A 288,358-nucleotide genomic window follows, 5' to 3' on the forward strand; every position below is an offset into this window, starting at 1 on the left:
TCTGTATAAACATGGAAATATCTACACCGCCATCTCTATGAAGAGGGAAATATCTACACCGCCATTTGTATGAGCATGGAAATATCTACACCGCCATCTCTATGAACATGGAAAAATCTACACCGCCATATGTATGAACATGGAATTATCTACACCGCCATCTGTTTGAACATGGAAATATCTTCACCGCCATCTGTATGAACATGGATATATCTACACCGGCATCTGGATGAACATGGAAATATCAACATAGCTATCTGCATGAACATGGAAATATCTACACAGCTATCTGCATATACATGGAAATATCTACACAGATTTCTCTATAAATATGGAAATAACTACAGTGCTATCTCTATAAACTTCGAAATATCTACACCGCCATCTGTATGAACATGGACATATCAACACCGCCATCTGTATTAAGATGGAAATATCTACACCGCTATCTGTATAAACATGGAAATATCTGCCCAACTATCTGTATAAACATGGAAATATCCGCACCGCTATCTGTATAAACATGGAAATATCTACACCGCTATCTGCATAAACATGGAAATATCCACTCCGCTATCTGTGTAAACATGGAAATGTCTACACCGCTATCTGTGTAAACATGAAAATATCTACACCGCCATCTCTATAAACATGGAAATATCTACACCGCCATCTGTATGAACATGGAAATATCTACACCGCCATCTCTATAAATGTGGAAATATCTACACCGCTATCTGTATGAACATGGAAATATCTTCACCGCTATCTGTATAAACATGGAAATATCTACAACGCTGTCTCTATAAACTTGGAAATAACTACACCACTATCTCTATAAACATGGAAATATCTAGACCGCCATCTCTATAAACATGGAAATATCTACACCACCATCTGTATAAACATGGAAATATCTATACCGCTATCTGCATAAACATAGAAATATCTACACCGCCATCTCTATGAACATGGAAATACCAACACCGCCATCTGTTCGAACATGGAAATATCTACACCGCCATCTGTATGAACATGTAAATATCTACTCCGCCATCAGTATGAACATGGAAATATCTACACCGCTAACTGTATGAACATGGAAATATCTTCACTGCTATCTGTATGAACATGGAATTATCTACACCGCCATTTGTATGAACATGGAAATATCTACACCGCCATCTGTATGAACATGGAAATATCTTCACCGCCATCTGTATGAACATGGATATATCTACACCGGCATCTGGATGAACATGGAAATATCTACACCGCTATCTGCATGAACATGGAAATATCTACATAGCTATCTGCATATACATGGAAATATCTACACAGATTTCTCTATAAATATGGAAATAATTACAGCGCTATCTCTATAAACTTCGAAATATCTACCATGCCATCTGTATGAACATGGAAATATCTACACCGCCATCTGTACGAACATGGAGATATCTACACCGACATCTGTATTAAGATGGAAATATATACTCCGCTATCTGTATAAACGTGGAAATATCTGCCCAACTATCTGTATAAACATGGAAATATCTGCACCGCTGTCTGTATAAACATGGAAATATATACACCGCTATCTGCATAAAGATGGAAATATCCACACCGCTGTCTGTGTAAACATGGAATTGTCTACACCGCTTTCTGTGTAAACATGGGAATATCTACACCGCCATCTGTGTAAACATGAAAATATCTACACCGCCATCTCTACAAACATGGAAATATCTACAACGCCATCTGTATGAACATGGAAATATCTACACCGCCATTTGTATAAACGTGGAAATATCTACACAGCTATCTGTATGAACTTGGAAATATCTACAAGGCTATCTGTATAAAAATGGAATTATCTACACCACTATCTCTATAAACATGGAAATATCTACAACGCTATCTGTATAAACATTTAAATATCTACACCGCTGTCTGTATAAACATGGAAATATCTTCACCGCTATCTGGATAAACATGGAAATATCTACAACGCTGTCTCTATAAACTTGGAAATAACTACACCACTATCTCTATAAACATGGAAATATCTAGACCGCCATCTCTATAAACATGGAAATATCTACACCACCATCTGTATAAACATGGAAATATCTATACCGCTACCTGCTTAAACGTAGAAATATCCACACCGCCATCTCTATGAACATGGAAATGTCAACACCGCCGTCTATACGAACATGGAAATATCTAAACCGCTATCTGTATGAACATGGAAATATCTACACCGTTATCTGTATGAACATGGAAATATCTACACCGCTATCTGTATGAACATGCAAATATCTACACAGCTATCTCTATATCAGTGGAAATATCTACACTGCTATCTCTATAAACATGGAAATAACTACACTACTATCTGTAGAAACATGGAAATATCTACACCGCCATCTCTATGAACATGGAAATATCTACACTGCCATCTGTACGAACATGGAAATATCTACACCGCCATCTGAATGAACATGTAAATATCTACACCGCCATCTGTATGAACATGGAAATATCTACACCGCTAACTGTATGAACATGGAAATATCTACACCGCTATCTGTATGAACATGGAAATATCTACACCGTTATCAGTATGAACCTGGAAATATCTACACCGCTATCTGTATGAACATGGAAATATCTAAACCGCTATCTGTATGAACATGGAAATATCTACACCGCTATCTGTATGAACATTCAAATATCTACACAGCTATCTGTATATCAATGGAAATATCTACACTGCTATCTCTATAAACATGGAAATAACTACTCTGCTATCTGTAGAAACATGGAAATATCTACACCGCAACCTGAATGAACATGGAAATATCTACACTGCCATCCGTACGAACATGGAAATATCTACACCGCCATCTGTATGAACATGTAAATATCTACACCGCCATCTGTATGAACATGGAAATATCTACACCGCTAACAGTATGAACATGGAAATATCTACACTGCTATCTCTATGAACATGGAAATATCTACACCGCTATCTGTATGAACATGGAAATATCTACACCGCTATCTGCATGAACATGGAAATATCTACACCGCTATCTTTATGAACATGGAATATCTACACAGCTATCTGTATGAACATGCAAATATCTACACAGCTATCTGTATATCAATGGAAATATCTACACTGCTATCTCTATAACCATGGAAATAACTACACTGCTATCTGTATAAACATGGAAATATCTACACCGCCATCTCTATGAAGAGGGAAATATCTACACCGCCATTTGTATGAGCATGGAAATATCTACACCGCCATCTCTATGAACATGGAAAAATCTACACCGCCATATGTATGAACATGGAATTATCTACACCGCCATCTGTTTGAACATGGAAATATCTTCACCGCCATCTGTATGAACATGGATATATCTACACCGGCATCTGGATGAACATGGAAATATCAACATTGCTATCTGCATGAACATGGAAATATCTACACAGCTATCTGCATATACATGGAAATATCTACACAGATTTCTCTATAAATATGGAAATAACTACAGTGCTATCTCTATAAACTTCGAAATATCTACACCGCCATCTGTATGAACATGGACATATCTACACCGCCATCTGTATTAAGATGGAAATATCTACACCGCTATCTGTATAAACATGGAAATATCTGCCCAACTATCTGTATAAACATGGAAATATCCGCACCGCTATCTGTATAAACATGGAAATATCTACACCGCTATCTGCATAAACATGGAAATATCCACTCCGCTATCTGTGTAAACATGGAAATGTCTACACCGCTATCTGTGTAAACATGAAAATATCTACACCGCCATCTCTATAAACATGGAAATATCTACACCGCCATCTGTATGAACATGGAAATATCTACACCGCCATCTCTATAAATGTGGAAATATCTACACCGCTATCTGTATGAACATGGAAATATCTTCACCGCTATCTGTATAAACATGGAAATATCTACAACGCTGTCTCTATAAACTTGGAAATAACTACACCACTATCTCTATAAACATGGAAATATCTAGACCGCCATCTCTATAAACATGGAAATATCTACACCACCATCTGTATAAACATGGAAATATCTATACCGCTATCTGCATAAACATAGAAATATCTACACCGCCATCTCTATGAACATGGAAATACCAACACCGCCATCTGTTCGAACATGGAAATATCTACACCGCCATCTGTATGAACATGTAAATATCTACTCCGCCATCAGTATGAACATGGAAATATCTACACCGCTAACTGTATGAACATGGAAATATCTTCACTGCTATCTGTATGAACATGGAATTATCTACACCGCCATTTGTATGAACATGGAAATATCTACACCGCCATCTGTATGAACATGGAAATATCTTCACCGCCATCTGTATGAACATGGATATATCTACACCGGCATCTGGATGAACATGGAAATATCTACACCGCTATCTGCATGAACATGGAAATATCTACATAGCTATCTGCATATACATGGAAATATCTACACAGATTTCTCTATAAATATGGAAATAATTACAGCGCTATCTCTATAAACTTCGAAATATCTACCATGCCATCTGTATGAACATGGAAATATCTACACCGCCATCTGTACGAACATGGAGATATCTACACCGACATCTGTATTAAGATGGAAATATATACTCCGCTATCTGTATAAACGTGGAAATATCTGCCCAACTATCTGTATAAACATGGAAATATCTGCACCGCTGTCTGTATAAACATGGAAATATATACACCGCTATCTGCATAAAGATGGAAATATCCACACCGCTGTCTGTGTAAACATGGAATTGTCTACACCGCTTTCTGTGTAAACATGGGAATATCTACACCGCCATCTGTGTAAACATGAAAATATCTACACCGCCATCTCTACAAACATGGAAATATCTACAACGCCATCTGTATGAACATGGAAATATCTACACCGCCATTTGTATAAACGTGGAAATATCTACACAGCTATCTGTATGAACTTGGAAATATCTACAAGGCTATCTGTATAAAAATGGAATTATCTACACCACTATCTCTATAAACATGGAAATATCTACAACGCTATCTGTATAAACATTTAAATATCTACACCGCTGTCTGTATAAACATGGAAATATCTTCACCGCTATCTGGATAAACATGGAAATATCTACAACGCTGTCTCTATAAACTTGGAAATAACTACACCACTATCTCTATAAACATGGAAATATCTAGACCGCCATCTCTATAAACATGGAAATATCTACACCACCATCTGTATAAACATGGAAATATCTATACCGCTACCTGCTTAAACGTAGAAATATCCACACCGCCATCTCTATGAACATGGAAATGTCAACACCGCCGTCTATACGAACATGGAAATATCTAAACCGCTATCTGTATGAACATGGAAATATCTACACCGTTATCTGTATGAACATGGAAATATCTACACCGCTATCTGTATGAACATGCAAATATCTACACAGCTATCTCTATATCAGTGGAAATATCTACACTGCTATCTCTATAAACATGGAAATAACTACACTACTATCTGTAGAAACATGGAAATATCTACACCGCCATCTCTATGAACATGGAAATATCTACACTGCCATCTGTACGAACATGGAAATATCTACACCGCCATCTGAATGAACATGTAAATATCTACACCGCCATCTGTATGAACATGGAAATATCTACACCGCTAACTGTATGAACATGGAAATATCTACACCGCTATCTGTATGAACATGGAAATATCTACACCGTTATCTGTATGAACCTGGAAATATCTACACCGCTATCTGTATGAACATGGAAATATCTAAACCGCTATCTGTATGAACATGGAAATATCTACACCGCTATCTGTATGAACATTCAAATATCTACACAGCTATCTGTATATCAATGGAAATATCTACACTGCTATCTCTATAAACATGGAAATAACTACTCTGCTATCTGTAGAAACATGGAAATATCTACACCGCAACCTGAATGAACATGGAAATATCTACACTGCCATCCGTACGAACATGGAAATATCTACACCGCCATCTGTATGAACATGTAAATATCTACACCGCCATCTGTATGAACATGGAAATATCTACACCGCTAACAGTATGAACATGGAAATATCTACACTGCTATCTCTATGAACATGGAAATATCTACACCGCTATCTGTATGAACATGGAAATATCTACACCGCTATCTGCATGAACATGGAAATATCTACACCGCTATCTTTATGAACATGGAAATATCTACACAGCTATCTGTATGAACATGCAAATATCTACACAGCTATCTGTATATCAATGGAAATATCTACACTGCTATCTCTATAACCATGGAAATAACTACACTGCTATCTGTATAAACATGGAAATATCTACACCGCCATCTCTATGAAGAGGGAAATATCTACACCGCCATTTGTATGAGCATGGAAATATCTACACCGCCATCTCTATGAACATGGAAAAATCTACACCGCCATATGTATGAACATGGAATTATCTACACCGCCATCTGTTTGAACATGGAAATATCTTCACCGCCATCTGTATGAACATGGATATATCTACACCGGCATCTGGATGAACATGGAAATATCAACATTGCTATCTGCATGAACATGGAAATATCTACACAGCTATCTGCATATACATGGAAATATCTACACAGATTTCTCTATAAATATGGAAATAACTACAGTGCTATCTCTATAAACTTCGAAATATCTACACCGCCATCTGTATGAACATGGACATATCTACACCGCCATCTGTATTAAGATGGAAATATCTACACCGCTATCTGTATAAACATGGAAATATCTGCCCAACTATCTGTATAAACATGGAAATATCCGCACCGCTATCTGTATAAACATGGAAATATCTACACCGCTATCTGCATAAACATGGAAATATCCACTCCGCTATCTGTGTAAACATGGAAATGTCTACACCGCTATCTGTGTAAACATGAAAATATCTACACCGCCATCTCTATAAACATGGAAATATCTACACCGCCATCTGTATGAACATGGAAATATCTACACCGCCATCTCTATAAATGTGGAAATATCTACACCGCTATCTGTATGAACATGGAAATATCTTCACCGCTATCTGTATAAACATGGAAATATCTACAACGCTGTCTCTATAAACTTGGAAATAACTACACCACTATCTCTATAAACATGGAAATATCTAGACCGCCATCTCTATAAACATGGAAATATCTACACCACCATCTGTATAAACATGGAAATATCTATACCGCTATCTGCATAAACATAGAAATATCTACACCGCCATCTCTATGAACATGGAAATACCAACACCGCCATCTGTTCGAACATGGAAATATCTACACCGCCATCTGTATGAACATGTAAATATCTACTCCGCCATCAGTATGAACATGGAAATATCTACACCGCTAACTGTATGAACATGGAAATATCTTCACTGCTATCTGTATGAACATGGAATTATCTACACCGCCATTTGTATGAACATGGAAATATCTACACCGCCATCTGTATGAACATGGAAATATCTTCACCGCCATCTGTATGAACATGGATATATCTACACCGGCATCTGGATGAACATGGAAATATCTACACCGCTATCTGCATGAACATGGAAATATCTACATAGCTATCTGCATATACATGGAAATATCTACACAGATTTCTCTATAAATATGGAAATAATTACAGCGCTATCTCTATAAACTTCGAAATATCTACCATGCCATCTGTATGAACATGGAAATATCTACACCGCCATCTGTACGAACATGGAGATATCTACACCGACATCTGTATTAAGATGGAAATATATACTCCGCTATCTGTATAAACGTGGAAATATCTGCCCAACTATCTGTATAAACATGGAAATATCTGCACCGCTGTCTGTATAAACATGGAAATATATACACCGCTATCTGCATAAAGATGGAAATATCCACACCGCTGTCTGTGTAAACATGGAATTGTCTACACCGCTTTCTGTGTAAACATGGGAATATCTACACCGCCATCTGTGTAAACATGAAAATATCTACACCGCCATCTCTACAAACATGGAAATATCTACAACGCCATCTGTATGAACATGGAAATATCTACACCGCCATTTGTATAAACGTGGAAATATCTACACAGCTATCTGTATGAACTTGGAAATATCTACAAGGCTATCTGTATAAAAATGGAATTATCTACACCACTATCTCTATAAACATGGAAATATCTACAACGCTATCTGTATAAACATTTAAATATCTACACCGCTGTCTGTATAAACATGGAAATATCTTCACCGCTATCTGGATAAACATGGAAATATCTACAACGCTCTCTCTATAAACTTGGAAATAACTACACCACTATCTCTATAAACATGGAAATATCTAGACCGCCATCTCTATAAACATGGAAATATCTACACCACCATCTGTATAAACATGGAAATATCTATACCGCTACCTGCTTAAACGTAGAAATATCCACACCGCCATCTCTATGAACATGGAAATGTCAACACCGCCGTCTATACGAACATGGAAATATCTAAACCGCTATCTGTATGAACATGGAAATATCTACACCGTTATCTGTATGAACATGGAAATATCTACACCGCTATCTGTATGAACATGCAAATATCTACACAGCTATCTCTATATCAGTGGAAATATCTACACTGCTATCTCTATAAACATGGAAATAACTACACTACTATCTGTATAAACATGGAAATATCTACACCGCCATCTCTATGAACATGGAAATATCTACACCGCCATTTGTATGAACATGGAAATATCTACACCGCCATCTCTATGAACATGGAAATATCTACACCGCCATCTCTATGAACATGGAAATATCTACACCGCCATCTGTATGAACATGGAAATATCTACACCGCTAACTGTATGAACATGGAAATATCTACACCGCTATCTGTATGAACATGGAAATATCTACACCGTTATCTGTATGAACCTGGAAATATCTACACCGCTATCTGTATGAACATGGAAATATCTAAACCGCTATCTGTATGAACATGGAAATATCTACACCGCTATCTGTATGAACATTCAAATATCTACACAGCTATCTGTATATCAATGGAAATATCTACACTGCTATCTCTATAAACATGGAAATAACTACTCTGCTATCTGTAGAAACATGGAAATATCTACACCGCAACCTGAATGAACATGGAAATATCTACACTGCCATCCGTACGAACATGGAAATATCTACACCGCCATCTGTATGAACATGTAAATATCTACACCGCCATCTGTATGAACATGGAAATATCTACACCGCTAACAGTATGAACATGGAAATATCTACACTGCTATCTCTATGAACATGGAAATATCTACACCGCTATCTGTATGAACATGGAAATATCTACACCGCTATCTGCATGAACATGGAAATATCTACACCGCTATCTTTATGAACATGGAAATATCTACACAGCTATCTGTATGAACATGCAAATATCTACACAGCTATCTGTATATCAATGGAAATATCTACACTGCTATCTCTATAACCATGGAAATAACTACACTGCTATCTGTATAAACATGGAAATATCTACACCGCCATCTCTATGAAGAGGGAAATATCTACACCGCCATTTGTATGAGCATGGAAATATCTACACCGCCATCTCTATGAACATGGAAAAATCTACACCGCCATATGTATGAACATGGAATTATCTACACCGCCATCTGTTTGAACATGGAAATATCTTCACCGCCATCTGTATGAACATGGATATATCTACACCGGCATCTGGATGAACATGGAAATATCAACATTGCTATCTGCATGAACATGGAAATATCTACACAGCTATCTGCATATACATGGAAATATCTACACAGATTTCTCTATAAATATGGAAATAACTACAGTGCTATCTCTATAAACTTCGAAATATCTACACCGCCATCTGTATGAACATGGACATATCTACACCGCCATCTGTATTAAGATGGAAATATCTACACCGCTATCTGTATAAACATGGAAATATCTGCCCAACTATCTGTATAAACATGGAAATATCCGCACCGCTATCTGTATAAACATGGAAATATCTACACCGCTATCTGCATAAACATGGAAATATCCACTCCGCTATCTGTGTAAACATGGAAATGTCTACACCGCTATCTGTGTAAACATGAAAATATCTACACCGCCATCTCTATAAACATGGAAATATCTACACCGCCATCTGTATGAACATGGAAATATCTACACCGCCATCTCTATAAATGTGGAAATATCTACACCGCTATCTGTATGAACATGGAAATATCTTCACCGCTATCTGTATAAACATGGAAATATCTACAACGCTGTCTCTATAAACTTGGAAATAACTACACCACTATCTCTATAAACATGGAAATATCTAGACCGCCATCTCTATAAACATGGAAATATCTACACCACCATCTGTATAAACATGGAAATATCTATACCGCTATCTGCATAAACATAGAAATATCTACACCGCCATCTCTATGAACATGGAAATACCAACACCGCCATCTGTTCGAACATGGAAATATCTACACCGCCATCTGTATGAACATGTAAATATCTACTCCGCCATCAGTATGAACATGGAAATATCTACACCGCTAACTGTATGAACATGGAAATATCTTCACTGCTATCTGTATGAACATGGAATTATCTACACCGCCATTTGTATGAACATGGAAATATCTACACCGCCATCTGTATGAACATGGAAATATCTTCACCGCCATCTGTATGAACATGGATATATCTACACCGGCATCTGGATGAACATGGAAATATCTACACCGCTATCTGCATGAACATGGAAATATCTACATAGCTATCTGCATATACATGGAAATATCTACACAGATTTCTCTATAAATATGGAAATAATTACAGCGCTATCTCTATAAACTTCGAAATATCTACCATGCCATCTGTATGAACATGGAAATATCTACACCGCCATCTGTACGAACATGGAGATATCTACACCGACATCTGTATTAAGATGGAAATATATACTCCGCTATCTGTATAAACGTGGAAATATCTGCCCAACTATCTGTATAAACATGGAAATATCTGCACCGCTGTCTGTATAAACATGGAAATATATACACCGCTATCTGCATAAAGATGGAAATATCCACACCGCTGTCTGTGTAAACATGGAATTGTCTACACCGCTTTCTGTGTAAACATGGGAATATCTACACCGCCATCTGTGTAAACATGAAAATATCTACACCGCCATCTCTACAAACATGGAAATATCTACAACGCCATCTGTATGAACATGGAAATATCTACACCGCCATTTGTATAAACGTGGAAATATCTACACAGCTATCTGTATGAACTTGGAAATATCTACAAGGCTATCTGTATAAAAATGGAATTATCTACACCACTATCTCTATAAACATGGAAATATCTACAACGCTATCTGTATAAACATTTAAATATCTACACCGCTGTCTGTATAAACATGGAAATATCTTCACCGCTATCTGGATAAACATGGAAATATCTACAACGCTCTCTCTATAAACTTGGAAATAACTACACCACTATCTCTATAAACATGGAAATATCTAGACCGCCATCTCTATAAACATGGAAATATCTACACCACCATCTGTATAAACATGGAAATATCTATACCGCTACCTGCTTAAACGTAGAAATATCCACACCGCCATCTCTATGAACATGGAAATGTCAACACCGCCGTCTATACGAACATGGAAATATCTAAACCGCTATCTGTATGAACATGGAAATATCTACACCGTTATCTGTATGAACATGGAAATATCTACACCGCTATCTGTATGAACATGCAAATATCTACACAGCTATCTCTATATCAGTGGAAATATCTACACTGCTATCTCTATAAACATGGAAATAACTACACTACTATCTGTATAAACATGGAAATATCTACACCGCCATCTCTATGAACATGGAAATATCTACACCGCCATTTGTATGAACATGGAAATATCTACACCGCCATCTCTATGAACATGGAAATATCTACACCGCCATCTCTATGAACATGGAAATATCTACACCGCCATCTGTATGAACATGGAAATATCTAAACCGCCATTTCTATAAACGTAGAAATATCTACACAGCTATCTGTATGAACTTGGAAATATCTACACTGCTATCTGTATAAAATTGGAATTATCTACACCACTATCTCTATAAACAAGGAAATATCTACACCGCTATCTGTATAAACATGGAAATATCTACACCGCTATCTGTATGACCATGCAAATATCTACACAGCTATCTGTATATCAATGGAAATATCTACACTGCAATCTCTATAAACATGGAAATAACTACACGGCTATCTGTATAAACATGGAAATATCTACATCGCCACCTGTATGAACATGGAAATATCTACACTGCCATCCGTACGAACATGGAAATATCTACACCGCCATCTGTATGAACATGTAAATATCTACACCGCCATCTGTATGAACATGGAAATATCTACACCGCTCTCTGTATGAACATGGAAATATCTACACCGCTATCTGTATGAACATGGAAATATCTACACCGCTATCTGTATATCAATGGAAATATCTACACTGCTATCTCTATAAACATGGAAATAACTACACTGCTATCTGTATCAACATGGAAATATCTACACCGCCATCTCTATGAACATGGAAATATCTACACAGCCATCTGTATGAACATGGAAATATCTTCACCGCCATCTCTATGAACATGGATGTATCTACACCGGCATCTGGATGAACATGGAAATAACTACACCGCAACCTGCATGAACATGGAAATATCTACACAGCTATCTGCATATACATGGAAATATCTACACAGATTTCTATATAAATATAGAAATAACTACAGCGCTATCTCTATAAACTTCGAAATATCTACACCGCCATCTGTATGAACATGGAAATATCTACACCACCATCTGTATAAACATGGAAATATCTATACCGCCATCTGCATAAACATGGAAATATCTACACCACCATCTGTATAAACATGGAAATATCTATACCGCTAACTGTATGAATATGGAACAATCTACACCACAATTGGTATGAACTTGGAAATATCTACACCGCCATCTGCATAAACATGGAAATATCTACACCACCATCTGTATAAACATGGAAATATCTATACCGCTATCTGTATGAACATGGAAATATCTACACCACAATTGGTATGAACATGGAAATATCTACACCGCTATCTGTATGAACATGGAAATATCTACACCGCTATCTGCATAAACATGGAAATATCCACACCGCTATCTGTGTAAACATGGAAACGTCTACACCGCTATGTGTGTAAACATGGAAATAACTACACTGCCATCTGTGTAAACCTGAAAATATCTACACCGCCATCTCTATAAACATGGAAATACCTACACCGCCATCTGTATGAACCTGGAAATATCTACACAGCCATCTCTATAAACGTGGAAATATCTACACTGCTATCTGTATGAACTTGGAAATATCTACTCTGCTATCAGTATAAAATTGGAATTATCTACACCACTATCTCTATAAGCATGGAAATATCTACACCGCTATCTGTATAAACATGGAAATATCTATACCGCTATCTGTATAAACATGGAAATATCTACAATGCTGTCTCTATAAACTTGGAAATATCTACACCACCATCTGTATAAACATGGAAATATCTATACCGCTATCTGCATAAACATGGAAATATCTACACCGCCATCTGTATTAAGATGGAAATATCTATACCGCTATCTGTATAAACATGGAAATATCTGCACCTCTATCTGTATTAACATGGAAATATCCGCACCGCTTTCTGTATAAACATGGAAATATCCACACCGCTATCTGTATGAACATGGAAATATCTACACCGCTATCTGTATGAACATGGAAATAACTACACGGCTATCTGTATGAACATGCAAATATCTACACAGCTATCTGTATATCAATGGAAATATCTTCACTGCTATCTCTGTAAACATGGAAATAACTACACTGCTATCTGTATAAACATGGAAATATCTACACCGCCACCTGTATGAACATGGAAATATCTACACTGCCATCCGTACGAACATGGAAATATCTACACCGCTATCTGTATGAACATGGAAATAACTACACCACCATCTGTATGAACATGGAAATATCTACACTGCCATCTGTATGAACATGGAAATATCTACACCGCTCTCTGTATGAACATGGAAATATCTACACCGCTATCTGTATGAACATGGAAATATCTACACTGCTATCTATATGAACATGCAAATATCTACACAGCTATCTGTATATCAATGGAAATATCTACACTGCTATCTCTGTAAACATGGAAATAACTAAACTACTATCTGTATAAACATGGAAATATCTACACCGCCACCTGTATGAACATGGAAATATCTACACTGCCATCCGTACGAACATGGAAATATCTACACCGCCATCTGTATGAACATGTAAATATCTACACCGCCATCTGTATGAAAATGGAAATATCTACACCGCTAACTGTATGAACATGGAAATATCTACACCGCTATCTGTATGAAAATGGAAATATCTACACAGCTATCTGTATGAACATGGAAATATCTACACAGCTATCTGTATGAACATGGAAATATCTACACCGCTCTCTGTATGAACATGGAAATATCTACACCGCTATCTGTATGAACATGGAAATATCTACACCGCTATCTGTATATCAATGGAAATATCTACACTGCTATCTCTATAAACATGGAAATAACTACACTGCTATCTGTATCAACATGGAAATATCTACACCGCCATCTCTATGAACATGGAAATATCTACACAGCCATCTGTATGAACATGGAAATATCTTCACCGCCATCTCTATGAACATGGATGTATGTACACCAGCATCTGGATGAACATGGAAATAACTACACCGCCATCTGTATGAACATGGAAATATCTACACCACCATCTGTATAAACATGGAAATATCTATACCGCCATCTGCATAAACATGGAAATATCTACACCACCATCTGTATAAACATGGAAATATCTATACCGCTAACTGTATGAATATGGAACAATCTACACCACAATTGGTATGAACATGGAAATATCTACACCGCCATCTGCATAAACATGGAAATATCTACACCACCATCTGTATAAACATGGAAATATCTATACCGCTAACTGTATGATCATGGAAATATCTACACCACAATTGGTATGAACATGGAAATATCTACACCGCTATCTGTATGAACATGGAAATATCTACACCGCTATCTGCATAAACATGGAAATATCCACACCGCTATATGTGTAAACATGGAAACGTCTACACCGCTATGTGTGTAAACATGGAAATATCTACACTGCCATCTGTGTAAACCTGAAAATATCTACACCGCCATCTCTATAAACATGGAAATATCTACACCGCCATCTGTATGAACATGGAAATATCTACACAGCCATCTCTATAAACGTGGAAATATCTACACTGCTATCTGTATGAACTTGGAAATATCTACTCTGCTATCAGTATAAAATTGGAATTATCTACACCACTATCTCTATAAGCATGGAAATATCTACACCGCTATCTGTATAAACATGGAAATATCTATACCGCTATCTGTATAAACATGGAAATAACTTCACCGCTATCTGTATAAACATGGAAATATCTACGATGCTGTCTCTATAAACTTTGAAATAACTACACCACTATCTCTATAAACATGGAAATATCTAGACCGCCATCTCTATAAACATGGAAATATCTACACCACCATCTGTATAAACATGGAAATATCTATACCTCTATCTGCATAAACATGGAAATATTTACACTGCCATCTCTATGAACATGGAAATATCTACACCGCCATCTGTAAGAACTTGGAAATATTTACACCGCCACCTGTATGAACATGTAAATATCTAAACCGCCATCTGCATGAACATGGAAATATCTACACCGCTAACTGTATGAACATGGAAATACCCACACCGCTATCTGTAGGAAAATGGAAATATCTACACCGCTATCTGTATGAACATGGAAATATGTACAACGCTCTCTGTATGAACATGGAAATAACTACACAGCTATCTGTATGGACATGCAAATATCTACACAGCTATCTGTATATCAATGGAAATATCTTCACTGCTATCTCTGTAAACATGGAAATAACTACACTGCTATCTGTATAAACATGGAAATATCTGCACCGCCACCTGTATGAACATGGAAATATCTACACTGCCATCCGTACGAACATGGAAATATCTACACCGCCATCTGTATGAACTTGTAAATATCTACACCGCCATCTGTATGAACATGGAAATATCTACACCTCTAACTCTATGAACATGGAAATATCTACACCGCTATCTGTATGAAAATGGAAATATCTACACTGCTATCTGTATGAACATGGAAATAACTACACCGCTATCTGTATGAACATGGAAATATCTACACCGCTATCTGTATATCAATGGAAATATCTACACTGCTATCTCTATAAACATGGAAATAACTACACTGCTATCTGTATCAACATGGAAATATCTACACCGCCATCTCTATGAGCATGGAAATATCTACACAGCCATCTGTATGAACATGGAAAGATCTTCACTGCCATCTGTATGAACATGGATGTATCTACACCGGCATCTGGATGAACATGGAAATAACTACACCGCTATCTGCATGAACATGGAAATATCTACACAGCTATCTGCATATTCATGGAAATATCTACACAGATTTCTATATAAATATAGAAATAACTACAGCGCTATCTCTATAAACTTCGAAATATCTACACCGCCATCTGTATGAACATGGAAATATCTACACCACCATCTGTATAAACATGGAAATATCTATACCGCCATCTGCATAAACATGGAAATATCTACACCACCATCTGTATAAACATGGAAATATCTATACCGCTATCTGCATAAACATGGAAATATCTACACCGCCATCTGTATTAAGATGGAAATATCTATACCGCTATCTGTATAAACATGGAAATATCTGCACCTCTATCTGTATTAACATGGAAATATCCGCACCGCTTTCTGTATAAACATGGAAATATCCGCACCGCTCTCTGTATGAACATGGAAATATCTACACCGCTATCTGTATGAACATGGAAATAACTACACGGCTATCTGTATGAACATGCAAATATCTACACAGCTATCTGTATATCAATGGAAATATCTTCACTGCTATCTCTGTAAACATGGAAATAACTACACTGCTATCTGTATAAACATGGAAATATCTACACCGCCACCTGTATGAACATGGAAATATCTACACTGCCATCCGTACGAACATGGAAATATCTACACCGCTATCTGTAGGAACATGGAAATATCTACACCGCTATCTGTATAAACATGGAAATATCTACACCGCTATCTGTATAAACATAGAAATATCTTCACCGCTATCTGTATAAACATGGAAATATCTACAACGCCGTCTCTATAAACTTGGAAATACCTACACCACTATCTCTATAAACATGGAAATATCTAGACCGCCATCTCTATAAACATGGAAATATCTACACCACCATCTGTATAAACCTGGAAATATCTATACCGCTATCTGCATAAACATGGAAATATCTACTCCACCGTCTCTATCAACATGGAAATCTCTAAACCGCCATCTGTACGAACTTGTAAATATCTACACCGCCATCTGTATGAACATGGAAATATCTACACCGCTAACTGTATGAACATGGAAATATCTACACCGCTATCTGTATGAACATGGAAATATCTACACCGTTATCTCTATGAACATGGAAATATCTACACTGCTATGTGAATGAACATGGAAATATCTAAACCGCTATCTGTATGAACATGGAAATATCTACACCGCTATCTGTATGAACATGCAAGTATCTACAAAGATATCTGTATATCAATGGAAATATTTACACTGCTATCTCTATAAACATGGAAATAACTACACTGCTATCTGTAAAAACATGGAAATATCTACACCGCTACCTGTATGAACATGGAAATATCTACACTGCCATCCATACGAACTTGGAAATATCTACACTGCCATCTGTATGAACATGTAAATATCTACACCGCCATCTGTATGAACATGGAAATATCTACACCGCTAACTGTATGAACATGGAATTATCTACACCGCTATCTCTATGAACTTGGAAATATCTACAACGCCATTTGTATGAACATGGAAATATCAACATCGCCATCTGTATGAACATGGAAATATCTTCACCACCATCTGTATGAACATGGATATATCTACACCGGCATCTGGATAAACATGGAAATATCTACACCGCTATCTGCATGAACATGGAAATATCTACACAGCTATCTGCATATACATGGAAATATCTTCACAGATTTCTCTATAAATATGGAAATAACTGCAGCGCTATCTCTATAAACTTCGAAATATCTACAGCGCCATCTGTATGAACATGGAAATATCTACACCACTATCTGAATAAACATGGAAATATATACACCGCTATCTATATAAACATGGAAATATCTTCACCGCTATCTGTATAAACATGGAAATATCTACAACGCCATCTGTATAAACTTGGAAATAACTACACCACTATCTCTATAAACATGGAAATATCTAGACCGCCATCTCTATAAACATGGAAATATCTACACCACCATCAGTTTAAACATGGAAATATCTATACAGCTATCTGCATAAACACGGAAATATGTACGCCACAATCTCTATGAACAGGGAAATATCTACACCGCCATCTGTATGAACAAGGAAATATCTACACCGCCATCTGAGTGAACATGTAAATATCTACACCGCCATCTGTATGAACATGGAAACATCTACACCGCTAACTGTATGAACATGGAAATATCTACACCGCTATCTGTATGAACATGGAAATATCTACACCGTTATCTGTATGAACATGGAAATATCTACACCGCTATGTGTACGAACATGGAAATATGTACACCGCTATCTGTATGAACATGGAAATATCTACACCGCTATCTGTATGAACATGCAAATATCTACACAGCTCTCCGTATAACAATGGAAATATCTACACTGCTATCTCTATAAACATGGAAATAACCACACTGCTATCTGTATAAACATGGAAATATCTACACCGCCATCTCTATGAACATGGAAATATCTACACCGCCATTTGTATGAACATGGAAATATCTACACCGCCATCTGTATGAATATTCAAATATCTTCACCGCCATCTGTATGAACATGGATATATCTACACCGGCATCTGGATGAACATGGAAATATCTACACCACTATCTGCATGAACATGGAAATATCTACATAGCTATCTGCATATACATGGAAATATCTACACAGATTTCTCTACAAATATGGAAATAACTACAGCGCTATCTCTATAAACTTTGAAATATCTACCCTGCCATCTGTATGAACATGGAAATATCTACACCGCTATCTGTATAAACATGGAAATATCTACATCGCTATCTCTATGAACTTGGAAATAACTACACCACTATTTCTACAAACATGGAAATACCTATACCGCTATCTGTATAAACATGGAAATATGTACAACGCTATCTCTATAAATATAGAAATATCTACACCGCTATCTCTATAAAGTTGGAAATATATTCTCCGCTATGTATATCAACATGGAAATATCTACACTGCTATCTCTGTAAACATGGAAACATCTAAACGCCCTCTGTATAAACATGGAAATATCTATACCGCCATCGCTATGAACATGCAAATATCTACACCGCCATTTCTATGAACATGGAAATATATACACCGCTATCTGTATGAACATGGAAATATCTACACCGCCATCTCTATAAACATGGAAATATCTACACCGCCATCTGCATGAACCTGGAAATATCTTCACAGATATCTGCGTATACATGGAAATATCTACACAGATTTCTCTATAAATATGGAAATAACTAGAGCGCCATATCTATAAACTTCGAAATATCTACACCGCCATCTGTATGAACGTGGAAATATCTACACTGCCATCTGTACGAACATTTACATATCTACACCGCCATCTGTATTAAGATGGAAATATCTACACCGCTATCTGTATAAACATGGAAATATCTACACCGCTATCTGTATAACCATGGAAATATCTTCACCGCTATCTGTATAAACATGGAAATATCTACATCGCTATCTCTATGAACTTGGAAATAACTACACCACTATTTCTACAAACATGGAAATACCTATACCGCTATCTGTATAAACATGGAAATATGTACAACACTATCTCTATAAATATAGAAATATCTACACCGCTATCTCTATAAAGTTGGAAATATATTCTCCGCTATGTATATCAACATGGAAATATCTACACTGCTATCTCTGTAAACATGGAAACATCTAAACGCCCTCTGTATAAACATGGAAATATCTATACCGCCATCGCTATGAACATGCAAATATCTACACCGCCATTTCTATGAACATGGAAATATATACACCGCTATCTGTATGAACATGGAAATATCTACACCGCCATCTCTATAAACATGGAAATATCTACACCGCCATCTGCATGAACCTGGAAATATCTTCACAGATATCTGCGTATACATGGAAATATCTACACAGATTTCTCTATAAATATGGAAATAACTAGAGCGCCATATCTATAAACTTCGAAATATCTACACCGCCATCTGTATGAACGTGGAAATATCTACACTGCCATCTGTACGAACATTTACATATCTACACCGCCATCTGTATTAAGATGGAAATATCTACACCGCTATCTGTATAAACATGGAAATATCTACACCGCTATCTGTATAAACCTGGAAATATCTTCACCGCTATCTGTATAAACATGGAAATATCTACAACGCTGTCTCTATAAAGTTGGAAATAACTACACCACTGTCTCTATAAAGAAGGAAATATCTAGACTGCCATCTCTATAAACATGGAAATATCTACAACACCATCTGTATAAACATGGAAATATCTATACCGCTATCTACATAAACATGGAAATATCTACACTGCCATCTCTATGAACATTGAAATATCTACACTGCCATCTGTATGAACATGGAAATATTTACACCGCCAACTGTATGAACATGTAAATATCTACACCGCCATCTGTATGAACATGGAAATATCTACACCGCTATCTGTATGCACATGCAAATATCTACACAGCTATCTGTATATCAATGGAAATATCTACACTGCTATCTCTATAAACATGGAAATAACTTCACTGCTATCTGTATAAACACGGAAATATCTACACCACCACCTGTATGAACATGGAAATATCTACACTGCCATCCGTACGAACATGGAAATATGTACACCGCCATCTGTATGAACATGTAAATAGCTACACTGCCTTCTGTATGAACATGGAAATATCTAAAACGCTAAGTGTATGAACAGGGAAATACCTACACCGCTATCTGTATGAACATGGAAATATCTACACCGCTATCTGTATGAACATGGAAATATCTACACCGCTCTCTGTACGAACATGGAAATATCTACACCACTATCTGTATGAACATGGAAATATCTACACCGCTATGTGTATGAACATGCAAATAGCTACTCAGCTATCTGTATATCAATGGAAATATCTACACCGCTATCTCTATAAACATGGAAATATCTACACTGCTATCTGTATAAACATGGAAATATCTACACCGCAATTTGTATGAACATGGAAATATCTACACCGCTATCTGTATGAACATGGAAATATCTACACCGTTATCTGTATGAACATAGAAATATGTACACCGCCATCTGTAAGAACATGGAAATATCTACACCGCCATCTGTATGAACATGGAAATATCTACATCGCCATCTGTATGAACATGGAAATATCTACACCGCAATCTGTATGAACATGTAAATATCTACACCGCCATCTGTATGAACATGGAAATATCTATACCGCTAACTGTATCAACATGGAAATATATACACCGCTATCTGTATAAACAAGAAAATATCTCGACCGCCATCTGTACAAACATGTAAATAGCTACACTGCTATCTGTATAAACATGGAAATATCTACACCGCTATTTCTATAAACTTGGTAATAACTACAAAACTATCTCTGTAAACATGGAAATTTCTAGACCGCCATATCTATAAACATAGAAATATCTACACCACCATCTGTATAAAGATGGAAATATCTATACCGCTATCTGAATAAACATGGAAATATCTACACCGCCATTTGTATGAGCATGGAAATATCTACACCACCATCTCTATGAAAATGGAAATATCTACACCGACATTTGTATGAACATGGAATTATCTACACCGCCATCTGTATGAACATGGAAATATCTTCACCGCCATCTCTATAAACGTGGAACTATCTACACCACTATCTCTATGAACATGGAAATTTCAACACTGCTATCTGTATAAAATTGGAAATATCTACACCGTTATCTCTATAAACATGGAAATACCTTCCCCGCTATCTGTATAAACATGAAAATAACTACGTCGCCATCTCTCTAAACATGGAAATATCTACACCGCTATCTGTATTAACTTGGAAATATCTACACCGCCATCTCTATAAACATGGAAATATCTCCACCGCCATCTGTATAAACATGGAAATATCTACACCACCATCTCTGTAAACATGGAAATATCTACAATGCCAACTGTATGAACATGGAAATATCTACACCGCCATCTCTATAAACGTGGAAATATCTACACCGCTATCTGTATGAACATGGAAATATCTTCACTGCTATCTGTATAAAATTGGAAATATCTACACCGCTATCTATATAAACATGGAAATAGCTACACAGCTATCTGTATAAACAAGAAAATATCTCGACCGCCATCTGTACAAACATGTAAATAGCTACACTGCTATCTGTATAAACATGGAAATATCTACACCGCTATTTCTATAAACTTGGTAATAACTACAAAACTATCTCTGTAAACATGGAAATTTCTAGACCGCCATATCTATAAACATAGAAATATCTACACCACCATCTGTATAAAGATGCAAATATCTATACCGCTATCTCCATAAACATGGAAATACCTACACCGCTATCTGTATGAACATGGAAATATCTACACAGCTATCTGAATGAACATGGAAATATCTACACCGCTACCTGTATGAACATGTAAATATCTACACCGCTACCTGTATGAACATGTAAATATCTACACCGCTATCTGTATGAACATGGAAATAACTACATCGCTATCTGTATGAACATGGAAATATCTACATAGCTATCTGTACATACATGGAAAATTCTACCCCGCTATCTCTATAAACATGGAAATAACTACACCGCTATCTCTATAAAACTGGACATATATACAACGCCATCTGCATGAACATGGAAATACCTGCACCGCCATCTGAATGAACATGGAAATATCTACACCGCCATCTGTATTAAGATGCAAATATCCACACCGCTATCTGAAGAAACATGGAAATATCTAAACCGATATCTGTATAAACATGGAAACATCTACAACACTATCTGTATAAACATGGAAATATCTACACCGAAATCTCTAAAAACGTGGAAATATCTACACCGCCATCTGTATGAACATGGAAATATCTACACCGCCATCTCTATAAAGGTGGAAATATCTACACCGCTATCTGTATGAACATGGAAATAACTACACCGCTATCTGTTTAAACAAGAAAATATCTAGACCACCATCTCTATAAACATGTAAATATCTACACCGCTATCTGTATAAACATGGAAATATCTACACCGCTATCTGTATAAACATGGAAATATCTTCACCGCTACCTGTATGAACATGGAAATATCTACACTGCCATCCATACGAACTTGGAAATATCTACACTGCCATCTGTATGAACATGTAAATATCTACACCGCCATCTGTATGAACATGGAAATATCTACACCGCTAACTGTATGAACATGGAATTATCTACACCGCTATCTCTATGAACTTGGAAATATCTACAACGCCATTTGTATGAACATGGAAATATCAACATCGCCATCTGTATGAACATGGAAATATCTTCACCACCATCTGTATGAACATGGATATATCTACACCGGCATCTGGATAAACATGGAAATATCTACACCGCTATCTGCATGAACATGGAAATATCTACACAGCTATCTGCATATACATGGAAATATCTTCACAGATTTCTCTATAAATATGGAAATAACTGCAGCGCTATCTCTATAAACTTCGAAATATCTACAGCGCCATCTGTATGAACATGGAAATATCTACACCACTATCTGAATAAACATGGAAATATATACACCGCTATCTATATAAACATGGAAATATCTTCACCGCTATCTGTATAAACATGGAAATATCTACAACGCCATCTCTATAAACTTGGAAATAACTACACCACTATCTCTATAAACATGGAAATATCTAGACCGCCATCTCTATAAACATGGAAATATCTACACCACCATCAGTTTAAACATGGAAATATCTATACAGCTATCTGCATAAACACGGAAATATGTACGCCACAATCTCTATGAACAGGGAAATATCTACACCGCCATCTGTATGAACATGGAAATATCTACACCGCCATCTGAGTGAACATGTAAATATCTACACCGCCATCTGTATGAACATGGAAACATCTACACCGCTAACTGTATGAACATGGAAATATCTACACCGCTATCTGTATGAACATGGAAATATCTACACCGTTATCTGTATGAACATGGAAATATCTACACCGCTATGTGTACGAACATGGAAATATGTACACCGCTATCTGTATGAACATGGAAATATCTACACCGCTATCTGTATGAACATGCAAATATCTACACAGCTCTCCGTATAACAATGGAAATATCTACACTGCTATCTCTATAAACATGGAAATAACCACACTGCTATCTGTATAAACATGGAAATATCTACACCGCCATCTCTATGAACATGGAAATATCTACACCGCCATTTGTATGAACATGGAAATATCTACACCGCCATCTGTATGAAGATGGAAATATCTACACCGCCATTTGTATGAACATGGAAATATCTACACCGCCATCTGTATGAATATTCAAATATCTTCACCGCCATCTGTATGAACATGGATATATCTACACCGGCATCTGGATGAACATGTAAATATCTACACCACTATCTGCATGAACATGGAAATATCTACATAGCTATCTGCATATACATGGAAATATCTACACAGATTTCTCTACAAATATGGAAATAACTACAGCGCTATCTCTATAAACTTTGAAATATCTACCCTGCCATCTGTATGAACATGGAAATATCTACACCGCTATCTGTATAAACATGGAAATATCTACATCACTATCTCTATGAACTTGGAAATAACTACACCACTATTTCTACAAACATGGAAATACCTATACCGCTATCTGTATAAACATGGAAATATGTACAACGCTATCTCTATAAATATAGAAATATCTACACCGCTATCTCTATAAAGTTGGAAATATATTCTCCGCTATGTATATCAACATGGAAATATCTACACTGCTATCTCTGTAAACATGGAAACATCTAAACGCCCTCTGTATAAACATGGAAATATCTATACCGCCATCGCTATGAACATGCAAATATCTACACCGCCATTTCTATGAACATGGAAATATATACACCGCTATCTGTATGAACATGGAAATATCTACACCGCCATCTCTATAAACATGGAAATACCTACACCGCCATCTGCATGAACCTGGAAATATCTTCACAGATATCTGCGTATACATGGAAATATCTACACAGATTTCTCTATAAATATGGAAATAACTAGAGCGCCATATCTATAAACTTCGAAATATCTACACCGCCATCTGTATGAACGTGGAAATATCTACACTGCCATCTGTACGAACATTTACATATCTACACCGCCATCTGTATTAAGATGGAAATATCTACACCGCTATCTGTATAAACATGGAAATATCTACACCGCTATCTGTATAACCATGGAAATATCTTCACCGCTATCTGTATAAACATGGAAATATCTACATCGCTATCTCTATGAACTTGGAAATAACTACACCACTATTTCTACAAACATGGAAATACCTATACTGCTATCTGTATAAACATGGAAATATGTACAACGCTATCTCTATAAATATAGAAATATCTACACCGCTATCTCTATAAAGTTGGAAATATATTCTCCGCTATGTATATCAACATGGAAATATCTACACTGCTATCTCTGTAAACATGGAAACATCTAAACGCCCTCTGTATAAACATGGAAATATCTATACCGCCATCGCTATGAACATGCAAATATCTACACCGCCATTTCTATGAACATGGAAATATATACACCGCTATCTGTATGAACATGGAAATATCTACACCGCCATCTCTATAAACATGGAAATATCTACACCGCCATCTGCATGAACCTGGAAATATCTTCACAGATATCTGCGTATACATGGAAATATCTACACAGATTTCTCTATAAATATGGAAATAACTAGAGCGCCATATCTATAAACTTCGAAATATCTACACCGCCATCTGTATGAACGTGGAAATATCTACACTGCCATCTGTACGAACATTTACATATCTACACCGCCATCTGTATTAAGATGGAAATATCTACACCGCTATCTGTATAAACATGGAAATATCTACACCGCTATCTGTATAAACCTGGAAATATCTTCACCGCTATCTGTATAAACATGGAAATATCTACAACGCTGTCTCTATAAAGTTGGAAATAACTACACCACTGTCTCTATAAAGAAGGAAATATCTAGACTGCCATCTCTATAAACATGGAAATATCTACAACACCATCTGTATAAACATGGAAATATCTATACCGCTATCTACATAAACATGGAAATATCTACACTGCCATCTCTATGAACATTGAAATATCTACACTGCCATCTGTATGAACATGGAAATATTTACACCGCCAACTGTATGAACATGTAAATATCTACACCGCCATCTGTATGAACATGGAAATATCTACACCGCTATCTGTATGCACATGCAAATATCTACACAGCTATCTGTATATCAATGGAAATATCTACACTGCTATCTCTATAAACATGGAAATAACTTCACTGCTATCTGTATAAACACGGAAATATCTACACCACCACCTGTATGAACATGGAAATATCTACACTGCCATCCGTACGAACATGGAAATATGTACACCGCCATCTGTATGAACATGTAAATAGCTACACTGCCTTCTGTATGAACATGGAAATATCTACACCGCTAAGTGTATGAACAGGGAAATACCTACACCGCTATCTGTATGAACATGGAAATATCTACACCGCTATCTGTATGAACATGGAAATATCTACACCGCTCTCTGTACGAACATGGAAATATCTACACCACTATCTGTATGAACATGGAAATATCTACACCGCTATGTGTATGAACATGCAAATAGCTACTCAGCTATCTGTATATCAATGGAAATATCTACACCGCTATCTCTATAAACATGGAAATATCTACACTGCTATCTGTATAAACATGGAAATATCTACACCGCAATTTGTATGAACATGGAAATATCTACACCGCTATCTGTATGAACATGGAAATATCTACACCGTTATCTGTATGAACATAGAAATATGTACACCGCCATCTGTAAGAACATGGAAATATCTACACCGCCATCTGTATGAACATGGAAATATCTACATCGCCATCTGTATGAACATGGAAATATCTACACCGCAATCTGTATGAACATGTAAATATCTACACCGCCATCTGTATGAACATGGAAATATCTATACCGCTAACTGTATCAACATGGAAATATATACACCGCTATCTGTATAAACAAGAAAATATCTCGACCGCCATCTGTACAAACATGTAAATAGCTACACTGCTATCTGTATAAACATGGAAATATCTACACCGCTATTTCTATAAACTTGGTAATAACTACAAAACTATCTCTGTAAACATGGAAATTTCTAGACCGCCATATCTATAAACATAGAAATATCTACACCACCATCTGTATAAAGATGGAAATATCTATACCGCTATCTGAATAAACATGGAAATATCTACACCGCCATTTGTATGAGCATGGAAATATCTACACCACCATCTCTATGAAAATGGAAATATCTACACCGACATTTGTATGAACATGGAATTATCTACACCGCCATCTGTATGAACATGGAAATATCTTCACCGCCATCTCTATAAACGTGGAACTATCTACACCACTATCTCTATGAACATGGAAATTTCAACACTGCTATCTGTATAAAATTGGAAATATCTACACCGTTATCTCTATAAACATGGAAATACCTTCCCCGCTATCTGTATAAACATGAAAATAACTACGTCGCCATCTCTCTAAACATGGAAATATCTACACCGCTATCTGTATTAACTTGGAAATATCTACACCGCCATCTCTATAAACATGGAAATATCTCCACCGCCATCTGTATAAACATGGAAATATCTACACCACCATCTCTGTAAACATGGAAATATCTACAATGCCAACTGTATGAACATGGAAATATCTACACCGCCATCTCTATAAACGTGGAAATATCTACACCGCTATCTGTATGAACATGGAAATATCTTCACTGCTATCTGTATAAAATTGGAAATATCTACACCGCTATCTATATAAACATGGAAATATCTACACAGCTATCTGTATAAACAAGAAAATATCTCGACCGCCATCTGTACAAACATGTAAATAGCTACACTGCTATCTGTATAAACATGGAAATATCTACACCGCTATTTCTATAAACTTGGTAATAACTACAAAACTATCTCTGTAAACATGGAAATTTCTAGACCGCCATATCTATAAACATAGAAATATCTACACCACCATCTGTATAAAGATGCAAATATCTATACCGCTATCTCCATAAACATGGAAATACCTACACCGCTATCTGTATGAACATGGAAATATCTACACAGCTATCTGAATGAACATGGAAATATCTACACCGCTACCTGTATGAACATGTAAATATCTACACCGCTACCTGTATGAACATGTAAATATCTACACCGCTATCTGTATGAACATGGAAATAACTACATCGCTATCTGTATGAACATGGAAATATCTACATAGCTATCTGTACATACATGGAAAATTCTACCCCGCTATCTCTATAAACATGGAAATAACTACACCGCTATCTCTATAAAACTGGACATATATACAACGCCATCTGCATGAACATGGAAATACCTGCACCGCCATCTGAATGAACATGGAAATATCTACACCGCCATCTGTATTAAGATGCAAATATCCACACCGCTATCTGAAGAAACATGGAAATATCTAAACCGATATCTGTATAAACATGGAAACATCTACAACACTATCTGTATAAACATGGAAATATCTACACCGAAATCTCTAAAAACGTGGAAATATCTACACCGCCATCTGTATGAACATGGAAATATCTACACCGCCATCTCTATAAAGGTGGAAATATCTACACCGCTATCTGTATGAACATGGAAATAACTACACCGCTATCTGTTTAAACAAGAAAATATCTAGACCACCATCTCTATAAACATGTAAATATCTACACCGCTATCTGTATAAACATGGAAATATCTACACCGCTATCTGTATAAACATGGAAATATCTTCACCGCTATCTTTATAAACATGGAAATATCTACATCGCTATCTCTATGAACTTGGAAATAACTACACCACTATTTCTACAAACATGGAAATACCTATACCGCTATCTGTATAAACATGGAAATATCTACAACGCTATCTCTATAAATATAGAAATATCTACACCGCTATCTCTATAAAGTTGGAAATATATTCTCCGCTATGTATATCAACATGGAAATATCTACACTGCTATCTCTGTAAACATGGAAACATCAAAACGCCCTCTGTATAAACATGGAAATATCTATACCGCCATCGCTATGAACATGCAAATATCTACACCGCCATTTGTATGAACATGGAAATATATACACCGCTATCTGTATAAACATGGAAATATCTGCCCAACTATCTGTATAAACATGCAAATATCTGCAACGCTATCTGCATAAACATGGAAATATCCACACCGCTGTCTGTGTAAACATGGAATTGTCTACACCGCTTTCTGTGTAAACATGGAAATATCTACACGGCCATCTGTGTAAACATGAAAATATCTACACCACCCTCTCTATAAACTTGGAAATATCTACAGCGCCATCTGTATGAACATGGAAATATCTACACCGCCATCTGTATAAACGTGGAAATATCTACACCGCTATCTGTATGAACTTGAAAATATCTACACTGCTATCTGTATAAAATTGGAATTATCTGCACCAGCATCTCTATAAACATGGAAATATCTACACCGCTATCAGTATAAACATTTAAATATCTACACCGCTATCTGTATAAACATGGAAATATCTTCACCGCTATCTGTATAAACATGGAAATATCTACAACGCTGTCTCTATAAACTTGGAAATAACTACACCACTATCTCTATAAACATGGAAATATCTAGACTGCAATCTCTATAAACATGGAAATATCTACAACACCATCTGTATAAACATGGAAATATCTATACCGCTATCTGCATAAACACAGAAATACCTACACCGCCATCACTATGAACATGGAAATATCAACACCGCCATCTGTACGAACATGGAAATATCTACACCGCCATCTGTATGAACATGTAAATATCTACACCGCCATCTGTATGAACATGGAAATATCTACACCGCTAACTGTATGAACATGGAAATATCTTCACCGCTATCTGCATGAACATGGAAATATCTACACAGCTATCTGTATATCAATGGAAATATCTACACTGCTATCTCTATAAACATGGAAATAACTACACTACTATCTATATAAACATGGAAATATCTACACCGCCATCTCTATGAATATGGAAATATCTACACCGCCATCTGTATGAACATGGAAATATCTACACAGCTATCTGCATATACATGGAAATATCTACACAGATTTCTCTATAAATATGGAAATAACTACCGCGCTTTTTCTATAAACTTCGAAATATCTCCACCGCCATCTGTATGAACATGGAAATATCTACACCGCCATCTGTACGAACATTTACATATCTACACCGCCTTCTGTATTAAGATGGAAATATCTACACCGCTATCTGTGTAAACATGGAAATATCTGCACCACTATCTGTATAAACATGGAAATAACCGCACCGCTATCTGTATAAACATGGAAATATCTACACCGCTGTCTGCATAAACATGGAAATATCCACACCGCTATCTGTGTAAACATGGATATATCTACACCGCTATCAGTGTAAACATGGAAATATCTACACCGCCATCTGTGTAAACATGAAAATATCTACACCGCCATCTCTATAAACATGGAAATATCTACACCGCCATCTGCATGAACATGGAAATATCTTCACAGCTATCTGCGTATACATGGAAATATCTACACAGATTTCTCTATAAATATGGAAATAACTACAGCGCTACATCTATAAACTTCGAAATATCTACACCACCATCTGTATGAACATGGAAATATCTACACCGCCATCTGTACGAACATTTACGTGTCTACACCGCCATCTGTATTAAGATGGAAATATCTACACCGCTATCTGTATAAACATGGAAATATCTACACCGCTATCTGTATGAACATGCAAATATCTACACAGCTATCAGTATATCAATGGAAATATCTACACTGCTATCTCTATAAACATGGAAATAACTACACTGCTATCTGTATAAACATGGAAATATATTCACCGCAACCTGAATGAACATGGAAATATCTACACTGCCATCCGTACGAACATGGAAATATCTACACCGCCATCTGTATGAACATGTAAATATCTACACCGCCATCTGTATGAACATGGAAATATCTACACGTCTAACTGTATGAACATGGAAATATCTACACCGCTATCTCTATGAACATGGAAATATCTACACCGCTATCTTTGTGAACATGGAAATATCTACACCGCTATCTGCATGAACATGGAAATATCTACACCGCTATCTGCATGAACATGGAAATATCTACACCGCTATCTTTATGAACATGGAAATATCTACCCAGCTATCTGTATGAACATGCAAATATCTACACAGCTATCTGTATATCAATGGAAATATCTACACTGCTATCTCTATAACCATGGAAATAACTACACTGCTATCTGTATAAACATGGAAATATCTACACCGCCATCTCTATGAACATGGAAATATCTACACTGCCATTTGTATGAGCATGGAAATACCTACACCGCCATCTCTATGAAAATGGAAATATCTACACCGCCATTTGTATGAACATGGAATTATCTACACCGCCATCTGTATGAACATGGAAATATCTTCACCGCCATCTGTATGAACATGGATATATCTACACCGGCATCTGGATGAACATGGAAATATCTACACTGCTATCTGCATGAACATGGAAATATGTACACAGCTATCTGCATATACATGGAAATATCTCCACAGATTTCTCTATAAATACGGAAATAACTACAGTGCTATCTCTATAAACTTCAAAATATCTACACCGCCATCTGTATGAACATGGACATATCTACAACGCCATCTGTATTAAGATGGAAATATCTACACCGCTATCTGTATAAACATGGAAATATCTGCCCAACTATCTGTATAAACATGGAAATATCCACACCGCTATCTGTATAAACATGGAAATACCTACACCGCTATCTGCATAAACATGGAAATATCCACACCGCTATCTGTGTAATCATGGAAATGTCTACACCGCTATCTGTGTAAACATGAAAATATCTACACCGCCATCTCAATAAACATGGAAATATCTACACCGCCGTCTGTATGAACATGGAAATATCTACACCGCCATCTCTATAAACTTGGAAATATCTACACCGCTATCTGTGTGAACTTGGAAATATCTACATTGCTATCTGTATAAAATTGGAATTATCTGCACCGCTATCTCTATAAACATGGAAATATCTACACCACTATCTGTATAAACATGGAAATATCTACACCGCTATCTGTATAAACATGGAAATATCTTCACCGCTATCAGTATAAACATGGAAATTTCTACAACGTCATCTCTATAAACTTGGAAATAACTACACCACTATCTCTATAAACATGGAAATATCTAGACCGCCATCTCTATAAACATGGAAATATCTACACCACCATCTGTATAACCATGGAAATATCTATACCGCTATCTGCATAAACATGGAAATATCTACGCGACCATCTCTATGGACATGGAAATATCTACACCGCCATCTGTACGAACATGGAAATATCTACACCGCCATCTGTATGAACATGGAAACATCTACCCCGCTAACTGTATGAACATGGAAATATCTACACCGCTATCTGTGTGAACATGGAAATATCTACACCGTTATCTGTATGAACATGGAAATATCTACACCGCTATGTGTATGAACCTGGAAATATCTACACCGCTGTCTGTATGAACATGGAAATATCTACACCGCTATCTGTATGAACATGCAAATATCTACAAAGCTATCTGTATATCAACAGAAATATCTACACTGCTATCTCTATAAACATGGAAATAACTACACTGCTATCTGTAAAAACATGGAAATATCTACACCGCCACCTGTATGAACATGGAAATATCTACACTGCCATCTGTACGAACATGGAAATATCTACACCGCCATCTGTATGAACATGGAAACATCTACCCCGCTAACTGTATGAACATGGAAATATCTACACCGCTATCTGTGTGAACATGGAAATATCTACACCGTTATCTGTATGAACATGGAAATATCTACACCGCTATGTGTATGAACCTGGAAATATCTACACCGCTGTCTGTATGAACATGGAAATATCTACACCGCTATCTGTATGAACATGCAAATATCTACAAAGCTATCTGTATATCAACAGAAATATCTACACTGCTATCTCTATAAACATGGAAATAACTACACTGCTATCTGTAAAAACATGGAAATATCTACACCGCCACCTGTATGAACATGGAAATATCTACACTGCCATCTGTACGAACATGGAAATATCTACACCGCCATCTGTATGAACATGGAAATATCTACACCGCCATTTGTATGAACATGGAAATATCTACACCGCCGTCTGTATGAACATGGAAATATATACACCGCTATCTGTATGAACATGGATATATCTACACTGGCATCTGGATGAACATGGAAATATCTACACCGCTATCTGCCTGAACATGGAAGTATCTACACAGCTATCTGCATATACATCGAAATATCTACACAGATTTCTCTATAAATATGGAAATAACTACCGCGCTTTTTCTATAAACTTCGAAATATCTCCACCGCCATCTGTATGAACATGGAAATATCTACACCGCCATCTGTACGAACATTTACATATCTACACCTACTTCTGTATTAAGATGGAAATATCTACACCGCTATCTGTATAAACATGGAAATATCTGCACCACTATCTGTATAAACATGGAAATAACCGCACCGCTATCTGTATAAACATGGAAATATCTACACCGCTGTCTGCATAAACATGGAAATATCCACACCGCTATCTGTGTAAACATGGATATATCTACACCGCTATCAGTGTAAACATGGAAATATCTACACCGCCATCTGTGTAAACATGAAAATATCTACACCGCCATCTCTATAAACATGGAAATATCTACACCGCCATCTGCATGAACATGGAAATATCTTCACAGCTATCTGCGTATACATGGAAATATCTACACAGATTTCTCTATAAATATGGAAATAACTACAGCGCTACATCTATAAACTTCGAAATATCTACACCGCCATCTGTATGAACATGGAAATATCTACACCGCCATCTGTACGAACATTTACGTGTCTACACCGCCATCTGTATTAAGATGGATATATCTACACCGCTATCTGTATAAACATGGAAATATCTACACCGCTATCTGTATGAACATGCAAATATCTACACAGCTATCTGTATATCAATGGAAATATCTACACTGCTATCTCTATAAACATGGAAATAACTACACTGCTACCTGTATAAACATGGAAATATATTCACCGCAACCTGAATGAACATGGAAATATCTACACTGCCATCCGTACGAACATGGAAATATCTACACCGCCATCTGTATGAACATGTAAATATCTACACCGCCATCTGTATGAACATGGAAATATCTACACGTCTAACTGTATGAACATGGAAATATCTACACCGCTATCTCTATGAACATGGAAATATCTAAACCACTATCTGTGTGAACATGGAAATATCTACACCGCTATCTGCATGAACATGGAAATATCTACACCGCTATCTTTATGAACATGGAAATATCTACCCAGCTATCTGTATGAACAGGCAAATATCTACACAGCTATCTGTATATCAATGGAAATATCTACACTGCTATCTCTATAACCATGGAAATAACTACACTGCTATCTGTATAAACATGGAAATATCTGCACCGCCATCTCTATGAACATGGAAATATCTACACCGCCATTTGTATGAGCATGGAAATATCTACACCGCCATCTCTATAAACATGGAAATATCTCCTCCGCCATCTGTATAAACATGGAAATATCTACACCACCATCTCTGTAAACATGGAAATATCTACAATGCCAACTGTATGAACATGGAAATATCTACACCGCCATCTCTATAAACGTGGAAATATCTACACCGCTATCTGTATGAACATGGAAATATCTACACTGCTATCTGTATAAAATTGGAAATATCTACACCGCTATCTATATAAACATGGAAATATCTACACAGCTATCTGTATAAACAAGAAAATATCTCGACCGCCATCTGTACAAACATGTAAATAGCTACACTGCTATCTGTATAAACATGGAAATATCTACACCGCTATTTCTATAAACTTGGTAATAACTACAAAACTATCTCTGTAAACATGGAAATTTCTAGACCGCCATATCTATAAACATAGAAATATCTACACCACCATCTGTATAAAGATGCAAATATCTATACCGCTATCTGAATAAACATGGAAATATCTACACCGCTATCTCCATAAACATGGAAATACCTACACCGCTATCTGTATGAACATGGAAATATCTACACAGCTATCTGAATGAACATGGAAATATCTACACCGCTACCTGTATGTACATGTAAATATCTACACCGCTACCTGTATGAACATGTAAATATCTACACCGCTATCTGTATGAACATGGAAATAACTACATCGCTATCTGTATGAACATGGAAATATCTACATAGCTATCTGTACATACATGGAAAATTCTACCCCGCTATCTCTATAAACATGAAAATAACTACACCGCTATCTCTATAAAACTGGAAATATATACAACGCCATCTGCATGAACATGGAAATACCTGCACCGCCATCTGTATGAACATGGAAATATCTACACCGCCATCTGTATTAAGATGCAAATATCCACACCGCTATCTGAAGAAACATGGAAATATCTAAACCGATATCTGTATAAACATGGAAACATCTACAACACTATCTGTATAAACATGGAAATATCTACACCGAAATCTCTAAAAACGTGGAAATATCTACACCGCCATCTGTATGAACATGGAAATATCTACACCGCCATCTCTATAAAGGTGGAAATATCTACACCGCTATCTGTATGAACATGGAAATAACTACACCGCTATCTGTATAAACAAGAAAATATCTAGACCGCCATCTCTATAAACATGTAAATATCTACACCGCTATCTGTATAAACATGGAAATATCTACACCGCTATCTGTATAAACATGGAAATATCTTCACCGCTATCTGTATAAACATGGAAATATCTACATCGCTATCTCTATGAACTTGGAAATAACTACACCACTATTTCTACAAACATGGAAATACCTATACCGCTATCTGTATAAACATGGAAATATCTACAATGCTATCTCTATAAATATAGAAATATCTACACCGCTATCTCTATTAAGTGGGAAATATATTCTCCGCTATGTATATCAACATGGAAATATCTACACTGCTATCTCTGTAAACATGGAAACATCTAAACGCCCTCTGTATAAACATGGAAATATCTATACCGCCATCGCTATGAACATGCAAATATCTACACCGCCATTTGTATGAACATGAAATATATACACCGCGATCTGTATAAACATGGAAATATCTGCCCAACTATCTGTATAAACATGGAAATATCTGCACCGCTCTCTGTATAAACATGCAAATATCTGCAACGCTATCTGCATAAACATGGAAATATCCACACCGCTGTCTGTGTAAACATGGAATTGTCTACACCGCTTTCTGTGTAAACATGGAAATATATACACGGCCATCTGTGTAAACATGAAAATATCTACACCACCATCTCTATAAACTTGGAAATATCTACAGCGCCATCTGTACGAACATGGAAATATCTACACCGCCATCTATATAAACGTGGAAATATCTACACCGCTATCTGTATGAACTTGAAAATATCTACACTGCTATCTGTATAAAATTGGAATTATCTGCACCAGTATCTCTATAAACATGGAAATATCTACACCGCTATCTGTATAAACATTTAAATATCTACACCGCTATCTGTATAAACATGGAAATATCTTCACCGCTATCTGTATAAACATGGAAATATCTACAACGCTGTCTCTATAAACTTGGAAATAACTACACCACTATCTCTATAAACATGGAAATATCTAGACTGCAATCTCTATAAACATGGAAATATCTACAACACCATCTGTATAAACATGGAAATATCTATACCGCTATCTGCATAAACACAGAAATACCTACACCGCCATCACTATGAACATGGAAATATCAACACCGCCATCTGTACGAACATGGAAATATCTACACCGCCATCTGTATGAACATGTAAATATCTACACCGCCATCTGTATGAACATGGAAATATCTACACCGCTAACTGTATGAACATGGAAATATCTTCACCACTATCTGCATGAACATGGAAATATCTACACAGCTATCTGTATATCAATGGAAATATCTACACTGATATCTCTATAAACATGGAAATAACTACACTACTATCTATATAAACATGGAAATATCTACACCGCCATCTCTATGAATATGGAAATATCTACACCGCCATTTGTATGAACATGGAAATATCTACACCGCCATCTCTATGAACATGGAAATATCTACACCGCCATTTGTATGAACATGGAAATATCTACACCGCCATCTGTATGAACATGGAAATATCTACACAGCTATCTGCATATACATGGAAATATCTACACAGATTTCTCTATAAATATGGAAATAACTACCGCGCTTTTTCTATAAACTTCGAAATATCTCCACCGCCATCTGTATGAACATGGAAATATCTACACCGCCATCTGTACGAACATTTACATATCTACACCGCCTTCTGTATTAAGATGGAAATATCTACACCGCTATCTGTATAAACAAGGAAATATCTGCACCACTATCTGTATAAACATGGAAATATCTGCACCACTATCTGTATAAACATGGAAATACCTTCACCGCTATCTGTATAAACATGGAAATATCTACACCGCTGTCTGCATAAACATGGAAATATCCACACCGCTATCTGTGTAAACATGGATATATCTACACCGCTATCAGTGTAAACATGGAAATATCTACACCGCCATCTGTGTAAACATGAAAATATCTACACCGCCATCTCTATAAACATGGAAATATCTACACCGCCATCTGCATGAACATGGAAATATCTTCACAGCTATCTGCGTATACATGGAAATATCTACACAGATTTCTCTATAAATATGGAAATAACTACAGCGCTACATCTATAAACTTCGAAATATCTACACCGACATCTGTACGAACATTTACGTGTCTACACCGCCATCTGTATTAAGATGGAAATATCTACACCGCTATCTGTATAAACATGGAAATATCTACACCGCTATCTGTATGAACATGCAAATATCTACACAGCTATCTGTATATCAATGGAAATATCTACACTGCTATCTTTATAAACATGGAAATAACTACACTGCTATCTGTATAAACATGGAAATATATTCACCGCAACCTGAATGAACATGGAAATATCTACACTGCCATCCGTATGAACATGGAAATATCTACACCGCCATCTGTATGAACATGTAAATATCAACACCGCCATCTGTATGAACATGGAAATATCTACACGTCTAACTGTATGAACATGGAAATATCTACACCGCTATCTCTATGAACATGGAAATATCTACACCGCTATCTTTGTGAACATGGAAATATCTACACCGCTATCTGCATGAACATGGAAATATCTACAACGCTATCTGCATGAACATGGAAATATCTACACCGCTATCTTTATGAACATGGAAATATCTACCCAGCTATCTGTATGAACATGCAAATATCTACACAGCTATCTGTATATCAATGGAAATATCTACACTGCTATCTCTATAACCATGGAAATAACTACACTGCTATCTGTATAAACATGGAAATATCTACACCGCCATCTCTATGAACATGGAAATATCTACACTGCCATTTGTATGAGCATGGAAATATCTACACCGCCATCTCTATGAAAATGGAAATATCTACACCGCCATTTGTATGAACATGGAATTATCTACACCGCCATCTGTATGAACATGGAAATATCTTCACCGCCATCTATATGAACATGGATATAACTACACCGGCATCTGGATGAACATGGAAATATCTACACTGCTATCTGCATGAACATGGAAATATGTACACAGCTATCTGCATATACATGGAAATATCTCCACAGATTTCTCTATAAATACGGAAATAACTACAGTGCTATCTCTATAAACTTCAAAATATCTACACCGCCATCTGTATGAACATGGACATATCTACAACGCCATCTGTATTAAGATGGAAATATCTACACCGCTATCTGTATAAACATGGAAATATCTGCCCAACTATCTGTATAAACATGGAAATATCCACACCGCTATCTGTATAAACATGGAAATACCTACACCGCTATCTGCATAAACATGGAAATATCCACACCGCTATCTGTGTAATCATGGAAATGTCTACACCGCTATCTGTGTAAACATGAAAATATCTACACCGCCATCTCTATAAACATGGAAATATCTACACCGCCATCTGTATGAACATGGAAATATCTACACCGCCATCTCTATAAACTTGGAAATATCTACACCGCTATCTGTGTGAACTTGGAAATATCTACATTGCTATCTGTATAAAATTGGAATTATCTGCACCGCTATCTCTATAAACATGGAAATATCTACACCACTATCTGTATAAACATGTAAATATCTACACCGCTATCTGTATAAACATGGAAATATCTTCACTGCTATCAGTATAAACATGGAAATTTCTACAACGCCATCTCTATAAACTTGGAAATAACTACACCACTATCTCTATAAACATGGAAATATCTAGACCGCCATCTCTATAAACATGGAAATATTTACACCACCATCTGTATAAACATGGAAATATCTATTCCGCTATCTGCATAAACATAGAAATATCTACACCGCCATCTCTATGAACATGGAAATATCAACACCGCCATCTGAACCATCATGGAAATATCTACACCGCCATCTGTATGAACATGTAAATATCTACACCGCCATCTGTATGAACATGGAAATATCTACACCGCCATCTGTACGAACATGGAAATATCTACACCGCCATCTGTATGAACATGGAAACATCTACTCCGCTAACTGTATGAACACGGAAATATCTACACCGCTATCTGTATGAACATGGAAATATCTACACCGTCATCTGTATGAACATGGAAATATCTACACCGCTATGTGTATGAACATGGAAATATCTACACCGCTATCTGTATGAACATGCAAATATCTACAAAGCTCTCGGTATATCAACAGAAATATCTACACTGCTATCTCTATAAACATGGAAATAACTACACTGCTATCTCTAAAAACATGGAAATATCTACACCGCCACCTGTATGAACATGGAAATATCTACACCGCCATCTGTACGAACATGGAAATATCTACACCGCCATCTGTATGAACATGGAAATATCTACACCGCCATCCTTATGAACATGGAAATATCTACACCGCTAAATGTATGAACATGGAAATATCTACACCGTTATCTGTATGAACATGGAAATAACTACACCGCTATCTGTATTAACATGGAAATATCTACACCGCTATCTGTATGAACATGGAAATATCCACACCGCTGTCTGTATGAACATGCAAATATCTACACAGCTATCTGTATATCAATGGAAATATCTCCACTGCTATCTCTATAAACATAGAAATAAGTACACTGCTATCTGTATAAACATGGAAATATCTACACTACCATCTCTATGAACATGGAAATATCTACACCGCCATTTGTATGAACGTGGAAATATCTACACCGCCATCTCTGTGAACATGGAAATATCTACACCGCCATTTGTATGAACATGGAAATATCTACACCGCCATCTGTATGAACATGGAAATATGTTCACCGCCATCTGTATGGACATGGATATATCTACACCGGCATCTGGATGAACATGGAAATATCTGCACCGCTATCTGCATGAACATGGAAATATCTACAGAGCTATCTGCATATACATGGAAATATCTACACAGATTTCTCTATAAATATGGAAATATCTCCAGCGCTATCTCTATAAACTTCGAAATATCTACCCTGCCATCTGTATGAACATGGAAATATCTACACCGCCATCTGTACGAACATGGAGATATCTACACCGACATCTGTATTAAGTTGGAAATATATACACCGCTATCTGTATAAACATGGAAATATCTGCCCAAATATCTGTATAAACATGGAAATATCTGCACCTCTATCTGTATAAACATGGAAATATCTACACCGGTATCTGCATAAACATGGAAATATCCACACCGCTGTCTGTGTAAACATGGAAATGTCTACACCGCTTTCTGTGTAAACATGGAAATATCTACACCGCCATCTGTGTAAACATGAAAATATCTACTCCGCCATCTCTATAAACATGGAAATGTCTAAACCGCTTTCTGTGTAAACATGGAAATATCTACACCGCCTTCTGTGAAAACATGAAAATATCTACACCGCCATCTCTATATACATGGAAATATCTACAGCGCCATCTGTATGTACATGGAAATATATACCCAGCCATCTGTATAAACGTGGAAATATCTACACAGCTATCTGTATGAACTTGGAAATATCTACACCACGATGTGTATAAAATAGGAATTATCTACACCACCATCTGTACAAACATGGAAATATCTATACCGCTATCTGCATTAACATAGAAATAACTACACCGCCATCTCTGTGAACATGGAAATACCAACACCGCCATCTGTACGAACATGGAAATATCTACACCGCCATCTGTATGAACATGTAAATATCTACTCCACCATCTGTATGAACATGGAAATATCTACACCGCTAACTGTATGAACATGGAAATATCTTCACCGCTATCTGTATGAACATAGAAATATCTACACCGTTATCTGTATGAACATGGAAATATCTACACCACTATCTGTATGAACATGCAAATATCTACACAGCTATCTGTATATCAATGGAAATACCTACACTGCTATCTGTATAAACATGGAAATAACTACACTGCTATCTGTATAAACATGGAAATATCTACACCGCCACCTGTATGAACATGGAAATATCTACACTGCCATCCGTACGAACATGGAAATATCTACACCGCCATCTGTATGAACATGTAAATATCAACACCGCCATCTGTATGAACATGGAAATATCTACACCGCTAAGTGTATGAACATGGAAATATCTACACCGCTATCTGTATGAACATGGAAATATCTATACCGCTATCTGTATGAACATGGAAATACCTACACCGCTATCTGTATGAACATGGAAATATCTACACCGCTATCTGTATCTACATGGAAAAATCTACACCGCTATCTGTATGAACATGCAAATATCTACACAGCTATCTGTATATCAACGGAAATATCTACACTGCTATCTCTATAAACATGGAAATATCTACACTACTATCTGTATCAGCATGGAAATATCTACACTGCCATCTCTATGAAGATGGAAATATCTACACCGCCATTTGTATGAACATGGAAATATCTACACCGCCATCTCTATGAACATGGAAATATCTACACCGCCATTTGTATGAACATGGAAATATCTACACCGCCATCTGTATGAACATGGAAATATATTCACCGCTATCTGTATGAACATGGATATATCTACACCGGCATCTGGATGAACATGGAAATATCTACACCGCTATCTGCCTGAACATGGAAATAACTACACAGCTATCTGCATATACATGGAAATATCTACACAGATTTCTCTAAAAATATGGAAATAACTACAGCGCTTTTTCTATAAACTTCGAAATATCTACACCACCATCTGTATGAACATGGAAATATCTACACCGCCATCTGTACGAACATTTACATATCTACACCGACATCTGTATTAAGATGGAAATATCTACACCGCTATCTGTATAAACATGGAAATATCTACACCGCCACCTGTATGATCATGGAAATACCTTCACCGCCATCTGTATGAACATGGATATATCTACACCGGCATCTGGATGAAGATCGAAATATCTACACCGCTATCTGCATTTACATGGAAATATCTACACAGCTATCTGCATATACATGGAAATATCTACACAGATTTCTCTATAAATATGGAAATAACTACAGCACTATCTCTATAAACTTCGAAATATCTACACCGCCATCTGTAGGAACATGGAAATATCTACACCACTATCTGTATAAACATGGAAATATATACACCGCTATCTGTATAAACATGGATATATCTTCACCGCTATCTGTATAAACATGGAAATATCTACAACACCATCTCTATAAACTTGGAAATAACTACACCACTATCTCTATAAACATGGAAATATCTAGACCGCCATCTCTAAAATCATGGAAATATCTACACCACCATCTGTATAAACATGGAAATATCTATACCGCTGTCTGCATAAACATGGAAATATCTACGCCACCATCTCTATGAACATGGAAATATGTACACCGCCATCTGTACGGACATGGAAATATCTACACCGCCATCTCTATGAACATGTAAATATCTACACCGCCATCTGTATGAACATGGAAACATCTACACCGCTAACTGTATGAACATGGAAGTATCTACACCGATATCTATATGAACATGGAAATATCTACACCGTTATCTGTATGAACATGGAAATATCTACACCGCTATGTGTATGAACATGGAAATATCTACACCGCTATCTCTATGAACATGGAAATATCTACACCGCTATCTGTATGAACATGCAAATATCTACAAAGCTATCTGTATATCAACGGAAATATCTACACTGCTATCTCTATAAACATGGAAATAACTGCACTGCTATCTGTAAAAACATGGAAATATCTACACCGCCACCTGTATGAACCTGGAAATATCTACACCGCCATCTGTACGAACATGGAAATATCTACATCGCCGTCTGTATGAACATGTAAATATCTACACCAACATCCGTATGAACATGGAAATATCTACACAGATATCTATATAAACTCTGAAATCTCTACACCGCTATGTGTATCAACATGGAAATATCTACACCGCTATCTCTCTAAACATGGAAATATCTAAACCGCCCTCTGTATAAACATGGAAATATCTACACCGCCATCTGTATGAACATGGAAATATCTACACCGCCATCTGTAGGAACATGGAAATATCTACACCGCCATCTCTATTAAGATGGAAATATCTACACCGCTATCTGTATAAACATGGAAATATCTACACCGCTATCTGTATAAACTTGGAATTATCTACACCGCTACCTGTATAAACATGGAAATATCTACACCGCTATCTGTATGAACATGGAAATATCTACACGGCTATCTGTATGAACATGGAAATATGTACACCGCTATCTGTATGAACATGGAAATATCTACACCACTGTCTGTATGAACATGGAAATATCTGCACCGCTATCTGTATGAACATGGAAATGTCTACACCGCTATCTGTGTAAACATGGAAATACCTACACCGCCATCTGTGAAACCATGAAAATATCTACACCACCATCTATATAAACATGGAAATATCTACACCGCCATCTGTATGAACATGGACATACCTACACCGCCATCTCTATAAACGTGGAAATATCCACACCGCTATCTGTATGAACTTGGAAATATCTACACTGCTATCTGTATAAAATTGGAATTATCTACACCACTATCTCTACAAACATGGAGATATCTACACCGCTATCTGTATAAACATGGAAATATCTACACTGCTCTCAGTATAAACATGGAAATATCTTCACCACTATCTGTATAAACATGGAAATATCTACAACGCTGTCTCTATAAACTTGGAAATAACTACACCACTATCTCTAAAACATAGAAATATCTAGACCGCCATCTCTATAAAATGGAAATATCTACACCACCATCTGTATAAACATGGAAATATCTATACCGCTATCTGCATAAAGATGGAAATATCTACACTGCTATCTCTATAAACATGGAAATAACTACACCGCTATCTGTATAAACATGGAAATACATACACCGCCATCTCTATGAACATGGAAATATCTACACCGCCATTGGTATGAACATGGAAATATCTACACCGCCATCTGTATGAACATGGAAATATCTTCACCGCCATCTGTATGAACATGGATATATCTTCACCGGCATCTGGATGAACATGGAAACTTCTACACTGCTATCTGCATGAACATGGAAATATCTACACAGCTATCTGCATATACATGGAAATATCTACACAGATTTCTTTATAAACATGGAAATAACTACAGCGCTATCTCTATAAACTTCCAAATATCTACACCGCCAACTGTATGAACATGGAAATATCTACACCGCCATCTGTACGAACATGGACATATCTACGCCGCCATCTGTATTAAGATGGAAAATCTACACGGCTATCTGTATATACATGGAAATATCTGCACCACTATCTGTATAAACATGGAAATATCCTCGCCGCTATCTGTATAAACATGGAAATATCTACACCGATTTCTGCATAAACATGGAAATATCCACACCGCTAACTGTGTAAACATGGAAATGTCTACACGGCCATCTGTGTAAACATGAAAATATCTACACCAAAATCTCTATAAACATGGAAATATCTACACCGCCATCTGTATGACCATGGAAATATCTACACCGCCATCCCTATAAAAGTGGAAATATCTACACCGCTATCTGTAGGAACTTGGAAATATCTACCCTGCTATCTGTATAAAATTGGAATTATCTACACCAATATCTGTATAAACATGGAAATATCTACACTGCTATCTGTATAAACATGGAAATATCTACACCGCTATCTGTATAAACATGGAAAAATCTTCACCGCTATCTGTATAAACATGGAAATATCTACAACGCTGTCTCTATAAACTTGGAAACAACTACACCACTATCTCTATAAACATGAAAAAAATCTAGACCGCCATCTCTATAAACATGGAAATATCTACACCGCTATCTGTATAAACATGGAAATACCTTCACCGCCATCTGTATGAACACGGAAATATCTTCACCGCCACGTGGATGAACATGGAAATATCTACACCGCCATCTGTATGAACATGGAAATATCTACATCGCTATCTGTATGAACATCGAAATATGTACACCGCCATCCATATGAACATGGAAAAATCTACACCGCCATCTGTGGGAACATGGAAATAGCTACACCGCCATCTGTATTAAGATGGAAATATCTGCACAGCTATCTGTATAAACATGGAAATATTTACACAGCTATCTGTATACACATGGAGATATCCATACCGCTATCGGTGTAAACATGGAAATATCTACATCGCTATCTGTATAAACGTGGAAATATCTACACCACCATCTGTATAAACATGGAAATAACTGCACCTCCATCTCTATAAACATGGAAATATGTACAACGCCATCTGTATGAACATGGAAATATCTACACTGCCATCTCTATAAACGTGGAAATATCTACACCACTACCTGTATGAACATGGAAATATCTACACTACTATCTGTATAAAATTTGAAATAACTACACCGCTATCTCAATAAACATGGAAATATCTACACCGCTATCTGTATAAACAAGAAAATATCTAGACCGCCATCTCTATAAACATGTAAATATCTACACCGCTATCTGTATAAACATGGAAATATCTACAACGCTGTCTCTATAAACTTGGAAACAACTACACCACTGTCTCTATAAACATGAAAATATCTACACTGCCATCTCTATAAACATGGAAATATCTACTCCGCTATCTGTATAAACATGGAAATAACTTCACCGCCATCTGTATGAACACGGAAATATCTTCACCGCCATCTGGATGAACATGGAAATATCTACACCGCCATCTGTATGAACATGGAAATATCTACATCGCTATCTGTATGAACATCGAAATATATACACCGCCATCCGTATGAACATGGAAAAATCTACTCCGCCATCTGTGGGAACATGAAAAATCTACACCGCCATCAGTATTAAGATGGAAATATCTGCACCGCTATCTGTATAAACATGGAAATATCTACACTGCTATCTGTATACACATGGAGATATCCACACCGCTATCGGTGTAAACATGGAAATATCTACACCGCTATCTGTATAAACGTGGAAATATCTACACCACCATCTGTATAAACATGGAAATATCTGCAACTCCATTTCTATAAACATGGAAATATGTACAACGCCATCTGTATGAACATGGAAATATCTACACTGCCATCTCTATAAACGTGGAAATATCTACACCACTACCTGTATGAACATGGAAATATCTACACTACTATCTGTATAAAATTGGAAATAACTACACCGCTATCTCAATAAACATGGAAATATCTACACCGCTCTCTGTATAAACAAGAAAATATCTAGACAGCCATCTCTATAAACATGTAAATATCTACACCGCTATCTGTATAAACATGGAAATATCTACACCTCTATCTGTATAAACATGGAAATATCTACACCGCTATCTGTATAAACTTGGAAATAACTACAACACTATCTCTGTAAACATGGAAATATCTAGACCGCCATCTCTTTGAACATGGAAATATCTACACCGCCATTTGTATGAACATGGAAATATCTACACTGCCATATATATGAACATGGAAATATCTTCACCGCCATCTGTATGAACACAGATGTATCTACACCGCCATGTTGATGAACATGTAAATATCTACACCGCTATCTGTAGGAACATGGAAATATCTACACAGCTATCTGCATATACATGCAAATATCTACACAACTTTCTCCATAAACATGAAAATATCTACACCGCTATCACTATAAACTTGGAAATATCTACACCACCATCTGTAGAAACATGGAAATATCTACACCGCCATCTGTATTGAGATGGAAGTATCTACACCGCTATCTGTATAAACATGGAAATACCTACACCACTATCTGTATAAACTTGGAAATGTCTACACCGCTATCTCTATGAACATGGAAATATCTACACTGCTATCGGTATAAAATTGGAATTATCTACACCGCTTTCTCCATAAACAAGGAAATATCTACACCGCTATACGTTAAAACAAGAAAATATTTAGGCCGCCGTCTCTATAAACATGTAAATATCTACACCGCTATCTGTATAAACGTGGAAATATCTACCCCGCTATTCGTATAAACATGGAAATATCTTCACCGCTGTCTGTATAAACATGGAAATATCTACAACGCTATCTGTATAACCTTGGAAATAACTACACCACTATCTCTATAAACATGGAAATATCTAGACCTCCATCTCTATAAACATGGAAATATCTACACCACCATCTGTATAAACATGGAAATATCTATACCGCTATCTGCATAAACATGGAAATGTCTACATCGCTATGTCTATAAACATGGAAATATCTACACCGCTATCTGTATAAACTTGGAAATATCTACACCGCTATGTGTACCAACATGGAAATATCTACACCGCTGTTTGTGTAAACATGGAAATATCTAAACCGACCTCTGTTTAAACATGGAAATATCTACACCACCATCTCTATCAACATGGAAATATCTACACCTCCACCTGTATGAACATAGAAATATCTACACTGCCATCCGTATGAACAAGTTAATATCTACACTGCCATCTATATGAACTAGGAAATATCTTCACCGCCATCTCTATGAACATGGAAATATATACACCACCATCTGTATGAACATGGTAGTACCTTCACCGCCATCTGTATGAACATGGATATATCTGCACCACCATCTGGATGAACAGGGAAATATCTACACCGCTGTCTGTATGAACATGGAAATAACTACACAGCTATCTGCATATACATGGAAATATCTACAGAGCATTCTCTATAAACATGGAAATAACTACACCGCTATCTCTATAATCTTGGAAACATCTACACCGCCATCTGTACGAACATGGAAATATCTACACCACAATCTGTAGGAACATGGAAATAACTACACTGCCAACTGTATTAAGATGGAAATATCTACACCGCTATCTGTATAAACATGGAAATATCTACACCGCAATCTGTATAAACTTGGAATTATCTACACCGCTACCTGTATAAACATGGAAATATCTACACTGCTATCGTTATAAACATGGAAATATCTGCACCGATATCTGCATAAACATGGAAATATCTGCACCGCTATCTGTATAATCATGGAAATTTCCACACCGCTATGTGTGTAAACATGGAAATATCTTCACCGCTACCTGTGTAAACATGGAAATAGCTACACCGCTATCTCTATAAACGTGTAAATATCTACGCTATCTGTGTAAACATGGAAAAGTCTACACCACTATCTTTGTAAACATGGAAACATCTACACCGCTTTCTGTATAAACATGGAAATATCTACACCGCCACCTGTACGAACATGGAAATATCTACACCGCCATCTGTACGAACATGGAAATATCTACACCGCCATCTGTATGAACATGGAAATATCTACACCGCCATCCGTATGAACATGGAAATATCTACACCGCTAACTGTATGAACATGGAAATATCTACACCGTTATCTGTATGAACATGGAAATAACTACACCGCTATCTGTATGAACATGGAAATATCTACACCGCTATCTGTATGAACATGGAAATATCTACACCGCTATCTGTATGAACATGCAAATATCTACACAGCTATCTGTATATCAATGGAAATATCTACACTGCTATCTCTATAAACATGGAAATAACTACAATGCTATCTGTATAAACATGGAAATATCTACACCGCCATCTCTATGAACATGGAAATATCTACACCGCCTTTTGTATGAACATGGAAATATCTACAAAGCTATCTGCATATACATGGAAATATCTACACAGATTTCTCTATAAATATGGAAATAACTACAGCGCTATCTCTATAAACTTCGAAATATCTACACTGCCATCTGTATGAACATGGAAATATCTACACCGCCATCTGTACGATCATGGAGATATCTACACCGACATCTCTATTAAGATGGAAATATATACACCGCTATCTGTATAAACATGGAAATATCTGCCCAACTATCTGTACAAACATGGAAATATCTGAACCGCTATCTGTATTAACATGGAAATATCTACGCCGCTATCTGCATAAACATGGAAATATCCACACCGCTGTCTGTGTAAACATGGAAATGTCTACACCGCTTTCTGTGTAAACATGGAAATATCTACACCGCCATCTGTGTAAACATGAAAATATCTACACCGCCATCTCTATAAACATGGAAATGTCTACACCGCTTTCAGTGTAAACATGGAAATATCTACACCACCATCTGTGTAAAGATGAAAATATCTACACCGCCATCTCTATAAACATGGAAATATCTACAGCGCCATCTGTATGAACATGAAAATATCTACACCGCCATCTGTATAAACGTGGAAATATCTACACCGCTATCTGTATGAACTTGGAAATATCTACACTGCTATCTGTATAAAATTGGAATCATCTACACCACTATCTCTATAAACATGGAAATATCTACACCGCTCTCTGTATAAAAATTTAAATATCTACACCGATATCTGTATAAACATGGAAATATCTTCACCGCTATCTGTATAAACATGGAAATATCTACAACGCCGTCTCTATAAACTTGGAAATGACTACACCACTATCTCTATAAACATGGAAATATCTAGACCGCCATCTCTATAAACATGGAAATATCTACACCACAATCTGTATAAACATGGAAATATCTATACCGCTATCTGCATAAACATAGAAATATCTACACCGCCATCTCTATGAACATGGAAATATCAACACCGCCATCTGTACGAACATGGAAATATCTACACCGCCATCTGTATTCACATGTAAATATCCACACCGCCATCTGTATGAGCATGGAAATATCTACACCGCTAACTATATGAACATGGAAATATCTTCACCGCTATCTGTATGAACATGGAAATATCTACACCGTTATCGGTATGAACATGGAAATATCTACACAGCTGTCTGTATATCAATGGAAATATCTACACTGCTATCTCTATAAACATGGAAATAACTACACTGCTATCTGTATAAACATGGAAATACCTACACCGCCACCTGTATGAACATGGAAAGATCTACACTGGCATCCGTACGAACATGGAAATATCTACACCGCCATCTGTATGAACATGTAAATATCTACACCGCCATCTGTATGAATATGGAAATATCTACAGCGCTAACTGTATGAACATGGAAATATCTACACCGCTATCTGTATGAACATGGAAATAGCTACAACGCTATCTGTATGAACATGGAAATATCTACACCACTATCTCTATGAACATGGAAATATCTACACCGCTATCTGTAAGAACATGGAAATATTTACACCGCTATCTGTATGAACATGCAAATATCCACACAGCTATCTGTATATCAATGGAAATATCTACAGTGCTATCTCTATAAACATGGAAATAACTACACCGCAATCTGTATGAACATGCAAATATCCACACAGCTATCTGTATATCAATGGAAATATCTACAGTGCTATCTCTATAAACATGGAAATAACTACACCGCTATCTGTATAAACATGGAAATATCTACACCGCCATCTCTAAGAACATGGAAATATTTACACCGCCATTTGTATGAACATGGAAATATCTACACCGCCATCTGTATCAACATGGAAATACCTTCACAGCCATCTGTATGAACATGGACATATCTACACCGGCATCTGGATGAACATGGAAATACCTACACCGTTATCTGCATGAACATGGAAATATCTACACAGCTATCTGCATATACATGGAAATTTCTACACAGATTTCTCTATAAATATGGAAATAACTACAGTGCCATCTCTATAAACTTCGAAATATCTACACTGCCATCTGTATGAACATGGAAATATCTACACCGCCATCTGTGTAAACATGAAAATATGTACACCGCCATCACTATAAACATGGAAATATCTACAGCGCAATCTGTATGAACATGGAAATATCTACACCGCCATCTGTATAAACATGGAAATATCTACACCGCCATCTCTATGAACATGGAAATATCTACACCGTCTTTTGTATGAACATGGAAATATCTACACCGCCATCTCTATGAACATGGAAATATCTACACCGCCATCAGTATGAACATGGAAATATCTTCACCGCCATCTGTATGAACATGGATATATCTACACCGGCATCTGGATGAACATGGAAATATCTACACCGCTATCTGCATGTACATGGAAATATCTACAAAGCTATCTGCATATACATGGAAATATCTACATAGATTTCTCTATAAATATGGAAATAACTACAGCGCTATCTCTATAAACTTCGAAATATCTACACTGCCAACTGTATGAACATGGAAATATCTACACCGCCATCTGTACGAACATGGAGATATCTACACCGACATCTGTATTAAGATGGAAATATATACACCGCTATCTGTATAAACACGGAAATATCTGCCCAACTATCTGTATAAACATGGAAATATCTGCACCACTATCTGTATAAACATGGAAATATCTACACCGCTATCTGCATAAACATGGAAATATCCACACCGCTGTCTGTGTAAACATGGAAATGTCTACACCGCCATCTGTATGAACATGGAAATATCTACAGCGCTAACTGTATGAACATGGAAATATCTACACAGCTATCTGTGTGAACATGCAAATGTCTACACAGCTATCTGTATATCAATGGAAATATCTCCACTGCTATCTCTATAACAATGGAAATAATAACTACATTGCCATCTGTATAAACATGGAAATATCTACACCGCCATCTGTATGAACATGGAATTATCTACACCGCCATTTGTATGAACATGGAAATATCTACACCGCCATCTCTATGAACATGGAAATATCTACACCACCATTTGTATGAACATGGAAATATCTACACCGCCATCTGTATGAACATGGAAATATCTTCACCGCCATCTGTATGAACATGGATATATCTACACCGGCATCTGGATGAACATGGAAATATCTACACCGCTATCTGCATGAACATGGAAATATCTACATAGCTATCTGCATATACATGGAAATATCTACACAGATTTCTCTATAAATATGGAAATAATTACAGCGCTATCTCTATAAACTTCGAAATATCTACCATGCCATCCATATGAACATGGAAATATCTACACCGCCATCTGTTCGAACATGGAGATATCTACACCGACATCTGTATTAAGATTGAAATATATACTCCGCTATCTGTATAAACATGGAAATATCTGCCCAACTATCTGTATAAACATGGAAATATATGCACCGCTCTCTGTATAAACATGGAAATATCTACACCGCTATCTGCATAAAGATGGAAATATCCACACCGCTGTCTGTGTAAACATGGAATTGTCTACACCGCTTTCTGTGTAAACATGGAAATATCTACACCGCCATCTGTGTAAACATGAAAATATCTACACCGCCATCTCTATAAACATGGAAATGTCTACTCCGCTTTCTGTGTAAACATGGGAATATCTACACCGCCATCTGTGTAAACATGAAAATATCTACACCGCCATCTCTATAAACATGGAAATATCTACAACGCCATCTGTATGAACATGGAAATATCTACACCGCCATCTGTATAAACGTGGAAATATCTACACAGCTATCTGTATGAACTTGGAAATATCTACACTGCTATCTGTATAAAATTGGAATTATCTACACCACTATCTCTATAAACATGGAAATATCTACAACGCTATCTGTATAAACATTTAAATATCTACACCGCTCTCTGTATGGACATGGAAATATCTTCACCGCTATCTGGATAAACATGGAAATATCTACAACGCTGTCTCTATAAACTTGGAAATAACTACACCACTATCTCTATAAACATGGAAATATCTAGACCGCCATCTCTATAAACATGGAAATATCTACACCACCATCTGTATAAACATGGAAATATCTATACCGCTATCTGCTTAAACGTAGAAATATCCACACCGCCATCTCTATGAACATGGAAATATCTACACCGCTATCTGTATGAACATGGAAATATCTACACCGCCATCTGTATGAACATGGAAATATCTACACCGCTAACTGTATGAACATGGAAATATCTTCACCGCTATCTGTATGAACATGGAAATATCTACACCGCTATCTGTATGAACATGGAAATATCTACACCGCTATCTGTATGAACATGCAAATATCTACACAGCTATCTCTATATCAGTGGAAATATCTACACTGCTATCTCTATAAACATGGAAATAACTACACTACTATCTGTATAAACATGGAAATATCTACACCGCCATCTCTATGAACATGGAAATATCTACACCGCCATTTGTATGAACATGGAAATATCTACACCGCCATCTCTATGAACATGGAAATATCTACACCGCCATTTGTATGAACATGGAAATATGTACACTGCCATCTGTATGAACATGGAAATATATTCACCGCTATCTGTATGAACATGGATATATCTACACCGGCATCTGGATGAACATGAAAATATCTACACCGCTATCTGCATGAACATAGAAATATTTACACAGCTATCTGCATATACATGGAAATATCTACACAGATTTCTCTATAAATATAGAATTAACTACAGCGCTATCTCTATAAACTTCGAAATATCTACACCGCCATCTATATGAACATGGAAATATCTACACCGCCATCTGTACGAACATTTACATATCTACACCGCCATCTGTATTAAGATGGAAATATCTACACCGCAATCTGTATAAACATGGAAATATCTGCATCACTATCAGTATAAACATGGAAATAACTGCACCGCTATCTGTATAAACATGGAAATATCTACACCGCTATCTGCATAAACATGAAAATATAAACACCGCAATCTGTGTAAACATGGAAATGTCTACACCGCTATCAGTGTAAACATGGAAATATCTACACCGCCATTTGTGTAAACATGAAAATATCTACACCGCCATATCTATAAAAATGGATATATCTACACCGCCATCTGTATGAACATGGAAATATCTACACCGCCATCTCTATAAACGTGGAAATATCTACACCGCTATCTGTATGAACATGGAAATAGCTACAACGCTATCTGTATGAACATGGAAATATCTACACCACTATCTCTATGAACATGGAAATATCTACACCGCTATCTGTAAGAACATGGAAATATTTACACCGCTATCTGTATGAACATGCAAATATCCACACAGCTATCTGTATATCAATGGAAATATCTACAGTGCTATCTCTATAAACATGGAAATAACTACACCGCAATCTGTATGAACATGCAAATATCCACACAGCTATCTGTATATCAATGGAAATATCTACAGTGCTATCTCTATAAACATGGAAATAACTACACCGCTATCTGTATAAACATGGAAATATCTACACCGCCATCTCTAAGAACATGGAAATATTTACACCGCCATTTGTATGAACATGGAAATATCTACACCGCCATCTGTATCAACATGGAAATACCTTCACAGCCATCTGTATGAACATGGACATATCTACACCGGCATCTGGATGAACATGGAAATACCTACACCGTTATCTGCATGAACATGGAAATATCTACACAGCTATCTGCATATACATGGAAATTTCTACACAGATTTCTCTATAAATATGGAAATAACTACAGTGCCATCTCTATAAACTTCGAAATATCTACACTGCCATCTGTATGAACATGGAAATATCTACACCGCCATCTGTGTAAACATGAAAATATGTACACCGCCATCACTATAAACATGGAAATATCTACAGCGCAATCTGTATGAACATGGAAATATCTACACCGCCATCTGTATAAACATGGAAATATCTACACCGCCATCTCTATGAACATGGAAATATCTACACCGTCTTTTGTATGAACATGGAAATATCTACACCGCCATCTCTATGAACGTGGAAATATCTACAGCGCCATTTGTATGAACATGGAAATATCTACACCGCCATCAGTATGAACATGGAAATATCTTCACCGCCATCTGTATGAACATGGATATATCTACACCGGCATCTGGATGAACATGGAAATATCTACACCGCTATCTGCATGTACATGGAAATATCTACAAAGCTATCTGCATATACATGGAAATATCTACATAGATTTCTCTATAAATATGGATATAACTACAGCGCTATCTCTATAAACGTCGAAATATCTACACCGCCATCTGTATGAACATGGAAATATCTACGCTATCATCTGTACGAACATGGACATATCTACACCACCATCTGTATTAAGAATGAAATATCTACACCGCTATCTGTATAAACATGGAAATATCTGCCCAACTATCTGTATAAACATGGCAATATCCGCACCGCTATCTGTATAAACATGGAAATATATACACTGCTATCTGCATAAACATGGAAATATCCACACAGCTATCTGTGTAAATATGGAAATGTCTACAGCGCTATCTGTGTAAAGATGGAAATATCTAAACCGCCATCTGTGTAAACATGAAAATATGTACACCGCCATCCCCCTAAACATGGAAACATCTACACAACCATCTGCATAAACTTGGAAATATCTATAACGCTATCTGCATAAACATGGAAATATCTACACCGCCACCTCTATGAACATGGAAATATCTATACCGCCATCTGTACGAACATGGAAATATCTACACCGCCATCTGTATGAACATGTAAATATCTACACCGCCATCTGTATGAACATGGAAATATCTACACCGCTAACTGTATGAACATGGAAATATCTACACCGCTATCTGTATGAACATGGAAATATCTACACCGCTATCTGTATTAACATGCAAATATCTATACAGCTATCTGTATATCAATGGAAATATCTACATTGCTATCTCTATAAACATGGAAATAACTACACTGCTATCTGTATAAACATGGAAATATCTACACCGCCACCTGTACGAACATGGAAATACCTACACTGCCATCCGTTCGAACATGGAAATATCTACACCGCCATCTGTATGAACATGTAAATATCTACACCGCCATCTGTATGAACATGGAAATATCTACACCGCTAACTGTATGAACATGGAAATATCTACACCGCTATCTGTGTGAACATGGAAATATCTACACCGCCATCTGTATGAAAATGGAAATTTCTACACCGCTAACTGTATGAACATGGAAATATCTACACCGCTATCTGTATGAGCATGGAAATATCTACACCGTTATCTGTATGAACATGGAAATATCTACACCGCTTACTGTATGAACATGGAAATATCTACAGCGCTATCTGTATGAACATGGAAATATCTACACCGTTATCTGTATGAACATGGAAATATCTACACCGCTATCTGTATGAACATGGAAATATCTACACCGCTATCTGTACGATCATGGAGATATCTACACCGCTATCCGTATGAACATGCAAATATCTACACAGCTCTCTGTATATCAGTGGAAATATCCACACTGCAATCTCTATAAACATGGAAATAACTACACTGCTATCTGTATAAACATGGAAATATCTACACCGCCATCTGTATGAACATGGAAATATCTACACTGCCATCCGTACGAACATGGAAATATCTACACCGCCATGTGTATGAACATGTAAATATCTACACCGCTATCTGTATAAACACGGAAATGTCTACACCGCTATCTGTGTAAACATGGAAATATCTACACCGCCATCTGTGTAAACGTGAAAATATCTACTCCGCCATCTCTAAAAACATGGAAATATCTACACCGCCATCTGTATGAACATGGAAATATCTACACCGCCATCTCTATAAACCTGGAAATATCTACACCGCTATCTTTATGAACTTGGAAATATCTACATTGGTATCTGTATAAAATTGGAATTATCTACACCTCTATCTCTATATACATGGAAATATCTACACCACTATCTGTATAAACATGGAAATATCTACACCGCTATCTGTATAAACATGGAAATATATTCACCGCTATCTGTATAAACATGTAAATATCTACAACGCTGTCTCTATAAACTTGGAAATAGCTACACGACTATCTCTATAAACATGCAAATATCTAGACTGCCATCTCTATAAACATGGAAATATCTACACCACCATCTGTATAAACATGCAAATATCTATACCGCTATCTGCATAAACATGGAAATATCTACAATGCCACCACTACGAACATGGAAATATCTACACCGCCATTTGTATGAACATGGAAATATCTACACCGCCATCTGTATGAACATGGAAATATATTCACCGCTATCTGTATGAACATGGATATATCTACACCGGCATCTGGATGAACATGGAAATATCTACACCGCTATCTGCCTGAAAATGGAAATATCTACACAGCAATCTGCATATACATGGGAATATCTACACAGATTTCTCTATAAATATGGAAATAACTACAGCGCTTTCTCTATAAACTTCGAAATATCTACACCGCCATCTATATGAACATGGAAATAACTACACCGCCATCTATACGAACATTTACATATCTACACCGCCATCTGTATTAAGATGGAAATATCTACACCGCTATCTGTATAAACATGGAAATATCTGCACCACTATCTGTATAAACATGGAAATAACCGCACCGCTATCTGTATAAACATGGAAATATCTACACCGCTATCTGCATAAACATGGAAATATCCACACCGCTATCTGTGTAAACATGGAAATGTCTACACCGCTATCAGTGTAAACATGGAAATATCTACACCGCAATCTGTGTAAACATGTAAATATCTACACCGCCATCTCTATAAACATGGAAATATCTACACCGCCATCTGTATGAACATGGAAATATCTACACCGCCATTTCTATAAACGTGGAAATAGCTACACAGCTATCTGTATGAACTTGGAAATATCCACACTGCTATCTGTATAAAATTGGAATTATCTACACCACTATCTCTATAAACAAGGAAATATCTACACCGCTATCTGTATAAACATGGAAATATCTACACCGCTATCTGTATAAACATGGAAATATCTTCACCGCTATCTGTATAAACATGGAAATATCTACAACGCTGTCTCTAAAAACTTGGAAATAACTACACGACTATCTCTATAAACATGGAAATATCTAGACTGCCATCTCTATAAACATGGAAATATCTACACCACCATCTGTATAAACATGCAAATATCTATACCGCTATCTGCATAAACATGGAAATATCTACACCGCCATCTCTATGAACATGGAAATATCTACACCGCCATCTGTACGAACATGGAAATATTTACACCGCCATCTGTATGAACATGTAAATATCTACACCGCCATCTGTATGAAGATGGAAATATCTACACCGCTAACTGTATGAACATGGAAATATCTACACCGCTATCTGTATGAACATGGAATTATCTACAACGCTATCTGTATGAACATGGAAATATCTACACCGCTATCTGTATGAACATGGAAATAGCTAAAATGCTATCTGTATGAACATGGAAATATCTACACCGCTATCTGTATGAACATGGAAATATCTACACAGCTATCTGTATATCAATGGAAATATCTACACTGCTATCTCTATAACCATGGAAATAACTACACTGCCATCTGTATAAACATGGAAATATCTACACCGCCATCTCTATGAACATGGAAATAACTACACCGCCATTTGTATGAGCATGGAAATATCTACACCGCCATCTCTATGAACATGGAAATATCTACACCGCTATCTGTATGAACATGCAAATAACCACACAGCTATCTGTATATCAATGGAAATATCTACACTGCTATCTCTATAAACGTGGAAATAACTACACTGCTATCTGTATAAACATGGAAATATCTACACCGCCATCTCTATGAATATGGAAATATCTACACCGCCATTTGTATGAACATGGAAATATCTACACTGCCATCTCTATGAACATGGAAATATCTACACCGCCATTTGTATGAACATGGAAATATCTACACTGCCATCTGCATCAACATGGAAATATCTTCACTGCCATCTGTATGAACATGGATATATCTACACCGGCATCTGGATGAACATGGAAATATCTACACCGCTATCTGCATGAACATGGAAATATCTACACAGCTATCTGCATATACATGGAAATATCTACTCAGATTTCTCTAATAGTATGGAAATAACTACAGCGCTATCTCTATAAACTTCGAAATATCTACACTGACATCTGTATGAACGTGGAAATATCTACACCGCCATCTGTATGAACATGGAGATATCTACACCACCATCTGTATTAAGATGGAAATATTTACACTGCTATCTGTATAAACATGGAAATATCTGCCCAACTATCAGTATAAACATGGAAATATCCGCACCGCTATCTGTGTAAACATGGAAATATCTACACCGCTATCTGCATAAACCTGAAAATATCCACACCGCTATCTGTGTAAACATGGAAATGTCTACAACTCTTTCTGTGTAAACACGGAAATATCTACGCCGCCATCTGTGTAAACATGAAAATATCTACACCGCCATCTCTATAAACATGGAAATATCTACAGCGCCCTCTGTATGAACATGGAAATATCTACACCACCATCTGTATAAACGTGGAAATATCTACACCACTATCTGTATGAACTTGGAAATATCTACACTGCTATCTGTATAAAATTGGAATTATCTACACCACTATCTCTATAAACATGGAAATATCTACACCGCTATCTGTATAAACATTTAAATATCTACACCGCTATCTGTATAAACATGGAAATATCTTCACCGCTATCTGTATAAACATGGAAATATCTACAACGCTGTCTCTAAAAACTTGGAAATAACTACACGACTATCTCTATAAACATGGAAATATCTAGACTGCCATCTCTATAAACATGGAAATATCTACACCACCATCTGTATAAACATGAAAATATCTATACCGCTATCTGCATAAACATGGAAATATCTACACTGCCATCTCTATGAACATGGAAATATCTACACCGCCATCTGTACGAACATGGAAATATTTACACCGCCATCTGTATGAACATGTAAATATCTACACCGCCATCTGTATGAAGATGGAAATATCTACACCGCTAACTGTATGAACATGGAAATATCTACACCGCTATCTGTATGAACATGGAATTATCTACACTGCTATCTGTATGAACATGGAAATATCTACACCGCTACCTGTATGACCATGCAAATATCTATACAGCTATCTGTATATCAATGGAAATATCTACACTGCTATCTCTATAAACATGGAAATAACTACACGGCTACCTGTATAAACATGGAAATATCTACACCGCCACCTGTATGAACATGGAAATATCTACACTGCCATCCGTACGAACTTGGAAATATCTACACCGCCATCTGTATGAACATGTAAATATCTACACCGCCATCTCTATGAACATGGAAATATCTACACCGCTAAGTGTATGAACATGGAAATATCTACACCGCTATCTGTATGAACATGGAAATATCAACACCGCTATCTGTATTAACATGGAAATATCTACACCGCTATCTGTATCAACATGGAAATATCTACACCGCTATCTGTATCAACATGCAAATATCTACACAGCTATCTGTATATCAGTGGAAATATCTACACTGCAATCTCTATAAACATGGAAATAACTACACTACTATCTGTATAAACATGGAAATATCTACACCGCCATCTCTATGAACATGGAAATATCTACACCGCCACCTCTATGAACATGGAAATATCTACACCGCTATCTGCATGAACTTGGAAATATCTACACTGCTATCTGTATAAAATTGGAATTATCTACACCACTATCTCTATAAACATGGAAATATCTACACCGCTATCTATATAAACATGGAAATATCTACACCGCTATCTGTATAAACATGGAAATAACTTCACCGCTATCTGTATAAACATGGAAATATCTACAACGCTGTCTCTATAAACTTGGAAATAACTACACGACTATCTCTATAAACATGGAAATACCTAGACTGCCATATCTATAAACATGGAAATATCTACAACACCATCTGTATAAACATGCAAATATCTATACCGCTATCTGCATAAACATGGAAATATCTACACCGCCACCTCTATGAACATGGAAATATCTACACCGCTATCTGTATGAACATGGAAATATCTACACCGCTATCTGTATGAACATGGAAATATCTACACCGCTATCTGTATGAACATGGAAATATCTAAACAGCTATCTGTATGAACATGCAAATATCTACACAGCTATCTGTATATCAATGGAAATATCTACACTGCTATCTCTATAACCATGGAAATAACTACACTGCTATCTGTATAAACATGGAAATATCTACACCGCCATCTCTATGAATATGGAAATATCTACACCGCCATTTGTAGGAACATGGAAATATATACACTGCCATCTCTATGAACATGGAAATATCTACACCGCCATTTGTATGAACATGGAAATATCTACACTGCCATCTGCATGAACATGGAAATATCTTCACCGCCATCTGTATTAACATGGATATATCTACACCGGCATCTGGATGAACATGGAAATATCTATACCGCTATCTGCATGAACATGGAAATATCTACACAGCTATCTGCATATACATGGAAATATCTACACAGATTTCTCTAATAATATGGAAATAAATACAGCGCTATCTCTATAAACTTCGAAATATCTACACTGCCATCTGTATGAACATGGAAATATCTACACCGCCATCTGTACGAACATGGAGATATCTACACCTACATCTGTATTAAGATGGAAATATCTACACTGCTATCTGTATAAACATGGAAATATCTGCCCAACTATCTGTATAAACATGGAAATATCCGCACCGCTATCTGTGTAAACATGGAAATATCTACACCGCTATCTGCATAAACGTGGAAATATCCACACCGCTATCTGTGTAAACATGGATATGTCTACACCGCTTTCTGTGTAAACACGGAAATATCTACACCGCCATCTGTGTAAACATGAAAATATCTACACCACCATCTCTATAAACATGGAAATATCTACAGCGCCATCTGTATGAACATGGAAATATCTACACCGCCACCTGTATAAACGTGGAATTATCTACACCGCTATCTGTATGAACTTGGAAATATCTACACTGCTATCTGTATAAAATTGGAATTATCTACACCACTATCTCTATAAACATGGAAATATCTACACCACTATCAATATAAACTTCGAAATATCTACACAGCTATCTGTATAAAAATGGAAATATCTTCACCGCTATCTGAATAAACATGGAAATATCTACAATGCTGTCTCTATAAACTTGTAAATAACTACACGACTATCTCTATTAACATGGAAATAACTAGACTGCCGTCTCTATAAACATGGAAATATCTACACCACCATCTGTATAAACATGCAAATATCTACAGCGCCATCCGTACGAACATGGAAATATCTACACCGCCATCTGTATGAACATGTAAATATCTACACCACCATCTGTATGAACATGGAAATATCTACACCGCTAACTGTATGAACATGGAAATATCTACACCGCTATCTGTGTGAACATGGAAATATCTACACCGCCATCTGTATGAAAATGGAAATTTCTACACCGCTAACTGTATGAACATGGAAATATCTACACCGCTATCTGTATGAGCATGGAAATATCTACACCGTTATCTGTATGAACATGGAAATATCTACACCGCTTACTGTATGAACATGGAAATATCTACAGCGCTATCTTTATGAACATGGAAATATCTACACCGTTATCTGTATGAACATGGAAATATCTACACCGCTATCTGTATGAACATGGAAATATCTACACCGCTATCTGTACGATCATGGAGATATCTACACCGCTATCCGTATGAACATGCAAATATCTACACAGCTCTCTGTATATCAGTGGAAATATCCACACTGCAATCTCTATAAACATGGAAATAACTACACTGCTATCTGTATAAACATGGAAATATCTACACCGCCACCTGTATGAACATGGAAATATCTTCACTGCCATCCGTACGAACATGGAAATATCTACACCGCCATGTGTATGAACATGTAAATATCTACACCGCTATCTGTATAAACACGGAAATGTCTACACCGCTATCTGTGTAAACATGGAAATATATACACCGCCATCTGTGTAAACGTGAAAATATCTACTCCGCCATCTCTAAAAACATGGAAATATCTACACCGCCATCTGTATGAACATGGAAATATCTACACCGCCATCTCTATAAACGTGGAAATATCTACACCGCTATCTGTATGAACCTGGAAATATCTACACTGCTCTCGGTATGAAATTGAAATTATCTACACCACTATCTCTATAAACATGGAAATATCTACACTGCTATCTGTATAAACATGGCAATATCCGCACCGCTATCTGTATAAACATGGAAATATATACACTGCTATCTGCATAAACATGGAAATATCCACACAGCTATCTGTGTAAATATGGAAATGTCTACAACGCTATCTGTGTAAAGATGGAAATATCTAAACCGCCATCTGTGTAAACATGAAAATATCTACACCGCAATCCCCCTAAACATGGAAACATCTACACCACCATCTGCATAAACATGGAAATATCTATAACGCTATCTGCATAAACATGGAAATATCTACACCGTCACCTCTATGAACATGGAAATATCTATACCACCATCTGTACGAACATGGAAATATCTACACCGCCATCTGTATGAACATGTAAATATCTACACCGCCATCTGTATGAACATGGAAATATCTACACCGCTAACTGTATGAACATGGAAATATCTACACCGCTATCAGTATGAACATGGAAATATCTACACCGCTATCTGTATTAACATGCAAATATCTATACAGCTATCTGTATATCAATGGAAATATCTACATTGCTATCCCTATAAACATGGAAATAACTACACTGCTATCTGTATAAACATGGAAATATCTACACCGCCACCTGTACGAACATGGAAATACCTACACTGCCATCCGTACGAACATGGAAATATCTACATCGCCATCTGTATGAACATGTAAATATCTACACCACCATCTGTATGAACATGGAAATATCTACACCGCCATCTCTATAAACGTGGTAATATCTACACCACTATCTGTATGAACTTGGAAATATCTACACTGCTATCTGTATGAAATTGAAATTATCTACACCACGATGTCTATAAACATGGAAATATCTACACAGTTATCTGTATAAACATGAAAATATCTACACCACTATCTGTATAAACATGGAAATATCTTCACCGCTATCTGTATAAACATGGAAATATCTACAACGCAGTCTCTATAAACTTGGAAATAACTACACCACTATCTCTATAAACATGGAAATACCTAGACCGCCATCTCTATAAACATGGAAATATCTACACCACCATCTGTATAAACATGGAAATATCTATACCGCTATCTGCATAAACATGGAAATACCTACACCGCCATCTCTATGAACATGGAAATATCTACACCGCCATCTGTATGAAGATGGAAATATCCAGAACGCCATCTGTATGAACATGTAAATATCTACGCCGCCATCTGTATGAACATGGAAATATCTACACCGCTAACTGTATGAACATGGAAATATCTACACCGCTATCTGTATGAACATGGAAATATCTACACCGTTATCTGTATGAACATGGAAATATATACACCGCTATCTGTATGAACATGGAAATATCTACACCGCTATCTGTACGAACATGGAAATATCTACACCGCTATCTGTATGAACATGCAAATATCTACACAGCTATCTGTATATCAAAGAAAATATCTACACTGCTATCTCTATAAACATGGAAATAACTACACTGCTATCTGTATAAACATGGAAATATCTACACCGCCACCTGAATGAACATGGAAATATCTACACCGCCATTCGTACAAACATAGAAATATCTACACGGCCATCGGTATGAACATGTAAATATCTACACCGCCACCTGTATGAACATGGAAATATCTACACCGCTATCTGTGTGAACAGGGAAATATCTACAACGCCATCTGTATAAACGTGAAAATATGTACACCGCTATCGGTATGAACTTGGAAATATCTACACTGCTATCTGTATAAAATTGAAATTATCTACACCACTATCTCTATAAACATGGAAATATCTACACTGTTATCTGTATAAACATGGAAATATCTACACCGCTATCTGTATAAACATGGAAATAACTTCACCGCTATATGTATAAACATGGAAATATCTACAACGCTGTCTCTATAAACTTGGAAATAACTACACCACTATCTCTAAAAACATGGAAATATTTACACCGCTAACTGTATGAACATGGAAATATCAACACCGATATCTGTATGAACATGGAAATATCTTCACCGCTATCTGTATGAACATGGAAATATCTGCACCGCTATCTGTATGAACATGGAAATATCTACACCGCTATCTGTATGAACATGGAAATATCTACACCGCTATCTGTATGAACATGCAAATATCTACACAACTATCTGTATATCAATGGAAATATCTACACTGCTATCTCTATAAACATGGAAATAACTACACTGCTATCTCTATAAACATGGAAATATCTACGCCGCCATCTCTATGAACATGGAAATATCTACACCGCCATTTATATGAACATGGAAATATCTACACCGCCATCTCTATGAACATGGAAATATCTACACCGCCATTTGTATGAACATGGAAATATCTACACCGCCATCGGTATGAACATGGAAATATCTTCACCGCCATCTGTATGAACATGGATATATGTACACCGGCATCTGGATGAACATGGAAATATCTACACCGCTATCTGCATGAACATGGAAATATCTACACAGCTATCTGAATATACATGGAAATAACTACACAGATTTCTCTATAAATATGGATATAACTACAGCGCTATCTCTATAAACGTCGAAATATCTACACCGCCATCTGTATGAACATGGAAATATCTACGCTATCATCTGTACGAACATGGACATATCTACACCACCATCTGTATTAAGAATGAAATATCTACACCGCTATCTGTATAAACATGGAAATATCTGCCCAACTATCTGTATAAACATGGCAATATCCGCACCGCTATCTGTATAAACATGGAAATATATACACTGCTATCTGCATAAACATGGAAATATCCACACAGCTATCTGTGTAAATATGGAAATGTCTACAGCGCTATCTGTGTAAAGATGGAAATATCTAAACCGCCATCTGTGTAAACATGAAAATATCTACACCGCCATCCCCCTAAACATGGAAACATCTACACCACCATCTGCATAAACATGGAAATATCTATAACGCTATCTGCATAAACATGGAAATCTCTACACCGCCACCTCTATGAACATGGAAATATCTATACCGCCATCTGTACGAACATGGAAATATCTACACCGCTAACTGTATGAACATGGAAATATCTACACTGCTATCTGTATAAACATGGAAATATCTACACCGCCATCTCTATGAAGGTGGAAATATCTACACCGCTATCTGTATAAACCTGGAAATATCTTCACCGCTTTCTGTATAAACATGGAAATATCTACAACGCTGTCTCTCTAAACTTGGAAATAACTACACCACTGTCTCTATAAAGATGGAAATATCTAGACTGCCATCTCTATAAACATGGAAATATCTACAACACCATCTGTATAAACCTGGAAATATCTATACCGCTATCTACATAAACATGGAAATATCTACACTGCCATCTCTATCAACATTGAAATATCTACACTGCCATCTGTATGAACATGGAAATATTTACACCGCCATCTGTACGCACATGTAAATATCTACACCGCCATCTGTATGAACATGGAAATATCTACACCGCTATCTGTATGAACATGCAAATATCTACACAGCTATCTGTATATCAATGGAAATATCTACACTGCTACACTATAAACATGGAAATAACTACACTGCTATCTGTATAAACACGGAAATATCTACACCACCACCTGTATGAACATGGAAATATCTACACTGCCATCCGTACGAACATGGAAATATGTACACCGCCATCTGTATGAACATGTAAATAGCTACACTGCCTTCTGTATGAACATGGAAATATCTACACCGCTAAGTGTATGAACAGGGAAATACCTACACCGCTATCTGTATGAACATGGAAATATCTACACCGCTATCTGTATGAACATGGAAATATCTACACCGCTCTCTGTACAAACATGGAAATATCTACACCGCTATCTGAATGAACATGGAAATATCTACACCGCTATGTGTATGAACATGCAAATAGCTACTCAGCTATCTGTATATCAATGGAAATATCTACACCGCTATCTCTATAAACATGGAAATATCTACACTGCTATCTGTATAAACATGGAAATATCTAAACCGCCATTTGTATGAACATGGAAATATCTACACCGCTAACTGTATGAACATGGAAATATCTACACCGCTATCTGTATGAACATGGAAATATCTACACCGTTATCTGTATGAACATAGAAATATGTACACCGCCATCTGTATGAACATGGAAATATCTACACCGCCATCTGTATGAACATGGAAATATCTACACCGCCATCTGTATGAACATGGAAATATCTACACCGCTATCTGTATGAACATGTAAATATCTACACCGCCATCTGTATGAACATGGAAATATCTATACCGCTAACTGTATCAACATGGAAATATATACACCGCTATCTTTATGAACATGGAAATATCTACACCGCCATCTCTATAAACATGGAAATATCTACACCGCCATCTGCATGAACATGGAAATATCTTCACATCTATCTGCGTATACATGGAAATATCTACACAGATTTCTCTATAAATATGGAAATAACTAGAGCGCTATATCTATAAACTTCGAAATATCTACACCGCCATCTGTATGAACATGGAAATATCTACACCGCCATCTGTACGAACATTTACATATCTACACCGCCATCTGTATTAAGATGGAAATATCTACACCGCTATCTGTATAAACATGGAAATATCTACACCGCTATCAGTATGAACATGCAAATATCTACACAGCTATCTGTATATCAATGGAAATATCTACACTGCTATCTCTATAAACATGGAAATAACTACACTGCTATCTGTATAAACATGGAAATATCTTCACCGAAACCTGAATGAACATGGAAATATCTACACCGCCATCTGTACGTACATGTAAATATCTACACCGCCATCTGTATGAACATGGAAATATCTACACTTCTAACTGTATGAACATGGAATTATCTACACCGCTATCTCTATGAACATGGAAATATCTACACCGCTATCTGTATGAATATGGAAATATCTACACCGCTATCTGCATGAACATGGAAATATCTACACCGCTATCTTTATGAACATGGAAACATCTACCCAGCTATCTGTATGAACATGCAAATATCTACACAGCTATCTGTATATCAATGGAAATATCTACACTGCTATCTCTATAACCAGGGAAATAACTAAACTGCTATCTGTATAAACATGGAAATATCTACACCGCCATCTCTATGAACATGGAAATATCTACACCGCAATTTGTATGAGGATGGAAATATCTACACCGCCATCTCTATGAACATGGAAATATCTACACCGCCATTTGTATGAACATGGAATTATCTACACCGCCATCTGTATGAACATGGAAATATCTTCACCGCCATCTGTATGAACATGGATATATCTACACCGGCATCTGGATGAACATGGAAATATCTACACTGCTATCTACATGAACATGGAAATATGTACACAGCTATCTCCATATACATGGAAATATCTACACAGATTTCTCTATAAATATGGAAATAACTACAGTGCTATCTCTATAAACTTTGAAATATCTACACCGCCATCTGTATGAACATGGACATATCTACACCGCCATCTGTATTAAGACGGAAATATCTACACCGCTATCTGTATAAACATGGAAATATCTGCCCAACTATCTGTATAAACATGGAAATATCCGCACCGCTATCTGTATAAACATGGAAATATCTACACCGCTATCTGTATGAACATGGAAATATCTACACCGCTCTCTGTACAAACATGGAAATATCTACACCGCTATCTGAATGAACATGGAAATATCTACACCGCTATGTGTATGAACATGCAAATAGCTACTCAGCTATCTGTATATCAATGGAAATATCTACACCGCTATCTCTATAAACATGGAAATATCTACACTGCTATCTGTATAAACATGGAAATATCTAAACCGCCATTTGTATGAACATGGAAATATCTACACCGCTAACTGTATGAACATGGAAATATCTACACCGCTATCTGTATGAACATGGAAATATCTACACCGTTATCTGTATGAACATAGAAATATGTACACCGCCATCTGTATGAACATGGAAATATCTACACCGCCATCTGTATGAACATGGAAATATCTACACCGCCATCTGTATGAACATGGAAATATCTACACCGCTATCTGTATGAACATGTAAATATCTACACCGCCATCTGTATGAACATGGAAATATCTATACCGCTAACTGTATCAACATGGAAATATATACACCGCTATCTTTATGAACATGGAAATATCTACACCGCCATCTCTATAAACATGGAAATATCTATACCGCCATCTGCATGAACATGGAAATATCTTCACAGCTATCTGCGTATACATGGAAATATCTACACAGATTTCTCTATAAATATGGAAATAACTAGAGCGCTATATCTATAAACTTCGAAATATCTACACCGCCATCTGTATGAACATGGAAATATCTACACCGCCATCTGTACGAACATTTACATATCTACACCGCCATCTGTATTAAGATGGAAATATCTACACCGCTATCTGTATAAACATGGAAATATCTACACCGCTATCAGTATGAACATGCAAATATCTACACAGCTATCTGTATATCAATGGAAATATCTACACTGCTATCTCTATAAACATGGAAATAACTACACTGCTATCTGTATAAACATGGAAATATCTTCACCGAAACCTGAATGAACATGGAAATATCTACACCGCCATCTGTACGTACATGTAAATATCTACACCGCCATCTGTATGAACATGGAAATATCTACACTTCTAACTGTATGAACATGGAAATATCTACACCGCTATCTCTATGAACATGGAAATATCTACACCGCTATCTGTATGAATATGGAAATATCTACACCGCTATCTGCATGAACATGGAAATATCTACACCGCTATCTTTATGAACATGGAAACATCTACCCAGCTATCTGTATGAACATGCAAATATCTACACAGCTATCTGTATATCAATGGAAATATCTACACTGCTATCTCTATAACCAGGGAAATATCTAAACTGCTATCTGTATAAACATGGAAATATCTACACCGCCATCTCTATGAACATGGAAATATCTACACCGCAATTTGTATGAGGATGGAAATATCTACACCGCCATCTCTATGAACATGGAAATATCTACACCGCCATTTGTATGAACATGGAATTATCTACACCGCCATCTGTATGAACATGGAAATATCTTCACCGCCATCTGTATGAACATGGATATATCTACACCGGCATCTGGATGAACATGGAAATATCTACACTGCTATCTACATGAACATGGAAATATGTACACAGCTATCTCCATATACATGGAAATATCTACACAGATTTCTCTATAAATATGGAAATAACTACAGTGCTATCTCTATAAACTTTGAAATATCTACACCGCCATCTGTATGAACATGGACATATCTACACCGCCATCTGTATTAAGACGGAAATATCTACACCGCTATCTGTATAAACATGGAAATATCTGCCCAACTATCTGTATAAACATGGAAATATCCGCTCCGCTATCTGTATAAACATGGAAATATCTACACCGCTATCTGTATGAACATGGAAATATCTACACCGCTCTCTGTACAAACATGGAAATATCTACACCGCTATCTGAATGAACATGGAAATATCTACACCGCTATGTGTATGAACATGCAAATAGCTACTGAGCTATCTGTATATCAATGGAAATATCTACACCGCTATCTCTATAAACATGGAAATATCTACACTGCTATCTGTATAAACATGGAAATATCTAAACCGCCATTTGTATGAACATGGAAATATCTACACCGCTAACTGTATGAACATGGAAATATCTACACCGCTATCTGTATGAACATGGAAATATCTACACCGTTATCTGTATGAACATAGAAATATGTACACCGCCATCTGTATGAACATGGAAATATCTACACCGCCATCTGTATGAACATGGAAATATCTACACCGCCATCTGTATGAACATGGAAATATCTACACCGCTATCTGTATGAACATGTAAATATCTACACCGCCATCTGTATGAACATGGAAATATCTATACCGCTAACTGTATCAACATGGAAATATATACACCGCTATCTTTATGAACATGGAAATATCTACACCGCCATCTCTATAAACATGGAAATATCTATACCGCCATCTGCATGAACATGGAAATATCTTCACAGCTATCTGCGTATACATGGAAATATCTACACAGATTTCTCTATAAATATGGAAATAACTAGAGCGCTATATCTATAAACTTCGAAATATCTACACCGCCATCTGTATGAACATGGAAATATCTACACCGCCATCTGTACGAACATTTACATATCTACACCGCCATCTGTATTAAGATGGATATATCTACACCGCTATCTGTATAAACATGGAAATATCTACACCGCTATCAGTATGAACATGCAAATATCTACACAGCTATCTGTATATCAATGGAAATATCTACACTGCTATCTCTATAAACATGGAAATAACTACACTGCTATCTGCATAAACATGGAAATATCTACACCGCCATCTCTATGAACATGGAAATATCTACTCCGCAATTTGTATGAGGATGGAAATATCTACACCGCCATCTCTATGAACATGGAAATATCTACACCGCCATTTGTATGAACATGGAATTATCTCCACCGCCATCTGTATGAACATGGAAATATCTTCACCGCCATCTGTATGAACATGGATATATCTACACCGGCATCTGGATGAACATGGAAATATCTACACTGCTATCTACATGAACATGGAAATATGTACACAGCTATCTCCATATACATGGAAATATCTACACAGATTTCTCTATAAATATGGAAATAACTACAGTGCTATCTCTATAAACTTTGAAATATCTACACCGCCATCTGTATGAACATGGACATATCTACACCGCCATCTGTATTAAGATGGAAATATCTACACCGCTATCTGTATAAACATGGAAATATCTGCCCAACTATCTGTATAAACATGGAAATATCCGCACCGCTATCTGTATAAACATGGAAATATCTACACCGCTATCTGCATAAACATGGAAATATCCACACCGCTATCTGTGTAATCATGGAAATGTCTACACCGCTATCTGGGTAAACATGAAAATGTCTACACTGCCATCTCTATAAACATGGAAATATCTACACCGCCATCTGTATGAACATGGAAATATCTACACCGCCATCTCTATGTACTTGGAAATATCTACACCGCTATCTGTATGAACTTGGAAATATCTACATTGCTATCTGTATAAAATTGGAATTACCTTCACCGCTATCTCTATAAACATGGAAATATCTACACCACTATCTGTATACACATGGAAATATCTACACCGCTATCTGTATAAACATGGAAATATCTTCACCGCTATCTGTATAAACATGGAAATATCTACAACGCTATCTCTATAAACTTGGAAATAAGTACACCACTATCTCTATAAGCATGGAAATATCTAGACCGCCATCTCTATAAACATGGAAATATCTACACCACCATCTGTATAACCATGGAAATATCTATACCGCTATCTGCATAAACATGGAAATATCTACGCGACCATCTCTATGAACATGGAAATATCTACACCGCCATCTGTACGAACATGGAAATATCTACACCGCCATCTGTATGAACATGTAAATATCTACACCGCCATCTGTATGAACATGGAAACACCTACACTGCTAACTGTATGAACATGGAAATATCTACACCGCTATCTGTATGAACATGGAAATATCTACACGGTTATCTGTATGAACATGGAAATATCTACACCGCTATGTGTATGAACATGGAAATATCTACACCGCTATCTGTATGAACATGCAAATATCTACAAAGCTATCTGTATATCAACAGAAATATCTACACTGCTATCTCTATAAACATGGAAATAACTACACTGCTATCTGTAAAAACATGGAAATATCTACACCGCCACCTGTATGAACATGGAAATATCTACACCGCCATCTGTACGAACATGGAAATATCTACACCGCCATCTGTATGAACATGGAAATATCTACATCGCCATCCATATGAACATGGAAATATCTACACCGCTAACTGTATGAACATGGAAATATCTACACCGTTATCTGTATGAACAAGGAAATAACTACACCAATATCTGTATGAACATGCAAATATCTACACAGCTATCTGTATATCAATGGAAATATCTACACTACTATCTGTATAAACATGGAAATAACTACACTGCTATCTGTATAAACATGGAAATATCTACACCGCCACCTGTATGAACATGGAAATATCTACACTGCCATCCATACGAACATGGAAATATCTACACAGCCATCTGTATGAACATGGAAATACCTACACCGCTATCTGTATGAACATGGAAATATCTACACCGCTAAGTGTATGAACATGGAAATACCTACAACGCTATCTGTATGAACATGGAAATATCTACACCGCTATCTGTATCAACATGGAAATACCTACAACGCTATCTGTATGAACATGGAAATATCTACACCGCTATCTGTATCAACATGGAAATATCTACACCGCTATCTGTATGAACATGGGAATATTTACACTACTATCTGTATAAACATGGAAATATCTACACTGCCATCTCTATGAACATGGAAATATCTACACCGCCATTTGTATGAACATGGAAATATCTACACCGCCATCTCTATGAACATGGAAATATCTACACCGCCATTTGTATGAACATGGAAATATCTACACCGCCATCAGTATGAACATGGAAATATATTCACCGCTATCTGTATGAACATGGATATATCTACACCGGCATCTGGATGAACATGGAAATATCTACACCGCTATCTGCCTGAACATGGAAATATCTACACAGCTATCTGCATATACATGGAAATATCTACACAGATTTCTCTATAAATATGGAAATAACTACAGCGCTTTTTCTATAAACTTCGAAATATCTACACCACCATCTGTATGAACATGGAAATATCTACACCGCCATCTGTACGAACATTTACATATCTACACCGACATCTGTATTAAGATGGAAATATACACACTGCTATCTGTATAAACATGGAAATATCTGCCCAACTATCTGTATAAACATGGAAATATCTGCACCGCTATCTGTATAAACATGGAAATATCTACACCGCTATCTGCATAAACATGGAAATATCCACACCGCTGTCTGTGCAAACATGGAAATGTCTACACCGCTTTCTGTGTAAACATGGAAATATCTACACCGCCATCTGTGTAAACATGAACATATCTACACCACCATCTCTATAAACATGGAAATGTCTACACCGCTTTCTGTGTAAACATGGAAATATCTACACCGCCATCTGTGTAAACATGAAAATATCTACACCGCCATCTCTGTAAACATGGAAATATCTACACCGCCATCTGTATGAACATGGAAATATCTATACCGCTATCTGCACAAACATGGAAATATCTACGCCACCATCTCTATGAACATGGAAATATCTACACCGCCATCTGTATGAACTTGTAAATATCTACACCGCCATCTGTATGAACATGGAAATATCTACACCGTTATCTGTATGAACATGGAAATATCTAAACCGCTATCTGTATGAACGTGGAAATATCTACACCGCTATCTGTATGAACGTGGAAATATCTACACCGCTATCTGTATGAACATGCAAATATCTACACAGCTATCTGTATATCAATGGAAATATCTGCAATGCTATCTCTATAAACATGGAAATAACTACACTGCTATCTGTATGAACATGGAAATATCTACACTGCCATCCATGCGAACATGGAAATATCTACACCGCCATCTGTAAGAACATGTAAATATCTACACCGCCATCTGTATGAACATGGAAATATCTACACCGCTAACTGTATGAACATGGAAATATCTACACCGCTATCTGTATGAACATGGAAATATCTACACCGCTATCTGTATATCAGTGGAAATATCTACACTGCTATCTCTATAAACATGGAAATAACTACACTGCTATCTGTAAAAACATGGAAATATCTACACCGCCACCTGTATGAACATGGAAACATCTACACCGCCATCAGTACGAACATGGAAATATCTACACCGCCATCTGTATGAACATGGAAATATCTACACCGCCATCCATATGAACATGGAAATATCTACACCGCTAACTGTATGAACATGGAAATATCTACACCGTTATCTGTATGAACATGGAAATAACTGCACCGCTATCTGTATTAACATGGAAATATCTACACCGTTATCTGTATGAACATGGAAATATCTACACCGCTATCTGTATGAACATGCAAATATCTACACAGCTATCTCTATAAACTTGGAAATAACTACACCACTATCTCTATAAACATGGAAATATCTAGACCGCCATCTCTATAAACATGGAAATATCTACACCACCATCTGTATAAACATGGAAATATCTATACCGCTATCTGCATTAACATAGAAATATCTACACCGCCATCTCTGTGAACATGGAAATACCAACACCGCCATCTGTACGAACATGGAAATATCTACACCGCCATCTGTATGAACATGTAAATATCTACTCCACCATCAGTATGAACATGGAAATATCTACACCGCTAACTGTATGAACATGGAAATATCTTCACCGCTATCTGTATGAACATAGAAATATCTACACCGTTATCTGTATGAACATGGAAATATCTACACCACTATCTGTATGAACATGCAAATATCTACACAGATATCTGTATCTCAATGGAAATATTTACACTGCTATCTCTATAAACATAGAAATAACTACACTGCTATCTGTATAAACATGGATATATCTACACCGACACCTGTATGAACATGGAAATATCTACACTGCCATCCGTACGAACATGGAAATATCTACACAGCCATCTGTATGAACATGTAAATATCTACACCGCCATCTGTATGAACATGGAAATAACTACACCGCTAAGTGTATGAACATGGAAATACCTACACCGCTATCTGTATGAACATGGAAATATCTACACCGCTATCTGTATGAACATGGAAATAGCTACACCGCTATCTCTATGAACATGGAAATATCTACACCGCTATCTGCATCAACATGGAAATATCTACACCGCTATCTGTATGAACATGCAAATATATACACAGATATCTGTATATCAATGGAAATATCTACACTGCTATCTCTATAAACATGGAAATATCTACACTACTATCTGTATAAACATGAAAATATCTACACTGCCATCTCTATGAACATGGAAATATCTACACCGCCATTTGTATGAACATGGAAATATCTACACCGCTATCTCTATGAACATGAAAATATCTACACCGCCATTTGTATGAACATGGAAATATCTACACCGCCATCTGTATGAACATGGAAATATATTCACCGCTATCTGTATGAACATGGATATATCTACACCGGCATCTGGATGAACATGGAAATATCTACACCGCTATCTGCCTGAACATGAAAATATCTGCACAGCTATCTGCATATACATGGAAATATCTACACAGATTTCTCTATAAATATGGAAATAACTCCAGCGCTATCTCTATAAACTTCGAAATATCTACCCTGCCATCTGTATGAACATGGAAATATCTACACCGCCATCTGTACGAACATTTACATATCTACACCGACATCTGTATTAAGATGGAAATATACACACCGCTATCTGTATAAACATGGAAATATCTGCCCAGCTATCTGTATAAACATGGAAATATCTGCACCGCTATCTGTATAAACATGGAAATATCTACACCGCTATCTGCATAAACATGGAAATATCCACACTGCTGTCTGTGCAAACATGGAAATGTCTACACCGCTTTCTGTGTAAACATGGAAATATCTACACCGCCATGTGTGTAAACATGAAAATATCTACACCACCATCTCTATAAACATGGAAATGTCTACACCGCTTTCTGTGTAAACATGGAAATATCTACACCGCCATCTGTGTAAACATGAAAATATCTACACCGCCATCTCTGTAAACATGGAAATATCTACACCGCCATCTGTATGAACATGGAAATATCTATACCGCTATCTGCACAAACATGGAAATATCTACGCCACCATCTCTATGAACATGGAAATATCTACACCGCCATCTGTACGAACATGGAAATATCTACACCGCCATCTGTATGAACTTGTAAATATCTACACCGCCATCTGTATGAACATGGAAATATCTACACCGCTAACTGTATGAACATGGAAATATCTACACCGCTATCTGTATGAACATGGAAATATCTACACCGTTATCTGTATGAACATGGAAATATCTACACCGCTATGTGTATGAACATGGAAATATCTACACCGCTATCTGTATGAACATGGAAATATCTACACCGCTATCTGTATGAACATGCAAATATCTACACAGCTATCTGTATATCAATCGAAATATCTACGCTGCTATCTCTATAAACGTGGAAATAACTACACTGCTCTCTGTATAAACATGGAAATATCTACACCGCCATCTCTATGAACATGCAAATATCTACACCGCCATTTGTATGAACGTGGAAATATCTGCACCGCCATCTCTATGAACATGGAAATATCTACACCGCCATTTGTATGAACATGGAAATATCTACACCGCGATCTGTATGAACATGGAAATACCTTCACTGCCATCTGTATGAACATGGATATATCTACACCGGCATCTGGATGAAGATGGAAATATCTACACCGCTATCTGCATGAACATGGAAATATCTACACAGCTATCTGCATATACATGGAAATATCTACACAGATTTCTCTATAAATATGGAAATAACTACAGCGCTATCTCTAGAAACTTCGAAATATCTACACCGCAATCTGTAGGAACATGGAAATATCTACACCACTATCTGTATAAACATGGAAATATATAAACCGCTATCTGTATAAACATGGAAATATCTACAACACCATCTCTATAAACTTGGAAATAACTACACCAGAATCTCTATAAACATGGAAATATCTAGACCGCCATCTCTAAAATCATGGAAATATCTACACCACCATCTGTATAAACATGGAAATATCTATACCGCTATCTGCAAACATGGAAATATCTACGCCACCATCTCTATGAACATGGAGATATCTACACCGCCATCTGTACGGACATGGAAATATCTACACCGCCATCTCTATGAACATGTAAATATCTACACCGCCATCTGTATGAACATGGAAATATCTACACCGCTAACTGTATGAACATGGAAATACCTACACCGCTGTCTGTATGAACATGGAAATATATACACCGCTATGTGTATGAACATGGAAATATCTACACCGCTATCTGTATGAACATGGAAGTATCTACACCGCTATCTGTATGAACATGGAAATATCTACACCGTTATCTGTATGAACATGGAAATATCTACACAGCTATCTATATAAACTCTGAAATCTCTACACCGCTCTGTGTATCAACATGGAAATATCTACACCGCTATCTCTCTAAACATGGAAATATCTAAACCGCCCTCTGTATAAACATGGAAATATCTACACCGCCATCTGTATGAGCATGGAAATATCTACACCGCCATCTCTATTAAGATGGAAATATCTACACCGCTATCTGTATAAACATGGAAATATCTACACCGCTATCTGTATAAACTTGGAATTATCTACACCGCTACCTGTATAAACATGGAAATATCTACACCGCTATCTGTATGGACATGGAAATATCTACACGGCTATCTGTATGAACATGGAAATATGTACACCGCTATCTGTATGAACATGGAAATATCTACACCACTGTCTGTATGAACATGGAAATATCTACACCGCTATCTGTATGAACATGGAAATGTCTACACCGCTATCTGTGTAAACATGGAAATACCTACACCGCCATCTGTGTAAACATGAAAATATCTACACCACCATCTCTATAAACATGGAAATATCTACAGCGCCATCTGTATGAACATGGACATATCTACACCGCCATCTCTATAAACGTGGAAATATCCACACCGCTATCTGTATGAACTTGGAAATATCTACACTGCTATCTGTATAAAATTGGAATTATCTACACCACTATCTCTACAAACATGGAGATATCTACACCGCTATCTGTATAAACATGGAAATATCTACACTGCTCTCAGTATAAACATGGAAATATCTTCACCACTATCTGTATAAACATGGAAATATCTACAACGCTGTCTCTATAAACTTGGAAATAACTACACCACTATCTCTAAAACATGGAAATATCTAGACCGCCATCTCTATAAAATGGAAATATCTACACCACCATCTGTATAAACATGGAAATATCTATACCGCTATCTGCATAAAGATGGAAATATCTACACTGCTATCTCTATAAACATGGAAATAACTACACTGCTATCTGTATAAACATGGAAATACATACACTGCCATCTCTATGAACATGGAAATATCTACACCGCCATTGGTATGAACATGGAAATATCTACACCGCCATCTGTATGAACATGGAAATATCTTCACCGCCATCTGTATGAACATGGATATATCTACACCGGCATCTGGATGAACATGGAAACTTCTACACTGCTATCTGCATGAACATGGAAATATCTACACAGCTATCTGCATATACATGGAAATATCTACACAGATTTCTTTATAAACATGGAAATAACTACAGCGCTATCTCTATAAACTTCCAAATATCTACACCGCCATCTGTATGAACATGGAAATATCTACACCGCCATCTGTACGAACATGGACATATCTACGTCGCCATCTGTATTAAGATGGAAAATCTACACGGCTATCTGTATATACATGGAAATATCTGCACCACTATCTGTATAAACATGGAAATATCCTCGCCGCTATCTGTATAAACATGGAAATATATACACCGATTTCTGCATAAACATGGAAATATCCACACCGCTATCTGTGTAAACATGGAAATGTCTACACGGCCATCTGTGTAAACATGAAAATATCTACACCAAAATCTCTATAAACATGGAAATATCTACACCGCCATCTGTATGAACATGGAAGTATCTACACCGCCATCCCTATAAAATTGGAAATATCTACACCGCTATCTGTAGGAACTTGGAAATATCTACCCTGCTATCTGTATAAAATTGGAATTATCTACACCACTATCTCTATAAACATGGAAATATCTACACTGCTATCTGTATAAACATGGAAATATCTACACCACTGTCTGTATAAACATGGAAAAATCTTCACCGCTATCTGTATAAACATGGAAATATCTACAACGCTGTCTCTATAAACTTGGAAACAACTACACCACTATCTCTATAAACATGAAAATATCTAGACCGCCATCTCTATAAACATGGAAATATCTACACCGCTATCTGTATAAACATGGAAATACCTTCACCGCCATCTGTATGAACACGGAAATATCTTCACCGCCACGTGGATGAACATGGAAATATCTACACCGCCATCTGTATGAACATGGAAATATCTACATCGCTATCTGTATGAACATCGAAATATGTACACCGCCATCCATATGAACATGGAAAAATCTACACCGCCATCTGTGGGAACATGGAAATAGCTACACCGCCATCTGTATTAAGATGGAAATATCTGCACAGCTATCTGTATAAACATGGAAATATTTACACAGCTATCTGTATAGACATGGAGATATCCATACCGCTATCGGTGTAAACATGGAAATATCTACACCGCTATCTGTATTAACGTGGAAATATCTACACCACCATCTGTATAAACATGGAAATAACTGCACCTCCATCTCTATAAACATGGAAATATGTACAACGCCATCTGTATGAACATGGAAATATCTACACTGCCATCTCTATAAACGTGGAAATATCTACACCACTACCTGTATGAACATGGAAATATCTACACTACTATCTGTATAAAATTGGAAATAACTACACCGCTATCTCAATAAACATGGAAATATCTACACCGCTATCTGTATAAACAAGAAAATATCTAGACCGCCATCTCTATAAACATGTAAATATCTACACCGCTATCTGTATAAACATGGAAATATCTACAACGCTGTCTCTATAAACTTGGAAATAACTACACCACTATCTCTATAAACATGGAAATATCTAGACCGCCATCTGTATAAACATGTAAATATCTACACCGCCATCTGTATGAATATGGAAATATCTACACCGCTATCTGTATGAACATGGAAATATCTACACCGCTATCTGTATGAACATGGAAATATCTACACCACTATCTCTATGAACATGGAAATATCTACACCGCTATCTGTAAGAAGATGGTAATATTTACACCGCTATGTGTATGAACATGCAAATATCCACACAGCTATCTGTATATCAATGGAAATATCTACAGTGCTATCTCTATAAACATGGAAAAATCTACACCGCTATCTTTATAAACATGGAAATATCTACACCGCCATCTGTGTAAACATGAAAATATGTACACCGCCATCACTATAAACATGGAAATATCTACAGCGCAATCTGTATGAACATGGAAATATCTACACCGCCATCTGTATAAACATGGAAATATCTACACCGCCATCTGTATGAACATGGAAATATCTACACCGCCTTTTGTATGAACATGGAAATATCTACACCGCCATCTCTATGAACGTGGAAATATCTACAGCGCCATTTGTATGAACATGGAAATATCTACACCACCATCTGTATGAACATGGAAATATCTTCACCGCCATCTGTATGAACATGGATATATCTACACCGGCATCTGGATGAACATGGAAATATCTACACCGCTATCTGCATGTACATGGAAATATCTACAAAGCTATCTGCATATACATGGAAATATCTACATAGATTTCTCTATAAATATGGAAATAACTACAGCGCTATCTCTATAAACTTCGAAATATCTACACCGCCATCTGTATGAACATGGAAATATCTACACCGCCATCTGTACGAACATGGAGATATCTACACCGACATCTGTATTAAGATGGAAATATATACACCGCTATCTGTATAAACATGGAAATATCTGCCCAACTATCTGTATGAACATGGAAATATCTGCACCGCTATCTGTATAAACATGGAAATATCTAAACCGCTATCTGCATAAACATGGAAATATCCACACCGCTGTCTGTGTAAACATGGAAATGTCTACACCGCCATCTGTATGAACATGGAAATATCTACACAGCTAACTGTATGAACATGGAAATATCTACACCACTATCTGTATTAACATGGAAATATCTACACCGCTATCACTAAGTACATGGAAATATTTACACCGCTGTCTGTATGAACATGCAAATATCCACACAGCTATCTGTATATCAATGGAAATATCTACACTGCCATCTCTATAAACATGGAAATAACTACACCGCTATCTGTACAAACATGGAAATATCTACACCGCCATCTCTATGAACATGGAAATATCTACACCGCCATTTGTATGAACATGGAAATATCTACACCGCCATCTGTATAAACATGGAAATATATTCACCGCCATCTGAATGAACATGGATATATCTACACCGGCATCTGGATGAACATGGAAATACCTACACCGCTATCTGCATGAACATGGAAATATCTACTCAGCTATCTGCATATACATGGAAATATCTACACAGATTTCTCTATAAATATGGAAATAACTACAGTGCTATCTCTATAAACTTCGAAATATCTACACTGCCATCTGTATGAACATGGAAATATCTACACCGCCATCTGTGTAAACATGAAAATATGTACACCGCCATCACTATAAACATGGAAATATCTACAGCGCAATCTGTGTGAACATGGAAATATCTACACCGCCATCTGTATAAACATGGAAATAACTACACCGCCATCTCTATGAACATGGAAATATCTACACCGCCTTTTGTATGAACATGGAAATATCTACACCGCCATCTCTATGAACGTGGAAATATCTACAGCGCCATTTGTATGAACATGGAAATATCTACACCGCCATCTGTATGAACATGGAAATATCTTCACCGCCATCTGTGTGAACAAGGATATATCTACACCGGCATCTGGATGAACATGGAAATATCTACACCGCTATCTGCATGTACATGGAAATATCTACAAAGCTATCTGCATATACATGGAAATATCTACATAGATTTCTCTATAAATATGGAAATAACTACAGTGCTATCTCTATAAACTTCGAAATATCTACACCGCCATCTGTATGAACATGGAAATATCTACACCGCCATCTGTACGAACATGCAGATATCTACACCGACATCTGTATTAAGATGGAAATATATACACCGCTATCTGTATAAACATGGAAATATCTGCCCAACTATCTGTATAAACATGGAAATATCTGCACCGCTATCTGTATAAACATGGAAATATCTACACCGCTATCTGCATAAACATGGAAATATCCACACCGCTGTCTGTGTAAACATGGAAATGTCTACACCGCCATCTGTATGAACATGGAAATATCTACACCGCTAACTGTATGAACATGGAAATATCTACACCGCTATCTGTATGAATATGGAAATATCTACACCGCTATCTGTATGAACATGGAAATATCTACACCGCTATCTGTATGAACATGGAAATATCTACACCGCTATCTGTAAGAACATGGAAATATTTACACCGCTATCTGTATGAACATGCAAATATCCACACAGCTATCTGTATATCAATGGAAATATCTACACTGCTATCTCTATAAACATGGAAATAACTACACCGCTGTCTGTACAAACATGGAAATATCTACACCGCCATCTCTATGAACATGGAAATATCTACACCGCCATTTGTATGAACATGGAAATATCTACACCGCCAACTGTATGAACATGGAAATATATTCACCGCCATCTGAATGAACATGGATATATCTACACCGGCATCTGGATGAACATGGAAATACCTACACCGCTATCTGCATGAACATGGAAATATCTACACAGCTGTCTGCATATACATGGAAATATCTACACAGATTTCTCTATAAATATGTAAATAACTACAGTGCTATCTCTATAAACTTCGAAATATCTACACTGCCATCTGTATGAACATGGAAATATCTACACCGCCATCTGTACGAACATGGAGATATCTACACCGCCATCTGTATTAAGATGGAAATATCTACACTGCTATCTGTATAAACATGGATATATCTGCCCAACTATCTGTATAAACATGGAAATATCCGCACCCCTATCTGTATAAACATGGAAATATCTACACCGATATCTGCATAAACATGGAAATACCCACACCGCTATCTGTGTAAACATGGAAATGTCTACACCGCTTTCTGTGTAAACATGGAAATATCTACACCGCCATCTGTGTAAACATGAAAATATCTGCACCGCCATCACTATAAACATGGAAATATCTACAGCGCAATCTGTATGAACATGGAAATATCTACACCGCCATCTGTATAAACGTGGAAATATCTACACCGCTATCTGTATGAACTTGGAAATATCTACACTGCTATCTGTATAAAATTGGAATTATCTACACCACTATCTCTATAAACATGGAAATATCTACACCGCTATCTGTATAAACATTTAAATATCTACACCGCTATCTGTATAAACATGGAAATATCTTCACCGCTATCTGTATAAACATGGAAATACCTACAACGCTCTCTCTATAAACTTGGAAATAACTACACCACTATCTCCATAAACATGGAAATTTCTAGACCGCCATCTCTATAAACATGGAAAAATCTACACCACCATCAGTATAAACATGGAAATATCTATACCGCTATCTGCATAAACATGGAAATATCTACACCGCCATGTCTATGAACATGGAAATATATACACCGCCATCTGTACGAACATGGAAATATCTACACCGCCATCTGAATGAACATGGAAATATCTACACCGCTATCTGTATGAACATGGAAATATCTACACCGCTATCTGTATGAACATGCAAATATCTACACAGCTATCTGTATATCAATGGAAATATCTACACTGCTATCTTTATAAACATGGAAATAACTACAATGCTATCTGTAGAAACATGGAAATATCTACACCGCAACCTGAATGAACATGGAAATATCTACACTGCCATCCGTACGAACATGGAAATATCTACACCGCCATCTGTATGAACATGGAAATATCTACACCGCTAACTGTATCAACATGGAAATATCTACACCGCTATCTCTATGAAGACTGAAATATCTACACCGCTATCTGTATGAACATAGAAATATCAACACCACTATCTGCATGAACATGGAAATATCTACACAGCTATCTGTATGAACATGCAAATATCTACACAGCTATCTGTATATCAATGGAAATATCCACACTGCTATTTTTATAACCATGGAAATAACTGCACTGCTATCTGTATAAACATGGAAATATCTACACTGCCATCTCTATGAACAGGGAAATATGTACACCGCCATTTGTATGAGCATGGAAATATCTACACCGCCATCTCTATGAACATGGAAATATCTACACCGCCATTTGTTTGAACATGGAATTATCTACACCGCCATCTGTATGAACATGGAAATATCTTCACCGCCATCTGTATGAACATGGATATATCTACACCGGCATCTGAATGAACATGGAAATATCTACACTGCTATCTGCATGAACCTGGAAATATGTACACAGCTATCTGCATATACATGGAAATATCTACACAGATTTCTCTATAAATATGGAAATAACTACAGTGCTATCTCTATAAACTTCGAAATATCTACACTGCCATCTGTATGAACATGGACATATCTACACCACCATCTGTATGAAGATGGAAATATCTACACCGCTATCTGTATAAACATGGAAATATCTGCCCAACTATCTGTATTAACACGGAAATATCCGCACCGCTATCTGTATAAACATGGAAATATCCACAACGCTATCTGCATAAACATGGAAATATCCACACCGCTATCTGTGTAAACATGGAAGTGTCTACACCGCTATCTGTGTAAACATGAAAATATCTACACCGCCATCTCTATAAACTTGGAAATATCTACACCGCCATCTGTATGAACATGGAAATATCTACTCCGCCATCTCTATAAACTTGGAAACATCTACACCGCTATCTGTATGAACTTGGAAATATCTACATTGCTATCTGATAGAATTGGAATTATCTACACCACTATATCTATAAACATGGAAATATCTACACCACTATCTGTATAAACATGGAAATAGCTACACCGCTATCTGTATAAACATGGAAATATCTTCACCGCTATCTGTATAAACATGGAAATATCTACAACGAAATCTCTATAAACTTGGAAATAACTACACCACTATCTCTACAAACATGGAAATATCTAGACCGCCATCCCTATAAACATGGAAATATCTACACCACCATCTGTATAACCATGGAAATATCTATACCGCTATCTCCATAAACATGGAAATATCTACGCCACCATCTCTATGAACATGGAAATATCTACACCGCCATCTGTACGAACATGGAAATATCTACACCGCCATCTGTATGAACTTGTAAATATCTACACCGCCATCTGTATGAACATGGAATCATCTACACCGCTAACTGTATCAACATGGAAATATCTACACCGCTATCTGTATGAACATGTAAATTTCTACACCGTTATCTGTATGAACATGGAAATATCTACACCGCTATGTGTATGAACATGGAAATATCTACACCGCTATCTGTATGAACATGGAAATATCTACACCGCTATCTGTATTAACATGCAAATATCTACAAAGCTATCTGTATATCAACGGAAATATCTACACTGCTATCTCTATAAACATGGAAATAACTACACTGCTATGTGTAAAAACATGGAAATATCTACACCGCCACCTGTATGAACCTGGAAATATCTACACCGCCATCTGTACGAACATGGAAATATCTACAACGCCATCTGTATGAACATGGAAATATCTACACCGCCATCCATATGAACATGGAAATATCTACACCGCCATCTGTATGAACATGGAAATATCTACACCGCCATCTGTGCGAACATGGAGATATCTACACCGCCATCTGTATTAAGATGGAAATATCTACACTGCTATCTGTATAAACATGGATATATCTGCACAACTATCTGTATAAACATGGAAATATCTGCACCGCTATCTGTATAAACATGGAAATATCTACACCGCTATCTGCATAAACATGGAAATACCCACACTGCTATCTGTGTAAACATGGAAATGTCTACACCGCTTTCTGTGTAAACATGGAAATATCTACACCGCCATCTGTTTAAACATGAAAATATCTACACCGCCATCTCTATAAACATGGAAATATCTACAACGCCATCTGTATGAACATGGAAATATCTACACCGCCATCTGTATAAACGTGGAAATATCTACACAGCTATCTGTATGAACTTGGAAATATCTACACTGCTATCTGTATAAAATTGGAATTATCTACACCACTATCTCTATAAACATGGAAATATCTACAATGCTATCTGTATAAACATTTAAATATCTACACTGCTATCTGTATAAACATGGAAATATCTTCACCGCTATCTGGATAAACATGGAAATATCTACAACGCTGTCTCTATAAACTTGGAAATAACTACACCACTATCTCTATAAACATGGAAATATCTATACCGCGATCTCTATAAACATGGAAATATCTACACCACCATCTGTATAAACATGGAAATATCTATACCGCTATCTGCATAAACGTAGAAATATCCACACCGCCATCTCTATGAACATGGAAATGTCAACACCGCCATCTATACGAACATGGAAATATCTGCAACGCTATCTGTATGAACATGGAAATATCTACACCACCATCTGTATAAACATGGAAATATCTATACCGCTATCTGCATAAACATCGAAATATCTACACAGCTATCTGTATATCAATGGAAATATCGACACTGCTATCTCTATAACCATGGAAATAACCACACTGCCATCTGTATAAACATGGAAATATCTACACCGCCATCTCTATGAACATGGAAATATCTGCACCGCCATTTGTATGAGCATGGAAATATCTACACCGCCATCTCTATGAACATGGAAATATCTACACCGCCATTTGTATGAACATGGAAATATCTACACTGCCATCTGCATGAACATGGAAATATCTTCACCGCCATCTGTATGAACATGGATATATCTACACCGGCATCTGGATGAACATGGAAATATCTACACCGCTATCTGCATGAACATGGAAATATCTACACAGCTATCTGCATATACATGGAAATATCTACACAGATTTCTCAAATAATATGGAAATAACTACAGCGCTATCTCTATAAACTTCGAAATATCTACACTGCAATCTGTATGAACATGGAAATATCTACACCGCCATCTGTACGAACATGGAGATATCTACACCGACATCTGTATTAAGATGGAAATATCTACACTGCTATCTGTATAAACATGGAAATATCTGCCCAACTATCTGTATAAACATGGAAATATCCGCACCGCTGTCTGTGTAAACATGGAAATATCTACACCGCTATCTGCATAAACATGGAAATACCCACACTGCTATCTGTGTAAACATGGAAATGTCTACACCGCTTTCTGTGTAAACATGGAAATATCTACACCGCCATCTGTGTAAACATGAAAATATCTACACTGCCATCACTATAAACATGGAAATATCTACACCGCAGTCTGTATGAACATGGAAATATCTACACCGCCATCTGTATAAATGTGGAAATATTAACACCGCTATCTGTATGAACTTGGAAATATCTACACTGCTATCTGTATAAAATTGGAATTATCTACACCACTATCTCTATAAACATGGAAATATCTACACCGATATCTGTATAAACATTTAAATATCTACACCGCTATCTGTATAAACATGGAAATATCTTCACCGCTATCTGTATAAACATGGAAATACCTACAACGCTGTCTCTATAAACTTGGAAATAACTACACCTCTCTCTATATATACATGGAAATATCTAGACCGCCATCTCTATAAACATGGAAATATCTACACCTCCATCAGTATAAACATGGAAATATCTATACCGCTATCTGCATAAACATGGAAATATCTACACCGCCATCTCTATGAACATGGAAATATCTAAACTGCCATCTGTACGAACATGGAAATATCTACACCGCCATCTGAATGAACATGTAAATATCTACACCACCATCTGTATGAACATGGAAATATCTACACCGCTAACTGTATGAACATGGAAATATCTACACCGCTATCTGTATGAACATGGAAATATCTACACCGTTATCTGTATGAACCTGGAAATATCTACACCGCTATCTGTATGAACATGGAAATATCTAAACCGCTATCTGTATGAACATGGAAATATCTACACCGCTATCTGTATGAACATTCAAATATCTACACAGCTATCTGTATATCAATGGAAATATCTACACTGCTATCTCTATAAACATGGAAATAACTACTCTGCTATCTGTAGAAACATGGAAATATCTACACCGCAACCTGAATGAACATGGAAATATCTACACTGCCATCCGTACGAACATGGAAATATCTACACCACCATCTGTATGAACATGTAAATATCTACACCGCCATCTGTATGAACATGTTAATATCTACACCGCTAACAGTATGAACATGGAAATATCTACACTGCTATCTCTATGAACATGGAAATATCTACACCGCTATCTGTATGAACATGGAAATATCTACACCGCTATCTGCATGAACATGGAAATATCTACACCGCTATCTTTATGAACATGGAAATATCTACACAGCTATCTGTATGAACATGCAAATATCTACACAGCTATCTGTATATCAATGGAAATATCTACACTGTTATCTCTATAACCATGGAAATAACTACACTGCTATCTGTATAAACATGGAAATATCTACACCGCCATCTCTATGAACATGGAAATATCTACACCGCCATATGTATGAACATGGAATTATCTACACCGCCATCTGTATGAACATGGAAATATCTTCACCGCCATCTGTATGAACATGGATATATCTACACCGGCATCTGGATGAACATGGAAATATCAACATTGCTATCTGCATGAACATGGAAATATCTACACAGCTATCTGCATATACATGGAAATATCTACACAGATTTCTCTATAAATATGGAAATAACTACAGTGCTATCTCTATAAACTTCGAAATATCTACACCGCCATCTGTATGAACATGGACATATCTACACCGCCATCTGTATTAAGATGGAAATATCTACACCGCTATCTGTATAAACATGGAAATATCTGCCCAACTATCTGTATAAACATGGAAATATCCGCACCGCTATCTGTATAAACATGGAAATATCTACACCGCTATCTGCATAAACATGGAAATATCCACTCCGCTATCTGTGTAAACATGGAAATGTCTACACCGCTATCTGTGTAAACATGAAAATATCTACACCGCCATCTCTATAAACATGGAAATATCTACACCGCCATCTGTATGAACATGGAAATATCTACACCGCCATCTCTATAAATGTGGAAATATCTACACCGCTATCTGTATGAACATGGAAATATCTTCACCGCTATCTGTATAAACATGGAAATATCTACAACGCTGTCTCTATAAACTTGGAAATAAATACACCACTATCTCTATAAACATGGAAATATCTAGACCGCCATCTCTATAAACATGGAAATATCTACACCACTATCTGTATAAACATGGAAATATCTATACCGCTATCTGCATAAACATAGAAATATCTACACCGCCATCTCTATGAACATGGAAATACCAACACCGCCATCTGTTCGAACATGGAAATATCTACACCGCCATCTGTATGAACATGTAAATATCTACTCCGCCATCAGTATGAACATGGAAATATCTACACCGCTAACTGTATGAACATGGAAATATCTTCACTGCTATCTGTATGAACATGGAATTATCTACACCGCCATTTGTATGAACATGGAAATATCTACACCGCCATCTGTATGAACATGGAAATATCTTCACCGCCATCTGTATGAACATGGATATATCTACACTGCTATCTGTATAAAATTGGAATTATCTACACCACTATCTCTATAAACATGGAAATATCTACACCGATATCTGTATAAACATTTAAATATCTACACCGCTATCTGTATAAACATGGAAATATCTTCACCGCTATCTGTATAAACATGGAAATACCTACAACGCTGTCTCTATAAACTTGGAAATAACTACACCTCTCTCTATATATACATGGAAATATCTAGACCGCCATCTCTATAAACATGGAAATATCTACACCTCCATCAGTATAAACATGGAAATATCTATACCGCTATCTGCATAAACATGGAAATATCTACACCGCCATCTCTATGAACATGGAAATATCTAAACTGCCATCTGTACGAACATGGAAATATCTACACCGCCATCTGAATGAACATGTAAATATCTACACCGCCATCTGTATGAACATGGAAATATCTACACCGCTAACTGTATGAACATGGAAATATCTACACCGCTATCTGTATGAACATGGAAATATCTACACCGTTATCTGTATGAACCTGGAAATATCTACACCGCTATCTGTATGAACATGGAAATATCTAAACCGCTATCTGTATGAACATGGAAATATCTACACCGCTATCTGTATGAACATTCAAATATCTACACAGATATCTGTATATCAATGGAAGTATCTACACTGCTATCTCTATAAACATGGAAATAACTACTCTGCTATCTGTAGAAACATGGAAATATCTACACCGCAACCTGAATGAACATGGAAATATCTACACTGCCATCCGTACGAACATGGAAATATCTACACCACCATCTGTATAAACATGTAAATATCTACACCGCCATCTGTATGAACATGGAAATATCTACACCGCTAACAGTATGAACATGGAAATATCTACACTGCCATCACTATAAACATGGAAATATCTACACCGCAGTCTGTATGAACATGGAAATATCTACACCGCCATCTGTATAAATGTGGAAATATTAACACCGCTATCTGTATGAACTTGGAAATATCTACACTGCTATCTGTATAAAATTGGAATTATCTACACCACTATCTCTATAAACATGGAAATATCTACACCGATATCTGTATAAACCTTTAAATATCTACACCGCTATCTGTATAAACATGGAAATATCTTCACCGCTATCTGTATAAACATGGAAATACCTACAACGCTGTCTCTATAAACTTGGAAATAACTACACCTCTCTCTATATATACATGGAAATATCTAGACCGCCATCTCTATAAACATGGAAATATCTACACCTCCCTCAGTATAAACATGGAAATATCTATACCGCTATCTGCATAAACATGGAAATATCTACACCGCCATCTCTATGAACATGGAAATATCTAAACTGCCATCTGTACGAACATGGAAATATCTACACCGCCATCTGAATGAACATGTAAATATCTACACCACCATCTGTATGAACATGGAAATATCTACACCGCTAACTGTATGAACATGGAAATATCTACACCGCTATCTGTATGAACATGGAAATATCTACACCGTTATCTGTATGAACCTGGAAATATCTACACCGCTATCTGTATGAACATGGAAATATCTAAACCGCTATCTGTATGAACATGGAAATATCTACACCGCTATCTGTATGAACATTCAAATATCTACACAGCTATCTGTATATCAATGGAAATATCTACACTGCTATCTCTATAAACATGGAAATAACTACTCTGCTATCTGTAGAAACATGGAAATATCTACACCGCAACCTGAATGAACATGGAAATATCTACACTGCCATCCGTACGAACATGGAAATATCTACACCACCATCTGTATGAACATGTAAATATCTACACCGCCATCTGTATGAACATGGAAATATCTACACCGCTAACAGTATGAACATGGAAATATCTACACTGCTATCTCTATGAACATGGAAATATCTACACCGCTATCTGTATGAACATGGAAATATCTACACCGCTATCTGCATGAACATGGAAATATCTACACCGCTATCTTTATGAACATGGAAATATCTACACAGCTATCTGTATGAACATGCAAATATCTACACAGCTATCTGTATATCAATGGAAATATCTACACTGTTATCTCTATAACCATGGAAATAACTACACTGCTATCTGTATAAACATGGAAATATCTACACCGCCATCTGTATTAAGATGGAAATATCTACACCGCTATCTGTATAAACATGGAAATATCTGCCCAACTATCTGTATAAACATGGAAATATCCGCACCGCTATCTGTATAAACATGGAAATATCTACACCGCTATCTGCATAAACATGGAAATATCCACTCCGCTATCTGTGTAAACATGGAAATGTCTACACCGCTATCTGTGTAAACATGAAAATATCTACACCGCCATCTCTATAAACATGGAAATATCTACACCGCCATCTGTATGAACATGGAAATATCTACACCGCCATCTCTATAAATGTGGAAATATCTACACCGCTATCTGTATGAACATGGAAATATCTTCACCGCTATCTGTATAAACATGGAAATATCTACAACGCTGTCTCTATAAACTTGGAAATAAATACACCACTATCTCTATAAACATGGAAATATCTAGACCGCCATCTCTATAAACATGGAAATATCTACACCACCATCTGTATAAACATGGAAATATCTATACCGCTATCTGCATAAACATAGAAATATCTACACCGCCATCTCTATGAACATGGAAATACCAACACCGCCATCTGTTCGAACATGGAAATATCTACACCGCCATCTGTATGAACATGTAAATATCTACTCCGCCATCAGTATGAACATGGAAATATCTACACCGCTAACTGTATGAACATGGAAATATCTTCACTGCTATCTGTATGAACATGGAATTATCTACACCGCCATTTGTATGAACATGGAAATATCTACACCGCCATCTGTATGAACATGGAAATATCTTCACCGCCATCTGTATGAACATGGATATATCTACACTGCTATCTGTATAAAATTGGAATTATCTACACCACTATCTCTATAAACATGGAAATATCTACACCGATATCTGTATAAACATTTAAATATCTACACCGCTATCTGTATAAACATGGAAATATCTTCACCGCTATCTGTATAAACATGGAAATACCTACAACGCTGTCTCTATAAACTTGGAAATAACTACACCTCTCTCTATATATACATGGAAATATCTAGACCGCCATCTCTATAAACATGGAAATATCTACACCTCCATCAGTATAAACATGGAAATATCTATACCGCTATCTGCTTAAACATGGAAATATCTACACCGCCATCTCTATGAACATGGAAATATCTAAACTGCCATCTGTACGAACATGGAAATATCTACACCGCCATCTGAATGAACATGTAAATATCTACACCGCCATCTGTATGAACATGGAAATATCTACACCGCTAACTGTATGAACATGGAAATATCTACACCGCTATCTGTATGAACATGGAAATATCTACACCGTTATCTGTATGAACCTGGAAATATCTACACCGCTATCTGTATGAACATGGAAATATCTAAACCGCTATCTGTATGAACATGGAAATATCTACACCGCTATCTGTATGAACATTCAAATATCTACACAGATATCTGTATATCAATGGAAGTATCTACACTGCTATCTCTATAAACATGGAAATAACTACTCTGCTATCTGTAGAAACATGGAAATATCTACACCGCAACCTGAATGAACATGGAAATATCTACACTGCCATCCGTACGAACATGGAAATATCTACACCACCATCTGTATAAACATGTAAATATCTACACCGCCATCTGTATGAACATGGAAATATCTACACCGCTAACAGTATGAACATGGAAATATCTACACTGCCATCACTATAAACATGGAAATATCTACACCGCAGTCTGTATGAACATGGAAATATCTACACCGCCATCTGTATAAATGTGGAAATATTAACACCGCTATCTGTATGAACTTGGAAATATCTACACTGCTATCTGTATAAAATTGGAATTATCTACACCACTATCTCTATAAACATGGAAATATCTACACCGATATCTGTATAAACATTTAAATATCTACACCGCTATCTGTATAAACATGGAAATATCTTCACCGCTATCTGTATAAACATGGAAATACCTACAACGCTGTCTCTATAAACTTGGAAATAACTACACCTCTCTCTATATATACATGGAAATATCTAGACCGCCATCTCTATAAACATGGAAATATCTACACCTCCATCAGTATAAACATGGAAATATCTATACCGCTATCTGCATAAACATGGAAATATCTACACCGCCATCTCTATGAACATGGAAATATCTAAACTGCCATCTGTACGAACATGGAAATATCTACACCGCCATCTGAATGAACATGTAAATATCTACACCACCATCTGTATGAACATGGAAATATCTACACCGCTAACTGTATGAACATGGAAATATCTACACCGCTATCTGTATGAACATGGAAATATCTACACCGTTATCTGTATGAACCTGGAAATATCTACACCGCTATCTGTATGAACATGGAAATATCTAAACCGCTATCTGTATGAACATGGAAATATCTACACCGCTATCTGTATGAACATTCAAATATCTACACAGCTATCTGTATATCAATGGAAATATCTACACTGCTATCTCTATAAACATGGAAATAACTACTCTGCTATCTGTAGAAACATGGAAATATCTACACCGCAACCTGAATGAACATGGAAATATCTACACTGCCATCCGTACGAACATGGAAATATCTACACCACCATCTGTATGAACATGTAAATATCTACACCGCCATCTGTATGAACATGGAAATATCTACACCGCTAACAGTATGAACATGGAAATATCTACACTGCTATCTCTATGAACATGGAAATATCTACACCGCTATCTGTATGAACATGGAAATATCTACACCGCTATCTGCATGAACATGGAAATATCTACACCGCTATCTTTATGAACATGGAAATATCTACACAGCTATCTGTATGAACATGCAAATATCTACACAGCTATCTGTATATCAATGGAAATATCTACACTGTTATCTCTATAACCATGGAAATAACTACACTGCTATCTGTATAAACATGGAAATATCTACACCGCCATCTCTATGAAGAGGGAAATATCTACACCGCCATTTGTATGAGCATGGAAATATCTACACCGCCATCTCTATGAACATGGAAATATCTACACCGCCATATGTATGAACATGGAATTATCTACACCGCCATCTGTATGAACATGGAAATATCTTCACCGCCATCTGTATGAACATGGATATATCTACACCGGCATCTGGATGAACATGGAAATATCAACATTGCTATCTGCATGAACATGGAAATATCTACACAGCTATCTGCATATACATGGAAATATCTACACAGATTTCTCTATAAATATGGAAATAACTACAGTGCTATCTCTATAAACTTCGAAATATCTACACCGCCATCTGTATGAACATGGACATATCTACACCGCCATCTGTATTAAGATGGAAATATCTACACCGCTATCTGTATAAACATGGAAATATCTGCCCAACTATCTGTATAATCATGGAAATATCCGCACCGCTATCTGTATAAACATGGAAATATCTACACCGCTATCTGCATAAACATGGAAATATCCACTCCGCTATCTGTGTAAACATGGAAATGTCTACACCGCTATCTGTGTAAACATGAAAATATCTACACCGCCATCTCTATAAACATGGAAATATCTACACCGCCATCTGTATGAACATGGAAATATCTACACCGCCATCTCTATAAATGTGGAAATATCTACACCGCTATCTGTATGAACATGGAAATATCTTCACCGCTATCTGTATAAACATGGAAATATCTACAACGCTGTCTCTATAAACTTGGAAATAACTACACCACTATCTCTATAAACATGGAAATATCTAGACCGCCATCTCTATAAACATGGAAATATCTACACCACCATCTGTATAAACATGGAAATATCTATACCGATATCTGCATAAACATAGAAATATCTACACCGCCATCTCTATGAACATGGAAATACCAACACCGCCATCTGTTCGAACATGGAAATATCTACACCGCCATCTGTATGAACATGTAAATATCTACTCCGCCATCAGTATGAACATGGAAATATCTACACCGCTAACTGTATGAACATGGAAATATCTTCACTGCTATCTGTATGAACATGGAATTATCTACACCGCCATTTGTATGAACATGGAAATATCTACACCGCCATCTGTATGAACATGGAAATATCTTCACCGCCATCTGTATGAACATGGATATATCTACACTGCTATCTGTATAAAATTGGAATTATCTACACCACTATCTCTATAAACATGGAAATATCTACACCGATATCTGTATAAACATTTAAATATCTACACCGCTATCTGTATAAACATGGAAATATCTTCACCGCTATCTGTATAAACATGGAAATACCTACAACGCTGTCTCTATAAACTTGGAAATAACTACACCTCTCTCTATATATACATGGAAATATCTAGACCGCCATCTCTATAAACATGGAAATATCTACACCTCCATCAGTATAAACATGGAAATATCTATACCGCTATCTGCATAAACATGGAAATATCTACACCGCCATCTCTATGAACATGGAAATATCTAAACTGCCATCTGTACGAACATGGAAATATCTACACCGCCATCTGAATGAACATGTAAATATCTACACCACCATCTGTATGAACATGGAAATATCTACACCGCTAACTGTATGAACATGGAAATATCTACACCGCTATCTGTATGAACATGGAAATATCTACACCGTTATCTGTATGAACCTGGAAATATCTACACCGCTATCTGTATGAACATGGAAATATCTAAACCGCTATCTGTATGAACATGGAAATATCTACACCGCTATCTGTATGAACATTCAAATATCTACACAGCTATCTGTATATCAATGGAAATATCTACACTGCTATCTCTATAAACATGGAAATAACTACTCTGCTATCTGTAGAAACATGGAAATATCTACACCGCAACCTGAATGAACATGGAAATATCTACACTGCCATCCGTACGAACATGGAAATATCTACACCACCATCTGTATGAACATGTAAATATCTACACCGCCATCTGTATGAACATGGAAATATCTACACCGCTAACAGTATGAACATGGAAATATCTACACTGCTATCTCTATGAACATGGAAATAACTACACCGCTATCTGTATGAACATGGAAATATCTACACCGCTATCTGCATGAACATGGAAATATCTACACCGCTATCTTTATGAACATGGAAATATCTACACAGCTATCTGTATGAACATGCAAATATCTACACAGCTATCTGTATATCAATGGAAATATCTACACTGTTATCTCTATAACCATGGAAATAACTACACTGCTATCTGTATAAACATGGAAATATCTACACCGCCATCTCTATGAAGAGGGAAATATCTACACCGCCATTTGTATGAGCATGGAAATATCTACACCGCCATCTCTATGAACATGGAAATATCTACACCGCCATATGTATGAACATGGAATTATCTACACCGCCATCTGTATGAACATGGAAATATCTTCACCGCCATCTGTATGAACATGGATATATCTACACCGGCATCTGGATGAACATGGAAATATCAACATTGCTATCTGCATGAACATGGAAATATCTACACAGCTATCTGCATATACATGGAAATATCTACACAGATTTCTCTATAAATATGGAAATAACTACAGTGCTATCTCTATAAACTTCGAAATATCTACACCGCCATCTGTATGAACATGGACATATCTACACCGCCATCTGTATTAAGATGGAAATATCTACACCGCTATCTGTATAAACATGGAAATATCTGCCCAACTATCTGTATAAACATGGAAATATCCGCACCGCTATCTGTATAAACATGGAAATATCTACACCGCTATCTGCATAAACATGGAAATATCCACTCCGCTATCTGTGTAAACATGGAAATGTCTACACCGCTATCTGTGTAAACATGAAAATATCTACACCGCCATCTCTATAAACATGGAAATATCTACACCGCCATCTGTATGAACATGGAAATATCTACACCGCCATCTCTATAAATGTGGAAATATCTACACCGCTATCTGTATGAACATGGAAATATCTTCACCGCTATCTGTATAAACATGGAAATATCTACAACGCTGTCTCTATAAACTTGGAAATAACTACACCACTATCTCTATAAACATGGAAATATCTAGACCGCCAACTCTATAAACATGGAAATATCTACACCACCATCTGTATAAACATGGAAATATCTATACCGCTATCTGCATAAACATAGAAATATCTACACCGCCATCTCTATGAACATGGAAATACCAACACCGCCATCTGTTCGAACATGGAAATATCTACACCGCCATCTGTATGAACATGTAAATATCTACTCCGCCATCAGTATGAACATGGAAATATCTACACCGCTAACTGTATGAACATGGAAATATCTTCACTGCTATCTGTATGAACATGGAATTATCTACACCGCCATTTGTATGAACATGGAAATATCTACACCGCCATCTGTATGAACATGGAAATATCTTCACCGCCATCTGTATGAACACGGATATATCTACACCGGCATCTGGATGAACATGGAAATATCTACACCGCTATCTGCATGAACATGGAAATATCTACATAGCTATCTGCATATACATGGAAATATCTACACAGATTTCTCTATAAATATGGAAATAATTACAGCTCTATCTCTATAAACTTCGAAATATCTACCATGCCATCTGTATGAACATGGAAATATCTACACCGCCATCTGTACGAACATGGAGATATCTACACCGACATCTGTATTAAGATGGAAATATATACTCCGCTATGTGTATAAACGTGGAAATATCTGCCCAACTATCTGTATAAACATGGAAATATCTGCACCGCTGTCTGTATAAACATGGAAATATCTACACCGCTATCTGTATGAACAAGCAAATATCTACACATCTATCTCTATATCAGTGGAAATATCTACACTGCTATCTCTATAAACATGGAAATAACTACACTACTATCTGTATAAACATGGAAATATCTACACCGCCATCTCTATGAGCATGGAAATATCTACACCGCCATTTGTATGAACATGGAAATATCTACACCGCCATCTCTATGAACATGGAAATATCTACACCGCCATTTGTATGAACATGGAAATATCTACACCGCCATCTGTATGAACATGGAAATATCTTCACCGCTATCTGTATGAACATGGATATATCTACACCGGCATCTGGATGAACATGGAAATATCTACACCGCTATCTGCATGAACATAGAAATACCTACACAGCTATCTGCATATACATGAAAATATCTACACAGATTTCTCTATAAATATAGAACTAACTACAGCGCTATCTCTATAAACTTCGAAATATCTACACCACCATCTATATTAACATGGAAATATCTACACCGCCATCTGTACGAACATTTACATATCTACACCGCCATCTGTATTAAGATGGAAATATCTACACCGCTCTCTGTATAAACATGGAAATATCTGCAACACTATCTGTATAAACATGGAAATAACCGCACCGCTATCTGTATAAACATGGAAATATCTACACCGCTATCTGCATAAACATGGAAATATCCACACCGCTATCTGTGTAAACATGGAAATGTCTACACCGCTATCAGTGTAAACATGGAAATATCTACACCGCCATCTGTGTAAACATGAAAATATCTACACCGCCATATCTATAAACATGGATATATCTACAACGCCATCTGTGTGAACATGGAAATATCAACACCGCCATCTCTATAAACGTGGAAATATCTACACCGCTATCTGTATGAACTTGGAAATATCTACAGTGCTATCTGTATAAAATTGGAATTATCTACACCATTATCTCTATAAACATGGAAATATCTTCACTGCTATCTATATAAACATGGAAATATCTACACCGCTATCTGTATAAACATGGAAATATCTTCACCGCTATCTGTATAAACATGTAAATATCTACAACGCTGTCTCTATTAACTTGGAAATAACTACAGGACTATCTCTATAAACATGGAAATATCTAGACTGCCATCTCTATAAACATGGAAATATCTACACCACCATCTGTATAAACATGCAAATATCTATACCGCAATCTGCATAAACATGGAAATATCTACAACGCCATCTCTATGAAGATGGAAATATCTACACCGCCATTTGTATGAACATGGAAATATCTACACCGCCATCTGTGTGAACATGGAAATATATTCACCGCTATCTGTATGAACAAGGATATATCTACACCGGCATCTGGATGAACATGGAAATATCTACACCGCTATCTGCCTGAACATGGAAATATCTACACAGCTATCTGCATATACATGGAAATATCTACACAGATTTCTCTATAAATATGGAAATAACTACAGCGCTTTCTCTATAAACTTCGAAATATCTACACCGCCATCTGTATGAACATGGAAATATCTACACCGCCATCTGTACGAACATTTACATATCTACACCGCCACCTGTATTAAGATGGAAATATCTACACCGCTATCTGTATAAACATGGAAATATCTGCACAACTATCTGTATAAACATGGAAATAACCGCACCGCTATCTGTATAAACATGGGAATATCTACACCGCTATCTGCATAAACATGGAAATATCCACACCGCTATCTGTGTAAACATGGAAATGTCTACACCGCTATCAGTGTAAACATGGAAATATCTACACCGCCATCTGTGTAAACATGAAAATATCTACTCCGCCATCTCTATAAACATGGAAATATCTACACCGCCATCTGTGTGAACATGGAAATATCTACACCGCCATCTCTATAAACGTGGAAATATCTACACAGCTATCTGTATGAACTTGGAAATATCTACACTGCTATCTGTATAAAATTGGAATTATCTACACCACTATCTCTATAAACAAGGAAATATCTACACCGCTATCTGTATAAACATGGAAATATCTACACCGCTATCTGTATAAACATGGAAATATCTTCACCGCTATCTGTATAAACATGGAAATATCTACAACGCTGTCTCAAAAAACTTGGAAATAACTACACGACTATCTCTATAAACATGGAAATATCTAGAATGCCATTTCTATAAACATAGAAATATCTACACCACCATCTGTATAAACATGCAAATATCTTTACCGCTATCTGCATTAACATGGAAATATCTACACCGCCATCTCTATGAACATGGAAATATCTACACCGCCATCTGTACGAACATGGAAATATTTACACCACCATCTGTATGAACATGTAAATATCTACACCGCCATCTGTATGAAGATGGAAATATCTACACCGCTAACTGTATGAACATGGAAATATCTACACCGCTATCTGTATGAACATGGAATTATCTACAACGCTATCTGTATGAACATGGAAATATCTAAACCGCTATCTGTATGAACATGGAAATATCTACACCACTATCGGTATGAACATGGAAATATCTACACCGCTATCTGTATGAACATGGAAATATCTACACAGCTATCTGTATTAATAGGCAAATATCTACACAGCAATCTGTATATCAATGGAAATATCTACACTGCTATCTCTATAACCATGGAAATAATAACTACATTGCCATCTGTATAAACATGGAAATATCTACACCGCCATCTGTATGAACATGGAAATATCTACACCGCCATTTCTATAAACGTAGAAATATCTACACAGCTATCTGTATGAACTTGGAAATATCTACACTGCTATCTGTATAAAATTGGAATTACCTACACCACTATCTCTATAAACAAGGAAATATCTACATCGCTATCTGTATAAACATGGAAATATCTACACTGCTATCTGTATAAACATGGAAATATCTTCACCGCTATCTGTATAAACATGGAAATATCTACAATGATGTCTCTAAAAACTTGGAAATAACTACACGACTATCTCTATAAACATGGAAATATCTAGACTGCCATCTCTATAAACATGGAAATATCTACACCACCATCTGTATAAACATGCAAATATCTATACCGCTATCTGCATAAACATGGAAATATCTACACCGCCATCTCTATGAACATGGAAATATCTACACCGCCATCTGTACGAACATGGAAATATTTACACCGCCATCTGTATCAACATGTAAATATCTACACTGCCATCTGTATGAAGATGGAAATATCTACACCGCTAACTGTATGAACATGGAAATATCTACACCGCTATCTGTATGAACATGGAATTATCTACAACGCTATCTGTATGAACATGGAAATATCTAAACCGCTATCTGTATGAACATGGAAATATCTACACCGCTATCTGTATGACCATGCAAATATCTACACAGCTATCTGTATATCAATGGAAATATCTACACTGCAATCTCTATAAACATGGAAATAACTGCACGGCAATCTGTATAAACATGGAAATATCTACATCGCCACCTGTATGAACATGGAAATATCTACACTGCCATCCGTACGAACATGGAAATATCTACACCGCCATCTGTATGAACTTGTAAATATCTACACAGCCATCTGTATGAACATGGAAATATCTACACCGCTAACTCTATGAACATGGAAATATCTACACCGCTATCTGTATGAAAATGGAAATATCTACACTGCTATCTGTATGAACATGGAAATAACTACACCGCTATCTGTATGAACATGGAAATATCTACACCGCTATCTGTATATCAATGGAAATATCTACACTGCTATCTCTATAAACATGGAAATAACTACACTGCTATCTGTATCAACATGGAAATATCTACACCGCCATCTCTATGAGCATGGAAATATCTACACAGCCATCTGTATGAACATGGAAATATCTTCACCGCCATCTGTATGAACATGGATGTATCTACACCGGCATCTGGATGAACATGGAAATAACTACACCGCTATCTGCATGAACATGGAAATATCTACACAGCTATCTGCATATACATGGAAATATCTACACAGATTTCTATATAAATATAGAAATAACTACAGCGCTATCTCTGTAAACTTCGAAATATCTACACCGCCATCTGTATGAACATGGAAATATCTACACCACCATCTGTATAAACATGGAAATATCTATACCGCCATCTGCATAAACATGGAAATATCTACACCACCATCTGTATTAAGATGGAAATATCTATACCTCTATCTGTATAAACATGGAAATATCTGCACCTCTATCTGTATTAACATGGAAATATCCGCCCCGCTTTCTGTATAAACATGGAAATATCCACACCGCTCTCTGTATGAACATGGAAATATCTACACCGCCATCTGTACGAGCATGGAGATATCTACACCGCCATCTGTATTAAGATGGAAATATCTATACTGCTATCTGTATAAACATGGAAATATCTGCCCAACTATCTGTATAAACATGGAAATATCCGCACCGCTATCTGTGTAAACATGGAAATATCTACACCCCTATCTTCATAAACATGGAAATATCTACACCGCCATCTCTATGAACATGGCAATACCTACAACGCCATCTGTATGAACATGTAAATATCGACACCGCCATCTGTATGAACATGGAAATATCCACACCGCTAACTGTATGAACATGGAAATATCTACACCGCTATCTCTATGAACATGGAAATATCTACACCGTTATCTGTATGAACATGGAAATACCTACACCGCTATGTGTATGAACTTGGAAATATCTACACCGCTATCTGTATGAAGATGGAAATATCTACACCGCTATCTGTATGAACATGCAAGTATCTACAAAGCTCTCTGTATATCAACGGAAATATCTACACTGCTCTCTCTATAAACATGGAAATAACTACACTGCTATATGTAAAAACATGGACATATATACACCGCCACCTGTAAGAACATGGAAATATCTACACTGCCATCCGTACGAACATGGAAATATCTACACCGCCATCTGTATGAACATGTAAATATCTATACCGCCATCTGTATGAACATGGAAATATCTACACCGCTAACTGTATGAACATGGAAATATCTACACCGCTATCTTTATGAACATGGAAATATCTACACTGCTATCTGTATGAACATAGAAATATCTACACCGCTATCTGTATGAACATGCAAATATCTACCCAGCTATCTGTATATCAATGGAAATATCTACACTGCTATCTCTGTAAACATGGAAATAACTACACTGCTATCTGAATAAACATGGAAATATCTACACCGCCATCTCTATGAACATGGAAATATCTACACCGCCATTTGTATGACCATGGAAATATCTACACCGCCATCTCTATGAACATGGAAATATCTACAGCGCCATTTGTATGAACATGGAAATATCTACACCGCCATCTGCATGAACATAGAAATATCTTCACCGCCATCTGTATGAACATGGATATATGTACACCGGCATCTGGATAAACATGGAAATATCTACACCGCTATCTGCATGAACATGGCAATATCTACACAGCTATCTGCATATACATGGAAATATCTACACAGATTTCTCTATAAATATGGAAATAACTACAGCGCTATCTCTATAAACTTCGAAATATCTACACTGCCATCTGTATGAACATGGAAATATCTACACCGCCATCTCTACGATCTTGGAGATATCTACACCGCCATCTGTATTAAGATGGAAATATCTACACTGCTATCTGTATAAACATGGAAATATCTACAGCGCCATCTGTATGAACATGGAAATATCTACACCCCCATCTGTATAAACGTGGAAATATCTACACCGCTATCTGTATGAACTTGGAAATATCTACACTGCTATCTGTATAAAATTGGAATTATCTACACCGCTATCTCTATAAACATGGAAATATCTACACCGATATCTGTATAAAATTGGAATTATCTACACCGCTATCTCTATAAACATGGAAATATCTACACCGCTATCTGTATAAACATTTAAATATCTACACCGCTATCTGTATAAATATGGAAATATCTTCACCGCTATCTGTAGAAACATGGAAATATCTACAACGCTGTCTCTATAAACTTGGAAATAACTACACCACTATCTCTATATACATGGAAATACCTAGACCGCCATCTCTATAAACATGGAAATATCTACACCACCATCTTTATAAACATGGAAATATCTATACCGCTATCTGCATAAACATATAAATATCTAAACCGCCATCTCTATGAACATGGAAATATCTCCAAGGCCATTTGTACGAACATGGCAATATCTTCACCGCCATCTGTATGAACATGTAAATATCTACACCGCCATCTGTATGAACATGGAAATATCTACACCGCTAACTGTATGAACATGGAAATATTTACACCGCTATCTGTATGAACATGGAAATATCTGCACCGTTATCTGTATGAACATGGAAATATCTACACCGCTATCTGTATGAACATGGAAATATCTACACCGCTATCTGTATGAACATAGAAATATCTACACAGCTATCTGTATACCAATGGAAATATCTACACTGCTATCTCTATAAACATGGAAATAACTGCATTGCTATCTGTATAAACATGGAAACACCTACACCGCCAACTGTATGAACATGGAAATATCTACACCGCTATCTGTATGAACATGGAAATATCTACACCGTTATCTGTATGAACATGGAAATATCTACACCGCTATGTGTATGAACATGGAAATATCTACACCGCAATCTGTGTGAACATGGAAATATCTACACCGCTATCTGTATGAACATTCAAATATCTACAAAGCTATCTGTATATCAACGGAAATATCTACACTGCTATCTCTATAAACATGGAAATAACTACACTGCTATCTGTAAAAACATGGAAATATCTACACCACCACCTGAATGAACCTGGAAATATCTACACAGCCATCTGTACGAACATGGAAATATCTACACCGCCATCTGTATGAACACGGAAATATCTGCACCGACATCCGTATGAACATGGAAATATCTACACCGCTAAGTGTATGAACATGGAAATATCTACAACGTTATCTGTATGAACATGGAAATAACTACACCGCTATCTGTATGAACATGGAAATATCTACACCGCTATCTGTATGAACATGCAAATATCTACACAGCTATCTGTATATCAATGGAAATATCTACACTGCTATCTCTATAAACGTGGAAATAACTACACTGCTATCTGTATAAACATGGAATTATCTACACCGCCATCTCTATGAACATGGAATTATCTACACCGCCATTTGTATGAACATGGAAATATCTACACCGCCATCTCTATGAACATGGAAACATCTACACCGCCATCTGTATGAACATGGAAATATCTACAACGCTAACTGTATGAACATGGAACTATCTACACCGCTATCTGCCTGAACATTGAAATATCTACACAGATATCTGCATATACGTGGAAATATCTACAGAGATTTCTCTATAAATATAGAAATAACTACAGCGCTATCTCTATAAACTTCGAAATACCTACACCGCCATCTGTATGAACATGGAAATATCTACACCGCCATCTGTATGAACATTTACATATCTATACCGCCATCTGTATTAAGATGGAAATATCTACACCGCTATCTGTATAAACATGGAAATATCTGCATCACTATCTGTATAAACATGGAAATAAGCGCACCGCTATCTGTATAAACATGGAAATATCTACACCGCTATCTGCATACACATGGAAATATCCACACCGCTATCTGTGTAAACATGGAAATGTCTACACCGCTATCAGTGTAAACATGGAAATATCTACACCGCCATCTGTGTAAACATGAACATATCTACACCGCCATCTGTATTAAGATGGAAATATCTACACTGCTATCTGTATAAACATGGAAATATCTGCCCAACTATCTGTATAAACATGGAAATATCCGCACCGCTATCTGTGTAAACATGGAAATATCTACACCCCTATCTGCATAAACATGGAAATATCTACACCGCCATCTCTATGAACATGGCAATATCTACACCGCCATCTGTATGAACATGTAAATATCTATACCGCCATCTGTACGAACATGTAAATATCTACACCGCCATCTGTATGAACATGGAAATATCTACACCGCTATCTGTATAAACATGGAAATATCTACATCGTTATCTGTATGAACATGGAAATACCTACACCGCTATGTGTATGAACATGGAAACATCTACACCGCTATCTGTATGAACATGGAAATATCTACACCGCTATCTGTATGAACATGCAAGTATCTACAAAGCTATCTGTATGTCAACGGAAATATCTACACTGCTATCTCTATAAACATGGAAATAACTACACTGATATCCGTAAAAACATGGAAATATATACACCGCCACCTGTAAGAACATGGAAATATCTACACTGCCATCCGTACGAACATGGAAATATCTACACCGCTATCTGTATGAACATGCGAATATCTACACAGCTATCTGTATATCAATGGAAATATCTACGCAGCTATCTCAATAAACGTGGAAATATCTACACTGCTATCTGTATAAACATGGAAATATCTACACCGCCATCTCTATGAACATGGAAATATCTACACCGCCATTTGTATGAACATGTAAATATCTACACCGCCATCTCTATGAACATGGAAATATCTATACCGCCATCAGTATGAACATGTAAATATCTACACCGCCATCTGTATGAACATGGAAATATCTACACCGCTATCTGTATGAACATGGAAATATCTGCACCTTTATCTGTATGAACATGGAAATATCTACACCACTATCTGTATGAACATGGAAATATCTACACCGCTGTCTGTATGAACATGGAAATATCTACGCCACAATCTGTATGAACATGCAAAAATCTACACAGCTATCTGTATATCAATGGAAATATCTACACTGCTATCTCTATAAACATGGAAATAACTACACTGCTATCTGCATAAACATGGAAATATCTACACCGCCACCTGTATGAACATGGAAATATCTACAGTGCCATCCGTACGAACATGGAAATGTCTACAACGCCGTCTGTATGAACATGTAAATATCTACACCGCCATCTGTATGAACATGGAAATATCTACACCGCTAACTGTATGAACATGGAAATATCTACACCGCCATCTTTATGAACATGGAAATATCTACACCGCTATCTGTATGAACATAGAAATATCTACACCGCTATCTGTATGAACATGCAAATATCTACCCAGCTATCTGTATATCAATGGAAATATCTACACTGCTATCTCTATAAACATGGAAATAACTACACTGCTATCTGAATAAACATGGAAATATCTACACCGCCATTTGTATGACCATGGAAATATCTACACCGCCATTTGTATGACCATGGAAATATCTACACCGCCATCTCTATGAACATGGAAATATCTACACCGCCATCTGCATGAACATGGAAATATCTTCACCGCCATCTGTATGAACATGGATATATCTACACCGGCATCTGCATGAACATGGAAATATCTACACCGCTATCTGCATGAACATGGAAATATCTACACAGCTATCTGCATATACATGGAAATATCTACACAGGTTTCTCTATAAATATGGAAATAACTACAGCGCTATCTCTATAAACTTCGAAATATCTACACTGCCATCTGTATGAATATGGAAATATCTACACCGCCATCTGTACGAGCATGGAGATATCTACACCGCCATCTGTATTAAGATGGAAATATCTACACTGCTATCTGTATAAACATTGAAATATCTGCCCAACTATCTGTATAAACATGGAAATATCCGCACCGCTATCTGTGTAAACATGGAAATATCTACACCCCTATCTGCATAAACATGGAAATATCTACACCGCCATCTCTATGAACATGGCAATATCTACACCGCCATCTGTATGAACATGTAAATATCTATACCGCCATCTGTACGAACATGTAATTATCTACACCGCCATCTGTATGAACATGGAAATATCTACACCGCTATCTGTATAAACATGGAAATATCTACACCGTTATCTGTATGAACATGGAAATACCTACACCGCTATGTGTATGAACATGGAAACATCTACACCGCTATCTGTATGAACATGGAAATATCTACACCGCTATCTGTATGAACATGCAAGTATCTACAAAGCTATCTGTATGTCAACGGAAATATCTACACTGCTATCTCTATAAACATGGAAATAACTACACTGATATCCGTAAAAACATGGAAATATATACACCGCCACCTGTAAGAACATGGAAATATCTACACTGCCATCCGTACGAACATGGAAATATCTACACCGCTATCTGTATGAACATGCAAATATCTACACAGCTATCTGTATATCAATGGAAATATCTACGCTGCTATCTCAATAAACGTGGAAATATCTACACTGCTATCTGTATAAACATGGAAATATCTACACTGCCATCTCTATGAACATGGAAATATCTACACCGCCATTTGTATGAACATGTAAATATCTACACCGCCATCTCTATGAACATGGAAATATCTATACCGCCATTTGTATGAACATGTAAATATCTACACCGCCATCTCTATGAACATGGAAATATCTATACCGCCATCTGTAGGAACATGTAAATATCTACACCGCCATCTGTATGAACATGGAAATATCTACACCGCTATCTGCATGAACATGGAAATATCTGCACCTTTATCTGTATGAACATGGAAATATCAAAACCACTATCTGTATGAACATGGAAATATCTACACCGCTGTCTGTATGAACATGGAAATATCTACGCCAAAATCTGTATGAACATGCAAAAATCTACACAGCTATCTGTATATCAATGGAAATATCTACACTGCTGTCTCTATAAACATGGAAATAACTACACTGCTATCTGCATAAACATGGAAATATCTACACCGCCACCTGTATGAACATGGAAATATCTACAGTGCCATCCGTACGAACATCGAAATATCTACAACGCCGTCTGTATGAACATGTAAATATCTACACCGCCATCTGTATGATCATGGAAATATCTACACCGCTAACTGTATGAACATGGAAATATCTACACCGCTATCTTTATGAACATGGAAATATCTACACCGCTATCTGTATGAACATAGAAATATCTACACCGCTATCTGTATGAACATGCAAATATCTACCCAGCTATCTGTATATCAATGGAAATATCTACACTGCTATCTCTATAAACATGGAAATAACTACACTGCTATCTGAATAAACATGGAAATATCTACACCGCCATCTCTATGAACATGGAAATATCTACACCGCCATTTGTATGACCATGGAAATATCTACACCGCCATCTCTATGAACATGGAAATATCTACACCGCCATTTGTATGAACATGGAAATATCTACACCGCCATCTGCATGAACATGGAAATATCTTCACCGCCATCTGTATGAACATGGATATATCTACACCGGCATCTGGATGAACATGGAAATATCTACACCGCTATCTGCATGAACATGGAAATATCTACACAGCTATCTGCATATACATGGAAATATCTACACAGGTTTCTCTATAAATATGGAAATAACTACAGCGCTATCTCTATAAACTTCGAAATATCTACACTGCCATCTGTATGAATATGGAAATATCTACACCGCCATCTGTACGAGCATGGAGATATCTACACCGCCATCTGTATTAAGATGGAAATATCTATACTGCTATCTGTATAAACATGGAAATATCTGCCCAACTATCTGTATAAACATGGAAATATCCGCACCGCTATCTGTGTAAACATGGAAATATCTACACCCCTATCTGCATAAACATGGAAATATCTACACCGCCATCTCTATGAACATGGCAATATCTACAACGCCATCTGTATGAACATGTAAATATCTACACCGCCATCTGTATGAACATGGAAATATCTACACCGCTAACTGTATGAACATGGAAATATCTGCACCGCTATCTCTATGAACATGGAAATATCTACACCGTTATCTGTATGAACATGGAAATACCTACACCGCTATGTGTATGAACTTGGAAATATCTACATCGCTATCTGTATGAAGATGGAAATATCTACACCGCTATCTGTATGAACATGCAAGTATCTACAATGCTATCTGTATATCAACGGAAATATCTACACAGCTATCTCTATAAACATGGAAATAACTACACTGCTATCTGTAAAAACATGGAAATATATACACCGCCACCTGTAAGAACATGGAAATATCTACACTGCCATCCGTACGAACATGGAAGTATCTGCACCGCCATCTGTATGAACATGTAAATGTCTATACCGCCATCTGTATGAACATGGAAATATCTACACCGCTACCTGTATGAACATGGAATTATCTACACCGCTATCTCTATGAACATGGAAATATCTACACCGCTTTCTGTATGAACATGGAAATATCTACACTGCTATCTGTATGAACATGGAAATATCTACACCACTATCTGTATGAACATCGAAATATCTACACCGCTATCTGTATGAACATGCAAGTATGTACACAGCTATCTGTATATCAATGGAAATATCTACGCTGCTATCTCTATAAACGTGGAAATAACTACACTGCTATCTGTATAAACATGGAAATATCTACACCGCCATCTCTATGAACATGGAAATATCTACACCGCCATTTGTATGAACATGGAAATATCTACACCGCCATCTCTATGAACATGGAAATATCTACACCGGCATCTGTATGAACATGTAAATATCTACACCGCCATCTGTATGAACATGGAAATATCTACACCGCTATCTGTATGAACATGGAAATATCTACACAGCTATCTGTATGAACATGGAAATATCTACACCGCAATCTGTATTAACATGCAAAAATCTACACAGCTATCTGTATATCAATGGAAATATCTACACTGCTATCTCTATAAACATGGAAATAACTACACTGCTATCTGCATAAACATGGAAATATCTACACCGCCACCTGTATGAACATGGAAATATCTACAGTGCCATCCGTGCGAACATGGAAATATCTACAACGCCGTCTGTATGAACATGTAAATATCTACACCGCCAACTGTATGAACATGGAAATATCTACACCGCTAACTGTATTAACATGGAAATATCTACACCGCTATCTTTATGAACCTGGAAATATCTACACCGCTATCTGTATGAACATAGAAATATCTACACCGCTATCTGTATGAACATGCAAATATCTACCCAGCTATCTGTATATCAATGGAAATATCTACACTGCTGTCTCTGTAAACATGGAAATAACTACACTGCTATCTGAATAAACATGGAAATATCTACACCGCCATCTGTACGATCTTGGAGATATCTACACCGCCATCTGTATTAAGATGGAAATATCTACACTGCTATCTGTATAAACATGGAAATATCTACAGCGCCATCTGTATGAACATGGAAATATCTACACACCCATCTGTATAAACGTGGAAATATCTACACCGCTATCTGTATGAACTTGGAAATATCTACACTGCTATCTGTATAAAATTGGAATTATCTACACCGCTATCTCTATAAACATGGAAATATCTACACCGCTATCTGTATAAACATTTAAATATCTACACCGCTATCTGTATAAATATGGAAATATCTTCACCGCTATCTGTACAAACATGGAAGTATCTACAACGCTGTCTCTATAAACTTGGAAATAACTACACCACTATCTCTATATACATGGAAATACCTAGACCGCCATCTCTATAAACATGGAAATATCTACACCACCATCTTTATAAACATGGAAATATCTATACCGCTATCTGCATAAACATATAAATATCTATACCGCCATCTCTATGAACATGGAAATATCTACAAGGCCATTTGTACGAACATGGCAATATCTACACCGCCATCTGTATGAACATGTAAATATCTACACCGCCATCTGTATGAACATGGAAATATCTACACCGCTAACTGTATGAACATGGAAATATTTACACCGCTATCTGTATGAACATGGAAATATCTGCACCGTTATCTGTATGAACATGGAAATATCTACACCGTTATCTGTATGAACATGGAAATATCTACACCGCTATCTGTATGAATATAGAAATATCTACACAGCTATCTGTATATCAATGGAAATATCTACACTGTTATCTCTATAAACATGGAAATAACTGCATTGCTATCTGTATAAACATGGAAATATCTACACCGCCACCTGTATGAACATGGAAATATCTACACTGCCATCCGTACGAACATGGAAATATCTACAACGCCGTCTGTATGAACATGTAAATATCTATACCGCCATCTGTATGAACATGGAAATATCTACACCGATAACTGTATTAACATGGAATTATCTACAATGCTATCTCTATGAACATGGAAATATCTACACCGCCATCTGTATGAACATGTAAATATCTACACCGCCATCTGTATGAACATGGAAATATCTACACAGCTAACTGTATGAACATGGAATTATCTACACCGTTATCTGTATGAACATGGAAATATCTGCACCGTTATCTGTATGAACATGGAAATATCTACACCGCTATCTGTATGAGCATGGAAATACCTACACCACTATCTTTATGAACATGGAAATACCTACACAGCTATCTGTATGAACATGCAAATATCTACACAGCTATCTGTATATCAATGGAAATATCTACACTGCTATCTCTATAAACGTGGAAATAACTACACTGCTATCTGTATAAACATGGAATTATCTACACCGCCATCTCTATGAACATGGAATTATCTACACCGCCATTTGTATGAACATGGAAATATCTACACCGCCATCTCTATGAACATGGAAACATCTACACCGCCATCTGTATGAACATGGAAATATCTACAACGCTAACTGTATGAACATGGAACTATCTACACCGCTATCTGCCTGAACATTGAAATATCTACACAGATATCTGCATATACGTGGAAATATCTACAGAGATTTCTCTATAAATATAGAAATAACTACAGCGCTATCTCTATAAACTTCGAAATACCTACACCGCCATCTGTATGAACATGGAAATATCTACACCGCCATCTGTATGAACATTTACATATCTATACCGCCATCTGTATTAAGATGGAAATATCTACACCGCTATCTGTATAAACATGGAAATATCTGCATCACTATCTGTATAAACATGGAAATAAGCGCACCGCTATCTGTATAAACATGGAAATATCTACACCGCTATCTGCATACACATGGAAATATCCACACCGCTATCTGTGTAAACATGGAAATGTCTACACCGCTATCAGTGTAAACATGGAAATATCTACACCGCCATCTGTGTAAACATGAACATATCTACACCGCCATCTGTATTAAGATGGAAATATCTACACTGCTATCTGTATAAACATGGAAATATCTGCCCAACTATCTGTATAAACATGGAAATATCCGCACCGCTATCTGTGTAAACATGGAAATATCTACACCCCTATCTGCATAAACATGGAAATATCTACACTGCCATCTCTATGAACATGGCAATATCTACACCGCCATCTGTATGAACATGTAAATATCTATACCGCCATCTGTACGAACATGTAAATATCTACACCGCCATCTGTATGAACATGGAAATATCTACACCGCTATCTGTATAAACATGGAAATATCTACATCGTTATCTGTATGAACATGGAAATACCTACACCGCTATGTGTATGAACATGGAAACATCTACACCGCTATCTGTATGAACATGGAAATATCTACACCGCTATCTGTATGAACATGCAAGTATCTACAAAGCTATCTGTATGTCAACGGAAATATCTACACTGCTATCTCTATAAACATGGAAATAACTACACTGATATCCGTAAAAACATGGAAATATATACACCGCCACCTGTAAGAACATGGAAATATCTACACTGCCATCCGTACGAACATGGAAATATCTACACCGCTATCTGTATGAACATGCGAATATCTACACAGCTATCTGTATATCAATGGAAATATCTACGCAGCTATCTCAATAAACGTGGAAATATCTACACTGCTATCTGTATAAACATGGAAATATCTACACCGCCATCTCTATGAACATGGAAATATCTACACCGCCATTTGTATGAACATGTAAATATCTACACCGCCATCTCTATGAACATGGAAATATCTATACCGCCATCAGTATGAACATGTAAATATCTACACCGCCATCTGTATGAACATGGAAATATCTACACCGCTATCTGTATGAACATGGAAATATCTGCACCTTTATCTGTATGAACATGGAAATATCTACACCACTATCTGTATGAACATGGAAATATCTACACCGCTGTCTGTATGAACATGGAAATATCTACGCCACAATCTGTATGAACATGCAAAAATCTACACAGCTATCTGTATATCAATGGAAATATCTACACTGCTATCTCTATAAACATGGAAATAACTACACTGCTATCTGCATAAACATGGAAATATCTACACCGCCACCTGTATGAACATGGAAATATCTACAGTGCCATCCGTACGAACATGGAAATGTCTACAACGCCGTCTGTATGAACATGTAAATATCTACACCGCCATCTGTATGAACATGGAAATATCTACACCGCTAACTGTATGAACATGGAAATATCTACACCGCCATCTTTATGAACATGGAAATATCTACACCGCTATCTGTATGAACATAGAAATATCTACACCGCTATCTGTATGAACATGCAAATATCTACCCAGCTATCTGTATATCAATGGAAATATCTACACTGCTATCTCTATAAACATGGAAATAACTACACTGCTATCTGAATAAACATGGAAATATCTACACCGCCATTTGTATGACCATGGAAATATCTACACCGCCATTTGTATGACCATGGAAATATCTACACCGCCATCTCTATGAACATGGAAATATCTACACCGCCATCTGCATGAACATGGAAATATCTTCACCGCCATCTGTATGAACATGGATATATCTACACCGGCATCTGCATGAACATGGAAATATCTACACCGCTATCTGCATGAACATGGAAATATCTACACAGCTATCTGCATATACATGGAAATATCTACACAGGTTTCTCTATAAATATGGAAATAACTACAGCGCTATCTCTATAAACTTCGAAATATCTACACTGCCATCTGTATGAATATGGAAATATCTACACCGCCATCTGTACGAGCATGGAGATATCTACACCGCCATCTGTATTAAGATGGAAATATCTACACTGCTATCTGTATAAACATGGAAATATCTGCCCAACTATCTGTATAAACATGGAAATATCCGCACCGCTATCTGTGTAAACATGGAAATATCTACACCCCTATCTGCATAAACATGGAAATATCTACACCGCCATCTCTATGAACATGGCAATATCTACACCGCCATCTGTATGAACATGTAAATATCTATACCGCCATCTGTACGAACATGTAATTATCTACACCGCCATCTGTATGAACATGGAAATATCTACACCGATATCTGTATAAACATGGAAATATCTACACCGTTATCTGTATGAACATAGAAATACCTACACCGCTATGTGTATGAACATGGAAATATCTACACCGCTATCTGTATGAACATGGAAATATCTACACCGCTATCTGTATGAACATGCAAGTATCTACAAAGCTATCTGTATGTCAACGGAAATATCTACACTGCTATCTCTATAAACATGGAAATAACTACACTGATATCCGTAAAAACATGGAAATATATACACCGCCACCTGTAAGAACATGGAAATATCTACACTGCCATCCGTACGAACATGGAAATATCTACACCGCTATCTGTATGAACATGCAAATATCTACACAGCTATCTGTATATCAATGGAAATATCTACGCTGCTATCTCAATAAACGTGGAAATATCTACACTGCTATCTGTATAAACATGGAAATATCTACACTGCCATCTCTATGAACATGGAAATATCTACACCGCCATTTGTATGAACATGTAAATATCTACACCGCCATCTCTATGAACATGGAAATATCTACACCGCCATTTGTATGAACATGTAAATATCTACACTGCCATCTCTATGAACATGGAAATATCTATACCGCCATCTGTAGGAACATGTAAATATCTACACCGCCATCTGTATGAACATGGAAATATCTACACCGCTATCTGTATGAACATGGAAATATCTGCACCTTTATCTGTATGAACATGGAAATATCAAAACCACTATCTGTATGAACATGGAAATATCTACACCGCTGTCTGTATGAACATGGAAATATCTACGCCACAATCTGTATGAACATGCAAAAATCTACACAGCTATCTGTATATCAATGGAAATATCTACACTGCTATCTCTATAAACATGGAAATAACTACACTGCTATCTGCATAAACATGGAAATATCTACACCGCCACCTGTATGAACATGGAAATATCTACAGTGCCATCCGTACGAACATCGAAATATCTACAACGCCGTCTGTATGAACATGTAAATATCTACACCGCCATCTGTATGAACATGGAAATATCTACACCGCTAACTGTATGAACATGGAAATATCTACACCGCTATCTTTATGAACATGGAAATATCTACACCGCTATCTGTATGAACATAGAAATATCTACACCGCTATCTGTATGAACATGCAAATATCTACCCAGCTATCTGTATATCAATGGAAATATCTACACTGCTATCTCTATAAACATGGAAATAACTACACTGCTATCTGAATAAACATGGAAATATCTACACCGCCATCTCTATGAACATGGAAATATCTACACCGCCATTTGTATGACCATGGAAATATCTACACCGCCATCTCTATGAACATGGAAATATCTACACCGCCATTTGTATGAACATGGAAATATCTACACCGCCATCTGCATGAACATGGAAATATCTTCACCACCATCTGTATGAACATGGATATATCTACACCGGCATCTGGATGAACATGGAAATATCTACACCGCTATCTGCATGAACATGGAAATATCTACACAGCTATCTGCATATACATGGAAATATCTACACAGGTTTCTCTATAAATATGGAAATAACTACAGCGCTATCTCTATAAACTTCGAAATATCTACACTGCCATCTGTATGAATATGGAAATATCTACACCGCCATCTGTACGAGCATGGAGATATCTACACCGCCATCTGTATTAAGATGGAAATATCTATACTGCTATCTGTATAAACATGGAAATATCTGCCCAAATATCTGTATAAACATGGAAATATCCGCACCGCTATCTGTGTAAACATGGAAATATCTACAACCCTATCTGCATAAACATGGAAATATCTACACCGCCATCTCTATGAACATGGCAATATCTACAACGCCATCTGTATGAACATGTAAATATCTACACCGCCATCTGTATGAACATGGAAATATCTACACCGCTAACTGTATGAACATGGAAATATCTACACCGCTATCTCTATGAACATGGAAATATCTACACCGTTATCTGTATGAACATGGAAATACCTACACCGCTATGTGTATGAACTTGGAAATATCTACATCGCTATCTGTATGAAGATGGAAATATCTACACCGCTATCTGTATGAACATGCAAGTATCTACAATGCTATCTGTATATCAACGGAAATATCTACACAGCTATCTCTATAAACATGGAAATAACTACACTGCTATCTGTAAAAACATGGAAATATATACACCGCCACCTGTAAGAACATGGAAATATCTACACTGCCATCCGTAAGAACATGGAAGTATCTGCACCGCCATCTGTATGAACATGTAAATGTCTATACCGCCATCTGTATGAACATGGAAATATCTACACCGCTACCTGTATGAACATGGAATTATCTACACCGCTATCTCTATGAACATGGAAATATCTACACCGCTATCTGTATGAACATGGAAATATCTACACTGCTATCTGTATGAACATGGAAATATCCACACCACTATCTGTATGAACATCGAAATATCTACACCACTATCTGTATGAACATGCAAGTATGTACACAGCTATCTGTATATCAATGGAAATATCTACGCTGCTATCTCTATAAACGTGGAAATAACTACACTGCTATCTGTATAAACATGGAAATATCTACACCGCCATCTCTATGAACATGGAAATATCTACACCGCCATTTGTATGAACATGGAAATATCTACACCGCCATCTCTATGAACATGGAAATATCTACACCGGCATCTGTATGAACATGTAAATATCTACACCGCCATCTGTATGAACATGGAAATATCTACACCGCTATCTGTATGAACATGGAAATATCTACACCGCTATCTGTATGAACATGGAAATATCTACACCGCTGTCTGTATGAACATGGAAATATCTACACCGCAATCTGTATTAACATGCAAAAATCTACACAGCTATCTGTATATCAATGGAAATATCTACACTGCTATCTCTATAAACATGGAAATAACTACACTGCTATCTGCATAAACATGGAAATATCTACACCGCCACCTGTATGAACATGGAAATATCTACAGTGCCATCCGTGCGAACATGGAAATATCTACAACGCCGTCTGTATGAACATGTAAATATCTACACCGCCAACTGTATGAACATGGAAATATCTACACCGCTAACTGTATTAACATGGAAATATCTACACCGCTATCTTTATGAACCTGGAAATATCTACACCGCTATCTGTATGAACATAGAAATATCTACACCGCTATCTGTATGAACATGCAAATATCTACCCAGCTATCTGTATATCAATGGAAATATCTACACTGCTGTCTCTGTAAACATGGAAATAACTACACTGCTATCTGAATAAACATGTAAATATCTACACCGCCATCTGTAAGATCTTGGAGATATCTACACCGCCATCTGTATTAAGATGGAAATATCTACACTGCTATCTGTATAAACATGGAAATATCTACAGCGCCATCTGTATGAACATGGAAATATCTACACACCCATCTGTATAAACGTGGAAATATCTACACCGCTATCTGTATGAACTTGGAAATATCTACACTGCTATCTGTATAAAATTGGAATTATCTACACCGCTATCTCTATAAACATGGAAATATCTACACCGCTATCTGTATAAACATTTAAATATCTACACCGCTATCTGTATAAATATGGAAATATCTTCACCGCTATCTGTACAAACACGGAAGTATCTACAACGCTGTCTCTATAAACTTGGAAATAACTACACCACTATCTCTATATACATGGAAATACCTAGACCGCCATCTCTATAAACATGGAAATATCTACACCACCATCTTTATAAACATGGAAATATCTATACCGCTATCTGCATAAACATATAAATATCTATACCGCCATCTCTATGAACATGGAAATATCTACAAGGCCATTTGTACGAACATGGCAATATCTACACCGCCATCTGTATGAACATGTAAATATCTACACCGCCATCTGTATGAACATGGAAATATCTACACCGCTAACTGTATGAACATGGAAATATTTACACCGCTATCTGTATGAACATGGAAATATCTGCACCGTTATCTGTATGAACATGGAAATATCTACACCGTTATCTGTATGAACATGGAAATATCTACACCGCTATCTGTATGAACATAGAAATATCTACACAGCTATCTGTATATCAATGGAAATATCTACACTGCTATCTCTATAAACATGGAAATAACTGCATTGCTATCTGTATAAACATGGAAATATCTACACCGCCACCTGTATGAACATGGAAATATCTACACTGCCATCCGTACGAACATGGAAATATCTACAACGCCGTCTGTATGAACATGTAAATATCTATACCGCCATCTGTATGAACATGGAAATATCTACACCGATAACTGTATTAACATGGAATTATCTACAATGCTATCTCTATGAACATGGAAATATCTACACCGCCATCTGTATGAACATGTAAATATCTACACCGCCATCTGTATGAACATGGAAATATCTACACAGCTAACTGTATGAACATGGAAATATCTACACCGCTATCTGTATGAACACGGAAATATCTGCACCGTTATCTGTATGAACATGGAAATATCTACACCGCTATCTGTATGAGCATGGAAATACCTACACCACTATCTTTATGAACATGGAAATACCTACACAGCTATCTGTATGAACATGCAAATATCTACACAGCTATCTGTATATCAATGGAAATATCTACACTGCTATCTCTATAAACGTGGAAATAACTACACTGCTATCTGTATAAACATGGAATTATCTACACCGCCATCTCTATGAACATGGAATTATCTACACCGCCATTTGTATGAACATGGAAATATCTACACCGCCATCTCTATGAACATGGAAACATCTACACCGCCATCTGTATGAACATGGAAATATCTACAACGCTAACTGTATGAACATGGAACTATCTACACCGCTATCTGCCTGAACATTGAAATATCTACACAGATATCTGCATATACGTGGAAATATCTACACAGATTTCTCTATAAATATAGAAATAACTACAGCGCTATCTCTATAAACTTCGAAATACCTACACCGCCATCTGTATGAACATGGAAATATCTACACCGCCATCTGTATGAACATTTACATATCTATACCGCCATCTGTATTAAGATGGAAATATCTACACCGCTATCTGTATAAACATGGAAATATCTGCATCACTATCTGTATAAACATGGAAATAAGCGCACCGCTATCTGTATAAACATGGAAATATCTACACCGCTATCTGCATACACATGGAAATATCCACACCGCTATCTGTGTAAACATGGAAATGTCTACACCGCTATCAGTGTAAACATGGAAATATCTACACCGCCATCTGTGTAAACATGAAAATATCTACACCGCCATCTGTATTAAGATGGAAATATCTACACTGCTATCTGTATAAACATGGAAATATCTGCCCAACTATCTGTATAAACATGGAAATATCCGCACCGCTATCTGTGTAAACATGGAAATATCTACACCCCTATCTGCATAAACATGGAAATATCTACACCGCCATCTCTATGAACATGGCAATATCTACACCGCCATCTGTATGAACATGTAAATATCTATACCGCCATCTGTACGAACATGTAAATATCTACACCGCCATCTGTATGAACATGGAAATATCTACACCGCTATCTGTATAAACATGGAAATATCTACACCGTTATCTGTATGAACATGGAAATACCTACACCGCTATGTGTATGAACATGGAAACATCTACACCGCTATCTGTATGAACATGGAAATATCTACACCGCTATCTGTATGAACATGCAAGTATCTACAAAGCTATCTGTATGTCAACGGAAATATCTACACTGCTATCTCTATAAACATGGAAATAACTACACTGATATCCATAAAAACATGGAAATATATACACCGCCACGTGTAAGAACATGGAAATATCTACACTGCCATCCGTACGAACATGGAAATATCTACACCTCTATCTGTATGAACATGCAAATATCTACACAGCTATCTGTATATCAATGGAAATATCTACGCAGCTATCTCAATAAACTTGGAAATATCTACACTGCTATCTGTATAAACATGGAAATATCTACACCGCCATCTCTATGAACATGGAAATATCTACACCGCCATTTGTATGAACATGTAAATATCTACACCGCCATCTCTATGAACATGGAAATATCTATACCGCCATCAGTATGAACATGTAAATATCTACACCGCCATCTGTATGAACATGGAAATATCTACACCGCTATCTGTATGAACATGGAAATATCTGCACCTTTATCTGTATGAACATGGAAATATCTACACCACTATCTGTATGAACATGGAAATATCTACACCGCTGTCTGTATGAACATGGAAATATCTACGCCACAATCTGTATGAACATGCAAAAATCTACACAGCTATCTGTATATCAATGGAAATATCTACACTGCTATCTCTATAAACATGGAAATAACTACACTGCTATCTGCATAAACATGGAAATATCTACACCGCCACCTGTATGAACATGGAAATATCTACCGTGCCATCCGTACGAACATGGAAATGTCTACAACGCCGTCTGTATGAACATGTAAATATCTACACCGCCATCTGTATGAACATGGAAATATCTACACCGCTAACTGTATGAACATGGAAATATCTACACCGCCATCTTTATGAACATGGAAATATCTACACCGCTATCTGTATGAACATAGAAATATCTACACCGCTATCTGTATGAACATGCAAATATCTACCCAGCTATCTGTATATCAATGGAAATATCTACACTGCTATCTCTATAAACATGGAAATAACTACACTGCTATCTGAATAAACATGGAAATATCTACACCGCCATTTGTATGACCATGGAAATATCTACACCGCCATTTGTATGACCATGGAAATATCTACACCGCCATCTCTATGAACATGGAAATATCTACACCGCCATCTGCATGAACATGGAAATATCTTCACCGCCATCTGTATGAACATGGATATATCTACACCGGCATCTGCATGAACATGGAAATATCTACACCGCTATCTGCATGAACATGGAAATATCTACACAGCTATCTGCATATACATGGAAATATCTACACAGGTTTCTCTATAAATATGGAAATAACTACAGCGCTATCTCTATAAACTTCGAAATATCTACACTGCCATCTGTATGAATATGGAAATATCTACACCGCCATCTGTACGAGCATGGAGATATCTACACCGCCATCTGTATTAAGATGGAAATATCTACACTGCTATCTGTATAAACATGGAAATATCTGCCCAACTATCTGTATAAACATGGAAATATCCGCACCGCTATCTGTGTAAACATGGAAATATCTACACCCCTATCTGCATAAACATGGAAATATCTACACCGCCATCTCTATGAACATGGCAATATCTACACCGCCATCTGTATGAACATGTAAATATCTATACCGCCATCTGTACGAACATGTAATTATCTACACCGCCATCTGTATGAACATGGAAATATCTACACCGCTATCTGTATAAACATGGAAATATCTACACCGTTATCTGTATGAACATGGAAATACCTACACCGCTATGTGTATGAACATGGAAATATCTACACCGCTATCTGTATGAACATGGAAATATCTACACCGCTATCTGTATGAACATGCAAGTATCTACAAAGCTATCTGTATGTCAACGGAAATATCTACACTGCTATCTCTATAAACATGGAAATAACTACACTGATATCCGTAAAAACATGGAAATATATACACCGCCACCTGTAAGAACATGGAAATATCTACACTGCCATCCGTACGAACATGGAAATATCTACACCGCTGTCTGTATGAACATGCAAATATCTACACAGCTATCTGTATATCAATGGAAATATCTACGCTGCTATCTCAATAAACGTGGAAATATCTACACTGCTATCTGTATAAACATGGAAATATCTACACTGCCATCTCTATGAACATGGAAATATCTACACCGCCATTTGTATGAACATGTAAATATCTACACCGCCATCTCTATGAACATGGAAATATCTACACCGCCATTTGTATGAACATGTAAATATCTACACCGCCATCTCTATGAACATGGAAATATCTATACCGCCATCTGTAGGAACATGTAAATACCTACACCGCCATCTGTATGAACATGGAAATATCTACACCGCTATCTGTATGAACATGGAAATATCTGCACCTTTATCTGTATGAACATGGAAATATCAAAACGACTATCTGTATGAACATGGAAATATCTACACCGCTGTCTGTATGAACATGGAAATATCTACGCCACAATCTGTATGAACATGCAAAAATCTACACAGCTATCTGTATATCAATGGAAATATCTACACTGCTATCTCTATAAACATGGAAATAACTACACTGCTATCTGCATAAACATGGAAATATCTACACCGCCACCTGTATGAACATGGAAATATCTACAGTGCCATCCGTACGAACATCGAAATATCTACAACACCGTCTGTATGAACATGTAAATATCTACACCGCCATCTGTATGAACATGGAAATATCTACACCGCTAACTGTATGAACATGGAAATATCTACACCGCTATCTTTATGAACATGGAAATATCTACACCGCTATCTGTATGAACATAGAAATATCTACACCGCTATCTGTATGAACATGCAAATATCTACCCAGCTATCTGTATATCAATGGAAATATCTACACTGCTATCTCTATAAACATGGAAATAACTACACTGCTATCTGAATAAACATGGAAATATCTACACCGCCATCTCTATGAACATGGAAATATCTACACCGCCATTTGTATGACCATGGAAATATCTACACCGCCATCTCTATGAACATGGAAATATCTACACCGCCATTTGTATGAACATGGAAATATCTACACCGCCATCTGCATGAACATGGAAATATCTTCACCGCCATCTGTATGAACATGGATATATCTACACCGGCATCTGGATGAACATGGAAATATCTACACCGCTATCTGCATGAACATGGAAATATCTACACAGCTATCTGCATATACATGGAAATATCTACACAGGTTTCTCTATAAATATGGAAATAACTACAGCGCTATCTCTATAAACTTCGAAATATCTACACTGCCATCTGTATGAATATGGAAATATCTACACCGCCATCTGTACGAGCATGGAGATATCTACACCGCCATCTGTATTAAGATGGAAATATCTATACTGCTATCTGTATAAACATGGAAATATCTGCCCAACTATCTGTATAAACATGGAAATATCCGCACCGCTATCTGTGTAAACATGGAAATATCTACACCCCTATCTGCATAAACATGGAAATATCTACACCGCCATCTCTATGAACATGGCAATATCTACAACGCCATCTGTATGAACATGTAAATATCTACACCGCCATCTGTATGAACATGGAAATATCTACACCGCTAACTGTATGAACATGGAAATATCTACACCGCTATCTCTATGAACATGGAAATATCTACACCGTTATCTGTATGAACATGGAAATACCTACACCGCTATGTGTATGAACTTGGAAATATCTACATCGCTATCTGTATGAAGATGGAAATATCTACACCGCTATCTGTATGAACATGCAAGTATCTACAATGCTATCTGTATATCAACGGAAATATCTACACAGCTATCTCTATAAACATGGAAATAACTACACTGCTATCTGTAAAAACATGGAAATATATACACCGCCACCTGTAAGAACATGGAAATATCTACACTGCCATCCGTACGAACATGGAAGTATCTGCACCGCCATCTGTATGAACATGTAAATGTCTATACCGCCATCTGTATGAACATGGAAATATCTACACCGCTACCTGTATGAACATGGAATTATCTACACCGCTATCTCTATGAACATGGAAATATCTACACCGCTATCTGTATGAACATGGAAATATCTACACTGCTATCTGTATGAACATGGAAATATCTACACCACTATCTGTATGAACATCGAAATATCTACACCGCTATCTGTATGAACATGCAAGTATGTACACAGCTATCTGTATATCAATGGAAATATCTACGCTGCTATCTCTATAAACGTGGAAATAACTACACTGCTATCTGTATAAACATGGAAATATCTACACCGCCATCTCTATGAACATGGAAATATCTACACCGCCATTTGTATGAACATGGAAATATCTACACCGCCATCTCTATGAACATGGAAATATCTACACCGGCATCTGTATGAACATGTAAATATCTACACCGCCATCTGTATGAACATGGAAATATCTACACCGCTATCTGTATGAACATGGAAATATCTACACCGCTATCTGTATGAACATGGAAATATCTACACCGCTGTCTGTATGAACATGGAAATATCTACACCGCAATCTGTATTAACATGCAAAAATCTACACAGCTATCTGTATATCAATGGAAATATCTACACTGCTATCTCTATAAACATGGAAATAACTACACTGCTATCTGCATAAACATGGAAATATCTACACCGCCACCTGTATGAACATGGAAATATCTACAGTGCCATCCGTGCGAACATGGAAATATCTACAACGCCGTCTGTATGAACATGTAAATATCTACACCGCCAACTGTATGAACATGGAAATATCTACACCGCTAACTGTATTAACATGGAAATATCTACACCGCTATCTTTATGAACCTGGAAATATCTACACCGCTATCTGTATGAACATAGAAATATCTACACCGCTATCTGTATGAACATGCAAATATCTACCCAGCTATCTGTATATCAATGGAAATATCTACACTGCTGTCTCTGTAAACATGGAAATAACTACACTGCTATCTGAATAAACATGGAAATATCTACACCGCCATCTGTACGATCTTGGAGATATCTACACCGCCATCTGTATTAAGATGGAAATATCTACACTGCTATCTGTATAAACATGGAAATATCTACAGCGCCATCTGTATGAACATGGAAATATCTACACACCCATCTGTATAAACGTGGAAATATCTACACCGCTATCTGTATGAACTTGGAAATATCTACACTGCTATCTGTATAAAATTGGAATTATCTACACCGCTATCTCTATAAACATGGAAATATCTACACCGCTATCTGTATAAACATTTAAATATCTACACCGCTATCTGTATAAATATGGAAATATCTTCACCGCTATCTGTACAAACATGGAAGTATCTACAACGCTGTCTCTATAAACTTGGAAATAACTACACCACTATCTCTATATACATGGAAATACCTAGACCGCCATCTCTATAAACATGGAAATATCTACACCACCATCTTTATAAACATGGAAATATCTATACCGCTATCTGCATAAACATATAAATATCTATACCGCCATCTCTATGAACATGGAAATATCTACAAGGCCATTTGTACGAACATGGCAATATCTACACCGCCATCTGTATGAACATGTAAATATCTACACCGCCATCTGTATGAACATGGAAATATCTACACCGCTAACTGTATGAACATGGAAATATTTACACCGCTATCTGTATGAACATGGAAATATCTGCACCGTTATCTGTATGAACATGGAAATATCTACACCGTTATCTGTATGAACATGGAAATATCTACACCGCTATCTGTATGAACATAGAAATATCTACACAGCTATCTGTATATCAATGGAAATATCTACACTGCTATCTCTATAAACATGGAAATAACTGCATTGCTATCTGTATAAACATGGAAATATCTACACCGCCACCTGTATGAACATGGAAATATCTACACTGCCATCCGTACGAACATGGAAATATCTACAACGCCGTCTGTATGAACATGTAAATATCTATACCGCCATCTGTATGAACATGGAAATATCTACACCGATAACTGTATTAACATGGAATTATCTACAATGCTATCTCTATGAACATGGAAATATCTACACCGCCATCTGTATGAACATGTAAATATCTACACCGCCATCTGTATGAACATGGAAATATCTACACAGCTAACTGTATGAACATGGAAATATCTACACCGCTATCTGTATGAACATGGAAATATCTGCACCGTTATCTGTATGAACATGGAAATATCTACACCGCTATCTGTATGAGCATGGAAATACCTACACCACTATCTTTATGAACATGGAAATACCTACACAGCTATCTGTATGAACATGCAAATATCTACACAGCTATCTGTATACCAATGGAAATATCTACACTGCTATCTCTATAACCATGGAAATAACTACACTGCTATCTGTATAAACATGGAAATATCTACACCGCCATCTGTATGAACATGGAAATACCAACACTGCCATCTCTATGAACATGGAAATATCTACACCGCCATTTGTATGAATCTGGAATTATCTAAACCGCCATCTGTATTAACATGGTAATATCTTCACCGCCGTCTGTATGAACATGGATATATCTACTCCGGCATCTGGATGAACATGGAAATATCTACACTGCTATCTGCATGAACATGGAAATATCTACAAAGCTATCTGCATATACATGGAAATATCTACACAGATTTCTCTATAAATATGGAAATAACAACAGCGCTATCTCCATAAACTTCGAAATATCTACACCGCCATCTGTATGAACATGGACATATCTACACCGCCATCTGTATTAAGATGGAAATATCTGCACCGCTATCTGTATAAACATGGAAATATCTGCCCAACTATCTGTACAAACATGGAAATATCCGCACCGCTATCTGTATAAACATGGAAATAACTACACCCCTATCTGCATAAATATGGAAATATCCACACCGCTATGTGTGTAAACATGGAAATGTCTACACCGGTATCTGTGTATACATGGAAATATATACACCGCCATCTGTGTAAATATGAAAATATCTGCACCGCCATCTCTATAAACATGGAAATATCTACAGCGCCATCTGTATGAACTTGGAAATATCTACACCGCGATCTCTATAAACCTGGAAATATCTACACCGCTATCTGTATGAACTTGGAAATATCTACACTGCTATCTGTATAAAATTGGAATTATCTACACCACTATGTCTATAAACATGGAAATATCTACACCGCTATCTGTATAAACATGAAAATATCTACACCGCTATCTGTATAAACATGGAAATAACTTCAGTGCTATCTGTATAAACATGGAAATATTTACAACGCCATCTCTATAAACTTGGAAATAACTACACCACTATCTCTATAAACATGGAAATATCTAGACCGCCATCTCTATAAACATGGAAATATCTACACCACCATCTGCATAAACATGGAAATATCTATACCGCTATCTGCATAAACATGGAAATACCTACGCCACCGTCTCTATGAACATGGAAATATTTACATCGCCATCTCTATAAACTTGGAAATAACTACACCACTATCTCTATAAACATGGAAATATCTAGACCGCCATCTCTATAAACATGGAAATATCTACACCACCATCTGTATGAACATGGAAATATCTATACCGCTATCTGCATAAACATGGAAATATCTACACCGCCATCTGTATGAACATGTAAATAACTATACCGCCATCTGTATGAACATGGAAATATCTACACCGCTATCTGTATGAACATGGAAATATCTACACTGCTATCTGTATGAACATGGAAATATCTACACCACTATCTGTATGAACATGGAAATATCTACACCGCTATCTGTATGAACTTGCAAATATCTACACAGCTATCTGTATATCAATGGAAATATCTACGCTGCTATCTCTATAAACGTGGAAATAACTACACTGCTATCTGTATAAACATGGAAATATCTACAAAGCCATCTCTATGAACATGGAAATATCTACACCGCCATTTGTATGAACATGGAAATATCTACACCGCCATCTCTATGAACATGGAAATATCTGCACCGTTATCTGTATGAACATGGAAATATCTACACCGCTATCTGGATGAACATGGAAATATCTACACCACTATCTGTATGAACATCGAAATATCTACACCGCTATCTGTATGAACATGCAAATATGTACACAGCTATCTGTATATCAATGGAAATATCTACGCTGCTATCTCTATAAACGTGGAAATAACTACATTGCTATCTGTATAAACATGGAAATATCTACACCGCCATCTCTATGAACATGGAAATATCTACACCGCCATTTGTATGAACATGGAAATATCTACACCGCCATCTCTCTGAACATGGAAATATCTACACCGGCATCTGTATGAACATGTAAATATCTACACCGCCATCTGTATGAACATGGAAATATCTACACCGCTATCTGTATGAACATGGAAATATCTACACCGCTATCTGTATGAACATGGAAATATCTACACCGCTGTCTGTATGAACATGGAAATATCTACACCGCAATCTGTATTAACATGCAAAAATCTACACAGCTATCTGTATATCAATGGAAATATCTACACTGCTATCTCTATAAACATGGAAATAACTACACTGCTATCTGCATAAACATGGAAATATCTACACCGCCACCTGTATGAACATGGAAATATCTACAGTGCCATCCGTACGAACATGGAAATATCTACAACGCCGTCTGTATGAACATGTAAATATCTACACCGCCAACTGTATGAACATGGAAATATCTACACCGCTAACTGTATTAACATGGAAATATCTACACCGCTATCTTTATGAACCTGGAAATATCTACACCGCTATCTGTATGAACATAGAAATATCTACACCGCTATCTGTATGAACATGCAAATATCTACCCAGCTATCTGTATATCAATGGAAATATCTACACTGCTGTCTCTGTAAACATGGAAATAACTACACTGCTATCTGAATAAACATGGAAATATCTACACCGCCATCTGTACGATCTTGGAGATATCTACACCGCCATCTGTATTAAGATGGAAATATCTACACTGCTATCTGTATAAACATGGAAATATCTACAGCGCCATCTGTATGAACATGGAAATATCTACACACCCATCTGTATAAACGTGGAAATATCTACACCGCTATCTGTATGAACTTGGAAATATCTACACTGCTATCTGTATAAAATTGGAATTATCTACACCGCTATCTCTATAAACATGGAAATATCTACACCGCTATCTGTATAAACATTTAAATATCTACACCGCTATCTGTATAAATATGGAAATATCTTCACCGCTATCTGTACAAACATGGAAATATCTACAACGCTGTCTCTATAAACTTGGAAATAACTACACCACTATCTCTATATACATGGAAATACCTAGACCGCCATCTCTATAAACATGGAAATATCTACACCACCATCTTTATAAACATGGAAATATCTATACCGCTATCTGCATAAACATATAAATATCTATACCGCCATCTCTATGAACATGGAAATATCTACAAGGACATTTGTACGAACATGGCAATATCTACACCGCCATCTGTATGAACATGTAAATATCTACACCGCCATCTGAACATGGAAATATCTACACCGCTAACTGTATGAACATGGAAATATTTACACCGCTATCTGTATGAACATGGAAATATCTGCACCGTTATCTGTATGAACATGGAAATATCTACACCGCTATCTGTATGAACATGGAAATATCTACACCGCTATCTGTATGAACATAGAAATATCTACACAGCTATCTGTATATCAATGGAAATATCTACACTGCTATCTCTATAAACATGGAAATAACTGCATTGCTATCTGTATAAACATGGAAACATCTACACCGCCAACTGTATGAACATGGAAATATCTACACCGCTATCTGTATGAACACGGAAATATCTACACCGTTATCTGTATGAACATGGAAATATCTACACCGCTATGTGTATGAACATGGAAATATCTACACCGCAATCTGTGTGAACATGGAAATATCTACACCGCTATCTGTATGAACATTCAAATATCTACAAAGCTATCTGTATATCAACGGAAATATCTACACTGCTATCTCTATAAACATGGAAATAACTACACTGCTATCTGTAAAAACATGGAAATATCTACACCACCACCTGTATGAACCTGGAAATATCTACACCGCCATCTGTACGAACATGGAAATATCTACACCGCCATCTGTATGAACACGGAAATATCTGCACCGACATCCGTATGAACATGGAAATATCTACACCGCTAAGTGTATGAACATGGAAATATCTACAACGTTATCAGTATGAACATGGAAATAACTACACCGCTATCTGTATGAACATGGAAATATCTACACCGCTATCTGTATGAACATGCAAATATCTACACAGCTATCTGTATATCAATGGAAATATCTACACTGCTATCTCTATAAACGTGGAAATAACTACACTGCTATCTGTATAAACATGGAATTATCTACACCGCCATCTCTATGAACATGGAATTATCTACACCGCCATTTGTATGAACATGGAAATATCTACACCGCCATCTCTATGAACATGGAAACATCTACACCGCCATCTGTATGAACATGGAAATATCTACAACGCTAACTGTATGAACATGGAACTATCTACACCGCTATCTGCCTGAACATTGAAATATCTACACAGATATCTGCATATACGTGGAAATATCTACACAGATTTCTCTATAAATATAGAAATAACTACAGCGCTATCTCTATAAACTTCGAAATACCTACACCGCCATCTGTATGAACATGGAAATATCTACACCGCCATCTGTATGAACATTTACATATCTATACCGCCATCTGTATTAAGATGGAAATATCTACACCGCTATCTGTATAAACATGGAAATATCTGCATCACTATCTGTATAAACATGGAAATAAGCGCACCGCTATCTGTATAAACATGGAAATATCTACACCGCTATCTGCATACACATGGAAATATCCACACCGCTATCTGTGTAAACATGGAAATGTCTACACCGCTATCAGTGTAAACATGGAAATATCTACACCGCCATCTGTGTAAACATGAAAATATCTACACCGCCATCTGTATTAAGATGGAAATATCTACACTGCTATCTGTATAAACATGGAAATATCTGCCCAACTATCTGTATAAACATGGAAATATCCGCACCGCTATCTGTGTAAACATGGAAATATCTACACCCCTATCTGCATAAACATGGAAATATCTACACCGCCATCTCTATGAACATGGCAATATCTACACCGCCATCTGTATGAACATGTAAATATCTATACCGCCATCTGTACGAACATGTAATTATCTACACCGCCATCTGTATGAACATGGAAATATCTACACCGCTATCTGTATAAACATGGAAATATCTACACCGTTATCTGTATGAACATGGAAATACCTACACCGCTATGTGTATGAACATGGAAATAACTACACCGCTATCTGTATGAACATGGAAATATCTACACCGCTATCTGTATGAACATGCAAGTATCTACAAAGCTATCTGTATGTCAACGGAAATATCTACACTGCTATCTCTATAAACATGGAAATAACTACATTGATATCCGTAAAAACATGGAAATATATACACCGCCACCTGTAAGAACATGGAAATATCTACACTGCCATCCGTACGAACATGGAAATATCTACACCGCTATCTGTATGAACATGCAAATATCTACACAGCTATCTGTATATCAATGGAAATATCTACGCTGCTATCTCAATAAACGTGGAAATATCTACACTGCTATCTGTATAAACATGGAAATATCTACACTGCCATCTCTATGAACATGGAAATATCTACACCGCCATTTGTATGAACATGTAAATATCTACACCGCCATCTCTATGAACATGGAAATATCTACACCGCCATTTGTATGAACATGTAAATATCTACACCGCCATCTCTATGAACATGGAAATATCTATACCGCCATCTGTATGAACATGTAAATATCTACACCGCCATCTGTATGAACATGGAAAGATCTACACCGCTATCTGTATGAACATGGAAATATCTGCACCTTTATCTGTATGAACATGGAAATGTCAAAACCACTATCTGTATGAACATGGAAATATCTACACCGCTGTCTGTATGAACATGGAAATATCTACGCCACAATCTGTATGAACATGCAAAAATCTACACAGCTATCTGTATATCAATGGAAATATCTACACTGCTATCTCTATAAACATGGAAATAACTACACTGCTATCTGCATAAACATGGAAATATCTACACCGCCACCTGTATGAACATGGAAATATCTACAGTGCCATCCGTACGAACATCGAAATATCTACAACGCCGTCTGTATGAACATGTAAATATCTACACCGCCATCTGTATGAACATGGAAATATCTACACCGCTAACTGTATGAACATGGAAATATCTACACCGCTATCTTTATGAACATGGAAATATCTACACCGCTATCTGTATGAACATAGAAATATCTACACCGCTATCTGTATGAACATGCAAATATCTACCCAGCTATCTGTATATCAATGGAAATATCTACACTGCTATCTCTATAAACATGGAAATAACTACACTGCTATCTGAATAAACATGGAAATATCTACACCGCCATCTCTATGAACATGGAAATATCTACACCACCATTTGTATGACCATGGAAATATCTACACCGCCATCTCTATGAACATGGAAATATCTACACCGACATTTGTATGAACATGGAAATATCTACACCGCCATCTGCATGAACATGGAAATATCTTCACCGCCATCTGTATGAACATGGATATATCTACACCGGCATCTGGATGAACATGGAAATATCTACACCGCTATCTGCATGAACATGGAAATATCTACACAGCTATCTGCATATACATGGAAATATCTACACAGGTTTCTCAATAAATATGGAAATAACTACAGCGCTATCTCTATAAACTTCGAAATATCTACACTGCCATCTGTATGAATATGGAAATATCTACACCGCCATCTGTACGAGCATGGAGATATCTACACCGCCATCTGTATTAAGATGGAAATATCTATACTGCTATCTGTATAAACATGGAAATATCTGCCCAACTATCTGTATAAACATGGAAATATCCGCACCGCTATCTGTGTAAACATGGAAATATCTACACCCCTATCTGCATAAACATGGAAATATCTACACCGCCATCTCTATGAACATGGCAATATCTACAACGCCATCTGTATGAACATGTAAATATCTACACCGCCATCTGTATGAACATGGAAATATCTACACCGCTAACTGTATGAACATGGAAATATCTACACCGCTATCTCTATGAACATGGAAATATCTACACCGTTATCTGTATGAACATGGAAATACCTACACCGCTATGTGTATGAACTTGGAAATATCTACACCGCTATCTGTATGAAGATGGAAATATCTACACCGCTATCTGTATGAACATGCAAGTATCTACAAAGCTATCTGTATATCAACGGAAATATCTACACAGCTATCTCTATAAACATGGAAATAACTACACTGCTATCTGTAAAAACATGGAAATATATACACCGCCACCTGTAAGAACATGGAAATATCTACACTGCCATCCGTACGAACATGGAAGTATCTGCACCGCCATCTGTATGAACATGTAAATGTCTATACCGCCATCTGTATGAACATGGAAATATCTACACCGCTAACTGTATGAACATGGAATTATCTACACCGCTATCTCTATGAACATGGAAATATCTACACCGCTATCTGTATGAACATGGAAATATCTACACTGCTATCTGTATGAACATGGAAATATCTACACCACTATCTGTATGAACATGGAAATATCTACACCGCTATCTGTATGAACTTGCAAATATCTACACAGCTATCTTTATATCATTGGAAATATCTACGCTGCTATCTCTATAAACGTGGAAATAACTACACTGCTATCTGTATAAACATGGAAATATCTACAAAGCCATCTCTATGAACATGGAAATATCTACACCGCCATTTGTATGAACATGGAAATATCTACACCGCCATCTCTATGAACATGGAAATATCTGCACCGTTATCTGTATGAACATGGAAATATCTACACCGCTATCTGGATGAACATGGAAATATCTACACCACTATCTGTATGAACATCGAAATATCTACACCGCAATCTGTATGAACATGCAAGTACGTACACAGCTATCTGTATATCAATGGAAATATCTACGCTGCTATCTCTATAAACGTGGAAATAACTACACTGCTATCTGTATAAACATGGAAATATCTACACCGCCATCTCTATGAACATGGAAATATCTACACCGCCATTTGTATGAACATGGAAATATCTACACCGCCATCTCTATGAACATGGAAATATCTACACCGGCATCTGTATGAACATGTAAATATCTACACCGCCATCTGTATGAACATGGAAATATCTACACCGCTATCTGTATGAACATGGAAATATCTACACCGCTATCTGTATGAACATGGAAATATCTACACCGCTGTCTGTATGAACATGGAAATATCTACACCGCAATCTGTATTAACATGCAAAAATCTACACAGCTATCTGTATATCAATGGAAATATCTACACTGCTATCTCTATAAACATGGAAATAACTACACTGCTATCTGCATAAACATGGAAATATCTACACCGCCACCTGTATGAACATGGAAATATCTACAGTGCCATCCGTACGAACATGGAAATATCTACAACGCCGTCTGTATGAACATGTAAATATCTACACCGCCAACTGTATGAACATGGAAATATGTACACCGCTAACTGTATTAACATGGAAATATCTACACCGCTATCTTTATGAACCTGGAAATATCTACACCGCTATCTGTATGAACATAGAAATATCTACACCGCTATCTGTATGAACATGCAAATATCTACCCAGCTATCTGTATATCAATGGAAATATCTACACTGCTGTCTCTGTAAACATGGAAATAACTACACTGCTATCTGAATAAACATGGAAATATCTACACCACCATCTGTACGATCTTGGAGATATCTACACCGCCATCTGTATTAAGATGGAAATATCTACACTGCTATCTGTATAAACATGGAAATATCTACAGCGCCATCTGTATGAACATGGAAATATCTACACACCCATCGGTATAAACGTGGAAATATCTACACCGCTATCTGTATGAACTTGGAAATATCTACACTGCTATCTGTATAAAATTGGAATTATCTACACCGCTATCTCTATAAACATGGAAATATCTACACCGCTATCTGTATAAACATTTAAATATCTACACCGCTATCTGTATAAATATGGAAATATCTTCACCGCTATCTGTACAAACATGGAAATATCTACAACGCTGTCTCTATAAACTTGGAAATAACTACACCACTATCTCTATATACATGGAAATACCTAGACCGCCATCTCTATAAACATGGAAATATCTACACCACCATCTTTATAAACATGGAAATATCTATACCGCTATCTGCATAAACATATAAATATCTATACCGCCATCTCTATGAACATGGAAATATCTACAAGGCCATTTGTACGAACATGGCAATATCTACACCGCCATCTGTATGAACATGTAAATATCTACACTGCCATCTGTATGAACATGGAAATATCTACACCGCTAACTGTATGAACATGGAAATATTTACACCGCTATCTGTATGAACATGGAAATATCTGCACCGTTATCTGTATGAACATGGAAATATCTACACCGTTATCTGTATGAACATGGAAATATCTACACCGCTATCTGAATGAACATAGAAATATCTACACAGCTATCTGTATATCAATGGAAATATCTACACTGCTATCTCTATAAACATGGAAATAACTGCATTGCTATCTGTATAAACATGGAAATATCTACACCGCCACCTGTATGAACATGGAAATATCTACACTGCCATCCGTACGAACATGGAAATATCTACAACGCCGTCTGTATGAACATGTAAATATCTATACCGCCATCTGTATGAACATGGAAATATCTACACCGATAACTGTATTAACATGGAATTATCTACAATGCTATCTCTATGAACATGGAAATATCTACACCGCCATCTGTATGAACATGTAAATATCTACACTGCCATCTGTATGAACATGGAAATATCTACACAGCTAACTGTATGAACATGGAAATATTTACACCGCTATCTGTATGAACATGGAAATATCTGCACCGTTATCTGTATGAACATGGAAATATCTACACCGCTATCTGTATGAGCATGGAAATACCTACACCACTATCTTTATGAACATGGAAATACCTACACAGCTATCTGTATGAACATGCAAATATCTACACAGCTATCTGTATACCAATGGAAATATCTACACTGCTATCTCTATAACCATAGAAATAACTACACTGCTATCTGTATAAACATGGAAATATCTACACCGCCATCTGTATGAACATGGAAATACCAACACTGCCATCTCTATGAACATGGAAATATCTACACCGCCATTTGTATGAATCTGGAATTATCTAAACCGCCATCTGTATGAACATGGAAATATCTTCACCGCCGTCTGTATGAACATGGATATATCTACTCCGGCATCTGGATGAACATGGAAATATCTACACTGCTATCTGCATGAACATGGAAATATCTACAAAGCTATCTGCATATACATGGAAATATCTACACAGATTTCTCTATAAATATGGAAATAACAACAGCGCTATCTCCATAAACTTCGAAATATCTACACCGCCATCTGTATGAACATGGACATATCTACACCGCCATCTGTATTAAGATGGAAATATCTGCACCGCTATCTGTATAAACATGGAAATATCTGCCCAACTATCTGTACAAACATGGAAATATCCGCACCGCTATCTGTATAAACATGGAAATAACTACACCCCTATCTGCATAAACATGGAAATATCCACACCGCTATGTGTGTAAACATGGAAATGTCTACACCGGTATCTGTGTATACATGGAAATATATACACCGCCATCTGTGTAAATATGAAAATATCTGCACCGCCATCTCTATAAACATGGAAATATCTACAGCGCCATCTGTATGAACTTGGAAATGTCTACACCGCGATCTCTATAAACCTGGAAATATCTACACCGCTATCTGTATGAACTTGTAAATATCTACACTGCTATCTGTATAAAATTGGAATTATCTACACCACTATGTCTATAAACATGGAAATATCTACACCGCTATCTGTATAAACATGAAAATATCTACACCGCTATCTGTATAAACATGGAAATACCTTCACCGCTATCTGTATAAACATGGAAATATTTACAACGCCATCTCTATAAACTTGGAAATAACTACACCACTATCTCTATAAACATGGAAATATCTAGACCGCCATCTCTATAAACATGGAAATATCTACACCACCATCTGCATAAACATGGAAATATCTATACCGCTTTCTGCATAAACATGGAAATATCTACGCCACCGTCTCTATGAACATGGAAATATTTACACCGCCATCTCTATAAACTTGGAAATAACTACACCACTATCTCTATAAACATGGAAATATCTAGACCGCCATCTCTATAAACATGGAAATATCTACACCACCATCTGTATAAACATGGAAATATCTATACCGCTATATGCATAAACATGGAAATATCTACGCCACCGTCTCTATGAACATGGAAATATTTACACCGCCATCTCTATAAACTTGGAAATAACTACACCACTATCTCTATAAACATGGAAATATCTAGACCGCCATCTCTATAAACATGGAAATATCTACACCACCATCTGTATAAACATGGAAATATCTATACCGCTATCTGCATAAACATGGAAATATCTACGCCACCGTCTCTATGAACATGGAAAATCTACACCGCCATCTGTAAGAACATGTAAATATCTACACCGCCATCTGTATGAACATGGGAATATCTACACCGCTAACTGTATTAACATGGAAATATCTACACCGCTATCTGTATGAACATGGAAATATCTACACCGTTATCTGTATGAACATGGAAATATCTACACTGCTATGTGTATGAACATGGAAATATCTACACCGCTATCTGTATGAACATGGAAATATCTACACCGCTATCTGTATGAACATGAAAGTATCTACAAAGCTATCTGTATATCAACGGAAATATCTACACTGCTATCTCTATAAACATGGAAATAACTACACTGCTATCTGTAAAAACATGGAAATATATACACCACCACCTGTAAGAACATGGAAATATCTACACTGCCATCCGTACAAACATGGAAATATCTACACCGCCATCAGTATGTACATGTAAATATCTATACCGCCATCTGTATGAACATGGAAATATCTACACCGCTAACTATATGAACATGGAATTATCTACACCGCTATCTCTATGAACATGGAAATATCTACACCGCTATCTGTATGTACATGGAAATATCTACAAAGCTATCTGTATGAACATGGAAATATCTACACCGCTATCTGTATGAACATGGAAATATCTACACCGCTGTCTGTATGAACATGCAAATATCTACACAGCTTTCTGTATATCAATGGAAATATCTACGCTGCTATCTCTATAAACATGGAAATAACTACACATGGAAATATCTACACCACCATCTGTATGAACATGGAAATATCTACACCACTATCTGTATGAATATGGAAATATCTACAGCGCTATCAGTATGAACATGCAAATATCTACACAGCTATCTGTATATGAATTGAAATATCTACGCTGCTATCTCTATAAACGTGGAAATAACTACACTGCTATCTGTATGAACATGGAAATATCTACACCGCTATCTGTATGAACATGGAAATATCTACACCGCTATCTGTATGAACATGGAAATATCTACACCGCTATCTGTATGAACATGCAAATATCTACACAGCTATCTGTATATCAATGGAAATATCTACGCTGCTATCTCTATAAACGTGGAAATAACTACACTGCTATCTGTATAAACATGGAAATATCTACACCGCCATCTCTATGAACATGGAAATATCCACACCGCCATTTGTATGAACATGGAAATATCTACACCGTCATCTCTATGAACATGGAAATATCTACACCGCCATCTGAATGAACATGTAAATATCTACACCGCCATCTGTATGAACATGGAAATATCTACACCGCTAACTGTATGAACATGGAAATATCTACACCGCTATCTGTATGAACATGGAAATACCTACACCGCTATCTGTATGAACATGCAAATATCTACACAGCTATCTGTATATCAATTTAAATATCTACACTGCTATCTCTATAGACATGGAAATAACTACACTGCTATCTGCATAAACATGGAAATACCTACACCGCCAACTGTATGAACATGGAAATATCTACACTGCCATCCGTACGAACATGGAAATACCTACAAAGCCGTCTGTATGAACATGTAAATATCTACACCGCCATCTGTATGAACATGGAAATATCTAAACCGATAACTGTATGAACATGGAAATATCTACACCGCTATCTGTATGAACATGGAAATAACTACACCGCTATCTGTATCAACATGGAAATATCTACACCGCTATCTGTATGAACATGGAAATATCTACACCGCTATCTTTATGAACATGGAAATATCTACACAGCTATCTGTATGAACATGCAAATATCTACACAGCTATCTGTATATCAATGGAAATATCTACACTGCTATCTCTATAACCATGGAAATAACTACACTGCTATCTGTATAAACATGGAAATATCTACACCGCCATCTGTATGAACATGGAAATATCTACACCGCCATTTGTATGAGCATGGAAATATCTACACCGCCATCTCTATGAGCATGGAAATATCTACACCGCCATTTGTATGAACATGGAATTATCTACACCGCCATCTGTATGAACATGGAAATATCTTCACCGCCATCTGTATGAATATGGATATATATACTCCGGCATCTGGATGAACATGGAAATATCTACACTGCTATCTGTATGAACATGGAAATATCTACAAAGCTATATGCATATACATGGAAATATCTACACAGATTTCTCTACAAATATGGAAATAACTACAGCGCTATCTCCATAAACTTCGAAATATCTACACCGCCATCTGTATGAACATGGAAATATCTACACCGCCATCTGTATTAAGATGGAATTATCTACACCGCTATCTGTATAAACATGGAAATATCTGCCCAACTATCTGTGCAAACATGGAAATATCCACACCGCTATCTGTATAAACATGGAAATATCTACACCGCTATCAGCATAAACATGGAAATATCCACACAGCTATCTGTGTAAACATGGAAATGTCTACACCGATATCTTTGTATACATGGAAATATCTACACCGCCATCTGTGTAAATATGAAAATATCTGCACCGCCATTTCTATAAACATGGAAATATCTACACCGCCATCTGTATGAACATGGAAATATCTACAACGCCATCTCTATAAACCTGGAAATATCTACACCGCTGTCTGTATGAACTTGGAAATATCTACACTGCTATCTGTATAAAATTGGAATTATCTAAACCACTATGTCTATAAACATGGAAATGTCTTCAACGCTATCTGTATAAACATGGAAATATCTACAACGCCATCTCTATAAACTTGGAAATAACTACACCACTATCTCTATAAACATGGAAATATCTAGACCGCCATCTCTATAAACATGGAAATATCTACACCACAATCTGTATAAACATGGAAATATCTATACCGCAATCTGCATAAATATGGAAATATCTACGCCACCGTCTCTATGAACATGGAAATACCTACACCGCTATGTGTATGAACATGGAAATATCTACACTGCTATCTGTATGAACATGGAAATATCTACACCGCTATCTGTATGAACATGAAAGTATCTACAAAGCTATCTGTATATCAACGGAAATATCTACACTGCTATCTCTATAAACATGGAAATAACTACACTGCTATCTGTAAAAAAATGGAAATATCTACACCGCCAACTATATGAACATGGAAATATCTACACTGCCATCCGTACGAACATGGAAATATCTACACCGCCATCTGTATGAACATGTAAATATCTTCACCGCCATCTGTATGAACATGGAAATATCTACACAGCTAACTGTATGAACATGGAATTATCTACACCGCTATCTCTATGAACATGGAAATATCTACACCGCTATCTGTATGAACATGGAAATATCTACACCGCTATCTGTATGAACATGGAAATATCTACACCGCTATCTGTATGAACATGGAAATATCTACACCGTTATCTGTATGAACATGGAAATACCTACACCGCTATGTGTATGAACATGGAAATCTCTACAGCGCTATCTGTATGAACATGGAAATATCTACACCGCTATCTGTATGAACATGCAAGTATCTACAAAGCTATCTGTATATCAATGGAAATACCTACACTGCTCTCTCTATAAAGATGGAAATAACTACACTGCTATCTGTAAAAACATGGAAATATATACACCGCCACCTGTAGGAACATGGAAACATCTACACTGCCATCCGTACGAACATGGAAATATCTACACCGCCATCTGTATGAACATGTAAATATCTATACCGCCATCTGTATGAACATGGAAATATCTACACCGCTAACTCTATGAACATGGAATTATCTACACCGCTATCTCTATGAACATGGAAATATCTACACCACTATCTGTATTAACCTGGAAATATCCACAACGCCATCTGTATGAACATGTAAATATCTACACCGCCATCTGTATGAACATGGAAATATCTACACCGCTAACTGTATGAACATGGAAATATCTACACCGCTATCTGTATGAACATGGAAATATCTACACCGCTATCTGTATGAACATGGAAATATCTACACCGCCAATTGTATGAACATGGAAATATCTACACCGCCATCTCTATGAACATGGAAATATCTACACTGCCATCTGAATGAACATGTAAATATCTACACCGCCATCTGTATGAACATGGAAATATCTACACCGCTATCTGGATGAACATGGAAATATCTACACCACTATCTGTATGAACATGGAAATATCTACACCGCTATCTGTATGAACATGCAAATATCTACACAGCTATCTGTATATCAATGGAAATATCTACGCTGCTATCTGTATAAACGTGGAAATAACTACACTGCTATCTGTATAAACATGGAAATACCTACACCACCAACTCTATGAACTTGGAAATATCTACACTGCCATTTGTATGAACATGGAAATATCTACACCGCCATCTCTATGAACATGGAAATATCTACACCGCTTTCTGTATGAACATGGAAATATCTACACCGCCATTTGTATGAACATGGAAATATCTACACCGCCATCTGCAGGAACATGGAAATATCTTCACCGCCATCTGTATGAACATGGATATATCTACACCGGCATCTGTATGAACATGGAAATATCTACACCGCTATCTGCACGAACATGGAAATATCTACACAGCTATCTGCATATACATGGAAATATCTACACAGATTTCTCTATAAATATGGAAATAACTACAGCGCTATCTCTATAAACTTCGAAATATCTACACTGCCATCTGTATGAACATGGAAATATCTACACCGCCATCTGTACGAACATGGAGATATCTACACTGCCATCTGTATTAAGATGGAAATATCTACATTGCTATGTGTATAAACATGGAAATATCTGCCCAAAAATCTGTATAAACATGGAAATATCCGCACCGCTATCTGTGTAAACATGGAAATATCCACACCGCTATCTGCATAAACATGGAAATATCCACACCGCTAACTGTGTAAACCTGGAAATGTCTACACCGCTTTCTGTGTAAACAAGGAAATATCTACACCGCCATCTGTGTAAACATGAAAATATCTACACCGCCATCTCTATAAACATGGAAATATCTACAGCGCCATCTGTATGAACATGGAAATATCTACACCCCCATCTGTATAAACGTGGAAATATCTACACCGCTATCTGTATGATCTCGGAAATATCTACACTGCTATCTGTATAAAATTGGAATTATCTACACCACTATCTCTATAAACATGGAAATATCTACACTGCTATCTGTATAAACATTTAAATACCTACACCGCTATCTGTATAAATATGGAAATATCTTCACCGCTATCTGTATAAACATGGAAATATCTACAACGCTGTCTCTATAAACTTGGAAATAATTACACCACTATCTCTATATACATGGAAATACCTTGACCGCCATCCCTATAAACAAGGAAATATCTACACCACAATCTGTATAAACATGGAAATATCTATACCGCTATCTGCATAAACATATAAATATCTACACCGCCATCTCTATGAACATGGAAATATCTTCACCGCCATCTGTACGAACATGGAAATATCTACACTGCCATCTGTATGAACTTGTAAATATCTACACCGCCATCTGTATGAACATGGAAATATCTACACCGATATCTGTATGAACATGGAAGTATCTACACCGCTATCTGTATGAACATGGAAATATCTGCACCGTTATCTGTATGAACATGGAAATATCTACAACGCCATCTCTATAAACCTGGGAATATCTACACCACTATCTGTATGAACTTGGAAATATCTACACTGCTATCTGTATAAAATTGGAATTCTCTACACCACTATGTCTATAAACATGGAAATATCTACACCGCTTTCTGTATAAACATGGAAATATCTACACCGCTATCTGTATAAACATGGAAATATCTTCACCGCTATCTGTATAAACATGGAAATATCTACAACGCCATCTCTATAAACTTGGAAATAACTAAACCACTATCTCTATAAACATGGAAATATCTAGACCGCCATCTCTATAAACATGGAAATATCTACACCACCATCTGTATAAACATGGAAATATCTATACCGCTATCTGCATAAACATGGAAATATCTACGCCACCGTCTCTATGAACATGGAAATAACTACACCGCCATCTGTACGAACATGTAAATATCCACACCGCCATCTGTATGAACATGGAAATATCTACACCGCTAACTGTATGAACATGGAAATATCTACACTACTATCTGTATGAACATGGAAATATCTACACCGTTATCTGTATGAACATGGAAATACCTACACCGCTATGTGTATGAACATGGAAATCTCTACAGCGCTATCTGTATGAACATGGAAATATCTACACCGCTATCTGTATGAACATGCAAGTATCTACAAAGCTATCTGTATATCAACGGAAATATCTACACTGCTATCTCTATAAACATGGAAATAACTACACTGCTATCTGTAAAAACATGGAAATATATACACTGCCACCTGTAAGAACATGGAAATATCTACACTGCCATCCGTACGAACATGGAAATATCTACACCGCCATCTGTATAAACATGTAAATATCTATACCGCCATCTGTATGAACATGGAGATATCTACACCGCTAATTGTATGAACATGGAATTATCTACACCGCTATCTCTATGAACATGGAAATATCTACACCGCTATGTGTATGAACATGGAAATATCTACACCGCTATCTGGATGAACATGGAAATATCTACACCACTATCTGTATGAACATGGAAATATCTACACCGCTATCTGTATGAACATGCAAATATCTACACAGCTATCTGTATATCAATGGAAATATCTACGCTGCTATCTCTAGAAACGTGGAAATAACTACACTGCTATCTGTATAAACATGGAAATACCTACACCACCATCTCTATGAACATGGAAATATCTACACTGCTATTTGTATGAACATGGAAATATCTACACCGCCATCTCTATGAACATGGAAATATCTACACCGCCATCTGTATGTACATGTAAATATCTACACCGCCATCTGTATGAACATGGAAATATCTACACCGCTAACTGTATGAACATGGAAATATCTACACCGCCATCTGTATGAACATGGAAATATCTGCACCGTTATCTGTATGAACATGGAAATATCTACACCGCTATCTGTATGAAGATGGAAATATCTACACCGCTATCTGTATGAACATGCAAATATCTACACAGCTATCTGTATATCGGTGGAAATATCTACACTGCTATCCCTATAAACAGGGAAATAACTACACTGCAATCTGCATAAACATGGAAATATCTACACCACCACCTGTATGAACATGGAAATATCTACACTGCCATCCGTACGAACATGGAAATATCTACAACGCCATCTGTATGAACATGTAAATATCTACACCGCCATCTGTATGAACATGGAAATATGTACACCGCTAACTGTATGAACATGGAAATATCTACACCGCTATCTGTATGAACATGGAAATATCTACACCGCTATCTGTATGAACATGGAAATATCTACACCACTATCTGTATGAACATGGAAATAACTACACCGCTATCTTTATGAACATGGAAATATCTACACAGCTATCTGTATGAACATGCAAATATCTACACAGCTATCTGTATATCAATTGAAATACCTACACTGCTATCTCTATAACCGTGGAAATACCTACACTGCTATCTGTATAAACATGGAAATATCTACACAGCCATCTGTATGAACATGGAAATATCTACACCGCTATCTGTATGAACATGCAAATATCTACACAGCTATCTGTATATCAATGGAAATATCTACACTGCTATCTCTATAAACGTGGAAATAACTACACTGCTATCTGCATAAACATGGAAATATCTACACAGCCACCTGTATGAACATGGAAATATCTACACCGCTATCTGTATGAACATGGAAATATCTACACCCCTATCTGTATGAACATGGAAATATCTGCACCGTTATCTGTATGAACATGGAAATATCTACAACGCCATCTCTATAAACCTGGGAATATCTACACCACTATCTGTATGAACTTGGAAATATCTACACTGCTATCTGTATAAAATTGGAATTATCTACACCACTATGTCTATAAACAGGGAAATATCTACACCGCTTTCTGTATAAACATGGAAATATCCACACCGCTATCTGTATAAACATGGAAATATCTTCACCGCTATCTGTATAAACATGGAAATATCTACAACGCCATCTCTATAAACTTGGAAATAACTACACCACTATCTCTATAAACATGGAAATATCTAGACCGCCATCTCTATAAACATGGAAATATCTACGCCACCATCTGTATAAACATGGAAATATCTATACCGCTATCTGCATAAACATCGAAATATCTACGCCACCGTCTCTATGAACATGGAAATATCTACACCGCCATCTGTACGAACATGTAAATATCCACACCGCCATCTGTATGAACGTGGAAATATCTACACCGCTAACTGTATGAACATGGAAATATCTACACCGCTATCTGTATGAACATGGAAATATCTACACCGTTATCTGTATGAACATGGAAATACCTACACCGCTATGTGTATGAACATGGAAATATCTACAGCGCTATCTGTATGAACATGGAAATATCTACACCGCTATCTGTATGAACATGCAAGTATCTACAAAGCTATCTGTATATCAATGGAAATACCTACACTGCTCTCTCTATAAACATGGAAATAACTACACTGCTATCTGTAAAAACATGGAAATATATACACCGCCACCTGTAGGAACATGGAAACATCTACACTGCCATCCATACGAACATGGAAATATCTACACCGCCATCTGTATGAACATGTAAATATCTATACCGCCATCTGTATGAACATGGAAATATCTACACCGCTAACTGTATGAACATGGAATTATCTACACCGCTATCTCTATGAACATGGAAATATCTACACCACTATCTGTATGAACATGGAAATATCTACACCGCTATCTGTATGAACATGGAAATATCTACACCGCTGTCTGTATGAACATGGAAATATCTACACCGCTATCTGTATGAACATGCAAATATCTACACAGCTATCTGTATATCAATGGAAATATCTACACTGCTATCTCTATAAACATGGAAATAACTACACTGCTATCTGCATAAACATGGAAATATCTACACCGCCACCTCTATGAACATGGAAATATCTACACTGCCATCCGTACGAACATGGAAATATCCACAACGCCATCTGTATGAACATGTAAATATCTACACCGCCATCTGTATGAACATGGAAATATCTACACCGCTATCTGTATGAACATGGAAATATCTACACCGCTATCTGTATGAACATGGAAATATCTACACCGCCAATTGTATGAACATGGAAATATCTACACCGCCATCTCTATGAACATGGAAATATCTACACTGCCATCTGAATGAACATGTAAATATCTACACCGCCATCTGTATGAACATGGAAATATCTACACCGCTATCTGGATGAACATGGAAATATCTACACCACTATCTGTATGAACATGGAAATATCTACACCGCTATCTGTATGAACATGCAAATATCTACACAGCTATCTGTATATCAATGGAAATATCTACGCTGCTATCTGTATAAACGTGGAAATAACTACACTGCTATCTGTATAAACATGGAAATACCTACACCACCAACTCTATGAACATGGAAATATCTACACTGCCATTTGTATGAACATGGAAATATCTACACCGCCATCTCTATGAACATGGAAATATCTACACCGCTTTCTGTATGAACATGGAAATATCTACACCGCCATTTGTATGAACATGGAAATATCTACACCGCCATCTGCAGGAACATGGAAATATCTTCACCGCCATCTGTATGAACATGGATATATCTACACCGGCATCTGGATGAACATGGAAATATCTACACCGCTATCTGCACGAACATGGAAATATCTACACAGCTATCTACATATACATGGAAATATCTACACAGATTTCTCTATAAATATGGAAATAACTACAGCGCTATCTCTATAAACTTCGAAATATCTACACTGCCATCTGTATGAACATGGAAATATCTACACCGCCATCTGTACGAACATGGAGATATCTACACTGCCATCTGTATTAAGATGGAAATATCTACATTGCTATGTGTATAAACATGGAAATATCTGCCCAAAAATCTGTATAAACATGGAAATATCCGCACCGCTATCTGTGTAAACATGGAAATATCCACACCGCTATCTGCATAAACATGGAAATATCCACACCGCTAACTGTGTAAACCTGGAAATGTCTACACCGCTTTCTGTGTAAACAAGGAAATATCTACACCGCCATCTGTGTAAACATGAAAATATCTACACCGCCATCTCTATAAACATGGAAATATCTACAGCGCCATCTGTATGAACATGGAAATATCTACACCCCCATCTGTATAAACGTGGAAATATCTACACCGCTATCTGTATGATCTCGGAAATATCTACACTGCTATCTGTATAAAATTGGAATTATCTACACCACTATCTCTATAAACATGGAAATATCTACACTGCTATCTGTATAAACATTTAAATACCTACACCGCTATCTGTATAAATATGGAAAAATCTTCACCGCTATCTGTATAAACATGGAAATATCTACAACGCTGTCTCTATAAACTTGGAAATAATTACACCACTATCTCTATATACATGGAAATACCTTGACCGCCATCTCTATAAACAAGGAAATATCTACACCACAATCTGTATAAACATGGAAATATCTATACCGCTATCTGCATAAACATATAAATATCTACACCGCCATCTCTATGAACATGGAAATATCTTCACCGCCATCTGTACGAACATGGAAATATCTTCACCGCCATCTGTATGAACTTGTAAATATCTACACCGCCATCTGTATGAACATGGAAATATCTACACCGATATCTGTATGAACATGGAAATATCTACACCGCTATCTGTATGAACATGGAAATATCTGCACCGTTATCTGTATGAACATGGAAATATCTACAACGCCATCTCTATAAACCTGGGAATATCTACACCACTATCTGTATGAACTTGGAAATATCTACACTGCTATCTGTATAAAATTGGAATTCTCTACACCACTATGTCTATAAACATGGAAATATCTACACCGCTTTCTGTATAAACATGGAAATATCTACACCGCTATCTGTATAAACATGGAAATATCTTCACCGCTATCTGTATAAACATGGAAATATCTACAACGCCATCTCTATAAACTTGGAAATAACTACACCACTATCTCTATAAACATGGAAATATCTAGACCGCCATCTCTATAAACATGGAAATATCTACACCACCATCTGTATAAACATGGAAATATCTATACCGCTATCTGCATAAACATGGAAATATCTACGCCACCGTCTCTATGAACATGGAAATAACTACACCGCCATCTGTACGAACATGTAAATATCCACACCGCCATCTGTATGAACATGGAAATATCTACACCGCTAACTGTATGAACATGGAAATATCTACACTACTATCTGTATGAACATGGAAATATCTACACCGTTATCTGTATGAACATGGAAATACCTACACCGCTATGTGTATGAACATGGAAATCTCTACAGCGCTATCTGTATGAACATGGAAATATCTACACCGCTATCTGTATGAACATGCAAGTATCTACAAAGCTATCTGTATATCAACGGAAATATCTACACTGCTATCTCTATAAACATGGAAATAACTACACTGCTATCTGTAAAAACATGGAAATATATACACTGCCACCTGTAAGAACATGGAAATATCTACACTGCCATCCGTACGAACATGGAAATATCTACACCGCCATCTGTATAAACATGTAAATATCTATACCGCCATCTGTATGAACATGGAGATATCTACACCGCTAATTGTATGAACATGGAATTATCTACACCGCTATCTCTATGAACATGGAAATATCTGCACTGCTATGTGTATGAACATGGAAATATCTACACCGCTATCTGGATGAACATGGAAATATCTACACCACTATCTGTATGAACATGGAAATATCTACACCGCTATCTGTATGAACATGCAAATATCTACACAGCTATCTGTATATCAATGGAAATATCTACGCTGCTATCTCTAGAAACGTGGAAATAACTACACTGCTATCTGTATAAACATGGAAATACCTACACCACCATCTCTATGAACATGGAAATATCTACACTGCTATTTGTATGAACATGGAAATATCTACCCCGCCATCTCTATGAACATGGAAATATCTACACCGCCATCTGTATGTACATGTAAATATCTACACCGCCATCTGTATGAACATGGAAATATCTACACCGCTAACTGTATGAACATGGAAATATCTACACCGCCATCTGTATGAACATGGAAATATCTGCACCGTTATCTGTATGAACGTGGAAATATCTACACCGCTATCTGTATGAAGATGGAAATATCTACACCGCTATCTGTATGAACATGCAAATATCTACACAGCTATCTGTATATCGGTGGAAATATCTACACTGCTATCCCTATAAACAGGGAAATAACTACACTGCAATCTGCATAAACATGGAAATATCTACACCACCACCTGTATGAACATGGAAATATCTACACTGCCATCCATACGAACATGGAAATATCTACAACGCCATCTGTATGAACATGTAAATATCTACACCGCCATCTGTATGAACATGGAAATATGTACACCGCTAACTGTATGAACATGGAAATATCTACACCGCTATCTGTATGAACATGGAAATATCTACACCGCTATCTGTATGAACATGGAAATATCTACACCACTATCTGTATGAACATGGAAATAACTACACCGCTATCTTTATGAGCATGGAAATATCTACACAGCTATCTGTATGAACATGCAAATATCTACACAGCTATCTGTATATCAATTGAAATACCTACACTGCTATCTCTATAACCGTGGAAATACCTACACTGCTATCTGTATAAACATGGAAATATCTACACCGCCATCTGTATGAACATGGAAATATCTACACCGCTATCTGTATGAACATGCAAATATCTACACAGCTATCTGTATATCAATGGAAATATCTACACTGCTATCTCTATAAACGTGGAAGTAACTACACTGCTATCTGTATAAACATGGAAATATCTACACCGCTATCTCTGTGAACATGGAAATATCTACACCGCCATTTTTATGAACATGGAAATATCTACACCGCCATCTCTAAGAACATGGAAATATCTACACTGCCATTTGTATGAACAAGGAAATATCTACTCCGCCATCTGTATGAACATGGAAATATCTTCACCGCCATCTGTATGAACATGGAAATATCTACATCGGCATCTGGATGAACATGGAAATATCTACACCGCTATCTGCATGAACATGGAAATATCTACACACCTATTTGCATATACATGGAAATATCTACACAGATTTCTCTATAAATATGGAAATAACTACAGCGATATCTCTATAAACTTCGAAATATCTACAGCGCCATCTGTATGAACATGGAAATATCTACACCACTATCTGAATAAACATTTAAATATCTACACCGCTATCTATATAAACATGGAAATATCCTCACTGCTATCTGTATAAACATGGAAATATCTACAATGCCATCTGTATGAACATGGAAATATCTACACCGCTATCTGTATGAACATGGAAATATCTACACCGCTATGTGTATGAACATGGAAATATCTACACCGCTATCCGTATAAACATGGAAATACCTGCCCAACTATCTGTACAAACATGGAAATATCCGCACCGCTATCTGTGTAAACATGGAAATATCTACACCTCCATCTGTATGAACATGTAAATATCTATACCACAGTCTGTATGAACATGGAAATATCTACACCGCTAATTGTATGAACATTTAATTATCTACACCGCTATCTCTAGGAACATGGAAATATCTACACCACCACCTGTATGAACATGGAAATATCTACACTGCCATCCGTACGAACATGGAAATATCTACAACGCCATCTGTATGAACATGTAAATATCTACACCGCCATCTGTATGAACATGGAAATATGAACACCGCTAACTGTATGAACATGGAAATATCTACACCGCTATCTGTATGAACATGGAAATATCTACACCGCTATCTGGATGAACATGGAAATATCTACACCACTATCTGTATGAACACGGAAATAACTACACCGCTATCTTTATGAACATGGAAATATCTACACATCTATCTGTATGAACATGCAAATATCTACACAGCTATCTGTATATCAATTGAAATACCTACACTGCTATCTCTATAACCGTGGAAATACCTACACTGCTATCTGTATAAACATGGAAATATCTACACCGCCATCTGTATGAACATGGAAATATCTACACCGCTATCTGTATGAACATGCAAATATCTACACAGCTATCTGTATATCAATGGAAATATCTACACTGCTATCTCTATAAACGTGGAAATAACTACACTGCTATCTGCATAAACATTGAAATATCTACACAGCCACCTGTATGAACATGGAAATATCTACACCGCTATCTGTATGAACATGGAAATATCTACACCCCTATCTGTATGAACATGGAAATATCTGCACCGTTATCTGTATGAACATGGAAATATCTACAACGCCATCTCTATAAACCTGGGAATATCTACACCACTATCTGTATGAACTTGGAAATATCTACACTGCTATCTGTATAAAATTGGAATTATCTACACCACTATGTCTATAAACAGGGAAATATCTACACCGCTTTCTGTATAAACATGGAAATATCCACACCGCTATCTGTATAAACATGGAAATATCTTCACCGCTATCTGTATAAACATGGAAATATCTACAACGCCATCTCTATAAACTTGGAAATAACTACACCACTATCTCTATAAACATGGAAATATCTAGACCGCCATCTCTATAAACATGGAAATATCTACACCACCATCTGTATAAACATGGAAATATCTATACCGCTATCTGCATAAACATCGAAATATCTACGCCACCGTCTCTATGAACATGGAAATATCTACACCGCCATCTGTACGAACATGTAAATATCCACACCGCCATCTGTATGAACGTGGAAATATCTACACCGCTAACTGTATGAACATGGAAATATCTACACCGCTATCTGTATGAACATGGAAATATCTACACCGCTAATTGTATGAACATTTAATTATCTACACCGCTATCTCTAGGAACATGGAAATATCTACACCACCACCTGTATGAACATGGAAATATCTACACTGCCATCCGTACGAACATGGAAATATCTACAACGCCATCTGTATGAACATGTAAATATCTACACCGCCATCTGTATGAACATGGAAATATGAACACCGCTAACTGTATGAACATGGAAATATCTACACCGCTATCTGTATGAACATGGAAATATCTACACCGCTATCTGGATGAACATGGAAATATCTACACCACTATCTGTATGAACACGGAAATAACTACACCGCTATCTTTATGAACATGGAAATATCTACACAGCTATCTGTATGAACATGCAAATATCTACACAGCTATCTGTATATCAATTGAAATACCTACACTGCTATCTCTATAACCGTGGAAATACCTACACTGCTATCTGTATAAACATGGAAATATCTACACCGCCATCTGTATGAACATGGAAATATCTACACCGCTATCTGTATGAACATGCAAATATCTACACAGCTATCTGTATATCAATGGAAATATCTACACTGCTATCTCTATAAACGTGGAAATAACTACACTGCTATCTGCATAAACATGGAAATATCTACACAGCCACCTGTATGAACATGGAAATATCTACACCGCTATCTGTATGAACATGGAAATATCTACACCCCTATCTGTATGAACATGGAAATATCTGCACCGTTATCTGTATGAACATGGAAATATCTACAACGCCATCTCTATAAACCTGGGAATATCTACACCACTATCTGTATGAACTTGGAAATATCTACACTGCTATCTGTATAAAATTGGAATTATCTACACCACTATGTCTATAAACAGAGAAATATCTACACCGCTTTCTGTATAAACATGGAAATATCCACACCGCTATCTGTATAAACATGGAAATATCTTCACCGCTATCTGTATAAACATGGAAATATCTACAACGCCATCTCTATAAAATTGGAAATAACTACACCACTATCTCTATAAACATGGAAATATCTAGACCGCCATCTCTATAAACATGGAAATATCTACACCACCATCTGTATAAACATGGAAATATCTATACCGCTATCTGCATAAACATCGAAATATCTACGCCACCGTCTCTATGAACATGGAAATATCTACACCGCCATCTGTACGAACATGTAAATATCCACACCGCCATCTGTATGAACGTGGAAATATCTACACCGCTAACTGTATGAACATGGAAATATCTACACCGCTATCTGTATGAACATGGAAATATCTACACCGTTATCTGTATGAACATGGAAATACCTACACCGCTATGTGTATGAACATGGAAATATCTACAGCGCTATCTGTATGAACATGGAAATATCTACACCGCTATCTGTATGAACATGCAAGTATCTACAAAGCTATCTGTATATCAATGGAAATACCTACACTGCTCTCTCTATAAACATGGAAATAACTACACTGCTATCTGTAAAAACATGGAAATATATACACCGCCACCTGTAGGAACATGGAAACATCTACACTGCCATCCGTACGAACATGGAAATATCTACACCGCCATCTGTATGAACATGTAAATATCTATACCGCCATCTGTATGAACATGGAAATATCTACACCGCTAACTGTATGAACATGGAATTATCTACACCACTATCTCTATGAACATGGAAATATCTACACCACTATCTGTATTAACATGGAAATATCTACACCGCTATCTGTATGAACATGGAAATATCTACACCGCTGTCTGTATGAACATGGAAATATCTACACCGCTATCTGTATGAACATGCAAATATCTACACAGCTATCTGTATATCAATGGAAATATCTACACTGCTATCTCTATAAACATGGAAATAACTACACTGCTATCTGCATAAACATGGAAATATCTACACCGCCACCTCTATGAACATGGAAATATCTACACTGCCATCCGTACGAACATGGAAATATCCACAACGCCATCTGTATGAACATGTAAATATCTACACCGCCATCTGTATGAACATGGAAATATCTACACCGCTAACTGTATGAACATGGAAATATCTACACCGCTATCTGTATGAACATGGAAATATCTACACCGCTATCTGTATGAACATGGAAATATCTACACCGCCAATTGTATGAACATGGAAATATCTACACCGCCATCTCTATGAACATGGAAATATCTACACTGCCATCTGAATGAACATGTAAATATCTACACCGCCATCTGTATGAACATGGAAATATCTACACCGCTATCTGGATGAACATGGAAATATCTACACCACTATCTGTATGAACATGGAAATCTCTACACCGCTATCTGTATGAACATGCAAATATCTACACAGCTATCTGTATATCAATGGAAATATCTACGCTGCTATCTGTATAAACGTGGAAATAACTACACTGCTATCTGTATAAACATGGAAATACCTACACCACCAACTCTATGAACTTGGAAATATCTACACTGCCATTTGTATGAACATGGAAATATCTACACCGCCATCTCTATGAACATGGAAATATCTTCACCGCCATCTGTACGAACATGGAAATATCTACACTGCCATCTGTATGAACTTGTAAATATCTACACCGCCATCTGTATGAAGATGGAAATATCTACACCGATATCTGTATGAACATGGAAATATCTACACCGCTATCTGTATGAACATGGAAATATCTGCACCGTTATCTGTATGAACATGGAAATATCTACAACGCCATCTCTATAAACCTGGGAATATCTACACCACTATCTGTATGAACTTGGAAATATCTACACTGCTATCTGTATAAAATTGGAATTCTCTACACCACTATGTCTATAAACATGGAAATATCTACACCGCTTTCTGTATAAACATGGAAATATCTACACCGCTATCTGTATAAACATGGAAATATCTTCACCGCTATCTGTATAAACATGGAAATATCTACAACGCCATCTCTATAAACTTGGAAATAACTACACCACTATCTCTATAAACATGGAAATATCTAGACCGCCATCTCTATAAACATGGAAATATCTACAGCACCATCTGTATAAACATGGAAATATCTATACCGCTATCTGCATAAACATGGAAATATCTACGCCACCGTCTCTATGAACATGGAAATAACTACACCGCCATCTGTACGAACATGTAAATATCCACACCGCCATCTGTATGAACATGGAAATATCTACACCGCTAACTGTATGAACATGGAAATATCTACACTACTATCTGTATGAACATGGAAATATCTACACCGTTATCTGTATGAACATGGAAATACCTACACCGCTATGTGTATGAACATGGAAATCTCTACAGCGCTATCTGTATGAACATGGAAATATCTACACCGCTATCTGTATGAACATGCAAGTATCTACAAAGCTATCTGTATATCAACGGAAATATCTACACTGCTATCTCTATAAACATGGAAATAACTACACTGCTATCTGTAAAAACATGGAAATATATACACTGCCACCTGTAAGAACATGGAAATATCTACACTGCCATCCGTACGAACATGGAAATATCTACACCGCCATCTGTATAAACATGTAAATATCTATACCGCCATCTGTATGAACATGGAGATATCTACACCGCTAATTGTATGAACATGGAATTATCTACACCGCTATCTCTATGAACATGGAAATATCTACACCGCTATGTGTATGAACATGGAAATATCTACACCGCTATCTGGATGAACATGGAAATATCTACACCACTATCTGTATGAACATGGAAATATCTACACCGCTATCTGTATGAACATGCAAATATCTACACAGCTATCTGTATATCAATGGAAATATCTATGCTGCTATCTCTAGAAACGTGGAAATAACTACACTGCTATCTGTATAAACATGGAAATACCTACACCACCATCTCTATGAACATAGAAATATCTACACTGCTATTTGTATGAACATGGAAATATCTACACCGCCATCTCTATGAACATGGAAATATCTACACCGCCATCTGTATGTACATGTAAATATCTACACCGCCATCTGTATGAACATGGAAATATCTACACCGCTAACTGTATGAACATGGAAATATCTACACCGCCATCTGTATGAACATGGAAATATCTGCACCGTTATCTGTATGAACATGGAAATATCTACACCGCTATCTGTATGAAGATGGAAATATCTACACCTCTATCTGTATGAACATGCAAATATCTACACAGCTATCTGTATATCGGTGGAAATATCTACACTGCTATCCCTATAAACAGGGAAATAACTACACTGCAATCTGCATAAACATGGAAATATCTACACCACCACCTGTATGAACATGGAAATATCTACACTGCCATCCGTACGAACATGGAAATATCTACAAAGCCATCTGTATGAACATGTAAATATCTACACCGCCATCTGTATGAACATGGAAATATGTACACCGCTAACTGTATGAACATGGAAATATCTACACCGCTATCTGTATGAACATGGAAATATCTACACCGCTATCTGTATGAACATGGAAATATCTACACCACTATCTGTATGAACATGGAAATAACTACACCGCTATCTTTATGAACATGGAAATATCTACACAGCTATCTGTATGAACATGCAAATATCTACACAGCTATCTGTATATCAATTGAAATACCTACACTGCTATCTCTATAACCGTGGAAATACCTACACTGCTATCTGTATAAACATGGAAATATCTACACAGCCATCTGTATGAACATGGAAATATCTACACCGCTATCTGTATGAACATGCAAATATCTACACAGCTATCTGTATATCAACGGAAATATCTACACTGCTATCTCTATAAACGTGGAAATAACTACACTGCTATCTGCATAAACATGGAAATATCTACACAGCCACCTGTATGAACATGTAAATATCTACACCGCTATCTGTATGAACATGGAAATATCTACACCACCATCTCTATGAACATGGAAATATTCAACACCGCCATTTGTATGAACATGGAAATATCTACACCGCCATCTGTATGAACATGGAAATATCTTCATTGCCATCTCTATGAACTTGGATATATCTACACCGGCATCTGGATGAACATGGAAATATCTACACCGCCATCTGTATGAACATGGAAATATCTACACCGCCATCTGTATGAACATGGAAATATCTACACCGCTATCTGTATGAACATGGAAATATCTACACTGCTATCTGTATGAACACGGAAATATCTACACCGATATCTGTATGAACATGGAACTATCTACACCGCTATCTGTATGAACATGCAAATATCTACAAAGCTATCTGTATATCAATGGAAATATCTACACCGCCATCTCTATAAACATGGAAATATCTACACCGCCACCAGTATGAACATGGAAATATCTACACCGCCATCTGTATGAACATGGAAATATCTACACCGCCATCTGTATGAACATGGAAATATCTACACCGCTATCTGTATGAACACGGAAATATCTACACCGCTATCAGTATGAACATGGAAATATCTACACCGCCATCTGTATGAACATGGAAATATCTACACCGCCATCTGTATGAACATTTAAATATCTACACCGCTATCTCTATTAACATGGAAATATCTACACTGCTATCTGTATGAACACGGAAATATCTACACCGATATCTGTTTGAACATGGAAATATCTACACCGCTATCTGTATGAACATGCAAATATCTACAAAGCTATCTGTATATCAATGGAAATATCTACACCGCCATCTCTATAAACATGGAAATAACTACACTGCTATCTGTATAAACATGGAAATATCTACACCGCTATCTCTATGAACATGGAAATATCTACACCGCCATTTGTATGAACATGGAAATAGCTACACCGCCATCTCTACGAACATGGAAATACCTACACCTCCATTTGTATGAACATGGAACTATCTAAACCGCCATCTGTATGAACATGCAAGTATCTTCACCGCCATCTGTATGAACATGGATATATGTACACCGACATCTGGATGAACATGGAAATATCTACAGCGCTCTCTGCATGAACATGGAAATATCTACACAGCTATCTGAATATACATGGAAATATCTACACAGATTTCTCTATATATATGGAAATAACTACAGCGCTATCTCTACAAACTTCAAAATATCTACACCGCTATCTGTATGAACTTGGAAATATCCACACCGCTATCTGTATGAACATGGAAATATCTACACCGCTATCTGTATGAACAGGGAAATATCTACACCGCTATCTGTATGAACATGCAAATATCTACACAGCTATCTGTATATCAATGGAAATATCTACACTGCTATCTCTATAAACATGGAAATAACTACACTGCTATCTGTATAAAAATGGAAATATCTACACCGCCATCTCTATGAACATGGAAATATCTACACCGCCATTTGTATGAACATGGAAATATCTACACCGCCATCTCTATTAACATGGAAATACCTACACCACCATTTGTATGAACATGGAACTATGTACACCGCCATCTGTATGAACATGGAAGTATCTTCACCGCCATCTGTATGAACATGGATATATGTACACCGACATCTGGATGAACATGGAAATATCTACACCGCTATCTGCATGAACATGGAAATATCTACACAGCTATCTGAATATACATGGAAATATCTGCACCGATTTCTCTATAAATATGGAAATAACTACAGCACTATCTCTATAAACTTCGAAATATCTATACCGCCATCTGTATGAACATGGAAATATCTACACCACCATCTGTACAAACATGGACATATCTACACCGCCATCTGTATTAAGATGGAAATATCTACACCGCTATCTGTATAAACATGGAAATATTCGCCCAACTATCTGTATAAACATGGAAATATCCGCACCGCTATCTGTATAAACATGGAAATATCTACAACGCTATCTGCATAAACATGGAAATATCCACACCGCTATCTGTGTAAACATGGAAATGCCTACACCGCTATATGTTTAAACATGGAAATATCTACACCGCCATCTGTGTAAACATGAAAATATCTACACCGCCATCCCTATAAACATGGAAATATCTACACCGCCATCTGTATGAACATGGAAATACCTACACCGCCATCTCTATAAACATGGAAATATCTACACCGCTATCTGTATGAACTTGGAAATATCTACACTGCTCTCTGTGTAAAATTGAAATTATCTACACCACTATCTCTATAAACATGGAAATATCTACACTGCTATCTGTATAAACATGGAAATATCTACACCGCTATCTGTATAAACATGGAAATATCTTCACCGCTATCTGTATAAACATGGAAATATCTTCACCGCTATCTGTATAAACATGGAAATATCTACAACGCTGTCTCTATAAACTTGGAAATAACTACACCACTATCTCTGTAAACATGGAAATATCTAGACCGCCATCTCTATAAACATGGAAATATCTACACCACCATCTGTATAAACATGGAAATATCTATACCGCTATCTGCATAAACATGGAAATATCAACACTGCCATCTCTATGAACATGGAAATATCTACAACGATATCTGTACGAACATGGAAATATCTATACCGCCCTCTGTATGAACATGTAAATATATACACCGCCGTCTGTATGAACATGGAAATATCTACACCGCTAACTGTATGAACATGGAAATATCTACACCGCTGTCTGTATGAACATGGAAATATCTACACCGCTATCTGTATGAACATTGAAATATATACACTGTTATCTGTATGAACATGGAAATATCTACACTGCTATCTGTATGAACATGGAAATATCTACACCGCTATCTGTACGAACATGGAAATATCTACACCGCTATCTGTATGAACATGCACATATCTACAGAGCTATGTGTATATCAGTGGAAATATCTTAACCGCTATCTCTATAAACATGGAAATAACTACATTGCTATCTCTATAAACATGGAAATAACTACACCCCCATCTTTTTGAACATGGAAATATCTACACCGCCATTTGTATGAACACGGAAATATCTACACCGCCTTTTCTATGAACATGGAAATATCTACTCCGCAATCTGTATGAACATGGAAATATCTACACCGCCATCTGTATGAACATGGAAATATCTTCACCGCCATCTGTATGATCATGGATATATCCACACCGGCATCTGGATGAAGATGGAAATATCTACACTGCTATCTGCATGAACATGGAAATATCTGCAAAGCAATCGGCATATACATGGAAATATCTTCAGAGATTTCTCTATAAACATGGAAATAACTACAGCGCTATCTCTATAAACTTCGAAATATCTACACCGCCATCTGTATGAACATGGAAATATCTACACCGCCATCTGTACAAACATGGACATATCTACAAACCATCTATATTAAGATGGAAATATCTACACCGCTATCTGTATAAACATGGAAATATCTGCCCAACTATCTGTATAAACATGGAAATATCCGCACCGCTATCTGTATAAACATGGAAATATCTACACCGCTATCTGCATAAACATGGAAATATCCACACCGCTATCTCTGTAAACTTGGAAATGTCTACACCGCTATCTGTGTAAACATGGAAATATCTACACCGCCATCTGTGTAAACATGAAAATATCTACACCGCCATCTCTACATATATGGAAATATCTACACCGCCGTCTGTATGAACATGGAAATATCTACACCGCCATCTCTACAAACGTGGAAATATCCACACCGCTATCTGTATGAACTTGGAAATATCTACACTACTCTCGGTATAAAATTTAAATTATCTACACCACTATCTCTATAAACATGGAAATATCTACACTGCTATCTGTATAAACATGGAAATATCTACACCGCTATCTGTATAAACATGGAAATACCTTCACCGCTATCTGTATAAACATGGAAATATCTACAACGCTGTCTCTATAAACGTTGAAATAACTGCACCACTCTCTCTATAAAGATGGAAATATCTAGACCGCCATCTCTATAAACATGGAAATATCTACACCACCATCTGTATAAACATGGAAATATCTATTCCGCTATCTGCATAAACATGGAAATATCTACAACGCCAACTCTATAAACATGGAAATATCTAAACCGCCATCTGTACGACCATGGAAATATCTACACCGCCATCTGCATGAACATTTAAATATCTTCACCGCCATCTGTATGAACATGGAAATATCTACACCGCTATCTGTATGAACATGGAAATATCTACACCGTTATCTGTATGAACATGGAAATATCTACACCGCTATCTGTATGAACATGGAAATATCTACACTGCTATCTGTACGAACATGGAAATATCTACACCGCTATCTGTATGAACATGCAAATATCTACACGGCTATCTGTATATAATTGGCAATATCTACACTGCTATCTGTATAAACATGGAAATAACTACACTGCTATCTGTATAAACATGGAAATAACTTCACCGCCACCTGTATGAACATGGAAATATCTACACTGCCATCCATACGAACATGGAAATATCTACACCGCCATCTGTATGAACATGTAATTATCTACACCGCCATCTGTATGAACATGGAAATATCTACACCACTAACTGTATGAACATGGAAATGTCTACACCGCTATCTGTATGAACATGGAAAAATCTACACCGCTATCTGTATGAACATGGAAATATGTACACCGCTATCTGTATGAACATGGAAATATCTACACCGCCCTCTGAACATGGAAATATCTACACCGCTATCTGTATGAACATGCAAATATCTACACAGCTATCTGTATGAACATGGAAATATCTACACCGCCATCTGTATGAACATGGAAATATCTACACCGCCATCTGTATGAACATGGAAATATCTACACAGCTATCTGTATGAACATGGAAATATCTACACCGCTAACTGTATGAACATGGAAATATCTACACCGCTATCGGTATGAACATGGAAATATCTACAACGCTATCTGTATGAACATGGAAATATCTACACCGCTCTCTGTATGAACATGGAAATATCTACACCGCCATCTGTATGAACATGGAAATATCTACACCGCTATCTGTATGTACATGCAAATATCTACACAGCTATCTGTATATCAATGGAAATATCTACAGTGCTATCTCTATAAACATGGAAATAACTACACTGCTATCTGTATAAACATGGAAATATCTACACCGCCATCTCTATGAACATGGAAATATCTACACCGCCATTTGTATGAACATGGAAATATCTACACCGCCATCTCTATGAACATGGAAATATCTACAGCGCTATCTGTATGAACTTGGAAATATCCACACTGTTCTTGGTATAAAATTGAAATTATCTACACCACTATCTCTATAAACATGGAAATATCTACACTGCTATCTGTATAAACATGGAAATATCTACACCGCTATCTGTATAAACATGGAAATATCTACACCGCTATCTGTATAAACATGGAAATATCTTCACCGCTATCTGTACAAACATGGAAATATCTACAACGCTGTCTCTATAAACTTGGAAATAACTACACCACTATCTCTATAAACATGGAAATATCTAGACCGCCATCTCTATAAACATGGAAATATCTACACCACCATCTGTATAAACATGGAAATGTCTATACCGCTATCTGCATAATCATGGAAATATCTACAACGCCATCTCTACGAACATGGAAATATCTACACCGCCATCTCTACGACCATGGAAATATCTACACCGCCTTGTGCATGAACATTTAAATATCTACACCACCATCTGTATAAACATGGAAATATCTACAACGCTAACTGTATGAACATGCAAATATCTACACAGCTATCTGTATGAACATGGAAATATCTACACCGCCATCTGTATGAACATGGAAATATCTACACCGCCATCTGTATGAACATGGAAATATCTACACAGCTATCTGTATGAACATGGAAATATCTACACCGCTAACTGTATGAACATGGAAATATCTACACCGCTATCGGTATGAACATGGAAATATCTACAACGCTATCTGTATGAACATGGAAATATCTACACCGCTCTCTGTATGAACATGGAAATATCTACACCGCCATCTGTATGAACATGGAAATATCTACACCGCTATCTGTATGTACATGCAAATATCTACACAGCTATCTGTATATCAATGGAAATATCTACAGTGCTATCTCTATAAACATGGAAATAACTACACTGCTATCTGTATAAACATGGAAATATCTACACCGCCATCTCTATGAACATGGAAATATCTACACCGCCATTTGTATGAACATGGAAATATCTACACCGCCATCTCTATGAACATGGAAATATCTACAGCGCTATCTGTATGAACTTGGAAATATCCACACTGTTCTTGGTATAAAATTGAAATTATCTACACCACTATCTCTATAAACATGGAAATATCTACACTGCTATCTGTATAAACATGGAAATATCTACACCGCTATCTGTATAAACATGGAAATATCTACACCGCTATCTGTATAAACATGGAAATATCTTCACCGCTATCTGTACAAACATGGAAATATCTACAACGCTGTCTCTATAAACTTGGAAATAACTACACCACTATCTCTATAAACATGGAAATATCTAGACCGCCATCTCTATAAACATGGAAATATCTACACCACCATCTGTATAAACATGGAAATGTCTATACCGCTATCTGCATAATCATGGAAATATCTACAACGCCATCTCTACGAACATGGAAATATCTACACCGCCATCTCTACGACCATGGAAATATCTACACCGCCTTGTGCATGAACATTTAAATATCTACACCACCATCTGTATAAACATGGAAATATCTACAACGCTAACTGTATGAACATGGAAATATCTACACTGCTATCTGTATGAACATGGAAATATCTACACCGTTATCTGTATGAACATGGAAATATCTACACTGCTATCTGTATGAACATGGAAATATCTACACTGCTAACTGTACGAACATGGAAATATCTACACCGCTATCTGTATGAACATGCAAATACCTACACAGCTGTCTGTATATCAATGGCAATATCTACACTGCTATCTCTATAAACATGGAAATAACTACACTGCTATCTGTATAAACTTGGAAATATCTACACCGCCACCTGTATGAACATGGAAATATCTACACTGCTATCCGTTCGAACATGGAAATATCTACACCGCCATCTGTATGAACGTGGAAATATCTACACCGCTATCTGTATGAACATGGATATAACTACATCGGCATCTGAATGAACATGGAAATATCTTCACCGCCATCTGTATGAACATGTAAATATCTACACCGCCATCTGTATGAACATGGAAATATCTACACCGCTAACTGTATGAACATGGAAATATCTACACCACTAACTGTATGAACATGGAAATATCTACACCGCTATTGGTATGAACATGGAAATATCTACACCGCTATCTGTATGAACATGGAAATATCTACACCGCTATCTGTATGAACATGGAAATATCTACACCGCCATCTGTATGAACATGGAAATATCTACACCGCTATCTGTATGTACATGCAAATATCTACACAGCTATCTGTATATCAATGGAAATATCTACAGTGCTATCTCTATAAACATGGAAATAACTACACTGCTATCTGTATAAACATGGAAATATCTGCACCGCCATCTCTATGAACATGGAAATATCTACACCGCCATTTGTATGAACATGGAAATATCTACACCGCCATCTCTATGAACATGGAAATATCTACAGCGCTATCTGTATGAACTTGGAAATATCCACACTGTTCTTGGTATAAAATTGAAATTATCTACACCACTATCTCTATAAACATGGAAATATCTACACTGCTATCTGTATAAACATGGAAATATCTACACCGCTATCTTTATAAACATGGAAATATCTACACCGCTATCTGTATAAACATGGAAATATCCACACCGCTATCTGTGCAAACATGGAAATGTCTACACCGCTATCTGTGTAAACATGGAAATATCTACACCGCCATCTGTGTAAACATGAAAATATCTACACCGCCATCTCTATAAACATGGAAATATCTACACCGCCATCAGTATAAACATGGAAATATCTACACCGCCATCTCTATAAATGTGGAAATACCTACACCGCTATCTGTATGAACTTGGAAATATCTACACTGCTCTTAGTATAAAATTGAAATTATCTACACCACTATCTCTATAAACATGGAAATATCTACACTGCTATCTGTACAAACATGGAAATATCTACACCGCTATCTGTATAAACATGGAAATATCTTCACCGCTATCTGTATAAAGATGGAAATGCCTACAACGCTGTCTCTATAAACGTGGAAAAAACTACACCACTATCTCTATAAACATGGAAATATCTAGACCGCCATCTCTATAAACATAGAAATATCTACAACACCATCTGTATAAACATGGAAATATCTATACCGCTATCTGCATAAACATGGAAATATCTACAACGCCATCTCTATGAACATGGAAATATCTACACCGCCATCTGTACGACCATGGAAATATCTACACCGCCATCCTCATGAACATTTAAATATCTACACCACCATCAGTATGAACATGGAAATATCTACAACGCTAACTGTATGAACATGGAAATATCTACACCGCTATCTGTATGAACATGGAAATATCTACACCGCTATCTGTATGAACATGGAAATATCTACACAGCCATCAGTATGAACATGGAAATATCTACACCGCTATCTGTATGTACATGCAAATATCTACACAGCTATCTGTATATCAATGGAAATATCTTCAATGCTATCTCTATAAACATTTAAATAACTACACTGCTATCTGTATAAACATGGAAATATCTACACCGCCATCTCTATGAGCATGGAAATATCTACACCGCCATCTGTATGAACATGGAAATATCTACACCGCCATCTGTATGAACATGGAAATATCTTCACCGCCATCTGTATGAGCATGGATATATCTACACTGGCATCTGGATGAACATGGAAATATCTACACCGCTATCTGCATGAACATGGAAATATCTACACAGCTATCTGCATATACATGGAAATATCTACCCAGATTTCTCTATAAATATGGAAATAACTACAGTGCTATCTCTATAAACTTCGAAATATCTACACCGCCGTCTGTATGAACATGGAAATATCTACACCGCCATCTGTACGAACATGGACATATCTACACCACCATCTGTATTAAGATGGAAATATGTACATCGCTATCTGTATAAACATGGAAATATCTGCCCAACTATCTGTATAAACATGGAAATATCCGCAACGCTATCCGTATAAACATGGAAATATCTACACCGCTATCTGCATAAACATGGAAATATCCACACCGCTATCTGTGTAAACATGGAAATGTCTACACCGCTATCCGTGTAAAAATGGAAATATCTACACCGTCATCTGTGTAAACATGAAAATATCTACACCGCCATCTCTATAAACATGGAAATATCTACACCGCCAACTGTATGAAGATGGAAATATCTACACCGCCATCTCTATAAACGTGGAAATATCCACACCGCTATCTGTATGAACTTGGAAATATCTTCACTGCTCTCGGTATAAAATTGAAATTATCTACACGACTATCGCTATAAACATGGAAATATCTACACCGCTATCTGTATAAACATGGAAATATCTACACCGTTATCTGTGTAAACATGGAAAAACCTTCACCGCTATCTGTATAAACATGGAAATATCTACAGCGCTCTCTCTATAAACTTGGAAATAACTACACCACTATCTCTGTAAACATGGAAATATCTAGACCGCTATCTCTATAAACATGGAAATATCTACACCACCATCTGTATAAACATGGAAATATCTATACCTCTATCTGCAAAAACATGGAAATACCTACACCGCCATCTGTATGAACATGGAAATATCTACACCGCCATCTGTACGAACATGGAAATATCTACACCGCCATCTGTATGAACATGTAAATATCTACACCACCATCTCTATGAACATGGAAATATCTACACCGCTAGCTGTATGAACATGGAAATATCTACACCGCTATCTGTATGAACATGGAAATATCTACACCGTTATCTGTATGAACATCAAAATATCTACACCGCTATCTGTATGAACATGGAAATATCTACACCGCTATCTGTACGAACATGGAAATATCTACACTGCTATCTCTATAAACATGGAAATAACTACACTGCTATCTGTAAACATGGATATATCTACACAGCCACCTGTACGAACATGGAAATATCTACAATGCCATCCGTACGAACATGGAAATATCTACACCGCAATCTGTATGAACATGTAAATATATACACCGCCATCTGTATGAACATGGAAATATCTACACGGCTAACTGTATGGACATGGAAATATCTACACCGCCATTTGTATGAACATGGAAATATCTACACCGCCATCTGTATCAACATGGAAATATCTTCACCGCCATCTGTATGAACATGGATTTATCTACACCGGCATCTGGATGAACATGGAAATATCTACACCGCTATCTGCATGAACATGGAAATATCTACACAGCTGTCTGCATATGCATGGAAATATCTACACAGATTTCTCTATAAATATGGAAATAACTACAGCGCTATCTCTATAAACTTCGAAATATCTGCAGCGCCATCTGTATGAACATGGAAATATCTACAAAGCCATCTGTACGAACTTGGACATATCTACAGCCCCATCTGTATTAAGATGGAAATATCTACACCGCTATCTTTATAAACATGGAAATATCTGCCCAACTATCTGTATAAACATGGAAATATCAACACCGCTATCTGCATAAACATGGAAATATCCACACCGCTATCTGTGCAAACATGGAAATGTCTACACCGCTATTTGTGTAAACATGGAAATACCTACACCGCCATCTGTGTAAACATGAAAATATCTACACCGCCATCTCTATAAACATGGAAATATCTACAACGCCATCAGTATGAACATGGAAATATCTACACCGCCATCTCTATAAACGTGGAAATAGCTACACCGCTATCTGTATAAACTTGGAAATATCTACACTGCTCTTGGTACAAAATAGAAATTATCTACACCACCATCTCTATAAACATGGAAATATCTACACTGCTATCTGTATAAACATGGAAATATCTACACCGCTATCTGTATAAACATGGAAATATCTTCTCCGCTATCTGTATAAACATGGAAATATCTACAACGCTGTCTCTATAAACGTGGAAATAACTACACCGCTATCTCTATAAACATGGAAATATCTAGACCGCCATCTCTATAAACATGGAAATATCTACACCACCATCTGTATAAACATGGAAATATCTATACCGCTATCTGCATAAACATGGAAATATCTACAACGCCATCTCTATGAACATGGAAATATCTACACCGCCATCTGTACGACCATGGAAATATCTACACTGCCATCTGCATGAACATTTAAATATCTACAACACCATCTGTATGAACATGGAAATATCTACAACGCTAACAGTATGAACATGGAAATATCTACACCACTATCTGTATGAACATGGAAATATCTACACCGTTATCTGTATGAACATGGAAATATCTACAACGCTATCTGTATGAACATGGAAATATCTACACCGCTATCTGTACGAACATGGAAATATCTACACCGCTATCTGTATGAACATGCAAATATCTACACTGCTATCTGTATATCAATGGCTATATCTACACTGCTATCTCTATAAACATGGAAATAACTACACAGCTATCTGTATAAACATGGAAATATCTACACCGCCACCTGTATGAAAATGGAAATATCTACACTGCCATCCGTACGAACATGGAAATATCTACACCGCCATCTGTATGAACATGTACATATCTACACCGCCATCTTTATTAACATGGAAATATGTACACCACTAACTGTATGAACATGGAAATGTCTACACCGCTATCTGTATGAACATGGAAATATCTACACCGCTATCTGTATGGACATGGAAATATTTACACCGCTATCTGTATGAACATGGAAATATCTACACCGCCCTCTGAACATGGGAATATCTACACCGCTATCTGTATGAACATGCAAATATCTACACAGCGATCTGTATATCAATGGAAATATCTACACTGATATCTCTATAAACATGGAAATATCTACACTGATATCTCTATAAACATGGAAATATCTACACTGCTATCTGTATAAACATGGAAATATCTACACCGCCATCTCTATGAACATGGAAATATCTACAACGCCATTTGTATGAACATGTTAATATCTACACCGCCATCTCTATGAACATGGAAATATCTACACCACCATTTGTATGAACATGGAAATATCTACACCGCCATCTGTATGAACATGGAAATATCTTCACCGCCATCTGTATCAGCATGGATACATCTACACCGGCATCTGGATGAACATGGAAATATCTACACCGCTATCTGCATGAACATGGAAATATCTACAGAGCTATCTGCATATACATGGAAATATCTACATAGATTTCTCAATAAATATGGAAATAACTACAGCGCTAACTCTATAAACTTCGAAATATCTTCACCGCCATCTGCATGAACATGGAAATATCTACACCGCCATCTGTAGGAAGATGGACATATCTACACCGCCATTTGTATTAAGATGGAAATATCTACACCAATATCTGTATAAACATGGAAATATCTGCCCAACTATCTGTATAAACATGGAAATATCCGCACTGCTATCTGTATAAACATGGAAATATCTACACCGCTATCTGCATAAACATGGAAATATCCACACCGCTATCGGCATAAACATGGAAAAGTCTTCACCACAATCTGTGTAAACATGGAAATATCTACACCGCCATCTGTGCAAACATGGAAATATCTACACCGCCATCTCTATAAACATGGAAATATCTACAACGCCGTCTGTATGAACATAGAAATATCTACACCGCCATCTCTATAAACGTGGAAATATCTACAACGCTGTCTGTATGAACTTGGAAATATCTACACTGCTATCTGTATAAAATTGAAATTATCTAAACCATTATCTTTATAAACATGGAAATATCTACACTGTTATCTGTATAAAAATGGAACTATCTACACCGCTATCTGTATAAACATGGAAATATCTTCACCGCTATCTGTATAAACATGGAAATATCTGCAACGCTGTCTCTATAAACTTGGCAATAACTACACCACTATCTCTATAAACATGCAAATATCTAGACCGCCATCTCTATAAACATGGAAATACCTACACCGCCATCTCTATGAACATGGAAATATCTACACCGCCATCTGTACGAACATGGAAATATCTACACCGCTATCTGTATGAACATGTGCATATCTACACCGCCATCTGTATGAACATGGAAATATCTACACCGCTAAATGTATGAACATGGAAATATCTACACCGCTATCTGTATGAACATGGAAATATCTACACCGCTATCTGTATGAACATGGAAATATCTACACTGCTATCTGTAGGAACATGGATATATCTACACCGCTATCTGTACGAACATGGAAATATCTACACCGCTATCTGCATGAACATGCACATATCTACACAGCTATCTGCATATACATGGAAATATATTCAGAGATTTCTCTATTAATATGGAAATAACTACAGCGCTATCTCTATAAACTTCGAAATATCTACACCGCCATCTGTATGAACATGGAAATATCTACACCTCCAACTGTACAAACATGGACATATCTACAAAGCCATCTATATTAAGATGGAAATATCTACAACACTATCTGTATAAACATGGACATATCTGCCCAACTATCTGTATAAACTTGGAAATATCCGCACCGCTATCTGTTTAAACATGGAAATATCTACACCGCTATCTGCATAAACATGGAAATATCCACACCGCTATCTGTGTAAACATGGAAATGTCTACACCGCTATCTGTGTAAACATGGAAATATCTACACCGCCATCTGTGTAAACATGAAAATATCTACACCGCCATCTCTATAAACATGGAAATATCTACACCGCCATCTGTATGAACATGGAAATATCTATACCGCTATTTGTATGAACATGGAAATATCTACACCGCCACCTGTATGAAAATGGAAATATCTACACTGCCATCCGTACGAACATGGAAATATCTACACCGCCATCTGTATGAACATGTACATATCTACACCGCCATCTTTATTAACATGGAAATATGTACACCACTAACTGTATGAACATGGAAATGTCTACACCGCTATCTGTATGAACATGGAAATATCTACACCGCTATCTGTATGGACATGGAAATATTTACACCGCTATCTGTATGAACATGGAAATATCTACACCGCCCTCTGAACATGGGAATATCTACACCGCTATCTGTATGAACATGCAAATATCTACACAGCGATCTGTATATCAATGGAAATATCTACACTGATATCTCTATAAACATGGAAATATCTACACTGCTATCTCTATAAACGTGGAAATATCTACACTGCTATCTGTATAAACATGGAAATATCTACACCGCCATCTCTATGAACATGGAAATATCTACAACGCCATTTGTATGAACATGTTAATATCTACACCGCCATCTCTATGAACATGGAAATATCTACACCACCATTTGTATGAACATGGAAATATCTACACCGCCATCTGTATGAACATGGAAATATCTTCACCGCCATCTGTATCAGCATGGATACATCTACACCGGCATCTGGATGAACATGGAAATATCTACACCGCTATCTGCATGAACATGGAAATATCTACAGAGCTATCTGCATATACATGGAAATATCTACATAGATTTCTCAATAAATATGGAAATAACTACAGCGCTAACTCTATAAACTTCGAAATATCTTCACCGCCATCTGCATGAACATGGAAATATCTACACCGCCATCTGTAGGAAGATGGACATATCTACACCGCCATTTGTATTAAGATGGAAATATCTACACCAATATCTGTATAAACATGGAAATATCTGCCCAACTATCTGTATAAACATGGAAATGTCCGCACTGCTATCTGTATAAACATGGAAATATCTACACCGCTATCTGCATAAACATGGAAATATCCACACCGCTATCGGCATAAACATGGAAAAGTCTTCACCACAATCTGTGTAAACATGGAAATATCTACACCGCCATCTGTGCAAACATGGAAATATCTACACCGCCATCTCTATAAACATGGAAATATCTAGAACGCCGTCTGTATGAACATAGAAATATCTACACCGCCATCTCTATAAACGTGGAAATATCTACAATGCTATCTGTATGAACTTGGAAATATCTACACTGCTATCTGTATAAAATTGAAATTATCTAAACCATTATCTTTATAAACATGGAAATATCTACACTGTTATCTGTATAAAAATGGAACTATCTACACCGCTATCTGTATAAACATGGAAATATCTTCACCGCTATCTGTATAAACATGGAAATATCTGCAACGCTGTCTCTATAAACTTGGCAATAACTACACCACTATCTCTATAAACATGCAAATATCTAGACCGCCATCTCTATAAACATGGAAATACCTACACCGCCATCTCTATGAACATGGAAATATCTACACCGCCATCTGTACGAACATGGAAATATCTACACCGCTATCTGTATGAACATGTGCATATCTACACCGCCATCTGTATGAACATGGAAATATCTACACCGCTAAATGTATGAACATGGAAATATCTACACCGCTATCTGTATGAACATGGAAATATCTACACCGCTATCTGTATGAACATGGAAATATCTACACTGCTATCTGTATGAACATGGATATATCTACACCGCTATCTGTACGAACATGGAAATATCTACACCGCTATCTGTATGAACATGCACATATCTACACAGCTATCTGCATATACATGGAAATATATTCAGAGATTTCTCTATTAATATGGAAATAACTACAGCGCTATCTCTATAAACTTCGAAATATCTACACCGCCATCTGTATGAACATGGAAATATCTACACCGCCAACTGTACAAACATGGACATATCTACAAAGCCATCTATATTAAGATGGAAATATCTACAACACTATCTGTATAAACATGGACATATCTGCCCAACTATCTGTATAAACTTGGAAATATCCGCACCGCTATCTGTTTAAACATGGAAATATCTACACCGCTATCTGCATAAACATGGAAATATCCACACCGCTATCTGTGTAAACATGGAAATGTCTACACCGCTATCTGTGTAAACATGGAAATATCTACACCGCCATCTGTGTAAACATGAAAATATCTACACCGCCATCTCTATAAACATGGAAATATCTACACCGCCATCTGTATGAACATGGAAATATCTACACCGCCATCTCTATAAACGTGGAAATATCCACACCGCTATCTGTATGAACTTGGAAATATCTACACTGCTCTCGGTATAAAATTGAAATTATCTACACCACTATCTCTATAAACATAGAAATATCTACTCTGCTATCTGTATAAACATGGAAATATCTACACCGTTATCTGCATAAACATGGAAATATCTTCACCGCTATCTGTACAAACATGGAAATATCTACAGCGCTGTCTGTGTAAACTTGGAAATAACTACACCACTATCTCTGCAAACATGGAAATATCTAGACCGCCATCTCCATAAACATGGAAATATCTGCACCACCATCTGTATAAACATGGAAATATCTAAACCGCTATCTGCATAAACATGGAAATATCTACACCGCCATCTCTATGAACATGGAAATATCTACACCGCCATCTGTATGAACATGGATATACCTACACCGCCATTTGTATGAACATGTAAATATCTACACCGCCATCTGTATGAACATGGAAATATCTACACTGCTAACTGTATGAACATGGAAATATCTACACCACTATCTGTATGAACATGGAAATATCTACACCGCCATCTGTATGAACATGGAAATATCTACACCGCTAACTGTATGAACATGGAAATATCTACACCACTATCTGTATGAACATGGAAATATCTACACCGTTATCTGTATGAACATTGAAATATCTACACCGCTATCTGTATGAACATGGAAATACCTACACCGCTATCTGTATGAACATGCAAATATCTCCACAGCTATCTGTATAAACGTGGAAATATCTGCACCGCTATCTGTATAAACATGGAAATATTTTCACCGCTATCTGTATAAACATGGAAATATCTACAACGCTGTCTCTATAAACGTGGAAATAATTACACCACTATCTCTATAAACATGGAAATATCTAGACCGCCATCTCTATAAACATCGAAATATCTACACCACCATCTGTATAAACATGGAAATATCTATACCGCTATCTGCATAAACATGGAAATATCTTCACCGCCATCTCTACGAACATGGAAATATCAACAACCGCCATCTGTACGACCATGGAAATATCTACACCGCTATCTGCATGAACATCTAAACATCTACACCGCCATCTGTATGAACATGGAAATATCTACAACGCTAACTGTATGAACATTTAAATATCTACACCGCCATCTGTATGAACATGGAAATATCTACACCGCTAACTGTATGAACATGGAAATATCTACACCGCTATCTGTATGAACATGGAAATATCTACACCGCCGTTTGTATGAACATGGAAATATCTACACCGCTATCTGTATGAACATGCAAATATCTACACAGCTATCTGTATATCAATGGAAATATCTACACTGCTATCTCTATAAACATGGAAATATCTACACCGCCATCTCTATGAACATGGTAATATCTACACCGCCATTTGTATGAACATGGAAATATCTACACCGCCATCTGTATGAACAAGGAAATATCTTCACCGCCATCTGTATGAGCATGGATATATCTTCACCGGCATCTGGATGAACATGGAAATATCTACACCGCTATCTGCATGAACATGGAAATATCTACACAGCTATCTGCATATACATGGAAATATCTGCACAGATTTCTCTATAAATATGGAAATAACTACAGCGCTATCTCTATAAACTTCGAAATATCTACACCGCCATCTGTATGAACATGGAAATAACTACACCGCCATCTGTACAAACATGGACATATCTACACAGCCATCTGTATTAAGATGGAAATATCTACACCGCTATCTGTATAAACATGGAAATATCTACAACGCTGTCTCTATAAACTTGGAAATATCTACACCACTATCTATATAAACATGGAAATATCTAGACCGCCATCTCTATAAACATGGAAATATCTGCACCACCATCTGTAAACATGGAAATATCTATACCACTATCTGCATAAACATGGAAATATCTAAACCGCCATCTCTATGAACATGGAAATATCTACAAGCCCATCTGTACGAACATGGATATATCTACACCACCATCTGTATGAACATGTAAATATCTACACTGCCATCTGTATGAACATGGAAATATCTACACTGCTAACTGTATGAACATGGAAATATGTACACGGCTATCTGTATGAACATGGAAATATCCACACCGCTATCTGTATGAACATGGAAATATCTACACCGCTATCTGTACGAAGATGGAAATATCTACACCGCTATCTGTATGAACATGCACATATCTACACAGCTATCTGTATATCAATGGAAATATCTACACTGCTATATCTATAAACATGGAAATATCTACACTGCTATCTGTACAAACATGGAAATATCTACACCACCACCTGTATGAACATGGAAATATCTACACTGCCATCCGTACGAACATGGAAATATCTACAGCGCCATCTCTATGAATATGTAAATATCTACAACGCCATCTGTATGAACACCGAAATATCTACACCGCTTACTGTATGAACATGGAAATATCTACACCGCTATTGGTATGAACATGGAAATATCTACACCGCTATCTGTATAAACATGGAAATATCTACACCACCATCTGTATAAACATGGAAATATCTATACCGCTACCTGCATTAACATGGAAATATCCACACCGCCATCTCTATGAACATGGAAATATCTACACTGCCATCTGTATGAACATGGAAATATCTACACTGCTAACTGTATGAACATGGAAATATATACACCGCGATCTGTATGAACATGGAAATATCTACACCGCTATCTGTATGAACATGGAAATATCTACACCGCTATCTGTACGAAGATGGAAATATCTACACCGCTATCTGTATGAACATGCACATATCTACACAGCTATCTGTATATCAATGGAAATATCTACACTGCTATCTCTATAAACATGGAAATAACTACACTGCTATCTGTATAAACATGGAAATATCTACACCACCACCTGTATGAACATGGAAATATTTACACTGCCATCCGTACGAACATGGAAATATCTACACCGCCATCTCTATGAATATGTAAATATCTACACCGCCATCTGTATGAACACGGAAATATCTACACCGCTTACTGTATGAACATGGAAATATCTACACCGCTATCTGTATGAACATGGAAATATCTACACCGCTATCTGTATGAACATGGAAATATCTACACCGCTATCTGTATGAACATGGAAATATCTACACCGCTATCTGTATGAACATGGAAATATCTACACCGCTATCTGTATGAACATGGAAATATCTACACCGCTATCTGTATGAACATGCAAATATCTACACAGCTATCTGTATATCAATGGAAATATCTACACTGCTATCTCTATAAACATGGAAATTACTACACTGCTATCTGTATAAATATGGAAATATCTACACCGCAATCTCTATGAAGATGGAAATATCTACACCGCCATTTGTATGAACATGGAAATATCTACACCGCCATCTCTATGAACATGGAAATATCTACACCGCCATTTGAATGAACATGGAAATATCTACACCGCCATCTGTATGAACATGGAAATATCTACACCGCCATCTCTATAAACGTGGAAATATCTACATCGCTATCTGCATGAACTTGGAAATATCTACACTGCACTCGGTATAAAATTGAAATTATCTACACCACTATCTCTATAAACATGGAAATATCTACACAGCTATCTGTATAAACATGGAAATATCTACACCGCCATCTGTATAAACATGGAAATACCTTCACCGCTTTCTGTATAAACATGGGAATATTTAGACCACCGTCTCTATAAACATGGAAATATCTACACCACCATCTGTATAAACATGGAAATATCTATACCGCTATCTGCATAAACATGGAAATATCTACACAGCCATCTCTATGAACATGGAAATAACTACACCGCCATCTGTACGAACATGGAAATATCTACACCGCCATCTGTATGAACATGTAAATATCTACACCGCCACCTGTATGAACATGGAAATATCTACAACGTTAACTGTATGGACATGGAAATATCTACACCGCTATTGGTATGAACATGGAAATATCTACACCGCTATCTGCATGAACATGGAAATATCTACACAGCTACCTGTATGAACATGGAAATATCTACACAGCTATCTGTATGAACATGGAAATATCTACACTGCCATATGTATGAATATGGAAATATCTACACCGCTATCTGTATGAACATGGAAATATCTACACTGCCATATGTATGAACATGGAAATATCTACACCACCATCTGTATGAACATGGTAATATCTACACCGCTATCTGTATGAACTTGGAAATATCTGCACTGCTATCTGTATAAAATTGGAATTATCTACACCACTATCTCTATAAACATGGAAATATCTACACCTCCATCTCTATAAACGTGGAAATATCTACACCGCTATCTGTATGAACATGGAAATATCTACCCCGCTATCTGTATGAACATGCAAATATGTACACAGCTATCTGTATAAAATTGAAATTATCTACACCACTATCTCTATAAACATGGAAATAACTACACTGCTATCTGTCTAAACATGGAAATATCTACACAGCCATCTCTATGAACATGGAAATATCTACACCACCATTTGTATGAACATGGAAATATCTACACCGCCATCTCTATGAACATGGAAATATCTACACCGCCATTTGTATGAACATGGAAATATCTACACCGTCATCTGTATGAACATGGATATATCTTCACCGCCGTCTGTATGAACACGGATATATCTACACCGGTATCTGGATGAACATGGAAATATCTACACCGCTATCTGCATGAACATGGAAATATCTACACAGCTATCTGCATATACGTGGAAATATCTACACAGATTTCTCTTTAAATATGGAAATAACTACAGCGCTATCTCTATAAACTTCCAAATATCTACACCGCCATCTGTATGAACATGGAAATATCTACACCGCCATCTGTACGAACATGGACATATCTACACCGCCATCTGTATTAAGATGGAAATATCTACACCGCTATCTGTATAAACATGGAAATATCTGCCCATCTGTATAAACATGGAAATATCCGCACCGCTATCTGTATAAGCATGGAAATATCTACACCGCTATCTGCATAAACATGGAAATATCCACACCGCTATCTGTGTAACATGGAAATGTCTACACCGCTATCGTGTAAACATGGAAATATCTTCACCGCTATCTGTGTAAACATGAAAATATCTACACCGCCATCTCTATAAACATGGAAATATCTACACCGCCATCTATATGAACCTGGAAATATCTACACCGCCATCTCTATAAACGTGGAAATGTCTACACCTCTATCTGTATGAACTTGGAAATATCTGCACTGCTATCTGTATAAAATTGGAATTATCTACACCACTGTCTCTATAAACATGGAAATATCTACACTGTTATCTGTTTAAACATGGAAATATCTACGCCGCTATCTGTATAAACATGGAAATATCTTCTCCGCTATCTGTATAAACATGGAAATATCTACAACGCTGTCTCTATAAACTTGGAAATAACTACACCACTATCTCTATAAACATGGAAATATCTAGACCGCCGTCTCTATAAACATGGAAATACCTACACCACCATCTGTATAAACATGGAAATATCTATACCGCTATCTGCATAAACATGGAAATATGTACACCGCCATCTCTATGAACATGGAAATATCTACACCGCCATCTGTACGAACATGGAAATATCTACACCGCCATCTGTATGAACATGGAAATATCTACACCGCCATCTGTATGAACATGGATATATCTTCACCGCCGTCTGTATGAACACGGATATATCTACACCGGTATCTGGATGAACATGGAAATATCTACACCGCTATCTGCATGAACATGGAAATATCTACACAGCTATCTGCATATACGTGGAAATATCTACACAGATTTCTCTTTAAATATGGAAATAACTACAGCGCTATCTCTATAAACTTCCAAATATCTACACCGCCATCTGTATGAACATGGAAATATCTACACCGCCATCTGTACGAACATGGACATATCTACACCGCCATCTGTATTAAGATGGAAATATCTACACCGCTATCTGAATAAACATGGAAATATCTGCCCATCTGTATAAACATGGAAATATCCGCACCGCTATCTGTATAAGCATGGAAATATCTACACCGCTATCTGCATAAACATGGAAATATCCACACCGCTATCTGTGTAAACATGGAAATGTCTACACCGCTATCGTGTAAACATGGAAATATCTTCACCGCTATCTGTGTAAACATGAAAATATCTACACCGCCATCTCTATAAACATGGAAATATCTACACCGCCATCTATATGAACCTGGAAATATCTACACCGCCATCTCTATAAACGTGGAAAAGTCTACACCGCTATCTGAATGAACTTGGAAATATCTGCACTGCTATCTGTATAAAATTGGAATTATCTACACCACTGTCTCTATAAACATGGAAATATCTACACTGTTATCTGTTTAAACATGGAAATATCTACGCCGCTATCTGTATAAACATGGAAATATCTTCTCCGCTATCTGTATAAACATGAAAATATCTACAACGCTGTCTCTATAAACTTGGAAATAACTACACCACTATCTCTATAAACATGGAAATATCTAGACCGCCATCTCTATAAACATGGAAATACCTACACCACCATCTGTATAAACATGGAAATATCTATACCGCTATCTGCATAAACATGGAAATATGTACACCGCCATCTCTATGAACATGGAAATATCTACACCGCCATCTGTACGAACATGGAAATATCTACACCGCCATCTGTATGAACATGGAAATATCTACACCGCCATCTGTATGAACATGGAAATATCTACTCCGCTAACTGTATGAACAGGGAAATATCTACACCGCTATCTGTATGAACATGGAAATATCTACACCGTTATCTGTATGAACATGGAAATATCTACACCGCTATCTGTATGAAAATGGAAATATCTACACTGCTATCTGTACGAACATGGAAATATCTACACCACTATCTGTTTGAACATGCAAATATCTACACAGCTATCTGTATATCAATGGAAATATCTACACTGCTATCTCTATAAACAAGGAAATAACTACACTGCTATCTGTATGAACATGGAAATAACTACACCGCCACCTGTATGAACATGGAAATATCTACACCGCCATCTGTATGAACATGGACATACCTTCACCGTCATCTGTATGAACATGGATATATCTACACCGGCATCTGCATGAACATGGAAATATCTACACAGTTATCTGCATATACATGGAAATATCTACACAGATTTCTCTATAAATATGGAAATAACTACAGCGCTATCTCTATAAACTTCGAAATATCTACACCACCATCTGTATGAACATGGAAATATGTACAACGCCATCTGTACGAACATGGACATATCTTCACCGCCATCTGTATTAAGATGGAAATATCTACACCGCTATCTGTTTACACATGGAAATATCGGCCCAACTATCTGTATAAACATGGAAATATCTACACCGCTAACTGTATGGACATGGAAATATCTACACTGCTATTGGTATGAACATGGAAATATCTACACCGCTATCTGCATGAACATGGAAATATCTACACCGCTATCTGTAGGAACATGGAAATATCTACACCGCCATATGTATGAACATGGAAATACCTACACCGCTATCTGTATGAACATGGAAATATCTACACCGCCATCTGTATGAACATGGAAATATCTACACCGCTATCTGTATGAACATGGAAATATATACACCGCCATCTGTATGAACATGGAAATATCTACACCGCTAACTGTATGAACATGGAAATATCTACACCGCTATCTGAATGAACATGGAAATATCTACACCGCTATCTGTATGAACATGGAAATATCTACACCGCTATCTGTATGAACATGGAAATCTCTACACCGCTATCTGTATGAACATGGAAATATCCACACCGCTATCTGTATGAACCTGCAAATATCTACACAGCTATCTGTATATCAATGGAAATATCTACACTGCTATCTCTATAAACATGGAAATAACTAAACTGCTATCTGTATAAACATGGAAATATCTACACCGCCATCTCTATGAACATGGAAATATCTATACCGCTATTTGTATGAACATGGAAATATCTACACCGCCATCTCTATGAACAGGGAAATAACTACACCGGCATTTGTATGAACATGGAAATATCTACAACGCCATCTGTATGAACTTGGAAATATCTTCATCGCCATCTGTATGAACATGGATATATGTACACCGGCTTCTGGATGAACATGGAAATATCTACACTGCTATCTGCATGAACATGGAAATATCTACACAGCTATCAGAATATACATGGAAATACCTACACAGATTTCTCTATAAGTATGGAAATAAGTACAGTGCTATCTCTATAAACTTCGAAATATCTACACCGCCATCTGTATGAACATGGAAATATCTACACCGCCATCTGTATGAACATGGTAATATCTACACCGCTAACTGTATGGACATGGAAATATCCACACCGCTATCTGTATGAACATGGAAATATCTACACCGCTATCTGTATGAACATGGAAATATCTACCCAACCATCTCTCTAAACGTGGAAATATCTACACCGCTATCTGTATGAACATGGAAATATCTACACCGCTATCTGTATGAACATGCAAATATGTACACAGCTATCTGTATAAAATTGAAATTATCTACACCACTATCTCTGTAAATATGGAAATAACTACACTGCTATCTGTATAAACATGGAAATATCTACACCGCCATCTCTATGAACATGAAAATATCTACACCGCCATTTGTATGAACATGGTAATATCTACACCGCCATCTCTATGGACATGGAAATATCTACACCGCCATTTGTATGAACATGGAAATATCTTCACCGCCATCTGTATGAACATGGATATATCTACACCGGTATCAGAATGAACATGGAAATATCTACACCGCTATCGGCATGAAAATGGAAATATCTACACAGCTATCTGCATATACATGGAAATATCTACACAGATTTCTCTATAAAAATGGAAATAACTGCAGCGCTATCTCTATAAACTTCGAAATATCTACACCGCCATCTGTATGAACATGGAAATATCTAAACCGCCATCTGTACGAAGATGGACATATCTACACCGCCATCTGTATTAAGATTGAAATATCTACACCGCTATCTGTATAAACATGGAGATATCTGCCCAACTATCTGTATAAACATGGAAATATCCGCACCGCTATCTGTATAAACATGGAAATATGTACACCGCTATCTGCATAAACATGGAAATATCCACACCGCTATCTGCGTAAACATGGAAATGCCTACACCGTGATCTGGTTAAAAAGGAAATATCTGCACCGCCATCTGTGTAAACATGGAAATATCTACACCGCCATCTGTATAAACATGGAAATATCTATACCGCTATCTGCATTAACATGGAAATATCCACACCGCCATCTCTATGAACATGGAAATATCTACACGGCCATCTGTACGAACATGGAAATATCTACACCGCCATGTGTATGAACATGTAAATATCTACACCGCCATCTGTATGAACATGGAAATATCTACACCGCTAACTGTATGAACATGGAAATATATACACCGCTATCTGTATGAACATGGAAATATCTACACCGTTGTCTGTATGAACATGGAAATATCTACACCGCTATCTGTATGAACTTGGAAATATCTACACCGCTATCAGTACGAAGATGGAAATATCTACACCGCTATCTGTATGAACATGCACATATCTACACAGCTATCTGTATATCAATGGAAATATCTACACTGCTATCTCTATAAACATGGAAATAACTACACTGCTATCTGCATAAACATGGAAATATCTACACCACCACCTGTATGAACTTGGAAATATCTACACTGCCATCCGTACGAACATGGAAATATCTACACCGCCATCTCTATGAACATGTAAATATCTACACCGCCATCTGTATGAAGATGGAATTATCTACACCGCTTACTGTATGAACATGGAAATATCTACACCGCTATTGGTATGAACATGAAAATATCTACACCGCTATCTGTATGAACATGGAAATATCTACACCGCCATCTGTACGAACATGGAAATATCTACACCGCCATCTGTATGAACATGGAAATATCTACACCGCCATCTGTATGAACATGGAAATATCTACTCCGCTAACTGTATGAACAGGGAAATATCTACACCGCTATCTGTATGAACATGGAAAATCTACACCGTTATCTGTATGAACATGGAAATATCTACACCGCTATCTGTATGAACATGGAAATATCTACACTGCTATCTGTACGAACATGGAAATATCTACACTGCTATCTGTATGAACATGCAAATATCTACTCAGCTATCTGTATATCAATGGAAATATCTACACTGCTATCTCTATAAACAAGGAAATAACTACACTGCTATCTGTATAAACATGGAAATATCTATACCGCTATCTGCATAAACATGGAAATATGTACACCGCCATCTCTATGAACATGGAAATATCTACACCGCCATCTGTACGAACATGGAAATATCTACACCGCCATCTGTATGAACATGTAAATATCTACACCACCATCTGTATGAACATGGAAATATCTACTCCGCTAACTGTATGAACAGGGAAATATCTACACCGCTATCTGTATGAACATGGAAATATCTACACCGTTATCTGTATGAACATGGAAATATCTACACCGCTATCTGTATGAAAATGGAAATATCTACACTGCTATCTGTACGAACATGGAAATATCTACACCGCTATCTGTATGAACATGCAAATATCTACACAGCTATCTGTATATCAATGGAAATATCTACACTGCTATCTCTATAAACAAGGAAATAACTACACTGCTATCTGTATGAACATGGAAATACCTACACCGCCACCTGTATGAACATGGAAATATCTACACCGCCATCTGTATGAACATGGACATAACTTCACCGCCATCTGTATGAACATGGATATATCTACACCGGCATCTGCATGAACATGGAAATATCTACACAGTTATCTGCATAAAGATGGAAATATCTACACAGATTTCTCTATAAGTATGGAAATAACTACAGCGCTATCTCTATAAACTTCGAAATATCTACACCACCATCTGTATGAACATGGAAATATGTACAACGCCATCTGTACGAACATGGACATATCTTCACCGCCATCTGTATTAAGACGGAAATATCTACACCGCTATCTGTATACACATGGAAATATCGGCCCAACTATCTGTATAAACATGGAAATATCTACACCGCTAACTGTATGGACATGGAAATATCTACACTGCTATTGGTATGAACATGGAAATATCTACACCGCTATCGGCATGAACATGGAAATATCTACACCGCTATCTGTATGAACATGGAAATATCTACACCGCCATCTGTATGAACATGGAAATACCTACACCGCTATCTGTATGAACATGGAAATATCTACACCGCCATCTGTATGAACATGGAAATATCTACACTGCTATCTGTATGAACATGGAAATATATACACCGCCATCTGTATGAACATGGAAATATCTACACCGCTAACTGTATGAACATGGAAATATCTACACCGCTATCTGAATGAACATGGAAATATCTACACCGCTATCTGTATGAACATGGAAATATCTACACCGCTATCTGTATGAACATGGAAATCTCTACACCGCTATCTGTATGAACATGGAAATATCCACACCGCTATCTGTATGAACCTGCAAATATCTACACAGCTATCTGTATATCAATGGAAATATCTACACTGCTATCTCTATAAACATGGAAATAACTACACTGCTATCTGTATAAACATGGAAATATCTACACCGCCATCTCTATGAACATGGAAATATCTATACCGCTATTTGTATGAACATGGAAATATCTACACCGCCATCTCTATGAACAGGGAAATAACTACACCGGCATTTGTATGAACATGGAAATATCTACAACGCCATCTGTATGAACTTGGAAATATCTTCATCGCCATCTGTATGAACATGGATATATGTACACCGGCATCTGGATGAACATGGAAATATCTACACTGCTATCTGCATGAACATGGAAATATCTACACAGCTATCAGAATATACATGGAAATACCTACACAGATTTCTCTATAAGTATGGAAATAACTACAGTGCTATCTCTATAAACTTCGAAATATCTACACCGCCATCTGTATGAACATGGAAATATCTACACCGCCATCTGTATGAACATGGTAATATCTACACCGCTAACTGTATGGACATGGAAATATCCACACCGCTATCTGTATGAACATGGAAATATCTACACCGCTATCTGTATGAACATGGAAATATCTACACCACCATCTCTCTAAACGTGGAAATATCTACACCGCTATCTGTATGAACATGGAAATATCTACACCGCTATCTGTATGAACATGCAAATATGTACACAGCTATCTGTATAAAATTGAAATTATCTACACCACTATCTCTGTAAACATGGAAATAACTACACTGCTATCTGTATAAACATGGAAATATCTACACCGCCATCTCTATGAACATGGAAATATCTACACTGCCATTAGTATGAACATGGTAATATCTACACCGCCATCTCTATGGACATGGAAATATCTACACCGCCATTTGTATGAACATGGAAATATCTACACCGCCATCTGTATGAACATGGATATATCTTCACCGCCATCTGTATGAACATGGATATATCTACACCGGTATCAGAATGAACATGGAAATATCTACACCGCTATCGGCATGAACATGGAAATATCTACACAGCTATCTGCATATACATGGAAATATCTACACAGATTTCTCTATAAATATGGAAATAACTGCAGCGCTATCTCTATAAACTTCGAAATATCTACACCGCCATCTGTATGAACATGGAAATATCTAAACCGCCATCTGTACGAAGATGGACATATCTACACCGCCATCTGTATTAAGATTGAAATATCTACACCGCTATCTGTATAAACATGGAAATATCTGCCCAACTATCTGTATAAACATGGAAATATCCGCACCGCTATCTGTATAAACATGGAAATATCTACACCGCTATCTGCATAAACATGGAAATATCCACACCTCTATCTGCGTAAACATGGAAATGCCTACACCGTGATCTGTGTAAACATGGAAATATCTGCACCGCCATCTGTGTAAACATGGAAATATCTACACCGCCATCTGTATAAACATGGAAATATCTATACCGCTATCTGCATTAACATGGAAATATCCACACCGCCATCTCTATGAACATGGAAATATCTACACGGCCATCTGTACGAACATGGAAATATCTACACCGCCATGTGTATGAACATGTAAATATCTACACCGCCATCTGTATGAACATGGAAATATCTACACCGCTAACTGTATGAACATGGAAATATATACACCGCTATCTGTATGAACATGGAAATATCTACACCGTTGTCTGTAAGAACATGGAAATATCTACACCGCTATCTGTATGAACATGGAAATATCTACACCGCTATCTGTACGAAGATGGAAATATCTACACCGCTATCTGTATGAACATGCACATATCTACACAGATATCTGTATATCAATGGAAATATCTACACTGCTATCTCTATAAACATGGAAATAACTACACTGCTATCTGCATAAACATGGAAATATCTACACGACCACCTGTATGAACTTGGAAATATCTACACTGCCATCCGTACGAACATGGAAATATCTACACCCCCATCTGTATGAACATGTAAATATCTACACCGCCATCTGTATGAAGATGGAAATATCTACACCGCTTACTGTATGAACATGGAAATATCTACACCGCTATTGGTATGAACATGAAAATATCTACACCGCTATCTGTATGAACATGGAAATATCTACACCGCTATCTGTATGAACATGGAAATATCTACACCGCTATCTGTATGATCATGGAAATATCTACACCGCTATCTGCATGAACATGCAAATATCTACACAGCTATCTGTATATCAATGGAAATATGTACACTGCTATATCTATAAACATGGAAATTACTACACTGCTATCTGTATAAATATGGAAATATCTACACCACCATCTCTATGAACATTGAAATATCTACACCGCCATTTGTATGAACATGGAAATATCTACACCGCCATCTCTATGAACATGGAAATATCTACACCGCCATTTGTATGAACATGGAAATATCTAAACCGCCATCTGTATGAACATGGAAATATCTACACCGCCATCTCTATAAACGTGGAAATATCTACATCGCTATCTGCATGAACTTGGAAATATCTACACTGCACTCGGTATAAAATTGAAATTATCTACACCACTATCTCTATAAACATGGAAATATCTACACTGCTATCTGTAAAAACATGGAAATATCTACACCGCTATCTGTATAAACATGGAAATACCTTCACCGCTTTCTGTATAAACATGGGAATATCTAGACCACCATCTCTATAAACAAGGAAATATCTACACCACCATCTGTATAAACATGGAAATATCTATACCGCTATCTGCATAAACATGGAAATATCTACACCGCCATCTCTTCGAACATGGAAATATCTACACCGCCATCTGTATGAACATGTGAATATCTACACCGCCACCTGTATGAACATGGAAATATCTACAACGCTAACTGTATGGACATGGAAATATCTACACCGCTATTGGTATGAACATGGAAATATCTACACTGCTATCTGCATGAACATGGAAATATCTACACCGCTACCTGTATGAACATGGAAATATCTACACCGCTATCTGTATGAACATGGATATATGTACACCGCTATCTGTAAGAACATGGAAATATCTACAACGCTGTCTCTATAAACTTGGAAATAACTACACCACTATCTCTATAAACATGGAAATATCTAGACCGCCATCTCTATAAACATGGAAATGTCTACACCACCATCTGTAGAAACATGGAAATATCTATACCGCTATCTGCATGAACATGGAAATATCTACAATACCGTCTGTACGAACATGGAAATATCTACACCGCCATCTGTATGAACATGGAAATATCTACTCCGCTAACTGTATGAACAGGGAAATATCTACAACGCTATCTGAACATGGAAATATCTACACCGTTATCTGTATGAACATGGAAATATCTACACTGCTATCTGTATGAACTTGGAAATATCTACCCTGCTATCAGTATAAAATTGGAATTATCTACACCACTATCTCTATAAACATGGAAATATCTACACCGCTATCTCTATGAACATGGAAATATCTACACCGCTATCTGTATGAACATGCAAATATCTACACTGCTATCTGTATATCAATGGAAATATCTACAATGCTATCTCTATAAACATGGAAATAACAACACTGCTATCTGTACAAACATGGAAATATCTACACCGCCATCTCTATGTACATGTAAATATCAACACCGCCATTTGTATGAACATGGAAATATCTACACCGCCATCTCTATGAACATGGAAATAGCTATACCGCCATTTCTATGAACATGTAAATATCTTCACCGCCATCTGTATGAACATGGATATATCTACACTTGCATCTGGATGAACATGGAAATATCTAAACCGCTATCTGCATGAACATGGAACTATCTGCACAGTTATCTGCATATACATGGAAATATCTACACAGATTTCTCTATAAATTTGGAAATAACTACAGCGCTATCTCTATAAACTTCGAAATATCTACAACACCATCTGTATGAACATGGAAATATGTACAACGCCATCTGTACGAACATGGACATATCTACACCGCCATCTGTATTAAGATGGAAATATCTACACCGCTATCTGCATACACATGGAAATATCGGCCCAACTATCTGTATAAACATGGAAATATCTACACCGCTAATTGTATGGACATGGAAATATCTACACTGCTAATTGTATGAACATGGAAATATCTACACCGCTATCTGCATGAACATGGAAATATCTAAACCGCTATCTGTATGAGCATGGAAATATGTACACCGCCATCTGTATGAACATGGAAATATCTACACCGCTATCTGTAAGAACATGGAAATATCTACACCGCCATCTGTATGAACATGGAAATATCTACACCGCTAACTGTATGAACATGGAAATATCTACACCGCTATCTGTATGAAGATGGAAATATCTACACCGCTATCTGTATGAACATGGAAATCTCTACACCGCTATCTGTATGAACATGGAAATATCCACACCGCTATCTGTATGAACATGCAAATATCTACACAGCTATCTGTATATCAATGGATATATCTACACTGCTATCTCTATAAACATGGAAATAACTACACTGCAATCTGTATAAACATGGAAATATCTACACCGCCAACTCTATGAACATGGAAATATCTATACCGCTATTTGTATGAACATGGAAATATCTACACCGCCATCTCTATGAACAGGGAAATAACTACACCGGCATTTGTATGAACATGGAAATATCTACAACGCCATCTGTATGAACTTGGCAATATCTTCATCGCCATCTGTATGAACATGGATATATGTACACCGGCATCTGGATGAACATGGAAATATCTACACCGCTATCTGCATGAACATGGAAATATCTACACAGCTATCAGAATATACATGGAAATATCTACAGAGATTTCTCTATAAGTTTGGAAATAACTACAGTGCTATCTGTATAAACATGGAAATATCTACACCACCATCTCTATGAACATGGAAATACCTACACCGCTATCTGTATGAACATGGAAATATCTAAAACGCCATGTGTATGAACATGGAAATATCTACACCGCTAACTGTATGAACATGGAAATATTTACACCGCAATCTGTATGAACATGGAAATATCTACACCGTTATCTGTATGAACATGGAAATATCTACACCGATATGTGTATGAACTTGGAAATATCTACACCGCTATCTTTACGAACATGGAAATATCTACACCGCTATCTGTATGAACATGCAAATATCTACACAGCTATCTGTATATCAATGGAAATATCTTCACTGCTATCTCTATAAACATGGAAATAACTACACTGCTATCTGTATAAACATGGAAATATCTACACCGCCACCTGCAGGAACATGGAAATATCTACACTGCCATCCGTACGAACATGGAAATATCTACACCGCCATCTGTATGAACATGTAAATATCTACACCGCCATCTGTATGAACATGGTAATATCTACACCGCTAACTGTATGGACATGGAAATATCTACACCGCCATCTCTATAAACGCGGTAATATCCACACCGCTATCTGTATGAACTTGGAAATATCTGCACTGCTATCTGTATAAAATTGGAATTATCTACACCACTATCTCTATAAACATGGAAATATCTACACCGCTATCTGTATAAACATGTTAATATCTACACCGCTATCTGTATAAACGTGGAAATATCTTCGCCACTTTCTGTATAAACATGGAAATATCTACAAAGCTGTCTCTATAAACTTGGAAATAACTACACCACTATCTCTATAAACATGGAAATATCTAGACCGCCATCTCTATAAACATGGAAATACCTACACCACCATCTGCATAAACATGGAAATATCTATACCGCTATCTGCATAAACATGGAAATATGTACACTGCCATCTCTATGAACATGGAAATATCTACACCGCCATCTGTACGAACATGGAAATATCTACACCGCCATCTGTATGAACATGTAAATATCTACACCGCCATCTGTATGAACATGGAAATATCTACTCCGCTAACTGTATGAACAGGGAAATATCTACACCGCTATCTGTATGAACATGGAAATATCTACTCCGTTATCTGTATGAACATGGAAATATCTACATCGCTATCTGTACGAACATGGAAATATCTACACCGCTATCTGTACGAACATGGAAATATCTACACCGCTATCTCTATGAACATACAAATATCTACACAGCTATCTGTATATCAATGGAAATATCTACACTGCTATCTCTATAAACAAGGAAATAACTACACTGCTATCTGTATAAACATGGAAATATCTACACCGCCACCTGTATGAACATGGAAATATCTACACAGCCATCTGTATGAACATGGAAATATCTACACCGCCATCTCTATAAACGTGGAAATATCTAAACCGCTATCTGTATGAACATGGAAATATCTACACCGCTATCTGTATGAAAATGCAGATATGTACACAGCTATCTGTATAAAATTGTAATTATCTACACCAGTATCTCTATAAACATGGAAATAACTACACTGCTATCTGTATAAACATGGAAATATCTACACAGCCATCTCTATGAACCTGGAAATATCTACACTGCCATTTGTATGAACATGGAAATATCTACACCGCCATCTGTATGAACATGGATATATCTTAACCGCCATCTGTATGAACACGGATATATCTACACCGGCATCTGGATGAACATGGAAATATCTACACCGCTATCTGCATGAACATGGAAATATCTACACAGCTATCTGCATATACATGGAAATATCTACACAGATTTCTCTATAAATATGGAAATAACTACAGCGCTATCTCTATAAACTTCAAAATATCTACACCGCCATCTGTATGAACATGGAAATATCTACACCGCCATCTGAACGAACATGGACATATCTACACCGCCATCTGTATTAAGATGGAAATATCTACACCGCTATCTGTATAAACATGGAAATATCTGCCCATCTGTATAAACATGGAAATATCCGCACCGCTATCTGTATAAGCATGGAAATATCTACACCGCTATCTGCATAAACATGGAAATATCCACACCGCTATGTGTGTAAACATGGAAAAGTCTACACCGCTATCTGGGTAAACATAGAAATATCTATACCGCCATCTGTGTAAACATGAAAATATCTACACCGCCATCTCTATAAACATGGAAATATCTACACCACCATCTCTATGAACATGGAAATATCTACACCGCCATCTCTATAAACGTGGAAATATCTACAACGCTATCTGTATGAACTTGGAAATATCTGCACTGCTATCTGAATAAAATTGGAATTATCTACACCACTATCTCTATAAACATGGAAATATCTACACCGCTATCTGTATAAACATGGAAATATCTACAACGCTGTCTCTATAAACGTGGAAATAACCACACCACTATCTCTATAAACATGGAAATATCTAGACCGCCATCTCTATAAACATGGAAATACCTACACCTCCATCTGTAGAAACATGGAAATATCTATACCGCTATCTGCATGAACATGGAAATATCTACAATACCGTCTGTACGAACATGGAAATATCTACACCGCCATCTGTATGAACATGGAAATATCTACTCCGCTAACTGTATGAACAGGGAAATATCTACAACGCTATCTGAACATGGAAATATCTACACCGTTATCTGTATGAACATGGAAATATCTACACTGCTATCTGTATGAACTTGGAAATATCTACCCTGCTATCAGTATAAAATTGGAATTATCTACACCACTATCTCTATAAACATGGAAATATCTACACCGCTATCTCTATGAACATGGAAATATCTACACCGCTATCTGTATGAACATGCAAATATCTACACTGCTATCTGTATATCAATGGAAATATCTACAATGCTATCTCTATAAACATGGAAATAACAACACTGCTATCTGTACAAACATGGAAATATCTACACCGCCATCTCTATGTACATGTAAATATCAACACCGCCATTTGTATGAACATGGAAATATCTACACCGCCATCTCTATGAACATGGAAATAGCTATACCGCCATTTCTATGAACATGTAAATATCTTCACCGCCATCTGTATGAACATGGATATATCTACACTTGCATCTGGATGAACATGGAAATATCTAAACCGCTATCTGCATGAACATGGAACTATCTGCACAGTTATCTGCATATACATGGAAATATCTACACAGATTTCTCTATAAATTTGGAAATAACTACAGCGCTATCTCTATAAACTTCGAAATATCTACAACACCATCTGTATGAACATGGAAATATGTACAACGCCATCTGTACGAACATGGACATATCTACACCGCCATCTGTATTAAGATGGAAATATCTACACCGCTATCTGCATACACATGGAAATATCGGCCCAACTATCTGTATAAACATGGAAATATCTACACCGCTAATTGTATGGACATGGAAATATCTACACTGCTAATTGTATGAACATGGAAATATCTACACCGCTATCTGCATGAACATGGAAATATCTAAACCGCTATCTGTATGAGCATGGAAATATGTACACCGCCATCTGTATGAACATGGAAATATCTACACCGCTATCTGTAAGAACATGGAAATATCTACACCGCCATCTGTATGAACATGGAAATATCTACACCGCTAACTGTATGAACATGGAAATATCTACACCGCTATCTGTATGAAGATGGAAATATCTACACCGCTATCTGTATGAACATGGAAATCTCTACACCGCTATCTGTATGAACATGGAAATATCCACACCGCTATCTGTATGAACATGCAAATATCTACACAGCTATCTGTATATCAATGGATATATCTACACTGCTATCTCTATAAACATGGAAATAACTACACTGCAATCTGTATAAACATGGAAATATCTACACCGCCAACTCTATGAACATGGAAATATCTATACCGCTATTTGTATGAACATGGAAATATCTACACCGCCATCTCTATGAACAGGGAAATAACTACACCGGCATTTGTATGAACATGGAAATATCTACAACGCCATCTGTATGAACTTGGCAATATCTTCATCGCCATCTGTATGAACATGGATATATGTACACCGGCATCTGGATGAACATGGAAATATCTACACCGCTATCTGCATGAACATGGAAATATCTACACAGCTATCAGAATATACATGGAAATATCTACAGAGATTTCTCTATAAGTTTGGAAATAACTACAGTGCTATCTGTATAAACATGGAAATATCTACACCACCATCTCTATGAACATGGAAATACCTACACCGCTATCTGTATGAACATGGAAATATCTAAAACGCCATGTGTATGAACATGGAAATATCTACACCGCTAACTGTATGAACATGGAAATATTTACACCGCAATCTGTATGAACATGGAAATATCTACACCGTTATCTGTATGAACATGGAAATATCTACACCGATATGTGTATGAACTTGGAAATATCTACACCGCTATCTTTACGAACATGGAAATATCTACACCGCTATCTGTATGAACATGCAAATATCTACACAGCTATCTGTATATCAATGGAAATATCTTCACTGCTATCTCTATAAACATGGAAATAACTACACTGCTATCTGTATAAACATGGAAATATCTACACCGCCACCTGCAGGAACATGGAAATATCTACACTGCCATCCGTACGAACATGGAAATATCTACACCGCCATCTGTATGAACATGTAAATATCTACACCGCCATCTGTATGAACATGGTAATATCTACACCGCTAACTGTATGGACATGGAAATATCTACACCGCCATCTCTATAAACGCGGTAATATCCACACCGCTATCTGTATGAACTTGGAAATATCTGCACTGCTATCTGTATAAAATTGGAATTATCTACACCACTATCTCTATAAACATGGAAATATCTACACCGCTATCTGTATAAACATGTTAATATCTACACCGCTATCTGTATAAACGTGGAAATATCTTCGCCACTTTCTGTATAAACATGGAAATATCTACAAAGCTGTCTCTATAAACTTGGAAATAACTACACCACTATCTCTATAAACATGGAAATATCTAGACCGCCATCTCTATAAACATGGAAATACCTACACCACCATCTGCATAAACATGGAAATATCTATACCGCTATCTGCATAAACATGGAAATATGTACACTGCCATCTCTATGAACATGGAAATATCTACACCGCCATCTGTACGAACATGGAAATATCTACACCGCCATCTGTATGAACATGTAAATATCTACACCGCCATCTGTATGAACATGGAAATATCTACTCCGCTAACTGTATGAACAGGGAAATATCTACACCGCTATCTGTATGAACATGGAAATATCTACTCCGTTATCTGTATGAACATGGAAATATCTACACCGCTATCTGTACGAACATGGAAATATCTACACCGCTATCTGTACGAACATGGAAATATCTACACCGCTATCTCTATGAACATACAAATATCTACACAGCTATCTGTATATCAATGGAAATATCTACACTGCTATCTCTATAAACAAGGAAATAACTACACTGCTATCTGTATAAACATGGAAATATCTACACCGCCACCTGTATGAACATGGAAATATCTACACAGCCATCTGTATGAACATGGAAATATCTACACCGCCATCTCTATAAACGTGGAAATATCTACACCGCTATCTGTATGAACATGGAAATATCTACACCGCTATCTGTATGAAAATGCAGATATGTACACAGCTATCTGTATAAAATTGTAATTATCTACACCAGTATCTCTATAAACATGGAAATAACTACACTGCTATCTGTATAAACATGGAAATATCTACACAGCCATCTCTATGAACCTGGAAATATCTACACTGCCATTTGTATGAACATGGAAATATCTACACCGCCATCTGTATGAACATGGATATATCTTAACCGCCATCTGTATGAACACGGATATATCTACACCGGCATCTGGATGAACATGGAAATATCTACACCGCTATCTGCATGAACATGGAAATATCTACACAGCTATCTGCATATACATGGAAATATCTACACAGATTTCTCTATAAATATGGAAATAACTACAGCGCTATCTCTATAAACTTCAAAATATCTACACCGCCATCTGTATGAACATGGAAATATCTACACCGCCATCTGAACGAACATGGACATATCTACACCGCCATCTGTATTAAGATGGAAATATCTACACCGCTATCTGTATAAACATGGAAATATCTGCCCATCTGTATAAACATGGAAATATCCGCACCGCTATCTGTATAAGCATGGAAATATCTACACCGCTATCTGCATAAACATGGAAATATCCACACCGCTATGTGTGTAAACATGGAAAAGTCTACACCGCTATCTGGGTAAACATAGAAATATCTATACCGCCATCTGTGTAAACATGAAAATATCTACACCGCCATCTCTATAAACATGGAAATATCTACACCACAATCTCTATGAACATGGAAATATCTACACCGCCATCTCTATAAACGTGGAAATATCTACAACGCTATCTGTATGAACTTGGAAATATCTGCACTGCTATCTGAATAAAATTGGAATTATCTACACCACTATCTCTATAAACATGGAAATATCTACACCGCTATCTGTATAAACATGGAAATATCAACAACGCTGTCTCTATAAACGTGGAAATAACCACACCACTATCTCTATAAACATGGAAATATCTAGACCGCCATCTCTATAAACATGGAAATACCTACACCTCCATCTGTAGAAACATGGAAATATCTATACCGCTATCTGCATGAACATGGAAATATCTACAATGCCGTCTGTACGAACATGGAAATATCTACACCGCCATCTGTATGAACATGGAAATATCTACTCCGCTAACTGTATGAACAGGGAAATATCTACAACGCTATCTGAACATGGAAATATCTACACCGTTATCTGTATGAACATGGAAATATCTACACTGCTATCTGTATGAACTTGGAAATATCTACCCTGCTATCAGTATAAAATTGGAATTATCTACACCACTATCTCTATAAACATGGAAATATCTACACCGCTATCTGTATGAACATGGAAATATCTACACCGCTATCTGTATGAACATGCAAATATCTACACTGCTATCTGTATGTCAATGGAAATATCTACAATGCTATCTCTATAAACATGGAAATAACAACACTGCTATCTGTACAAACATGGAAATATCTACACCGCCATCTCTATGTACATGTAAATATCAACACCGCCATTTGTATGAACATGGAAATATCTACACCGCCATCTCTATGAACATGGAAATAGCTATACCGCCATTTCTATGAACATGGAAATATCTTCACCGCCATCTGTATGAACATGGATATATCTACACTTGCATCTGGATGAACATGGAAATATCTAAACCGCTATCTGCATGAACATGGAACTATCTGCACAGTTATCTGCATATACATGGAAATATCTACACAGATTTCTCTATAAATTTGGAAATAACTACAGCGCTATCTCTATAAACTTCGAAATATCTACAACACCATCTGTATGAACATGGAAATATGTACAACGCCATCTGTACGAACATGGACATATCTACACCGCCATCTGTATTAAGATGGAAATATCTACACCGCTATCTGCATACACATGGAAATATCGGCCCAACTATCTGTATAAACATGGAAATATCTACACCGCTAATTGTATGGACATGGAAATATCTACACTGCTAATTGTATGAACATGGAAATATCTACACCGCTATCTGCATGAACATGGAAATATCTAAACCGCTATCTGTATGAACATGGAAATATGTACACCGCCATCTGTATGAACATGGAAATATCTACACCGCTATCTGTAAGAACATGGAAATATCTACACCGCCATCTGTATGAACATGGAAATATCTACACCGCTAACTGTATGAACATGGAAATATCTACACCGCTATCTGTATGAAGATGGAAATATCTACACCGCTATCTGTATGAACATGGAAATCTCTACACCGCTATCTGTATGAACATGGAAATATCCACACCGCTATCTGTATGAACATGCAAATATCTACACAGCTATCTGTATATCAATGGATATATCTACACTGCTATCTCTATAAACATGGAAATAACTACACTGCAATCTGTATAAACATGGAAATATCTACACCGCCATCTCTATGAACATGGATATATCTATACCGCTATTTGTATGAACATGGAAATATCTACACCGCCATCTCTATGAACAGGGAAATAACTACACCGGCATTTGTATGAACATGGAAATATCTACAACGCCATCTGTATGAACTTGGCAATATCTTCATCGCCATCTGTATGAACATGGATATATGTACACCGGCATCTGGATGAACATGGAAATATCTACACCGCTATCTGCATGAACATGGAAATATCTACACAGCTATCAGAATATACATGGAAATATCTACAGAGATTTCTCTATAAGTATGGAAATAACTACAGTGCTATCTGTATAAACATGGAAATATCTACACCACCATCTCTATGAACATGGAAATACCTACACCGCTATCTGTATGAACATGGAAATATCTACACCGCTATCTGTATGAACATGGAAATATCTACACCGTTATCTGTATGAACATGGAAATATCTACACCACTATCTATATGAACATGGAAATATCTACACAGCTATCTGTATATCAATGGAAATATCTACACTGCTATCTCTATAAACATGGAAATAACTACACTGCTATCTGTATAAACATGGAAATATATACACCGCCTCCTGTATGAACATGGAAATATCTACACTGCCATCCGTACGAACATGGATATATCTACACCGCCATCTGTATGAACATGTAAATATCTACACCGCCATCTGTATGAACATGGAAATATCTACACCGCTAACTGTATGAACATGGAAATATCTACACCACTATCTGTATGAACAAAGAAATATCTACACCGGTATCTGTATGAACATGGAAATATCTACACCGCTATCTGTATGAACATGGAAATATGTACACCGCGTTCTGTATGAACATGGAAATATCTACACCGCTATCTGTATGAACATGCAAATATCTACACAGCTATCTGTATATCAATGGAAATATCTACACTGCTATCTCTATAAACATGGAAATAACTACACTGCTATCTGTATAAACATGGAAATATCTACACCGTCATCTTTATGAACATGGAAATATCTACACCGACATTTGTATGAACATGGAAATATCTCCACCGCCATCTGCATGAACATGGAAATATCTACACCACCATATGTATGAACATGGAAATATCTACACCGCTATCGGTATGAACATGGAAATATCTACACCGCTATCTGTATGAACATGGAAATATCTACACCGCCATCTGTATGAACATGGATATATCTACACCGCCATCTGTATGAACATGGAAATATCTACACCGCCATCTCTATGAACATGGAAATATCTACACCGCCATCTGTATGAACATGGAAATATCTACACCGCTAACAGTATGAACATGGAAATACCTACACCGCCATCTGTATGAACATGGATATATGTACACCGGCATCTGGATGAACATGGAAATAACTACACCGCTATCTGCATGAACATGGAAATATCTACACAGCTATCTGAATATACATGGAAATATCTACACAGATTTCTCTATAAATATGGAAATAACTACAGCACTATCTCTATAAACTTCGAAATATCTACACCGCCATCTGTATGAACATGGAAATATCTACAACGCCTTCTGTACAAACATGGACATATCTACACCGCCATCTGTATTAAGATGGAAACATCTACACCGCTATCTGTATAAACATGGAAATATCTGCCCAACTATCTGTATAAACATCGAAATATCCGCACCGCTATCTGCATAAACATGGAAATATCTACACTGCTATCTGCATAAACATGGAAATATCCACACCGCTATCTGTGTAAACATGGAAATGTTTACACCGCTATCTGTGTAAACATGGAAATATCTACACCGCCATCTGTGTAAACATGAAAATGTCTACACTGCCATCCCCATAAACATGGAAATATCTACACCGCCATCTGTATGAACATGGAAATATCTTCACCGCCATCTGTATGAACATGGATATATGTACACCGGCATCTGCATGAACATGGAAATATCTACACAGGTATCTGAATATACATGGAAATATCTACACAGATTTCTCTATAAATATTGAAATAACAACAGTGCTATCTCTATAAACTTCAAAATATCTACAACACCATCTGTATGAACATGGAAATATCTACACCGCCATCTGTACGAACATGGACATATCTACACTGCCATCTGTAACAAGATGGAAATATCTACACCGCTATGTGTATAAACATGGAAATATCTCCATCACTATCTGTATAAACATGGAAATAACCACAACGCTATCTGTATAAACATGGAAATATCTACAATGCTATCTGCATAAACATGGAAATATCCACACTGCTGTCTGTGTAAACATGGAAATGTCTACACCTCTGTGTAAACATGGAAATATCTACACCGCCATCTGTATGAACATGGAAATATCTACACCGCTAACTGTATGAACATGGAAATATCTACACCGCTAACGGTATGAACATGGAAATATCTACACCGCTATCTGTATGAACATGGAAATATCTACACCGCTATCTGTATGAACATGGAAATATCTACACCGCCATTTGGATGAACATGGAAATATCTACACCGCCATCTCTATGAATATGGAAATATCTATACCGCCATTTGTATGAACATGGAACTATCTACACCGCCATCTGTATGAACATGGAAGTATCTTCACCGCCATCTGTATGAACATGGATATATGTACACCGACATCTGGATCAACATGGAAATATCTACACCGCTATCTGCATGTACATGGAAATATCTACACAGCTATCTGAATATACATGGAAATATCTACACAGATTTCTCTATAAATATGGAAATATCTACAGCGCTATCTCTATGAACTTCAAAATATCTACACCGCCATCTGTATGAACATGGAAATACCTACACCGCCATCTGTATGGACATGGAAATATCTACAACGCTATCTGAATGAACATGGAAATATCTAAACCGTTATCTGTATGAACATGGAAATATCTACACCGCTATCTGTATGAACATGGAAATATCTACACCGCTATCTGTATGAACATGGAAATATCTACACCGCTATCTGTATGAACATGCAAATATCTACACAGCTACCTTTATATCAATGGAAATAACTTCACTGCCATCTCTATAAACATGGAAATAACTACACTGCTATCTGTATAAACATGGAAATATCTACACCGCCATCTCTATGAACATGGAAATATCTACACCGCCATTTGTATGAACATGGAAATATCTACACCGCCATCTCTGTGAACATGGAAATATCTACACCGCCATTTGTATGAACGTGGAAATATCTACACCGCTATCTGTATGAACTTGGAAATATCTACACTGCTCTCGGTATAAAATTGAAATTATCTACACCACTATCTCTATAAACATGGAAATATCTACACTGCTATCTGTATAAACATGGAAATATCTACACCGCTATCTGTATAAACATGGAAGTATCTTCACCGCTATCTGAATAAACATGGAAATATCTACAACGCTGTCTCTATAAACTTGGAAATAAGTACACCACTATCTCTGTAAACATGGAAATATATAGACCGCCATCTCTATAAACATGGAAATATCTACACCGCCATCTGTATGGACATGGAAATATCTACACCGCTAACTGTATGAACATGGAAATATCTACACCGCTATCGGTATGAACATGGAAATATCTACACCGCTATCAGTATGAACATGGAAATATCTACACCGGTATCTGTATGAACATGGAAATATCTACACCGGTATCTGTATGAACATGGAAATATCTACACCGCTATCTGTATGAACATGTAAATATCTACACCGCCATCTGTATGAACATGGAAATATCTACATCGATAACTGTATGAACATGGAAATATCTACACCGCTATCTGTATGAACATGGAAATATCTACACCGCTATCTGTATGAACATGGAAATGTCTACACCGCTATCTGTATGAACATGCAAATATCTACACAGCTATCTGTATATCAATGGAAATATCTACAATGCTATCTCTATAAAGATGGAAATAACTACACTGCTATCTGTATAAACATGGAAATATCTACACCACCACCTGTAGAAACATGGAAATATCTACACTGCCATCCGTACGAACATGGAAATATCTACACCGCCATCTGTATGAACACGTAAATATCTGCAGCGCCATCTGTATGAACATGGAAATATCTACACCGCTAACTGAATGAACATGGAAATATCGACACCGCTATCTGAACATGGAAATATCTACACCGCTATCTGCATGGACATGGAAATATCTACACAGCTATCTGCATATACATGGAAATATCTACACAGATTTCTCTATAAATACGGAAATAACTACAGCGCTATCTCTATAAACTTCGAAATGTCTACACCGCCATCTGTATGAACATGGAAATATCTACACCGCCATCTGTATTAAGATGGAAATATCTACACCGCTATCTGTATTAAGATGGAAATATCTGCACGACTATCTGTATAAACATGGAAATAACCGCACCGCTATCTGTATAAACATGGAAATATCTACTCCGCTATGTGAATAAACATGGAAATATCTTCACCGCAATCTCTATAAACATGTAAATATCTTCACAGCCATCTGTATGAACATGGAAATATCTACACCGCTAACTGTATGAACATGGAAATATCTACACCGCTATCTGTATGAACATGGAAATATCTACACACCTAACTGCTTATACATGGAAATGTCTACACAGCTTTCTTCATAAACAAGGAAATAACTACACCGCTATCTCTATAAACATGGAAATATCTACACCGCCTTTTGTATGAACCTGGAAATAACTACACTGCCATCTCTATAAACATGGAAATATCTACAACCCTATCTGTATGAACATGGAAATATGTACATTGATATCTGTATAAAAATGGAAATATCTACACCGCTAGCTCTATAAACATGGAAATATCTAAACCGCTATCTGTATAAACAAGGAAATATCTTGACTGCCATCTCTATAAACATGGAAATATCTACACCGCTATCTGTATAAACATGGAAATATCTACACCACTATCAGTATAAACATGGAGATATCCACACCGCTATCTGTGTAAACATGGAAATACCTACACCACCATCTGTATAAAGATGGAAATATCTGCAACGCCATCTGGATGAACATGGAAATATCTTCACCACCATCTCTATAAACGTGGAAATATCTACACCGCTATCTGTATGAACATGGAAATATCTAAACTGCTATCGGTATAAAATTGGGAATATCTACACCTCTATCTCTATAAACGTGGAAATATCTACACCGCCAACTGTATGAACATGGAAATATCTAAACTGCTATCTGTATAAAATTGGGAATATCTACACTGCTATCTCTATGAACATGGAAATATCTACACCGCTATCTGTATAATCCAGAAAATATCTAGACCGCCATTTCTATAAACATGTAAATATCTACAACGCTATCTGTATAAACATGGAAATATCTACACAGCTATGCGTATCAACATGGAAATATCTACACCGCTGTCTCTGTAAACATGGAAATATCTAAACCGCCCTCTGTATAAACATGGAAATATCTACACTGCCGTCTCTATAAACATGGAAATATCTACACCGCTCTCTGTGTATACATGGAAATATCTACACCACTATCTCTATGAACATGGAAATAACTACGCCGCTATCTTTTTAAATATGGAAATAACTACACCGCCATCCGTAAGAACATGGAAATATCTACACCGCTATCTGTATGAACATGGAAATATCTGCACAGCTATCTGTACATACATGGAAATATCTACACTGCTATCGCTATGAACATGGAAATAACTACACTGCTATCTCTAGAAATATGGAAATATCTACACTGCCATCTCTATGAACATGGAAATAACTACACCGCCATTTGTATGAACATGGAAATATAATCACTGCCATCTGTATGAACATGGAATTATCTTCAGCGCCATCTGTATGAACATGGAAGCATGTACACCGCAATCTGGATTAACATGGAAATATCTACACCCCTATCTCTATAAACATGGAAATATCTACACCACTATCAGTATAAACATGGAAATATCTACACCGCTATCTGAGTAAACATAAAATATCTACACTGCTATCTGTATAAACATGGAAATATCGTCACAGCTATCTGTATAAACATGGAAATATCTACACAGCTATCTGTATAAACATGGAAATATCTACACCGCTATCTCTATAAATATGGAAATATCTACACCGCTATCTGTATAACCAAGGAAATATCTTGACCGCCATCTCTATAAACATGGAAATATCTACACCGCTATCTGTATAAACATGGAAATATCTACACCGCTATCTGTATAAACATGGGAATATCTACACCGCTATCTGCGTAAACATAAAATATCTACACTGCTATCTGTATAAACATGGAAATATCGTCACAGCTATCTGTATAAACATGGAAATATCCACAGCCCCATCACTATAAAGATGGAAATACCTACACCGCTATCCGTATGAAAATGAATATACCTACAGCGCCATCTGTATAAACATAGAGGCATCTTCAACGCTATCTCTATAAACATGGCAATAACTACTCTGCCATCTGAATGAACATGGAAGTATCTACACCGCTATCTGTATGAACATGGAAATATCTTCACCGCTAAGTATATAAGCATGGAAATATCTACAACGCTATGTGTATAAACATAGAAATATCTACACTGCTATCTGTATAAACATGGAAATATGTACACAGCTATCTGTATAAACATGCAAATATCTTCACCGCTATCTGTATAAACATTTAAATATCTATACCGCTATCTGTATAAACGTGGAAATATGTACACCGCTATCTGTACAAACATGCAAATATCTTCATCGCTATCTGTATAAACATGGAAATATCTACACCGCTCTCTGTATAAACATGGAAATATCTACACTGCTATCTGCAAAACGGGGAAGTGTCTACACCGCTATCTCTATAAACATGGAGATATCTACACCACCATCTGTATAAACATGGAAATATCTACACCGCCATCTGTATGAACATGGAAATATCTACACCGCCGTCTCTATAAAGGTGGAAATAGCTACACCGCTCTCTGTATGTACATGGAAATATCTACACTGCTATCTGTATAAAAATGGAAATATCTACACCGCTATCTGTATAAACATGGAAATATCTACACCGCTATGGGTATAAACATGGAAATACCTACACCGCTATCTCTATAAACTTGGAAATATCTACACCACTATCTCTATAAACATGGAAATATCTAGACTGCCATTTCTACAAACATGGAAATATCTACACCGCCACCTGTATAAACATGGAAATATCCATACCGCTATCTGCAGAAACATGGAAATATCTACACCGCCATCTCTATAAACTTGGAAATATCTGCACCGCTATGTGTAACAACATGGAAATATCTACACCGCTATCTCTGTAAACATGGAAATATCTACACCGCCATCTGTATGACCATGGAAATATCTACACCACCATCTGGATGAACATGGAAATATCTACACCGCTATCTGTATGAACATGGAAATATCTACACCGCTATCTCTATAAATATGCAAATATCTACACCGCTATCTGTATAAACAAGGAAATAGCTACACAGCCATCTCTATAAACAAGGAAATATCTATACTGCCATCTGTAAAAGCATGGAAATATCCACATCGCTATCAGTATATACATAGAAATATCTACACCGCTACTATATGAACATGGAAATATCTACACCGCCATCTGTAGAAACATGGAAGTATCTACACTGCCATCTCTATAAACATGGAAATATCTACACAGCCATTTGTGAGAATATGGAAATATCTACACCACCATCTGTATAAAGATGGAAATATATATCTACACCGCAATCAGTATGGACATGGAAATATCTACACCGCTATCTGTATAAACATTTAAATATCTACACCGCTATCTGTATAAACATGGAAATATCTACACTGCTATCTGCAAAACGGGGAAGTGTCTACACCGATATCTCTATAAACATGGAGATATCTACACCACCATCTGTATAAACATGGAAATATCTACACCGCCATCTGTATGAACATGGAAATATCTACACCGCCGTCTCTATAAAGGTGGAAATAGCTACACCGCTCTCTGTATGTACATGGAAATATCTACACTGCTTTCTGTATAAAAATGGAAATATCTACACCGCTATCTGTATAAACATGGAAATAACTACACCGCTATGTGTATAAACATGGAAATACCTACACCGCTATCTCTATAAACTTGGAAATATCTACACCACTATCTCTACAAACATGGAAATATCTAGACTGCCATTTCTACAAACATGGAAATATCTACACCGCCACCTGTATAAACATGGAAATATCCATACCGCTATCTGTAGAAACATGGAAATATCTACACCGCCATCTCTATAAACTTGGAAATATCTGCACCGCTATGTGTAACAACATGGAAATATCTACACCGCTATCTCTGTAAACATGGAAATATCTACACCGCCATCTGTATGACCATGGAAATATATACACCGCCATCTGGATGAACATGGAAATATCTACACCACTATCTGTATGAACATGGAAATATCCACACCGCTATCTCTATAAATATGCAAATATCTACACCGCTATCTGTATAAACAAGGAAATAGCTACACCGCCATCTCTATAAACAAGGAAATATCTACACTGCCATCTGTAAAAGCATGGAAATATCCACATCGCTATCAGTATATACATAGAAATATCTACACCGCTACTATATGAACATGGAAATATCTACACCGCCATCTGTAGAAATATGGAAGTATCTACACTGCCATCTCTATAAACATGGAAATACCTACACAGCCATTTGTGAGAATATGGAAATATCTACACCACCATCTCTATAAAGATGGAAATATATATCTACACCGCAATCAGTATGGACATGGAAATATCTACACCGCTATCTGTATAAACATTTAAATATCTACACCGCTATCTGCATAATCATGGAAATATCTACAACGCTTCCTCTGTTAACATGGAAATATCTACACCGCTATCTGTATAAACAAGAAAATATCTACACTGCCATCTCGATAAACATGGAAATATCTACACCGCTATCTGTATGAACATGGAAATATCTACACCGCTATCTATATGAACATGCAAATATCTACACAGCTATCTGAATATCAATGGATATATCTACAATGCTATCTCTATAAACAGGGAAATAACTACACTGCTATCTGTATAAACATGGAAATATCTACACCGCCATCTCTATAAACGTGGAAATATCTACACCGCTATCTGTATGAACATGGAAATATCTACACCGCTATCTGTATGAACATGCAAATATGTACACAGCTATCTGTATAAAATTGAAATTATCTACACCACTATCTCTATAAACATGGAAATAACTACACTGCTATCTGTCTAAACATGGAAATATCTACACAGCCATCTCTATGAACATTGAAATATCTACACCACCATTTGTATGAACATGGAAATATCTACACCGCCATCTCTATGAACATGGAAATATCTACACCGCCATTTGTATGAACATGGAAATATCTACACCGCCATCTGTATGAACATGGATATATCTTCACCGCCATCTATATGAACACGGATATATCTACACCGGCATCTGGAGGAACATGGAAATATCTACACCGCTATCTGCATATACATGGAAATATCTACACAGATTTCTCTATAAATATGGAAATAACTGCAGCGCTATCTCTATAAACTTCGAAATATCTACACCGCCATCTGTATGAACATAGAAATATCTAAACCGCCATCTGTACGAAGATGGACATATCTACACCGCCATCTGTATTAAGATTGAAATATCTACACCGCTATCTGTATAAACATGGAAATATCTGCCCAACTATCTGTATAAACATGGAAATATCCGCACCGCTATCTGTATAAACATGGAAATATCTACACCGCAATCTGCATAAACATGGAAATATCCGCACCGCTATCTGTATAAGCATGGAAATATCTACAGCGCTATCTGCATAAACATGGAAATATCCACACCGCTATCTGTGTAAACATGGAAATGTCTACACCGCTATCGTGTAAACATGGAAATATCTTCACCGCCATCTGTGTAAACAAGAAAATATCTACACCGCCATCTCTATAAACATGGAAATATCTACACCGCCATCTATATGAACCTGGAAATATCTACACCGCCATCTCTATAAACGTGGAAATATCTACACCGCTATCTGTATGAACTTGGAAATATCTGCACTGCTATCTGTATAAAATTGGAATTATCTACACCACTGTCTCTATAAACATGGAAATATCTACACTGTTATCTGTTTAAACATGGAAATATCTACGCCGCTATCTGTATAAACATGGAAATATCTTCACCGCTATCTGTATAAACATGGAAATATCTACAACGCTGTCTCTATAAACTTGGAAATAACTACACCACTATCTCTACAAACATGGAAATATCTAGACTGCCATTTCTACAAACATGGAAATATCTACACCGCCACCTGTATAAACATGGAAATATCCATACCGCTATCTGTAGAAACATGGAAATATCTACACCGCCATCTCTATAAACTTGGAAATATCTGCACCGCTATGTGTAACAACATGGAAATATCTACACCGCTATCTCTGTAAACATGGAAATATCTACACCGCCATCTGTATGACCATGGAAATATATACACCGCCATCTGGATGAACATGGAAATATCTACACCACTATCTGTATGAACATGGAAATATCCACACCGCTATCTCTATAAATATGCAAATATCTACACCGCTATCTGTATAAACAAGGAAATAGCTACACCGCCATCTCTATAAACAAGGAAATATCTACACTGCCATCTGTAAAAGCATGGAAATATCCACATCGCTATCAGTATATACATAGAAATATCTACACCGCTGCTATATGAACATGGAAATATCTACACCGCCATCTGTAGAAATATGGAAGTATCTACACTGCCATCTCTATAAACATGGAAATACCTACACAGCCATTTGTGAGAATATGGAAATATCTACACCACCATCTCTATAAAGATGGAAATATATATCTACACCGTAATCAGTATGGACATGGAAATATCTACACCGCTATCTGTATAAACATTTAAATATCTACACCGCTATCTGCATAATCATGGAAATATCTACAACGCTTCCTCTGTTAACATGGAAATATCTACACCGCTATCTGTATAAACAAGAAAATATCTACACTGCCATCTCGATAAACATGGAAATATCTACACCGCTATCTGTATGAACATGGAAATATCTACACCGCTATCTATATGAACATGCAAATATCTACACAGCTATCTGAATATCAATGGATATATCTACAATGCTATCTCTATAAACAGGGAAATAACTACACTGCTATCTGTATAAACATGGAAATATCTACACCGCCATCTCTATAAACGTGGAAATATCTACACCGCTATCTGTATGAACATGGAAATATCTACACCGCTATCTGTATGAACATGCAAATATGTACACAGCTATCTGTATAAAATTGAAATTATCTACACCACTATCTCTATAAACATGGAAATAACTACACTGCTATCTGTCTAAACATGGAAATATCTACACAGCCATCTCTATGAACATGGAAATATCTACACCACCATTTGTATGAACATGGAAATATCTACACCGCCATCTCTATGAACATGGAAATATCTACACCGCCATTTGTATGAACATGGAAATATCTACACCGCCATCTGTATGAACATGGATATATCTTCACCGCCATCTATATGAACACGGATATATCTACACCGGCATCTGGATGAACATGGAAATATCTACACCGCTATCTGCATATACATGGAAATATCTACACAGATTTCTCTATAAATATGGAAATTACTACAGCGCTATCTCCATAAACTTCAAAATATCTACACCGCCATCTGTATGAACATGGAAATATCTACACAGCTATCTGCATATACATGGAAATATCTACACAGATTTCTCTATAAATATGGAAATAACTGCAGCGCTATCTCTATAAACTTCGAAATATCTACACCGCCATCTGTATGAACATAGAAATATCTAAACCGCCATCTGTACGAAGATGGACATATCTACACCGCCATCTGTATTAAGATTGAAATATCTACACCGCTATCTGTATAAACATGGAAATATCTGCCCAACTATCTGTATAAACATGGAAATATCCGCACCGCTATCTGTATAAACATGGAAATATCTACACCGCAATCTGCATAAACATGGAAATATCCGCACCGCTATCTGTATAAGCATGGAAATATCTACAGCGCTATCTGCATAAACATGGAAATATCCACACCGCTATCTGTGTAAACATGGAAATGTCTACACCGCTATCGTGTAAACATGGAAATATCTTCACCGCCATCTGTGTAAACATGAAAATATCTACACCGCCATCTCTATAAACATGGAAATATCTACACCGCCATCTATATGAACCTGGAAATATCTACACCGCCATCTCTATAAACGTGGAAATATCTACACCGCTATCTGTATGAACTTGGAAATATCTGCACTGCTATCTGTATAAAATTGGAATTATCTACACCACTGTCTCTATAAACATGGAAATATCTACACTGTTATCTGTTTAAACATGGAAATATCTACGCCGCTATCTGTATAAACATGGAAATATCTTCACCGCTATCTGTATAAACATGGAAATATCTACAACGCTGTCTCTATAAACTTGGAAATAACTACACCACTATCTCTATAAACATGGAAATATCTAGACCGCCATCTCTATAAACATGGAAATACCTACACCACCATCTGTATAAACATGGAAATATCTATACCGCTATCTGCATAAACATGGAAATATCTTCACCGCTATCTGTATAAACATGGAAATATCTACAACGCTGTCTCTATAAACATGGAAATACCTACACCACCATCTGTATAAACATGGAAATATCTATACCGCTATCTGCATAAACATGGAAATATGTACACCGCCATCTCTATGAACATGGAAATATCTACACCGCCATCTGTACGAACATGGAAATATCTACACCACCATCTGTATGAACATGGAAATATCTACACCGCCATCTGTATGAACATGGAAATATCTACTCCGCTAACTGTATGAACAGGGAAATATCTACACCGCTATCTGTATGAACATGGAAAATCTACACCGTTATCTGTATGAACATGGAAATATCTACACCGCTATCTGTATGAACATGGAAATATCTACACTGCTATCTGTACGAACATGGAAATATCTACACTGCTATCTGTATGAACATGCAAATATCTACACAGCTATCTGTATATCAATGGAAATATCCACACTTCTATCTCTATAAACAAGGAAATAACTACACTGCTATCTGTATAAACATGGAAATATCTATACCGCTATCTGCATAAACATGGAAATATGTACACCGCCATCTCTATGAACATGGAAATATCTACACCGCCATCTGTACGAACATGGAAATATCTACACCGCCATCTGTATGAACATGTAAATATCTACACCACCATCTGTATGAACATGGAAATATCTACTCCGCTAACTGTATGAACAGGGAAATATCTAAACCGCTATCTGTATGAACATGGAAATATCTACACCGTTATCTGTATGAACATGGAAATATCTACACCGCTATCAGTATGAAAATGGAAATATCTACACGGCTATCTGTACGAACATGGAAATATCTACACCGCTATCTGTATGAACATGCAAATATCTACACAGCTATCTCTATATCAATGGAAATATCTACACTGCTATCTCTATAAACAAGGAAATAACTACACTGCTATCTGTATGAACAGGGAAATATCTACACCGCCACCTGTATGAACATGGTAATATCTACACCGCAATCTGTATGAACATGGAAATATCTACACCGCCATCTCTATAAACGTGGAAATATCTACACCACTATATGTATGAACTTGGAAATATCTACACTGCTATCAGTATAAAATTGGAATTATCTACAACACTATCTCTATAAACATGGAAATATCTACACCGCTATCTGTATGAACATGGAAATATCTACACCGCTATCTGTATGAACATGCAAATATCTACACAGCTATCTGTATATCAATGGAAATATCTACAATGCTATCTCTATAAACATGGAAATAACTACACTGCTATCTGTATAAACATGGAAATATCTACACCGCCATCGCTATGTACATGTAAATAACTACACCGCCATTTGTATGAACATGGAAATATCTACACCGCCATCTCTATGAACATGGAAATACCTACACCGCCATTTGTATGAACATGGAAATATCTACACCGCCATCTGTATGAACATGGACATAACTTCACCGCCATCTGTATGAACATGGATATATCTACACCGGCATCTGCATGAACATGGAAATATCTACACAGTTATCTGCATATACATGGAAATATCTACACAGATTTCTCTATAAATATGGAAATAACTACAGCGCTATCTCTATAAACTTCGAAATATCTACACCACCATCTGTATGAACATGGAAATATGTACAACGCCATCTGTACGAACATGGACATATCTTCACCGCCATCTGTATTAAGACGGAAATATCTACACCGCTATCTGTATACACATGGAAATATCGGCCCAACTATCTGTATAAACATGGAAATATCTACACCGCTAACTGTATGGACATGGAAATATCTACACTGCTATTGGTATGAACATGGAAATATCTACACCGCTATCGGCATGAACATGGAAATATCTACACCGCTATCTGTATGAACATGGAAATATCTACACCGCCATCTGTATGAACATGGAAATACCTACACCGCTATCTGTATGAACATGGAAATATCTACACCGCCATCTCTATGAACATGGAAATATCTATACCGCTATTTGTATGAACATGGAAATATCTACACCGCCATCTCTATTAACAGGGAAATAACTACACCGGCATTTGTATGAACATGGAAATATCTACAACGCCATCTGTATGAACTTGGAAATATCTTCATCGCCATCTGTATGAACATGGATATATGTACACCAGCATCTGGATGAACATGGAAATATCTACACTGCTATCTGCATGAACATGGAAATATCTACACAGCTATCAGAATATACATGGAAATACCTACAGAGATTTCTCTATAAGTATGGAAATAACTACAGTGCTATCTCTATAAACTTCGAAATATCTACACCGCCATCTGTATGAACATGGAAATATCTTCACCGCCATCTGTATGAACATGGTAATATCTACACCGCTAACTGTATGGACATGGAAATATCCACACCGCTATCTGTATGAACATGGAAATATCTACACCGCTATCTGTATGAACATGGAAATATCTACACCACCATCTCTCTAAACGTGGAAATATCTACTCCGCTATCTGTATGAACATGGAAATATCTACACCGCTATCTGTATGAACATGCAAATATGTACACAGCTATCTGTATAAAATTGAAATTATCTACACCACTATCTCTGTAAACATGGAAATAACTACACTGCTATCTGTATAAACATGGAAATATCTACACCGCCATCTCTATAAACATGGAAATATCTACACCGCCATCTATATGAACCTGGAAATATCTACACCGCCATCTCTATAAACGTGGAAATATCTACACCGCTATCTGTATGAACTTGGAAATATCTGCACTGCTATCTGTATAAAATTGGAATTATCTACACCACTGTCTCTATAAACATGGAAATATCTACACTGTTATCTGTTTAAACATGGAAATATCTACGCCGCTATCTGTATAAACATGGAAATATCTTCACCGCTATCTGTATAAACATGGAAATATCTACAACGCTGTCTCTATAAACTTGGAAATAACTACACCACTATCTCTATAAACATGGAAATATCTAGACCGCCATCTCTATAAACATGGAAATACCTACACCACCATCTGTATAAACATGGAAATATCTATACCGCTATCTGCATAAACATGGAAATATGTACACCGCCATCTCTATGAACATGGAAATATCTACACCGCCATCTGTACGAACATGGAAATATCTACACCGCCATCTGTATGAACATGGAAATATCTACACCGCCATCTGTATGAACATGGAAATATCTACTCCGCTAACTGTATGAACAGGGAAATATCTACACCGCTATCTGTATGAACATGGAAAATCTACACCGTTATCTGTATGAACATGGAAATATCTACACCGCTATCTGTATGAACATGGAAATATCTACACTGCTATCTGTACGAACATGGAAATATCTACACTGCTATCTGTATGAACATGCAAATATCTACACAGCTATCTGTATATCAATGGAAATATCCACACTTCTATCTCTATAAACAAGGAAATAACTACACTGCTATCTGTATAAACATGGAAATATCTATACCGCTATCTGCATAAACATGGAAATATGTACACCGCCATCTCTATGAACATGGAAATATCTACACCGCCATCTGTACGAACATGGAAATATCTACACCGCCATCTGTATGAACATGTAAATATCTACACCACCATCTGTATGAACATGGAAATATCTACTCCGCTAACTGTATGAACAGGGAAATATCTAAACCGCTATCTGTATGAACATGGAAATATCTACACCGTTATCTGTATGAACATGGAAATATCTACACCGCTATCAGTATGAAAATGGAAATATCTAAACGGCTATCTGTACGAACATGGAAATATCTACACCGCTATCTGTATGAACATGCAAATATCTACACAGCTATCTCTATATCAATGGAAATATCTACACTGCTATCTCTATAAACAAGGAAATAACTACACTGCTATCTGTATGAACAGGGAAATATCTACACCGCCACCTGTATGAACATGGTAATATCTACACCGCAATCTGTATGAACATGGAAATATCTACACCGCCATCTCTATAAACGTGGAAATATCTACACCGCTATATGTATGAACTTGGAAATATCTACACTGCTATCAGTATAAAATTGGAATTATCTACAACACTATCTCTATAAACATGGAAATATCTACACCGCTATCTGTATGAACATGGAAATATCTACACCGCTATCTGTATGAACATGCAAATATCTACACAGCTATCTGTATATCAATGGAAATATCTACAATGCTATCTCTATAAACATGGAAATAACTACACTGCTATCTGTATAAACATGGAAATATCTACACCGCCATCGCTATGTACATGTAAATAACTACACCGCCATTTGTATGAACATGGAAATATCTACACCGCCATCTCTATGAACATGGAAATACCTACACCGCCATTTGTATGAACATGGAAATATCTACACCGCCATCTGTATGAACATGGACATAACTTCACCGCCATCTGTATGAACATGGATATATCTACACCGGCATCTGCATGAACATGGAAATATCTACACAGTTATCTGCATATACATGGAAATATCTACACAGATTTCTCTATAAATATGGAAATAACTACAGCGCTATCTCTATAAACTTCGAAATATCTACACCACCATCTGTATGAACATGGAAATATGTACAACGCCATCTGTACGAACATGGACATATCTTCACCGCCATCTGTATTAAGACGGAAATATCTACACCGCTATCTGTATACACATGGAAATATCGGCCCAACTATCTGTATAAACATGGAAATATCTACACCGCTAACTGTATGGACATGGAAATATCTACACTGCTATTGGTATGAACATGGAAATATCTACACCGCTATCGGCATGAACATGGAAATATCTACACCGCTATCTGTGTGAACATGGAAATATCTACACCGCCATCTGTATGAACATGGAAATACCTACACCGCTATCTGTATGAACATGGAAATATCTACACCGCCATCTCTATGAACATGGAAATATCTATACCGCTATTTGTATGAACATGGAAATATCTACACCGCCATCTCTATTAACAGGGAAATAACTACACCGGCATTTGTATGAACATGGAAATATCTACAACGCCATCTGTATGAACTTGGAAATATCTTCATCGCCATCTGTATGAACATGTATATATGTACACCAGCATCTGGATGAACATGGAAATATCTACACTGCTATCTGCATGAACATGGAAATATCTACACAGCTATCAGAATATACATGGAAATACCTACAGAGATTTCTCTATAAGTATGGAAATAACTACAGTGCTATCTCTATAAACTTCGAAATATCTACACCGCCATCTGTATGAACATGGAAATATCTTCACCGCCATCTGTATGAACATGGTAATATCTACACCGCTAACTGTATGGACATGGAAATATCCACACCGCTATCTGTATGAACATGGAAATATCTACACCGCTATCTGTATGAACATGGAAATATCTACACCACCATCTCTCTAAACGTGGAAATATCTACTCCGCTATCTGTATGAACATGGAAATATCTACACCGCTATCTGTATGAACATGCAAATATGTACACAGCTATCTGTATAAAATTGAAATTATCTACACCACTATCTCTGTAAACATGGAAATAACTACACTGCTATCTGTATAAACATGGAAATATCTACACCGCCATCTCTATAAACATGGAAATATCTACACCGCCATCTATATGAACCTGGAAATATCTACACCGCCATCTCTATAAACGTGGAAATATCTACACCGCTATCTGTATGAACTTGGAAATATCTGCACTGCTATCTGTATAAAATTGGAATTATCTACACCACTGTCTCTATAAACATGGAAATATCTACACTGTTATCTGTTTAAACATGGAAATATCTACGCCGCTATCTGTATAAACATGGAAATATCTTCACCGCTATCTGTATAAACATGGAAATATCTACAACGCTGTCTCTATAAACTTGGAAATAACTACACCACTATCTCTATAAACATGGAAATATCTAGACCGCCATCTCTATAAACATGGAAATACCTACACCACCATCTGTATAAACATGGAAATATCTATACCGCTATCTGCATAAACATGGAAATATGTACACCGCCATCTCTATGAACATGGAAATATCTACACCGCCATCTGTACGAACATGGAAATATCTACACCGCCATCTGTATGAACATGGAAATATCTACACCGCCATCTGTATGAACATGGAAATATCTACTCCGCTAACTGTATGAACAGGGAAATATCTACACCGCTATCTGTATGAACATGGAAAATCTACACCGTTATCTGTATGAACATGGAAATATCTACACCGCTATCTGTATGAACATGGAAATATCTACACTGCTATCTGTACGAACATGGAAATATCTACACTGCTATCTGTATGAACATGCAAATATCTACACAGCTATCTGTATATCAATGGAAATATCCACACTTCTATCTCTATAAACAAGGAAATAACTACACTGCTATCTGTATAAACATGGAAATATCTATACCGCTATCTGCATAAACATGGAAATATGTACACCGCCATCTCTATGAACATGGAAATATCTACACCGCCATCTGTACGAACATGGAAATATCTACACCGCCATCTGTATGAACATGTAAATATCTACACCACCATCTGTATGAACATGGAAATATCTACTCCGCTAACTGTATGAACAGGGAAATATCTAAACCGCTATCTGTATGAACATGGAAATATCTACACCGTTATCTGTATGAACATGGAAATATCTACACCGCTATCAGTATGAAAATGGAAATATCTACACGGCTATCTGTACGAACATGGAAATATCTACACCGCTATCTGTATGAACATGCAAATATCTACACAGCTATCTCTATATCAATGGAAATATCTACACTGCTATCTCTATAAACAAGGAAATAACTACACTGCTATCTGTATGAACAGGGAAATATCTACACCGCCACCTGTATGAACATGGTAATATCTACACCGCAATCTGTATGAACATGGAAATATCTACACCGCCATCTCTATAAACGTGGAAATATCTACACCACTATATGTATGAACTTGGAAATATCTACACTGCTATCAGTATAAAATTGGAATTATCTACAACACTATCTCTATAAACATGGAAATATCTACACCGCTATCTGTATGAACATGGAAATATCTACACCGCTATCTGTATGAACATGCAAATATCTACACAGCTATCTGTATATCAATGGAAATATCTACAATGCTATCTCTATAAACATGGAAATAACTACACTGCTATCTGTATAAACATGGAAATATCTACACCGCCATCGCTATGTACATGTAAATAACTACACCGCCATTTGTATGAACATGGAAATATCTACACCGCCATCTCTATGAACATGGAAATACCTACACCGCCATTTGTATGAACATGGAAATATCTACACCGCCATCTGTATGAACATGGACATAACTTCACCGCCATCTGTATGAACATGGATATATCTACACCGGCATCTGCATGAACATGGAAATATCTACACAGTTATCTGCATATACATGGAAATATCTACACAGATTTCTCTATAAATATGGAAATAACTACAGCGCTATCTCTATAAACTTCGAAATATCTACACCACCATCTGTATGAACATGGAAATATGTACAACGCCATCTGTACGAACATGGACATATCTTCACCGCCATCTGTATTAAGACGGAAATATCTACACCGCTATCTGTATACACATGGAAATATCGGCCCAACTATCTGTATAAACATGGAAATATCTACACCGCTAACTGTATGGACATGGAAATATCTACACTGCTATTGGTATGAACATGGAAATATCTACACCGCTATCGGCATGAACATGGAAATATCTACACCGCTATCTGTGTGAACATGGAAATATCTACACCGCCATCTGTATGAACATGGAAATACCTACACCGCTATCTGTATGAACATGGAAATATCTACACCGCCATCTCTATGAACATGGAAATATCTATACCGCTATTTGTATGAACATGGAAATATCTACACCGCCATCTCTATTAACAGGGAAATAACTACACCGGCATTTGTATGAACATGGAAATATCTACAACGCCATCTGTATGAACTTGGAAATATCTTCATCGCCATCTGTATGAACATGGATATATGTACACCAGCATCTGGATGAACATGGAAATATCTACACTGCTATCTGCATGAACATGGAAATATCTACACAGCTATCAGAATATACATGGAAATACCTACAGAGATTTCTCTATAAGTATGGAAATAACTACAGTGCTATCTCTATAAACTTCGAAATATCTACACCGCCATCTGTATGAACATGGAAATATCTTCACCGCCATCTGTATGAACATGGTAATATCTACACCGCTAACTGTATGGACATGGAAATATCCACACCGCTATCTGTATGAACATGGAAATATCTACACCGCTATCTGTATGAACATGGAAATATCTACACCACCATCTCTCTAAACGTGGAAATATCTACTCCGCTATCTGTATGAACATGGAAATATCTACACCGCTATCTGTATGAACATGCAAATATGTACACAGCTATCTGTATAAAATTGAAATTATCTACACCACTATCTCTGTAAACATGGAAATAACTACACTGCTATCTGTATAAACATGGAAATATCTACACCGCCATCTCTATAAACATGGAAATATCTACACCGCCATCTATATGAACCTGGAAATATCTACACCGCCATCTCTATAAACGTGGAAATATCTACACCGCTATCTGTATGAACTTGGAAATATCTGCACTGCTATCTGTATAAAATTGGAATTATCTACACCACTGTCTCTATAAACATGGAAATATCTACACTGTTATCTGTTTAAACATGGAAATATCTACGCCGCTATCTGTATAAACATGGAAATATCTTCACCGCTATCTGTATAAACATGGAAATATCTACAACGCTGTCTCTATAAACTTGGAAATAACTACACCACTATCTCTATAAACATGGAAATATCTAGACCGCCATCTCTATAAACATGGAAATACCTACACCACCATCTGTATAAACATGGAAATATCTATACCGCTATCTGCATAAACATGGAAATATGTACACCGCCATCTCTATGAACATGGAAATATCTACACCGCCATCTGTACGAACATGGAAATATCTACACCGCCATCTGTATGAACATGGAAATATCTACACCGCCATCTGTATGAACATGGAAATATCTACTCCGCTAACTGTATGAACAGGGAAATATCTACACCGCTATCTGTATGAACATGGAAAATCTACACCGTTATCTGTATGAACATGGAAATATCTACACCGCTATCTGTATGAACATGGAAATATCTACACTGCTATCTGTACGAACATGGAAATATCTACACTGCTATCTGTATGAACATGCAAATATCTACACAGCTATCTGTATATCAATGGAAATATCCACACTTCTATCTCTATAAACAAGGAAATAACTACACTGCTATCTGTATAAACATGGAAATATCTATACCGCTATCTGCATAAACATGGAAATATGTACACCGCCATCTCTATGAACATGGAAATATCTACACCGCCATCTGTACGAACATGGAAATATCTACACCGCCATCTGTATGAACATGTAAATATCTACACCACCATCTGTATGAACATGGAAATATCTACTCCGCTAACTGTATGAACAGGGAAATATCTAAACCGCTATCTGTATGAACATGGAAATATCTACACCGTTATCTGTATGAACATGGAAATATCTACACCGCTATCAGTATGAAAATGGAAATATCTACACGGCTATCTGTACGAACATGGAAATATCTACACCGCTATCTGTATGAACATGCAAATATCTACACAGCTATCTCTATATCAATGGAAATATCTACACTGCTATCTCTATAAACAAGGAAATAACTACACTGCTATCTGTATGAACAGGGAAATATCTACACCGCCACCTGTATGAACATGGTAATATCTACACCGCAATCTGTATGAACATGGAAATATCTACACCGCCATCTCTATAAACGTGGAAATATCTACACCACTATATGTATGAACTTGGAAATATCTACACTGCTATCAGTATAAAATTGGAATTATCTACAACACTATCTCTATAAACATGGAAATATCTACACCGCTATCTGTATGAACATGGAAATATCTACACCGCTATCTGTATGAACATGCAAATATCTACACAGCTATCTGTATATCATTGGAAATATCTACAATGCTATCTCTATAAACATGGAAATAACTACACTGCTATCTGTATAAACATGGAAATATCTACACCGCCATCGCTATGTACATGTAAATAACTACACCGCCATTTGTATGAACATGGAAATATCTACACCGCCATCTCTATGAACATGGAAATACCTACACCGCCATTTGTATGAACATGGAAATATCTACACCGCCATCTGTATGAACATGGACATAACTTCACCGCCATCTGTATGAACATGGATATATCTACACCGGCATCTGCATGAACATGGAAATATCTACACAGTTATCTGCATATACATGGAAATATCTACACAGATTTCTCTATAAATATGGAAATAACTACAGCGCTATCTCTATAAACTTCGAAATATCTACACCACCATCTGTATGAACATGGAAATATGTACAACGCCATCTGTACGAACATGGACATATCTTCACCGCCATCTGTATTAAGACGGAAATATCTACACCGCTATCTGTATACACATGGAAATATCGGCCCAACTATCTGTATAAACATGGAAATATCTACACCGCTAACTGTATGGACATGGAAATATCTACACTGCTATTGGTATGAACATGGAAATATCTACACCGCTATCGGCATGAACATGGAAATATCTACACCGCTATCTGTGTGAACATGGAAATATCTACACCGCCATCTGTATGAACATGGAAATACCTACACCGCTATCTGTATGAACATGGAAATATCTACACCGCCATCTCTATGAACATGGAAATATCTATACCGCTATTTGTATGAACATGGAAATATCTACACCGCCATCTCTATTAACAGGGAAATAACTACACCGGCATTTGTATGAACATGGAAATATCTACAACGCCATCTGTATGAACTTGGAAATATCTTCATCGCCATCTGTATGAACATGGATATATGTACACCAGCATCTGGATGAACATGGAAATATCTACACTGCTATCTGCATGAACATGGAAATATCTACACAGCTATCAGAATATACATGGAAATACCTACAGAGATTTCTCTATAAGTATGGAAATAACTACAGTGCTATCTCTATAAACTTCGAAATATCTACACCGCCATCTGTATGAACATGGAAATATCTTCACCGCCATCTGTATGAACATGGTAATATCTACACCGCTAACTGTATGGACATGGAAATATCCACACCGCTATCTGTATGAACATGGAAATATCTACACCGCTATCTGTATGAACATGGAAATATCTACACCACCATCTCTCTAAACGTGGAAATATCTACTCCGCTATCTGTATGAACATGGAAATATCTACACCGCTATCTGTATGAACATGCAAATATGTACACAGCTATCTGTATAAAATTGAAATTATCTACACCACTATCTCTGTAAACATGGAAATAACTACACTGCTATCTGTATAAACATGGAAATATCTACACCGCCATCTCTATGAACATGGAAATATCTACACCGCCATTTGTATGAACATGGTAATATCTACACCGCCATCTCTATGGACATGGACATATCTACACCGCCATTTGTATGAACATGGAAATATCTACACCGCCATCTGTATGAACATGGATATATCTTCACCGCCATCTGTATGAACATGGATATATCTACACAGGCATCAGAATGAACATGGAAATATCTACACCGCTATCGGCATGAACATGGAAGTATCTACACAGCTATCTGCATATACATGGAAATATCTAAACAGATTTCTCTATAAATATGGAAATAACTGCAGCGCTATCTCTATAAACTTCGAAATATCTACACCGCCATCTGTATGAACATAGAAATATCTAAACCGCCATCTGTACGAACATGGACATATCTACACCGCCATCTGTATTAAGATTGAAATATCTACACCGCTATCTGTATAAACATGGAAATATCTGCCCAACTATCTGTATAAACATGGAAATATCCGCACCGCTATCTGTATAAACATGGAAATATCTACACCGCAATCTGCATAAACATGGAAATATCCACACCGCTCTCTGCGTAAACATGGAAATGCCTACACCGTGATATGTGTAAACATGGAAATATCTGCAACGCCATCTGTGTAAACATGGAAATATCTACACCGCCATCTGTATAAACATGGATGTATCTACAACGCTAACTGTATGGACATTTAAATATCTACACCGCTATTGGTATGAACATGGAAATATCTACACCGCTATCTGCATAAACATGGAAATATCTACACTGCTACCTGTATGAACATGGAAATATCTACACCGCTATCTGTATGAACATGGAAATATCTAAACCGCCATCTGTATGAGCATGGAAATATCTACACCGCTAACTGTATGAACATGGAAATATCTACACCGCTATCTGTATGAACATGGAAATATCTACACCGTTATCTGTATGAACATGGAAATATCTACACCGATATCTGTATGAACTTGGAAATATCTACACCGCTATCTTTACGAACATGGAAATATCTACACCGCTATCTGTATGAACATGCAAATATCTACACAGCTATCTGTATATCAATGGAAATTTCTACACTGCTATCTCTATAAACATGGAAATAACTACACTGCTATCTGTATAAACATGGAAATATCTACACCGCCACCTGTAGGAACATGGAAATATCTACACTGCCATCCGTACGAACATGGAAATATCTACACCGCCATCTGTATGAACATGTAAATATCTACACCGCCATCTGTATGAACATGGTAATATCTACACCGCTAACTGTATGGACATGGAAATATCTACACCGCCATCTCTATAAACGTGGTAATATCCACACCGCTATCTGTATGAACTTGGAAATATCTGCACTGCTATCTGTATAAAATTGGAATTATCTACACCACTATCTCTATAAACATGGAAATAACTACACCGCTATCTGTATAAACATGTTAATATCTACACCGCTATCTGTATAAACATGGAAATATCTTCACCGCTTTCTGTATAAACATGGAAATATCTACAAAGCTGTCTCTATAAACTTGGAAATAACTACACCACTATCTCTATAAACATGGAAATATCTAGACCGCCATCTCTATAAACATGGAAATACCCACACCACCATCTGCATAAACATGGAAATATCTATACCGCTATCTGCATAAACATGGAAATATGTACACTGCCATCTCTATGAACATGGAAATATCTACACCGCCATCTGTACGAACATGGAAATAACTACACCGCCATCTGTATGAACATGTAAATATCTACACCGCCATCTGTATGAACATGGAAATATCTACTAAGCTAACTGTATGAACAGGGAAATATCTACACCGCTATCTGTATGAACATGGAAATATCTACTCCGTTATCTGTATGAACATGGAAATATCTTCACTGCCATCTGTATGAACATGGATATATCTACACCGGCATCTGGATGAACACGGAAATATCTAAACCGCTATCTGCATGAACATGGAAATATCTACACAGTTATCTGCATATACATGGAAATATCTACACAGATTTCTCTATAAATATGGAAATAACTACAGTGCTATCTCTATAATCTTCGAAATATCTACAACACCATCTGTATGAACATGGAAATATGTACAACGCCATCTGTACGAACATGGACATATCTACACCGCCATCTGTATTAAGATGGAAATATCTACACCGGTATCTGTATACACATATAAATATCGGCCCAACTATCAGTATAAACATGGAAATATCTACACCGCTATCTGTATGAACATGGAAATATCTACACCGCCATCTGAATGAACATGGAAATATCTACACCGCTAACTGTATGAACATGGAAATATCTACACAGCTATCAGAATATACATGGAAATACCTACACAGATTTCTCTTTAAGTATGGAAATAACTACAGTGCTATCTCTATAAACTTCAAAATATCTACACCGCCATCTGTATGAACATGGAAATATCTACACCGCCATCTGTATGAACATGGTAATATCTACACCGCTATCTGTATGAACATGGAAATATCTACACCACCATCTCTCCATACGTGCAAATATCTACACCGCTATCTGTATGAACATGGAAATATCTACACCACCATCTCTCCAAACGTGGAAATATCTACACTGCTATCTGTATGAACATGCAAATATGTACACAGCTATCTGTATAAAATTGAAATTATCTACACCACTATCTCTAAAAACATGGAAATAACTACACTGCTACCTGTATAAACATGGAAATATCTACACCGCCATCTCTATGAACATGGAAATATCTACACCGCCATTTGTATGAACATGGTAATATCTACACCGCCATCTCTATGGACATGGAAATATCTACACCGCCATTTGCATGAACATGGAAATATCTACACCGCCATCTGTATGAACATGGATATATCTTCACTGCCATCTGTATGAACATGGATATATCTACACCGGCATCAGAATGAACATGGAAATATCTACACCGCTATCGGCATGAACATGGAAATATCTACACAGCTATCTGCATATACATGGAAATATCTACACAGATTTCTCTATAAATATGGAAATAACTACAGCGCTATCTCTATAAACTTCGAAATATCTACACCGCCATCTGTATGAACATGGAAATATCTACACCGCCATCTGTACGAACATGGACATATCTGCACCGCCATCTGTATTAAGATAGAAATATCTACACCGCTATCTGTATAAACATGGAAATATCTGCCCAACTATCTGTATAAACATGGAAATATCCGCACCGCTAGCTGTATAAACATGGAAATCTACACCGCTATCTGCATAAACATGGAAATATCCACACCGCTATCTGCGTAAACATGGAAATGTCTACACTGCGATCTGTGTAAACATGGAAATATCTGCACCGCCATCTCTATGAACATGGAAATATCTACACGGCTAACTGAACATGGAAATATATACACCGCTATCTGTATGAACATGGAAATATCTACAACGCTAACTGTAAGGACATGGAAATATCTACACCGCTATTGGTATGAACATGGAAATATCTACACCGCTATCTGCATGAACATGGAAATATCTACACCGCTACCTGTATGAACATGGAAATATCTACACCGCTATCTGTATGAACATGGAAATATCTACACCGCTATCTTTACGAACATGGAAATATCTACACCGCTATCTGTTTGAACATGCAAATATCTACACAGCTATCTGTATATCAATGGAAATATCTACACTGCTATCTCTATGAACATGGAAATAACTACACTGCTATCTGTATAAACATGGAAATATCTGCACCGCCACCTGTAGGAACATGGAAATATCTACACTACCATCCGTACGAACATGGAAATATCTACACCGCCATATGTATGAACTTGGAAATATCTACACAGCCATCTGTATGAACATGGAAATATCTACACCGCTAACTGTATGGACATGGAAATATCTACACCGCTATCTGTAGGAACATTGAAATATCTACACCGCTATCTGTATGAACATGGAAACATGTACACCGCCATCTCTATAAACGTGGAAATATCTACACCGCTATCTGTATGAACTTGGAAATATCTGCACTGCTATCTGTATAAAATTGGAATTATCTACACCACTATCTCTATAAACATGGAAATATCTACACCGCTATCTGTATAAACATGTTAATATCTACACCGCTATCTGTGTAAACATGGAAATATCTTCACCGCTATCTGTATAAACATGGAAATATCTACAAAGCTGTCTCTATAAACTTGGAAATAACTACACCAATATCTCTATAAACATGGAAATATCTAGACCACCATCTCTATAAACATGGAAATACCTACACCACCATCTGTATAAACATGGAAATATCTATACCGCTATCTGCAAAAACATGGAAGTATGTACACCGCCATCTGTATGAACATGGAAATATCTACACCGCCATCTGTACGAACATGGAAATATCTACACCGCCATCTGTATGAACATGTAAACATCTACACCGCCATCTGAAAGAACATGGAAATATCTACTCCGCTAACTGTATGAACAGGGAAATATCTACACCGCTATCTCTATGAACATGGAAATATCTACACCGTTATCTGTATGAACATGGAAATATCTACACCGCTCTCTGTACGAACATTGAAATATCTACACCGCTATCTCTACGAACATGGAAATATCTACACCGCTATCTGTATGAACATGCAAATATCTACAAAGCTATCTGTATATCAATGGAAATATCTACACAGCTATCTCTATAAACAAGGAAATAACTACACTGCTATCTGTATAAACATGGAAATATCTACACCGCCACCTGTATGAACATGGAAATATCTACACCGCCATCTGTATGAACATGGAAATATCTACACCGCCATCTCTATAAACGTTTAAATATCTACACCGCTATCTGTATGAACTTGGAAATATCTACACTGATATCAGTATAAAATTGGAATTATCTACACCACTATCTCTATAAACATGGAAATATCTACACCGCTATCTGTATGAACATGGAAATGTCTACACCGCTATCTGTATGAACATGCAAATATCTACACAGCTATCTGTATATCAATGGAAATATCTACAATGCTATCTCTATAAACAGGGAAATAACTACACCGCTATCTGTATAAACATGGAAATATCTACACCGCAATCTGCATAAACATGGAAATATCCACACCGCTATCTGCGTAAACATGGAAATGCCTACACCGTGATCTGTGTAAACATGGAAATATCTGCACCGCCATCTGTGTAAACATGGAAATATCTACACCGCCATCTGTATAAACATGGAAATATCTATACCGCTATCTGCATTAACATGGAAATATCCACACCACCATCTCTATGAACAAGGAAATATCTACACGGCCAACTGTACGAACATGGAAATATCTACACCGCCATGTGTATGAACATGTAAATATCTACACCGCCATCTGTATGAACATGGAAATATCTACACCGCTAACTGAACATGGAAATATATACACCGCTATCTGTATGAACATGGAAATATCTACACCGTTGTCTGTATGAACATGGAAATATCTACACCGCTATCTGTATGAACATGGAAATATCTACACCGCTATCTGTACAAAGATGGAAATATCTACACCGCTATCTGTATGAACATGCACATATCTACACAGCTATCTGTATATCAATGGAAATATCTACACTGCTATCTCTATAAACATGGAAATAACTACACTGCTATCTGTATAAACATGGAAATATCTACACCACCACCTGTATGAACATGGAAATATCTACACTGCCATCCGTACGAACATGGAAATATCTACACCGCCATCTCTATGAACATGTAAATATCTACACCGCCATCTGTATGAAGATGGAAATATCTACACCGCTTACTGTATGAACATGGAAATATCTACACCGCTATTGGTATGAACATGAAAATATCTACACCGCTATCTGTATGAACATGGAAATATCTACACCGCTATCTGTATGAACATGGAAATATCTACACCGCTATCTGTATGAACATGGAAATATCTACACCGCTATCTGCATGAACATGCAAATATCTACACAGCTATGTGTATATCAATGGAAATATCTACACTGCTATCTCTATGAACATGGAAATTACTACACTGCTATCTGTATAAATATGGAAATATCTACACCACCATCTCTATGAACATTGAAATATCTACACCGCCATTTGTATGAACATGGAAATATCTACACCGCCATCTCTATGAACATGGAAATATCTACACCGCCATTTGTATGAACATGGAAATATCTAAACCGCCATCTGTATGAACATGGAAATATCTACACCGCCATCTCTATAAACGTGGAAATATCTACATCGCTATCTGCATGAACTTGGAAATATCTACACTGCACTTGGTATAAAATTGAAATTATCTACACCACTATCTCTATAAACATGGAAATATCTACACTGCTATCTGTATAAACATGGAAATATCTACCCCGCTATCTGTATAAACATGGAAATACCTTCACCGCTTTCTGTATAAACATGGGAATATCTAGACCACCATCTCTATAAACATGGAAATATCTACACCACCATCTGTATAAACTTGGAAATATCTATACCGCTATCTGCATAAACATGGAAATATCTACACCGCCATCTCTACGAACATGGAAATATCTACACCGCCATCTGTATGAACATGTAAATATCTACACCGCCACCTGTATGAACGTGGAAATATCTACAACGCTAACTGTATGGACATTGAAATATCTACACCGCTATTGGTATGAACATGGAAATATCTACACCGCTATCTGCATGAACATGGAAATATCTACACCGCTACCTGTATGAACATGGAAATATCTACACCGCTATCTGTATGAACATGGAAATATCTTAACCGCCATCTGTATGAACATGGAAATATCTACACCGCTAACTGTATGAAAATGGAAATATCTACACCGCTATCTGTATGAACATGGAAATATCTACACCGTTATCTGTATAAACATGGAAATATCTACACCGATATCTGTATGAACTTGGAAATATCTACACCGCTATCTTTACGAACATGGAAATATCTACACCGCTATCTGTATGAACATGCAAATATCTACACAGCTATCTGTATATCAATGGAAATACCTACACTGCTATCTCTATAAACATGGAAATAACTACACTGCTATCTGTATAAACATGGAAATATCTACACCGCCACCTGTAGGAACATGGAAATATCTACACTGCCATCCGTACGAGCATGGAAATATCTACACCGCCATCTGTATGAACATGTAAATATCTACACCGCCATCTGTATGAACATGGTAATATCTACACCGCTAACTGTATGGAGATGGAAATATCTACACCGCCATCTCTATAAACGTGGTAATATCCACACCGCTGTCTGTATGAACTTGGAAATATCTGCACTGCTATCTGTATAAAATTGGAATTGTCTACACCACTATCTCTATAAACATGGATATATCTACACCGCTATCTGTATTAACATGTTAATATCTACACCGCTATCTGTATAAACATGGAAATATATTCACCGCTATCTGTATAAACATGTTAATATCTACACCGCTATCTGTATAAACATGGAAATATCTTCACCGCTTTCTGTATAAACATGGAAATATCTACAAAGCTGTCTCTATAAACTTGGAAATAACTACACCAATATCTCTATAAACATGGAAATATCTAGACCGCCATCTCTATAAACATGGAAATACCTACACTGCCATCTGCATAAACATGGAAATATCTACACCGCTATCTGCATAAACATGGAAATATGTACACTGCCATCTCTACGAACATGGAAATATCTACACCGCCATCTGTACGAACATGGAAATAACTACACCGCCATCTGTATGAACATGTAAATATCTACACCGCCATCTGTATGAACATGGAAATACCTACTCCGCTAACTGTATGAACAGGGAAATATCTACACCGCTATCTGTATGAACATGGAAATATCTACTCCGTTATCTGTAGGAACATGGAAATATCTACACCGCTATCTGTACGAACATGGAAATATCTACACCGCTATCTGTACGAACATGGAAATATCTACACCGCTATCTCTATGAACATACAAATATCTACACAGCTATCTGTATATCAATGGAAATATCTACACTGCTATCTCTATAAACAAGGAAATAACTACACTGCTATCTGTATAAACATGGAAATATCTACACCGCCACCTGTATGAACATGGAAATATCTACACAGCCATCTGTATGAACATGGAAATATCTACACCGCCATCTCTATAAACGTGGAAATATCTACACCGCTATCTGTATGAACATGGAAATATCTACACCGCTATCTGTATGAAAATGCGGATATGTACACAGCTATCTGTATAAAATTGAAATTATCTACACCAGTATCTCTATAAACATGGAAATAACTACACTGCTATCTGTATAAACATGGAAATATCTACACAGCCATCTCTATGAACATGGAAATATCTACACCACCTTTTGTATGAACATGGAAATATCTACACCGCCATCTCTATGAACCTGGAAATATCTACACTGCCATTTGTATGAACATGGAAATATCTACACCGCCATCTGTATGAACATGGATATATCTTCACCGCCATCTGTATGAACACGGATATATCTACACCGGCATCTGGATGAACATGGAAATATCTACACCGCTAACTGCATGAACATGGAAATATCTACACAGCTATCTGCATATACATGGAAATATGTACACAGATTTCTCTATAAATATGGAAATAACTACAGTGCTATCTCTATAAACTTCAAAATATCTACACCGCCATCTGTATGAACATGGAAATATCTACACCGCCATCTGAACGAACATGGACATATCTACACCGCCATCTGTATTAAGATGGAAATATCTACACCGCTATCTGTATAAACATGGAAATATCTGCCCATCTGTATAAACATGGAAATATCCGCACCGCTATCTGTATAAGCATGGAAATATCTACACCGCTATCTGCATAAACATGGAAATATCCACACCGCTATGTGTGTAAACATGGAAATGTCTACACCGCTATCTGTGTAAACATAGAAATATCTATACCGCCATCTGTGTAAACATGAAAATATCTACACCGCCATCTCTATAAACATGGAAATATCTACACCGCCATCCCTATAAACATGGAAATATCAACACTGCCATCTGTATGAACATGGAAATATCTACACCGCCATCTCTATAAACGTGGAAATATCTACAACGCTATCTGTATGAACTTGGAAATAACTGCACTGCTATCTGTATAAAATTGGAATTATCTACACCACTATCTCTATAAACATGGAAATATCTACACCGCTATCTGTATAAACATGGAAATATCTACACCGCCATCTGTATAAACATGGAAATATCTTCACCGCCATCTGTATGAACATGGATATATCTACACCGGCATCTGGATGAACATGGAAATATCTAAACCGCTATCTGCATGAACATGGAAATATCTACACAGTTATCTGCATATACATGGAAATATCTACACAGATTTCTCTATAAATATGGAAATAACTACAGTGCTATCTCTATAATCTTCGAAATATCTACACCACCATCTGTATGAACATGGAAATATGTACAACGCCATCTGTACGAACATGGACATATCTACACCGCCATCTGTATGAACATGGAAATATCTACACCGCCATCTGTATGAACATGGAAATATCTACACCGCTATCTGTATGAACATGGAAATATCTAAACCGCTATCTGTATGAACATGCAAATATCTACACAGCTATCTGTATATCAATGGAAATATCTACACTGCTATCTCTATAAAGATGGAAATAACTACAATGCTATCTGTATAAACATGGAAATATCTACACCGTCATCTCTATGAACATGGAAATATCCACACCGCCATTTGTGTGAACATGGAAATATCTCCAAAGCCATCTGTATGAACATGGAAATAACTACACCGCCATCTGTATGAACATGGAAATATCTACACCGCTATCTGTATATCAATGGAAATATCTACACTGCTATCTCTATAAACATGGAAATAACTACTCTGCTATCTGTATAAACATGGAAATATATTCACCGCCACCTGTATGAACATGGAAATATCTACACTGCCATCCGTACGAACATGGATATATCTACACCGCCGTCTGTATGAACATGTAAATATCTACACCGCCATCTGTATGAACATGGAAATATCTACACCGCTAATTGTATGAACATGGAAATATCTAAACCGCTATCTGTATGAACAAAGAAATATCTACACCGGTATCTGTATGAACAGGGAAATATCTACACCACTATCTGTATGAACATGGAAATATGTACACCGCCATCTGTATGAACATGGAAATATCTACACCGCTATCTGTATTAACATGCCAATATCTACACAGCTATCTGTATATCAATGGAAATATCTACACTCCTATCTCTATAAACATGGAAATAACTACAATGCTATCTGTATAAACATGGAAATATCTACACCGTCAACTCTATGAACATGGAAATATCTACACCGCCATTTGTATGAACATGGAATTATCTCCACCGCCATCTGTATGAACATGGAAATATCTACACCGCCATCTGTATGAACATGGAAATATCTACACCGCTAACTGTATGAACATGGAAATATCTACACCGCTATTGGTATGAACATGGAAATATCTACACCGCTATCTGTATGAACATGGAAATATCTACACCGCCACCTGTATGAACATGGAAATATCTACACAGCCAACTGTATGAACATGGAAATATCTTCACCGCCATCTGTATGAACATGGAAATATCTACACCGCTAACAGTATGAACATGGAAATATCTACACCGCCATCTGTATGAACATGGATATATGTACACCGGCATCTGGATGAACATGGAAATATCTACACCGCTATCTGCATGAACATGGAAATATCTACACAGCTCTCTGAATATACATGGAAATATCTACACAGATTTCTCTATAAATATGGAAATAACTACAGCACTATCTCTATAAATTTCGAAATATCTAAACCGCCAACTGTATGAACATGGAAATATCTGCACCGCCTTTTGTACAAACATGGACATATCTACACCGCCATCTGTATTAAGATGGAAATATCTACACCGCTATCTGTATAAACATGGAAATATCTGCCCAACTATCTGTATAAACATCGAAATATCCGCACCGCTATCTGTATAAACATGGAAATATCTACACTGCTATCTGCATAAACATGGAAATATCCACACCGCTATCTGTGTAAACATGGAAATGTCTACACCGCTATCTGTGTAAACATGGAAATATCTACACCGCCATCTGTGTAAACATGAAAATGTCTACACCGCCATCCCCATAAACATGGAAATATCTACACCGCCATCTGTATGAACATGGAAATATCTACACCGCCATCTCTATAAACGTGGAAATATCTACACCGCTATCTGTATGAACTTGGAAATATCTGCACTTCTATCTGTATAAAATTTGAATTATCTACACCACTGTCTCTATAAACATGGAAATATCTACACCGCTATCTGTATAAACATGGAAATATCTACACCGCTATCTGAATAAACATGGAAATATCTTCACCGCTATCTGTATAAATATGGAAATATCTACCACGCTGTCTCTATAAACTTGGAAATAACTACACCACTATCTCTATAAACATGGAAATATCTTGACCGCCATCTCTATAAACATGGAAATACCTACACCTCCATCTGTAGAAACATGGAAATATCTATACCGCTATCTGCATGAACATGGAAATATGTACAGCGCCATCTCTATGAACATGGAAATATTTACACTGCCATCTGTACGAACATGGAAATATCTACACTGCCATCTGTAGGAACATGGAAATATCTACTCCGCTAACTGTATGAACAGGGAAATATCTACACCGCTATCTGAACATGGAAATATCTACACCGTTATCTGTATGAACATGGAAATATCTACACCGCTATCTGTATGAACTTGGAAATATCTACCCTGCTATCAGTATAAAATTGGAATTATCTACACCACTATCTCTATAAACATGGAAATATCTACACCGCTATCTGTATGAACATGGAAATATCTACACCGCTATCTGTATGAACATGCAAATATCTACACTGCTATCTGTATATCAATGGAAATATCTACAATGCTATCTCTATAAACATGGAAATAACAACACTGCTATCTGTACAAACATGGAAATATCTACACCGCCATCTCTATGTACATGTAAATATCTATACCGCCATTTGTATGAACATGGAAATATCTACACCGCCATCTCTATGAACATGGAAATAGCTATACCGCCATTTGTATGAACATGGAAATATCTACTCCGCCATCTGTATGAACATGGAAATATCTTCACCGCCATCTGTATGAACATGGAAATATTTACACCGCCATCTGTATGAACATGGAAATATCTTCACCGCCATCTGTATGAACATGGATATATCTACAACGGCATCTGGGTGAACATGGAAATATCTAAACCGCTATCTGCATGAACATGGAAATATCTACAAAGTTATCTGCATATACATGGAAATATCTACACAGATTTCTCTATAAATATGGAAATAACTACAGTGCTATCTTATTAAACTTCGAAATATCTACACCACCATCTGTATGAACATGGAAATATGTACAACGCCATCTGTACGAACATGGACATATCTACACAGCCATCTGTATTAAGATGGAAATATCTACACCGCTATCTGTATACACATGGAAATATCGGCCCAACTATCTGTATAAACATTTAAATATCTACACCGCTAACTGTATGGACATGGAAATATCTACACTGCTATTGGTATGAACATGGAAATATCTACACCGCTATCTGCATGAACATGGAAATATCTACACCGCTATCTGTATGAACATGGAAATATGTACACCGCCATCTGTATGAACATGGAAATATCTACACCGCTATCTGTATGAACATGGAAATATCTACACCGCCATCTGTATGAACATGGAAATATCTACAGCGCTAACCGTATGAACATGGAAATATCTACACCGCTATCTGTATGAAGATGGAAATATATACACCGCTATCTGTATGAACATGGAAATATCTACACCGCTATCTGTATGAACATGGAAATATCTACACCGCTATCTGTATGAACATGGAAATATCCACACCGCTATCTGTATGAACATGCAAATATCTACACAGCTATCTGTATATCAATGGATATATCTACACTGCTATCTCTATAAACATGGAAATAACTACACTGCTATCTGTATAAACATGGAAATATCTACACAACCATCTCTATGAACATGGAAATATCTATACCGCTATTTGTATGAACATGGAAATATCTACACCGCCATCTCTATGAACAGGGAAATAACTACACCGGCATTTGTATGAACATGGAAATATCTACAACGCCATCTGTATGAACTTGGAAATATCTTCATCGCCATCTGTATGAACATGGATATATGTACACCGGCATCTGGATGAACATGGAAATATCTACACCGCTATCTGCATGAACATGGAAATATCTACATAGCTATCAGAATATACATGGAAATATCTAAAGAGATTTCTCTATAAGTATGGAAATAACTACAGTGCTATCTGTATAAACATGGAAATATCTACACCACCATCACTATGAACATGGAAATACCGACACCGCTATCTGTATGAACATGGAAATATCTACACCGCTATCTGTATGAACATGGAAATATCTACACCACTATCTATATGAACATGGAAATATCTACACTGCCATCCGTACGAACATGGATATATCTACACCGCCATCTGTATGAACATGTAAATATCTACACCGCCATCTGTATGAAAATGGAAATATCTACACCGCTAACTGTATGAAAATGGAAATATCTACACCGCTATCTGTATGAACAAGGAAATATCTACACAGCTATCTGTATGAACATGGAAATATCTACACCGCTATCTGTATGAACATTGAAATATGTACACCGCCATCTGTATGAACATGGTAATATCTAAACCGCTATCTGTATGAACATGCAAATATCTACACAGCTATCTGTATATCAATGGAAATATCTACACTGCTATCTCTATAAACATGGAAATAACTACACTGCTATCTGTATAAACATGGAAATATCTACACCGTCATCTCTATGAACATGGAAATATCTACACCGCTAACTGTATGAACATGGAAATATCTACACCGCTATCTGTATGAACATGGAAATATCTACACCGCCATCTGTATGAACATGGAAATATCTACAGCGCCATCTGTATGAACATGGAAATACCTACACCGCCATCTGTATGAACATGGAAATATCTACACCGCCATCTGTATGAACATGGAAATATCTACACCGCCATCTGTATGAACTTGGAAATATCTACACCGCTAACCGTATGAACATGGAAATATCTACACCGCCATCTGTATGAACATGGATATATGTACACCGGCATCTGTATGAACATGGAAATATCTACACCGCCATCTCTATAAATGTGGAAATATCTACACCGCTATCTGTATGAACTTGGAAATGTCTACACTGCTCTCTGTATAAAATTGAAATTATCTACACCACTATCCCTATAAACATGGAAATATCTACACTGCTATCTGTATAAACATGGAAATATCTACACCGCTATCTGTATAAACATGGAAATATCTTCACCGCTTTCTGTATAAACATGGAAATATCTACAACGCTGTCTCTATAGACTTCGAAATAACTACACCACTATCTCGGTAAACATGGAAATATTTAGACCGCCATCTCTATAAACATGGAAATATCTAGAGCACCATCTGTATAAACATGGAAATATCTATAACGTTATCTGCATGAACATGGAAATATCTACACCGCCATCTCTATGAACATGGAAATATCTACACCGCCATCTGTATGAACATGGAAATATCTATACCGCCATCAGTATGAACATGAAAATATCTACACCGCCATCTGTATGAACATGGAAATATCTAAACCGCTAACTGTATGAACATGGAAATATCTACACCGCTATCTGTATGAACATGGAAATATCTACACCGTTATCTGTGTGAACATGGAAATATCTACACCGCTAACGGTATGAACATGGAAATATCTACACCGCTATCTGTATGAACATGCACATATCTACAGAGCAATCTGTATATCAATGGAAATATCTACACCGCTATCTCTATAAACATGGAAATAACTACATTGCTATCTGTATAAACATGGAAATATCTACACCCCCATCTCTATGAACATGGAAATATATACACCGCCGTTTGTATGAACACGGAAATATCTACACCGCCATCTCTATGAACTTGGAAATATCTACACCGCCATTTTTATGAACATGGAAATATCTACACCGCCATCTGTATGAACATGGAAATATCTTCACCGTCATCTGTATGAACATGGATATATCTACACCGGCATGTGGATGAACATGGAAATATCTACACCGCTGTCTGCATGAACCTGGAAATATCTACACAGCTATCTGCATATACATGGAAATATATTCAGAGATTTCTCTATTAATGTGGAAATAACTACAGCGCTATCTCTATAAACTTCGAAATATCTACACCGCCATCTGTATGAACATGGAAATATCTACACTGCCATCTGTACAAACATGGACATATCTACAAAGCCATCTATATTAAGATGGAAATATCTACACCACTATCTGTATAAACATGGAAAAATCTGCCCAACTATCTGTATAAACTTGGAAATATCTGCACCGCTATCTGTATAAACATGGAAATATCTACACCGCTATCTGCATAAACATGGAAATATCCACACCGCTATCTGTGTAAACATGGAAATGTCTACACCGCTATCTGTGTAAACATGGAAATATCTACACCGCCTTCTGTGTAAACATGAAAATATCTACACCGCCATCTCTCTAAACTTGGAAATATCTACACCGCCATCTGTATGAACATGGAAATATCAACACTGCCATCTCTATAAACGTGGAAATATCCACACCGCTATCTGTATGAACTTGGAAATATCTACACTGCTCTCGGTATAAAATTGAAATTATCTACACCACAGTCTCTATAAACATGGAAATATCTACTCTGCTATCTGTATAAACATGGAAATATCTACACCGTTATCTGCATAAACATGGAAATATCTTCACCGCTATCTGTATAAACATGGAAATATCTACAGCGCTGTCTCTATAAACTTGGAAATAACTACACCACTATCTCTGTAAACATGGAAATATCTAGACCGCCATCTCTATAAACATGGAAATATCTGCACCACCATCTGTATAAACATGGAAATACCTATACCGCTATCTGCATAAACATGGAAATATCTACACCGCCATCTCTATGAACATGAAAATATCTAAACCGCCATCTGTACGAACATGGAAATAACTCCACCGCCATCTGTATGAACATGTAAATATCTACACCGCCATCTGTATGAACATGGAAATATCTACACCGCTAACTGAATGAACATGGAAATATCTACACCACTATCTGTATGAACATTTAAATATCTACACCGTTATCAGTATGAACATTGAAATATCTACACCGCTATCTGCATGAACATGGAAATACCTACACCGCTATCTCTACCAACATGAAAATATCTACACCGCTATCTGTATGAACATGCAAATATCTACACAGCTATCTGCGTAAAGATGGAAATATCTACACCGCTATCTGTATAAACATGGAAATATCTACAATGCTGTCTCTATAAACGTGGAAATAATTACACCACTATCTCTATAAACATGGAAATATCTATACCGCCATCTCTATAAACATGGAAATATCTACACCACCATCTGTATAAACATGGAAATATCTATACCGCTATCTGCATAAACATGGAAATACCTTCACCGCCATCTCTATGAACATGGAAATATCTACACCGCCATCTGTACTACCATGGAAATATCTACATCGCCATCTGCATGAACATCTAAATATCTACACTGCCATCTGTATGAACATGGAAATATCTACAACGCTAACTGTATGAACATTTAAATACCTACACCGCTATATGTATGAATATGGAAATATCTACACCGTTATCTGTATGAACTTCGAAATATCTACACCGCTATCTGTATGAACATGGAAATATCTACACCGCTATCTGTACGAACATGGAAATATCTTCACCGCTATCTGTATGAACATGCAAATATCTACTCAGCTATCTGTATATCAATGGCCATATCTACACTGCTATCTCTATAAACATGGAAATAACTACACTGCTATCTGTATAAACATGGAAATATCTACACCGCCACCTGTATGAACATGGAAATATCTACACTGCCATCCGTTCGAACATGGAAATCTCTACACCGCTATTGGTATGAACATGGAAATATCTACACCGCTATCTGAATGTACATGCAAATATCTACACAACTATCTGTACATCAATGGAAATATCTACAATGCTATCTCTATAAACATGGAAATAACTACACTGCTATCCGTATAAACATGGAAATATCTACACAGCCATCTCTATGAACATGGAAATATCTACACCGCCATTTGTATGAACATGGAAATATCTACACCGCCATCTGTATGAACATGGAAATATCTTCACCGCCATCTGTATGAGCATGGATATATCTACACCGGCATCTAGATGAACATGGAAATATCAACACCGCTATCTGCATGAACATGGAAATATCTACACAGCTGTCTGCATATACATGGAAATATCTACACAGATTTCTCTATAAATATGGAAATAACTACAGTGATATCTCTATAAACTTCGAAATATCTACACCGCCGTCTGTATGAACATGTAAATATCTACACCGCCATCTGTACGAACATGGACATATCTACACCACCATCTGTATTAAGATGGAAATATCTACACCGCTATCTGAATAAACATGGAAATATCTACACCGCTATCAGCATAAACATGGAAATATCCACACTGCTATCTGTGTAAACATGGAAATGTCTACACTGCTATCTGTGTAAACATGGAAATATCTACACCGCCATCTGTGTAAACATGAAAATATCTACACTGCCATCTCTATAAACATGGAAATATCTACACCGCCATCTGTATGAACATTGAAATATCTACACCGCCATCTCTATAAACGTGGAAATATCCACACCGCTATCTGTATGAACTTGGAAATATCTACACTGCTCTCGGTATAAAATTGAAATTATCTACACCACTATCTCTATAAACATGGAAATATCTACACCGCTATCTGCATAAACATGGAAATATCTACACCGTTATCTGTATAAACATGGAAATATCTTCACCGCTATCTGTATAAACATGGAAATATCTACAGCGCTCTCTCTATAAACTTGGAAATAACTACACCACTATCTCTGTAAACATGGAAATATCTAGACCGCTATCTCTATAAACATGGTAATATCTACACCGCCATCTGTATAAACATGGAAATATCTATACCGCTATCTGCAAAAACATGGAAATATCTACACCGCCATCTGTATGAACATGGAAATATGTACACCGCAATCTGTACGAACATGGAAATATCTACACCGCCATCTGTATGAACATGTAAATATCTACACCGCCATCTCTATGAACATGGAAATGTCTACACCGCTAACTGTATGAACATGGAAATATCTACACCGCTATCTGTATGAACATGGAAATTTCTACACCGTTATCTGTATGAACATCGAAATATCTACACCGCTATCTGTATGAACATGGAAATATCTACACCGCTATCTGTACGAACATGGAAATATCTACACCGCTATCTGTATGAACATGCAAATATCTACACAGCTATCTGTATATCAATGGAAATATCTACACTGCTATCTCTATAAACATTGAAATAACTACACTGCTCTCTGTAAACATGGAAATATCTACACCGCCACCTGTACGAACATGGAAATATCTACAATGCCATCCGTACGAACATGGAAATATCTACACCGCAATCTGTATGAACATGTAAATATATACACCGCCATCTGTATGAACATGGAAATATCTACACCGCTAACTGTATGGACATGGAAATATCTACACCGCCATTTGTACGAACTGGGAAATATCTACACCGCCATCTGTATCAACATGGAAATACCTTCACCGCCATTTGTATGAACATGGAAATATCTACACCGCCATCTGTATCAACATGGATATATCTTCACCGCCATCTGTATGAACATGGATTTATCTACACCGGCATTTGGATGAACATGGAAATATCTACACCGCTATCTGCATGAACATGGAAATATCTACACAGCTGTCTGCATATGCATGGAAATATCTACACAGATTTCTCTATAAATATGGAAATAACTACAGCGCTATCTCTATAAACTTCGAAATATCCAGAGCGCCATCTGTATGAACATGGAAATATCTACAAAGCCATCTGTACGAACATGGACATATCTACACCCCCATCTGTATTAAGATGGAAATATCTACACCGCTATCTGTATAAACATGGAAATATCAGCCCAGCTATCTGTATAAACATGGAAATATCCGCACCGTTCTCTGTATAAACATGGAAATATCAACACCGCTATCTGCAAAAACATGGAAATATCCACACCGCTATCTGTGCAAACATGGAAATGTCTACACCGCTATCTGTGTAAACATGGAAATACCTACACCGCCATCTGTGTAAACATGAAAATATCTTCACCGCCATCTCTATAAACATGGAAATATCTACACCGCCATCAGTATGAACATGGAAATATCTACACCGCCATCTCTATAAACGTGGAAATAGCTACACCGCTATCTGTATGAACTTGGAAATATCTACACTGCTCTTGGTACAAAATTGAAATTATCTACACCACTATCTCTATAAACATGGAAATATCTACACTGCTATCTGTATAAACATGGAAATATCTACACCGCTATCTGTATAAACATGGAAATATCTTCACCGCTATCTGTATAAACATGGAAATATCTACAACGCTGTCTCTTTAAAGGTGGAAATAACTACACCACTATCTCTATAAACATGGAAATATCTAGACCGCTATCTCTATAAACATGGAAATATCTACACCACCATCTGTATAAACATGGAAATATCTATACCGCTATCTGCATAAACATAGAAATATCTACAACGCCATCTCTCTGAACATGGAAATATCTACACCGCCATCTGTACGACCATGGAAATATCTACACCGCCATCTGCAAGAACATTTAAATATCTACACAACCATCTGTATGAACATGGAAATATCTACAACGCTAACTGTATGAACATGGAAATATCTACACCGCTATCTGTATGAACATGGAAATAACTACACCGTTATCTGTATGAACATGGAAATATCTACACCGCTATCTGTATGAACATGGAAATATCTACACCGCTACCTGTACGAACATGGAAATATCTACACCGCTATCTGTATGAACATGCAAATATCTACACTGCTATCTGTATATCAATGGCAATATCTACACTGCTATCTCTATAAACATGGAAATAACTACACTGCTATCCGTATAAACATGGAAATATCTACACTGCCACCTGTATGAACATGGAAATATCTACACTGCCATCCGTACGAACATGGAAATATCTACACCGCCATCTGTATGAACATGTAAATATCTACACCGCCATCTGTATGAACATGGAAATATCTACACCACGAACTGTATGAACATGGAAATGTCTACACCGCTATCTGTATGAACATGGAAATATTTACACCGCTATCTGTATGAACATGGAAATATCTAAACCGTTATCTGTATGAACATGCAAATATCTACACAGCTATCTGTATATCAATGAAAATATTTACACTGATATCTCTATAAAAATGGAAATAACTACACTGCTATCTGTATAAACATGGAAATATCTACAGCGCCATCTGTATGAACATGGAAATATCTACACCGCCATTTGTATGAACATGGAAATATCTACACTGCCATCTCTGTGAACATGGAAATATCTACACCGCCATCTGTATGAACTTGTAAATATCTACACCGCCATCTGTATGAACATGGGAATATCTACACCGCTATCTGTATGAACTTGGAAATATCTACACCGTTATCTGTATGAACATGGAAATATTTACACCGCTATCTGTAGGAACATGGAAATATCTACACCGCTATCTTTATGAACTTGGAAATATCTACACTGCTATCTGTACGAACATGGAAATATCTACCCAGCTATCTGTATGAACATACAAATATCTACACATCTATCTGTATATCAATGGAAATATCTACACTGCTATCTCTATAAACATGGAAATAACTACACTGCTATCTGTATAAACATGGAAATATCTACACCGTCATCTCTGTGAACATGGAAATATCTACACCGTGATTTGTTTGAACATGGAAATATCTACACCGCCATCTGTATGAACATGGAAATATCTTCACCGCCATCTGTATGAACATGGAAATATCTACACCGCCATCTGTATGAACATGGAAATATCTGCACCGCCATCTGCATAAACGTGGAAATATCTACACCGCTATCTGTATGAACTTGGAAATATCTACACTGCTCTCGGTATAAAATTGAAACTATCTACACCACTATCTCTATAAACATGGAAATATCTACACTGCTATCTGTACAAACATGGAAATATCTACACCGCTATCTGTATAAACATGGAAATATCTTCACCGCTATCTGTATAAACATGGAAATATCTACAACGCTGTCTGTATAAACTTGGAAATAACTACACCACTATCTCTGTAAACACGGAAATATCTAGACCGCCATCTCTATAAATATGGAAATATCTACACCACCATCTGTATTAACATGGAAATATCTATACCGCTATCTGCATAAACATGGAAATATCTACACCGCCATCTCTATGAACATGGAAATATCTACACTGCCATCTGTACGAACATGGAAATATCTACAGCGCCATCTGTAGGAACATGGAAATATCTACACCGCCATCTGTATGAACATGGAAATATCTACACCGCTAACTGTATGAACATGGAAATATCTACACCGCTTTTGGTATGAACATGGAAATATGTACACCGCTATCTGTATGAACATGGAAATATCTACACCGCTATCTGTATGAACATGGAAATATCTACACCGCTCTCAGTATGAACATGGAAATATCTACACCGCTATCTGTATGAACATGCAGATATCTACACAGCTGTCTGTATATCAATGGAAATATCTACACTGCTATCTCTATAAACATGGAAATAACTACACTGCTATCTGTATAAACATGGAAATATCTACACCGCCATCTCGATGAACATGGAAATATCTACACCGCCATCTGTATGAACTTGTAAATATATACACCGCCATCTGTATGAACATGGAAATATCTACACCGCTATCTGTATGAACATGGAAATATCTACACCGCCATGTGTATGAACTTGTAAATATCTACACCGCCATCTGTATGAACATGGAAATATCTACACCGCTAACTGTATGAACATGGAAATATCTACACCGCTATCTGTATGAACATGGAAATATCTACACCGCCATCTGTATGAACATGGAAATATCTACACCGCTATCTGTATGAACTTCGAAATATCTACACCGCTATCTGTATGAACATGGAAATATCTACACCGCTACCTGTATGAACATCGAAATATCTACACCGCTATCTGTATGAACATGCAAATATCTACACAGCTATCTGTATATCAATGGAAATATCTTCACTGCTATCTCTATAAACATGGAAATAACTACACAGCTATCTGTATAAACATGGAAATATCTACACCGCCATCTCTATGAACATGGAAATATCTACACCGCCATTTGTATGAACATGGAACTATCTACACCGCCATCTGTATGAACATGGAAGTATCTTCACCGCCATCTGTAAGAACATGGATATATGTACACCGACATCTGGATGAACATGGAAATATCTACACCGCTATCTGTATGAACGTGGAAATATCAACACAGCTATCTGAATATACATGGAAGTATCTACACAGATTTCTCTATAAATATGGAAATAACTACAGCGCTATCTCTATAAACTTCGAAATATCTACACCGCCATCTGTATGAACATGGAAATATCTACACCACCATCTCTATGAACATGGAAATATCTACACCGCCATCTGTATGAACATGGAAATATCTACACCGCTATCTGTTTGAACTTCGAAATATCTACACCGCTATCTGTATGAACATGGAAATATCTACACCGCTACATGTATGAACATCGAAATATCTACACCGCTATCTGTATGAACATGCAAATATCTACACAGCTATCTGTATATCAATGGAAATATCTACACTGCTATCTCTATAAACATGGAAATAACTACACTGCTATCTGTATAAACATGGAAATACCTACACCGCCATCTCTATGAACATGGAAATATCTACACCGCCATTTGTATGAACATGGAAATATCTACACCGTCATCTCTATGAACATGGAAATATCTATACCGCCATTTGTATGAACATGGAACGATCTACACCGCCATCTGTATGAACATGGAAGTATCTTCACCGCCATCTGTATGAACATGGATATATGTACACCGACATCTGTACGAACATGGAAATATCTACACCGCTATCTGTATGAACATGCAAATATCTACACCGCTATCTGTATGAACATGGAAATATCTACACTGCTATCTCTATAAACATGGAAATAACTACACTGCTATCTGTATAAATATGAAAATATCTACACCGCCATCTCTATGAACATGGAAATATCTACACCGCCATTTGTATGAACATGGAAATAACTACACCGCCATCTCTATGAACATGGAAATATCTACACCGCCATTTGTATGAACTTGGAAATATCTACACTGCTCTCGGTATAAAATTGAAATTATCTACACCACTATCTCTATAAACATGGAAATATCTACACTGCTATCTGTATATACATGGAAATATCTACACCGCTATATGTATAAACATGGAAATATCTTCACCGCTATCTGTATGAACATGGAAATATCTACAACGCTGTCTCTATAAACTTGGAAATAACTGCACCACTATCTCTGTAAACATGGAAATATCTAGACAGCAATCTCTATAAACATGGAAATATCTACACCACCATCTGTATAAACATGGAAATATCTATACCGCTATCTGCATAAACATCGAAATATCTACACCGCCATCTCTATGAACATGGAAATATCTACACCGCTATCTGTATGAACATGCAAATACCTACACAGCTATCTGTATATCAATGGAAATATCTACACTGCTATCTCTATAAACATGGAAATAACTACACTGCTATCTGTATAAACATGGAAATATCTACACCGCTACTTGTATGAACATGGAAATATCTACACTGCCATCCGTACGAACATGGAAATATCTACACCGCCATCTGTATGAACATGGAAATATCTACACTGCCATCTGTATGAACATGGAAATATCTACACCGCTAACTGTATGAACAGGGAAATACCTACACCGCTATCTGTATGAACATGGAAATATCTACACCGCTAACTGTATGAACATGGAAACATCTACACCGCTCTCTGTACGAACATGGAAATATATACACCGCTATCTGTATGAACATGGAAATATCTACACCGCTATGGGTATGAACATGCAAATATCTACACAGCTATCTGTATATCAATGGAAATATCTACACTGCTTTCTCTATAAACATGGAAATATCTACACTGCTATCTGTATAAACATGGAAATATCTACACCACCATCTCTATGAACATGGAAATACCTACACCGCTTTCTGTATGAACATGGAAATATCTACACCACTATCTGTATGAACATGGACATATCTACACCGCCAACTGTATTAAGATGGAAATATCTACACCGCTATCTGTATAAACATGGAAATATCTGCCCAACTATCTGTATAAACATGGAAATATCCGCACCGCTATCTTTATAAACATGGAAATATCTACACTGCTATCTGCATAAACATGGAAATATCCTCACCGCTATCTGTATGAACATGGAAATATCTACACCGCCATCTGTATAAACATGGAAATATCTACACCGCCACCTGTATGAACATGTAAATATCTACACCGCCATCTGTATGAACGTGGAAATATCTACACCGCTAACTGTATGAACATGGAAATATCTACACCGCTAATGGTATGAACATGGAAATATCTACACCGCTATCTCTATAAATGTGGAAATATCTACACCGCTATCTGTATGAACTTGGAAATATCTACACTGCTCTCTGTATAAAATTGAAATTATCTACACCACTATCTCTATAAACATAGAAATATCTACACTGCTATCTGTATAAACATGGAAATATCTACCACGCTGTCTCTATAAACTTGGAAATAACTACTCCACTATCTCTGTAAACATGGAAATATTTAGACCGCCATCTCTATAAACATGGAAATATCTACAGCACCATCTGTATAAACATGGAAATATCTATACCGCTATCTGCACAAACATGGAAATATCTACACCGCCATCTATATGAACATGGAAATATCTACGCCTCCATCTGTACGAACATGGAATTATCTATACCGCTATCTGTATGAACATGTAAATATCTACACCGCCATCAGTATGAAGATGGAAATATCTACACCGCTATCTGTATGAACATGCAAATATCTACACCACTATCTGTATGAACTTGGAAATACCTACACTGCTATCTGTATAAACATGGAAATATCTACACCGCTATCTCTATGAACCTGGAAATATCTTCACCGCTATCTGTATAAACAAGGAAATATCTACACCGCCATCTCTATAAACATGGAAATACCTACATCGCTATCTGTATGAACATGAATATATCTACAGCGCCATCTGTATAAACATAGAGGCATCTACAACGCTTTCTCTATAAACATGGAAATAACTACTCCGCCATCTGAATGAACATGGAAGTATCTACAACGCTATCTGTATGAACATGGAAATATCTACACCGCTATCTGTATGAACATGGAAATATCTACACCGCTATCTGAATGAACATGGAAATATCAACTCCGCTATCTCTCTAAACATGGAAATAACTACACCGCTATCTCCTTAAACATGAAAGTATCTAGACCGCCATCTCCATAAACATGGAAATACCTACACCGTCATGTGTATAAACATGGAAATATCTACACCACCATCAGTTTAAACATGGAAATATCTACAAGGCTCTCTGTAAAAACATGGAAATATCTACACCGCTATCTGTATAAACATGAAAATACCTAAACCGCTATCTGTATGAACATGGAAATATCTACACCGCTATCCTTATAAACATGGAAATAACTTCACAGCTATCTGTATAAACATGGAAATATCTACACCGCTATCTCTATAAACATTGAAATATCTACAACGGTATCTGTGTAAACATGGAAATGTCTACACCGCTATCTGTGTAAACATGGAAATTTCTACAGCGCCATCTGTTTGAACATGGAAATATCCACAGCGCCATCACTATAAAGATGGAAATACCTACACCGCTATGTGTATAAACATGGAAATATCTACACCGCTAAGTGTATAAGGATGGAAATATCTGCACCGCTATGTGTATAAGCATGGAAATATCTACAACGCTATCTGTAAAAACATGGAAATATCTACACCGCTATCTGTATAAACATGGTAATATCTACACTGCTATCTGCAAAACAGGGAAGTGTCTACACCGCTATCTCTATAAACATGGAGATAACTACACTACTATCTGTATAAACATTGAAATATCTACACCGCCATCTGTATGAACATGGAAATATCTACACGGCTATCTGTATGAACATGGAAATATCTACACCGCCATCTGTATAAACATGGAAATATCTACACCGCCATCTGTATAAACATGGAAACATCAACACCGCCCTCTCTATAACCATGGAAATATCTACACCGCCATCTGTATGAACATTTAAATATCTACGCCGCCAAATGCATAAAGATGCAATCTACACCGCTATCTGTATGAAAATGGAAATACCTACACTGCTATCTGTATAAACATGGAAATATCTACACCGCTATCTCTATGAACATGGAAATTTCTTCACCGCTATCTGTATAAACAAGGAAATATCTACACCGCCATCTCTATAAACATGGAAATACCTACACCGCTATCCGTATGAAAATGAATATACCTACAGCGCCATCTGTATAAACATACAGGCATCTTCAACGCTATCTCTATAAACATGGCAATAACTACTCCGCCATCTGAATGAACATGGAAGTATCTACACCGCTATCTGTATGAACATGGAAATATCTTCACCGCTAAGTGTATAAGCATGGAAATATCTTCAACGCTATGTGTATAAACATAGAAATATCAACACCGCTATCTGTATAACCATGGAAATATGTACACAGCTATCTGTATAAACATGCAAATATCTTCACCGCTATCTGTATAAACATTTAAATATCTACACCGCTATCTGTATAAACATGGAAATATGTACACCGCTATCTGTATAAACATGCAAATATCTTCATCGCAATCTGTATAAACATGGAAATATCTACACCGCTCTCTGTATAAACATGGAAATATCTACACTGCTATCTGCAAAATGGGGAAGTGTCTACACCGCTATCTCTATAAACATGGAGATATCTACACCACTTTCTGTATAAACATGGAAATATCTACACCGCCATCTGTATGAACATGGAAATATCTACACCGCCGTCTCTATAAAGGTGAAAATAGCTACACCGCTCTATGTACATGGAAATATCTACACTGCTATCTGTATAAAAATGGAAATACCTACACCGCTATCTGTATAAAAATGGAAATCTCTACACCGCTATGGGTATAAACATGGACATACCTACACTGCTATCTCTATAAATTTGGAAATATCTACACCACTATCTCTATAAACATGGAAATATCTAGACTGCCATTTCTACAAACATGGAAATATCTACACCGCCACCTGTATAAACATGGAAATATCCATACCGCTATCTGTAGAAACATGGAAATATCTACACCGCCATCTCTATAAACTTGGAAATATCTGCACCGCTATGTGTAACAACATGGAAATATCTACACCGCAATCTCTGTAAACATGGAAATATCTACACCGCCATCTGTATGACCATGGAAATATCTACACCGCCATCTGTATGACCATGGAAATATCTACACCGCTATCTGTATGAACATGGAAATATCTACACCGCTATCTCTATAAATATGCAAATATCTACACCGCTATCTGTATAAACAAGGAAATAGCTACACCGCCATCTCTATAAACAAGGAAATATCTACACTGTCATCTGTAAAAGCATGGAAATATCCACATCGCTATCAGTATATACATAGAAATATCTACACCGCTACTATATGAACATGGAAATATCTACACCGCCATCCGTAGAAACATGGAAGTATCTACACTGCCATCTCTATAAACATGGAAATATCTACACAGCCATTTGTGAGAATATGGAAATATCTACACCACCATCTGTATAAAGATGGAAATATATATCTACACCGCAATCAGTATGGACATGGAAATATCTACACCGCTATCTGTATAAACATTTAAATATCTACACCGCTATCTGCATAATCATAGAAATATCTACAACGCTTCCTCTGTTAACATGGAAATATCTACACCGCTATCTGTATAAACAAGGAAATATCTACACTGCCATCTCTATAAACATGGAAATATCTACACCGCTATCTGTATGAAAATGGAAATATCTACACCGCCATCTGTATAAACATGGTAATATCTACACCGCCATCTGTATAAACATGGAAACAACAACACCGCCCTCTCTATAACCATGGAAATATCTACACTGCCATCTGTATGAACATTTAAATATCTACGCCGCCAAATGCATAAAGATGCAAGTATCTACACCGCTATCTGTATGAACATGGAAATACCTACTCTGCTATCTGTATAAACGTGGAAATATCTACACCGCTATCTCTATGAACATGGAAATATCTTCACCGCTATCTGTATAAACAAGGAAATATCTACACCGCCATCTCTATAAACATGGAAATACCTACACCGCTATCCGTATGAAAATGAATATACCTACAGCGCCATCTGTATAAACATAGAGGCATCTTCAACGCTATCTCTATAAACATGGCAATAACTACTCCGCCATGTGAATGAACATGGAAGTATCTACACCGCTATCTGTATTAACATGGAAATATCTTCACCGCTAAGTGTATAAGCATGGAAATATCTACAACGCTATGTGTATAAACATAGAAATATCTGCACCGCTATCTGTATAAACATGGAAATATGTTCACCGCTATCTGTATAAACATGCAAATATCTTCACCGCTATCTGTATAAACATTTAAATATCTACACCGCTATCTGTATAAACATGGAAATATGTACACCGCTATCTGTATAAACATGCAAATATCTTCATCGCTATCTGTATAAACATGGAAATATCTACACCACCATCTCTATAAACAAGGAAATATCTACACTGCCATCTGTAAAAGCATGGAAATATCCACATCGCTATCAGTATATACATAGAAATATCAACACCGCTAATATATGAACATGGAAATATCTACACCGCCATCTGTAGAAACATGGAGGTATCTACACTGCCATCTCTATAAACATGGAAATATCTACACAGCCATTTGTGAGAATATGGAAATATCTACACCACCATCTGTATAAAGATGGAAATATATATCTACACCGCAATCAGTATGGACATGGAAATATCTACACCGCTATCTGTATAAACACTTAAATATCTACACCGCTATCTGTATAAACATGGAAATATCTACACTGCTATCTGCAAAACGGGGAAGTGTCTACACCGCTATCTCTATAAACATGGAGATATCTACACCACCATCTGTATAAACATGGAAATATCTACACCGCCATCTGTATGAACATGGAAATATCTACACCGCCGTCTCTATAAAGGTGGAAATAGCTACACCGCGCTCTGTATGTACATGGAAATATCTACACTGCTATCTGTATAAAAATGGAAATATCTACACTGCTATCTGTATAAACATGGAAATATCTACACCGCTATGTGTATAAACATGGAAATACCTACACCGCTATCTCTATAAACTTGGAAATATCTACACCACTATCTCTATAAACATGGAAATATCTAGACTGCCATTTCTACAAACATGGAAATATCTACACCGCCACCTGTATAAACATGGAAATATCCATACCGCTATCTGTAGAAACATGGAAATATCTACACCGCCATCTCTATAAACTTGGAAATATCTGCACCGCTATGTGTAACAACATGGAAATATCTACACCGCTATCTCTGTAAACATGGAAATATCTACACCGCCATCTGTATGACCATGGAAATATCTACACCGCCATCTGGATGAACATGGAAATATCTACACCGCTATCTGTATGAACATGGAAATATCTACACCGCTATCTCTATAAATATGCAAATATCTGCACCGCTGTCTGTATAAACGAGGAAATAGCTACACCGCCATCTCTATAAACAAGGAAATATCTACACTGCCATCAGTAAAGCATGGAAATATCCACATCGCTATCAGCATATACATAGAAATATCTACACCGCTACTATATGAACATGGAAATATCTACACCGCCATCTGTAGAAACATGGAAGTATCTACACTGCCATCTCTATAAACATGGAAATATCTACACAGCCATTTGTGAGAATATGGAAATATCTACACCACCATCTGTATAAAGATGGAAATATATATCTACACCGCAATCAGTATGGACATGGAAATATCTACACCGCTATCTGTATAAACATTTAAATATCTACACCGCTATCTGCATAATCATAGAAATATCTACAATGCTTCCTCTGTTAACATGGAAATATCTACACCGCTATCTGTATAAACAAGGAAATATCTACACTGCCATCTCTATAAACATGGAAATATCTACACCGCTATCTGTATGAACATGAAAATATCTACAGCGCCATCTGTATAAACATGGAAGTATCTACACGGCTATCTCTATAAACATGAAAATATCTAAACCGCCATCTCTCTAAAAACGGAATTATCTACACCGCCATCTTTATAAACACGGAAATATCTATACCGCCCTCTCTATGAACATGGAAATATCTACAACTCCATCTCTACAAAGATGGAAATATGTACACCGCCTTCTGTATAAACATGGAAAAATCTACACCGCTATCTCTATAAACATAGAAATATCTACAACGCTATCTGTGTATACATGGAAATATCTACACTGCCATCTGTGTAAACATGGAAATATCTACACCGCCATCTGTATGAACATGGAAATATCTACATGGCCATTCGTATAAACATGGAAATATCTACAATGCCATCTCTATAAACATGGAAATAACTACACCGCCATCTGTATAAACATGGAAATATCTACACCGCCATCTGTATAAACATGGAAACATGAACACCGCCATCTCTATAATCATGGAAATATCTACAACGCCATCTGTATGAACTTTTAAATATCTACGCCGCCACCTGCATAAAGATGCAAATATCAACACCGCTATCTGTATGAAAATGGAAATACCTACACTGCTATCTGTATAAACATGGAAATATCTACACCGCTATCTCTATGAACATGGAAATATCTTCACCGCTATCTGTATAAACAAGGAAATATCTACACCGCCATCTCTATAAACATGGAAATACCTACACCGCTATCTGTATAAACAAGGAAATAGCTACTCCGCCATCTCTATAAACATGGAAATATCTACACTGCCATCTGTAAAAACATGGAAATATCCACACCGCTATCTGTATATACATAGAAATATCTACACCGCTACTGCATGAACATGGAAATATCTACACCGCTGTATGTATAAACATCTAGATATCTACACCGCTATCTCTATAAACATGGAAATATCTACACCGCCATCTGTAGAAACATGGAAATATCTACACTGCCATCTCTATAAACATTTAAATATCTCCACAGCCATCTGTGTGAATATGGAAATATCTACACCACCATCTGTATAAAGATGGAAATAAATATCTACACCGCAATCAGTATGGACATGGAAATATCTACACCGCTATCTCTATAAACATTTAAATATCTACACAGCTATCTGCATAAACATGGAAATATCTACACCGCTACCTCTGTAAACATGGAAATATCTACACCGCTATCTGTATAAACAAGGAAATATCTACACCGCCATCTCTATAAACATGGAAATATCTACACAGCTATCTGTATGAACATGAAAATATCTACAGCGCCATCTGTATGAACATGGAAGTATCTACACGGCTATCTCTATAAACATGAAAATATCTAAACCGCCATCTCTATAAACACGGAAATATCTACACTGCCATCTTCATAAACACGGAAATATCTATACCGCCCTCTCTATGAACATGGAAATATCTACAACACCATCTCTATAAAGATGGAAATATGTACACCGCCATCTGTCTAAACATGGAAATATCTACACCGCTATCTCTATAAACATAGAAATATCTACAACGCTATCTGTGTATACATGGAAATATCTACACTGCCATCTGTGTAAACATGGAAATATCTACACCTTCATCTGTATGAACATGGAAATATCTACAGGGCCATCTGTATAAACATGGAAATATCTACACCGCCATCTCTATAAACATGGAAATATCTACACCGCCATCTATATAAACATGGAAATATCTACAAGGCTATCTGTAAAAACATGGAAATATCTACACCGCTATCTGTATAAACCTGAAAATATCTAAACCGCTGTCTGTATGAACATGGAAATATCTACACCGCTATCTTTATAAACATGGAAATATCTTCACAGCTATCTGTATAAACATGGAAATATCTACACCGCTATCTCTATAAACATGGAAATACCTACAAAGGTATCTGTGTAAACATGGAAATGTCTACACTTCTATCTGTGTAAACTTGGAAATTTCTACACCGCCATCTGTTTGAACATGGAAATATCCACAGCGCCGTCACTATAAAGATGGAAATACCTACACCGCTATCTGTATAAACATGGAAATATCTACACCGCTATCTGTATAAACATGGAAATATCTGCACCGCTACGTGTATAAGCATGGAAATATCTACAACGCTATAAGTATAAACATGGAAATATCTACACGGCTATCTGTATAAACATGGAAATATGTACACCGCTATCTGTATAAACATGGAAATATCTACACCGCTATCTGTATAAACATGGAAATATCTACACCGCTATCTGTATAAACATGGAAATATCAACACTGCTATCTGTAAAACAGGGAAGTGTCTACACCGCTATCTCTATAAACATGGAGATATCAACACTACTATCTGTATGAACATTGAAATATCTACCCCACTATCTGTAGAAACATGGAAATATCTAGAATGCTATCTCTATTAACATGGAAATGTCTACACCGCTGTCTCTATAAACATGGAAATATTTACACCGCTATGTTCACAAACATGGAAATATCTACACCATTATCTCTATAAACATGGAAATATCTGCACCGCCATCTGTATAAACATGGAAATATCCATACCGCTATCTGTAGAAACATGGAAATATCTACACCGCCATCTCTATAAACTTGGAAATATCTGCACCGCTATGTGTAACAACATGGAAATATCTACACCGCTATCTCTGTAAACATGGAAATATCTGCACCGCTACGTGTATAAGCATGGAAATATCTACACCGCCATCTGGATGAACATGGAAATATCTACACCGCTATCTGTATAAAATGGAAATATTTACACCGCCATCTGAATAAAAATGGGAATACCTACACCGCCATCTGTATAAACATGGAAATATCTTCACCGCAATCTCTATAAACATGGAAATATCTACACCGCCATCTGTATGAACATGGAAATATCTACACCGCCATCTGTATGAACTTGGAAATATCTACCGTGAAATCTGTATGAACATGGAAATATCTACACCACCATCTGTATGATCATGGAAATATTTACACATACATCTGTATGAACATGCAAATATCTTCACCGCCATCTGTATGAACATGGAAGTACCTACACCGCCATCTGTAGGAACATGGAAATATCTACACTGCCATGTCTATAAACATGGAAATATCTACACTGCCATCTGTATAAACATGGAAATATCTATACCGCTATCTCTATAAACATGGAAATATCTACACCACTATCTGTATAAACATGGAAATGTCCACACCGCTATCTGTATAGACATGGAAATATCTACACCGCTAACTGTATAAACATTGAAATATCTACACCGCTATCGGTATAAACATCCGTATTTGCTCTTAATTTATACCCAAGGCTGGGATGTTTCGTATGAAAAAAGACCAAGTACGTAATTAGTCTATATTTGGTCTGGCAATTGATCTCTGCAATAATGAAACCTCAAAGACAATCAAATCTGAAATCTAAGCTACATATTAAATAGCTTGGTTTTTAGGTAGCACGTTGCTGTGTATGCTCGCTTCATAGAACATGCAAGTAGCAATGGCCATTTTTTAATAGTCATTAGCCTTGAAATTCTCCTAATTTTGAATCACATAGAAATAGAAATCTAATCTCACTAGATTTTTTTTTTTTTGAAACAGTGTCTGGCTTCGTTGCCCAGGGTGAAGAGCAGGGCATGATCTTGGCTCACACCTCTGCCTCTCGGACTCAAGCCATCCACCCACCTCAGACTTGGGGTAGCTGGGACCACAGGCATGTGCCACCATATCCAGCTAATATTTTTATTTTTGTACAAATGGGGTTTGTCATCTTTCCCAGGCAGGCCTCAAACTCCAAGACTCAAGAAATCCACCTGCCTTGAATTCCCAAAGTACTGGGTTTAGAGGTGACAGCCATTACGCCCAGCAACTAAACTTCTAAAAATCAATTTTACGTAAAATTATCTAAGCGTGCAAGGAAAGATAAGAAGCCTAAGGAACCAGTGAGTTGAAGAATAAATGCAGTTTAAATCATACATGTAAACAACATGATGTGATGTGGTAGGAATCATCTAACATGCTTTAAAGCATGAGTAAAAGGTCTTTTCTTAGAAAACTGGATCTTAGTTTAGGATATCTTTAGATAAGAGTATGAAAAGTCATATCACATTGATAAGTGAAGTGCTTCCTTTGGCTAATTTTAGGGATAGGACGTTTACTTTCATATAATTCATAGGAATCTTAGACTTAAAAATAAAATTTCCCTTCTCAAATCCTTACTTTCATACATTTTTTGCATTTCTTTCACTTTTGTGTTAATGGCCTATGTCTCAACATATTCTATTAAGCCTTCTGGAAACACATACTTTGTTTCCAGCCTCTTCAGAGAACCATCACTCCACTTCCTAGGCTTCTGAAGAAGCAGACCCAAGCTTATAGTTATTACATATTTCTAAATCTAGGTGACCAAGAAAAATTGATACTTTTCCCATCATACCTTTAAGTTAATAATCAGGTGAATGCTGAGAGGTAAAGACCCAAGAGTGTTGGTTGTCTAATTGTGCAGCTGTATAAACAAATCTTAATGCTTGAAAATATTCAAAGGTTATTCTCACGTTGATTGTTGGTAACTATGTGTAACAACATGAAAAGAAAAGAAATCAAAGAATTACGTCTGAGGATAATACACAATCTCTAAGGGTAAGAAGAGCAACAAAAATTCTGCTTCAATTACCACTGAAATAATATATTTATCCTGTAAAATCTATGGTGGCTGGTTGTAAAAATTAGGCATTAGCAAACTGATAAAGACTTTTTAATGAAAACATTATGAAACATAGTTTTTAAAAAGTTAAATACACCCACACCAGTTTTTCACATTCTTTGGGCTGCTTTAATGCTGCCATTAAATAATTGATTTAGTTGTGACATAGATCCTATGTTCCATTGAGTCTACCATTCATAAAGATGCAATGTAAGGTAACAAAAGTATAAATTGTGTGTGTGAGGGGGAGAAGTCAAGAGTATTTTTATGTGACAGAAGTTAAGTTGTTATCAGTGTAAAATAGTCTGTTACAAATACAGGACTCTGTATGTTAGTTTCACTTACCAGAAAGAAATAAATTACAGCAGATACACACACACACACCAAAAAAGGGAAAAGAAACAAAGCTTAGCACCACAGAAAACCACCAAACTAGTGAGATGAACAATAAGAAAGGAAGAAGTGAACAAGTAATCTAAAAAACAAGTAATCAAATGGTAGAAGGAAGTCCTAATTTATCAATAATAAACTTGAATAGAAGTGGATTAAACTCTACTTAAAAGATATAAAGTGGATGAATGGATTCAGATAGCAAAACCCACCTATGTGCTGCCTACATGATACTTACCTCACTATTAAAGACAAATAGACTGAAAGTGAAGAGATGGAAAAATATATTTTATGCAAACAAATGAAAAGCAAGCAGGAGTAGCCACAGTCATGTCATATTTTAAAAGGCTTTAAATAAAAAAACTATATAAAAAAAGAATGTCACTGTATAATGAAATGATAAAAGGTCCAATTCAATAAGAGGACGTAACATATATGTTACTTAGGTGTAACTATATATGTACCCAACACCAGAACAACCAGATATGTAAAGCAAATATTAGATTTAAAGGTAGAGATAGACTGCAATACAATATTAGTAGGAAATTTCAACACTCCACTTTAAAAATGGACAGATTATATGAAGAGAAAATCAACCAAAAAATGACAGACTCAAACTATACCATAGACCAAATGGACCTAGCAGGTAAAGAAGATCTCACCTGATATGGTTTGGCTGTATATCCCCACCGAAATCTCATCTTGATTATAGCTCCCATAATTCATACATGTTGTGGGAGGGAACCAGTGGGAGATAATTGAATCATGGGGGCGGTTTCCCCCATACTGTTCTTGTGGTAGTGAATACGTCTAACAAGATCTGATGGTTTTATAAGGGGGAACCCTTTCACTTGGTTCTCAATTCTATTTTGTTTGCTACCATGTAAGATGTGCCTTTCGCCTTCCATCATGATTGGGAGACCTCCCCAGCCACGTGGAACTATGAGTCCACTAAACCTCTTTTTCTCTGTAAATTACCCAGTCTCGGGTATGTCTTTATCAGCAGTATGAAAACAGACTAATACATCATCCAGCAGCTGCAGAATACAAATTATTCTCAACTGTACACCAAACATTCTCTAGGACCAATCATACATTATGACACATAATAAGTCTTAACAAACTTAAGAAGACAGATATCATATGAAGTATCTTTTCTGATGACAGTGATATAAAGCCAGAAATCAACAACAGGAAAGCCCTTGGAAATTTTATAAAAACATGGAAATTAAATAGCATGCACCCAAGAAATCAATAGGTCTCATTAAGACATTAATAGGAAAATTTCAAAAGTCACTGAGACAAGTAAGAATGAAAATCCAACATACCCAAACCTATGGAACGTAGCAAAAGCAGTTCTAAGAGGGAAATTTATAGCAATAAAAGCCTACACCAAAAATGAAGAAAGATTTTCAAATCACAAAGCAAAATTATACACTTCAAGTAACTAGAACATCAAAAACAAACTAAACCCAAAATTGGTAGAAGGAAGGAAATAATAAAGCTCACAGCAGATATAAAGGAAACAGACACTAAAAAATATTTCAAAAGATAAATAAGACAAAGTGTAAAGGTAAAACTGACAAACCTTTAGCTAAACTAAGACAAAAGGAGAGAAAATTCAAATAAATAAAAGATGAAAAAGGAGACATTACAACTGATACACCACAGAAATATAAGGGATTGTAAGACATTACTCATAACTATATGCCAACAAATTTGATAATGTAGAATAAAATGAATAAATTTCTGCACACATACAACTACCCAGATTAAATTGTGAGGAAATATAACATCTGAACACATGAATAATGAGTTTGGAAATTGAATCAATAATAAAACATCTTCCATCAAAACAACAACAACAACAACCAACACCCAGGACCTGATGTCTTCACTGCTGAATTCTACCAAACAGTTAAAGAATAACTACCAATTCTCCACAAACTTTTCCACAAAAGTAATGAGGAAGGAATACTTCCATACTCATCTTATGAGGCTCGCAATATCCTGATTCTAAAACCAGACAAAGACACGCACAAAATGAAAATAACAGGCCAATATTCCTGAAGAACATAGATACAAAAATTCTCAACAAGATACAAGTGAACTGACTTCGACAGCACACTAAAAAGAGTATTCACTATAATCAAGTGGGATTCATCCCAGGGATGAAAGGATGGCTTAACATGCACAAATCAGTAAATATGATACACCACCACAATAGAAAGAAAAACAAAAACCATGTGATCATTTCAACAGATGCAAAAAGAACACTTGACAAAAGTCAACATTCGTTTATGATAAAAACTGTCAAGAAAGTAGGTATAGGAGTGTACCTCAACGCAGTAAAGGCCATATGTGACAAACCCACAGCTAACATCTTATTTATGGTGAATAGTTAAATGCTTTTCCTCTATGATATGGAGGAAGACAAGGATGTCAACTTCTACCACTTCTATTTAGCATAGTACTGGAGGTCAGAGCCAGAGCAATTAGACAAAAGAAATAAATAAGAGGGATCCAAACTGGAAAGAAGGAAGTCAGATTGTTTCTGTGTGTAGAAAATGTGATCTCACATACATATGTATACATCTATATATATGATCATATAGATATATATGATCTCTCTCTCTTTAGGGTTCTTTCTATATATACTTATATAGAGTGAGAACCCTAAAGACTTGACCAAAAACTACTAGAAATCATAAATAAATTCAGTAAAGTTGTAGTATACAAAATCAACACAGAAAATTCAGTGGTGTTTCTATACACTAATAGTGAACTATCTGAAAAAGTCATCAAGAAAGGAATTCCATTTACAACAGCTACCAAGAAATCTGCAGATAAATTTAATCAAGGTCGTGAAAGATCTCTTCAATGAAAACTATAACACACTGATGGAAAAATTTACAATACACAAAAAATGGACACTATATACTCATGGAATGGAAGAATTGATACTATTGAAATGACCATACTAACAAAATGTCCTACAGATTCAATGCAATCCCTATCAAAATAACAATGAAATTCTTCACAGAAATAGAAAAAAATACCCTAAAATTTGTATGAAACCAGAAAAGACCCCAAATAACCAAAGCAATCCTGTGCAAAAATAACAAAGCTGGAGGCACCACACTACCTGACTTCAAAATATACTACAAAGCCATAGTAAGCAAAACAGCATGGCACTGCCATAAAGCAAACACATAGACCAATGGAAGAGAATATACAGCTCAGAAATAAATTCTCATACCTAAAGTCAACTGATTTTCAAAAAAGGAGTCAAGAGCACACACAGGGGTAAAGACAGTGTCTTCATTAAATGGTACTGAGAAGATTGGATATCTATATGTGGGATAATGAAATCAGACCCCTATCTTTTACCTTATACAAAAATCAACTCAAATGCGATTAAAGACCTAAAGGTAAGATTGAAAACTATGAAAAACTACTAGAAGATAACATGTGGGAAATTCTCTATAACTTTGGGTTGTACAAGGATTTTTTAAATGAGACGTCAAAAGCACAGGCAACAAAAGCAAAAATAGATAAATGGGGTTTCATCAAACTAAAATGCTTTTGCACAGCAAAGGAAACTTAACAGAGTGAAAAAACAACTTACAGAATGGGATACAATATTTGCAAACTATACATCTGCTAAGGAGTTAATGCCCAGATTATATAAGAAACTTAAATAACTCAACAGCAAAAACATAAATAACTTATTTAAAAATGGGCAAAACTGGGAGGCTGAGGCAGGTGGATTGCCTGAGGTCAGGAGTTTGAGACCAGCCTGACCAATATGGTGAAATCATTTCTCTACTAAAAATAAAAAATTTAGCCAAACATGATGGCGTGTGCCTGTAACCCCGGCTACTCAGCAGGCTGAGGCAGGGGAATTGCTTGAACCAGGGAGATGGAGGTTGCCGTGAGCCCCGATTGCACCACTGTACTCCAGCTTGGGCAACAGAGCCAGACTCCTTCTCAAAAAAAAAAAAAAAAAAGGACAAAATAAACTAAAAGACATGCCACAAGAGAAAATATAGAAATGGTCAAGACGAATATATAATAAAATCATGTTCAACATCACTAACCATCAGGGAAATGCAAATCAAAACCACAATGAGATACCAGTTCACCCATTAGAATGGCTATTACCAAAAAGGTAAAAGATAACAAGAGTTGGCAAGGAAGTGGAGAAAAGGGAACACTTACACACTGTTGATGGGGTTGTAAACTACTACAACCATTAAGCAAAACTTTATGGAAATTCGCTAAAAAATAAAAAAAAAACAAAAAAACAATCATTCGATCACATAACCCAGCAATCCCACTACTGGGTATACATCCATATGAAATGAAATCATTGTGTTTGAAAAATATCTGCACTCTTATGTTTACTGTAGCACTATTTCTAATAATCAGATATGGAATCAATCTATGTGTCTAAAAACAAACAAGTGAATTATATGTATACAATATATATTATGTATATTATATATAATATATATTATGTATATTATATATAATATATATTATGTATATTATATATAATATACATAGTATATATTATACATATAATATATATTATGTATATTATATATAATATATATTATGTATATTATATATAATATATATTATGTATATTATATATAACATATATTATGTATATAATATATACATAATATATATTATATATATACTATGTATATTATATATAATATATATTATGTATATTATATAATATATATGATGTATAATATATATAATATATTATGTATATTATATATAATATATATTATGTATATTATACATAATATATATTATGTATACTATACATAATATGTTATGTATATTATATACGTAATATATATTATGTATATAATATACATAATATATTATGTATATTATATATAATATATAACGTATAATATATATACATACATATATAATACATATATACATATATAATATACATAACGTATATTATGTATAATATACATAACGTATATTATGTATATTATATATATTACGTATAATATATATTATTATATGTATAATTACATATAATTATAATTATATATAATTTTATGTGTAATTATAATTATACATAAAATTAATTATATATATATATATGTATATGGACACACACACAATGAACTACTATTCAGCCATAAAAAAAGAATGAAATTCTGCCAGTTGCAACAACATGGATGACCCTGCAGGATACAACGTTAAGTGAAATAAGCCAGACACAGAAAGCAAATACCGCATGATCTCTCTCATATGTGAAATCTTAAAAAAAAAAAGTTAATAGAGAAGTAGAGTAGAATAGTGGTTACCAAACAGTGAGGAAGAAGTGGGGAGGGCAAAATGGAGATAGATTGGTTAACAGTTATGAAATCACAACTATATAGGAAGAATAAGTTGAAGTGTTCTTTGCAAAGCAGGGTGACTATAGTTAAAAGTAAAGTATATTACAATGTATCTAGAAGAAAGGATTTTGAAATTTCTTATTAAAAAGAAATGATGAATGCATGAGGTAATTAATACACTAAGTATCCTTATTGGATCATTAGGCAACATACATATTCATTGAAACATCAAATTGTATCCTATAAATCTATATAATTACAATGTGAAAATTTTTTAAAAATAAATTAATGAATTAAATAACAATTTTAAAATGTTCTCAATCACCAATGCAAAGTTTAGGAGCTTTGTTCTTGACTCAGCCTTAAGACTGAAAACTAATGTGTTAGAAATATTTGTAGATCCTCTCAATTTTGAAAGAATCCTAGCTAAACTACTGAAATATAAAATATATTCTATGTAATATGCTCTTAGGTATGTTCTTAGGTGAACTGTGCTTTTAGATGAAGCTTATAAAAAGGAAAAACGTTTCTGAAATAAAATTTTAAAGTATTTGGAAAATTACAGCTTAATCTATTAAAGACAAATTTTCTATACGTAACCTTTTTATATGCTTTTGAAATGGGATATACAATTATTTTCCCTGATGTGAAACAAAATATAGAAAGTTGGCATTTTATCTAAGAAGTTAACTAAGGAAGAAAGAGTGAGAGGCAGTGGAATGAGGGAAGAAAGGAAGGCTGATGATGGGATACCTTATCAAGTTGCCTAATGCTGTATTGGAACCTAATAGGCCTTCTAAGGAGTTTTATTACATAATGCAAGACTCCTCAATCTGGGAGGAGGAAAGGGCTTTATTTTTGAGTGGTCACAGGTTGCCCCATGGACATAAACTCTACCAAGCTTCTAGGTTACACCTACATGAGCATTCCACCTGCTTAAGTGAGAGCAGCCACAAACTGTGGGCCATTCCAGGTAAGTGTCATATCACACCTGCACCAACTAGTCAAAGCCTGGGTCAAAGCCTGTGCAGAACTGATTGCTACAGCAGAGGCTAAAATAAGAAATGGGGCTAAGAGAATGAAAAGCAGTGCCCATATGTATCCAAAAACAGGTTGAAGATATCTTTAGGAAGGAACAGATAATTTTTTTTATTCATACAATAACAGATGCATATGAACTCCTCGAGTAGTCACCCATTCCTGTCAGCCCTTGGGCTTCATAACTAAATCATTCTTCCTTTGTAATCCAGTCCCACATTTTCAGCTATCTCTCTATGTTTATTATCTTAAATATTTCTTTGCTCTATACTCTTCCCCTAGTCTTCAACCAATTTCTTTCTTTATTGTCCCAACCCACAGACTGTTATTTCCACTTCGATGTCCCATAGAAGCTTCAAGGGTTTGAAATACCTAAAAAAAACTCATCTTTCTCCCTAAAACTCCCTCTCCTTCTCCCACTTCAAAATTTCAACTAATGGCTCCCCCTGTTATTCCCACCAGAATCCTGAATGATCCGTTTCTCCTCATTCACTCCATACATGTAAATCTCATTAACGTTACTTTCTAGATATTTCATGAATCCTTTCCATTCATTCTGTACTAGAAAGTGTTCCCAGTTTAGACCCTGGTGGTTGGTGGCCTGTTACCGAGGCGCTCTCTCTCTCTCTCTCTCTGTGGGTGTGGGTGTGGGTGTGTGTGTCCTGAGAATTTATTTACTTCTGGTTTTTGTTTGTTTTTTAGTATCCAGAATCTACAGGGAACTTAAATCAATTAGAAAAAAAAAATAACCCAATTAAAAAATGGGCAAAGGACATGAACAAACACTTCTCAAAAGAACATATACAAATGGCCAACAAATACACGAAAAAAAAAAATGCTAAGAATCACTAATCATCAGAAAAATGCAAATCAAAACACAATGAGATACCATTTCATACCGGTTGGAATGGCTATTATTAAAAAGTCAAAATACAACAGATGCCAGCAGGGCTGTAGACAAGAGGAAGTGTCTGTATATTTTTAGCTATAGCCCTACTTCAAACGTGTCCCCCTTACAGCCAAAAGAGCGGCCTATCTAAAGGACTGTTCTGATCAGCTCACTTACCTGACTGAAACCTTCAGTGACTCCCATGGCCTGCAGGTCAATGCACTAACTCATGACTATAACATCTGAGATATCCTTGATCTGGCTACTGGTCTAGCCCTCTCTGACTCACGCTTTATAAACCATGCATTCTGGAACTTTTTAGTTGTTTCCCACATCAGCATGCTACTTCCCATCCATGTAGATTTGCAGAGACCTCCTCATCTTTTTAATTCCCAGTTCCCACTCTCAACATGGGCCATCTCCTACCCACACTTCAAAACCTAAGCAAAACAACACCTTCCGTGACACCTCCATGCTGAGTCAGATGCCATCCCCTTTGTATTGTAGTTCTTTGCTTGTGTGCCTTTGTCTCACTTTGTTCTCTTTAAAATAAACTCCATGAGGACAATGATCACCTGCTATTTGTGTTAATATCTGCACCAAGTGGCATAGTGTCTGGAGTATAGTAGGATCTATTTTCAAGGAACAAAAGATTATATCTATACCAATAGACATGAATTAGCGCTTTTTTTTTAAAGATAAGCTCCCTTTGAACTAAGTCAATGTTTACAAGAAGAGTTATACTAAAAGGTTCACTTTTGCTGCTTACGTTTCATTTATTTCAGGCAATTAATTCATTGTTATTGGTAAATCGATACTTTTTATTGATACTGAAAAGAGAGAAATAAACTAATGACTATCTCTGTTAGAGTAGATTTGTTCATATCTATCAGTAAAATGTTAATTATCTGAAAGTCAATAATAAAACATAAACTGTGATCTTAAATGTTTTTTAGGGGCTCAAAAATAATTAGAATTCATGTCAGCATATAAAAAAAGATCAGAGTATTTTTAAGATATGATAAAATTTTATTTTAGTTTCTTAGGGATTTTTGTGACCTTATAGAGTTCAACTAATTATAATTTTAAAAATAGGATTGATAGAGTTTTAGAATTAGAAACAATTTATAGATTATTTTATTTTTCTTTTGAGGAACCAGGTCATCAGAAGATCAAGGAACACCTATAATGTCACTAGATCCTAATTTAATTTAAATTTTAGAATCCAGGTATTCTAACTCTTGTCTTGATACTATTTCTACTTTATTATGTTGCTTCCCAGGGCTTTAAAAAATAAAAGCTGGGAAATTACATTTGCTTTGCACATACAGCACCAATTATCAAATTCAGCATAAAAGCATAACATGTGTACATCAAAAAGAAAACATAAAAACTTCATATTAAAAGCATCTCAAAACAATTGAATATAATAGGGAAACCTTATACAAATGCAACACTCCCCCATTAATAAAAAGAAACCAATTGGAGAAAAAAGAAATTCAATATAAACATGTTGGAATATAACCTAATTCATTTTAATCCAATGCTTCAAATTGAAAAAAATTAGCACTAATGTTATTTTCCTTCATCATTACAATCTTGCTTTTCATTACATTATGCTATGTTTTGTATTAAACATAAAATCAATTTTTCACCTTAACACATGCTAGAAATACAGTCACCATGTTGGAAATCAGTAGAAAGTGTCTTTGTTTCTACTTTTTTTTTTCTCTGAAAAAGCTTTGGGAAAAAAAATCATTTACAATGTTTAATTTTAATAACTTAAAGAATGTAATTGATTTTTGTTTGTTTTTGACATGGAGTTTCACTCTTGTCACTCAGGCTGGAGTACAATGGCATGATCTCGGCTCACTGTAACCTCCACCTCCCAGGTTCAAATGATTTTTCTGTCTCAGCCTCCCGAGTAGCTGGGATGACAGGCACTCGCCACCACACCTGGCTAATTTTTGTATTTTTAGTAGAGATGGGGTTTCATCATGTTGGCCAGGCTGGTCTCAAACTCCTGACCTCAGGCGATCCGCCCCCCTTGGCCTCCCAAAGAGCTGGGACTACAGGCGTGAGCCACCGCGCCCAGCCAATTGAATAGTTTTTACCTCAGAGGATAAATGCTTGAGGGGATGGAAAGCCCATTCCTCATGATGTGATTATTTCACACTGCATGCCTGTATCAAAACATCTCATGTACCCCACAAATATATAAACCTCCTATGTACCCACAAAAATTTTATAAAATAATGAAAATATTTTAAAACTAAAAAAAATTGTTTTTTAATTAAGCAACTTTATTTAAATAAAATCATTCTTCCTCATCCTCAGTCCTGGGATCTACCAGAAAGAATTAGCAACATCTTAAAGATGACAAAGTGTTAAAGATAAGCTGCTATTAAGTAAAAGTGTGAAGTGTGGAGGGGACAAGCTGGATGCCTGAACCATTTTGTTCTATCTTTAGGACAGTGAAAGAGCAAGAAGCAGGGATGGGGTGGGGGACACATATTCTGTTGAGCATTGTCACCACTATATTCACTGAAATTCATCTGCATGCTTGTATGTATACTTTTGATTCGCCTGATACACTGAAAATTATATGAAATTGTTCTCTATTCTTTAGATAATTATAATCTAAGTGCTAATATGAAGCTTAGAATCTATATGAAATATTTATGCCCACAACAAGACATTTCAGCTATTTCCTAGATAATAATCTCACTTCACCCTGCACAAAACAGGCACATGATCATGTCACTCTGACCTGGTTTGAGTCCAAGGAGGCTTTTGTTTTTAAAATAATTTAGGTTAGTAGTTAAAATATGAACTTTGGGCCAGGAGTGGTGGCTCATGCCTATAATCCCAGCACTTCGGGAGGCTGAGGCGTGCGGATGACTTGAAGTCAGGAGTTGGAGACTGGCCTGGCCAACATGCTGAAACCCCATCTCTACTAAAAAAAAAAAATACAAAAATTAGCTGGGTGTGGGGGCGGGCACCTATAATCCGAGCTACTTGGGAGACTGAGGGGGAGAATTGCTTGAGCCTGGGAAGTGGAGGTTGCAGTGAGCAGAGATAATACCACTACACTCCAAAACAAACAACAAACAAAAAAATTCTAGAGTCACACTGAAAATCTTAACAACCTGCTTCTACTACTCATTTTTTTAATTTTTATTTTGACCTGATTTTAGATTGATAGTAAAATGCACAAATAACACAAAGTGCCCCCTATGTCCCTCACCCTACTTCCCCTAATACAAACATTTTCAGAGCCATCCTTATTTTCTCTATAAAAGAGCAGAATTCTCCTTTTAGAGATTTGGAAAAATTATTAAAAGATAAGTTACAAAATACAGTACCTGACACGTATAAAATATTAAATAAATATTAGCCATGCTTAATTATTTTGTTTTAAGTCTATATGAGTCAAGTTTTAGTAGAAATATGGGCTAGACAAAAAAAAACAGAAAGCGGGACTCTGTGATCCGACTTGGGCTTATAGAACAGACTGTACTAGTTTATTCTCATGCTGCTAATAAAGTCCTACCCAAGACCGGGTAATTTATAAAGGAAAGAGGTTTAATGAACTCACAATTCCACATGGCTGGGGAGGCCTCACAGTCACGGCAGAAGGCAAAAAAGAAGCAAAGGCACATCTTAAATGGTAGCAGAGAAGAAAGCTTGTGTAGGGAAACTCCCATTTTAAAAGCATCAGATCTGGTGAGACTTATTCGCTACCAGGAGAACAGTAGGGGGAACCCGCCCCTATGATTCAATTATCTCCACCTGACTCCATCCTTGACATGCGGGGATAATTACAATCAAGGTGAGATTCGGCCGGAGACACAGCCAAATCATATCAATGACTAATGAGAGTTATGTCCAGAACCTAATGAAAACCTGTCTGAGGCCACATTCCCTGTAAAGCAGATTTGAGATAGAGATTTGTGTAGAGAACATTTAACTGGGTAAAATCCTAGGAACCAACAACTGTGGCGAAAAAACTGAATTGGATAAAGGGAGTTGAGATGTGAGGCAGTCACCACAAATACCTCAGCTAATCTCAAGGGGGAGCTGAGAAGCTGGGGTGACCCTTCAGAGTTGCCCTAAATTGAGGCAGGAGTATGGAGTTTTAATACCTTTCACTGGCCATTCTTCAGATACGAGTTGTCCCCAAGGATGGACATCAGCTTGACAAGTTATTAATTAGATCTCCTGAGAATAAATTCTAGAGAGAATCAGCTGAGAGGCATGATTTAGCAAATGAGAACCAAGTGAAAGGCGAAAGGGGTTTCCCCTTATAAAACCATCAGATCTCATGAGACTTATTCACTACCACTAGAACAGTGTGGGGAAAACTGCCCCCATGATCCACTTACCTCTCACTGGGTCCCTCCCACAACATGTGAATTATGGGAGCTACAGTGCAAGATGAGATTTCGGTGCAGACACAGCCAAGCCATATCAGACAGTAATAACTTTCAATTAAATATAGCTAGACGTTCTGTCAATGGGTCACAGCAGTCTAGAGAATACATTGAAAAACTCTGGGAACAGCAGATATAGAGGTCAGATCTAGAGATTTTGAACAAAGTTTAGTGCTACAATGCATTGGTGACCACAGACAAAAGGTGTCTGTTGTTGTTATAGTTTGTTTCTGTCTTGTTTTTCATCATGGGAGGACAAAAAGAAAAAATGGGGGCAATGGTGAAGGAGAAATGAAAAAGACCTGCTTTTCTATGGGTGGAAGCGACTAAACGAGAGAATAAATTTGGATTACACAACAAATGCAAATCAAGTTAGAAGCATGAAAGGCATGATTAAGGCCATGGTTCTAATAGATATCAGCCAGCGGAACCAGGATCATGCCACATCAAGAGAGGCTGCAGAGCCATTGCCTTCTCTCCTGTCAATGCTAAATTAATGAAATGGAACTCACAGAAGCACTATGTAATCAAATATTGGTGGGACACAAGCAAATTCTGAAAAAGTTTCATTGATCAATGATAATATCTTTTGGTGTAAATATCTCCTCAAAACAGTTCAGGAAAAAAAATAAAGCTATAATTTTCCTTTAGAAATATTTAACTTTGTTATACTAGTTTACTTATTTTTTACCTAATACATTCTGATATATTGTTATGTAGGTTAAAGATGCTCGATTCATGCCACTGTGGAAACCACACATAATTTAGGCAATAATGCAAATTCTTTTCAAATTCTTTTATCAGTGTATTCACTTTATTTTTATTTCTAACACAATTCAAAATTACAGGATGCTATCAAAGTGATGCTACAAAACCCCACTAAAATTTTTTCAATTCTTCAAATCACACACTTACACACACACACACACACACACACACACACACACACACACACACACACACCACATGCATTCCCCGTACAGGCCTTTTTTGTGGGGGGCCTGAGTAAATAATTGCATTTTATTTTCAATTTTTCATTTTGAAATAATTAAAGACTTACCAAAAATGTTGCAAAACTACGTGCCTTTTTGAAGTAAAGTCTTGAAGAAGTTGTTTGGTATATCCTTTATAGTAAAAAAAGAAAACACGTGTATATTCTGTTGATTAAAGGCATGCTGAGATTGTTAGACATGTGATTTCATCAGAGACTCCAATATAGAGCACAGCTGTAACGACATCCTAAGAGTGTTCTAACTGAAATGTGTTGGAAGAAGGTTCTAATTTTTCTCAACCCTTCTCAAGTTGGCACTTAGCAGATTTCCACTCTATAAAAATAACTCCTGCTCTGCAACTAATGTTCACAGATAAGCTCCAAACATATTTACAGCTCCATTTAAGTATAATGTACACACAGTAAAATTCACCCTTTTCAATGTGCAATTTAATGGGTTATGGCAGATGAATATCATCATTTGACCACAATCATGATCAAGATACAGAAAATCTGCATCATCACAAAATGTTTTCTTTTGCTGTTTTGCATTTGATCTTTTCTCCATTCCTGAACACACGCAACCACTAATCTGCTTCTGTTTCTACAGTTTGCATTTTCTAGAGTATCCTATTAGTGGAATGATACATTGGTGTCTTTCATGTCCAGCTTCTTTCACTGAGCATAATGCTTTTGATATTCATTTATATTGCTGTTGTATCAGTTTGCTCCTTTTTATTGTTGAGTGGTACTCCATCTACAACTGGTTTATCCATTTACAAGTTGATGGACACATCTGCTATGAACTTCAAGGATGAGGCTTGGTACGGATATGTTTTTATTTATTTTGAGTCGCAGTGGAATTATTTGGTTATATGATCAGTACTAAGTTTAACATTAAAAGAAACTGCCAAACTGCTTTCCAAAATGTCTGTACCATTTTGAAGTCCCACTAGCCAGGTGTGAATAGCAATTCTTCACATCATGTGGTATGGTCAGTTCTGCTCGTGTCAGCCACTCCAGTGGGTGTACAGTGGTACCTCAATGTGGTTTTAACTTGCATTTCCCTGATGACGGGTAATGTTAAGTATCTTTTCATTTGTGTATTGGACATCATCTCTTTTTAAATTAAAATATCTGTACAAATATTTGGTCCATTTAGGTCAAAATATTATGTTAAATGAGTTATTTGTGTTTTGTTATTTAGTTTTTTAGTTATGTGTACATTCTAGATGAAAGTTCTTTATCAGACATATTTAAAATTATTCTGTCCCAATCTGTGGTTTGCCTTTTCATTTTTTGATGCTATGTTTTAAATTGCAAAAGTCTTAATTTCATGAAGTCCAACTTACTATTTTTTTCCATTTTCATCCATCCTTTTCTTATCTAAAAAATTTTTAGCTATAGTAAGATTATTAAAAATTTTTCCTATTCAGTAAGCTTTATACTTTTTATATTTACATTATGTATAAAATACATGTTGAGTTAACTTGAGGATATGGTGTGAGGTAATTCTGAAGTTCATATTCTCCATTTAATATCCAATTTTATTAGTACCATCTTTATAAAGACATTGATTTCCTTATTGAATTATTTTGGCAACTTTGGCCATGTAAGGCTGGATATATTTCTAAATTATTTATTCTGTTTCACTGATATATATGTCTTCTTCATGCCAGTAAGTTTACTGTACTGGTTAGTGTAGCTTTACAATATGTCTTGAAATTTGGAAAGTTTTCCAACTTTATTCTTCTTTCTAAAACATGCTCTGGCTATTCTAGGACTTCCATATTTAAAAAAAAAATTAGAATCAGCTTTGTAATTTCTCCAAAAAGGCCTATAGGTTTGATTGGGATTGTGCCAAATCTGGAGATCAGTTTCAGAAGAATTATCATCTAATAAGTATGACATGTATATTTACCAATGAACTTGATACATATTTCTACCTATTCAATCTCTCGTATTAGTGATTTAGAAATTTTGGATCAGCATACCTTTTATTAAATTTATTCTGAATTATTTTATTATTTTTGAGGCTATTATAAGTTAAATTGCTTACATAATTTTATTTTCTAATTGGTGTTGATTGTGTATAGAAACACAATTGATTTTATTTATTGATCTTTCATCCTACAACTTTGTTAAATTCACTTCATACCTCTAGCACACTTCTGCAGATGCCTAAGGATTTTCTGTGTATATGTTTACATCATGTGAGAATAGTATTTTTCTTTCTTCCCAACTTGGGTGTCACTTATTTCTTATTTTCTTTTCTTTTCTCTTTATTTCTTTCTTCTTTCTGTCCAGTCCTCCTTCCTTCCCTTCTTTCTTTCTCCCTGTTTTAGAATCAGTTTTGTAATTTATCCAAAAGGACCTATAAGGTTTCATGGGAATTCCACTGAATCTAGAGATCAATTTCAGGAGAATTATCATCTCATAAGTATTAAATATTTATCAATGAACTTGGTATATATTTCCACTTATTTAATATTGAATGCAATACTTTAAAGAACTAGGGAGAGAGGACATCATTGCATTTTTCATAATCTTATGTAGAAAGTATTAAGGCTTTCACCATTTTAAGTAAGATGTTTGCTATAGATTTTCTGTAAACACATAATCAGTTTGAAAATGTACTTTTCTATCCTCAGTTTGCTGGGAGTTTTTAATTTAAAAAATGTGTTACATTTTGTAAATTCCCTTTTTGCATCTATTGAGAGTGTCACGTGATTTTTCTTTTTTCTGTCAGCATGGTAGATTTTCAGTTGTTGAAACCAACTTGAGATAAGCCCCACTTGGTTAAAACACGTTATCATTTTTAAATATTCCTAGACTCACTTTGCTAATATTGTATTAAGAATGTTGCATCTAAGTTCATAATGGTTATCAGTCTGTCATTTTTGAGTTGTGATATCTGTATTTGTTTCTGATATCGAGAGAATCCACGTAAAACATCTACTTCTGTCATCAGTAATAATCTGACCAGGGATAACACCAACAGTTAGAGAGGAACCTGTCATTACCTGTGGCAGCAGAGATATCAGAGATTCCAAAAAGAAAAGCAAGGTTAAAATTTCAAATATAATCACATGAAATATCAGAAAGCCAGGGGATAGAAATATAGGAGAGCAAAATCTTAGAGGTCAAAACAAGTAGTTAAGTACTGCACATGATAATAAAAAGTAAAGTCTTTTCCTAAGGCAGAGCCTGGCTGCTGCCTAGCTTCTTTGACAATTCTTGGTAGGCTTTCATGGCTTTATAAGGGCTTATACTTTAGGTAAAGTTATAGTCAGGGAAACGGTGGGTGTAGGTTGCCTCTGTAGAAATGAAGCATTACAGGAGCACTGCAGTTAGAAAGAAACTGATACTGATGATACTTCGGTCACACTAATAATACATGCTAATGATAATCATAGCAATCATGGTAATGACAGAAAAAATATATATATAATATTAACATGCTTCTATTTGCACATATACATATGTGAATAGAAACATTGATTTAAAGACATGAAAGTATAGAAATAGCCTACACCTGATAAAGATATGCTCATACACAATAACAAACATCAGTATAAACAGAGATTTTGATGTATCACAGAATTCTCCAATAGATCACAATTTTGACACTATGGGAAGTGTCATTTTCAGAACTTTTCTTTATCTCCATTATCTCCATTCTCTATTTCCAACATTCCTGGAGACTGAACTCAAGGATCAGTAAATATTCTCAACCTTAACCATAGCAGACTTCATTCATCCCATATATGCTTGTTATTTTTCCCCATTGACAGAAGGCATTGTACCATGAAATATACAACATATCTCTGACACACCTGACGGAAACAAACAATGGGGAAAGATTGACTATTTAATCAATGGTGATGGGAAAACTGGCTAGCCATATGAAGAAAGCTGAAACTGGACCCCTTCCTTACACCTTATAAAATAATTAACTCAAGATGGATTAAAGACTTAAACATAAGATCTAAAACCATAAAAACTCTAGAAGAAAACCTAGCCAATACCATTCAGAACATAGGCATAGGCAAAGACTTCATGACTAAAACACCAAAAGCAGTGGCAACAAAAGCCAAAATTGAGAAACGGGATCTAATTAAACTAAAGATAGCTTCTGCACAGCAAAAGACACTATCATCGGAGTGAACACACAACCTACAGAGTGGGAGAAAATTTTTGCAATCTATCCATCTAACAAAGGGCTAATATCCAGAATCTACAAGGAACTTAAACAAATTTACAAGAAAAAAACAACCCCATCAAAAAGTGGGAAAAGGATATGAACAGACACTTCTCAAAAGAAGACATTTATGCGGCCAATAAACACATGAAAAAAAGCTCATCATAGGCTGGGCGTGGTGGCTCACACCTGTAATCCCATCACTTTGGGAGGCCAAGGCGAGTGGATCACAAGGTCGGGAGTTTGAGACTTGCCTGGCCACTACGGTGAAACTCTGTCTCTACCAAAAACACACACACAAAACTTTAGCCAGGCGTGGTGGTATATATCTGTAATCCCAGCTACTCAAGAGGCTAAGGCAGGAGAATTGCTTGAACCCATTAGGTGGAGGTTGCAGTGAGCCGAAATTGTGCCACTGCACTCCACCCTGGGTGACAGAGTGAGGCTGTCTCGAAGAAAAAAAAAAAAAAGCTCATCACCCCTGGTCCAATGAGATACCATCTCGCGCCATTTAGAATGGCAATCATTAAAAAGTCAGGAAACAACAGGTGCTAGAGAGGATGTGGAGAAATAGGAATGCTTTTACACTGTTGGTGGGAGTGTAAATTAGTTCAACCATTGTGGAAGACAGTGTAGCAATTCCTCAAGGATCCAGAACTAGAAATACCATTTGACCTAACAGTCTCATTACTAGGTACACATCCAAAGGATTATAAATCATTCTACTATAAAGACACATTCACACATATGTTTATTGCAGCACTATTCACAATAGCAAAGACTAGGAACCAACCCAAATGCCCATCAATGATAGACTGGATAAAGAATATGTGGCACATATACACCATGGAATACTATGCAGCTATAAAAAAGGATGGATTAATGTCTTTTGCAGAGACATGGATGAAGCTGGAAACCATCATTCTCAGCAAACTATCACAAGAACAGAAAACCAAACACCACATGTTCTCACTCATAAGTGGGAGTTGAACAAAGAGAACACATAGACACAGGGAGGGGAACATCACACACTGGGGCCTGTCAGTGGGTAGGAAGGAAAGAGGAGGGATAGCATTAGGAGAAATACTTAATGTAGTTGACGGGTTGATGGGTGCAGCAAACCACGACAGCACATGTATACCTATTTCACAAAACTGCAAGTTCTGCATATGTATCCCAGAACTTAAAGTGTATGTATGTGTATATATATATACACACAAATGTAAATGTAAATGTAAATAAATTGAAAATGGTAAAAATAGAAATATGTTTCCTACACAAATAGTGACATAATAAAGCAAGATAGAATGTATGTTTGAGTTAAAAAAAATTGCTTAGAAGACAACTTGAATTCCATTCCAAGGAACTAGTTTTCAAAAGTTTACAACCAGATTTCAGTTTGGCAAAAGGCAACAATGCTGTTTTGAAAATAATTTCTGAAAAGAGCTTCCCCAGCAGTTCCAAATGGCAGTCCTGATACAAGGAAGTAGGAGCAATTTTGTTACCACCAGGAACATTGAATTTATTTTCAGACCTTGAAATTCTGGGAGGCCCTCGAATAATAATCAACTACAGTATTTTACTTTACATAGAAATATTGTTTTAATGTTAATATAAAAGCTTGTATATGAACTGAAATTGTCAATCTGCCACTTTTAAGAAAGAAGAATCCATTATGTCCCTAATCTATAGTGAGTTGATATGTTCCATAAGCAGTTCTGGAAGGAGGCTACACTTAGAGCATAAATTGGTATAGATCGCTTTGCTCTCACAGATAGCGACACAATATTTTCTGCTGAATGGGAAAAAGTTTGAAGGCATAAATCAAGATAAAGCAACCATCTGACAAAGAATTACAAAGAGGCCCCACACCTTTTTCTTAGTGAACGCCATGTGACACATTGATTTTCCACTGAAGATAAAAGCCAAAATCATGTGTCATCAATAGAAAGCAAGCAAAACTATTTGGTTCAATATGTTATGGTACTTAACAAAAAAAAACTTGCAGAGAAAAGACAAATCTAAAATGTTGCACATGATTCAAACAAGTCTGGATCAGAAGAGACATTTCAGAGGTCACCGCTAGAGAGTCAAGGATACATTAGAGAGAAATAAACTCCTGCTTTTTTGTTTATCTACTTACATACACAGATACTGTCTGATGAAGATGATTGATATCAGGTATGGTATTTGATGGTATAGTCATTTACAAAATAATTCATCCCTTATGATCTAATGCAATTTTCTTCATATTACACGTGTATATTTAAATACTTCCTTGTGAAGTGGCGGCTAGCCAGGCTGCTGTTAGCATATCCAGTACATTA

Source organism: Gorilla gorilla, chromosome 15 (assembly GCF_029281585.2).
Source record: "Gorilla gorilla gorilla isolate KB3781 chromosome 15, NHGRI_mGorGor1-v2.1_pri, whole genome shotgun sequence".
NCBI classification, from domain to species: Eukaryota; Metazoa; Chordata; class Mammalia; order Primates; family Hominidae; genus Gorilla; species Gorilla gorilla.